The sequence below is a fragment of the Anopheles coustani genome, chromosome 2, assembly GCF_943734705.1.
Source record: "Anopheles coustani chromosome 2, idAnoCousDA_361_x.2, whole genome shotgun sequence".
NCBI classification, from domain to species: domain Eukaryota; kingdom Metazoa; phylum Arthropoda; class Insecta; order Diptera; family Culicidae; genus Anopheles; species Anopheles coustani.
The window spans coordinates 8,773,958-8,990,741 of record NC_071289.1 but is presented as its reverse complement, the minus strand read 5'-3'; the positions used below and the strand labels follow the sequence as shown (position 1 = coordinate 8,990,741).

At 45.9% G+C, this 216,784-nt stretch overlaps 2 protein-coding genes across 2 annotated transcripts; both read left to right on the top strand.

The window, feature by feature from the left end:
- The first annotated feature begins 73,730 nt into the window (after positions 1 to 73,730).
- LOC131262645 (ATP-dependent DNA helicase PIF1) lies at positions 73,731 to 76,220 on the top strand. The gene is made up of 2 exons (XM_058264697.1): positions 73,731 to 74,775; positions 74,849 to 76,220. The coding sequence occupies exons 1-2, from the start codon at positions 73,825 to 73,827 to the stop codon at positions 75,917 to 75,919; spliced, it is 2,022 nt and encodes a 673-aa protein (XP_058120680.1). The 5' UTR covers positions 73,731 to 73,824; the 3' UTR covers positions 75,920 to 76,220.
- Positions 76,221 to 77,781: 1,561 nt separating this feature from the next.
- Positions 77,782 to 216,397, top strand: LOC131261964 (AF4/FMR2 family member lilli-like). The gene is made up of 3 exons (XM_058263845.1): positions 77,782 to 77,908; positions 81,936 to 84,146; positions 211,326 to 216,397. Exons 2-3 carry the CDS (start codon positions 83,145 to 83,147, stop codon positions 214,620 to 214,622), a joined length of 4,299 nt encoding a protein of 1,432 aa, XP_058119828.1. The 5' UTR covers positions 77,782 to 77,908; positions 81,936 to 83,144; the 3' UTR covers positions 214,623 to 216,397.
- The last annotated feature ends 387 nt before the right edge of the window (positions 216,398 to 216,784 follow it).

The window sequence follows — 216,784 nt, the reverse complement described above, 5'->3', positions numbered from 1 at the left end:
CGGTTTATCCGTGCAACGTATACCCCTCCCTCCCATTTGCCCACGCAAGAAAAAGGGTGAGGAGAACCATATCGTTTTATTTTCGAACCACCTTTTCCGAACAACATCCATGCACGCGGGCGAAAGGCAACGGAAAACGATTCGATTTGATTCGATTAGAGGGCCCCCCTTTCGAACGCCTCGGGTGTAGATTTGATTGAATGAGGATAATAAAACGAGAGCCGGTGTCAAACACTTCCCCCTCCGGTGAATCGATAATGTAATGCAATGTTGCGATTTCGATCGGACTGTGGAAGGGGACGCGGGAGGAGGAATTTAATATTCAATTATGTTGTCAAAGGATGTTTGGACGGGGTGGAATTGAGCCGTCACGTTTTTTTGGAAGGAAAGGTGTATGGTAATTTTCCTGCGTTGGCGAATGTTTGTTCTAACCCAGTTTTAATGTTTATGATTCAGGAAAGACAATCTCTAGTCACGAAACAACATGAGTACGAACATGCAAACAAGCAGAAAATTGAATACAAATAAAGTGAATCTCATTGACACTCGGTAGGTATGATTTTACCTAAATATTGGTCTAATCTTTCCTGTTTATATTTGAAATGCATTTGAGAGAAATAAAGTCACTTTTTCGGAACGAACGGAGATTATTAATCACTGAAAAATTAGCTACGAAAAAGGATAAAAAATAGTAATGGAGCACACTTCAATTACACATATAGCAAATGTGTTGCCAACACCTTTGTTCACTTTTGTCTACATGAAAGTTATCATCTTTTCCAATGTTCACAAAATGCCGGCCGGCTCATAGTTCGTCATTAACAGTCCTTTCAACACTCTTCCAAATTGCACTTTTCCAAATTAAACATCTTCACAAAACATATTTAAAAAGTTCTATAAACTGTGATAAGAACAAACACAAACGCTTACGCTTTGTATCACCACCGGGCGCGGAACGCTTGAAGAAGGACGTCTTTTTCCTTCTCTCCGCCTCCAGATTCACCACCAGTAGCACGTGCATCGTTCGTGTGTCTGTCTGAGGCCGTTGCTTCCCACCCGCTCGAAATTCCCGCACTTACTGACGAGCCCGGCCACGATCGGAATCGATCCAAGCTCCCAAGCGGCGTAGCAAACAAAAAAAAAAGGGTTGGATTAAATTGCAAGCGGACTGCTTGTGGAGAGCAACCCCCGTTCCCCGCGGAGGCCCGATGCTGATCACGTGGTGGTTCGTTTGATTCCGCGGCCACGACGATCGCTCATACACACAAACACACGCACACACGCAAAAAGGGTGCTGAGGGAAGCATAATCCGTACACTTGAGCGGACAGCAAGTGCGTGGGGTGGGAAGAAAGGGATGCTCGCCTTGCTGGGTGGATCAGTTTTGCGCCCCATCCCGCATCGAACATGGTTCGTGGATTATTAACTCGCTAATTTGCTAGTTTTCACTCCAATTAAGCGGACGAAAGTGATTGCCGAATCGATGATCGTCTTGCAAGGATGATCTGCTATCGTCTGAGCGTGTAGTAAATGGAGATTGTAAAGTAAAACATCTTTCGTAAAAGTAACTAACAGTGGTCAATATCAAATAAGTGTTCTACGTTTTGGAAAAAGGGACACATTTTTTTTTTTTAGAATTTAAAGTAAGCGTTTCAAAATTAATTTCTGTAAATATTTCTCTGCTTTATCTTGAGTCAATAAAAGCAAAGTATTGGAAACGGTGTGAACTATGCACGATAAGGGGTGTTTAATTGCATGAATAGTTTACTTTTCAAAGGGAAAAAATAGAGAAGGTTTCATAGATAAATAATTGGCATTTATCGTCCATAAACAGCTCATACCTGCACGCTCATGGAGTCCACACCCAACCACCGCCGTCTGAACAACATTTATATTGCACAAATATAAATTTTCCACAGATTCATTAAACTAATTGCCAAACGTTGAAAAGCGCAAGTCGCGGTTTTGCAAGTAGGGGGAAAAAAAAGAATTAATAATAGGGATGCAAAAACGTGAAAAACCTCGCCAACATGAATAAGCGTTCCAACGGATGCCAATCTTTCGTTGACCAACATGGGAAAAGCCACTCCGTGAAACGAATCTGCAGCGGCGCAATGATGCACTACGCACCGAGGCTCGATATTTCCATCTGTTTTAATTGAATGGGAAAGAAACATCACCGCTCGCGTCAAGGCGGCCGGGCTGCAGGCTGCATATTGCACCGAGTTTGCTTCTCAGTTTTGTTGCAACTCGCTTCGCAGACTTCTCCATCCTTTCTTCGCACGTCAGTGCTTAAACGATTCCCTTTTCCTCCGCGATCGAGTTGCATGTAGCAAAAAAAAAAAGGTTGCAACCTTCAAGATCACTACCACCACCACCAGCAAACCGAGGAACGGAAGGTAGGTGTACACGCCTGAGTCGAGTTTTGCAAACTTCTTGGGCCAAGCCAAGCCGGGCATCAAATGACGGTTCCATTTTCTCACCTTCGAGGCCACCCAGAGACAGGAAAGAAAAAAAAGAAGCGCAACTATTAAAAATTGTTTAATTGCATCTTTTGGACGGTGGCGCCCCGTCGGCGTGGCTACCAATGATGCCACCGATTACGGCCCATTGCTTGGCTCATCCGATCACAAAAACCGATGAAATTTGACCACAACAACGCGACGCCCGCAATTCGCAAGGGTGGTTTACTTCTTCTTCGTTATTGGAAACAGAAGAAGCACGTGGCGGGAAAGCGATCGGGGATTGATGATGTTGCACGGCACGTTTGTTTGGCGCCTATTTATTTCGTCTTATTTTTTTTCTGAAATATTTGGAATTCAAGTTTTCGGCAGGAAGGAAAACGCCCATAAACAATTCCAACTTCAATTCGGTGTTACTTACTCGTGTTGAATATTTTTTTTACTATTCCGACTCCAATTTCGGTCATTTTTTGTCCTTCCTAAATTTTTTCCCAATTATTGTCACCTTCCTGTCGTCAGCGAACTGAACCAGTTCCGTTTTTTGGCGCTTTACTTCCCAACAGCGCGTCCACGCAGCAGCATTCCAAACATTCCCCCCAAAAAAAAGTGCTGCACATCGGCAAAATTGTTTTACGTCAACTATGTATAATTCATGTGCGCTCGTCGCTTGAGCGTAGCTGAAACTTTTGCTTTCGAATCTTGTACCGCTTTACTTTCTTCTTCTGACTTGGGGTTTTATTTTCGCGTGCCCGCACCCATCCTCTTCTAATCACCGTCGTTGGGTGCGAGGGAGGTTTGGTTATGCATTTTGCATCAAAAAAACACGCGGAAAACGGGTGGTAAACAACGGCAATGGGGACACGACGCGGGGCCCGACACCAGCACTAAAAGGCCCCCGAAAGTTGCCGGTAGCCGCCGGGCGAAAAAATGATGATTTATATTGGCAAGGAAAGGGTGCATAATAAATGATGCACGGCGTGCACGCGCTCTCCGACGTCGGTGGACACACGAGCGGAGAAGATTTCACTTGCAGAGGCGGGATGGTGGAAGCACGATAGGACGATGAGGGAAAGCGGATCGGTAGTATGTGCAGCTAAGCGCAGGATCGGAAGCAAAACAGCGTGATCCTAGTTGAATATTAATCTGCCGGCTTAAGAGCTTAGCTGAATATTTAAAACTAAACTATGATTTTGTTCGCGCTTTCACAACATTCACTTTTATTTTCTTATTTTGAACAGTTGTAGTTCAAAGCTTTTAGTTTAGGCAGTTATACTAGAGCGTAAAGAGAATTTAATTCTTCACGCATTGTCAGGATGGTTAATTTAAATAGCCCCGTTGACCGCTTCGGGTTGAACATGAATAATTTAAGTTAATTTTATATTTTGAGCAATATAATTATGAAAATTACAATTCACATTAGCCACACAAAATGATTTCTACATCGTTCAGTACACTGAGAAATTCAATGGTCATATTATTTTATCACTTCATTTAAAAGAAAAAAGATGTAACGTAAGTTTTTGCGAGCAATATGATTAATTTAAGTGATAAAAAAACTACATAAAAAAACTTAAACTAAGTGATAAATTTACACAGAACAATCATACTATATCTATTTCCAAACAGTAAAAGGATTAAATGGTTGAAAACTAAAGGTGGAATCGCATACGGATTTGTTTATTTAACCATCGTTTTTTGCCATCAAGCGTTCATTTTCGATGAATTGGAAGCATTTTTCAATCGTTTTCGTCGATATAAATGGTTATTATAATCAGTAGAAACGATCGTTACTCCCAAAGTCTAATTTCCAGTTCCTAGGGTCTATGAAAATGGGCGATCGTTTATTTTTAACCATGGTTAACAAATCCGCATGCGATTCCACCTTAAGTTGAATAGTGGATATACACTATATCTTTCCAAAATTACGGTATGAAAAATAATAAAATACATATAAAAATTTCAAAAATCATACGAATTGTTTGCTATACGTAATGTTAGATTTAAGTACTGCTCACTAATTCACTAATTTCGGTATCGCTCACGCTAACTCGAGTAGAGCGTCTCCACTTCTATATGCTAATGATACGGTTGAGAACATTTTCCACTCATCATCCACCAGCAAAACGCCGTAAGTACACACTTAGGACAATTTTGCGCGCAGAAGTTTATCAAACTAATTGGGCCGCTTGATGAGCTCGATCCAGCTCCCTCCGGCGATGATGTAGCAATTCCGCCGACGGCCCACAGGAATCGTTACAAGACGTTATTTGTATCACTCGAAAACGGTTCCAAGTGCCTCCAGCTGGAAGAGTGCCTCTAATTCCCGATGAAATTATCCACCTTCCCTTCCCTCTCGGCACCGGGATGAAATCCGACCTAATGCAATACGCATCGCCGGCTAACGGGCGCACCACACAAACGCGTCTCAAAACCGACGCCACAGAGGCAAATTGATGCACTCGCCCGTCGTCGTTGAGTGCCGGCTCCTTCCTCTTCCGAGGACGTTGCGGGCGGTCGCGTCGGTACGCATCTGCATGGCGCACTCCATCTAATGAATAGCCAATTAGAGGAAGCACTAAAAGGTAAGCTTTATGTCGCTTGCATTCGCCTTGCCTCGAATAGACCGTCGTTGAGGGGGTAATAAAATGCACTCGACGCATCCATTGCGACGGAACGATGATGCGGTACATCAGCGAAAATGATGCACTCCAAGATAGGTGATGTGATATGCACACCCAAACCCTCCTCCACATCTCCACGATTCCGCTGTAGGAAAGACTTCTTCTAGAGCTGCACACGCACAAAGAACTCGTCCCAAGCCAGCAAAAAGGAGGTGTGCCACACGGTGCGACGCCGCTAATGAGGCTCGTTTCTATCTACTTTTTTATCGCAAAACGCGTACCATGAATCACGCGTGCCGAGAGTCGGGCGAATGTATGTATATCGGTGCATATTAATCATTATTGTTGTTCCTAGCTTACGACGATAAGCTCGGCCGGTGATTTGAAAAAGGCATTTGGCCTTTCTTGCGGTCTTTTCCGCCCGTTCAGCGGCGTATTTATCGTTTCGGCGAGGGAGAAATGCTTTATCATTGGGGTGGTGTGGTGTTTGGGAAAGGAAACATGTTCGAACTTGCGGCCATTAGAATCTTGCGAACAATAAATCTGCATACCGACCGTTGGAAGACATTAAAAGAAACCATTCGTGATGTTAAGTCATGCGGTGACGATAGATTGCACAACTTGTTTCAATCTGGCTCGTTTGGCGGTCATATTTGTATTCAAAATAAATTGATACTGTTATTGATTAAAACCAAAAAAAGTAAGGTGGCTATCAGCAAAACATTAAAAGTGTGGAAGAAGCTTGATTAAAAGGTTCAAACATGAAACATATTGTATAACACAACAACACTACTCGCCCAGTCGCTTATGACAGCATCTGGGTCGAAATCGTCGCTGCATTAGCAATTCCACTGCCGGAATTAATATTTTCACGCACTTTCCATTGCTTTTGCGCCCCACAAAACAATTGCGACCGACCGCCAGAAGAAACTTTCCATTTCGATTTCGCGTCTTTCGAAATCAATACCCGGTAGCCGCCGCAAAGAGAGTACACGTACACTTTACATAAAACAAAGATAAGCACGATTGAGCTCGATTCGAAAAACTGACATCACACGCGTACTTTGCCCCGGGTCGTTTCGTTCACGGTGAAGGATGATTGTTGTGTCTCAGCCCCATTTGCCTCCCCGGGTAACAACGTGCAGTAATCTTCTTCGCGCGGATGACGTCGACACGGCTCGAATGACAAAACCTGTCTCGCACCTCGATGGAATGCTGAGGAAGTTGGTTCGATGAATCACGAAGCGGTTCGGCGATAAAACGTTCAATGTTGTTTGGAATATTCGAGCCCCGGCTTGGAATTCCATCGCCTTGTACATGGGGTGAATTTTTGTGACGCAATTATTAAAAGTTTTTCGCAGAACTATTCACGTGTTTGCAAGAAATAGTGAAGTGGCATTAATTTGTCACTATGTCGTTGCAGCTTTTTTAACAGAGGATGAGTCAGCAGTAATGAATCAAAAAGTAAATGGAAATGTTGTAAAAATGTTTAATAAAGACGTATTTATTTACAATAAAAATAGGTAATGTGCAACCTTTCAAAAAAAAAAGAAAATGAAATCAAGAAAACAATAAACATAGAAATCAAATTAATTAGCAATGTACTATCTTCAAACAGAAGTAAAGTAAAGTAAAGAATTTTTCGAACAAAAAATAAGAGAGAAATTAATAAGAAACATAGAATTTTAAATCTATTACCACCTTGGCAAATTGAAAAGCTGATTGCACTGTTACCGTTCATACTGCTACGGCACTTCTCAATACAAATAGGTGAAAAAAGTGTCGATAAACATCCTTTTTCTTGTTGAAACTTTCACAAGGATGTGCGTCGCGTCGCTACGCTTCAACCAAGCGTAAAGGGGGTTATACTCAAATTGATCGAGGTCACTTTACGTCCGGAACGGGACAATATTGGCGACCTTAAAAACGAGAGTAAAAAGTTCCCTCAACATAACCCGATCATTTTGCGGGCACGCTTGGTTTGTTTTTATCGCATGTTGTGGAGCCTGTACTCGGTAAGATAAGCGCCTTTTTTCTGCTTGGACCAACTGCAATTTAACATTGTGTGCTCGTTTCGCGAAGCCACACGTGTACTTGTTCTCTCTCTCTCTGCCTTTGCAATTTTTCAACAGGATCCATCCAGTCCAACGCCTCGAGATGTGGATATGACTTGACCCAATGAAACTTTCACTTCGATAACTTGGTGCCACCGCTATTCATCAATCATCATCATCATCGCCATCATCGTGTCGTGTCGTTTACATAATCATGCATACGCGCATGTTTATGTTTTGTTTGGTGGTCTCCTTACATTTTCGACGCTTTTTTTGGCACCACGCGCCAACGTTGTGGCCCATTGGTTCTTTTGTGCAATAAGAAACACATTTCGTTTAAGAAAAATATTTGCACACAACAATCGGGGGGGCCAACAATTGGGTTTTCCTTTAAACGCCTTCTCCACCTTTTGTGATCGTATTGTGGCCGTGTGATTCTCGCATTGTGAGTTGTTTATTTTCATTCACATAATTCAATTTTGACTGTTGTGGGGGGAGGTAATTATTTCGGCTCTATATGGTTCACACGTCACATTCGTAGGATGACTTATTTTTGTGCACTTTCCATTTGACCTACTTTGCGAAGTGAAGAGATGCTGCCTTTGATCTACTCATCGTCTTCGTCGTTGACATCACCAACATCCATTTCCAACCATGTGCCATTTTAACATCATCCGGCCCTGGGTTCCAACCCCGGACCCGGGTGGTTGTTAGGTTGCATTCGCAGTAGTAATGAAGACCTCTGCCCGGATGCTGTAACGTGACGGGCGGCCTCATTATGGAGCGCTCCTTCAACTCGGAAGGTGCTACAATTATATCATAATTAGATACCCTTCCATCTACCCCAGGAGCGCGGGTCCAGGGAGAGAGAGGAAGAGAGAAAGAGACAGTGAGAGGCGAAGGATTTGTGTTTGTGGCCAATTTGATGAAGTGTTATTATGGGTGTGCATAGCGCCAACCGAGCTGACCGAACGTTGTTTGAAAAACGAAAAACGGAAAAAATGAAAAGCTCCACGCAAGAGGCACAATTTATAAACAAACAAACAGTTCACAGAAAAATAATCTCATTGCCGGCGATTGGTGCGAGTGTAATTATGCTAATACTGCGACGAAAACCACACACCAAAACAACATTAGCATAGCGGCGAATGGAGAGGAAAACGCTTTCCCGGCGCAGAGATGCGTTTCTGGCGAAAGGTTTTCTGTCCGCTTCAGGTCGATTCCCTCTCGCAGAGTCGTAGCAGCGGCCCGAGGCGCGTCACGAGGAAAATACACACTTTTAAGACACACCCACACCTCCGAACGTTGGTGGTAATGCGTCGAGAGTGAACAGATGTTTAATTGCAAGCGCATCATAATTGCGCGGTGGAGATCATATGATTACGAGAAGGCACCACACGCGTAAAAGCTAGACGACGCAAGAGCATGAGCAGCGACGTTGATAAGACACTCAAGGATAAGGTGGAACTAATCGAGCACGGCAACGGGGAAGGAAATGTCGGTAGCCTGCGCCAAGCATAATCGTCGCGGAGAATGGCACCGGCGACGGCTTGGCAGGTCGTGGTGTACGAAGTGTTATTACCAGCTCCACTTGCGCATCGCAATGAAGAGAATGATTAAAGGCGACTGCGCCTCCAGTTCCAAGGCGGAAGCTATTCACGCAAATGCAGGGAAAGTGTTTTTGCTTCTTTAATTGTGTGCGTTACAGAAGGTGTAGGATTGGTACGGAAAAACATGGAGTCAAATTATGAGAGTGTCCCGACTTCAATCAGACATTAAAAACAAGTTTGAATTCATATCTGCGACTCCAATTCTACACCTTTGACACCTCATGTTGCAATGACGAGTTTTGTATCGGAGAAAGAAACTTGATTCGGGCAGGACTCGTTCGCTTGAGAATGGGGTTTCCGATTATGTTTACTTTATGAAACGAAAACAAAGTCTTCCAGTTTCGCGTCAGATCGTCTTCAGGGTCAGAACGGAAATGAAACGTAACCGAGGATGCGATAAGTCAAGTTTTGTGCAATCCAACCCAAAACCATGCTATCCTTTCCGTTTCTACTTTGTTATCTAATATTAATTGTGTCTTTTCTGCGTATTGCTTATTTTTAACTTCTCCCTGTAAAAGAACTCGCAAGAATTTCGATAAAAACAGATTTTGTTTTTCCTGAAATTTGTTTTCGTATCATCAGATGGAAACGAATCAGGAATCCGACTCCCGGTAGACAAAAACAATCGTTAGATGAAACACATTTCACAATACAAGGAGTTTACTTGCTTCACTGGAAACAAATCTTGAGAATCGTTAATGGTTATTTCTCGGAAGTGTCTCGATGTTTTTGCTTTTCTGCGCGTTTCTTGGGTGCCATTGCTTATTACAATCAATGTTCATGGTAATCCCAAAGAAAGTGACACATCAAACGACATATAGAAGTCGATCTGTTTTTGTACTGGAAGTCAATTTCGGGGTTGAAAAACAACCTCCTCTTCCATGTTAATCGCACTAGAACAAAAAAAGAAACCTCTCCAGGAGTCTCCCAAAACATCAACATTGACGAGTGAACCAAAGTTAAATCCCTCCTCTGCTGGGGGACTTCCCGCGATCCAGATCTACATCGGCCCCCGACCGCGGGTAGAGCTCGCACAAGATTAATGTGTGGTAATAAAATGTTTTAATTGTTTCAGGCCTTTTTTGTACCACTTGGCCGTTCTTTCTCTCATCATCGCACACGGGGGTTTTTTTTTGCGGTCGTGAATCGTCTTCGCAAAACAGAGCAAACGACATTCGAAACCCAAAGTAAATGGATAGTATTGTGTACCGTCGTTTTGTGGAGGTTTCCCCCCCATGTGGTGAGCAGATTTCGATTTCGTTGCCAACCGACAACAAACGGCCTCTCGAGGTTTTCTGGGTGGAAATTTATTGAAACATTAAAACATCACTTTCGGGTGCACACACTGGACTTTGGAGAAGAGTTTCGCGTAACGGAGGCCACCGGTAGCTCGAAGATGAATCTGGTAGGAATGATTTGGGATTAAAGTTTGAACCGAATACTACAAAGCCGATGACTGGATTTCTTGAGGACCATCCGTGGATCTCATCAGATAGCCCATCCATCATGAGTTTTTGGTCGACGAAGAACCAATGTCACAATCGATGAATGAATGTTGGCCAATTTTATGACATGTTGTTATAGTGCTATCAATATTAAGGTTGATTTATGAGACACATATGAAGAGAATGCAACAATTGCATCACAGACGAAACACAGCTGGGGACTTTGCACGAAAGGACATTAGGTATGCTTTTGGACCATTTCTGTTTAAGCCGGAGAGTGCTAATCACCTAGCAACCACATGTGAATTCGACTGTGATCAAAGTTTATGAGGAAAGGGTGGTTTTTGGTCCGCTCTGTTACATAGTGTATTTTTAATGATATCCTAGTAGCTTTGATATTTCACGCACGGTAGCGATTTTTTAATCTCCTACTGATTTTGGAGCTAATCCAATGCTGGTCCCAGTTCGACATAGCGTACCCTTATGATGCAACCAGGCGTCTGGTGAAACCGCATTTTAGTCTATCATCACTGTATGTAATATAGGTTAATCTAAGCAAAAAAGATAACATAAGGTAATATTTCGAAAAAAAAAACAAATGTACCATTTTGTTTTGTCTACGAGTGGCATGTCAGTCATGTCGAAAATTGTTTGATCAAGATTGAATCAAATCTCAAACGAACCGTTTAAGCGGGCTCTGCTCAACTAACTAACCGAATCGGGGGCACTCCGGATTGAAATGTCATGTTTTCTACATCCGAAATTGCAATTGAAAACGCTTCCAGACTCGCGTGTGTCCACCGCCGCAACAGTCGGGTGTGTGGGTATATACTACCGACCAGGGGGGGGGTGCCTTAAAACGAAAATAGCCTATACAACTCCGAGTATTTCCTCAAGCCAAAGTCTGGCGCGACTGCGAAGGTCGTCGGCTAGTGTTTGCGGAGTGGTTGCGGGCGCCACTGCCATTGATTTATGATCCTGGCCCGAGGTACCCACCCAACCTCCTAACGGGAGTAGCATACGCTGTCCAAACTGACCACAGCATCGAGGAGCTTGGAGACCTCTGGAGACTGCGGGTTGCGGGTTTTGGGTGCTCTAGCCTATCACCGAATCGGATCGGACAGGCCCGGTTTCGATGGCCCCGTTGACCTTTCGGTTCCTCCGAACACAACTTAGCGCAGCGGTTCAAAGGGTGCACACCGATCGCGACTTGAAGCGTCCCCGTGGTGAGTGGTGTGTTTTACTTTCGCTTCGCAGAAATGCCTCATTTGGCGTTGAACGCAGCCTCGTTCCTGAAGTGCAGCTGCAGAAGTCTGCGGGTGTGGCCGAAGCCATCGCCACGACATTCTCCGCACCGCGATGATCATATCGGTACTTTCGACTATCTACGCCATGTCATACCACCAACACACACACGATCCCGCGGGAGAAGGTGTGTAGGAAGATGGTACATAACATAGAAGGTTGGAAAGGATGGCCCGCTTTGAAGATCTTCTCACATCTCGCAGTTGACCAACCGACCAGACGCCGACCCAGAGTGCCAGCAGTGTGGTAGTAGTATGCACTACTAGGCACGCCTTAAAGTACGCCGCGCAGAACGGAGGAGTTGGAACATGAGGGCATACACGCTCTTGGCAGACTAGACCTCGGGTACACCGTAATCCAGTGTGATTGCGCAAAGCCAAAAAAAACGACACGAACCAATGGCTCGGAGGAGCACTTCGATGCAGAAACATGCGCTTTCGGTCGCGATGGACGCATATTGCATCGAACACCGGTATTAAGATTTTGGAGAACGTCTGAAGGAGGTTCATGCTTAGTTTCTGAATGATTTTTATTGCAAAAATAAAATAAAATTCCAGAGGGACTCCAAAGAAAGGGTAGTATTTGAACGTTCGAAGAAACTCCCAAACATAACAACGAAAACTGATTATTGAATCATTGGAGAATGCCTTCAGGAGGTTCTCGGAAAGTCTCGGGATTGTTTATTACCGCATTGCAATTTATTTGCATCATAAAGCAATTCTGGAAACTTTCCTACGAGTTCTGAAAGGCATAAGGGAGGAATTTCGACATTTGAGGAAATGCATAAACAAGACATACATCTGAGTGCCTTTGAGTCCCGCTTGTCGAAGGATCGGTTATAGTTATACTAATTCGAACATCAACTAGACAATTCGTTACTAAATGTTAACTTATTTTTATAATTTCATCTTGCAAACTGTTACCCCTGTCAGAGTTTCGTAAAGTGTTTCATGATTTTCTACCCCTTTGAAACTAAACCTACACACACACCAAGGGACGGCAGCTCCCTCATAACTATTTATGAGCATTACTTTATCGAAAATCTACGCCACAACCAACGTGTTATCTGCATGTCGAGGCGCATGTTGCTCAATGTCACGCCAACAGGAAACGAGCTTTAGCAATGCAGAGCCCTCCGCAAAAGGGACCCCAAGCCTGGCCCACCACCTTCTCCACCGCTATGGTTACCTACGACAATGGGTGTAAAATTTTCGTGTTCCAAGTTGCGCGCGAATGCGATCTCTCGCGATGGGGAAAATGACACAACATTTCAACACCGCGTTGAGGGAGTGAGTGTGTGCGCATATGAGGCCAACAGTGTGTTTTGCTTACGTCGGTGGTCGGCGGTTTGTCCGTCGTCGGAGCACTGCTAATTCGTATCGTACCGTACCATACCCGTCAGGGTCGTAAAACTGCAATCGAAAGCGGAACTGCATACGAAAATGGCTCGTGGTGTGGGGCTTTGTTGTAAGAACACGTTATGTGGCGACAGGAACAACCTCAGAGCTCTCGGTCGACTATCTTGCTCGCTTACCTTATCTCTTTCACTTGCGAATCATGTCTTAGAAGAAGTAATAGAACCATCAAACGAAATTGTAACTCCAAACACACACGCTCTCCAAGTGTGCAATAGAGGTGTATGAATGTTCTTAGTGCTGGAACCACGTACTGGATCTACTTCTTTACTACCGCGTCCGGAGCACATACAGGTACCAGACCCGCCGTTCGGAGCCCACCGGTGGGAAATAACTAACTGGCTAAACTAATCGGTTTTGTGGCCTCATTTTCCGGAAAGGCAGGCATGACCAGCACCAGGCACCAGCAAGAAAAGGAGCAGCTAGTGGAAACAGAGTGTGCTGCCGCGTTTTGGAATTATGTTGCAGTTTAGCTTTTTAACTGCGAGCATGCGAGATTCGTAAGGCACACGATTTTATTGCTGCTTTACCGTTCCGGCCTATTGTTTCAAGCAGCTCCACTCAACGACGCCGCCGTTTCCACAGCTCGAGAAGTTTAATGTTTTGACTGTGGTTCGTGATTCGCGAGTGGATTGGAGCTGTACCGACCATGCATGCTGCTGCTGCTGCTGCTGGCTTCGGCTTATGCTGGTTTGTGCAGAAGCAGATCAGGTTACAGCGGGATCGAGGAGTTATGAGACAGTTAGCGTAAACATATGTAGTACTGCGCGCTACTGGCCAGCAGATTTCGTGCCGACTCGGTGGCGTTTATTGACTCGGATCTAAACCCGCAGAACGTGCCATTGGCAAGATTGTTTCGTCTTTCAGGTTGGTTTAGGCTAAGGGTGAGGTCGTCGATGCGGAGAGCACGAACAAGAGAAAACAGATCGGAACAAATTTTGATGTTTCTATCTTCCTAGTCACGAAATAGTCGATGATTCCAAACATTGCGACAGCGGAAATACGATCCATGCCAGAATCGCAACGATTCTGCAAAACCAGGACACCAATTTAACGCGAAAGCGTTAGAGGGTATAATATTTATTTGACATTCAAATACGGCTACTAATCCCTGCTGGTAGTAGCAAAAGCTATTTCCTTTAACCTAAAACCCATTTGCCCAGTAACCTCGTTGGCCGGCGCAGGAAATGCTCCCACAAAAGACGATCATATTTCAAACAGCAATGTCAGTCCGAGATTTTCGCGATGGCGTGGTGATCCGAAGGACCTCCAAAGATCGTTGGGATCGCGACCTGTTCCCCCTCGGGCGATATATGCTGGTCCCTCAGTTAACTAGGCTAGGCTACTTGAAACCCCGGAAAAATACCCACGAAGAACTGGAGAACTGACGGCTCGGTGTTAGAAAACTGAAGGACGGAAGAAACAAAAACCTATTGCTCATTGCCGCTTCGGGCGCGTCTCGATCGACCTACAGCTGCAGGAGATGTTGGCGAGTTACGTTTTACGAATTCTCCAAACGGATGGATGACCTAGGGAGACCGGTGACCATCGCCGGTTCGCGATTCCTCTGGAGAAAACTCCGGCAAATCATCCGTGCAAGCGACCATTTCGAAGGGTCGTTAAGCTTCGAAACTTTTATTGGACACCGGAGCAATCCATCCGGACCTAAAGCCCGGTAGCGCAAGCGTCCCACAAGCCATCCACCGATAAATCTGCGACCCTCCTAAACTCTTCAGAGATCGCGGGGCGAATGCATCGCTGAGTGGCGGGACGGGAAAGGGAGGTAGGCTGGTGTTTTTCGTCACAAATCATCTTTCTCATTACCCAAGGGCAGAGCTCCTCCCGACGCCAGCTGCAAGTGGCCGACCTGAAGGCTATGAACCTATAGCTTGAGGGGGACCCCGCGGGATGATGGAGTGATGCAAAATCCCCAAACACGAAATGGAAGGGGGGGGGGGGGGGGGGGGGGGACGATAAAACCCCGGCCATGAGAATTTGTGCAGTTTTTCCACCGAAGAATACCAAACCAGAGTCGACGCACATTTTATTTATGGGAGCCCATAAAAATATTTGTACCGCAATGAAATTTTAACGAGAAGCAAAATATTTTTCTCTTCCGCTCCATGATGGGGGGTGAGGGGTTAGGTGTTTTGTGAGAAAATTTGAATTGCACCGTTTCCCTCCGAAGGCGTTAGAGGCTGGGTAAGTCTGGGAGAATTGAGTAAGAACCACATGTCAGTGAGGCTACTTAAATCTAAAAGAAAACAAATGGTTAAAGGCGTACTAACATTCTCACTAAGACGCTAATGAGAACTCTACGCAGAGGTTCTTTTCATTAGTGAACGAAGAGGTAAGTATTGCCTAAAATAAATCATAACGATATGAATCAAAAGCTGATTAATTGTTTGCAGACCATCACCAACGATATTTTCGACGATTTCCTGTAGATATAATAGGTAATTTCCAAGAGTATATTTAAACATCATGCGGCTCAAAGTTTGTCACAGTTCTACAGCAAGAAAACCATTCATATAAGATTCCATTTTGTGATTTCTAAAATCCGATCAATCAAACCAAACCGTGCTCAAGCGAGCATGACATATTAATGTGCATAGTAAATAAGCGATTAAATGCTGACACCTTAGTAATTTATCATTGGCGAGCATTGCGTCTTTACCCTCGAGATGCGTTAACGATTCCTCGAGCATCGAAATCGAAAGGGCACCAAAAACGACTCCGAAATGGGTCCATTTAACTGAATACACTCCATCGCCCCATCGGGATCAATGCCATCGAGCTGAGGGGCGAGTTGTAAACAAGTTCAGTTCGACAAAGACTTCGTGCGCCCTGCGGCAAGTTTGATGGCGTAGTTTTGGAGGAATAAAATAAAATAAAATAAATATCTAAGACGCGATGGAATAATTCACTCGTCAAACCCACGCCCCCGGGGGTGATACACGCACACACACACACAAAAGCACGCAAGGGGCGTTACGCAATAATGCCGAAGGAATACCCGTCGTCCGGAATGTCTTCGATTTTCATCGACCGATTTGTCCGAACAGAGCGCGTGGCCGGCCGATCTCTCGCTTGGTGGAGGCTGCCGGCTCGCGATCCGCGGCTGATCGTAATCTTGCTCAATTATTATGACAAGCCGTTGCCTTTCCACCCATCGGTCCCATCTGGGGAGTCGGTCCTCGCGAGTAGAAGGCACCGTACTCTGCGCGACACATTCGTCAGGCCGTGGAAAAGCCGGGCGCACGCAACCGAACCTCAGACGCACGAAGCAGGGAAGAAAAAGCTGGTGAACAAATTAGTGCAAGTCCAGCGAACTTCAAGTGTTTCGAGGTGCAAAGCGAGAGCGAGGAGTCGATGGAGAGTGAAAGCAAAATCACTACGACGGTCACGAAAAGCGAGGCCAAAGGCTGGTTAGTTTATCTTTTTGCATAAGCCTTGCTCGCGGAACGATTAAAGTGCTCGCGATTGCGCTTGCTAATCGATGATGTAGCTATCTCTGCGGGAGCAATTGATCTTCACCCTCGCACGCAGCGATAACATTGCCAACTTTCGACTTCTGCCGCTGCCGATAAATAACACGAGCATGAACCGGGCGGCATCGCTCTCGGATCGGATCAATTTAAATCACGGTCAGGGTGGACAAATGAGCTGCTCACCGGTCATTAATCACATCACATATGCGCACATCTCAACGGTCCGCGGGGAGGTTGGGTTTTTGTTATCATTTTACTTTTTAATCTGAACGCTTCGCTGACTTCACTATTTCCGTGTATTTGTTTTGACCGCGCGGTACATCCATTTCCGGAAATGGGTATCAATTAAGCAGGGTCGGCAAGTTCGAACGGTGGAATTAGTGCAAAAGTGTAACGAATGTTTCTAAACCTAAACAATTGTACCAGTCCATTAACCTCTTTCCAGTCGATGAATCTGAATTTAAACACAAAAAGTGAGACAACATAGAAATTAGCAAAACTCGAACTGAAGACTAAAATGAAGAAAACTGTAATGTGACAGCCAAGCCTTATATAAGACATCTATTTAAATAAGTAAAAACAAATCGAATAAAATGCCTCAAAATTCAAAAGGAAGACTAAAATTTACATAAATTTAATAATCAGTAAGATAATCTAGAAATTGGCAACATAGAAAATAAGTAAAACATTTTGAAACAAACTCCATCTGAACTCAAAGTAAATACTAAAATAGAATAACAAACAAACTATGGAACTACCACAAAATGATAAGAATTAATGAAATAAGGAATGAAGAAATTAAACTGTAAATAAAGGCAATTTTTATCATCACATTGAAAAGTTCTTTTAAAAACATCTAATCGATCAGTACTACGTTGTAGGAACTCCAACATGTTTTCGTAACTTAACAAGCTGAAGTGAAAAACGTAAGAAAGGTCCGAATTAACGTCCGAAGCATAACGACCGGGAGTTTCTGGACCGGAATTTTTTGGGTTTTGTTACCCCGGTTTGCACCAAACAATCGTCACATTAAAAAGCGCCCGTGTTGTTAATCGGATGCCTTGGAACGCTTTCGTTTTCCACCGTGTCCACAAATTGGATGCGGCCGCGTTGCGACAATTGCACATTCCGGCCACATTACGTACGTACGGCGACCGAAACGGACAATAAATATGTCCCCCGAGTGATTTCCCATTCGGACCCATTGTGTCCACCAGTCAACACCGCCACCACCGCAGCATCCGCCGGCCGGCCGGACCGATTCGCGGTTGATTAGTGGACCTTCTTTTGGTCGAGTTATCCAAAACGCCAATTGTCCGAAAAAGGAGGAAAAATGATCAGTGAAAAAAAAACTCCCAACTACGGGGCCTAGGCTATTTAGTTCGGGTTTTCCACCGCAACTTCGCGGCGGCTGGTGGGGTGAGTGGGTGGAATAAAATTATGTAATTTGCGCGATACGCCGGGAGGTCTCTCGGGCTAATGCTGGTTCTGCCACCTGCCTGCCTAGCCATCGTCGGGGCGGAGCCGGTTCGCTTGTTAATCGATCACCTTCGCCCTGCAGGGTGCTTAGGGTGGTGTTTTTTGAATACTATTACCCAGACAATCGCTACTACTGTTGTACTGTCACAAAGCCATTGATTTGCTTTCGGTGTGCATGTTTAAGCCCGTCGGTTGTTGTCTTTTTCGCTCGCTTCTTTAAGTCTTAAGTACCCATTTAACGCTCGCGTTCTGTGACGACCTTCCTCCTCGTTCGTCGTCGGTTTTCTGCCGCGAGGGCGATGGCTGAGAAACCCCAGTGTTCGGCATTAGGCAGCACATTATGCGCTGGGCCGCGCACAGCAAACGTCGCCATTAGACTTCCTTCACGCGGAGTGGAGATTGATATTGACACCCGTCCATTGTTCACGTACACGATTTTTTTGTTTGCTGTCGTGCGACGAGCTTCTTACTGCCTACTCCGGAGACGTGCCACCGACGGGAGGGTAAGGTACCGCAACACCGCACCGGTGGCTTCGATCGTGGGAGTCGCAACACCCCACCAACCCCTAAAAGCATGCCGCAACAATCCATTACCCCCAGTGGCAAAGTCATGTGTGCACTTTGTAGGCAGGCAATCGCAAGCGCTGGGCAAGTGGCTAGTAGTTAACATTACTATGATGTTGCCCCGTGTTGTTATTTTTCTTCTACATTCCCCACAAACGTTGCTCCTTTTTTTCCTCTCTGTGCTTAATCAAAAAGTGATCACATGCTCGTTTACATTGGGTCAGTGTTACGACATCCACAATGAACTTAGAACATCGCAAACAAGCTATAAGAGATGTAAGGCTGTTGTGAAGTGTTTAACTCGACACCAATGATCGACAATGGTTTTTACGTCTTCTTGGTAACTGTTTCTTTACCATAGAAGTTTATGAAAATTGGCTAAATTATATTTCACTTTATGTTAAATTTTCATATTCATTATTATTTTTAAGTTCACCAAGTGCCATGTACAACTTGATAATTCACACACCGATCAAAGACCCTTTTTGTACAGTCGACAGACGAATCCTACCACATACGATTCTTGAAGAGTTCACCTTCACGAATGCTGATAGTTACCTGCAATGAGATATAAATCAGGAAAAGAAAATTACTACCTTTGCGTGAACAATGGGATAATATGTAGAAAAGTGTGCATTTAGTTAGACCTTCCCCCAGCCAGAGAGAAGGCACCCCCCGAAGGACACTTCCCTCTGTCCCACGTGGCTTTTGTTGGGTTTGATTTTGGCGCCATATTTAATTACACATTAAACGATTTAAAACATAAAAACCTTCGCCCCCGAAGTGGGTGAGAGATTTTGTCAAGTGTCTGACACGAGAGCGAGAATTAATTGTTCTGTCTGTTTGGTTTGTTGTTATTGTTCCGCTCGACAATACATAAGTCCGCGGCCGGAAGTGGTGCCTCCGTCCGACGGAGGCTTGTCCTACTTTACTAAGCGCAGCTATGCAGCATCTAGCAGTGTCACGCACTTGCTCGTAGTAGAATGGAGAAGCAAAAAATACTACAACAGAAACGATAAAGATGTTGAACATCCATTTACATAAGAGCTGAAGAATGTGCTACAAAAAACAGTGACTCCATAATTCTTCTGCCCGCTTGTCGCGTACGGCCTGACCTTGCGCGCTCGGAGGGTCTTAAGAGGTGAACCCTCTCGGGATGCAGGAAGGGTTGACCGGTAAAGTTGGAAGTTCGTGGAGCCAAACAAATGCAAACAAAGAGAGGGTCACACTCCAAAAGAGACTGTGACGCGGAGGAAAAAGAAGCGACCTCTGGTGAAGAAACCAGGTTACTTCCCGTAACCTTACCGCCACGCGAACGTCGTTGTGAAAAGAGGTGTCCGAGGTAAGACTTCTCCCCCCAAGGGGTGGACAGATGGGGTCCCAGATGAGGCTATTATTGAGTAAGCGAGTGACTTGCGCGCGCATGTCATCGTAATACACGAAGGTTGGCAATGTAGTTTGGACGTTAGGGTTTTTTATTTTTATTTCCAAAACATTAAGACTCACATTACCCACCATATTAATCATTTACACCGTCGATTGGGTACGTTTTGTTGTGCTGTTGATCTGTTGACCATATACGTAACGAACCCCCGGACGCCATGTTTGTTTCCAGGGGGATGTGTGGTTTGGAAGCTCTCCGCACTCAAAGGTCTGCACTCTACGCCACTAACCATGACCTCGGGAGGACATGGTCAGCAAAAAGGTTGGTTTGTACCGCGACCTGTAGTCATAAACGAAAGACTACACACAACGCAAGCAGCTATTTATTGGGTCAACGTGGAGCTCTCTACAATAGTAGACCGCTTGTATTTGTTTGGCTGGTGGCCGCTTGGGCCCACAACATTGGCATTGGACATGCCCTTTTTGGCCACCGACAAGAACGCCAACCATTTGGTTCTACTCCGTTTAACAGCGACCGTTTTGTGGAGAGAAAGTTTTGCGATGGACTTTTTGTTTTCAAGCAAGTCATGACGAGGTACATACGGAAACCGGCGAGTTCGTGGCCACTCCACAGACTGGGCCGGTCACAGAAGGGTGGCGATGGTCTCGATCTAGGTGCTGATGAACGCGCACGTGCATACGTATAAACTCCGGTGGATTAGGAGGATCGCGGTTAGTGAACGTTCCGAGGGAACGGAAGTGAAATCAGCACCCTCGGCAGAGGCGCCTTACTCGACTGACCTCGATTGTCCGACGAAACGGGGGAAGGAATCAATCTGGCCGCGCCACTCAATCCGAAAAGCAACAGCTCCGAAGCATAACGCATATCGAAGCAGTTTCAAACGTTCCAAAAGCAGCCTTCAGGTGACGACGACACAAACCGCACACAAACACATCAGACGATATCGCTGGCGCTAATTATGCTTTATGAATTCATAAGCGTCATGCTCTGCTGCCAACGGTTTGTAGAGTTTGTGAAAAAAGAGGCTTTGAGGTGATGTGATTTGTTGCCAGTGCTTAATGGCTACCAGGCACGCACACCATGCGTGTAGCTCTAACTCTCCGATATCGAGTGTATCGCTTGGACCACCAACTTGATCGTCGCAGCCGCTGTTAGGCTTCTGTCGACGACTCGATCCATCTTTGACCACATCGGGGAAAGTACGATCTACGCGACGCGAAAGCGAAAGTAAAACTCCTAAACAGCGACAAACCACCCATGTCTGAAGAAACTCTTCCGGACGGCCTTGCCAGGTGGTTTACCGAGGCCGAGACCCATCAAAGTCTAACGACTTCCGCATTCGAGGAGAATTTAATAGCAAACGGCTTTGCCTGAAGAACAGGCCCCACCGGACGGACTTAAGACACAAGGAGCAATTTGTTACGTCCACCAGGTGTCCACCTACGCGCCTTCTCGAAGAATGCCACCAGAGGACCGCACTCCACATGGTGATGGTGCTTTACTTCACGCACGAGACGATGCAGCAGCAGGGACTCGAGTGCTGTTTGTCTTTGCTCGAGCGATGAGATGAGATGCTAGAGGAGAAGTGGTGGCACTCGACGTACGTTGCCAGTTGTTCATGAACTCGACCACCTTCGACAGCCGCTCCACGCCGGTGTGCCTTACCGGCGACGCAACGGAAGAGTGACGTTCCTCCCACGAGGATTCCTCGGCGAAGCCAACCAACGCGGGGATGCACGCCTTCGGCTCCCTTTTGGAGGTAAACTTTTAACCAAGTTACCATTTTCGGGTGGACCGCTTTTTAGCCACATTCGGGGACACCCTCGTGACTGTATTTGGTGCGATGGTGAAGTAATGGACCGGTGCCACCGGAATGCCAGGCATCCTTCTGGAGGTCATTCGACTTTCGGCTGCACGCGAGAATTAATAGCAGATTACGTTATTCCGCATTGTTGCCTCCACAATGGCCCGACGGGTTGTTGGCGTACAATACCGGTAGCACCGTTGGAAATGGCCGTTTCGGAATACATCCACAGCGCGGTCCGGTTTCAGAGCCTAATGAACTCACTGTCCACCACTCTTTGAGGATCTTGGCGGTGTGGGCGATGACGGTGCTCGAGAGTCCAAGGAAGCAGCACCAGGAGAGGGACCGATTTATCCGAACCTTTCCACCCTCGACGGTGTGATATAATCATCCACGAAGAGAAAGAGAGATACAGAGACCCCCGTAGGTGGGTGCTTTGTTTATGATAAGCTGGTTTTTAGAGCCGGTCGGCCGCCGGCAGCCGTTGAGCAGCGATTAGTACCGCTAATGTAGCGCCTGTCATCGAAGCCGGCGAGATTTATGAAACGGCGATCGGACACTTTGTTATGCGTGGCAGTAAATCTTGCAGCTCGGATTAAGCCGTTGTAAATCATTCGACTTTATTAGGTTTTTGGATATGCCTACCGGTGCCTTCGGATTCGAAGGATGGATATGTGTGCTGTCCTTGAATCGGAGGGATTACATCTTTTGCCGGACTAATGTGCCACCGATAGGGAAGCTCTGCTCTATTGGAGCAGTCAATGGACATGAGCTAGATATAGACCACTAAATTTAGCCGCTCCATACAAGGGAATAAAATTCTTTGGCTACAAAAGAGACCAAGCGATACGGAAACTTTGGGTCCCATTAGCTAAGGAATCGATGGCTTACAAAAATCTTCGGTATTTTGTGGCGCTACGAATTAGAATTATGTGGCGCTACGAAAGGCATAACAAGGATCCGTTTCTAAAATAGAATTGATTCAAATTTCATTGGATACATCCGGGTATTGGTATAAGATATCGCGTTCCAGTGAACGTGAACTTTAGCGTATCTTTTAGTATATATTTAAGTTAAGTTTGTCGGCGACTCTATGGATCAATACCCGTATTGTCTCTCTCTATAGTTCGTGATTGGGGCACTCTTAAAACTATCATTTTAAGTGCCGTTGACACAACAACTCTACCAACTCATGAACCCAAAAACCACAGATATTGAAACAGAAATGTCAACTTGTCCAATTGTCGCCAATGTAATCACTGAAGCAGCTTAGTACAAAAAGTGCCCGATAATCCTGCTACCAGAAGGACCTCAACATCTCCGCACTGAAAACCACAAACAGACCCCAATGTAAACATCTCGCAATCCTGTTTCACTGGCAAAATAATGCTCCATGGCCTTCACCTGGAAAGTCTGGCTCGCTGCGCTAATGAGCTGCTGCTCTGGCGAGAACCAGGTGACGTTTTCGGAGGATTACCTTCAAACCCGAAAACTCCTCAACCGGGTGCCAATTTAACACCTCTTGATAGGTGACTTGCAGAGCCAGGTTGACAGTGCATCAGTGTCGCTTCAATGCCGTACTCCCGCCCCTCTTTAGGATATGTGTATATTCTTGTAGCCGAAATGAAAAAATTAAATCCTCTCAAAATCAACCCGTCATCGACGCCCGCTTGACGGCCTCTCGAGGTGGCCGCCGGTGCTGTTGTGCGTTGAATAGGTGCTGAAACATAAATCCTTTCCCTGTCATCCTCCTTCCCCTGACCGTGCCGCTGGTTGGAGCTGTTGCCTACTCGAAGTTGAACCACACGACACGACGGGTAGAAGTCGCTGACCATCTGGACACAACACTATAATCAATATGCACATTGGGAGAAGCAAACCGCTGCTGACCGCAAATTACCAGCGAACAGCGGCGGCGTGGGCGACAAGGTTTTCGTTTTCAATTATACCTCAGTCAGTCGCAGTCGCCGAGGTGAGCAGAATTATGGCAGCATTATGTTGTTGTTTTTTTCTTCTGTTGCTTCTTGCAACCCCGGGGTAGGGTTCCCACACATGCAGGTGTATGATGGCTGGCAGGAACAACCCACCGACGAACTGTCTCTGATGGCTGTGAGGTGTCGGTTGTCCCGAGACTTCTTCATTTGGGTCGGTGCACACGAAATTAAGGCGCAATCAAAATGGAACCTTCCATCCGATCCGATAATTAATTTCATCCGAGCGCTAAGATTGTCCATAAATTGCGAGATGATCTTTCGCTGCCACCTAAAGGTTCTTCCTCCATTGAGTGTAAGATTGCTTTTGCAAACCATTGACCACAAGCGGCGAACGGCCGATCGAGGTGGTTCCGTTAAATCCTCTTCAAAGGATGCAGGCAGGCACACGTGCATCGCCCCGCCGAAAGTCGTGGGATGACAATAATCTTCGACCGGCTCCATTTCCTGTGTCCGCCAAGCGCTTTACGACTCTGGATGCATTTCTGGTCCAGTTGGCCACTAATATAGACACAGTGAGGGTTCTCCTGTGAGGCGGTAGTAGGTAGACTTGCTGTCGTTTGCACAACACGTACAAAAAAAAACATACGTAAACGAAATCTCCAAGCCCGAGATTCACGGCACGGGTTCTCGCATGTGTCCAGCGGACCACTCCGCAGCCAACCACAACAGCCAACCTACAGGCAGGTTCAATTTTGCAACCCCAACGGTGACGGCTTTTATGGGACCATTAGACGACCACTGTTGTGTGCCGGCGATAACCCCCGGAAACCGTTAGGCCGCTGTCCGGCACGGTCGGTGGCATTTTATGATCGACCGCGACCGCGAGTGCATACGTGTGCTTTGTCTGTTGGTGTGTATGTGTCTAGGTTATAAATGATTTTTCTCTAACCCAACCAACGTTTTGCGACATCGAACTTTTGGGGCGACATTATGTTCGGCGCTCGCACACGTCCCAGGAGTCGGTTCTCTTTCCCAGTAAAAGGAAGCCGCCGCCTGCAATTCGCGCCAAATGTCAACCGCCAAAGCGGCCGCACAGCTTCCTGGATCGGCGCGCGCGCGCGCGGGGGTCTCAACGCGACCTTGACAGTATTTACACATACGAGGGTTTGCTTAACTGACCGGGGCAAACAAACAAAACGACAAAAAAAGTCGATCAATTTAAAGGTAGCACAGCCGGGGTTGGTGTGCGATTATTGAATCCGGCTGAACTCGTTTGATTTAAATAACCCCGCAGGGAAGGGAAGAAAATGATCGATCCATTTTGCATAAATTGGAAATCCTATTTCTTCCTTTTTCGAACTTGCACACAAATGGGCGGCTTAACTTTTTATGTGCCATTTTTTCGATAAATCACTTGCATGTCAAATAGTCAGACTTCAGGTAATCAAAATTGTAAATTAAATAATTTGTTATACCTTCCATGTAGGCAACCTGCAGCATTCCAACACACAAAGCAAAAACAAACATACACAAACAGAGTAAAAGAACTTGTTCGAAACAAGAAATATTGGATTATTAATGTACTATGACCCATGCAAGGCAGCTTTTAATCGTTAAAATTGCGTGGGCCCCGACAAATGCTATGTTAAACACGAAAAAACACTTGGAAGGCAATTGCAATCTGGTTTTCAACTCCATGAAACATCAGCAGTGGAAGTTTATGGCAACAAATTAGCAGATATGACCAATTTTTTGCAATTCCTAAGCGAACAATTTATGTGTTTTGTTTTTTGATGCTGATAACGTTTTTGACAAACTCTTCACATTCATGAGGTTGAGGCTGATTCGAAATAAAAAATAATCTTCTGCCAATCTTAAATAAATAAATCTGATTAACTCTAATTCCCCTTTTATTGCAGAATTATATTCTACATTTATATGCAAAAAAGTTTGCCTCTCGTTTCAAGCCGGTAAAATAGGATGATCGTTTCCCAGTACAAATTAATTAGTGCATTACTTTGAACAAATAATTCCTCATTCGTGGAAATGTTCATTCATCTAATTAAAGCCGGCTATAAAATCGAGAAAATATGATTCCATCAATTAACCACCTTCGGAGGTCGAAGAATGTTTTTTAATTCAACGTTCTGGGCGCGCGAAGAACCCCCACAACGCGTTGCGGTACGACTAATGTAAAGAGAGCAAATGCTCGACGGCATCGGCTTTAATCGCGACCAGTCGTCGTTTGAACGACCATCAACGTCATAAATAGGACTGCCGTCATCATCATCATCGTCTTAAGTTTATGTTAAAAGCTATGGTGGGCGATTTCTGCGATGCATTCATTGAGGAAGAACTGACTCTTTGAAACTCGATCAACAATTCTGCATAAACTAATTCTAAGCTGCTGTGGTGGAAAGAGAAGTGAGACGGACATGACAAATACACAAGTTTAACAAAAAGCTAGTGGAGGCAAAAAAACCTCTTGATAACACCACGGACGGGACGATTGATCTTTGTGTTGGAATGGGGTGGGAAACAAGCACACCCAACGGAAGATAAGAACCACACGCGCCCCACATGTGCCCACTTCTACTCCTTCCAGCCATCACCCCCTCACCCCGGGGTTTGGCGGAAGATGCACTTTAGAAAGTGCATTCCCCCTTCGTCGCAAACAAAAAGCTGGACACTCTTTCCAGCTCACGTCACACACTATCAAGCGAGAGTGAAGAGATGGCGTTTGGAGGCGAGAAGAAAGGCAGACCGAATGGGAAGAAGATGAAGAAAAAAAAAATATGCGAGCAAGATTAAAATGTATTACTTTGATAAAAGTACTCACTGCTCAAGAGTGTGGAAAAAATAATGAGCCCTCCGAGCAAGAGGACGTCGTCCACCAGTTAACCCGCCATTTACACGGCAAAGTGCACAGAAATGGCTCTCTTTGGCATGGCGGTTTTTCCGTGGAATCTTCCGCGGGTGCTTGGACGCAGCGGAAGGAAGCACGCGGGACGCGCGGTGATTAATAGCTCAAACTAGGGTCGCGGGCATATAATTTATACATTTCTACCAAAGCGCGAGAATTGGCAAAAGCCCGCTGGAGAAGACGGAATGGGTGGGAGGGGGACCCTAAGGAGCACAACCCCCCCGATGGCAGAACGACGGCGACATACGGCGAGAACGTTTTTCCCGGGAATGTCGCGGCGGAACGCGTCCGCAAGACGCTTGTGCTTCTGAAAAGGAAATTCTTCCCGGAGCGGAGGAAACAGCATTCACTCATCTCCTCAGAATATGCTAATGACGCCCCGTCTAAGGTCCGCGACTGCAGCCGAAGGTGGCTGGCCTCCCGAACCGTTGCTTCCCTTCCCCCCTCCCCCACCATTGCGTTCCTATCAGCGTTCGTGGGCTTTTTTCCCTCCGTTTCGTCTATTTTTGCACCGGAGGCTCATTTGTTACCTCCTCGTAGTTTTTTCCTTTTTATTTTGTGTTTAGCACGGCCATATCTTTGGCATGCACTGCACGGCGGGGCTGGGACGCTTTATCTTGGCACTCCAGCAAAACGAGCACTCCGAACAATCCGGCGTGTAAATCTTGCGTCTTCAATAGATAAGCAATTGAAAGTGTCATTTTTCATCATTCGATGCGAAGCGAGGGTTTGGAACTGGAAAGAGGTGAGGGGTAAAGGCCGTCCCGTGCACCGGGAAGGGGTCGTCAACCACAGGTGCAGAATGGGTTTGGTCGGCAAACCGCAAACCTTCCACCCGGCCCGTCCCGGCCCAAGATCGCGGGAATGCTGCTTGCTCTTTGTCAATATTTGCCCCGAAGAGGTTACGCTAATGATGACGCGCGTGGAACGCCCCGGCAAATGACACCCGGGGCAACCGAAAAGGGTAGAAAGGATCCGCGGGCCAGGAACACGCCCTCCCGCACGGGGACGAGTCTTCCCCGTTCTCCGAGACCGATACAACCCAGAGGAACCGGTTGCAGAGCGACGCTGTACAATGTAGCCTTCGTGCAGTTTTTGCCATCCTTCCTGTTGTGGAAAAGGTGTCTCCAGTTAGCTGATGCGTTCGAAGCGCGAGTGAAAAAAAAACATTTTTCACCAGAAGGCATAAACTTCAAAGGGAGGGAGAAAAGAATGAGCTTTATATCCTGTTCCCGGCAAAGCGATCGAAGTGAAATTTCGAGCCAGTAGGCAAAAACTAGTTTGATGTTTCAAATTTATTGGTAAATGCAAGGGTCTCTCTCGTGATACGTAACAAAAAGGAAAGTTTAATAAAAGTCGAAGATAGATCAGGTAAAAAATACAGAAACCAAAACAGAAAAATTATGAAAGCAAAAGCACACCAAACCATACAAAAACAAAAGCGAGTAAAATGGAATAGAAACAAGGATCTTATAGAAAAGTGTGGATTTATCGGGAAGTAAACAACCTTTCTGTAAGAGAAGTACAAGTTAATTTCCCAAAATTTAAATTATGTTAGACGTAAATGTGTGTTAAAGTAGTTTGATATTAAGTTTACCGTCAGTTTGTTTTTGTTTTTAATGGTGTGCATTTTTTCAATGCATTAGAAAATGAAACAAAATGAGATAAACAAAATCAATCCATGTCATGGCATTAATCTCTGTTAGTGGCAACCTTAAACAGAACAAAAACATGAAAAGGAAACGGTATATCTTTGATTCATACGCTCATTCCAAGAAAGTTTCGGATAAATCTTCTGCGACTTCTACTGACTCAGAAGGTAAACAAAAAAAAAGAAGCTGACCAAGGCTGCCGCATCTATTGCGTTATGCTATCTTGGATGTCTCTTCCGACGGCGCCTGCAAGTTCCCCCACCCTTACCATTCCTTTTCGGCACAAGGGGGATGGATCTTTGCGGTTGGGACCATTAATAAATTTAATACGACAGCTGGCTGAGCCTCACATCACATAATAACGACGGCTCGCAAACGTTGTCATTTTCTCATGACCTTGCCGTGGTGTTTGGGCCCCGCCCCGTGGCACGACAATAACCAGAGAAGACACACGAATGTTTGAGCGTAGACAAACTTTTAGACCCGCGGGCTCGAAGTAAAAAATAACATGAAATGAAACAAAATAAAATAAACTCCCATTTCCAAGGCGTCATGTCGCCAACTGAAATCGCTTGCAGCCCACCGAAGAGGAAGGTAGGAAGGTTGAAAAATAAAAAGGGAACACCATCGTCGCAGAAAGTGAAACAAAAATGGACCATCGTGACCGCGACAAAAAGCAAACTAAAGACCTCCGAAGAGACAAATGTACGAAGCAGAGCGCGCAGGATAACGCTGACGATGGTGTTGATGGAAGGTTCCGTGCAGCGAGGTGTGGAGCCTACGGTCCGACAGATGGAGCGGGATGCGACACAGTTTCAATTATATAAGAAACAAACCTAAATGCAAGAGCCACAAGAGAAGTCACACCAGAAGGGTTCCAGAAAGGTACGCTCCCGTCGATCTGAACACTGCCTCCGGGTGCGGCTGGCTGTTGTGATGTGTGACGTAAACTCCCGGAGCCCCGCGCGCGACATCAACCCACGATCTCCAGGCCCTGCGCGCGGATGACGATCGGCGGATGATATCTGCATACAATGGCGATATGCGAGGCGATCTCCGCTGGCTGCAGCTTCATTGGGTCCGGCGTGAACTTCGCGAGCGCGCGTTCACTTCTCACTTTTACTTCCACCGGGAGTGAACCGTTTTATGAGCATTGGTTTATTTCATTTTACTACCTTGCCTTTTTTTCTTCTGTGCAAAACTGCGCGCGTTATTGCTACCAATAAAACTGGATCTCACGCGCGATGACTTTCATCGAGGTTTTTTTGGCAAACGCTCGGTGGTATCCAAGGTCTTTTCTCCCGTCGAGCGTCGACTATGGTTTTGTTTTTTTTTAGATTCCTCCTCTTCAGCACCTATTCGTGGTGCAATAATCATCAAACAACGAGTTCCGACCAGTTTTTTACTAACGAGATTGAGATCCGCGATCCACCCCATGGATCCACCCAAGTGTCTCGGATATCGGGCAGCCATATTTCTCGATCGTGTTCTACCGTGGTGTTTAATGGCGGAAAGTCGGGAAAGCAAACTCTTTCTCCCACTCCCCGCCTTCTAATCAAGCTATTGTTTTGTGGGTTCGTTAGCGTCGGCATGACTTTTTCTTCGACCCCGAAGAAAGCCGATGTTGGCAGAATGAAAACCTATCGTAGCAAATCTTAAACCCGAAAATGAAGAAAAGTTCTAAATGGATAAGGGAAAAAAAGGGCCGGGAGCGCAAAAAAAAACCCTCACAGACCAGCTGTACCGTTCGGCGATAATAAACACAATTCACCCCAATCAGAAAGAACCGCGAACGGTGCAAACTGTGATCGATTTTGACCACCGTCCATTAAAAAAAAAGAATCCGCCCGTAAAAATTCGTCAATAATTAACGCCCGTCTACGACCTTACATTTCCACCAACCCAAAGTACCGTTCGATTGTGTCGACAGAGGAAGAAAGGCGAATTAATTGAGATGGAGGTTCTAATTAACTCTAACGGGTCGTTAGAATTTGGAGAAAAAACGGAGGTAAATTTCTTAGCAGTCAAATCCTTCATTAAAGCAATCGTTCTGATCTTCGAAAGATTTGGAACACAAAAGACTTAATCAATTGGGTGTGAGGTCTGAAATTAGGCATGTCATGTTAATGGATTCGGTCAAATTTTATTTAAATTTCAATCTGTGTTAACAAACTAATTTAAAATTCACTTGAAAAAAAACAAGGAATGCATGCACCGTGATTTAAATTTATTCATTGCCATTTTAACAAGCTTTTAATAACTACGTTTTCATGTTGAATCCCGTTTTGATGCGATCGTACTCGGTTGTTTAGAAGAAATTTCCCTCCCTTAACCATATTATAATTCTTCTTCCTGACCATGCAACATGCGACCACTTAAAAAAGGGTGCAATAAATCAACGCACACGCATACGGGCGCCCCCGGAGACCTTTCACACCACAGCAGCTTCCCGTATTACGCCCCGTGGCTTCCAGCGAAGGTGCATGCTGGGCTGGGATGCCAAGAGGTCGTTTAGGAACTCGAAAAAATGCACACAAACTCGATTGAAAATAACGAACCTCAGCTCGAGCTCGGGCTCCAACAGGGCCCCGGCGTTCGTGGTGCTAAAGTCCGTTATAATAACACAACCCTTTCCCTCGGTCACACACACACAACCACACGCTAGAAAGGAAATTGGCAGATTACGTCATAATGCGCCACAGCAGCAGCAGCGTGTCTAACCTTGAAATGTAAATAACGAAACGCTGACGTGCAGCAGCATAAATTCATAACCGTTAGCATGCTCCTCCTCCACCGGGCGCGCTTGTCGTTCCAAGGTGGTTTCTCCAAGGCATTGCACATTGCGTTTGCGACGCGCCGCGAACATTAATCGCAGAACCCGGTCACTGCAAAACTCGCACGCATTCACGCACGCACGACACAATGTGCGATGTGAACGGCCGGCACTCCCCCTTCGGTGCCCCGTTGCGTTTCTATCGGGGGTAGAAAAACTGTAAACCCAAGTGCTCCAACATCCAACTTCAACTGGATGTCCTCCTCCTTCTTCTTTTCTCAAGCCGCAGCTGATAGAGAACTTACCGACCCAGAGGGTTCACCACAACCGTTGGATGGGAGGGTGGGTTGTGTGGTGGTTCGTGTCCGCCCCTTTGCGCACACGGTTGACATTTGGATGGCAATTTTCAATTTTCAAACACGACACGGTGGCCGGCCGGATCCGTCGCCAGCTTCGTCTCTTACCCCACAAGCAAGGTTTGTTTTTCCCAGCCAAAGGCACCGGGTCTGGCAGACCCGGGGCTAGGCTTTTACTTTCGAGCGCAGCCCAATGGAAAGTGGAACAGGCCGGTTCTAGCGGTATTCTGCGCGTCGTCTCCACGCATCGTCTGAGGAGTGGCGTTTGGCGATCAAAGTCGAGCGCAGTGATCTTGGCATGATTCTTCATGATGTCCATCGTCATGGTGTCACCGACAGGGACGATATCTTATGAATCCATAACACGCTAGGCTGCAGTTGAAGCCTTCACACATGAATCAGTAAGTGGATTTGATTTTTGCAATCATTACAAAGGTATGCAAATGACACAGTAGTTTATCTTTCAACTTCCAAACATGGAAGAATTAGGGGCCATAAACCCACGGGTCACCATAAATGAAGGTGTTAAATCAAGGATACAACTCTGTTACGATTAGCGTAAAGATGCAGAAACTATTAAAGCTAGATAACTTTTGTTTAACATTCGTTAAAAGTATAAAGGATCTCAACGAAATAAATAAAAATAACTGTCATAGTGAACGAAGGAAAAGTGTTATTCATCAAAGCTGTATCTTCGAAGACCCATCCGGATTTGAGTCGTAAAGCATCACCTCCCAAAAGATAGCTCGTGAATAGAGATGTTCAAAAGACTCCTTTTATGACATGCTCGCGAAGGATTTGATCACAACAATCAACAACTGATTGAGATGGAGCTGAACCCAATAATCAATTCAAACCATGAACCCATTCCATAGTCGCCCAGTCGTCCACCCGGTGGTTAGAGACGATAGTTGTTGTTTGACCGAAAGTCCATTTCCCCTCTCCATCTTCATCCGTCCCCAAAATGGCGCCCGAACAGACGTTCGACCTTCCGCAGCATCGCGTCGATAGGACGCGCCGAGAGAGAACCAAACAACACGCAAGAAGGATGCAATTTGTCTCCCGAGGATCGCTATAAAAGACGACCAGGCAGGCTAAAAGTTTCGCCAAGGAGAAATTTTTGATAGAGGAAAAAAAAACCAGCACGGACTGGACTTTTCCGTAATTAATACCTTCCGAGTGGATCGCGCCGTGGTTTCATAATTCCACCGAACCGCGCGGTTTTTCGGGGCTCCAGCGAATGGAGTCATTTTCGCGGCTACCGTAGAGGCCTTCAAAACACAACAAACGTGCACGAAACCTCCTCCATCTTTCCGAACCGATAGTGGGATGGAATAGAAGTGCGAAGTTTCATAAAAAAAGACAAAGAGTATGCAGCGATAACGGCGAGCGGAAAGCTTCTACCGATGACGTGAACTGCTTCGAGGATTCTTGATTACGTGTGCTCATTTATGCACTTCCGCACTAGTTTTGCTCCATCGTCACCATATCTTCACATACAACTCTTATCAATAAACACCCTGAAAACCCCGATTCAACTTTGATTATTCCATTTGACTCTGAGCAATGTTTAAAGCAAAAAACACCCCTCATATTCGTTCATTGACTTTGGATCTCGCGAGATTTGCAATTATCTTGCACCTTCATGTGCCTTTGTGTGCGTTTGTATGATACTGCCCCCGGATACTACTCTCCCTCTCTCTCTTCTCTGTTTTTTTCCTTCTCCCTCCAACAAAAGTGACGATTGTAGTCGATGTTGTCCAAACGATTGTAATTTCACTTTCTCGTGCGAATTCGAGGGCAATTACGCTCTTCTGCATTACAATGGCGGGGGGTTTTAAATGGAATGTACCCAAAGGCGTTTCCATCATGATTATTGATTGGGGAAATTTTTTTAAAATGGTACGTACCAACACCAAACATTACAGTTGAAAGAAGATTACATAAGTTTGATTTCGTTGCTTGATTTAATTTGAGTGTAACAAACACGTTGCGTCTGAATATTATTTGAATTTATTACCTGAATGAACTGAAAAATAAGTGAACTAAGCTCAAACAAATAATTTACAGCAAAGCTTAGTAAAATTTTCAAAACAAATAGACTATCAAGCGAGAAAGAAAACAAGACAAGAGCTGCTAATCAACAACACTAGGAACAACCATCCTTGATCGATTGACCGCGTTCTGAATTGCGGTACGCACACTGTCAAGGTAGCTTTCCACCGGACGTGTGTCAAGGCAGACGAAAACTACGCATCCTTTGCCGATCGACTTTTCCACAAGGCGATTCTTCGCAATACATCTGTGTTACAACCCTCATGCGGTCGCGGGAAGGTCAGCACACAACACACTTTCTTGGCGATACACTATACAAAGCAAATGGATGCGGATGATGCGCGAGAAACGAGGTTGATCCTTGAACTCAAAACGTGAAATGTCCACCTTTCAGGCAGCGAGCCTTCAGGGGGAGAAAAATACACGTAGAACCACGACCCGAGTGCGGTCGGTTCTGTGATCCGCAGCCGGTGTAGAATTCCTTCTAACTCTCCACGACATGATGGTACGATCGTCCGGCTCCGCTTCCTTGGGCATGGACATGGCACGCGTTGCGAAAAAGGGCTCGCATAGCAGGCCCTATATGGGAAGGACGACGACGTCGCGGACGCAACACCGTAGGACCACGGACCCACGGAGAACCTTGGCGATGGACGACCCCTCACGAGTCCACTGCGAGCACTTGCACCCGACGACCGACATTTTGCGTTTATGATCGACAACGCAACGCGACGCACGGAGAAAAAAGGGAAACCACATACGCCTTCCGATCCTCGACGGAACGACCGACGTGTGGTTCACGACAAATTGAAGGTGACAAATCATCGTCCTATCATTCCGCCCCGATGTCTGCTTGCGAGGACCCCACTTGCTCGGGGAGGCTCAAGCTGCCATATCGAGACTCCAATCGTCCACCCCCCACCCTGTGCTCGTCGCCATGTTCGTCCGGTTCCTCTACTCAACTCGCGTTGTTATTTACTTGACGAGAGGATGGCGATCGCTGGCGGGGAAAAATTGTGGAAATAAATTCCGTCACGCTGCACGATTCGAATTATCATCGTTTCGCTCCTTTAGCCCGAGTGGTGGAGTAAAAAACACCCCTCCATCCACCCCGTCGTCGATCGGAGCTCGAACTCCACTCCCACAACCACCCTGGTCGTCGATCGGGTCGGTCAATGAAACGCTCCCAGTACGGATGGGAGTTTCACGCCGCAGCATCAAAGCGGCAGCATCACGCAGAATGTGAGCATGAATATTCATCCCCTGATTTCGTTCCTGGCCCTTCGAAAGGGTTGATCATGAACACACGTCGAGAATCACGCATGCCTTTTTATTCTTAGAAGTATACGTTGGGTTGTGATGCTTTTCCCGAAGCGACACTATGAGACCGACCAGGGAAGAATGTGGAATTGAAATGGAAAGTTCCTTTAATGTAATCCTGGGAGGGGGGCGAAAACTGTTGACTAATGGAACGAAAAAGGGGGCACACACTTAAGGGGGCTATAGATAGTAAGACGATTTAAAATTTAAATTTGAAATATCTCAAGACAAAATTAAACCGGAAACGATTGGAGGTGCAATAACCTCCCATCTGAGGCTAGGTTTGAATTTAAACAGAGCAAAACTTTTTTGGATGTAACTTACCTTGAAAAATATCGATATGAACAACGTCATAAAACCATTGTATAATCCTGTAAATATAAAAGAGAGAAAAATAAATTAACGTAAATTTATGATACTTTAAGAAAAATATTACGAAGCGGAAAATGAGTTTAAAAATACTTGATATCTAGAGATGTTAGGCCAAACACACTACATGTCATTGCTGTAAAAACGAACAGTGTAATGTACACCCGTTGACTCAAGAGCACACGCGTATGCTCGAGAGGACACGCGTTATGGGTTTCGAATAAACATAGTCATCGGTCGATCAAATATTTGGTGACACACTCGATCGCCACCGACACCCGATACCAACACTTGACATTGGTGGTTCCGGCACGGTGCTTCAACGAAATGCCCATACAGAGGTGGAAAGTCTTCGCCAAGTGGTGCCACCGATGGAATAAATGAGTTGGTTGGTCGCACGATCACCTGCATATAGTATTTCCTGATGACTAATCCTCTTTTAGCAGAGGTATGGGAGATAGGAACTTGATTGGATCGCAGTTCGCATAATATGAGAGGGAATTCCAAAACCATATGAGGGACCTTTTGAAGGTCGTTTTGGTTTGGTACGTGAAACCATTTGAGCTGGCCATTTTTCTTGGTAAAAGTGAACGACCTCTAGGTGACGTAATCTGAAACATGTTAAGTAGTTTGTTTTAAAACATTGATAGTTTGGATGTCAGTTCTTAAGCAATGAATAATCCCGTGGCGTATGGCCACAGACGGAGCTTCTTAGACTGCAAGGAAAAGCCTTCTGATACAATTAAAATTAACATGTTTACGGCCACCCAGCACAGAGAGTCCCATGTTTTCACAACCGAAGCGACAGAATTCCTCTACACACAACCATTCCGGCCCGAAACGAGGCTAATGAAAACTTGCGTCTTGCGGCGTCAGTCAAACAATAGGCACATAAATTAATCTCTCGCCCCGTTAGAGAATTGCATTTTGTCACACCCCGAGTTCAGGCTTAGCTCAGGAACTTTTAGTTTCACACCCGCAATTCCTCAACCATTTGCAACCACCTTGCGAGGAGGGTTTGCAGATTGCACGAAACGCGTGCGAGATAAACGGGTTCGACTAAGAGACCTGCGCGCGCTGACGGCAAAGGTTTGCAAGGGCAAGCAGGTGTACCGCAACGGCTCTTGCCGTGTCGGGAAAACAAATCCCCTTTCAACTCCCAACGCTATCCTCTCCTGATAGGTCTCTCCTTTGGCGGTTATGATAATCTCATGGCGAACCGGAGATCGTCGTCGTCGCGTGCAACGAATCGTCGTCGAGGGGAGAGGCATAGACATCGGGCGTACCGCTGGGCAATGTTTAACGTAACTACAAAACGATTGCGACGCCGACGACGATGGTGCAATATGAGTGCAACCTGCTCCTAGGTAGTCACACAATGGTAGCCCCAACGGGAAGGACGCACTCTCAGACGCTGCCGAACTTCGTTCTCATGACGGTGGTAAGTGCCATTCTCCAGGGGCGTGTTGTTTGGAGATGGGCATTGAAATCACACTGCCCTCCTCCAAAGGTATACCACCACGAATTGCGCTAGAGATACGCCTGTGTTGCGCAGCGGCGAACCGAAGGGTACACCTCAACTCAACTCTCCCGCGCTGGCCAAAGTGACGAACTTGTAATTAATTGTCAAATGGTCGAGAAATCAGTCGCGGCCACTCGCGAAACAAGCCCTGTGTTCCACAATCTACCCCGGCGGGCAGAAAACGTTATTACGACGATCTGGCTTTTTTAATGCGCATCACTTGGCGAGAGGGGGATTCGGTGGTTTCGCCAAAGACCAATGCCTAAAATTTACATTTTGTGTAACCAGCAGCGCGCGTCGGGTTCCCATGGCGTTGGACTTCGTGTAACGCTCCATCTGCTTTATGTTGGAATCATCTAGTTTCGGCGGTGTCGCAAAGCTATGTTGTGTAGTCGAATTGGCGGTTGCGAAGGGAAAAACTGTGGACAGTGTTGGCTATAAATGGCCCTCCAAGATTGAACAGATTGAACCCTTCCTTCCTATTCGCCAAACGTTTGAGAACATGTGCTCTCCACATGGCTTCTGTAACACATTTCGGATCAAGACGAGGGTTTTTAATACCGGTAGTTAAGGGATGTGATACGTCCTTCGAACAAATTAACCTCAAAAAAACACAGCAGCTTCCGATAAAATGAAAAACAACATAGAAAACCCTTAATCCCCGCACGCACCCAGTGAATCGAATGACCATGAAAGCCGTCGTCCGAAGGTGACGCTATCGATGACCACGTTCGGCAGGGTAATCTGACCCCAACGATGTGGGTCTCCGTAGCCGATTGGATTGCGGAACTACCACTTACAGAAGGTCGCTATATACCAGCTTTGAAGGGAAGAAAACATGTTCAAACAATTTGGTTTTGAAAGACATGGAGGACCTGGTATAGTTGGATGATTCGTTGGTTTTTTAAATGAAGAGATTTGTTTCCAGCGTTGGCAACCAATGACAGACAAATGTGGCCGAAAAGAGGATCCACGCCGAAATCGTCATTCCCAGCATAGAAACATCTGTATTCTAACGTTCGCTGTGGGGAACGAAAGGAAGAGTAAAGCGTATATGATGAGGTCATCTTCATATGCTGAAGCTCGGAATGCTGCTGCTGCCGGATTGTTCTACTCTGTGTTCCAGCTAATAAAAACAGACGCCCCGTTGCGTTCCAGTTTGATTGATGTGTCCAAATGTAATATTTCACACACCCTGCGCGTTCGCGTTCGTGGTAAAATCGTCGTCGTTCTTCTCCTTCAGCGATCGTTTGCCAATTCGTTTATTTATGAGGGTTTAAACTGAACTTGAGAAACCCGCGGGATCGACACTGTGGCCACAACATTGGATGACCTCATTTGGCGACAAACCAGGAGTATGGGGGGTTCATGTTACCGATCACCCTGTGGAGTGGGGGAATCCAAAAGAGAGCTCCGGCGCGTGTTTCCAACGTCGTCAATGACCCAATCCAAGGTCGTAACAGGCCACGAGGCGTCGGTACCCTCAAAGGTATCTCTCTGCCGGTAACCACCAATGGGCCCCCGAGGTTGCATTTGCCTCTTATCAGTGTGGATCAAACAAGACAGCTTATTCAACCGGGACTGGCTCTCATGTGGGTAGGCAGAGTGTGTTGCCAGCCAATCAGGCTGGTTACTATTAGCAGCGTCGTGCAGTAGAAGTGCGCCTTACTCTACACTCGGACTCGAACAAAGAACGTGCATTGTGCTAGGTAAATATTTGAACATGCCATATCGCCGGTACGATGCATCGGAATGTCTGGGGCTTGCCTGGTCCGCCGCTGTCTGCGAAGTCTAGGAGTTCGGGTAAATATTGACCACCGGGCACGACAAGAACACAAGCATATCACGCGACGGGACTAGCCAGCGGCTGTAGAAAATTAAGTCTGAAACATGCAACAGCTGTCTCGAAGGGAAGAAGATACTTAGCAACGTCGGTCTGATTGAAAACAATTCAAATTCGGTTGCTAAGTACAAGATAGATCCTGATGTCTCTCGACAAGCAAATTGGCAAAGCTCCAAAGCTTGCCAATATTTAAATTGTAGGTGCTGCTTACAATTAAACAACCATATCGGATTACTGACCCAAATTAAATGCAACGCAGTACGTCAGTAGATATAAATGTTACCTGATTTCTAGTATCAGACCAGGTGATGATGATAATTATCTTGAATCCCTTATAAATTGCCTGTAGGTAACGAGAATACCTTGCATATAACAACGCCTCATACGTTTGATCATCGATATCATAGCCACACAACCCAATTCCGATCACGGGACCACTTTCTCCAGACCAACCGTAAATGAGCCCCCGAGGAAAGGACAAGATAATGACGCAACACTTCACAGCCAGCCAGCCAAACGGGCGAGACTTCTTTGCCCTGCTACTCGAATTGGCGCGCTGATCAAGGGACAAAAAAGAAATGAAACGCCAATCCGTCACATCTAGCCGCGAAAGAGGCAGAAATATATCCCCCCCTGCATAACGTTTGCATCGCGCCATTTACAACGATTTGTGGAAGTCGGCGCTAGCCTAAAAACTGGCCCATTCGCCTCAAACTCCCCGGTGAATGATACGCTACGATTGATACGGCACATTTGTAACTCCCCTTTCCCCCGCCAAGGAAGTGGTGCACGGTAGTCGGAGCTAATAATTCGAATCGAATCGGTGCCAACAGCTACCGGGCAGGGTCGGGTCAAGCCTCATCTACTACCTTCTCTCTTGCAGAGCCTTCCGAGAGGGTATCCGTTTGTCCGAGGATTATTTCTGTCGGTTTGTTTTGAGCTGCTCCATGGATACACTATTACGCGGTGTTTAAATCGAAGCCGTACGCCTCTAAAGGAAACTTCAAAAAAAGAGTTACTTATAGACCGCACACAGTTCAAGCCGGCCTCCTGCATCATGTATAGCTTCCCCTTATACGGTGACGGTCTATCTTCATTACGCCGCGTTTGATCTTCTGCATGACTTGACGTGTACAGGACTTTGCCTGACAGCCGCAGAAAGCCAACGCAATACGGGTAATGCCATGCCACCAGTTCCGGTATGCATTCGCTCGTGTCTTCTCGTATCAATTCCATGCAATCTTCAGTGGTTTTATGGAAAGTGCGGACTGCGCTAGAAACTATCGCGAACTGTGCAATATGGATTGGCAGGAATCCTACCTACTCCTACAACTGAAGTCACACACATACGTCGTATGAAGAGTCCAGTCTATCGATCAGCAAACTGACCACTCATGATGCACTCATGCATCGGTAATCGTAAAACCTCGCAGCCTCCGGGCTGTCGTGGATTCAGGAAAATCCACGTTTTCGCTGTTCCACCGGTTGTCATGGTCAACTTGCACATTTCCAAGAATTGAAGAGACAAGTCTGACATAACATTTAATTTCCTATGAATGTCTGAGGCGCAATGGTGATGATCAGTCCAACCATTGCCGGTATTCCCAACGCAAGATCTCCCAGAAACCACCGAGTACGATAAGGTGTTGTGCGATCTTCTCCGAGCACAAATTAAATTTAACTGTCCGACATCCACATTCATGACTGCGAACAAAATATCCCCCTTCGCACCGTATCCGATGAACAGTTATTGCATTATCGCGAAGATTTAGTGATGCCTTAATTTTGTTTAACGCTGTATAATCTAGAACCACACCCAAACTACCGGTTCGTATCGTACCGTGTACGTGTAACGAAACGGTAAGGTTTCATTTATGAATAAGCAACAGGGCCTCCGAAACGCCGGACCAAAGTCGGAGAAAATATATCGCCGCTCAAAGGGAAAATGGTGAAGATAACGCACCACTAACCATCCACAATCCGGTGCTTTGTTTGCATTTGTGTATCCCCTTTCCGCGGCCCACAAGAATTGCGCATCTAAATCTTCACAATCATGCGCCTTTCGCCAGTCAGGAGTGATTTGCGGTCCGTCAAGAATTAGCCGGAACGTGATTTCAATCTACATTCACATTGAATTAGGGGAAGCGAGGAGCCGGACAGATGAAGATTATACATATATTTGCGGTATATTTAATTAGCATACGATGATTCAACTGTACCGCTGCTGATCGCAACGCGATTTATTCGAGCAATCATTCTGCCATCATTTATCCGCCTCAGTCACCAAACTCCCAGTTTGTCATCGTACCCCGCCGTTGCCTTGTATTGTCACAGCCGGCAATAGAGGAACGTTGACACCATTTCACCTGCGTTTGGGAAGTTTGGGGCGTTTGGTGTGAGGGGTGTGTGGCACACCCCCGGTTAATGGCACAAAATTCCATCGCTGTCGCATGACCAAAACGCGTGCGTGCGCGCGAGAGTGAGTCAATTTTCGGTCACCGGGTTTTTACTTTTGCTACCAAATCAGCGAAACCGCATTCCACCACCAGCGGCTTTGACGACGCTGCTGGGGCTCTTGGGGTTATTGACATTTCTCTCGACGAGAGCGCACACAACACTCAAACACGCAAGGGGTTTCTTTCCTCTTCCACCGCCGTCTATTTTCTTCCCGAGATGACCAGACGGAAAACCTGTTGCGATAAGCGTACGGCCCGGGAACGGACTGCGACGGGTAGGCAAATTAGCTAATCTCTCTTACTTCACTCGCGACACGCAGGAAAACGGGAAAAGCGGATTACGCACAGGGTGAGAAGGCGAATCTAGCCTGTGCCACTCCTATGATGTCATCGGAACAACGGCCCTCGCCTCGTCGTCATCGGGTCCGACCGTCCGACCGGTAGCACTAACCTTCAAACCAGTTGCGCCCAACGCGTTCAGTTATTCGCTTGCGTGTGTGTGTCACCGACCTGAATCTCTTAAGGGCTTTGGAGGACTGTTGCGCTACCAGTATCGGTAGCTCGTAGCGGAGGGGATGGGAAGGGATTTTGGAAGGTCTCTTCGCGCACCCGATAATGGAAAGACACCCCTAATGAATAGAGGGTAGACACGGTGCGAGATACCAGAACCAGAATCAAGCGTCTACTTCTCCCTTCGTGATAGCGTCAGAGGATCCTAAGGAGATCGTTTAATGATCATCTCACGCTTTCAAGATATTTCGTTTTGGGGGAAGCGGATTCGATCATCAATGCACCCGGCTGAAGAGAACGCTTAAAGTCCCCCGCGAACTGATACTAACACAAACAGACAAACCAAGTCTGGAGTCGCCAAAAAGGGTTCCCCGCAAAAAGCGCGATTCTCGTTTCGCTTGGATTGAACGAAAAACCGATCCCCACAGCGCGTTGAAGCCTTCTCTCACCACTTTTCACCCCGCATCCACCTCCTTCTCCTTCGCATCCTTCATCAGCGGGACACGTGATCACTGGAAAACCAGTTTCCGTACAACCACATTCTGCTACTCCCTTGCAGACGGCAGCGAGCGAGAAGCTGCTTTGCCAGAAGTTGTGTAGGAGAGTTCAATGTGGAAGTGGTGTGCGTGTTCGTTACGGGACGCTGAAGAAGGGAGAAGAAAATCTTTCGGAAAGCCGGTTCTGGGGTGTAGTTTGTGGCGAATTCGCCAAACCGAAGCAAATACGCTCCCTAACTCCCTTTTTCGCGGCATGTAGGCTGACGAACGCGCTTCGGATCAGAGGTGATGGCGACGGTGAGGTCGTATTTGATCACTTCAACGCCGGGGCGTCGTTCTGTTTCACGATTAAAATACGCTGAGGGAGATTTCGAAGTTCACCAAAACTGATGTTCAAGAGAAGCTGGACTTAACCTTCCTCTCTGAATCTCCACACGGGGACTGAAACATAGGTGTGACTGTTTTCAGTCCACAGTCAGTTATGACCACTCTTCGGTCCGCCATTATGCTGATGTAGTGAGATTTACGATCTGCTTGCCAAATAACTACCACTGCCAAGCGCTGGTCTGCGCGTCCAACAGTTACCCCCGTTAGGTGCGCATGGCTCCGAGATGATCGATCTTAGCCGACCGGTCACAAGAACTGGCAGAATCAATTCTCGAGGCGCGACTGCCCTGACCTACTTGGGGTTTCAAACGTCAGACAACATGCACGGCAGCGGTGGTGGGACGAGTTTGGCGGGGACGTTTTTCGGCATCCCTTGCTGAACTTCACAATTCGATTCTGACTCCCTTGTGCGTTTTAGGCGCGAGTCTCGCAACTACCCATTAGGTACCGGACGGTTACGGCGAACCGTGTCAATGACCGATCCGGCTGGACCGGGCTGTCTGAACCTCTGGAATCTTGAAACAACCCCAGGTAGGATACAAATTCGGTAGACAAAAAGTAGATCATGCTGATCATGCTCCACAACTAGTTTCGTCATCTATTTCTCTTTACTTTTCCTTCCGAGAACAATCCTACGCAGAAAGCGCGCGCTACGTCTGCCCTAAGCGGTACTTTGGGTTCCAGTTGCTCCAGACACACCTGGCTCTCCACCTGGCAACCAACGGCCGATGAACAAAAACTGACTATGTAACTAAGGTGGAGCACGCCTGCGCCTACCTCCAAAGCTCAGTGATGGCTCTCGGACTCGATTTGGTTAAATTTCCACCGCACGGCCGTACACAGGGCGGCCAGTTTGCTAACTGCCCTTGTAAGCATTTGACTCTCGCCCCGCTTTACGGTGATTTTTCCCGCAAACTACTTAACGCACCATATCACTTGTACTTTCCATACCCACCACACGGGCGGGGCCTTAGACATACTTCAAAACCCGTGGAGAGTTGGTGAGCACCTGAATGTCGCCGGTTTGCCTGAAAATATTGTACTTTCTCTGCCTGATGCATGGAACCATGTTAATGTCGGAAGTGTTGTGTCCTGCCACCACCTTTCGGTGGTGTGATTTATATGAACCAATTCGTTCGCGTAGCTATAACAGAGGTACGCTTTAGGGTTTTCCTCTTACGGCGCAGCGAATCGCGCGAGGTATTACGTAAAATTGTCGTAAACAAAAATATCGATGGTGTTTGGCACAACCGTCCGTTTTAGAGGGATTTGTTCAAAACAGGAAATGGTAATATTTGTTTGTATCAACATAGCCACTATTTGATTCCTTATTTGGTTCGTCTGCCTATCATCGTCGACATAACAAACAATTAACTAAACCAATTCCTGTCGTAGATACACTAATCCGATTGGGATATTGTCTGGTACCAAAACAAATTAATTGGACCACAAATTTACATCGCCCCGTGGATCGCCTCGTCGTTGCGGATGAGTAGTAGCACAAAACAGGGAAAAAACATGTAGAAAACCCAGTACACACCAACAAAAAGTCGACATCTTGCGGTGTCAGCAGCGCCGGGTGACGCGACGTGGTTGCACAATGCAATCCTTCCGGTATGTTTGCCAACCCGAGCCGCGTGTCGTGTCGAATTCCGCGGGGCGAAAAATCCGTTTACGTCAACGGATTAAGCAAGGCTGTGTGCCGGGCGTTGTGGCGCACCAATGGAAACTGATCCCCAACCGAGGCGCGATCGTCTATAGCCGGGCGGGGCAGGGTTGGGTGAAGGTTTGATAGAAAAACCCCACGGCGACACACGACCGACAATCGGAGGAACCGAATTTGACCTTATTTTCGTACGACCGCCCCGGGTGGATCGGGGCAAAGTCGACACAACAAAGTAGTAGCCACAACAAGTTAGATCAAGATTTTGCAATTCGTTAAAATCTTGAGGAAGCGAAACAATAGTTCGTCGCGGTCTGGGTCGAAAACGTTCTTAATTCAATACAATTTGCCCCAGGGGAAGAGAACAATTATTAACTCGTCAGAAGAGAGAAGTTACATAGTCTTCCAATTGCGCTATCAATCATCTTGGGGCGAGCGTCACTTTGAAAAGGAAACGCATCAACGCACAGAAGAAGACGAGTTCGAAGAGATCCTTGTGGAATATACGATGAGTGGAGTAGTCAAGCAAGTAAAAGCACCACAAGGCACATGTAATGAAGTCACCGTCCAGTTAACGATCGCTTGAGTATATCCACGATCGGTATATGACTGATCGACGACGGGGGAAATGAAGATTTGGTTAAAATGTAACCAGTCTTGCGCGACTGCACGATTAAAATGTAATAAACTACATTAACTACATACATGCTCGAGAGAACCGACGAAGGTCGTTCGTTGGCCTGATTTGCAGTTGCAGCTGCATGCATACGAGCAGCCGGCTGCTGATTGGACCACGGGTCCAAGGATTGATTACACGCCATACGTAATTTGATGGATCGATGACCGATAACACCGATGGGGACTCCGTTTGGTGCGTTCGTTCTCATCGAACCAGTTCAGCTTTTGTTGAAGGGGTTTGATTTTTGCCTCAACCCCCCATTGCTTTACTATCGAGAATGTGTTATGTGCGTCGCTCCACCCGTACCCCTGATAAACTACGCCATTGGAACTAACGCGTCCGGACCTCGATTGACTGGTTGGGGCAAGATATTGAGGTTAGAGCCAGAAAATGGAAACCATCGACAGCGGACCAACCAATGTACTGGAACAAAACAAGGGAAAAGCGGGAAATACCACACATACCCGGGGTATTCATTTTTAATATCCAATAAATTGAAACTATTGAAAAACGAACAGTGTGTGCCTTCGGCGTGAAGTTGGTGACGGCGACCCCAAAAATCTTCCACGCGTTTGCAATTGGCCTTTCGCAACAACAAAGGAACATCATCTCACCGAGAGCTGCATGCGTGTGTATGTACATGATGGTGGCTATGTGGTGTGATCTCATTTTCACAACATTGTAAAGACAACCGGCTCCCTCCTTTCCCGAACCAACCACGAACTCCATGAAAGTGTGCCTAATCTTGAAACGCGGCGTGTGTGTGTGTGTGTGTGGCGATGAACAAAAAAGTAAAATTTGGTGATTATATCCAACAAATCTGGCGCAAACTAGCTGAAGAGGGGGGAAAAAAATGGTGATGTTATCGTAACTTTCATCGGACATTGGACTGGAGCGTGGCCAAAGCGCGTTCCGTTTCCGCCATCAAACAATGGCTGACCGAGTGACGATAGAAGGTCGTCACTGTGGCTTCGTAGAATGTAGATTACATGCAATGGCATTAGGGAAAGTTTTACAGCACACACTAATATTAATAGTAAGGCAGCACACTTTACGATTTCAGAATCGGATAAGCAATACTCATAATCTTTCAAGAACTTCTTTAACTATTACAGCACAATATTAAACTAGTCTTCTTAAAAGCTCATTTCCTATTCTACTTAAGCTTTTGTCAAACTGGCAAAGTCAAAGTAAAAATAAATATTCGGAAGCCAAATTCACTAGTCTAATAGTCCACCATTGAAGCCACAGTGCATGGTTACCACTATCCCCCCCCAACTCAGCTAACAGCGGATGGATTCGGCGTGAAATTAACGGGTGAGTTAATAGGACCACCGTTGGGGGGTTAAATATTGCGTTGAAACCAGACGCTATGGAGTGACGTGACGAACGGCCTCTGGCCGCCGCATCTGCTTCACCTTGTGACCTAGTAAACGCCTACCCGGTGCGCATCCGAGAGGTCAACGGATGAAATATCGGGGAGGCCTTGAAATGGATCGTTCGTACCAATTTGATGCTACTCTTAGAGGATAACCTGAAAGCTTGCGCTACAGTGTTTTGGGCAGCGCTTCCTTTTGCCACCGCAGGAGTCCAACGGCACACAACATCCGGGAAGAAGGCGTGGAGTTCTACAGCGATCCGAGCGCAAAGGTCCATAAATTATCCCACCCTTCGCTTCCGCGCTCATCGTTCTCTCGGTCGGTAAGAGAGGTCCAAAGTTCATGGCTTCCAACGACGTGCCGGTTCGAGATGAATTTCACAACAATGTTAGAATATACCATATCTCCATAAAACGTGTCCACGCCACACGTATCCCCCCTCCCAATCGTTTACAGTTGCCAGTGGACACAAAGTATTAATGACTCTGCACTGAACTGAGAAGAGGTACCCCATCGTCGGAACAACGAACCGCGAAAAATCAATACCACTTAAAAATCCAAGTTTTACGGCAATAAAAGTAGCATCTCGCTACACCTTTCACACTATCTCTATGGTCCGCCTCAAAGAAAGGGCTCCTGGAAAGCCGGCACGAAACATCTTTCAGGGTACTCCACCTTTCTTTGCCAAAGATTTGCACAAAACTCGATAGAGCCTTCACCCAGCCGGTAGATCAATGCTCCAAGGAAAAGGTAACGGGTTTCGGTGTGCTAAGAGTTAGCGCGAGCTGCCAGAAAACAAAACCATCACGTTCAAGTGGAGGAGAGGGGAGCGCACACCAAAAGGGTATTATCGACACCTAAAGCCGGCGAGAATAGACCCCGCGCAGTATAACTGCACATTTTTTCGAGCATCACACAGTTTTAACAGCTTCTCTCCAATTCGTTCGGGGATGGATGCTGTGCCAAAGCGGAACAATAATCGCTCGCCGGTCTGCGAAATTGTCTGCCCGACGGCAAAACCGCGGCGATAAAGAACTCGACGATCTTCTCGACGAACATTATGCTGCGGCTTCACCGCTAGAACCGCCTGAAGAGTAAACAACAGAAAAGAACCAAGCAAGAGTTGTGTTGTTTAAATCGTAGCGATTCACAGACAGCTTCAATGGCCCATCGTCTATGAGTGGAGTGGCAGGCATTGTAGTGGTACTTAAGTTTTTGTAAAGTTCTAGTCTGCCTCCCGCTAGGATCTCGCGAGTCGAGACCATCTGTCCGCACTTGGACGAAGCTACGGAGGAGCCTTGGCATCGGAATAAACGGAAGAACGGAACCGCAATTAAATTGAGATTAAACAGGTATTCATTACAACAATCAAACAACACTGAAGAGATTGAACCGGTTCACGCCGGTTGGTCAGAATTTTCGCGGAATGTTTGGTAAATGTATTTTGGACCAAGAAACATAAACCAAGAACCCGTCATCCAGGAACCCAATCCATCTTGCTTCACCGATCAAACGGCAGCATAGACCAGCAAACATAACCATTGTGAATAACCTCAATTTCTAGCCTCCCCTTGGGTGCAAGAGTCGTTGTCGGTGGTGTTGATTCGCATGCATAAATCTCCAACGCTACGGTCGACGCGACGCGAGAGCCCGCGAGGAGCTGGAGGGATTGGGTTGCTTTTACCATTTTTGGAATAAAAGCCACGTTCTTCTTAAGGTCACCAAGGTCGCCTCACGAGGGACAACCGCCACCGTCTACAACGGCGTGCGCCTATAAGCTTCACCCCTGGGGGGGGAAGGAAGCGAGCGATGGTCTTAAAAGGTCTTTTCGATGTCATTTAAAAAGCGCGGCGTGTGCGGCAAGATTTTCACGCGTGGCACCCGACCCTGGTTCGGTTGTGTGAAAACTAAATGCTTCGCGTGCGTCGGCAGAGACGAGAGATTCGGGCCCCAGAGTTGGCTACCCCGGAAGGTCGCGTTTTTGGAGGGATGTTGACAAATCGTCTGGGGGTATGTAAATAAAATTGGGTACAATGGAGGAAACAATGAGTCGGACAGACATCCTTGGAGGAACGTTGTAAGTGAGTTAGATGTACCTGATGGGTTTTGTTAGGTTTATTCCCATGCCGTAGATGGGTTGCGGAAGTAAGCGATTTTGAAGACTGAATTCTCCAACTATAAACTTTTCAGATCGATGTTTCAGACCATTAATTGCACTATAAAGGTGATGTGGTTGTTTGGACGAGAAAAATATGGTTCAGAAGATCATCTGGAGGTATTTAAAATTGAAAAAAGTATAAAACTAAATTAAATAATCGAACGATTGATTTACAGGTCATTGCAGTAACAGTCCAAACAGACAAACGAATAGGAGAAGTATATTTTCTAAAAACATTACAATAGTCAAATAAACCAAGTACAAATGAACCAAGTTACATCACGCGTGCCAGTAAAAACATACGCTCAACTCAAAGAAGCGAAAACCATACCATATACAAAGAGCCCCATTTTGTAACTTGACCCACAATTTAGTACTTGCATTCCTCCCTGCTTAGCTGCAGTCAATTGCAAAACCGTCCGTTTTCCAATAAGTTTCTGTTTTTCTTGCCGCGCCGCACCGAAACGTTTGGCGAGATTGCATGTGAAAATCGCACGGCTGGTTGCGGTTTTTCCTGCCAGGGTGGAGGGTGGGGGGAAGGAAAACACACACGCGTGCGTGTTTTCATCACGGAGCACCTTCTCGATTGGCCGTGGTTTTTCACGCCTTTAGTGGAACATGTGTTTACGGTTTGCTTACCAGCCTGTTTCGGTTGTTTCGTCGCTTGCGTGCTCGTGCCCAGTGTTGTAGCGCGCTCGGCATAGTTCCAGAGCGGCCCGGCAGTTGGATGAACATATATTCCAACACCACCACCGCCACTAACACCCTCCATCCCGAGTGTTCTAGTTCCCATGATGAAGCGGGCTTGCCGGGAAAATCCCATTACAAATCGATGAGGCAAAACGAGCATTACCAACCGACGGTTCCTCGAGAAGAGGAGCGGGGGAGACGAAGGAAGCAAGGGCTCAGCTTAACCACCACTTCACCGAGGTGTAGCTCCTATTTTCCTAACACCTGTTACACACAGATATGAATTTTGCATCGATTCCCTTTCGAGGGGCAAATGTGTCCAACACACTTGACTTGACACCACTAATGATCCCCGATAGGAAAGACGAGGTAAACATTTCCACCCCAAAGCCGATTAGTCACGTGTCGACTACATGATGTCCGTGCCCACGCACCACCAACATCCAATATACTAGTACTAGTATATACTAGTATATCCTCCTTATCGCGCAGGGAATGCTGGCCAAAATGGCGACGCGTGCACTCGTGTTGTGGAACTTTTAAAAGCCACCAACAAATGCATTAAACTGCCACGACTAATCGCATCGAGTTGATCGCACCTCGCGTTTGGTGGTTACTCTCGCCTTCGCTCTTCTCGAAGGAGCTTTAATGCGCAATTCAAGGCTTTTCTCGGGTTTGTGCGCGCCCGTCCGAATCAATTTGCAAAATCAAATATTTCGCACATGCGCCCTTCTTCGTTTTCTTCTTCTTCAACCCTGTGTGGGGCTGCACATCGGAGTCAGTCGGCCATTGCGCGGACCATCGATTGTCTAACTGATGAGAAATGGGAGTGGTGGTGGTGGTGATGGTGGGCTTAGAGCTGTCGATGCGTCAACGGTTTCGGTTTTGTGCGCCGGGCGCCACTCCAAACCCACTGAATCTAATCACAATATATACACACACACGCACACACAAACGGCCCAAAAGTATTAAAGTTAATGGAAGCCCACTTTCGGTGCTACATCGACGAGGGTGCACACCAACTACATCTTTAGCGAAAAAAAATCGAGGTATTTAGGGGTGAGGCTGCCTCTTTTTTTATACCGATTCGATTAGTCAATGGAATCGATTACTCGGTTTTTAACGTTCACCAGGCAGCTAGAGGCCGACCTTTGGCGAGCGGGAGTTTCGTGTAAATTTGACCGATTTATGGTGAAGCGCTCGCCTCGCCTTGCTTTTCATCAAGTGCCTCTTTTTCCGACGGTTATGATGGTTAAACGGGCGTATAAACGCGTCGAAATTAGTTGCATTTATGACCGCCAAGTCTAATTGTTAATGTGGCTGTGCGCGCTCGGAGTCGCAAAGACTAGACTCTTGTAGCAATTCAATGGATGAAATGAAAACAAAGTTAACTTTATGATAAAACTAATGCAACTCGTAAAGACTGTGTTGATATTTCTGATCATCAAGTTTTTTACATATAAGTATAAGATAATCAATACGTTAAAGCTCACAAAGCACACTGAACATAATAAAAGTATCGAAAAAGTCCAGAACCATGACGACATCGGAACGTGAAACGAAAATGCCCTAGAAAAATTGATGATAAAAGTATGTTCAACTTACGAAATGAGAACCAAACATGCTGAAATCAGCATTTAACTAAGTCTAGACCCTATCCGGTTGGATATGCAATCAAATGGCTATATCTGCCTTCAATAAAAAAAAAGTTATTTCCTCAAATGTTTGGCAACTGCATAGAGCACACATGTTGGCCATAGACTCTAATGAAGAAAAGCAACCATTAAATCACAGAAAATGGCGTTATTTTAGACAGTTGAAGTAAATATCCAATCGAAAAAGAACGACTCCGACCAACAGTCGTTGGAGACGTTTGTCACGAAGGCCAGAGGGAGCTCAGGCGTTGTACCGCGAGATGTTCGTGTGCATACAGGTGCTTACGTAGATATCGCACCAAGTGCATCATGGAATGTGCGCCGGCCACGTGAGCACACTACCGATAGCGTTTTAAATTGCATGACCAGAACCGTGATGGCATCTGGTAGGCCAGTTGTTTTTAAACCACCTCCAGTGGGCTTTGCCTTCCTTTGACTTTTGATTACGTTGAATATTTAATGGCTTATTTTAGCCGATGCATAAAGTAAACCAACTGTTATAACGTTGTATAGAACTATTCGCTCTATCAATAAAACTCAAACACAATTTATAGCATAATTATTACTCATTTACATAGATCGAACGATGTTTTTCAATGATAAATTTTATGCCGTTTATGTTCACTGAAGAAAACACCCCGGCGGGTGCCACACGCTGACCGCAAGATTAATAGCTACATTAGGGGAATTAGCTAGCTAGAGACTACGGAGCGTAGAACATTGAGGAAAAAAACCCCAAAACTAATGGTTTACTATTTTTTCTCTCCCGGTGGTCCCGCCGCTTTGAGACGTTTGCAAATTCAACGCCGCACAACTTCAAAACAGTATTTCGTTTGGCCACAACAAACGGCACCAGTTGTTTGCGTACCGTTTCGCGTATCTAAAGATGTGCCCCTCCAGAGTTCCCACCGCCGGAGAAATGAATGCCACAGTGTAGCCGAACAAATGCACCCGCGAAGATGTCCCACGGTGAAAATGTTGTTTGGCGTAGAATTTTCTGCTCGTTTAGTTTCTCAACTACCGCATACCGCATAGATCCCGGGGTGAGAAGCTGCCCGCTTTGCCGGATGAGAAGCCTTAATGACGAGAAGAGTCTGGTAGAATTCCGTAAGGAGATGGTAACCCCGAACACAAAACAACGTGTTGGTTTTTTTGGTTTGGTTGTTTTGGTGCGTTTCGCCAATTAATGGCTGAATTATGGAAATATGAAATATACCATCCACAAATCGCCAGTGAGCCACCTAATCGCCATCCATTTGTTTCGTGTTTGGGTGTCATTAGGGAGGACTCGGGAGATTCAGGAGTGATAGGAGCGCTTAGGGAGCGGTGAGTTTGATCGTAACAATACACAACAGTCGGATAAATCCGTGCACAAACGGACCTAGGAGCTAGAGCTAAAGATAGATCAGGGACGGTAACAAATGACGATCGGTGACACACAAAAAAAGGACATAAAAGAGAGCTGCACCACATGAGAGCTGTATCCCGGACGCTAATGATCGAATTAATAACGCGCGCGCGCCCAGGAGTCGGCAATGGGTTCTGGGATCTATCTAGCTCTCGTGGCTATATGGCTCGATCGAGCAACCGCCGTTAAGCGACAACTCCGGCTAGAGGAGAGAACATCAGCAGCACCACCACCGGAAAGGTGTTGAATATTCATGAGGATTGAGTAACGGATTTTAATTGGAGTACGAATGCATTCCGCTTCGCACGTGAACCACCTGAAGGGAAATAAGGGAGATACAAAAAGGGCTCCGGTTCCATCGTGCTCAAGGTAACTGAAACCATCCATCTCCGAATGGGGTGGGATATTTGGTGGGAGTGTGAGTGAGGGGTTCCTGACACACATTTCGGCGCGGTGCAGCTCGCGCTTTGATTGAAAAATTATTTAGCCAAATATTTGAAAACGATCAATAAGCCTCTTTCACCCGCGACTAATCGGGTGATTGATTTTCCTCCCAAGGGGATCCCTCGATCGCTCGCTTGCGGCTCGAAAATCAAAGTCACTCACTCGGACAGACACACCGAATCGCGATTGACGCGATAAGCGCGATCGAACGAGCGCTCGGTGCCACGCGCGAGTTCGGATTTGGGACGCCCTTTGCCTGGAACGGCTAGAGCACACGGCTGGTACCTGGTACTACGACGAAATCGGACTACAACACACCACACACGCCAGAGTTAGACGGACCACAAAAAAAGTAAACTATAAAGTAGATCGCCAATAAAACAGAAGCTCATTTCTTCGGCGATCACCGTTAGACATAATTGTACGAAATCAGCGCCTGGCGATGCCAATCAGTGTCGTTCGAAGGGAGAAAAGGCGGCGAGAGATGGTGTTGTTCGAGGGAAAAGTGAGACCACAAGGAGCTCCATGACGAATGGAGGCCACCACCACAGGCAAACACCCAGACACACCGCATCCCTCCTTGGAGGTACAATTATATAATGGACCGATCGGAAAGGGAGGAGGTGCTGATGACGGCGGCGGTGGCCACATGACGATGACCACCGCACACAGCACTCACATGTGCACCCCTCCGGTGGTGGTGGCGGCCTCGAGGGAAAGGAGGTAAAAATTGGTCCGCGGATAATCGCGCGCATACGCATTTACGTGTCCCCCTGATGGCGATATAGGTGGAGAGGAGCGGGGGGTAACGGGAGGCGGGAGAAAAAACCAACAGTTCATCTTCTGCGGCCACAAGTTATTGTTGCCCGATGTGGTTTCTCCCCAAGTGCCCTGACTTCGTGGACTGACCTTAGACAGGATAGCCGCTGGCAGCACCGGAAGAACTATGGCGGTCAGCTGTGGTGAAGTGTTGTTGGAAGTGGAGAGGATCAACTGCAGTCCGCTCACTGGACACAAACACAGGCACACACCGACACACACACACACTCAACTATAACACGATCACCTTCGATGGAGTTCTTTTCTCGACGGTTTACCTCGACGTGGTCAAGAGTATCTGCAAGTGAAGAAAGTCAAAAACAAAAAAAGGAGATCATTGGTACGATGGCGATGACGATCACAAGGAAAACGGAAGGGATATAGCTCGCGCGAAATAGGAAAAAAAACTGATGAGAAGCGCCTCACTCGGATGGTCACCCGGTGGAAAGTGGTTTGCACGCGATGAAGATGTGAGCAGAAGAGTGACTCGGAATTGGATGGCTCGCTGGCTGGCTTTCTACGACACCACATCTCGTAACAGTCGTAACAAGCCAACAATGGTAATGGTCTCTGCTCTGCTCTCACCCGTCCGCAATTCGAAGTGGCTCATGCACATAACACATTACCATAAAAACAACCAACCATCGGTGGATCGATCGCGATCAATTCCAAATTGTTACTGTTAATTGACGTTACCTTGAATGGGGGTACGTACGCTTGCGTTTGTTGGGAAACGCGAATGCATACCAGAGCCACCACCGACGAGGAATGGGGCGATATATCACACGCGCTTTGCACTGAACCCGCCCCCCGGGGTCCGTCCAGGTCCAGTGCAGTGTCTCTGGCGAGCCTCATAAATCATCCGCTAGTGGTTTGCCGACCAACACATATTTATTGGACGCCAATTCCGCGCCCCGCAATGGCCGTGCGTAGGTGTCCCTGTAGGAGAGCCTAAGCAAGCGGCGTCACTGAGCGTGCGGGTTCTAGAGCTCTAGAACTCGCAGTAGCCGCGTATGCAAAACCGCGCGACATAGCCGGTAATGAGAAACATTAATTACTGGCAAACGAGATAGCGCAGGTTGGCGTAGGACTCTCGTCCTCCCACGCGTGCACGACACGCGGAACAATGGACCTCTGTAGGCCTCGGGAGGGATATCACGCAGGTAGTTTTCACACCTCAGTAAATACTTGGTACACCGGGTAGAAAACACATGCGTCTATCCACTGTCTAGCGCAGCTGGCCGAAGCAAGCGTCCCCTCCGGTCAAGTGCCTAATGGTTCCGAGACCTTGGATCGCTCTCTCCCTAACCCTATGTCATTCGATGCCGGCCTGCTGTCAAAGTCGTAAGAACTTTTCCACGACATGCCCCTACTACCTGTATCACCCGCGCCTTTGGCGAATCCCATGGCAGCACCATTATAACGACACCTCCACATGGGGGGAACCGGGAAGGTATTGAATTGAACCCCAATCTGTCTATAGCCCCAAGATCCCGTGGTCGTACAATAGCCCGTAGACTCTCTCCCCAACTGTGCGATCTGTTGTGGCCATAAAAATCACTTAAACGTCGGTAATTAATTTCAAACCGTTTTCTTCTCCGCTCGACTTGGACCGGTTGCAATGCGCACTCCCCTCTGGGAGACACCTGCCCGCGCTCGTGACGCCCCCCCCCGCGACCGGAGAGCCTGCATCGATCGACCAATTACTCCTAGGGATCGACATGGCGCGCGGCAGGCCGTGTCGTTGTTGTGGCAGGTCGGGCAAATAATGCGAGTAATGGTGCGAGGCCAAGTGCAATAAAATACTTAGTCAAATTGGTTCCATAAAACCGCCGTCGAACTGCTACGCTTTGAATAGGCTGTCCGTCCGACGAGGGCCTAGGTAAGCCGTATGATACGGTGGGTTGTCTTTAACTAGTCTGAGAAAAAAAAATACCAAAGGGAGCTCTACTCTGCTTGCTAGTGACCGAGAGGTCCATAGCAAGCGCAACATTTGACTCAAAATATTTGGATCTTAAGATTCGGTTCGATTCAAGGAAACCTTGGGTATGATGTAACCTACAGACACTCCGTAATGTTTCGTACAGATCGCCAGTAGAGGTGTGCGTATGTGTAAGTGGAAGGAATGGACGGAGAAAGGACACGATTCGCGCCACCAACCGGCAACACGTTCTGGTACCGGCACCTATAAGGCTTAGATCCAGGAGACAGAGAAGGCGATACGGGGCTCGCGACATGCAGATATAGGTAGATTGGAAATTGAATTTGAATATTTATTTGTGCATGTTCACCGTTGTAGCGGGCCCCCAACAACCGGTACCATTCCTCCTCCACTATGAGGGAGCAAATCGCTGGGAGCGATCTTGTTCCATCGGGAGGAGAAACGGTATATCCAATTCGTTGCGATGTTGGTGTCTCGAGCTGGGGAACCTTGGATATCGTAATTAAGATATCAATCGGCTCGTATGGCATTTAGTGCAGCTCACAATAAAAAGACAGCAACCGAAAACGTCACTCTCTAAACCGCCAGAGTCCTCCTCCGCCACCGCCGTCTTTGGCAACTACCGAACGGGTGAACGATGCAGAAGGAAGTACTACCAGCTAAGGCCGCCAAGATCTGGCACGGGTATGGAACACAGCGCCAACAGCGTGTCTTGCAGAAGTATGTTCGCGATCCATGTAGGATTGTTTAATGCTTCTATTTTCTTTTCGTTTCTATGTGATATGTACGATCAATGAAACAAAATCGCTACATGGTGGAGAGGCACGCCCAGTTTCGGAGGCAATCATCAACGACCGGAGTAGTTGTGCCTTAAGCCCCTCCGCGGGATCTTGCATTTTCACTCTCGGGATTAAAAAGGCGCGACGACGACGACGACGATGGTAACAGCTTCGGGGCGCTGATTAATGGACCGGCCCCGAATCAACCCCGATGGGGGAGATTAGTGAAATTAATAAGTTTATTATAAGAATATAAATACATGTATCGTGCACTTGAATGTGTGTGTGTTTGTCTGTGTTGATCGATCGGAATGAAACAAATTGATAACTGTGGAGGCTAGCAACCGAAGCGAAGAGTTTGCGGCGTGAAATTGAATGTTTTGCCTTACGGGTTCCACCCCGCATCACCTCCGCCAACCCCCTTACTCTATGTCGCTCCCTAAATACCAACAATAACACGTGACATTAAAAAAGCCGACCCTGGAAGACATTTACTGTGTCAAAAAAAAGATGGCGATGGAAATAGATTGGACTACCCCTGGCAATGGGAGAGAAAGGCGCAACCTGGGCGGAGGTCAGAGGGCATCGATCAAAACGTGCCGGGGGAGATTTGCTGTCCCGTAGTAATGAAGAAATGGTACGGTTTACGATTGTAATCTTCACTCTCGGTCCAGGTCGGCGCATTTGCTTGCTTTCAAAAACCACCACCCGGTGTGGCGTCGGGGTTTCGTGACATAATAAATGTATCCGAGCGCTTGGCTGGAGTGGCTGAATTATAGGTCGCGGGACGAAGGGACGATGTACGTCTTCCATCCGTACTGCGTTGCGAACTAAGCAACAACGATGATCCGCAATCCTAAGGGACAGGAGGAAACTCCCAGGGTTCGTCTAATGAGAGCAGGAAGTAGTTTGTCACAAGCCGCTCAACCATTATTCATTCCGTGCAATCGACCAACAAACAACATACGGTTGATATCGGCGACCGCTTTGACTCTTCCTCGATGTTATTCTCCTCAATCCATCCTTTCGAAATGGACGGTTGCCGATTACACATGACGAGTGATTTGACCACCATATTTTTCATAAAACTTGCATTTCCACATCCGTCCGCCGTACGAGGCAATGTTATTCGCTGTCGTTGTGGGTAAGTAGGTAAACGATCGATTGTACAAATCCGGGATCCATAAATCAATCCCTTATGGAAGACGAACCGATCGTTGACGGAACGCTAATGCTTTGAGGTGCATCTAACGGATTCGTCCATGAACGTGACCTCGGTACGTTGGGTAGGCAAGAGATTGTAGTTGTTTGACGATGAAGTTTTTCGTTCGCATTAAACATTCGCATTACAACAAACAAGTTAGATCAAGAACGATCCCAGCGAAGGATCGGTATCAAATGCCTCGCAAGTCCGAAATTGTTATCTTTGACGACATTACACTAGTTGTATATAACACATCGCATTGATTATACACTTGAATTATTTCCTAAGATTATTTCAACTAAAAGACTTTACTGGAGTTGTACTGCGTACACGTTGCAAACTTCATCAACCAGTGGTAGCTGAAATGGATAAAAATCCCATAACAATTGCAAAATTAATGCTGATCTACATTCTACTTCGAAACCCTGATGGGTCATAAACTGTGAGTACAAGCAGCTCGAGAAGGTAACTTATTTCCGATGTATTCTGCATAGTTTATTGGATAGCAGCAGCTGCGTAGTTCACAACAACCTTGAGAATGGGATGTTGTTTTGCAGGCTGAGCGTAGTCGATACGTTGCAGCCTCTCCCAGGTGCAGCCACATCAGGGAAACGATAAGGGTAACGGGCTATGGAAGGCCGCAGAAGTTGTAACCAGCAACTCACTGGGGACATTATATAACAGCGCACCGTGCGATGCGGTTTGCGGTTGTCGACACACTGCTACACACGGTGGAACGTGGCGGCGGATGGCGTGAAGTGTTGTCGAAGGTGCGCTTCCAACACTCTTCACGAATGGCAACTTGACTTGGCTTGGCTTTCTTGCGCGATCGTCTTGCCCCTAAAACACGTGGACGGCTGGGCTTTGGCTCGGGGGCCGCGGTTCACCGCAACCGGTTGATGGTTTTCCGCTGCGGAAAGGTTTCTGTCTGGTCGCTGCTGTCGAGAGCGTGTCCACGTCATTCACCACGGGCTCTCCTGGTCCAGACGGAAGAAGCCCTAGATTTCCTTTCCGAGACGACGCGCTTGCGTCGGTTACGATCTCTGCTGCTTGTGTCGAGGGCCACCATCGACTGTCACAGTCCAGATCCAGGTCCACACCAGCCCAAGCTCACTTTAGTAGGTCGCCACGGGTCTGGCATTTCTGGAGAATCCAGTATTGGATGGCTGAGTTCAGACATTCTGCGTACGATTGGTGTCTGTCGTGCGGCGTGTGGAGAGATTGGGAATGACGCCTGATGTAACACACCTCTCTCCCCCGAAGAGTCTGTATGTGTTTGCACTTTGTCGTTGTTTTCGACGAGCGAACCCTGTGAATTAGGCCTCGATAGCGTAATCTCCGGAGGAGCACAACCCCGGGCCGGATGGACCATTTTGTTTCCAACTCCGTAGCAACGGCACTCAACGACCTTCTCCCGTGTCTTGTCCTTCCCCGCCCGAGCTCACTACTTCCAGTCTCATATGAGGCGTGCGAACTTGCCAACCACCGCCACCATCCCCCAACATCTCTCACGTGCGAAGTGCGAAGCGTGTGATACACGCGATCAGAAATTACCACATAGTCGTCGCTGATCCTACGCATTGCGGGAGGGCACTGACTGACTGTGTTGTGTGTGTGTGTACGTTCGCATGTGGTGCATGCGATAGCGCAAAATGTCAGTAATTAGCGCGGTGCGCTTTGCCTAATTGCCTGTACCTCCGTTCGCTCCGTCCACAACCACAACACCTTATTCCTTTCCCTAACCTCAACTAAAGACACCTGGAACACGTTTTGGTAGCCATCGAAAACCCTGCAGCGTTCGTCGTTCGGGGAGGAGACGGTGGTATCCATTCACACCCTCCGGCTAGAACGTCAGGTTCCAGATATCCCAGAACGCCCAGATAGAGCGCTTTCGTGGGAGTGCTTCTCGTGCAATCCCGCAGGGAAACCACTTATAGCTCCATTCGTTCCGGCAGGCCATAAGACATAACCGGAGACCAGGAATCAAAAGATAATCTCAGAAGTACGAACGAACCGAAAGACGGTAACAAAACGGTGTCATTTTTTTTTTTTGCTCGCGATGTTGGCAAATTTGAAACCACTCGTGTCGATTCCGCATGATGAATGTCGTGTCGTGTGATGAAAAGAAGGGAAGAGAACCGGGTGGAGAGAGTTTGCGTGCACCGTTTGCCACTCTAAAAACACCAATTCGATAAACGACAGTTTACTTATCGCGATCTCTCCCATTTCTTCTGGTGGGAAGAAACTTGCGCGGGATTGCGCATCACACGATTAAACGCGATCGTTTATACGATAATCTGTAGCAGCATATGTCCCACCTCTCGAGTTGTCACCTTCTAGTGGACTTGCTGGCTGAGTGGGATAGCCGAATTTGACACACTCACCAGCTCGTGATCTGGGTCAACATAGTTCTCCTCTTCAGCATTGAAGTGACATTAAGGGTCTACCTTCCATCCGGTCTATGGTGACGCGCTCACGTAATCTCACTCGCGATCGCTAGCGGAAGATTAATCGTAACTGTACATCTATTGTTAAGTAAATAGACTCCACAACATTGTACCCTTCAGCTGGAAAATGTGTAAGCGACAGAAGAGTACTACGTTTCCTCCCAGCATTCTATTCTGTGTGCGTGTGTGACAACAATAGCAAAAGTGCAAAAAAAGGCAACGGACCTGACGGCTGACTGGTTTTCCACGTGTTGTCTATTTGTTTGTGAAAATCCAAAAAAGAGAGTTGAATGCCGGACAAGCGGCAAACCCGACACGTTCACAGCTGATCGTCGTTCTCAGTCCCGTGTCGACCGGTTAGAGACATACTTTTTCCACCGTTTTTACCCCCGATCCCTCCTCCTTCCCTTCCCTTTCCCGTTCGGTGGACCAGCGGGTAACGTAACAATCGAATTTTTGTCCCGTTCCGAGAGCGGTGTGCGGCCAGAATTCCGGTAGCATTATCTCGCGCCCAATTTCCGTCACGTTTGACTCTGACCTCTCGCTGTCCGCTCGGTTCCCTTTCTCCCTTTTTTCCCGGGGAGGCCCACTCCGGTCGCGCAGCAGGAGAAGAAGTGTGGGGGGAGCACGCGCACAGCAATCATCCATTACGATTGAAAGGAATTGTTTCCGAAATGGTTGGGTCCCCGGGCGCGGACAAGCTCCAAGCAGCAGCAGCAGAAGCGCAGTACCGTGGCCAGCTGGGAAGAAATAATTGCCTGACCTCATTGCCTTTCGGACGCCACACACACACACACACACATTTTCGGGAAGGTACGGCGCAGGGAAGCACCCGTCCGCACATTTGGCCGTTTCCTTTCTTCTTCGTACGCCTTTCCGCAACGCTAATATTACGAGAACGTATGCCCTCGACATACCCCTTCCTCCCCGATGGTGGAGTTGGCAGGGGAAAGGGGATGGAGAACCCTCGACCGGAAAAATATTGAGGTGCCCAGTAGGAAATGGGTCGCTTCCAAAGCGGCGTACGCGCACAAATCGAATCGAGACGCGAGAATTGCGGCCACAAACGAGCGTGCCATTTAGCGTGCATTAGGACGCTTAAAGGAAAATGGCATTCTAGTGCCATTCGGTGGCGAGCAAACCAATTGCCAAGAGAGTGGTTCCTGGTGGTAGCTTGTAGTTTAATTGCTAGTGGTTTGGTGGCCAAAAAGAAACGACGTCATCTTGCATTAAACTTTGAAGGAGAACCTATCTTCCTAACTGATGTCTAACTGAATGAACCCCTAAGTGCACTATGAGAACAAGTGGCCATGCTTCCGGTACCTAAAATTCCGTCTTTGATTTCTGAAAACTCACAGGTACTTGCACAAAATGTTACATAAGCAAATCAAGATCACAGGATTGAAACACTCATGCATTTAAATCTCATCCGAAGAGTGATCTTGTACAGTTTTTTATCAAAGTCCAAAGTTCCAGACTTTTCACAAGGCCTAAATATATCCTAGGCGTTGTAGAAAAGTCTCTAACTTCCCATCGATCGGAAAGTAAACAACCGAACCTGCACGATCATATCGTTGAACGCTTCGTGTTCAAAAAGTATTCTCACGTTCCTGATTCCACTAGCTCGGTACGTCACCCATATCGGACATTACAGGCTGACCTCACGGTCACGCGGACTAGACGGAGGAACAACTCCTTTCCTATGGAAGAATAAGTAACTGGAAGCGGCTACTCGCTGGCTCGCACCGTCGGATCTCGGATAAGCAGGTCCAGGCAACTGTCACTAACTAACGGCTCCAAGGTTATCGTGCACAGTTCAAACCCATAGCTGCAGCAGGAGTTTCCGTCCTAACGTAGGGAAACACAGCTGGAGACCGCCGGTGGAGTTACGCCGGTTTGTTGCCGTATGCGATGTTTGTTATCTCCACCGTCGGGTCAGATGGTCCCGGATCGAAATGTATATTCCATGTTGTTGTCTGCGACGAACGTATCGAAGCGGGAAAGGTTGCATACCAGGCGTGGACAGTCAGTCTCGGTCCTCCATGCGGGGGGGGAGCGAAAGAACTTGTGGGATTTCCGTGTCTGGAAGTCATCGGTGCATCTAACACCAGGTAAATCCGGGGATCTCAGACTTTAAAAGTGCGCGTCTTGTTTGTAATCGAGTTTTTCAAGTACTCCATATCTGCACTTCATCGGATTCAGGAGGAAATGGAAGGTACGGGGAACAAGAAGGCCCATCCTAAAAGCATCCACCATGTGAACCGAAGTGGGTACCGTACGCAAACATCTGCATAAATCTGCGACGCGACTCGAGACGCGGGATTGCAAATGTTTCGCCAGACTGAACCCTTCGCTCTGCCCATCACGGATGCAAATGTATGTTCGATGGAGTGATTGAATGAAAATTCCCCAGCAAACACAGGGGTGATGGACCTCGTCACGAGCCTGTGCTTGGCTACAATGTGGCAGGGAAATGTATTCCTCAGTCTGCGCGCAGAGCTCCACTTCCGAACGGCTCTTACCTGAGGGGGAGGCGTAAGGAGAGTTCCATTCAAATATTTGACCATCTCCCATGGGATGGGTTAGGTTTGCTGGCTGGAATTTGGTAAACGAAGCATCCCAAAAAACGGCACACCGGGCGAGGACGAGAGTTCGTCGGCGAAAGTACACGACTCGGCGGCCAGAGAGACCCGATCGAAAGTATTCCATATCGTTGCGTAAGCGTCGCGACGTTCATCTCTCACCCGGACGGACGCGACCGACGGCCGTTCGCTTTCGGGGGCACACACCAGGTTGGTGGGGGGCAGGAAATGGGAGTGCGATTACGATTTCCAACAGAGCACCACGGTGCGTTTTTGGGCCCTCGGTGTGCCCTCCCCGAGCGAAGGTTATGCTTTTTTGTGTGTCGTGGCGTCATCGGCGCAGTCCTTCCTCTGCTTGTTCGACTTTTTATTTGTAATATCCGTGAGAGTCGATAAGCTCGGCCGAGATCGTCGCATCAAATTTTCGATCGTATCTCGCTCGTTCGTCGAATAAACCGGACGGACCTCGAACCTGATGCGATGTTTCGTTCGTTTGTGACTGAAGATAGTGTTACGCCTTTAAGACACGATTATCTGATCAAGTGATTGGAGCACTGGGATCAATGCAATACCTTGTCGTATCAGTTTGAACGAAGCGGAGGGTTCAATGAATGTTTCCGTTTGTTTAAAAACGACTTTTTCAGCAATCAGGTTTTTTGTTGTTTATAAAAACTCTGTTTACACAATCCACTTCCATCATCGAGAAACAAAAAATGGAATATAATAACCAGTATTACACCGATTCTTTCATAAATTGTAATGCTTGCCAGAGATAATCTAAGTAAATCAGCATTCTGACTGCTTCTTGAAACTAGTAATATGTTAAATAATATGTAAATTGATGAACTTTGCTTACTTCTAAAGCAAACCTGTTTAACACTAGAATACATTGATTTGGAAACTTGTCCGAATGCTTTCAGGGGGTCATTTTTACCACTCCAACTTCACTATTTTTGAAGATTTTTCAAATCCGTAAACTGTTACTTTTTGGTATATTTGTTGCCTATCTTTTGGTTTTTCTAATTTTTTATGTACCACTTCATCATTCCGCTAGCTCGATGTAAAGCAAAAACGGTCGAAATTGAGTTCTAAAAAGCATTCTAGGGACAGTGAAGTAGATTCTCGGAATTGGTCGAACAGAAAAATCCGGAATTTTTGTTTTAGATATAGCTTTGGATTTTAAGAAAAGGCTTTTTTTTGTAAAAATATTCAGCCGTTTTCGAGTTGTTAAAATCGAAAACTGCGTTGGGGTCAAAATGACCACTATTTAGATTTTAGTGTTAACTTTTCCATTCGTTCGATTAAACAAACATTTTCCGATAAAAACTAGCAAAAACTAGCCCTATTTTATAAAGTTTACGATAGCTTTGAAGTTGTATCAACTTCGTCCTGTAGATAAAACTTATGATTAAACTTATAATGCACTTTTGTAAGAATGTTAATGTATGCAATTAATGTAGTTTTAATCCTACTGAAAAAGATTAAAATTAAACTACTTATTCCCAATAGATTTCTTTGGAATGAAGCAGGAAAAAATAATTGAGAAACATTTCTTCCGCCGTAATCTGAGAAATTACCCCAAATAAACGATGAGAACCATTCTCAGTCATTTAGGAAAACCACAGTTAGTAAGACAAACACAAACTGCATATTGTAACGATGTCCCAAATAAAATCATTTCCGCGCAGTGTTTTCACCAGCAACGAATGTGGTCAACGGGTTCTGCTACGGAATAATTTGTTTCCTTTCCTGTCCCCGTGCCGTTCGTTTCGGGTAGAATTAATCTTCACCTTCACCGGCGCCTTCCACAGACAGCCCACCAGCCCACCCAATGGAACCATCTTGTACCCCTTTCATTTTCCCTCGGTGCAGCCGTAACCAACCCCGGGCAGCAGGCCCACCGGCCCTTTTGCAAAACCACCCAAGGTCCACTCCGGAGCGTGATGAGCGAAGAAAAGCGGTGGAATGTACAAGGAGAAAGGTTGGCGAAAGAAGGGAGAGAGAGAGGGGTATCCGTAAGCCCTTAAAAAATATGAACGTGACCGGCTGCGGTGTGCTCCCTTTTCTTCCTCCCCCTCCCCTCCAGCTCGCTGCGAACCCGATGTTCCCGGTCATGCCGAACAAATACCCTACCGTTAGCCATCGGGAGGGCGCGATTATGCGCGATCACACAGACGATCGAAGGGCAACGATGGGTAGGAAGGGGGGCTGGCGGCTGACGCAGCATAACAACAACAACAACGCCGCAGAGGTCGGACCGACGCTGGAGAGCTAACGGTGATTTCGGGCGCGTGAGTCGTGCACGAAGGTTGCGACGGTTCCAACTCTGGCGGCCCCGGAAGACGCGAACCCTGGACACCTTCAACCGACCTCAAGGGGTGGGCAGGAGAGAGGGAGAGGGAGCTAAATCATTGGCACCGGAGAAACTAAACCAACAGCAAAAAAAATCATCATAATTTCATCCGGATTTACGGCACGAACAAAAAAGGGGTGTTAAGAATATTTGCATTTTTTGAGACGTCTTCCGCGAGAACTTAACTAAAGAACGGCCAACGCGAGAATATTCGATAAAAACATCAATAATCTTGCAAAACATAAATTTTAATCGATTAAAACTGTCGATTCGCATCGGAAAGCTAGGGTCCCCGATCGGTAACAAAAACATTAACTAAAAAAACCAATGCGGCAAAAAGGTAAAAATTCTGATACCGAAGGCATTCATTCTTTCCGCGTCACGTGGGAAAATTAACCTTCTTTTTTTTCGACCCTGTCGCGTCCGTTAGCGACTCTACCTAACGGGACAACACCCCGCTTTTACCATGAGAATATGAAGAGATTTGGTTTTGTTCTTTCATAAACCAAGAAGAGGGGCAGGGGGTTGGGCGAAGTGTGCGGAACACCTTCTTCCGGAAATCTTAATAAACCATCCACCGACAGCGGTAGCGAGACCTTTCTCCGGTCACAAAAAGCTGGAAAGACGCGAAGACATAAAACCAAGAACATGATAACAGAAGATGATTTCGCACCATAAAAAAAGCACAACAAACAACAAAAGACCAAAACAACACGAAGATTAATGAGTCGATCGGTGATAAAATGCAGGGCGAACCCGAGAGCGAGGAAGATGTTCAAGGTGACGCCATTTTCGATGCGAGGCCGTTTCTAGTTGAAACCAAAGATAGAAAGAAGTGAAATAATCGGGATAGGGAGATCGGGGAATGGTCACGGTAATTGGGTGGGGAAAGCGTGACGGTCGATTCTTCCCGCTATCGATCGCTATCGATAAACCTTCAAGCCCGCCCCGGCTGGATACGAAGATATAAATCAAACCCGAAATATTCTAACGGCTCTCGAGAATGGAGTTCGCGGGAAGGTCGAGATGAGTTGACACTTCCGCTGGCAGAAAATGGCAAACGAGCTGCCGGAGAAGGTTGAGATAGTGATCGGCAAATTTTTCACCACATTTCACCTGTTGCGATTTGTTCGCATTGTTGTGCTTCCTTATTTATCGCCGAATTATCTCATTTCGTGCAGAGATGACACAATTTTGGGTAGATTTCGCAACTTTCCTAATGAAGGAAGATCCTATCGAAATTCTTGGTTCGAAGCAGCTCCTATTAGTTTTTTTCTTTGTCTCTACTAATCAGGCAAACATGTTTTGTTTAAAAAATGTCTCTTCGTGCATTAATTAGGATATTTACAAATTTCTTCAATTTTATATAACGAAGTTTTGAAGAAATCAGAAAGTTTAGATGATTTCGATGATAAATGAAATCAGATAAACGTACATAAAATGAGAATCTCACAACGATAAGATGATTTAGAGTCCGTAATATAAGCAGTTAAAAAGAAAGCTCACGATATGAGAAAGGATTTTATTTTGAAGTATTTACGTTCGTGTTAGAGCAAGGGCGTTTTCGCATAAAGGTCGCACACTCCTGGGGCGACGGAAAAAATCCCATAAATAGGCGCCGTCCTTAAGCCCCTTAAGCACGTAAAACAAATTTAATAAAACCACATACCAACGCGTGCTGCAAAAGGTGTGATTTAATTCGTAATTGCACTCGGAGGACTCCGGGGATAAATATTGTAGCAAGAAAGGGGAGGAGGGTGCACATCCACATCGGAACGACTATTTTACTGGTGCGAGGAAAAAATATTACGGTTTAATTATCCATCGTTAACCGTCGGGTTTGTCGGTACTGTAGACGCCGCCCCCGTGTCGATGTACGTACCGGGAACTTCACCTTGTAGACATCTTGCCGGTTGTCTCTGCGTGCAATTGTCAACCGCCAATTATCTTTACAAGCGCCAAGATGAGCCTGTTTTGAATTGTATTAACCTTTAATTATAATTGCGATCGAAACACGGCGTGGGTTTCGCCAGGACGGTAGGACGTTTTGCATTGCAATTCAAACTAGTAACAACAAATTGAAACATGACATACTGACAAGGATATTTAAAAAGGCTCTTGAAGTTGATTTTTGTAAAATGTAACATCTATCCCAATCTTATTTAATAAGGGATCCAATTCATTTGATCACAAAAATTAACTTCTGTAATCATTTCATACGATTTTCAACATTGTAATGTGAAATAGAGTAATCTTACACAAAAATTAGTTCAGTATTTGAAAAGGGCAATACAAACGTTAATAGTTAAACAATAAAAGTTCCTATATACATCTGTAGCACAAACCCCTGTCATGTACAACTGAAGTATACCATAAAGTTGTGCAAATGGTGTTTGCAGCCAATCCCAAAAAACAACCCTCAAACGTGTTATCAGTCAATTAGCATTTACCGATCGATTTCGTAGGTGTTTTCTTCCGGCGATGAAACAAAAACACACAACGATACTGCTCATACTTATCAATATTTACTCGCACCGGAAGTTGTTAATGCACAGACAGCTGGATGTTCGGACCAAAACGTGGAAAAAACTACATGATTTCGTGGGTGGGAGGTTTTTGCAAAGCACACCTTAAGTGTTTGATTTCGTCTCGCTACGAACCTGTTCCGAGCGATTATTAGTGTTCAAAACAACTAATCTTACATCCAGTTAAACAACACACACACACAAACGTTCAGGGTAGCTACAGCCATACAAGTGCCAACCAAGTGCACCATTCGGCGGGCAAAACGTTTACCACTTTCCGCCTCCAATCGTTCCCCTCCCCCGCTGGGGAAAAGATTATGCTGCTGCAGCAAGCATCGAACCCCAAACCGAAGCTTTCAATACTCAAGCAGGCAGGTTTAACACCAGCATCGAGATGAAAACAGAAGAAGGCAGTGGTAAAAAATACAACCAGAAAGGGAAAGAGAGAGAGGGGTAGTAAGAAACACGGCCACAGTCGCGAGCTCGTTTTACGCATCGTCAAAACGACCTTGTGGTTGGCAGCCTCCGCTCCTACCAAACCTCATCCCCATCACTCGTGGAAATTTGTTTTCCCCCCAACACAATTCTTTGAGGTAGGAAAAGAGTGTTGCACAATGGGTTGGTAATCAACTAAATGGTAAACAGGATTATTTTACTATATTGTTTAACGTATTGAAGCTAAATTTATGTTTTGTTTAAAAACTATAGTTTTTCATTAGCTAGTTTTCTATTTTTTTAATCATTAGAAAGCTTTTTATTCTACGCCACGGTTTGGCTTAACGTATTTATTATGTTTCTTTACGAAAGACTGATGATATGCTGTTTTCATGGGAAACAGTTTGAGAATAAATAAACGTGTAAACTGTTCCCAATTTTTATGATCAAGATTTGACCATTTCGCATTTCGACCACAACTTAGTGTTAGTATTTTTCCAAGCCTTAGATCAAAGTTTCCTTCCTTTCCCATCGGAGCGCGCACGATCTCAGCACCGCAGCAGCGCACGCAAAAGACGAACGGTATCTTTGCGGGACTATGCAATACGCAAACAGCTTGCGTACAGCATAGCGTAGCAGACGCAGCATCGCAGCAACATCAGGGCGGCTTGGCAACGCAACGCAAATCCAGCGCGCAAGAGGGAGTGTGATCATCATTAGGGGCGAAATTCCGGAACCGCGCTCTCGAGCGCTGGCCGACCCAACAACAACAACACGCCCGGACACGACCAACAACACCGGCTGCAGACGCACCACCGCCACGGGGAACAGCTACTCCTCAGCGCGCTCGGCGCTTGACTTGCCGGCTGATTGTCGTAATTATCGAATTTGGAAAATTGAGAGTTCAACCCTTCCGCGCGAAAGGCGGTGGGGAAGGCGAGGGAGGGAAGGAAGAAAAACCCTTACCTTACCCCAAGGAGATGCTGCTTTCCTATGGGAATATAGGAGGCATTGAGGGAGGGGGGGACTTTGCCCTGTTTCTTCTCGTTTTCATTTTAGTGTTTGGATCGCGTTGTGAAAAACCACAGCCCGGTGGTGCACGGCTGGTTCCAGGAACTAACTCGTTTGCACCAAGCCGCCGTGGCATGTTTGGGATGATAAACCGGGAGAAAAGAGATAGTGGTGATGGTGGTGCAGTTATGCCACCCGAGCACAGGTGCATTGACCCCGAGATCGCTACTCCACGCAAAGTCAGTGGAAGAAGGCTTCACCTTATCTTTTCGGCGATAGAAGTTATGCTTTTTATCGAGAAGCTTTTCCGGGAACATCTTATACCGTATCACACAGTTTTTTTTTTTTTGTAAGTTTCATTATTTTCTCCGATATGAAATCCAAAAAGTATGTTACTTTTAAAACGAGTAAACATATTTACCTTCCCAGAATTACAAGCAACCTTTTTATGTGTATGAAAAATTGTCCTCCCGTACTCTTTGGTTGTAAAATTTTTTTTTTTAAATGTCGCTTTCCTACTAACAACCATTTGTATCAGAGATCTACATAAATCGTAACATAAAATCAACATTATTTAATACCCGAAACCATACTATTTTGAACCTATTAAACAGAACAAATCTAAAAAAGTTAGCAAATCAAACAGTACCTGTTTTAAATTACAAATTAGACAATTTGGCCATTTTATTACAATAAACAATTTTGTCTTGCAATCTAGAGTGGGAAAGCCGCCCTAAATGAGCAACGAAACGAGCATTAATCATAGCCTAACTAGCAAAAGCCAAAATGTGCCCAAATTTAGCCAACACCGCAGCAAAAAAAAAACATGGGCCAACATAAGCAATAAATAAATAAAACAGTAATGATGTAACCGATGGGAAAATTTACCACAAGGAAGGCGGAGGAAGCAGAGACTTGCCTCTAATCAGAGCGCAATGCTTTGCTTGCTTGCCATGCCATTCGGTGGCAATTTTCCTCTTGTTCAATCTGTTTGTTCGCTTTTCTTTTATTCGCTCACGATCGTTCAACCAGCTGGTACCAATTTTTATAGCTGTTTTTAGTAACCGGCAACAAGCGTCTTCGGAACTGAACCGAATGGATGTGGTTCTGGGTTTGTTCTTTCCAAGATTTAGTTGTCGGTTGAAAGAAAAAAAAAGAAATAAAGCCAAGCATAGGAAAAACTCCAGAACTGGCGGCTGAAGAGAGAGAAAGTTCCCTGAACCGAGGATTTTAAACAGGAAGAGCTGGGCCCCCAACCGATCGCATGGTCTTAATTTACAGACCAATTCCACAAGCGGCAGCAACGAAGTCCATTTCACAACACCGTAACACGATCAAATGGCCGGCATGCCGGCAGGCCGTAATCTCGCGTCCGTCCGTCCGATGGTTTCGCGAAACAAACAAAAAAAGAAAAGAAAAAACACACTCTCAGTGAGTGGGATGGTTTCGAGTTCGGGCGCGCAACAACCCAAACTGAATTCGTCCCAACCTTGAAACAATTCGGTCCACAAGTTCTTCGGCCCCGCACGAGAGGGTTAAACGGTAGCGAAAACTGGTGACGAACGCTGAGAAGGGAAGGGCTGTGGTTTTTTCTTGATACAAGCGCGGGACGCCTTTTATCGGGCAGCAAAAATTCTGGCGAAAGAAGAAAATCCAGGTTCAACGCACCCGGGGCGGGGAGGGAACAACACCGCGGCGGACACGGTGGCTGAGAGAGTTGCGACGGTGATTTTGATCGAGCCGGTTCCGGCCGCGGGGTTCGTTCCTGTTGCCACCGTCGATGTCTCTTCTCGGCGTCGGTCGATGTTGTTCTCGCCAGTGACCGACCGCGAGGCTATCTTGCTCCCTTGCCAACCGCGCGCGCTGGAAGGCAAAAGCAAAACTAAATTCAGCACAAGAAAAGGAAAAGCTCGCACACACAAACACACACGTACACCGAAAGTCCGGTGGAAACGGGCCAACGGACGTAAGGCAAGGCGAAAGAAATGTTTTCACGGACGAATCCGGTTGGTCTGCACTTTGTGTGTCGTTTTTTTTTTGTGGATTGGAATGAGTTTGGTTTTTGCAAACCTAAAATCATGTTGCAACCCCTGAAGGGAAGACCTTTTTCTTGACATTGCTTTTTTGTGGCATAAAAGAACTCAATCGATGACTAATCGCCATGTTTTTAGAAGAAAAGAAGATTTTCTAATAACGTTAATGTTTTTAGAAAACCATTTAATGACACGAAATGGAAACTTTATTTCGATTTTACTTGAGTATTGGGCCATATCTGCCGTTGGAGAACAAGAGCTAGAGTTCTGGGCTAGAAATCGCAACAGACGATCTCCGGTAGGCGTAGGTAGCAACTTCCCCCCTACCCTCTCAGAGGTGGGAGAGGACATCTGTAATTCGCGCCCACACACGCAGTGACGACGGTTTCCTGTTTCTTTTTTCTCTTAACTTAACTTAACTAAAACGTGTTTGCACAAAATCGTAAATCGAGGTACAAAAAAAAGAAGCGAGACGAACTCGTGAAACAAAACCTCCGGGAGCTAAGCCGACGCACTGGAGGAGTTAAGCCGCCGGGACCATCGACGTCATTATTAGTCTATCATTATCGCGATCCTTGATTGACAGATGAAGTGGCAGCGCGATAATGTTGCCGACCGGTTGGACCAGAAATTTTTAGCGGACTTTTGCAGGGCGGATTGCCACGTGAACGAGTGTGCAAGGGGCGGGGATTCGATCCCAATAGCAACTACCCACCCCAAAACGGGCTTTTTAAGCAGTTTATCCGAGGGCCAGCAACGTTTCTGGACGAATTGTTGCGGTTGCTGAATACGGTGACTGCAAGCAATGACAACGATACGCGCCAAGAACAGAAGCCTTAGAAATATTCAAGGTGATTCAAGATTCATTTTGATGCGAATTCGAAACCGTTCCGAACCTCTTGATGTCTTACATTTAAATCAATAAGAAAATGAAAAATTTCAGTGAACTTCTTGGGAACTTTTAACTAAATTCAACCTTGAAACTGACCAACGCAACAGGCAACACAAATTTGCAAAACTATTCTTCTACAATCGGCATAATTCGATGCCGCCTTCGTAACTCGAAGTAATTTATGCTTCTACCATTGCTTTGCATTTGTACACGACCCGTGATAAAGCATCATTAATAATGTCCACGATCATTAGTGCTGGCAATGGGAAACCCGATTCAATAAATTATGACCGTCGGCCACGAGATCATTCTTAACGATCGACAGGCGGACGGACAGTTACAGATGACGGCGATGATGACGAAGATGAAAAGGATGCGTCCAGTTTCCATGGCAACCTCGCTGGGAAGGTCAGAATCGTCAAAGAACTGCAGTCAATTTGCATGATCCTACCCCAACGCGCGGGTTGTTGTTGGACAGAAAAAGGGGTTTCATTTCAACCATCAATTATTAAATGGGATATAACGGTTTTGTGGCAATGAATGCGCAAAACGTGCGGTCAAGAATTTGAGAAATGCATTTGCAAAACGTACTTTGCAATCGACTATGATGACCTTGGCATCGCATGCTTTGTTACGCCCTTGTTCGGGATGTAAATGAAGAAAAGTATTGCGTAATTTACTCGAGTTCTTCGAATTGATTGCTTAATGGAAGGAAATCGGGATGATAAACACTTACCAGATTCGATTTTCGCTCGCTTCTTTTCTGCGAAGTACCGGCACACCACTGTATTCCTTTTATTAGCTTCACAGCAAAAGGCGATGATATTACGGGCGTAAGAGTAAATTCTTCTTTGACGCTAAGAATTCGAAACTTAACCCTTTTGATTTCGGTTCGAAGGCACTGGCAGTTGTATTTGATGGTAATTTTATGTAGCTTCCGTTAAAACGATTCACTTTATACTTGTTCACACTTCACATGGACACCAATGCCTACTGTTACTACTGTTAATCCTTGCCGGTCACTTTGAAAACTTTTTTGACGAACAAATCTTTGTAGCGCACATGGGAGCACAAGGATGATGAAATTTCTTTTCTTATGCAATACACAGGCAAGCCTAGAATCAAACTATTACTCACTCTCTCTCCTTCGGGCACTGCTATGATGATTAATTGTCGTAAAAAAACCAAACTTATCAGCAACGCCGTTTGATCGCACTTCTTTTGCGTATCTTTTTCGCATTCGTATCGTCAAATTCTCCTCCTGCTGCGCTGGATCCAATCCATGGTTGGAAAAAATATAACAAAAATCAACACAACGCACGCCGTTTAACACCGGATCGCAGAAATGGCGAAGTAGTTTGCACTGCCCAGCGAAGGCGGCTGTGGCCAACTGTTGCACTGGTTTATTTTTATTTGTTAATCTTGACCGCTGCTCTCACTTGAAGCCCCGTGGGGGCTACGAAAGCTCCCCGTTCGCAAAAGCAAACCAATTTAACCACGGACTCTTTCCAGCGGGCAATCAGCGGCAATGAACGGATTGGCGATGGAACATGCTTCGCACTACAGTCTCGTTCGAAAGCACAAGTGAAACTGCGACTACACGATCTTTCGCGGGATGTGCACCTCAGCGATCAACGTAGGGTTGCTCCTGAGACGTCCAACGCAGTGCGCTGCCGAAACAAAACTGATGCACGAACTAGTGTTGGCAGAATGGGGATACATAAAACCTGAAGATCCGATCCCTAGACGAATTCTAAAGATTTGATTCGTTTGGGATTTGAATAAGATTTGATTCAATGTGACTCACTTCAGATACGAGGTGAGTCGAATAAGACATGTAATGTGATTGATTATTATTTAATCAAAACGAACACTGGATTAGAATGGATTGGACATGTTGGATTGAGTTGTTGTATTGAAAATGTTGACATGATTATTGACATGTTGGATTGAGAGTGGCAATGAATGTGAATAGGACCTGATTTACATTTATATTTGATTTTATTGGTTTACATCATCTCACGATTGTTTGATGGATTGGGATTCGGATTTATGGGTTCATTTACCTACCACTAGAACGAAGCTGCAGCACAGCTTGGCATCAACAAGCTTCAAAAACCTTGGTCAAAATTTGAAATATTGAGAGAAATAGCTCGTTTGAAAATAAATTTTTAGTGCCTTGGCTTATTTTAAATGCCTTTGGGTCTCTTAAATGAAGGGTCTTTTGACGGTATGTCTCTTCAATTTTTAGTTTTAGAAATAAAGGCGAAAATGAGACCCCGGTCTTCACTCTGCATTAATTATCTTGGCCAATCGGCTCATACATGACACATGTCATATTGATATTTGCTGCCAACTTTCAAAAACTTTGGAGGGAAAACAACCAACCGCGGGACGACCATCGTGCATTTTTCGTGCGGTCTATTTAATCCTTCTAATCATCTCCCGCGGCTGAATAACCGAACAAATTACACAATGGATCCAAACGACGCGTCTCTCACCTGTGCGGTCAACATCGAGTGGAACAATTCGCAAGGTACAACGATGCGTAAGTTCGCCAACAAACAAGCGACGCTACGACTAACCCGCAACGCGTTGAAGGAAATGTTCCTCGAAATCACCGCTGAAAAGCATCATCCGATGCAGTTGAAACTCCGGAGCTTCACCGTGCATTCCAAGTTCATGGTCGAAGGAAAAGCGAGCGTCAAATTTAACGACGAAAAGTGCACTTTGTTCCTTTCAAACGCCCCACCCGGTCCGCTTGCTCAGTTTTTGAAGGTAATTTACGTCAAGGTAACAAACGGAAATGGTGGCAACGGCGGGGCACCGCCAAGCAAGGAGGAACTATTGAAAAAGTCCCGCGCGAAGATGTTGGCCGGAAAACCGATCAACCAGTTTGATGATATCAGTCCCGTTACGACAAATGAACTGGTGAAGGCCCGAAAGCTTGCGCTCGGCACAGGCTCGGTAACGACACCGTCGCCACCATTAAAGCGCAAACGATTATCGGGCGACTCTGCAAACGATCGTCCGGCGGCAAAGAAACTGTATTCTTCGTACGAAGATAGCTCCGCAGAAATGACCGAACAGAAACTCAATGAACAGCAGAAACGTATCCTTGACGCGTGTCAAACGGGTCGAAGCGTCTTCTTCACCGGTTCCGCGGGTACGGGCAAGAGTTTCCTGCTAAGAAAGATCATTGCCACCCTACCACCCGATGGAACGGTAGCTACGGCTTCTACCGGAGTGGCCGCATGTTTGATCGGGGGTACGACACTGCATTCGTTCGCCGGAATTGGGAGCGGCGAGGCAGCGTTGCAGAACTGCTTCGAGAAAGCGTCCCGTGCGAACACGGCCCAGATATGGCGTAAGTGTAAAAGACTGATTATAGATGAAATTTCGATGGTGGACGCAGATTTCTTCGAGGTAAGTCGAGCTATCCAGTTGTTATTGGACTTTTTTCTAATAGATTTGTTTTGTGCCGTTCTATTCGTTCTAGAAAATCGAAGCCGTTGCACGGTATATTCGCAAAAACGACAAACCCTTCGGGGGCATCCAGCTGATACTGTGTGGTGATTTCTTCCAGCTTCCTCCCGTCGATCGCCAAGAAAACCGTCCAAAGCCGGGTCAGTACTCGCAGGATAACGACGTCGGTCCTCGGGTTCGTTTCTGCTTTGAGTCGAAAGTGTGGCAAGAGTGCATCCAGGCTTCGTACGAGCTAACGATAGTCCATCGACAGAAAGACCAAGAGTTTGTTGGCATTCTCAACAGCATCCGTATTGGACGCGTTACGAACGAAATAACGGCGCGACTGCAAAAAACGGCCTCACAGCGCATCGAAACCGAGGGCATTCTGGCCACGCAGCTCTGTTCCCACACCAGCGAAGTGGACGCGATCAACCGGGCCAAGCTGGAGGCGATCCAGAGCGAGGCGAAAACGTTCGAGGCCAAGGACAGCGATCCGTACAGCGCGAAGCAGCTCGACCAAGCGGTGCAGGCACCCGCCAAGCTGACGCTGAAAATAGGCGCCCAGGTGATGCTGCTGAAGAACTACAACATTGCCGAGGGTCTGGTAAATGGCGCCCGGGGGGTTGTGATGAATTTTGTCCAGGGACTACCACTAGTCAAATTCAAGCGCCGCGAACTAGTCGTACGCAGCGAGAAGTGGTCGGTTAAGACGGCCTCCGGTATGGTGCTTACACGTACGCAGCTTCCCCTGAAGCTGGCCTGGGCGTTTTCCATCCACAAATCGCAAGGCCTCACCTTGGACTGCGTTGAACTCTCACTGGCGAAAGTTTTCGAAGCCGGGCAGGCGTACGTGGCGCTCAGCCGGGCCCAAAGTCTCGACAGTATCAGGGTGCTGGACTTCGATCTGAAGCAAGTCTGGGCAAACCCCAAAGTGCTCGAGTACTATCGGAACTTGCGGAGACAGATCGCCAACGAAAATCTTATGATGCCGGTCGCCGTGAAACCGAAAGCTGGCCAGAAGGGTCCGAATCTTAAAAAATCTCTATCGGCAATGGGATTATCGAAGGCGGTCATGAGCAAACCTCTTATGACGATCAAGTGATAATGCGGTAGCATTTATTATTCTCATTTAGTGGCAATCTTTCCCTCGAAAATCTAATACTATTAAGTTCAATCACCTTTTCATATTCATTTCTGATAACTGCCCTGGATAAGTGATACGCGCAGGCCGGATGGATGTGAATTATCCTCAGAGTATTCTAGTGTACGGCTCGTTTAATAGATCAAATTGTTAGGCATTAAGTTGACACCACTAAAACTAGGACTATATTTGAGTGCTTTTTTGTCATTAAACTGAGTACGTAAATAACAGATAAAATAAATGAATGTAATAATATACTCATACAAACAACTTATTTCAATTTTTTTTTGTTTTGTTTATTCATATTGTTTTTTTCCTAGTAGAATTATCGTCACACTATGCGAGAAGTGGGCTAATGGCTAGGAAATGCTAAAAACACTAACCATTGATAATTTTCTTATTTTTTATAATTTTTTTGCTCTAACCCGGCTTTTATAGTTGAAACTAGCTTAGGAAATTACTAAAAAATTTCTATTTCAGCCGTTTTTTAATTGTGGACAAGGTGTTTATAGCAGTGTACTCTGCTAACCTTGGTCGTAATTGAATATTTTGCTCATTCAGGCAACACTGCTGTCAGTTCCGATCCGTGATCACACTGGTCGTCCCGTTTTGTTGTGCGCACAGTCGCACCCTTCTTTTTCTCGCGCACTAGAGCAACCGTTCGCGCCTGCTAACCACTAGTGGTGGGGAAACTGAATTCCTACAGGGATTCGAATCTTTCGATTCAAATCCATTCTGAGACAAAATTACGCGTCTTGCAAAGACCTTTCAATTGAGGGGTCATTTGAAGAAATCGTTCAAGGAACTAACAAGTTATGCGAGAATTGGATTTTTTAACCTAAATTGCCAATCGACCTGATTTACCTTTTCGCCCTCTCGGGCGAACACATTCCCACCTGTGGTTTTTATCAAAAACAAGAAAGTACGGAAACATCTACCTTCAGCACAAGTACGCGTCTTAAAAAGACCATTCATTTAAGGGGTCAATCGTGAAAATCGGTTTAAAGAATCAATAGTTATTAACAAATAGGCAGATTTTGGCTTTTCAGTAATCGAGGTTTATCAACCTTGTTCCTGGTAGACTGCTGTCTCTTTTCCACACAATTAGTTTTGTCAAAAACTTGAAAGTTTGGATGGATCTATTGTTGTACAAAGTTGTTTATTTTGAAAAGACCTTTCATTTGAGGGGTCACATGTGCAAATCGGTTAAGCGATCATGAAGTTATTAACAAATTTGTTATTTCAGCAGAAAATACGAACCAAGGTATTTGTACCTTCGTCCCATTCAAATGTTTATTTCGTAAAGCTCATTTCGAGATGGAATCTTTGTTGTATGAAGTTGTTTGCCTTCACAAGACCTTTCATTTGAGAGGTCAATTGTGAAAATCGGTTCAGAAACTAACAAGTTATGCGAGATTTGGCAATTTTAGACACTGCATCCAGCGGAAACAACGACGGCCAGTTACTCTGGGTTAAATGTAGCTATCTACTCTACGGCCAGTTACTCTGGGTTAAATGTAGCTATCTAACCGACTCATAGGTACCCTGGGTAAATTGTAGCTAACGTCTCGACGCATAGGTTCACCGGCAATAATTATGCAGTATATGAAAAATAGTCAACCGGGATATATGTTTGATGTGCAAACGATGTTTTAGGAAATCAAATATTCTGAATTTTTTAAATATTGAGCAATATATTAGTAACGAAAGTACCTGCTTGGTAATATTTTGAGTAACTAGTTAGTATTTTTATTATCGATACCTAGCAACAGTAGCTAGTTATACAGTTACAGCTCCCTTCAGTTCACTACTGCGGCAGTTGTTGCGAATCCACGGCGGAGTGCAGACATGTTTTGCTAGTCCAGTGGACACAAGCGTGACGGTTCTGCAAAGACAGCACGGTAGAGAGAGAGAGAGTGAGAGTGGGAGCGAGAGAGCGAGCTAGTAAACGTGAGTGCAAATGAGAAGGCGCTACGCGAGCGCGTGCGTACGTGTGTGCGTTTGTGTGCGACGTGCATCGTCGCCAGAACAGCAGAAGCAGCAGCAGCAGCAGCAGCAGAACGAAATCCGCGAGGCGCCGCGCACCGTGTTCCCGTGTGGAAGTTTGGCGCAGCGTGCGTGTCTCGTGTGTGTCTCGCCTTGTTTGAGTCCTGGGCGCGGGGTTGTGGGACGTTTTTTCACAGCACAAGCAGACGTGCGAATAAGAAAGCGACGGCGGCTGCGGCGGTGGCAGCAAGAAGAAGCTAAGAAAAATACACACCGAAGCGCACCTAAACACCAAATAGATGGCACACTGTTTGGCAAGAGTGCACGAGATGGAAAAGTGACGGTGTGTGTCTTGAGTGTCTCGCGGATCGAAACAAGATGAGCCGCAAACCAGAGCAAAGCACACTAGAGGCCACGAAAAATGAAACGACGGTCCTCTATCCATTTTTTGGTTTGTTGCAACCTGCGGGAAATCCACGAAAAATTCCCGTTTTTGCAGCACCGTGAAATACGACGATAGACTGGGAAAATAGGATGAATACCAGAATTTCCTCGTGTATCGATTGCAGCAATCAAGGTTTCCACGTTTCCCGTGGAAACACTGGTGACGTTTTTCCAGGCAATCACACACAAACGTGCAAACACCACCCCACGGTGGGTGGAAAATTGGGGGTACGCAAGGGTTTGGTCGGTTCTAGACACCTGTGCTGGGGAAAATATGACCAACTTGCTCCATTTTTAGAGCAAACATGGTCCATTTCGGCCACAGCTTCTTCTCGGGGTTCATTTTCGGTAGCAAAAAAGTCCATCCGAAAAAATTAAACCATTGTAAGACGCGGGTCAACAACACCAGGCCACTCCACATGTAAAATATATAAGAGCAGAGCTTCAGTTCGGTCGGTCGGTCTGTCGCGAGACTCGGCAATCGTGTGCCTTTTGGATGCCCGTAAGGCGGCGGCTCAACTAAGGCAACAACAACAGCAACAACCGCCCTTGCGAGCTCGCGGCTCTCGTCGACACAAACCAATCAAAGTCGCCTAGTCACCGTAGTGTGTACATCATCTCAAAGTAGTAGGCGCGCAACGACGTTAACGATGAAGACGATGGCGACGACGAACATCAGAGCACGCTTTCCCTGGGTACCCCAGAAGTGTGTAGTGTCGCCAGCAGCCAGCAGCCCGCGGGACGAAACGCAAACCCGGGGCAAGTCGAAACAACACAGGGAAAAAGAAAACAAACAGAAGAAACAAAAGACCAATAGGAGAGCTCCAAGACGAAGAACAAGAAGGAAGAAAACAAGAGCAGAAGAGTTGGATGCCGCGTGCGTGTTTCGCTGGGAAAACTCGCGCTTCACACCGGGCAGCGCACATCCAAATCCATCCGTCCGAAAACGCGCTCGCTTGCGAAAAGGGAAAATAAGAAGGGTCCGCAACACCTCCAAGGGGTCGGAAGCAAGAGGGTGGTGTGGTGGTGGTGGCCGGGTTCGTCCGCAGGAAACGGAAAGACGTCGGGCGGCGCAGCAGCGAGCGAATGCGAAGCGCAGCAGCGGGAGAAAGAAGATCGCGTTTGCCAAAAATGTTTCTTCGCGTCACCCGTCTGCTCTTGCACCACGCTCCCGTGTCGTCCCGAACCGTTGCCTCTGGCGTGTGGTGCGCGGGTCTGCATCTGCTTACAAGCCCCCCCCGTCACACTCCGTGTCCACCCAGCCACCCTCTGTGCTGTCAAGGAAGAGTGCATGTCAGTAGGAAAGAGAACGTCCGGTCGGGACGAGACATACCTTTCCTCTGGTTTGAAGAGACCGCGAGAGCGCGAGACCGTTGTTTGTGTGAGCGTTGGAGCGAGGTAGCGAGAGAGAAAAAGAGAAGGCCAATAGTGCTCGAGTCCACCGGATTGTATGTGGCAGTAGAAGTGAGGAGGGTGAGAGAGAGAGTGGAGGCTGCTGCTGGGTGTGAGACGACAGGTTGTGTTGTGCCACCCCGCCGTCGTCTCGTCAACCGTTCAACCCGGTGCTTCGCGAGCAAGAGAGCACGAAAGAGACTCTCTCTTTCCTTTTCTCACTTTATTTGGCAAACGACTGTGGAGCACGGTGTGGTTGGGCGCTACGGGTGACGAGGGGGAGGGTCAGGCAGTCACAGACAGACCGATTCCCGACCCGCGCGAGACAGTCCCGCGCAGCGGATGACAGACAGACAGTGACGGCGAGACGACGGTGTTTGTGCATACGGTGGTACACCATTGTAATAAACCTCAAGTTGCGTAAGTGCGCGCTGCCCTCCCTCCGCCTCCCGGGCCCCTCGGGTTTGCCCTTTACATCCGCGGTTTATTGTGAGATGAATTGCGCGCGCGACATTCTCCGCTATTGTGCTGGTTGGGAGGTTGTTGGCTGGCTTATCAGGGTTTTTTTCATGTTGTTGTTAACGTGTGCCGGCCACCACCGCCACCACCTTCCCTTCCAAAAGGTGTGCTATCGCGCACCCGCGTCGGAACTTTGTCTCGTTCAATCTGACAATATCGCAGCAACTCGCAGATGTATGACGACAATTCATCTACCAAGAAGGTTGTTGGATGATACGCCCAAGTACACCTGTGTCTTCGGTACATCGTTCAACATTCGTGTGGTAATGAATTGCAGCTGAACTTGGTCCAGTTCGGGTTTTCCGCTGTATCCTGTACAGGGATCAAAGCACTTGATGGTGATGATGATTATAGTAAACATTGTATCTGAGTTTACTCAGTAGTGAAGTAGCAGAAATGTGTTTGATGAAGCGACTTCCGTCGTGAACAAACGTGCGCATTGCTCAAAAGTACTGCAAATAAAACTGGTTACCCGCTGCTGCAAAAGTGATGTCAATGTTTCACCCTATGCCATTGATGTTTGTGCCCCACTAACAGAGCACTCTAGTACGCTAACTCTCAGCGAGATGGAATGCTACCTTCAAATTCCTCCACAATGAAGGGATTCAGACTTCATCATCGGGGTCGCTGCCGAGACCGCCAATCAACGAGGTTCGGTTCGTCGCATTGGCGATGGCGGACGATCCTGTTCCACTACTACTCTGCGCTGATACTCCTCTGATTGGCCGGTGGGGTTCCATTTGCAACCATGTGGTAAAATGGTGGCCGAGTTGATAAGGATCAGCAAAAACCGTCTACTAAGGGAAAATCCGACGGGGTGGTTCGACGCATTATCATATTCAGGGCAAGGGACTAGTAGTGGGGGTTAAATAGTTGTAAATATACAATAATGCAATGGTAGGCACTTTATGGGTTCCTAACAGGTCATCAACAAACATTTTTTAAAGTTTTTTAGTTGGAACGGCCATCAACAAACTTTGAAAATATACACATGCATGAGGATTGACTTTCCACGCACGCAATGGAAAAAAAGTCTAGTAAGCCCTTGATGGGGAGGTAACACCAAATATGATTGGTATGCCAAAGACGAAGATATAAACCCGAATAAAATTAAAAGGGCTGTGAAACTGTGAAATCCAAAGCGAGGGTTCACTAAAGCTGACGTTTCAAAAAGTCCTGATTAAAGTAACCACAGGAATGAAGCCTACTACAATGTTACGGCTGGTGCGTCAGTTGGATCCGGTAAAATTAGTGCGCTGCCTAACGCTCGCTAACGCGCGTAACGTGCGTCTGGTGTGCGGTCCGCTTTCCTCGGGGTCCGTGGACATCCTTTGCAAAGTGGAAGGAAAACCCGCACACCGTCCGAGCCACGCAGCAAAGTTCAAAAATAAAACCTGGTTTGCTGCTGCATACGGTGGAACGCTAAAGGAAGGGCGTTGCGGGGGAAAAGTGTGTGCGGTTGTCGTCGACGTTGTTGCTGCTGCTGTGTTGCTGTGTTGTTATTTTTCGCCTCTCTTCTCGGTGGTTTTTGCTCGGAAGGACGCATTCGCCAGAAGATGGCTGCTGCGTACATGCATCACCTACGGTTCGGGTCATTTCATCTTTTTCACGTACTTTTTTTTTGCATTTTTCGCAGGAAACGGTGCGCGAAGCGGACGATAGAGCGAGGAAAAGAGAGAGAGAGAAATAGAGCAGGGTGTACGAAGCGGAAAAGCGAAGGTAGTGCGACGCGAGTGCGCGACGTGTACGGGTACGTGTGTGTGTGTGCGCCGCGAGTGTTTGCTTTCCTCCCCCCAAGCGGGCGGGCGGGCGGGCGGTCTGGCCGGCCGAGGAGTGTGTGGAAAATTTGCCGAGCGAAGGAGGCGGCGGTAGAGTGCGAGAAGGGGTAGCGCGAATTAAAAGAAGAGGAGAAAAGTGAGAAATAAAAATTAGAAAAAGTATCGAAGAAAAAGTAAAATTTCGGTCGAAAATGGTACCGTACGACGGAGACGCCACGGTGGCGCAGGTGTCGGTGGTGGTGGAAAAGGTGGCTATGACGACGACGACGGCGGTGTCGGCGACGCCGGTTGCGGTACCGGTGCGACGGTGGTGAAAGAAAAAGGGTTTGCCCAGAAGAGATCGGATCGAAAACGAAGTGGAAGTGGTTGACGCAGAAGGGGGTTGCGGAAGTGAAGGAAGCAAACCAGGGCTCGCGAAAAGTGTGTGCGCGCGCGCTTTTATGTGTGTGTGTGTGTGTGCGTGTGTGTATATTTGTGTGGCTAATGAAAAATTAAAGATGGCTCGCCAAAATTGTTCGCCACTCGCCACCGTCGTCGTGGTCCTCCGTTGCGCCCTGCTGCTGCCACTGCTCCACCGGCCGAGCTGATGATGATGATGATGATGATGGAGCGATGAGATATGAGAGATGCGCGGATGCGATGAGATGCTGTGAATGTTCTTCTCACGCCGTTGTTTGCAGTGAGTCCGCGGTGCACGCGCTGGTGAGCAGAAGATAAGCGTGAGAAGAGAAAAAAAACCGGGAAGAAGACGACGTCGCGAGCGAACGTGTGCGAAAGTGAGAAAATAGTTCCGTAACGTTGCGTGAAACGTCTCACCGGGCTCGGAAAAGTGGTGAGGAGGAAGCGAAGGATCAAGGGGGAAATTATCCCTAATACGGTCGGTTCCGTCCGCTGAAAAAGAATTGATATTTTCTAATGGAGGAGTGAGTACGTGAATGAGCAGTGAGTGCGTGTGACGACGGATCAGAATCGCAGCATCCATAGAGTTCGTCCTCTCGAACAGCACAGCAGTTCACAAGCAGTTGGAACGTATCGTGTGCACGTCAAAGACGTCACCAGTAGTAAACATGTCGGAAACGTATGTACCGCCGCACGTCATCTCGGTGCTGAAGACGTACCAGGACACGGCGCCCAAGAGTCTGCACGGGCCGGGTCTGTCCCTCGTGCACCCGAGCAAGGCCGGCTCGATCGTTGTGCGTTCGGACACACCGGAGCACCATGTACCGGCCCATCTACACCTTCACCACAGTACCGGCGGCCATTACGGTGGCGGTCGGGGAGGTGGTGGCGGTGGTGGTAGCGGTACGTCAGTGGATGACGAACAACCGCAGCGGCTAACGACCACGATCGTGCCACCGGTGCCGATCATGACCACACCCGATCCCGACTGTGGCATCGTGCAGATGACCATACTGGAGGGGAAGCGCATCGGTTGCTTCCTGCTCGGTGGCGAAATGCGCCTCTGCCTGCCGCAGATCTTCAATCACATCCTGGAGAAGTTCTCCCTCGAGCAGATCAACGTCAGCATCCAGGAGCTGATGATCTACCTGTACAACTGCACCGACCAGCAGCTGCAGGAGTTCAAGCGCGCCCGCATCATCCCGGAAACGGCCAAAACGTGCGGGTTGATCACGCGCACCAACGCGGAACGGCTCTGCAGTGCGCTGCTGCACAAGCAGTTCGAGCACCGCACGCGGACCGCACTGAAGATGGGCGGATCGGGGGGACACTCGGCGTTCCGCGTGTACCATCGGTGCTTCGGCAAGTGCGAGGGCATCTTCACGCCGGAGCTGTACGGTGCGGGCGATGAGCCGGCGTGCATCGAGTGCTGCAAGTGCAGCGGCATGTTCACGCCGCAGGAGTTCGTGTGCCATCAGCACGAACCGCAGGAGATTCGCACCTGTCACTGGGGGTTCAACTCGAGCAACTGGGCGTTGTACATCCACGTGGACGAGGGCGAGAAGAACCGGGAGGAGTACGCCAAGCTGCTGGAGAACATCTGGGCGAAGGAGCGCGACATGGAGCCGGACCAGGAATGCGACCAGGAGCTCTATTACGCGCGACAAAAGGTAGGCAAGTCCCTTATCTGGAATTAAGGACCTACGTCGGTTCCTTCCTTCAAAAAGTAGAATTTATGAATGCAATTTATTGCCCTGGATAAAACATTATATTTCCACAATTTAATCCGGCGGGGTGTTAGGATAACCACATCAGGCTGATACTCCTCGGCTACTTCGAGCTGCTAGATGAAGGCATGATTATTATCAGTACGCACGCTCCGTCTACGTCGTGTCTCGTCGCCACTATGACGCAAATCGTCCCCGTCGAAGGCTGTGTACTGCGAATTGCGTACCGTTAGATGATAAGAGCGGCAGAGTGCGAGTGGCTAAAGTAAATACGTAATTGCTCAGCCGCTAATCAGTTTGGCAGAAAAGGGTAGTTATCTTATCGTTAGCATATGTGCGCTTATGCACAAATATGTAATTACGCTCAGTTTTGCTACACCAACTCTCCCTCATGAATGGCGGATGGTTATAACCATCGGGTGCGCACCAACGCCCGCCCCAGGGAGGATGATGGGGTGTTTGATGACGGAGTTCAAGTGTGCAACTTGATTTGACGACACTTAGGAGGTGGGTATAATGAAACCGCAGATTGAGCAAACGGTTTCGAAGAACACCCTTTCCACTCGGCCAAGAAGGAAAGTTCGTCACAATAGTACTTCCGCCTTCTTCTCCAGCAGCGAGAGGAAAGTGACTAAAGTCGAACAAATGCATCAGACATCAATCTTCCAAATTCTAACCCCAACGTGACAAACGGTGTTGAGGGTGTTTAAGAAACACTTTCGTAATTGCAGCAAAGATTTTTCACATTTCGATTGAGACAAACACACGCCTTCGGCGTTTCGAAATTTCGGTGAGTCCCCGTACTCAATTCCCAGCGTGTCACTCATGCTTTCAAGTGACATCCACTTTAATTTTTGTAAGAGGTTCCTTCAATGAAGACCGATGAATTTTATGTCTTACGTAAGGCCTCTTGTGAATCTTTTTGAGATGTCACATTTTTTTGTCTGATCTTTAGTAAAATACTTTTTTCCTTCGAATTGGTTTTCTTGCATTGTGCAAATTGTAATCGATAAAAAATAGTCATGGATCCTTCCTCGTTTCCCTTGGTAGGTGCCTTTTTCTCTTTGTGTTTCGCACCCGTTCCTCAAGAGTTCTAGTTCAGTTTTGTCGTCGAAGAACCATGTTTGGATTTATTTTGCTAGAACAGAACCGTAGCTTAGCGTCCCTGTAAGTGCTCAAACTTCCGGTACTGGCTGACGTTATTTAGTCTTACTGTGATGTCAGCCTCTTGTATGAAGTGTCGTCATCCTGCCGATAGCCGGGCAATGAAATTGTATCATCTCATTTGGACGGCACAACATTTGTTTGAACATTATATTCAAAAAGTGTGTTATTATTTTTATCTGTTTTTGCCAAGCTCTTCCACAAAAAAAACTACAAAAATATTTTATGTAAAAGCGACACTTCTTCTTGCTTATTTCTATATTTATCATTAGTATATAATTGGATTAGGCCTATTAAAAGTCGAACGAGCACCCCCTCTGAACTGATATCGCAAGCTTGTCGCTAAGCTTTTTCCTCAAATGTACGTGCCCCCTTTCTCCAGTAAGATTAACAGACCCTTCCTAACTTTGCAGCTGCAACCCAATCTAAGACGGAAACAGCTGGGGGCGATTAAATTTTCGCTAACTCTGCCAGGCACAATTATTACGCACTGTCCGATTTTATCAAGCAAACCTAGCCGAAAATACGCGGCATTTTCGTTCCGAACCAGACAAGGCTCAACCTTGATGGCGCACAGCTGCTTCAGGATGGAATCGTGAAAAGGTTTTTTTGTACAACAATGAGATTAAATTGTTGGCCTTACTTCGTCTAGTGTTCTGTACTACTTCGATAACATCTTCGGGGGTTTTGTCCTGGCGTTTGGTGGCATATTTTTAGTCTCGCTTATAACTTCTTCTTGACCAACCATAAGAAGATTATTTTAAGAATGTTCTTAGTCATTTCCATGGGTTCATTACAAGTTTTGTTTTACGTTGCCCTCTACAATGTTGCTTATATTACGTTTGAAACTGTCCAGTTATCGAGTTAGCCAGCCGACATAACCCAGCCAGACGGGGCTTATCGCGGACCAAAATGTTCGTCTTGAAGCGACGGAACCTGAAGCGTCCGTGGTTGCGTTCACAAACCTTACCGTTATCAATGCGGGAGTAATTTGCCGATTACGGGGCGCGGATACGCGCAAATATTTTTGCAAACTGTTGACTCATGACGCCGGAGAGTGATAGAGAGAGGACACGTAGGAGGAAAACGTGAAGAAACCTAGACAGACGACGCCCGTTGCATGTTGTTTGTTTGGTAAAAGTCCGTACGGTTTGTTGATTGAATGGTCAGACCGAGCGGTATGTTGGTGAAAGGCAGCTTGCACTGCTTGCTTTTTCACTCGTAATGTAGATTCGTTACGTGATGTTCTCCCTAGCGGAGAAGAATATTCTTCTAATCGTTCGTCTTGGTCATACTGCTGTCTTCTTTTAGGACTTTATATTTACTCTGTATAAAGTTTGCTATTTGTTTTTCTCCGTAACCTATTTTTCTATGTTTTTATCATAGTAACATTTTGCTTAAAACTCACTATGTGTTAAGTAGAGTTCGCCCTAATGGTTTCACTTAGTTAATTCATTTTTCCTTTGGAGTTAATTCGCTTTTCCTGCATTTGGCGTTGCATTTCCATCGTCTGTGATTGCAATGTTGCACAAATTTCGCCAACGGAAACTTAATGCAAATAAACACCATTCTAACGCGCCAATTCAGTTCGTGAATGATTCGACGTGACATTTGGCGGAGAAGGTAGTTTCCACTTTCCGGGGGATGTTATTTTCCTCAGTAGAGTGCTGATCAAATCCCACTCCCGTGCAAACGTTGAATGAAGTGTGTCGCTAGACCAACAAATACGATCGTCATGTTGGTTTTTGATGAAATAAACACGGGTCGGAATATAGTCTTACGAGAGTTCTTTCGAATGCACTCAGGTATGCGAATTTGTATTTATCTAATTTTTGAAGCCGGACGTTCGTGGTGGCCTTTTTTGCCCCCTTTTTTCCGATAAATAATCAGGTGGTGCAATAAAGTCGGTGCAAAAAAGAGGAATACTTTAAAAATCAAAGGTTTTGATGGATCGTCGGAGGGATGATGTTTTTTTTGTTTGCGAGACGGCGAACATCGTGGCAAATAATAATTTTAACAAATAAACCGCAGAAAATTGATTTATTGCCCCGCGGCCCTCAGGGTCGTCTATCATCGAAGCACACGTACACACACATCCACCCAAGCCCAAAGGGGGTTGCAATCGATGTGGCCAAACGGTGTTTTGTGAGTTGTGTTTTCTTTCTTATGAGCATTTGACGTTATTTTCCCACCTCTCCCACCGTTGTTCTCGCTCTTTCTAACGGTCGGTTTTATCGAAGCATCTAAATTTGGAGTCACCCTGCCCATCTCCATCACTCCCCCGGCCATTGACAACCACCGAGCTTGGCAAATGCAACGGCTTTTTAGGGGTTGGTGGAGCGTGTGCGCCCAGTCGTGTCGTGACCTTCGGACCGATTTTGGCGCGTTTCAATGGGTCGGTCAATACCGGGGTTACCGGGACGGTGGGGCTGGTGTGGCTGGCCAGGGGATGGGTTAGGGGTGAGGGGACCGTTGTCGGCGCATTCAGTTCGGAATGTTTTTGTTTTTATTGAGCAAAAGTTTTTGCCTATTTTCTTCGAGCCAATGGGGACGCGAATGCGGCCTCTACCCATTTTATTGCTGTTTTTGGGGGGTGAAGTTAGGGTGGGTTTTAGTTTTCCACCGAGTTTGTGTTTCCCTCAAACCGCTCCTTCTACCCTCTCCCGAGACCGCACGTCTCCGCTTTGCGTGCCGAACGAAAGAAGGGATGATGAAGCACGAGACTGTTTGTTGATGTGTGAAACTGAAAATATTGTGAGGAGGGAGATGAGATGAGATGAGGCGGTGGGGACGGTAATGGGGGCTACTAAATACCTTCCCACACGTGCAGCGCGAGAAATCGCAATGAAAATCCCATCGCGTCGAGGTCCATCGCGCGGACGGGCGGTTAGTGGGCGACAATAAAAATCGGCATCTGGGTGAAACCGTCGAACCATTGTTGAGGTAGATAAAGAGGTTAAATTGTTGGATAACGTGGTGGAATTTAACACACATTAGTTAAATGAAGAACTTCTAACCCATCCCTTGCTATCTTGGTGAGAACTCACAATCGACCATCTATCAAATGTGAAGCAGACCTTACGCACGGTCAATCTCACGTGATTGAACCATTTTTACAAACAAAAGAGCAATCAAGAAACAATCGATCAACGATTGCATTATTTGAATCGATTAGTATTTGGAGTGTTTCCGAATTTCCGAACTGATTTCATTCACTCCCGGCCTTTCGTGACCGATAAACGAACGGGTATGCCCGATTAGTGGCCGATCTGGCCCTTGAAGGCTATAGGAAAGCTAATTACCCTCGCAGTTTCGTCAGATATTGGCACACTGTGCGTAAGTGGTTTGCTTTTGCATTCCTCTCCCGATTGAAATTGCCCAATGTTAATGTTTGGTTTGCGTGAAGCTATGCATTTGTTTTCCTCTGTTTATTAGATCGTAGACCATTGTTGTGTTTATTAATCCTTGTTTATTAATGCGATTTAGCAAAAGGGGCGGTTTGTTTAATAACGCTAATCGATCAAGGTTTTCACTGTTATTTTTCACATTATTGGTTCAATAAATCGGTAGCCCTGTAAGAAAGTTTGTTTTCAAAGTTTGAAGAAGTTTTTATGACATCAGTAACGAGGTTTTGGCTAACTTACGGAATATAATCTTTGGAATTGCATCACATTTTCACTTCTCGTCAATAATTTTTACCGTTTCGCTCACAACTGGTATTTGATAGACTTTTTAATTAAATTCTCCAAGGCTTTCCTTACTCTTGGAATCGTATTTTCACAAAATTTGCAAACTCTTCAAACCAGATTACATTTACTTTTTCACCTCAGATTGACTTGAAAATAAATAAAAAGATGTGTCTCCACTGATGAATCGTACGGTAAACGAGGTGATCAAACGGTATCGGAAAGGTTGTTGCTATTTGCTCTGTTAGTTGCACCCATTGCCTCTTTCCCCCTCCCTCTCCCACCGGTCCCTACGATTCAAATTCGGAGACCTACGATTCAAATTCGGGGTCATTCGGGGTGCGTCCGACCTAGACAAGGCCAGTGCGCCGCCATCGACACCAACCCGGGCGGCGGTTTGTTACATTGTTGCCCGGAGCCGTTGTTTGCTTTTAGGGGTTGTGTGTTCCTACATTGTACGCGGAGCATAGTGCGTCCATCTCGTCGACGCCCAAGATGTTTCGCTCTCGGCTGCGACGCCGAACCCGACGCTGGCGGGGGGTGATGGTGCGCAGACGCCTCGACCTCCCATCCGTAGACGCAACAATAGTTCGCAATAAATAACCGGGGAAAACAGTAACTCACACCCGTCCTGCAACGGGGTTCCGGAATGCACAACGAACCGCGCGCGGACAAGGGCCGGGTTATGACAACATAATTCAATAAACATCGCATAAAAACAACCACGACGAGTTCGATCACTCACACACACATACAATCGATCTCGCCGGCAATCTGCGTTGAGAAAGGACGGAGGAAAAGTGTCCCGATCGCGCCTGGTCATGGGGCGGGCCGTTCAGTGTTTTTCCTTCACTGGGAGTTCAATTACTTTCTCGGAACAAATGAAACACACACATACACTCGCGCTCTTAGAGGGTAATAAGCTTGAGGTGACAGTAGGTCATTGGGGGATGCTGAGAAAGTCATTGTGCCGCGGATTGAGACAATGTGATACAGTTTCGTGATTTAGGTCAAGAAAAATGCTCCTCAAGGGACTCTTTTCCTAAGGACAATCCTAAGGAGAAAGGATAAATTTATATGAATTTTAACTGTTTTCCACTTCATATTGGAACTATTTTCGTTTAGATGCAACATGATCATGAAGTGTTTTGTATAAGTAATTCATTTGGTTTAGGATGTGCCTCCCAGCAAAAATTGTTCCACTTGAATGGGTATCAGATGTCAATGTCTATAACATCCCTTTCGAAGGTTTCCGTCGTGCCTCTTTCCCTCCAATCAGCCCCAAATCATCCGCGCTCGCCATTCGCACGTTGAACCGTTTTGTTTTCCGTTCTCTCCCCTGCGTAGATTCTAGATGTTTTTCACCCTCGCTCGCGTTTTGCTGACGTCAGCCGAAAGCGTTCGCCACGTCCGGTGTGTAGCCGTCGTCCATCCTTGTTGCTGGCTCTGGCTGGTTCGGTGATGATGTCGCCATTTTCACTTGCAAATGAACGCGCCCCGAACCCGCGCGCGCCTGCCGGACCGACGCGGTTCAATGCATTTGCGCTCGCGGTTGTACACATATTTGCTTACGTTTTCGCCATTTTTTTTCGCCGCCATCGAGCTGCGTTTTCTGTGTTTGTCGTCCGGCACGAAAACGGTTCCTCCCGAGACCTTCGAGGGTTTTATTTTGCAAATTTCCCTCACTCACTTCCGAATGATATTTTAATTTCTTCGCTATCTTTTTTTCTTTGTTTCTTGCTCTTCTTGATCATTCTCTCATCGCGTTCGGTTTGTTTGTTTTGCGCGCCATCCATGCCGAGCGTCTTCGCTCGATCGCGTCCCGCAATGGTGGGATCTGTTCGCGCAGCAAAAAAAAAAGAAGGCATACATAAACGGTGCTTCGTTGATACTTGATGCTGTCTCGTCGTCCCTATAGGGGGGGGGGGGCAGGAAGGTAGGCCACACTGGGAGCGACGGGGGTCGGATGGAATGTTTTTTTGAAACACACATTTTGGCTAAATTTAGAACCACCTCCCGCCTCCCGTGTTTCTTCGTCCGAAACCGTTGGATTGGGAAATGCCTTTGGGGAGGGAGAAGCGAGCAAAAATGTATTCCTCCATTTTTGTGGCAAACGAATCGCATATCATTGCTCGAGGTTGAACTTGACTCTTGGAGGAAAGATGCACTTGGATGTGACCTCTTGTTCGTTTGCGCCTGGTTCGAACGAGAATGGTTAGAAATTTGACCAGCCCGATAATGCGCGATTACCGGCTTCGGAATGGCCGGTTGATGTTGACTAATAGTGCAAACAATTTCTAATTGCCTATTTTTAACCTTTACCGCCGCTTGTCGTGTGTGTCGCGGGCAATTGAAAAGCGATGCGAACTGCAGAAAACTGCGATGACTCATTGGATGCGGATGGACGGCGGGTTGTTTTCATCTATTTGTTACTGGCTATGGTTTTCCCTGGTTTTCTCAGACTAAAATAGGGTTAAATAAATACGTTGCTATCGCATTCCCCGTGAATTCCCGTTTTGCTTTATTCTCTTTGTGATAATTATCTTTGCTTGAACTGGTGAAAAATAGAGTAGATAGTTGGGCTGTTGATGTAACTGATATTATTTAGTTGTTTTCTTCCATTTTAGTGATAGTTTTGAAATGACTGTGGCACGATTATAACCGCATTATGTCCGACGAAGAGTCACGGTTGCAGGAAAATGGTTTCGCACAAATCGGAGAGTTTAATGTTCAATCCGATTAGTGAATTATTTGTCCATTCCAAATTGCACTCCAATCTCGCATTTCTCGGAAATTCAATGTGAGTTGTGATTTATTTGTGGTTTAAAAACTATTACGTTTTGTGGTATTACTCAAATGAATATTTTTGGTGAATCGGTTATATTTTCGTGAATCGTGGTAAATTTGTTGAAATTACGATACATACATTTTTATTATTGCCACATTACACACTTGTTGTAATGGTTCGTTAATCACAGTCGCTTATCAATTCGCATTCATCCACTTACATTTAAAATGCCTTGCAACGTTTGGCGAAGACTGTGAGTGAGTCAGTTTAGTGAATGCTGTATTTTATGACAGAATTTGACAGAAGACGTGGTCGAATGTTGGTGTTGGTGGGAGTATTTTCTATGTTCTTTAAGAAAACCAACATGATTCGTGGATCGAGTAAAGATATTTCGATATTTGCTACATGAGCTCAACTGATGCTTCAAATGATGAGTTCAGCTCAGATGGTGAGCTTTGAACAATGGAATATTTGACACGTTTTGAAATATTTTCTTGACATATTGTGTTCCTCGATGAGTTTCATTCCTCCTGACATTAAATAATCAGTGAACGACATACTTGTCTCGCGTGGGAATCGAGTTTCGAGTGCACGAAGTGTTTGCGAAGTGGTGAGAATATCCATATCATCCGTAGTGAGAAGACAGGTTGGTGATGCTGTTCGTGCACAAAACCTTGCGCTGATATGCACGCCGGGGGAAGAGTATTGCCAGAGATCTCGCGAGGCCGTTGGATTTCACTGTTCGTCCCAGCCCCTTTCCCCTTTTATCCTCCCCTGAACTGACCGGGTTTGGTTCGCGGTCATAAACCGTGCTCCAGCAGCAGCTCACCGACGAGACGACGTGTCGTTGTGGGAGAAAGCGAGAGTGGCGGGGTGTGGGTTAGGTGGAGGACGTTGCCGTCGCCGCTGCCGCCGCTCGCGGATCGGAACAGAGATATAAATACGCTCGTGTGTGGTGTCTGCCGTGGTAGAGGGTTTTTTTTTGTTTTTGTTTTCTACTCTTCGCCCCTTGGCCATCCATCCCCCAGTTTTGTTTGCTTCGTCGGCGTTGCGACCCGACTCGTTTTCGGCCACCATCCATCCCGATCGTGCGATCACTAACCCACCCCACCCCTCGCCGCCCTGCGTCATTCGGGGGCCACCAAATGTGGGATTTCTCGTCTAGGAGCGACAACGCGCGCACAACACCGCCGGGTCTAGTCTAGGCCGTCTGACTGCCGGTGAGCTAGCGGAGCGTGCGAGATCGTCTAGCACAGGGTTCGGCAATCTGTTTTCGACGCTTTCCTATGGTGGAGCGAAACAGCACAAGTGTCTGAAGCATCACGATTTGATGCATTACTTTTCCATTCATGCAATTTTATTGTTCGGAATAAAAGTTGATTTTTATTTAAAAAGCAAAATCGACTCATCAATCGTATTTAACTTGTTATAATGTGTGATGCAAACCCATCGTTAACAAGGAAAATAAATTTGAATAATATTAATAACACCTTGTGTACTTTCTACAGATGATTTTATCGGTCGAATAGTCGGTAGAAGACTAAATACAAAATCGTGTAAACATTTGCAAGGAAGAAAATGCAACTAACCCGTTCAATGTAACTCACTTTATCTTTATAGAAAAATTTCCGATAATTTGTATTTGTGGTAGATCAAGAAAACTTAACTCAAGTGGGTTGTTGTGTTTGATATTTTCTCTTCGACATTTTTTCTTTCGATTCCAAAAGCGTCTTCTGAAGTTCATCTTCAAAAATTCTGCCACACAGAATTTCCCGACTCGAGCTTGCCGACCTCATCGTTTGGCTGACGAGCCCGATCCATCCCGGAACGTGGGGAGCTTGCATCTGACCAACCAGAATGAAGAGATGCTTCTCACACTTTTTGGGCCCATTCGAAAAGGCTGGGGTTGCGGTAAAGGGTTTGATGTTGTCGGGGGGTAGGGGAAGAGGAGGAATAAGTTGCATGCGCCGCGCTCGCCCGCCATTAATGCCGTCCATGCACTTTGGCCAACAGCGAAACGCGATGACGCGAGCAAGAGGCGATGCGAAGAAGCACCAAAAAAAAAGGCAGCCTCAAAAAAACGCACATTCAACGGACGTTTTGTCTCGCGTAGTGTTTTTCTTCGTTTCTTACCGCTTTTTGCTTCGTCGCTTGGTTGTTGGTTGTTTTAATTTTATTTTCTATCGTTGTTCGCTCTTGGAGGTCGCGTTTCGTACCACGACGGTTTCGGCGTTTGTTTGGTGGCCCGCGAGTGTGTGTGTGTTGGTACGTTCATTTATTTATTCCTTTTGCCGCCGCGGCTGCGTTTCCATCCGATGCTGTTTTGTTCACGGGGTTTTTGGAGAACACCGCCACCCCGGTGGACTTGTTTCCCCGTTTTCCCGGCGTTCGCCTCTTCTGCTTCCCATTCTATTTTTTGGCGCTGTTTGTCGCGCTCTCCGGTTTCGTTCGGTTCGCTTTTTCGTCCACTTTTTTTTTTCTTTTTCTACCTTTTCGCGTTTTTACTTCGAAGTTCATATGAGTGTGTGTATTTCCTTTGGGTTTTTGGTTTTCTTTTTGTTGTTCTTTTCGTTGTTCCCGCCGCGCAAACACGCAAAGAGAAGACGGCATGGAGTAGCGCGCGTTTGTGTATAGGCTATCCTGCTGAACCGCGAGACCGATGACCGACCCTTTTTCATTTAAAAGAAGCGAAAAAAAAATCTTCATCGGCACACACACACACAATTAAACACATGCACACATACGGTGCGGTCAAACAGCGTAACAGACAGACGAATTACGATCAAAAACGTGGAAGAAGGGTACTACCAAACCGGTCTGCCAGAGGGACCTCTTTAACCCCTGTTGTGTTGATTTCCCCTCGCTTTTCGTCACCGCACCCGGCCGCATTTCAGCCCGTCCAGACCGCCTGCCATCCAACCCTCCCTCCCTCCATGGTGTGCTAATAGTATGTTTTTTGTCCCTCCAATTCATAGAGTGTGTCGCTCGGTGTTTCGCGAACTCCGCGTCACGGCGGCGCTGTTATCAGCATAACCTTTTTTTGTTTATGCGCGCATGTGTGTGTGTCCAAACTGCAAGGAAAAACGGCCGGGTACTTTGATTCACCGGCTGCTGGGCTTGACCGTTCGGATGTCCGATGCGAATGTGATTTGAAACTGCTAAACCGGCGACAGTTTTATGTCATGGTTGTTGTTTTTTTTTTAAGTTAACCTAGTTTACTTACCCATAGAACCGGGTTTTTAAAAATGATCCATATTTCGCAAGAGGCAAATCAATTGTTTACGTGTGAGATTCCAAAAGTTAATGCATGAACGGGTCCCAATCGGTGAAACCTCATATTATTATTTTATTTTGAATAGCAATATTTTTGCGATATCCGGTGGATTGGACATTATTTTTGACAAATCTTTTCTTTTTTTTTTACAATATTTTAGTCATGATTGAAGACACAAGTTAAATGTAGCCATTCGATAAATTCTTCTTGATCACCTTAGAAAATCTCCGTCAGTAATAAACCGGTTTCAATTTATTTATTGCTCCTCATCTTCAAGGATCACCTGTATTTGCATACGGGCATGTTGGAAGGTTCTGGAACGTTATGGCCTTGGGTTTACGATTTTATTATCGTTATCTAAACTTTGATTCGTTGGCTTCAAACATCTTTTTTTTGGCATATTTCAAAATATCAAGGTGATCTTAGTGGTTTTTCTTGGTTTTGTTATATTTTTTTATGTTCAAGCTCGTGTGTTGTTTGAACTTTAATTGCGAAACATTGAAATGTAGTTGTTTGTGGAAACTTTTCCAAAAATGTAGTTTGACAAACATTTTCTTCTGTTTTCATTGCTCAGTCTTGTATGAGACGCACGTTTGTTTTTTAGTCAGCTTCAGTCGGTCGATACTTCCCGTGACGATGCAGGCAAGTTCTTAGCTGCTGCGATGTGTTGTGGATCGTAGTGTGCAGTTTTCGGACTACGTCCGAAGATCTCGTTGCGCTAGTCTACGTGAGAGATCGTGCATCGGGTTTTTCTTGGCCCCGCTTCTGCTGCTTCGCAAACCAGACAGTCTCCGATATTTTTGTAGAACTTGTCGTTTTCTTCCCTCCACATCCGACGACGTGGTTGACAAGAGGTTGGGCTCCGCGCTCGTAAAACGGTCGATTTCGTCGTCCGCGCATGCACATATGGTGTGCTGTGTTCCCCCTTTGCGGACAAGAACGGGGCGGGAGGAGGGTGGTGGTTTTTCTTCCGCCGTTTTCGCCATGGTTTTGTTATGCTGCTTCATTTGTGGAAGATCGTTTGCCTGCCAACCGATCCAACGCTTGCTTGCTTTTCTTACGGCCGCTTTCGTTTTTGGTTTCTTCGTTCTGTTCGTGTGCTGCGCGCCTTGGGATGGCGGGATGGCCATCCATGCGGAAAAGAATGAAAGATGCCTTTAAGTAGGAGGTTAAACGGGGGGAAATCGACGACGACGACGATGACGACGACGGGGGAGTACAGCATTGCTTTGTCTCCATCGTCCGACCACCGAATCCATGAAGGATTGGGATGCGAGGTTCTCGGTCCTTCCCTTGTGTGAATATGTGTGTGTACTTTAGGGGTTCATCTTAATTTTACCTCAAGTCCCAAATTTCGGGATCGGTTTTTTGGTTGGCTTAACAACGTGTTCCAAGAGTTGTTTTTTCCATAGTCCCTTTACGTGGAGGGTTTAATGTTTTTTTAACCAAACATTGGGAAAGAAAAGAGATTTTTAGAACTTCTTTTTCTCAACCTTTTTTTCCTTGAAACAGATTTCCCCTTTCTACATCTTTGTTGTGCGCTGAATCGGTAACTTGCATTTTTTCTTCTCATTTTTGTTGAATGGTTTGATATGTTTTTTGGTTGACGCCTTTTTTTTGAGTTATTTTTCCTTTCAGGTTGTAATTTCTAATGAGGGCAATAGAAAACACGACAATCACAACTCCTGCACAACTCTTCAACGATTTTCGATGACAGTTCTGCATCAGCACCCTTGAAAATAGTTCTCTTCACCGCGATGTGTGATGGTTTTGGTTCGTCATTTTCGACTCTTTAGTGCTCGAATAGTTTTTTCATTTGTTTTCTTTTTGTTTGTACTTTCCCTTCTCGTGAGAACTTTTGTATTTTTTATACCCAAATTTGTCACTTTTCCTCGCCAGAAGAAAGCAGGGTGCAAGTGTTGAAGTATTGGGTTCTTAAACGCAATTAGAAGAAAAGTAATAAAACCAACGTATAATGAGGGTGAGCGCGTTGTACGTTGGGAAGCGTCATGATCATCATCAAGGATCGTACAAGTTGACTGCTCATTTTACCATTTATGTTTGTTTTCTTCTTTTGATGGTTTTCTACGTACTGTTTTATCTATTGGATCCACATTCTAATTTGTTTGTTTGTTTTTCCACTTACTTCACTTCACTTAACTTATGAATTTCTGTTCTTCTCTTTACAGGTACGTTTGTTGATTCGATTTTATCTTTGATCATTCATTCTGAGTGTAATTTCATGGTAAGCAAAACAAATGTTATATGATGTTTCCCAATTTATTATGTTGCTTTTGATTTTTAAAACCTATCTACCACAATAATTCACCAATCTTCTGAACATAATTTTGAAAAAGAAATGAAAAAGTCTTTGCAACTACAATCTAAGCTACAGCTTATTTATGCTCTTGGGTGATCAGTTTTAAAAGCCGCAAGAAGAAAGCGAAAGGGCGACCAAGAATCGTAGAACGGAGAACCGGCTGTCGGTTTGTAACAAGACACAATGGAAACTTGTTGATGGGTATCTTTAGTTGATCTTGTCATGTTGATGATCGGTCCCGCGCCCTTCTCCACCTCTCCCGCGGAGGTCGTCGCGTTCGATTCAAAATTATATCCGCTGGTCTGCTTTTCCGTTCTTGTGTTGGATGTTTCCCTGTGTTTTGTTGTTGTTGCTTTTCTCTCCCGCTTCCTGTCTATCATTTCGATCAAAGCCGCCGGCGCGCCGATCGACGGCATACACACACACACACACACTCAGCGGCGGACCCGGCATTCACATTTACGACCTTTCCTAATGATGGAGTCCGTAAGGCGCCGGCTCGGCATCCGTCCAGCCGTTGGTGTGTGGGGTCGTTCCCGTGATGTCGGCGGTTCCGATCCCGTTCTGTTCCGTCCCGGGCGCGCGTTCTGCTTCCGAGTCGCGTCGCGTGACTCCGCCGCTTCCGCCCCGTTGGGTGTTATTTTTGCACGAAAAGACCTGCCCATAATTGAACACCGGGGGCGCAAATGCCGCCATCTGTGCGTGTGTGTGTGTGTGTGTGATCGCGGGACGGGGGATGATGATGGGTTATTAGTGGGGGCAGAGAACTGTGCACGCGGATGGCTAGAGTTCGTCCGAACCGACTGTGTTTTGTCTAGACCATCCACCTACTGTCCTATAAATTGACGTCTTAGGAGTGCTCGTCTAAGAAACCCCCTTTTCCGAAGGTCGGCGGAATGTGAATTCAAATTTTAAAAGCATGTTCATAAATCGTGGAAGAATCCACAGGAAGCCGCCACATGGTTATTAGAATATTAAGGGGTTAGGACCACTCTAGATATTTTGAATACGTTGTTTTTCCTTTAAATTATTGCTTAAGATCTTAAGAATGATGTCCCAAAAGGTAAATGCCCTAGAAACTATTGAATTCTTGGATTTAGAGTGTTTAGAACAGGATGCTATAAGATTTCACATCGAAACTTGAAAACGAAACCAGTATTGCTTCTTGTGAATTTTAGCAGATGTTGATTGAGGTATGGGTTATTTTTTTCAAATATTTAGCGTGGATTTATCAGAAGACTATAGCACTTTTAAATTGTGACACTTTGTTTGCTCCACATTGGAATCGGTTTAGTTTGTTGCATATCGGCCTCTAACTCCCCAAATCCCCAAACACGGGTTGTAAACTCTCTTCCATCAACATGCTCCGAGTACTTTGCGCTGCAACATTTTTGCCACATCTTATTGCGCCCGCCCGGAAACGGTACTCGATCCTCGAGCGTCGGTGCACGCATAGCCAGACGGCGGAAGAGCGTGCTTGGTCGGCATTTTGCCACGCCACACAGCCGCCATCAGCACACACACACACACACACACACACACACACACACACACACACACACACACACACACACACCATTATCACGCGCGGCCAAGTGGTCAATCGCGTTCGCGTGATGCTGATGGGCCCTTATCAGCGCTACGACATCGGGTGGCGGAGGGCGGGGGGCGTGGGGGCGGCCGTTTTGTTTGCCCGCGGGAGGGGCGGTGCGCCGGTCGGGTGGGCAGGCGGTGATTAAATAAAGTTGTCAAGGTGAGACAGGTCCCTGTTTGCGCGCCGAGAATCGAGCCCGCCGGCTGAGCCGGACGGACAGACGGGCGCCATCTGTGTGTGTGTGTGTGTGTATGTCTGCCTCTCTTTGCCCGGTGCGCCCATCTGTTGGAACACGACCGTCTGTTTGTGGCACGTTCCTGTTGTGTCGACGCGAGGAAACGAATGGAAGATGGAGGAAGTGCCACAGACAAGACAACAACATGTTTTATTTTGTTCCGGAAAATATGGATTCTAGTTTTATGAACAGGATCGTGCGTTCGTCAGTTTTGGAAAGGCCTGTTTGATGTGATATATGAAAGCATTGAATTTCGAACGTATATTAATCTATAAATTTAATTAGTTAAGTTACTCCTAAATTACTCCTTTTACTTTAATGTTCCAGACAATTCGAATAATAAGTATATTATTCGATATTATTAACAACAGTTTGCTGTCGTTGGCTGATGGAAAATAACATTTTAATCGTTCTTCTTTGACATGTTTTGGAACGATTACATAACATCTTAGAAACGGGCAACATAATTTATTATTTTGGAACTGTTCGTTGATCATAAGATGGTTTGGTAATCGTGTTTTCTTTTCCGGTTTTTTTTCGCTTGAACTTGCTTTATTTTCGCGCTCCCTCGTTATCAATCTAGAATATTTATTCTTATACTCGGACACCAAAAACGAAGCAAAAAAACGTTTGATCGGGCCAGAGACTGATTGGGGTTAGCAGGCATCTGAACTGAATTTCAACTCAAATTTTTCAGCGGTCGTTGCCAGAATTCGTTTCAACATCTCCTTGAAAGAATTTTAATTAAGAAAGGTTACAATGTTGGTTATTTTGAGAGATGAATTTAGAAACATTGATTATCCAGCACTAAAATCGATTCCGTTTGAGAACCACTGGTTTGCGGCGACGCAGCTGCGCCTTCCTAAAAGGCGTAAGTTTGCGTATGCGCGCTGCACTTGCGCGAGCTCCATTTCTTCCGCCATGCATTTCTCGCGTTCGTTCCCGCGCTCGCTTTATCTTTGGCCCCTGCTTTGACGCCCGTTCTTCGGCGTAGACGCCACGAACGAACCCTTCGTGCTGGCCTTTCCTCTCCCGCGCGACCGATTGACCTTCACCGTCGGCCGCCGGTGTTTAGTCTTCGACCTCTTCTCGGTCCTTCCGTCTGTCTTCCCTATCAAATTGGCCATTTTGTTTGCTTGCGGTTCCCCACGCTCTCCTCTGCCCTCCCCCGCGAGGGGATGTGGCTGGGTGCGGGAGGGGGGCAGCCTTTTTCACGGTCACGAGCTGCAGTTTGCGCGCTGCACGCTGCACTTGTCGTGTGCGACCAATGGACACGTTCCTGCAGAGGCGAGCAGATAACCGGTTCCCGTGTCGATCGCGACGACCTGTTGGGTTCCGGTTGCTGCTGCCTGCGGTTTCATCACCTCGTCGATTCCGGAGATGCACCCAGAGTTTGCGCTTCCGATCGCTGCAAAAGGTGGGCGAAAAGGAAAACCGCTTCGGTTTTTTGCTTTTGAAGCACTGGAAGTTTCTATTTGCTTTTAGTTAGTCAAAATGTTGCTGGAAAATGGTTTTACTCAATGCAATTTCTTGGAGCTTTTTCACTTTTCAGTGAAGTCGTGCGACGCAGTGTTCCAAAATTTATTTAATTTTCTAACACTCATTCCAACAGAATGACGATGGCTCGAAGAACGAATTGGTTATTAACTAATTGTCACCTGTCGCAATTTGTCGGCAAACTGTCTCACGACCACGTTAGTTAACAAAGTTTGTTTATACTGTTGATTTTTATTTTTAACCACGTCGTTTAGCGGCTCCATTCATCCATCGAATAAATTATATTTGGTTTTATTTTTTCAAAACTTTACGCTTCTGCTAGTTTTTATTCTATTAGGTATTAGCGGTTTCATGTATCTATTGAATAAATAAAAATTACGTTTCCATCACCTATCTCTTCTTTCGTTTAAAAACATGATTAACAGCTTCGTTAAAAACGCTTCTATCTATTCTTTTTCTTTTTATTTAATCGATTCTATTCTTGTTTTGAAATATTTTCCAAGAATAGCGTACGAATTTCTCATACAACTGTTAAGTATGATAATGTGCCTTTATTAGCGCATTTTTCGTGTGCCTTTTACTTAATTATCCATCTTAGATTTTGTGTGATTTTTAAAAACGTGTTTTTGGCCTTGGCAGTATGAATTTGGTCATAAATTTTAATCCATGACATTTTCCACAAATCCAGATGGTATTTGCAAGGTATTCGCTGGAATTGAATTTAAAAATAGGAAAACCGTGCGTAGAAAAACGAATCGAGCTCATTCGCTTGAGTCGGCGTACCTCAAGATGATGTATGTTGACCCCCCTATCTCTCACCCTTCCGTCCTTTTATACCTGCTAAAGCCGGTTTTAATTTCGTACCCTGAACGTGTTGTGTTTAGCCGTTTCGCCAAAAAGTCAATGAATTCCAAATGGAGTCGTATCCGTTCCGCGATATTCCGGTGTGGTGGTGCGTTTGGTTCGGTCAGGTTTTTCGGTAGTTTCGCTTGGTGCAAAGCATTGACACAACTCTTGCAAAGAAAGAAAAAGGAGGAGAAGAGTCGCCGTAAAGGGAAATAATCGAAACTGCAAACCCATCGGAAAATTATACTGTCCATGAATTTAATTTTGATTTTGGTCGCCCGAAAGGGGTCGCCGAAAGAGGTATCTGTAGTTGGAATATTCGTTTTGTTCCAGCAAATTAAACATCTTCACAATTAATGTGTTCCTTAATTAAAAATGAAACAAGTTAAGTTGATGGAAAATGGATAAACATCAACACAATCCGTTTCCCAATCCGTTGGCCAAACACCAAATGTTTTGCGGATGGAGTTTTCCTTCAGGAAGGAGCTAACGAATGAAGCAATAACCGGCTGCATATGTGGTAGAACATGAATGGAGAAAATGCACACTCTACAAACGCCATACCTGGCGCCGACCTGCATACGGAAGATGCAATGGATTGCGAAATTTTCCAAAATTTTGCCACACAACACGACCCGGTTTTGGTACCCGAAACGACCGGTCTGTTTTGCTTCGGTAAGGAAAATGGAGAAAATCGAAAGAAAAGTCACAAACAGCAACCCAAGGCACTCTATCGCGCTTGACGCAGTTTTTTTTTGTTGTTCTGTTTTTTTTCTCTCGATGCTTGCCATTATTTGGGCAATTATTTTTTATGAATGAACTACATTCATACAACAACCGCCTCACATACACAAAATGGAACCCCCCTCCCTGCGTGTCTGTATGTTGTTTGCATGGAAGGAATGCTGATGTGTTTTTCTTATGGCCAACTGTCGATTCGATTTTTAAAACGCCTTTTTTCACGCTCCTCACATATTCCCTCGGTCGCTTGTTTTGGTAAACAGGCGCGATAAAATGATTCCCGCGTTTGCGGTGACCGTGTGTGTGTGTGTATAAGGGCGGTAAGATCGCCCCAAACTCCAAACAAACGCAGTCGGTGGTCTCGCCAAAATGGAAAAATTGTTTTTACTTCTAGTTTCCAGTGTTTCTTTTCGGTTGGGACGAACCCCTCCTGTGTGTGGAACCGGAAACCGGTGGAGATGATAAGCAAAAGCTCGTTTTCATGTTTAGCGAAACGTTTCGCCACATGCATTTTGTGCGGTGGTGTGCCCAAATTCTAGTTTTACCACACATATCGCAAAACTTGCCCCAAATCCGAAAGTTGTTGTGGCGCAAGAGGAAGGAAGTCGATCCTACTTGTGTGGAAGTTTTGCTTGCTTTAAATGATCTCATTTCATTCCAAGCGGTAGCACTTACGATAAACAACCTTTTTACGTTCGATTTCAAAGCCACGAGCGCACAAGACATTTTTCCAGTGCTTGTAACTGTCATAAAACTACACTTATTACCCGCGGGAAGTGTCATTTGCGTCACAATCAATACTGTTTTACCAGTTTTATTGGCTTTCTACTACTGTTATTGGGCACGGGAAAACGGGAATTGCCGCCGGGAATTTATCTAATCAATATTGGTCCGGCAAAAACCGCATCCAGACACGCCGCTCTGGCGTTTTCGTTTGATTGGAAGCCGCTACCCTCGCGTCCGACCCACTTGAAATGGCCGAGGGCTGCTGATTATCAGCTCGCTATCGTAAAAGAGAAGACTAGCTAAAAAAAGGAGGAATCAATTATAAATGATCCGGTTGCGATTGATAAAGAAGTCCAACGGTGTTGAAGAAACGGAATACACCTACCTGGAATGGCGTCTGGCCAAAGTCTCATTGATCATTGTCGGCTGACATCGAGTTTGACAGGCTTTTGTTCGTTCCATCTTGAAGTGTGTGTCTAGGTTTCCTATCGTCTATGTTCCTTTCTACATTGTTGCGCTTTTATGTAATACCGATATGCTGTCGACAGTTTTAACTTTTACTGTTATCGTTTTTGTACTTTTAATTTATTTCTAAGAATAGATACGTTCTTTTTTTTTGTTAGTGTTTTCGAGTTTGGTTCCCTCATTCCTTTATATTGTGGATTGATATAAATAAAACTTGAAACATAATACAACACTATCGTTAGCGGGAAGCTGTCCCATCTGTTTCGTACATTTATCGCAGTATGTTAATTTTAGCGCCTCGACCTCGAATATTAACGTCGTTCAAATACCACAAAAAAAAAAACTAACGCGCTCGCCATTAACCGCGGCGCTTGTATGCAAATGCGCGAAGAATATCTTTCCTTCGCGTGATTCTCATTCACTTCCACGGCGTTGTGTGGTTTCTTCTCCATTTTTTTTCCTCCCTTGGGCGGTCCAATTCTTTTTTTTGCCTCCCCCTATCATTGACAGGCCGTCTCCGGTCGATCGAGATTGGCGGCTTATGAATGAATAATGGCTGCCATAGCCCTAGCCAGGCGATCGATACAAATACGCGCTCCATGGTTTCTATCGGATCGTGCGATCTGCCTTTTTTCTATTTAGTTTTTACAAGACGACAACGACTACCGCGCGAACAGGGGGCGAGACACGTGGGGGGATGATAGTGATCGATATGCATCCATTATCCAAAGGTTACGATATGCAGCTCATTTTAATACGCGATCCGTTGCCGGGGTTTTGCTGAGGTTTTTTGTATCTTAAAAAAAATGTTTTTGATACCAATTTATTCTAATTTTAATTTTAAGTATTTCTAATTTCTCTTGTTTACTGTTCACAATACGATAATAGCTAACACCAGAAGCTTTGAAATTGCAAACTATAATAAACAGTTAAGTAATTAGTAATGAACAATTGAACAAAGTTAAGTATTTTCATTCAAAAAGTTTTTTGTTGTTTCATTTGCTTTTTTATCTTTAAATTTTGATTTTTTTTGTTGAATTTCTATTCGATCTGATGGTGTTCATGTTGGCTTATTGATTATGATGACCTAATTTTGAGGTTCTCAGTTGTGTTTTTGGTGGTGTATTGCGTGCACGAATGTGTGAGAATGCAAGCGCACGTGTGCATTACAGTTTGTTTTGGCTCGAAAATGAGGTAAACTCTCTCGTCTAACCTACGCGCAAATAATTCAAATTAGCGAAGAACGAGCGGCGACAACGCCATCGCGTGTGTTGTTTTTTTATTCACTTACTTTTTGCAAAACTGTAAAATAACCTATTGTGTGTGCATTCGAAACCGCACCGCGTCGCGCACCCTGTGGGAAAAAAGAAGGCGCAGATAGGGGTGCTAATATGGCCGCCTCCTCCGGTCCGTCGTCCTCCCTCCCACTGACCGGATCTCTCCCCGTCGTCGGCGGTTATCGGTGTGGAAAGTGGAGGATGATATACGGGGGTTGGGGGGGCGGAATTGTCGCCGTCGGTAGACCGCTTTGATCTGCTGCCATGACGCGCCGGCCTGCGACGAAACCCAGAAGCGACGGAAATCGCAACCGCAAACCTCGAGGCGGCTTCCAACTCGGCGGAGGGACGGCGTGGCGACGTGGTGTCACGTGCGAGAGGCGCACCCTACCGTGCACAAAACCCTTGCGAAGCCCTCGACCGTGACACACAGACTGTCCGCACACGCGCACGCCGACAGTCGCGCAGTTGTCGCATGCGAACAAACAAACCAATAGGACGATGGCGATGCGGCCGGTTTGCGGCTGGAGATGAAAAGTGCATGCATGATGCAGGAGTGGCACTTCAAGATCACCCACGATCATCATCGTGTTGTGTTGTGTTGTGTTGTATTTTTTTCTGCATCACCCATTCCTTTATCATCCACCATCCATCGTCGGCGGGGCGTGTATCGATTGCGTAATGCATCGGTTGCCTATTTCCCACTCGGTTTCCACGCTTCCATCCGTGTTCTGTGGATGGGTTTGCACTTGAGACATGCATTTGGCGTGTGCATTCTTCTTGTTGCGTACAGCGGTTGAATACTGGGACGAGAAAATAGGCTCGTGGTGCAGGAACAAAAGCTTGTCCAATGTTGTAGGAGTGGATCAATGAAGAAGATGCTAATTAATTTGAATGTTAAATCTTAATTGACACGTTTACTGCCCAAGCGTTTTTAGAACATCTTTTTAGTATAATCATTGTTGATGAAATTTGTTTATAAAACCAAATTCTAAGTTCTTGGTTTTAAACCAATTGCAAACAGATTCAGTTTCCCTAATGATTTTTTTTACAACTGTCATAGCCTACTGCTATATATGCTTTTTGAATTTGAATTACCAAACTCTTAGTTACAGTTCTTACTTTTGTTTGTCCTTGTTTCTTGTAGTTTAATGTTTGAAAGTAACAGTTCGGCTCAAGCATGTTGTTCATTGTTCTTATTACGCTTTAAGTATAATTTTAGTGAGATTTATATTTGCTCAATTCTATGGACCTCGAAGTACAACTTTATCTTTTATTTTCCTAGATAATGTCAGTTAACAATTATCGCATTAAATTCGTTGCGTGAAACAATGTTAATTATTTTGTTGCATTCATTTTATTTTAGATCGATGCTGACTTTCTTACTTACATATTATTTAAGGATTTTTACATTCATATCGTTCGACTTGCTTCATTTTTTTATCATCTTTTCTCGCCTTTTTTATAAAACGTTATACAATGATCTTGATCATTATCGTTGAAATCGTATAAATAATTTTGATGTTGTATTTCATCTTATTAAGATGAAAAGAGAAAACAATTGTTAAAGAAGTGTCCTATCGCATTTTTGAACTTCTTTGTAACCTCAGAACCGTAGATTCTTTAAATACCACAGGTTTAATTTCATTTTTTTATCATAAAAACCTATGGAATAATGAAAGTAAAAAGAAAGCAATGTTGGAGACATGCTCAGGGCTACACGACGGCAACATTGTAACTGTCTGACCGGTCTTCTTTTTTCTCTTATTGCCCACTTCAAACGAAGTAGTCCTCCGCATTTTTGGCTAGCGACAGCATCAAAAAGAAAGCACACACACCGTGTGTGCCGACCACGTCGTCTCGCGTGTAATTTATGTTATTGACATCTAGTTCAATTGCCATTCGATGGCGCGACAAATCGAACAAGGTAGCAAGCAAGCAAGACGATGGCTGTTCTGCTCCCCACGGTTTAGTTTTTTTTTCGGGGGGAATGATCTACTGCATCGACATGCATTTCGCTTTCTTTCGCTTGGCGAGTGTTGAGAGGGTTCTTTTTAACACGATTTGAAGCAGCTCGTAGCCGCGAGACTTACTTGAGACACGAGATGAGCGACCTCCGTCTTCTAATTCATACCCAAGTACTGGCCCAGATGCGGAGGGTAGGAAGAGGGCTGTGACTGCGTCCTACCCCCATCCGTGACTTCATCGGCCTCCCAACCCCTACCGCGGAGCAATTAACATTCCAATCGTTTATTTGATTAGACCACGCGTGCACAACCACGAGTCGCTTTTTCGGGGGAATGCTCGACGGGAGAGACATGTGTACGTGTGTGTCTGGTTGGTGGAAGTCAAAGTATGCAACCGCAACGGCGCGGTCTGTCTCGATTTTGCCGGTCTCGACTCGAGCTCCGTTGCGGCCGAATGACAAAACATATCCGCTCGGAGATTCCTCACTTTTCATTCTGAGTGCATCTAGCTTGTGTGGCCGAGTGTTATTTAGTTCCTAGCGTGCTTCTTTTGCACGCCAAAGTTCCCACGACGAGAGAGACCAGTTGTCAGCGTTTCGGGGGTTTTGCACTGCTGCACAACTTTTCGCAAGTGCAAGTGCACACGCGAGTGTTGGTGTGTCCCTGAGCGTTGGATTCTTCTGCCTTTTGGGGTGGGCACACCGCAATCCGGTGTGTACTGGTAGTTGCCCTCCCTCTTTCCGGCCCTTTTCCCTTTGGCGGCAAACCACACCCAGACTCTGTGGCATTTGGCTATTTTAGTGAACGAGTGTTTCGATTTCTAATTAATTATTATTGACAATTAACATCGGCGTTGGATGCTTCGATCCTGGCATTGGCTTGGGGGTTCCTTGCCGAACAGGCCCATAAATCTTGCTCGTCCTGACGGAAACGCTCTGCCAAAAAACGAGGAACTGAGTCTGTCTCTTGTTGTGTGTTGTGGTTTTTTTTCTTTTCTATTTTCTTCATGGTTGCTAAGGGATTCCGGTCATCATGTGAATACAATGTCTTTAACGTTAATTCGATATGGAAAAAGGATACTTTTTCAATTGTACATACTTTACAACGTACAACTTTCAACGTTTGTTGTTACATTCTTCTTTGCGCACAGCGATTGAATACTGGGAAGAAGATGCTAGTTAATTTGAATGTTAAATTTTAATTGACACGTTAACTGCCAAGCGTTTATAGAACATCATGTTTTATGCGAACCATTTGCAAATAGGCTAAGTTTTCCTAATGATATATTTTTTCAACTGTCACAGCCTGCTGCTATCTGCTTTTTTAATTTGAATTGCCAACCTCTGAGCTACAGTTCTTGCTTTTGTTTGTCCTTGTTTCGTGTAGTTTAATGTTTGACAGTAACAGTTCGGCTGAAGCATTGTTTATTGTTCTTATAACGCTTTAAGTATAGTTTTAGTGAGGTTTATATTTGCTCAATTCTACGGACCTCGTTTCAAGTACAACTTTATATTGTATTTATTTTTGTGACGTAAATACAATGTCGCTAACGTTAATTCGATATGGAAAAAGGATACTTTTAAATTGTACATTCTTTCAACGTTTGTTGTTACGAACTGTAGATTTTTTTCAAATCATTATTTTTTATGTTACATTTTATTACAATTTTTAGTATCTCTTAAGACGTGAGTTATCACTCAAGTTGCGATATTTATACCTAGAAAGCGAAAAAGGCAGGTGCCAGAAATATATTTTTCGTAGTGGTTGTCAATCTATAATTTTTTAGGACATAAGGCAGCTGCATAATAGTTCAAATGGTTTGGAATGGGTGTGGTTAGTGAAAATCGTACATTTTCATTTTACAACGATGATTTCCACGAGCTTACGTTTGTGGACGATCGATAGTGGAATGAAAAGAATATGCAAATCACACGATGCGTTTCGAAGCAAAACCCGAGCGAATCTGAACATGCATAGATTTTATTTTTGCCTATTTAAAAAAAACACCATCGTTTGACTTCTCGGTAGGGAGCCGTGATTTTCCTACCCTGCATCACCCCACACTACCAATGATGCGCGAATGGACCATGTTTAAAATTCGCTGTAAACGCCTCGGGGGGCGGGAAGCCTCCCGAATCGGGGTGAGAATAATGCAGAGGCAAACACAGAACCGTGCTGTCGGCCATTTCAATGAAGGCGGGTAGGGTAGGTTTGGATTTTTCACCACCATATCGGGTCTCGTGATACCGGCGTTGCATTCGATTGTGCAGCGCTCTTCACGCCGCAACGTGTTGCTGCACGTCGCGGAGGTAAAAAAGGGTTTGTTGGTCTGCCGGCAAAATTCAATTAGCCATTTGTGTTTTCGCCTTTACACCACGCACTATACAGCTGACGTAGGCTTCCTTGGGGCCACAATGCTTGCCGCGGTTGGCCTCGTTTAGCCTGGGTGTCGTGGTAGTAGCGCCCGCGGGAAGCTAATCGCATTGCATTGTTGTGTTGAGCTGCTGCTTGCTACTGCTGCTGCCAAGACGAGCTGCGTTTTTTTTTTTAGATCCCGAAAGGGGCGAAACTCCGGTCGGGGTTCCGTCGAACGAGCGTCAGTGGAGATATCCATGCCGCGCTGCCTTTGCCCTTGAACTTTCATAATCTCGAGCCGGGTTTCCTCTGGCCACCACCACCAGCACCTCACGAAAGGGGTTAGGAAAACCGGACGAAAGCATGCGGTTGATCATATGCAGCTGGGGAGCCCTAACCACTTCTCGCAGATGTTGCGGGGCAGGGTGTGGCTTTGTTGGTGGTGTGGTGGTGGCTGAATAATAATGGTCCCGAGCGTTCTGGTTCGTTTCTGCGCGTACCAACCAACCAAGCAGCAGCAGCAGTTGCACAAACCGGGAGTGCCCTTTTTTTTCGAGCTCGCCAAACGGCTCCGAAAGGCCGTCACTTCCAATGGCGACACTGCGGCTAATTTGCAGGAACGGCTCGGAATGCATTATGACGGTAATTAACACGGGGATGCTCTAATGCAACTGGACAGTTTACAGCAGCAATTAAGGCGGAACGCGTTAGGATAAAGTAAAAGAGAAAGAGATTGCGAGAGAAAGAAAGAGATACACAGAAAAAGGGTTAAAAACAACTGCCAACTGCGTGAACAATTAGGATCGATACGGCGGAGGTAAGCGGAACAATAGGGAGAACATGCTGTGCCATAGTTTACTCTCTGAGGGGTTGGTTTTTCTTCGGTTTAATTAGCACGTTTTATTGGCATGTTAGTTTGCATGATAGTTTTCAATAAGACAAGGAAGTGGGTATTTCGTTCTTCAGTTTCTTCTCACAATTGTTTTTCATTCGTTTTGCGATGAATATTATTAGTGTATTCTCACAAACAATGAATTTGCCTTACAATTTAATTCTACACGAAATTCACTCTTGAAAATTTAAAGTCTTCTGGATGATTCTTGTCCTCATAGTTGTTTCAGGATCCTATTTGTGATTAGTTTCAAATTCATATTGACGAATCTAATGGAAATATTCATGAAGGACAATATTAGTTGTTTCCTTGGAGCTTCTAAACTAGCGGATCGGATTAATTGAGGTCGTTGTTTGAATTGCCTTACTTTTCTTAATGTTTCATTTTTCAGTATTTGTATGTTTGAACAGATTGATCTCGTTTCAGGGAGGTTTATGATGTATATTTGAGGCTTTTGGGTTTGGGGTTATATTATTTGCTAACCATTTTCTTGTGCAATTTATTCATCTGTCTATCAAGTATTCATCATTTATTTACTTTACTTGTTTGCGAGTTGTCTACCGGCATTTTGTGTGAATTTTATGTCATCGGATGAAATTCCTATTCTAGAAGTTTAAATTAAACGTTGCACAACTGGTTTCGGCTGATAGAGAAAGAGTAGCATGGAACGAAGATGGTACAAAGTACGGAGCGAACGTTCATGTAAAACAATTTGAGCGCTGAGTTGTGTCGAGCTCTAATGGTTGACGAAATCGCAAGGGGGTTGGCCAATTACCCGATGGGAATGCAAACGTCGGCTGTGCGAGGGTTCCGACGACTGCGAATTGCCCCTGCCCGTCTGCACCACCGGATGAGAGCTGGATGACGAAGTCGTGAACGAGGAGAGCGCGCCTTCGGTGTGCGCGCTTCCATTTGTCGCGCATTTTGCACCGGCATAGCACAGCGATCGGGCCCGCTGCTCGGGTTTTTGAAGTGCTGGGTAAAGATGAGCTGACATCAAATAAATTTAACGTTTATCTCGACAAGTGCCGCCCGCGTCGGGCCCCAAGGGATGCCTTGCCTGCCTCCCTTCTCCCCAGTTGCTCTCCCGCTTCGGCCGTCGTCGGTGTTTGTTCTCGTCAGTCACGTTGTGATGTGCCGCTGCTGCTGCTGCTTATCGTCTCGTGGCGGCAAACCTCCTCCCATCAACCGTCATCCGCTTTCATCTGGTGCGTGTGGTCCTCTGCGCGATGCCGATCTCGCGATCTTCAGGAACACCGCAGGAAGGATACGGAGAAGAATAAGAATGAAGCAAGCTTCGTTTTCGAAGGAAAACCGGTGGACAGCCCAAAGTTTCTGTCGGAGAGATGCGCATGCCTTCGGTCCGTCCCTTTCTTGAACAACTGCGGCCTCACATCAGCTCACTACACTTTGTTTCCCGCAAGTGCAAGGGTGTGCGGTCGTCGATCAAGATGCCAGCGTTAAATGGTGCATGCGGCATCTTCTTCAGCTTATAGAATCGATGTCGCGTGATGTAGAAACCGAGATTTGCATCGTGTGGACTTGCGGACGACTCTCTAGACTCAAGATCTTGGCAAACGATTGTGGCGTTAGTAGGAGCATGTATCGATCGATAAGAATGCTTCTGCTTTTATGCATCAAGAACTAGAATCTTCCATCGTAGTTCTGGGTTGGTTTTCTGCACTATTCTTGGTAAGAGTCTTCCTCAAACATTTTGGTGATTCCGCCATCCGTTATATTAAGTTCATCCACTTTGATTTAGAGCAAACCGGGATGTGTTACTGTATCTACGCCTTAGTAAAGGCTATATACTTCGCTAGAGAACTTCTTTAAAAGAAGACTTACGTGGAATAGCTTAACAGAAATTGATCCCACGATGAGATCAAATTGAGACTCATCAATTCAAAGTTCAAAATTCTCATCAGCAGTTAAAAAGCATGTCGCTAATTGAGCCATCCTTAAAATGTCGTTGTTGCGGTTCATCAGTTCAGTGTTTTGTAACTGTGTACACAAACAGAAGATCCGAGTGAAGCTCTTTTTTCAGCTCCACCTTTGTTTTCGCGCTTGTTCCCTTATTACAGCCAACACAGTTTCCAATGTCCTCCAAACAGCCAGTTGGCAATTTGTTGGCGTATGGTTGTTAGGAAAACAACATAAACCTAGCACAGGTCGGGGGAAGCAAATTGCTTAGATTTCCACCATCGGACACATTAAGTCGCACGGCGGCGGCGATGTTCTTCGGTGTCGCCGGTGCGTGGCGGCTGTCATCGGTGTGCCATTTTGTTGTAGAGCCGGCAGATACAACAAACTAAAACCGACCGAACTCCGGCCGGTCTCGTTCAGTCCGTAGCATAAATGGTTGGCAGAGGGCTCTACGTATGATGATGATGATGATGATGTACACGGCGGTGCATGTACGACGTCTACACCGCGACCTCCGTCGGTACGGATGAGTAAAACATATATTTATTCAACTGACGGACGGTCGGGGGGGGGGGGGGGGGGGAGGTAGATGTTGGCGAGGCGAACAACGGCTCACGGTTCCCGCCGCAAAGAAGGTCCTCGGCGCGGCGGTCTCTCTAGCTCTCTAGCGTTCGTTATTATATTCGTGATTAGGTGCAATTATTATAATTATTGTGTGTTGGTGGATAACCCGCGCGCGCGCGCCCTCTACTCGGAATCCGCAGCTGCGGGTTTGGTGGTGTTGTGTGGGGGTCGCACGCCAGGGAACACCTACTCCCGGGTAACCGATCCCGGGAGTTGAGGCTCAAACGTGCTGTTAGGACTGGCCTCGACAAATAAGTTGTAGCCGTTCCACGAAGTCACCAGGAGTTCGGGGTTACACGACGCTCTCTGTCAGAAGGTCTGAGGTTGTTGAAATCAGATAAACTCTGGAGTTCTCCTGGTGGGTTGCAAAAAAGATTGACCACGCGCGAATGAACTGTTCCTTTTTTTTAGGAGGAAAATAATGATACAAATTGCCTGGGATCACGATTAACCTAGGCGCTCACGCACTCTTCTCCGTATATCCGTCTGTTGGCATAAATAATCTATCCAGAGTCTTACCGAGTACTCTGATTCCATTTCCACGGAATCAGGAACGTGTGGAGAAAATACGTGCCTATCCAACTGACTGAAGTCTTTAGTATCACCGACTCCTCATTATCGCCGCTCGAAGAAGAACTTCTCAAGAGAAGTTGGCCTTCCATGTTTTAAGTAGCGCCTATGTTAGTTCTGAGTCTCCAGAGTAATACGGCAGGTGTAGTCCTGCATTTGTCTTGCTTCTGGATGGAAGATGTACCTCTGGTTTAACTTTACACGTCGATCTTCTAACTGTCCACTTGGTCCACACTCTTCCTCACACCAGTACGGTTGGTTATTCCTCTATGAGTACCGCTACTGAGTCCACCGTCCCATGGCGTGTGCTGATGAATTATTACCGCACAAAATGAATGTCTACCAGCTGTGTGCTCTATTTGTGGGCCCTTCGCACCCTTCAGCTCTATCCTTCAGACAGTTAGCACTCCTCCCCATGGGTTGGGTGACCTGGCGCACACGGTGAATACTATCATTTTGATTGGATTCTGCGAATTCGTTAGTTTCCGCCCCGGCCCCGGTGGTTGTTCGCGCCGACGACGCTCGGTTGGATCCGCACAATTGAGGATAGTCCGAGTTGTTTTGCCCATCATGTTGTTGGTCCGGTCGCTGCTTCTGTGTTGACCGAGGGAGAGGTGATTTATACCGGTCCAAAGGGGCCGGGTGCGATGGTATCACCTTTTTCTCCCGGAGCAGCAGCATCGGTGGTAGCATTTATGCTGCTGCACTTGCCACACAACACACGTTGGAAGGTGGAGGGAGGTAATGATGACCCAGTTCTAGGAAAGTCGAGTCTCCGTTCTCCGTTCTCGTCCCGCGCCGGTCCCGTATCACGTTAATTGTGTGCAATGACCAGTTGGAATGGTTGTGTCTGGGTTGACATGCCGGGAGAGGGTCGTGTTCTCACTAGGTCGTCTCCTGGGGTGGGTGGAGACCGGGGGAATGTGTTTGCAGTGTGAGGCTGGCTGCCGTGGTGTTAAAGTTTAATGTTTCTGTTGCATGTACACACCTGCCCTAATGATGAACCACACACACACACAGGGGTTCCGTTTTCCCGAACGGTGCCTGGAGATGATGAGCTGCGATTGTTTGTAACCTTCTTCTGGTCATGGGAAAACTACGGACCCTCGGGGTTTGCATTTCAATATTTGAATTGTGTACCGGGAAACACACGACAAGTTTAATGAGAAAAGGACATAGCCACGTTAGTTCTTGAACTCTTCTCATTTTGGTATGTTTCAAATTGTTGTAGACTTTATATTTTCCTACTAAATATTTTCTTAATATAAATAAAATACTCAAATAGGTATATTTCTAATATTCTTCTTATTATCTCTTGTCTATTTTTAGGTACGTCTTCTCGAAATGAGAAGAAACTGGAACTGGAATAACCAGCAGCGACACACCGAAGCGCAACGCGCCTATGTTCCTAATCCGGATGTGCTAATTTTGGGGGCCTCCTATCAGATTGCGCTCGCCGGTTGCGGTTGCGACGGTGGTCGGTTCACTTCTAATCGTCAAATGATGACAATCTCTCGCCAAGGGTCCAATTCCGCTTCGTGTGAGTCCCGGAGAGCCGGCAGCGTGAGTGACGTCTGGGCGTTTAATGTTTATCGCGCGCAAAACGGGGTCTGCTTTCGAAGTCCCTTCATACAGTTTGGTTGGACTGTTTTTGTTTCAACTGTATTCGCTTTCCGCAACTGCAACCGACATACTTTACGTCCACTTTTTGTTGGTGATGCCTCTAGGGTCTGAAGTTGTGGTTCTTGTGGACATCAATCTTCATTGAGGGAACGCATTTGGCGTTTGTTGCGGGATGGTTAGGTGTATTATGACTAAGTGTAGATTATGCAAACGCCGCACCAAACAAGGTCATAGTTTGTTTCGGGAACACACGGGGAGATTCTAACAAACAACAGATGGAACTGATTGTAGACTAGCGATACGAAGGTAGAATGGATTAATCCGGACTAGTGATGTGCGTATCTCTATACCTCTACATTGTCTTATTTGTATCTGAATGACCTGGATCTATACGTTTTATTTAAAACATCATGTTTTGTGTCTGTTGTCCGTTATCGCACTGCTCGTTATTATACGAAATCGGTATCATACGAAACAAGGAAACATAATTTAGAATTTAGACAATAACTTCCATACCCATGCGGTCCATTACGATGAACGAGTCTCTGCCGGTGTTTAATCGTAGAGAAAATTTAAATTAAATTACATTCGTCGGCAGCGTGGCGTAACCAGCGCTCAAACTACCCCGAAAAGGACGTGGATCGCCTCAACGACTCGAACCCGGAGACTCGCCCTGTGCTCAGAAACTGCACCAGAGTCGTCATCGTCGTCGTCGTCCACGCGGCTCAGTTGATGATGATTCGCGTCACGGTTTTAATGTCACAGCGCGCTCCCTTTTTCCCCGTACGTTCCAAGCCCTTTTTCGGCACCAACGCCCTTTCCCGGCTTAAAAACCCGCCACAAGGGTGGTACCGACGGGTGCATAATATTATGTAAATGTGACTTCCGATGTGACGGTGGTGTTGGTAGCCGTGAATGCAGCACCAGCGCGTCTCGCACCTTTTCCACGCGACGGAACGACTCGAGGGTGCAGAGGGACGCGGAGCAAAAAGGATCAACGTTTGGAACGGCGGGCTCGGAAATAAATGGAAAAGTGGGAGATTGTGCAAGGGCACGAGGGGGGAAAGCATTGCCATTTCCATTTCGGTTCCGGAGGTAGCAATCCACCTGGGGTGGTGCTGCGTATCGGAGCTCGATGCAACGGAACGGAGCGCGCGCGCACACACAGAGCGAGGCGAGAGAACAATGCACCAGTCAATTGCACAAATGCATACCTCCAAGCGAAGAAGCAGAAGTTGAGGTTTGTTACACGCTCCGCTGGCAAAGCCGAACCGACTTGTCACTTTCGCGTCTAGCGAACCGCGCTTTTCCGGGCATGATGGCTTGCGTTTCCCTCTTCTTTCTGCCGCCGACATGCTCTACAACCCATGTGTGTGTGTGTGCGCCTAGAGCTGGCCATCGATTGCTAGAAGTGGTTGGATACTCGAGGTGCCAACACACCACCCCATGTTAGGTGAGATTTAGGGAAGCGGGTTGGATGGGTTTCTTTTCCCTGCCTTGTTTTGTACACCGTTTCTCACATCTGTTCCGTTCTTCCAGATATACCCACACGCGGCGAACATGACGAACATGGCGAAGAAGGGGGACACGCAATTGTGCAGCGCGCAAGAAGGAACCGCGCATACTCGCATTATGCATACAATTCGGACGTGACGCATCGGCGCGGCAATATTCTGCCCCGCGGGGAAAACGATCGTGGAGACGAGTTCTATTCTGCTACATCTGCATGTGCGCATGCATGAATGCCCGATGAGCGGGCCATCAACGCAGATGCAACTGCAGCAGAAGGAATGCACAAACCCCCCGTGCAAAGTGCGTTTCGGGCTTCGGCTTGTGTCTTGTGCTTCCCACCGGCCTTTGTGTGCCGGTTCTGCACGTATCTCGCACGTACGTCACCGTATCGCACTGCGCGGTTTTCGAACAAGAAATAACTCGAGCTTAATGTACCGGCAAAACCGGCGGTTGGCCAGGAGGCCAGGCTTGATTGAAATTTGACCGCGCCGTACGCGCTGGCAGAGAGGAGAACCCCATCGTGTTGTGTTCCCTTTGGCAACGCGGCGCTGGGAAGAGTCTCAACACGTCAAAACGATGGAGCGCGAGCGCGCTCGAGGCGCAGCCCCCAATGATTTATGCACCTCCTCCGGCGGTGGGGGACGGAATGAGTGGCCCCTCCTCAACCCCATCTTTCCGGCAACTCCTGGTTGGTTGGGTGGAGGACTTCTCGCATAACTAATCCACCCCGGGATATGTAGACGAAACCTCGCCGCCCTCGGTTGGGCCGTGCGAACGATGAGCTTCAATCTAATGTATGGCCGGGCCGCGGAATCAAGAGGGAACTTGCAACCGGGGGATCCATCGGTGGTATGCGTATCACGGCGTGCTCTGAAGCAGGGGTTCAATTTTATACACTTTGAATGCGTTTCCGCGATTGCAGCCTTGAAACGTTCACAAATGTTACGGGAGTTTTGAAATATCCTGACCTAAGACAACCTTTTCTTAGCTGGTAGGTCGCTTTAATTAGAAGGAATCATAATTTATGATGTTTCCCTTTGGTACTGTTTCAGCCGTAAAATGATATCCTATGCACAGTCAGACTTTCTCTCCACCCCGGATTGAAATGTAACCGCATGGCAAGTGTATCGAACCGAACAACTCGCTGTGCTTCCCACGCTAAACTACTCACCACGCGGACACCGATCTCGCGCGCGACGGTGGTGGACACATGTGTAAAACATGTGTTTCCCTTTGCTCCGAAAATGAGATACACTATCGTGAAGCAATTAGCTCGACATAAGTTTGATCTATGTTTGGCGGAATTCGTTCCCTCGTTGTTTTTTAAAGGCCGTTTTGCTTCGTTTTCTTACTTACGGAGGTACTGGTTTAATATGTGGGATGAACTAGAACCGGCGACGGCCGGTAAACGTCGTCTTCTCCACCGAGACACGAGGGGGGGGTGTATGTGTGCGACAACATGGACAGGTTTTGCGACAAGTTTCGTCGTGGAGGCTTTGGCCTCGCGACGGGGGTGGCTATCCTTCCATCGCATCTCCGGCGGTGTGGGTGGATGGAAAAATTAATTTGAATTTTAATCATTCTCGTCAAAACTTAATTAGAGTTTCCCCGTGTCGTCCTCCCACCTGCGAGTAGTAGTCGTTTTCACCACGTTTTTGCCTTTGATGTGGAGAAACGAACCAGATGGTGGGAAGTTAGAGGATTTTCCCTGTTGGTAATGTTTCTTGTGGAGCTAGTTTTGGGGGTGAAAATTGTTCCTCCTCCTATGACGATGATGCACAGTATCGCAACCGCATGTGCGCCGGAACTCCGGAGAGAGTGTCGAGAAATCCTGCGAGTTTAAGTATCTGCCAATGAAAATCTCTACTTCCCGCTGAGGGTTGCCAACTTTTAGCCATGCACAGTTTGTGTGTTAAGTTTCGCTGTGCATCTATTTTCGGTTGAGTAGACTCTTCGGGAATTACTCAAATATTAACTTTCACCAAAGACGACATATGGAGCACTCCTATATCCGGGGATCCTGTTGCAAGTGCTCCAGCAGCTCTGCCGGGTTGGAAAGTTTTCATCCGGATCCAGCACTACCACCAGATATGTCACCAACAGCCGGGCGTACACGATCAAGCGCAGGCTTCCCCCGGTTTATGGTTTAAAATTACGACCCCCCGGATGAAAGTTCCTGTAGGATGGAACTTTAATTAGCCCTACGGGGACGATGCGTCACAAAACGCTGAATGCGAAATGTCTCCCCCGCCGCGTTCCGATGTCCTTCGGGGGTGCCATTCTTGCACATGAATCCACCAGATAAGCTACACGACGATAGCTGTGGATATCTTAAGAATCTTCAAGAAATGGTTAAGGCAAGCGTAAAACCACACGCATCGCCACTGGAGTAGAACGAGCATATCGGAAGGCTCCAAGACAACCCTCTTGTTTCCTAGGTAATGATGTAATCCTTCTGTGTGCGTAAAGTGTGTGTAATGGAATATGCATCCCATCCTTCCTGGATCACTCACATTTCTATTTCCTCCCGTCTTGAGCATGGTTTGGTTCGGCTTTAAAATCTTCCTGGTAGGGACTACAAGTGGCCACTTCTAACAACCATTTCCGCAAGTTTTAAAATACGCTGACGACAGCAGCCATCAGTGTTCCATTGGATGGTATATGCAGGTCTTCCCTTGGCCAGAAGACTTTGGCCCACAGGAGTATTTGCATCCTCCCCGGAATTCCTAAGAACCTTGGAGATGTTTTCATCCGAACCCCCGGTGTCTAGCCAGCGGATGAACTCCTCTTGTACTTTGATAACGACGCATAGATTCTATCGCGATTAGACACACAAACGCACACCGAGCTCTGCGTGTTGAATAAGCAGGAACCTTCTACGAGTCCCCCTACGAGGTGGATCTCTTTCGTTCACCACAGTTTAAGCTTGTCGATCTCCGATAGCCCGCCATGTTTGAAGTACCCGGCGAGAGTTAATGGGAAGCGATAGGTTAGGTCATGCGATGGCTGCAGGCCAACGCGGCACTAAGACTCCCGCCGTCTAGTGCGTGTGTGTACAGAGATGGTTGAAGGGGAGTATGGGTTTTGATATTATCGCATCCTGCCAGTACGGCAAGCAAACACTTTTATCCGTACGCACGCAGCCAGACCCGATGAGTGATTGCAATTAACGGCGGTGCCGCTCCGAGCCTTTGCGGCAGACTCTTCTGTGCAGTTTCTGAACGTGGACGAGGCACTCTTGTTGCACTGTTGTTGGAGGAGGAGGCTCGTTAATGGGCGAAGACGTGCAGCTTCCCGGTTGCCGCAATTAATGGTAGGCGTTCGGTCTCGTTTATTGGCACGATAGAAGGTTTTTTTGTTTAAAGAGTCAAGATAGATAATGGAGAAATTTCTTTCTTGTGCTATCTATCGCCTTACTTCAGTTGATTGTAATAGTGTAATTTAATATCTTGGTCGATAAAAAGCGTTAGTTCTGGGGGCTAAGCTTGATGTGGATCCTCAGATACTTGGCATAAAGATAAGGCAATTTCAATGGCACCATTTATTCCGTGATTAAGATGAGCAAGTACCCTCGTGTGGGTTAATTTGTATGCTGCAAAAAAGGGTCTCTTACCGAGCGTTACTTTAATCTCTTCCGGTCCGTGCCCTAGTCGGTACCTTGCATCCTTTCAGTTTCTCCTTCAACTTGAGGTGTAGGGATTTTTTTCAACTCTTCAAAGTTCAACGACACCTCCTACTCAATGTAGGAGTTGAGTTCCTGCGCAGCGTTTGCGTTTGCTAGCTGCATAATTATAATCGTCAATGCAGGAAAACACTCGCCTTCCAACCCCCCCCCCCCCCGGTGCGTTACAATCGGGGAGGGTTGTATCGTTGGAGCCCTATATTCTTTTTCACCCCCTTCGGGGGTGGTTCTTCGCTCCTTCTTTTGTTTGTTGAGGCAGGCTACAAGCACTTCTGTGTGTGAGACTGCAAATTTCATTCTGAAGGGTCCTTTGATGGCAGTTACGCGTTTCCCGCTGCCGCTTTCATCGTTTTGTTTCCAACAAAGTGCGGATCCGATGCTGCACAGTTCAGTGAACTGCTGACGGTGTGTGTGTGTGATTTTCTAAAGATTTCCTTCAAAAGGCGATGGGGGAGTGGGGGCGTGCCGTGCTGCGGGTGAAGCGAACGCTTTGAAGATATTTGATTTATTTATAGAACAAAACGTAAGAAAATCTAGATCGACCGGATACAAGTGGATTCAGTGCAGAATAGACTGTTTACGGCTTTATCCTGACCAGTGGTTATGGCTGGAAAACCTCTGGTGCAAGAGATCGACAGAAGAAAAAAACCGACGGGTTTCCTGCCTCGCGCATCACAAGAGATCAGGGGTCCGACTGTGAGGTCCGGCGCATAATTAATGGCCGGATCAAATGATTGTGGAAACATGATGCTCGGCCGATGATAAGAACCGTTTTTTTCTTTCCTTCCTCCCTTGGGTGTGTGTTTTATATGCTGGAAGAAATTTATGACGCAGAAACAGTAAACATGTTCGCATGAAGCATTATCATCGCTTGGACATACAAAACACGGAACGCCCCGCCCGGTCGGGTCGGACAACGTGTGGCGAAGGCCTGCGCTGGATGGCGGATCAGCCGGACCTGAAGTAATTAACGTGCCGCCGGGTATCTGGTGCATCGTCGGGCGGATATCTTCCTTCCTTCCGTTTATACCCGATCAGTTCTCGCGCTGTCCCGTTCGATGGTTGCGAGATGGTTGGTAGCATAATTGTAGTTACATCTCCGTTTGCATCCTGTGCCAGCGCCCTCCGGGTGTCTATAGTGTGCCGGTTGTGAAGCACCGGGCCGTGTTTTACTTCAATGGTTTTCCACGATATACGGTTAAAATGCTGTGGAAGAGAACCGATTTTAACTTATAGAGATTGATATGAATAGAGCAAGCTTAAACGAGTTGATCGCCTCTGTAAACTCCTGTATTGGATCGTGAAACTCCAACATGGCAACTTGAAATCCTTGTTTGCCCTAAGCTTGTTCTATTTGGAATCTTCCTCAACGTAAGATCAATTCCCCCACTCTAAGTGTATTTTATTTAATTTATTAGAACCACAGAATGGATCTAAACCAAATCTTTTCCTAGACATGCATAATTTATTTGTTCGCTGGTTTTTCGGTTTGGGTTCGATACACCTGCGTATCAAAATGAGACTGTTATAAAACCGGTTTTTGAAAAAGGAATGATAAAACTTGTTTCAAAAATTTACCCCGTTGATAAGAAGCTAGAAATGTTAAATCGATCAAGCAGTAGAAACGAACTGCTTTTTATTAACATTGCCACTTTGTGCTAATTTTATTCGATTACTCGATCAGTTTTGTTTAAACTAGTTTATTATTATTCACTAAGCTGAGTTCTTGATCGTTCAAGGTTTTTCGGGAAAAAAAATTATTCGGAACGTTCTTGATCTTTCTTGCCAAAATTTGAATAAATAAATTCGTATCTTCTATATCTTAAGCATAAGTGGTTTGGCTAGCCTTTTGAAAAAACACACCATATGACCATATGACTTCAGGGATTATTCCACATGCCATCCTAGTTGTATATCAACCCAGCGCAAAGCGTGTTCCTTGTCTGGTGTGCGACATTGTTTCGTGTTTTATTCAAATAAGCAAATGCTTTGAAAATTTGGAAAGAATTCGTGTGAGTTTTGATGCCATCTTTGGTTGAACCAATCTCGTTTTCTTTCCTCCAGCTTGGTATGGAAGTGCTTTCTGTTTTCAATTCACGTTTGCTGCTGCTGACCAAAAAACCCTTGATAAGGGTGCGAACAAAATATACCACTCCATTTAGAAATGCATTGATGGAGCCTGAACGACGAAGGAGAATTTTGTCGAAACAACAAAAGAAATATTCCGTCCGCTTGGGAGAAACGGCTTTCGCTATTCGTTCTGCTGACGACGCTCCACATTTCAACCCCTTTTTTTTTAACTGCATTTTTCTTTCCGCCACATCCATCATGCACTTGAGATCACCGACTGATGATGATGATGTTGCTGGTGCTGGTGGTGGTGCTTTGAGTGCGCTTGTACTTCGAGATCGTTTACACTACTCGTCGCTGTTCTGCTCCCCCTTTCCGTGGCGGAGCGAAAACTGACAGCTTTTTTGAGGCGTGTAAAAGCATGAAACCCCGCCCGGAGTTATGCCCGCTTCCTGCGGGAGAAGGAAAGAATAAATCAGCGAGGTAGGGCTTTACTCGACGCAAAACGCGCTTCAGGTGCAAGATTAGGTGCGCACGATAGGAAGAAAAATCCCGAACGACATCTCGCTATTTTACGCGATGCAGGAAACGGTTCTCGATTGTGTTTCCTCCCTCCACGCGCCGAAGAAAAGCGAGTGAAACTCGCGCGCATTTGCTATTGTCCGAAGGAAGACCGGGAAGCAATGAGTGGAAATATTCAACAAAGATGGAATCCCATTTCCTGCATCCCTCGGAGAGTGTGAAGCGTCCGATTTTGTATATTTCCTTCGGGTGAAAGAATTTTCAGGTGTGAAGTGTTTCATTGTGTGCTTTGTTCTGACGTTGTTTCAATTTATATTTTTCATTTTTCATAGAAAGATGGAATGCTATATTTTACCTTCATAAATGAAGCTCAAGTATAAGTACACGTTTTCCTACATAACATAAATGAGGAAAATAATTTACCTAATTGTACCCTTTTCTTTATTACTTTGTTACTTGCTTGGTGCGATCCTTTCAGCCGGTATCTAAATTATTCTGATTATTATGTCAATTGTATGCTGGGCCTTCCAATACATCTTGGACGCACTCTGCATATGCACCCCAACCACACCCCCTCTGCCACTCGATCCCAAGTGGTGACGTGCAAATCGGTTAATTTTCTCAGCATCGCGCGTTACACCAAATGGCACCAATAAATCTTTTCCCCTCTGTCGTGTCACTATCTTTCCACCGCAGCGCTGGGAGAAAAACGGGCCGGACTGGGGGGGGTGAACGGGCGTTCAACCGTTTCGCGCTGCAATTGCAGCAATTTGCGGTAGATTGTGCATTTTTGTCACATTTCACTAAGTGTTGGGCTTTATATTTTCCTCACCACACCCATTCATGCCCCCGAGGTTCTTCGCCGAGTGTCGCGTTTTCAATAAAAATAAAAGAAAAACACACACAAACCCGCTCGCTTTAGTGCACGAAATGCGACTGCGCGACGTTTGCGAAAAAGAAAACAAAACACATAGCAGGAAGACAATAAAATGACAATTCTAACCGATGGCAACGGCCTCTCGCCGAGAAGGATACGGTTGCATTAATTTAACCCTTCTGTCCGTGTTGGATGTGCGTGTTGGTGTGTTTTTATTCTTTTTGAATCTTCGCTACAAAACTGGCGAATGTTGTTAAACCTATGACACTCGTCGCTTGATTTGTAGCTTTATTATTATAATGGTTTCTGCAAACGATGACACACGTCGTTGGCAACGAATGTATTCAAACTCTCAGCATGAGAACACGGATCGTGGATTTTCTCGCTAGTTCAAAAGAAGGAATAATTTAACATCGTGAGGGTGGTCTGTCCCGATCAAGGATTCCACCGACCGACGAGAAAGAAGAGAAAACTACAATGATACAGCTAGAAGTAGCTAAAAGCAGGAGGGAAAGTGTACGTGGATAAATGTTGTCCAAACCAAATCCTATGTTCTCGTAGTATGAAATAGTTCGCTTGAAGAATGATGTTGATGGAAAGGTAAAATTCGTTTAAAGAAGATGCATGTCAGTTGGACCGACCTGTTTCATTTATCATAAATTGTATTTTTTAATATAAATTATTAAAAAAAGTATCAGAGCAAATGGATCCAAAGGAGATCCGGTTTTAAGCACAAAGTTTTCTATCATGTATGGCATTCATCTCACTGTTTTTTGGATTACGCTTTTATGCTAATTTTTTCTACCTATCGTCAACCGTCAAACGATTACCTTCTGTTTGCCGTCGCAGCTTGTTGTGATCGGTTTACGAAAAAGTAAACAAATTTTGCAAAGTATTTTAAAAGAGATGGCCGTGGGTGTGTCCGCGAAGCAGGGTTCGATGTTAGAGTAAAAAAGCTACATTTCCAGACAGTTATGTTTGTTGATCGTTTGTTTGGTCAGCAGATGTTTTGACTGTGATTAGCGTGTGTTGCGTCCTACTGTTGTCAATGTTTTCGAATTGCGCTAAAATTGGAAAGCTTTATCTACCTTCGAGTGGAGGATTGGATTGTACGGATTTTAAACGGTTTTATAGCAACTTTAAAAATGTCAATCGTCTATAAAATAAATACCATGTCATGTTAAAAACTAGATTATCATATAAAATGTTAAATCTTATGATTATTATGAAGCGAGGAACATAAAAATCATAAAACTCAATGATTTCATACACACATTCGAATGGCTTCAGGCAACACGTCAGGCCGCGATGCGTTCGTTGATATTCGTGATCACACTCGCCCAAAGTTGACCGTGAACAGAGCGCCAACTTGCGGCCGACGGCACGAGCATAACGAGTGTTGAGTAGCGAAAGTAAATGAAAATTAATGGACACCGCAAGCACGTCCCCCTTCCCCCTCGCTAGCGCCTTCCGCAAACCACCAGCCCGCGGAGTGATTTGTGTCACCGTGTGCCATATAAAATTTGGCCAGAGTGTGTGCGCGCGCTCACGTGAAAGATTTCGTGGCGTTCGGCTGTGGTGGGACCCAACGCCGAATGTCAAACAACAAACCTCCCCCCCCTCGAATGGCCGCCGAATGCATAAATCAGTTCGGGATTGATAGTAAATTATCTCCCGTGGCCTTCCTGGTCTCTGGCAAGCCGGTCGGTCGGGCAGTATCGCACATCGGTCGTGCCGTCATGCCGAAATTATAGGACAAATAAAACCCGGGCCAGTAAGATGTTCATCTGGGTCAGTGCAGATTTCATGGGCCTGATTGGCGGGGGCCACTTATTCAATTTATGCTAGCGATCGCCGCGATCCAGCGAGCGAAACTATGTGCGAAAAATAAATTCGCACACCGAAGGAGGAGGAGGAGGCCTATGCTCTCGACCTCGTCTATTTGAGGTCAGCATGCGTGCGTTTCTCCCCCCCCCCCCCCCCCCCTTCGGTGTGCGGTGCATCTTTATTAGGACAATTTGGAACGGGCTTCATGTCCCTTCTTTACCTTCATTCGTGATCGCACTAGCGGAGTGTTTTATGTTGGTTAGTAGTTTTTAAAATATGTTTCAAATTTTTCCTCACACTTTTAAACACTTTTCTTCCGTTGATTTGTAACCATTTCTTCTTTTTCGCTCATTAACCGCGAGTAACTAGATCGAATGGGCATTTTGGTCAGGTTTTTTCTTCACTTCCAGCGCGTGGTTGTACGAAACCGCCAAGGTGTATAATTACATTATCCAACTGGACATGCACCCACCCGACATATCGAAGTCGTCGTCGCGCTAATGGAATGAAAGCTTGCGCTGCGCTCCCGACTTCGGTCCGTGTGGTTTCCATTCCGAGGCAAACATCGGCGCAGAGGGTGGTGTGCAGATCGGCAGCCACAAGAGCGAGCGATCTGGATTTCACACCAAATATTTTCACGACGGTTAATCACGTTAATCGCTTTTATACCTCGCCGACGGATTATGCTTGAGCCACCCTCCCCCATTTTGCCTGCCTGTCTGCAAATGAACGCAAACTATGCTGCCGTCGGTTCCGTTTGTTTTTCCTTTTTCCTCTCGCTTCTGCGTGCCTGCACTTCTTTGTGCAACGGTTGTGTGTTGTTCCTGCATTGCTTCGCTGCCTTGAATGCAGAATGATGGAGTTGTTGGTTTTCCTCGCACGTTTGTCCATGCGATCCCGAGACAGGGAAGCAATGGTTCCGAAGAGAGTGTATCGGGGAGGGAGGGGGTTAAAAATCCTTAACGGCTATCGTAATGACAGGGTGCGCGGCCGAACCCCATGGCATGGTGGGAAATGGCAAGCGAAAGCCCCGAACGATCGCGATCGCGAGCAACTCCCCGTGCTGCAACGTTTGACGATAGTGTTGATTGAAGCTGATTAAAGTTGTAGCCGGGCGGTGAGCGAGATAGCGAATGATAAAGCAACAGGAGAAGAAAAAAACATAAGGAATGGCACAGGGAAATACGTAGCCAACGACGCGGGGGAAATGTTGAGCGTTGGTTCGGGCAAACCAATTTTCCAGCTGACTAAATGTGCCCGGCGTGTGCGCGGGGAAGGAATGCGGGACAAAGGGGGGGGCGCAATGGATAGCTGGAGTGTCAATGTCCATGTGTGGAAGTGTCGATTTTAAATGTTTGAAAAAGTTCAACAGTGAATGAAATACCATTGGTCTATTTTGAAGTATGCAAATGAAAATAATTATATGTTAGAGTTTAGAGTGTTACGAATTTTGTTATTTACTATTTTCGCATTTTAAAATCAATAGCGATTTAAATATCTCTTTTTTACCTATAGGAAGTGTGAAGTAATTTTACCAAAATAAGGTAGAACATGAAACGAATTGCAATCTTAACAATATGTTGAAACATGTCAACTTCACTAGATAAGTTTAAAACCAAGCAACAAATTAAACATTTTTGAATACTTTCTAATCAGGTTATGATCTTTAGAACTTAGGCGCCTTCTCCCGTTGCAATATTGAGTCACGCGTACGAAAATATCCTCCCCGGACGGTTCCGTAGTGTGGGCAATAATAAAAATCTATCAATACCTCGCGTGAAATAACATGCCCGACCGAAAATAACTGGCAAGACATCCAGACTGGCGGCGACGACCGCGGATTGGAGGAGTGATTGGCCTTTTTAACCCTACATCGTGTTCCGCGTGTGTCCACCGCGTGCACGGAACTTCCAGCGTGGCCATAAAACCCGCGCGCAATCAACATCCGAACATGTGCGCATAGATTTTATGTTAGTTGTCATAACGTCGTCCTCCAATGCTCGTCCTATCCACTTGCCGGGGTGCTTTTCCCTTGGACGATGCCTCCGCGCGGCTCCGAGACGACATGATCCGCTGTTTTTAATGTATCCGAGAGACTTATGCTGCGAAGGAGGAGGGAAAAATCTATCGAAAAAGGGTTCTGAAGAGACATACGGGCAGGTATTTTTGGTCCGGCCAGTGCACTTCTGGGAGCCGTTTGCGTGGTTAATGGCTGCATGCGGGAGGTTGTCGGACGTATCTGCGTGCGTGTGTATGTGGGGCTGTGAGTTTGAATCACCCAAGACATAATAATAACTAAATTAATTTTCTCTCTACAACACATTCCACGTCGTTGGCGCGCGCGGTTGCCGTCGTCGTTGTCGCCATCTCTGCGTCGTCTGAGGTCTGAAAGGAAAATCCTAGACGAAAAGGAAACGAGAGCGGGGGGCATATTTTCCCAGCGCTTAGTCCCATTCCGAACGGAACAGGAATAGCTAAGCTCTTAGGGTCGGGCGTGTGATGGAGGGGGGAACCGAGGAGATGTATGTCTATGCAGAGAGCCAACACGTTATGATTATTATTATTTTCGTCTAGCGTCGTCTACTGGCGGGAGGAAAAAGACCAAGAAGAAGAAAAAAAGAAATACGAGAATGCCATGAAGCTGGGAAAAACCGACCTCGGTTTTTGAGACACGACGATCGTGTGGCGATCTATTTTCTCTCGTATATCCATTTTCCTCAAACTTGCTGCTGCCGTTCTATGGTTTGTTGCTTGTCTAGTGTTTTCGTTTTCACTTGTTGTTGTTGTTGTTGTATTTTTTTTTTTAAATTTCCATTTAATGTCTCTGTTTTTCCTCACCAACGGTGTGAAAACACGTGGCGATGTGACAAAAATATTAACGATGATGCCTTGACGATTATCTGTCGTCGAGGGAAGAGTGCACAATCTTTTCTTTACGAGATCGTTACAGCTTCGGGGAGCGGTTATGAACTGCCGGCGATGAAGAGTGGGTGTCAGGAAAAGCAAGGGAAGAAGGTTTAACTTGTTTAATTCCCTCTTGCGAAGAGGAACACTTTTTATAAATTAGAAACTTAAATAAAATAAGGTTGTTGAAAAAGTAATTGTAAGAAGGAAATAATCGTAATACTCAACTACTTTAAACTAGCAAAAAGTATGCAAAGCAAAAAACAAATATCAAGAAAGCTCATTAGAGAAGCAGAAATTAAAGCAGCCTCCAAGGTGAGTTTGAAAATTAATTCCAAGTGAATAAATCATGCACAATCGTTACAGCTGTAACAAATGACAATCCTTGACCATGCAAGTACCAATTTGAATGAAACTTTTATAGCAAATTAGTAGATCTTGCAGGTCAAGAAAATCAGCATGCACATAAACCTGCATGCTCATTTGAGCGGAAATCATTGCTCACCAAAACGCAGTCGACTTTACGATTGCTTCGGGTGATATTGCATTTTAATTTCGCATGTTCGCACTTTCGATCGCCATTTTGGAAGGATTAGGGTTATAACTCTTGACGGTGAAGTAAAACAAAAACCGGTATCCGTCCGTCGGCTCGAAGAAGTAGTACACCAAACCTCCTCACCTACCCACCTGAATTGTGTAATTGTGGTGTTGCTTGGAAGGAGGAAGAAATAAAATCCCTAAATTGGTTGCGCGTGACACATGACTTCAATGTCAAAAAAGTGATCATTTTGTTTTTTGCACCTTATAATTAATACGATATCAAATTTACACTAATTGCATGTGTTTCCCCCCTGCCCCTACGTGCCGCGCGGGTGTCTCGAGTGTTAAATCTCGTCTTCTGTCGTTACGGTACTTAACCGGATCGTACCTTTTTGTTTTTAATGGCTTCCTGCGGGAAGTTGCACCCGCTCGTGGGTGGGTGCATTGAGCTGCGTTCTGTTGTTGTTGTTGCTGCTGCTGCGGGTGAGGGTTCTTGATGTTGATTGCGCTTGCGCAAGCACTGTCATTACCACGCGCTTTCAACCACGTGCGTTAGTTACGTCGTAATGTATTTGAAGTATCTGGAAGGCGTAGTACGGAAATGGCATCCTATAAATTTTTATAATTTAGCGACAGTTTGATTATTTGACAATGTTCCAATCTCTCATTATCTACAATTGGTAGCAGCACTTTGTTCAAGTTATTGTTTTAGGCTATGTCCAAAGTACATCTTTGATGACAAGGACTGGGTTTCATGGTCTCACTGGAAGTCCGGAGGTCTCATGTTTGATCACAAACTCTTTCACAACTCGCTATGAAGGTTAAACTTGCTGTGAATTTGGCTTAAGTTCATCCAGATATTAGTTATCTTTTAGCATATGTCAGGTGATCTTGATCTCCGACATGAACCTATTTCTGGTATTCTGGGGGAGGAGCCGGAAGATCGTACGCTACCGTAAACGTAGCTGTAGGTAAGATGCCGATATTCGATGACCCCAGAATATGCGCATTTCGAGATGCCACAACCTTGCACCAGCGACACCAGGAGGTCTTACAGGCAACGCATTTATTTATCGCCTTACATTCTGGTACCGCACGCCGCTGCCCGGCGGGTGAATATTTACGGTGCGCACCATGCCACGATCATTGCCATTGCGATATATGGCACACCGTCGCCTCTAGATCGCAGAAGTTGCAGTTGCCACCGTCCACCCACACGCCTTGGTATCGATCTGGGGGAATTAATAGCCAAAAAGGAAAAAAAACGGCAGAACGGGGAAGCAGCCTCTCGCTATCCGCGAAGTTCCGCGAGTTCGCGCGCATTTGCAACTGCACGGGAACCGTTTCCTCCCTTCCTGTTTGTGTGTCGGTGGTGTGGAGTGGAGTATTGAGGCGGTAAGTCGTCGTTAGTTCGTGGCCCGAGCGTGCGCGCGCGCGCACCCTGACAAATCTGGCGGGCGGGCAATCGAATCGATTACACTCTCTGGGTTTTGTGTGGTTGGTTGGTGCCCCGTTCGATTAGCATTTTAATGACCTGGGCACCGAACGCCACAGTGTGAGCGCGTTCGGATGGAGGTCCCTGGAGGATATATGGATGGTTACGCCACTCGCTGGGGTCCGAAGTACCCGTGGCCCGCCTTGGATCGGTGCGGATAGGTTATGCTCCTGTCCTGGGAAACAATGCGGTGCGAGGAAGCGGGAAAGCTGTCGAAGATTTACGATAATTGGGTGTAGCGGAAGGACAGATATTTGGAACCGAGCGAAGTTTTGAAGTCGTGAGCTCTGTCGTGGGGGAGGGACCAAGTGGTACAGCATGGGAAGCAAGTGTCGGGGAAGTTAGAAGGTGTAATTTGTTCTCGACATGAAGAAGGCGGTTGTAGTTAATAAATGTAATGGAATTTCCTTCAGAGGAATCGATAATTGCGTTAAAATAGTCGGCTTATCCTTCATTTAGACGAGCTGAACAAGAAGAGAGCCGTCCAACCTTTTTGGATTCCAGAGTTAAGTCTTAGGTTTAGATTTTAGGTTAGTTGAGGAATAAAAATAAAATCAGAAATTTGGGATGACTTTGTTGAATCTGAAGGAGGATTTGAGTGGATTTTTAAAAATCTGAAATAAAGTAGAGGACAAAAACCACACAAAATATGTAGATTCAGGTTGAAGTCTTTAAGTCACACGCACGTAAAGGAAGTAATTTCTTGCGATATCCAAAATTGAGTGCTTCCAAACTTACCTCATGCTATTATGAGGCTTCTGGAACATTAATTCAGATTTACTATTGCCCAACGCAGACGAAGTTTTACTCCCGTGGATACGTGTAGGTGCCAACAGTTTGGACACAATTACGGCACGGCTCATCAGCAGTAGTTACTTCTCTGCCCACGAGTTGTCTCCATTTACGCCGAGGTACAACCGAATACCCGGCGCTACTGAACTCGATCGGATCCCAACGTGTTAAAGTAGCTGATGTTCGCGTGGTCAATAAAAAGCCTCGCTGGGATAAAGTTTTCTCCGTATTTTATGGGCCGTATGAAGTGCCCGGATGGAGGGACCTCGGGCGCGTTGAGCTTGAGTATATTTGTTTTGTCTACCTTCGCCAAGAAAAGTTCAAGGGAACGAGAATCTCCTCCCACACGCCCCCTGATGACAGAGTTTCGTGTAAGTGTGTTTGACAAAGGGCGTTTTAGTCCGCAAAATGGACGCTCGCTCCGACACATGGACATTATAGGAAACATCGTGTGGGTGATTAGATTGCTGGAGGTCTTCCACTGGGAAGCGAATGGGACCAAAACGTTGCTGCTTGTGCGTTTAGCATCGAGAAGTGCATTACCATGCGCTGGAATTAATATATTCAATCGAAGTACGATGCAGTGCATGTGTCTGCTTCCATGCTTTATCTCCCAACGATTAGTTTATACACGTTTTCTTCGAAATCATCTCAAGTGAACCCTGCCCAGTCATAAGGATTTGTAAAAAAAAAACCTTTCAAGCAAGCGGAATAACGATGTTTACATTCATGTTATTCATCTTAAGATCCTCCAGACGATGCCGGATTGATACGCCACGGTTTTTAATTTGCCAAGTGAAGCGAAAATGTTTCTATTTACGTTTTGGTTCTTAATGTGAAATTAATGTGACGACCATGCAAGATAGAAGAGCCGAAATAATCACTGGATGCTAATTGAACCGAAGATGAACTTGATGGATCATTGAGCTGAGTGCAGAATTCATTCAGTGGTTTCAAGGAGCGCTTATTTAGCATATCACGCTCCCTGGCTACTGTTATTTGATAAGGAATTTAATTAAATATGCGAATGTCTATGATTAACATGAGTGCAATATCACGTACAGTAGGTTTGCAATAAGAAACCAGAAGCAATTTTGTTCCCCGTTGCCAATCGGCCAATTTCACCTTTTAACGTTCTTTTTTGTATTTTCCTTCTCTTCCTCAGGTAAGCATGCGGTACAAAATCATATAATCTTCCTCTCGAGCGGTTAAAGACGTGAGTGTAGCATAAGTATATTGTGTAATGGCACATCCTAGAGTCTTTGTTTCGCCGTATTATATTTTTAAGTGGTTATACTATTGTATGACATAATTTTGGTTTGTTTCTAATTTTTTGCATTTGTTATCTTTACTTTTTGACTCAGCGATTTTTTTGTGAAATCTCAATTGCAAGCATATACAATTTTAATATCAGAAGTTGGGTTTATCCTGATTATTAATTTTTCCGATAACTTGTAGAAGTTAACCGTTAGTTCCGCTGATTCTTTTACATTAATCACTGTTTCCTATCGAGACCAAGTTTTGAAAATATGACTACCATTCTTTTATAATTTTCTAATCGTCCTGGAAATTTTTATTAGTTGGACATTTCCGTTCGCTTTGCAGTTGCTTTTGAGTTTTTTTTTTCTTCACCTCGATTAAAACATGAATGTGCTAAAAATACGAACACGATGCAATGGTATTTTTGAGATCGTTTGCACACGTTTTTTTGTTCATTTCTCAATACGATGATTTCTATAACTATTTTTCCAACTTCGCATGAATCTCGATGATTTTGTTCCTTTTTGCAATATTTCAACCATTTAGGTTGTGGTTGAAACATTGTTATTTCCGGGATCGGTGTTGTCATGACTTGTTTTTCCACTTGGATTTCCAAAAATTCACATATGATGAATTATTTGAAACCATATTATATTTTATCTTCTCTTACCATGCAGAGCAGTACACATATTCATACTTTGCTTCCAAATCACCATGCGCAATATATGTATGTTCATATTTGTCACCGACTTTTCGGTGTTCGATGAAAGTAAATGTCCCCAATTAAATTTGATCGCTGTGCAAATGTAATGCGCCTGTCATTTTGTGTTACATTTCTCGAGCACAAATGGATGGGAATCATCGGGAAAATATCCATGTCCTTGTTCAATATTCCACGAGCACGGATTGACGTTCACTTTGTGACAGGCTGTCTCCACTTTGATACGAACGCCGGGCGAACGGTTGTGTCTGGTTGGTGGCCGCGCACGGTCCGTTACACTATCTTCTGCCAGCTGCAGGGTGAATGTAAATTTTGATTGCACCGATTACTGCAACCCACCCATCCCTCGGGCGCCTCCCTCGAAACGTGTACTGTCTGTCTGTCAGTTCTGTTCGTCAGAAATGACGTTCGATTAGTTTCCCATCGATTCCGATGTCCGGGATCTCGCTCGGATCTGAAATTTAATTCCACCCCGTCGCCTCGTCAGCCCCGGCGTTCCTTCGTGGCCAGTGTTGCCTAGGGGGGGAGGGTCTCTATATGTCTGCTTTCCATCGATAGCTGTCAAATGCAGTGCTTCAGTCAGTGGGAGTCATATCATAGTAGCCCGGCAAGCACACCCACCACCATACGGCTGGCCGGCCAATTCATTTCCGGTTCGCACCCCGATGCTGCATGATTGCTTCCGGCGATTTCGTTTGGGGCCGCGGAAGATCAGAATGGAAAAGGATAACGTGTGGTACAACGTTGGTTCCACCAGTGCACGTGATGCAATAATCCCCGACAGCCAGTTTGAGGTCGATAGTTGGTTGCAAGTTTCCCTTCGAATGATTGCGAGTTTATTCTTGTTTCATATAATCTTTAAACAGCTTCATCTTTTCTGTAATTTTTCTTATCTACAAACGAACGCTTTCGTTCGGGGTCGCGCAAAACCCATTCCTAATGGTCTTCGTTCTTGTTGTTTTCCACCATTTCCTAGGCAGGTCGTTAATTATTATTTAAATTGGGTTAATAACGACCTTCGGGGGGTGCTCGGGAAAAAGGCGCGCTCTTTCGGGCGGCATCGGTTTTCATCTCGTTGCGCGGCGAAGGATTTGTAGCGCTCGGGGTTTCAGTTGCGGGGTTTTTTTTTCTTGTGCTGAGAAGTTCGTAAATCACCTCATTATAAGCCGTACCCGGTTGGTCATATTTTATGCTTTTCGTCGGCGATGGTGGCCTTCTGGTCGCGGCCGTTCGGTTCCACGTGTATATAGATATACTTTTCCTTCCATTTGCTTTCCTTTTTCTTTAACTGACGGTCACCCAACCATTTTCACTGCATCTCGTGTTCGATCCTTTTAGTTCGGTTGGATGTGTTTTTCACCACCATTTTTACGTGGGTGTAGGATTTCCAATTTTCGGCGCTAAGAGTTGTGTGCTCGGTTTTTTGACGGTTTGATGGAAGTTTCGGTGACGATCGGTTTTTTTCCCCGTGTCGACCGTGAAGTTCATAAAAGTCATCAAACGATCCGGAATATTATCTCTTTAGTTCCAAACCGGCCGACCTTTTTCTCTTCCGTCGGGGTAGAAAATGGAACCGAACGCGTTCTAGCTAATTTCACGGTTCAAGAAACACACAAAACCTGTAAGGGAAGAAACTCAACGGGGAGTGGGTGGAAAATGTTATTTTTCATCTCGTCCCGAACAGCAACATCGTCCTGGCGGCATTTTATTCTAATAAAACGCACAACCGGAAATGAAAACCGTTGTAACGTTAGACGCCAACCGAAGAACGAACGTTTGAAGCGGCGACTGTTCTAAGCCCCCCGCCGGTCGTAAAATGGAATCCTGTCCTTCGCCCCGGGGTCTGCAACGGATTCGTTTCGTCAAACGGTAGACAATTTCGATAAGACGAGTCGCCGGAAAGTACACGTTCTGTGCCAAAAAATTGTCAAACCTTTTCTTCCCTTCGTTGCGCTGGAAAGACGGTTTGCGCTTCCAGAAAGCTTAGAGGGAGGGAGGGATGCTGTGGGGAGGGGCCGTTTTTCCCAGCGTGTTTTTATTACATTTCACTTGCCGGGCAAGACGCAGGCCTCCGTGAGCGCGGCGGAGGTGATGGCAGACGCCGTCGTCTCCAGTCTGGCAGAGTTTTCCCACTTCCGGTGAAGCAAGAAAAGGCAAGAAGGAAAGGAAAAACAAAAACGCACCGCATACGCGCCCCAGTCTTGGGCGGAAAAGCGTGGTGGCGCAGTGTAAGTGCTTCATCCCGTCGTAAAAGTGTCGAAATCGATTCCCGCACTTCTTCCTCCTTCCGTTGCTGAGGGTCGCCAGTCGTAAAATCAATGCTGTCAAAAAAGAACCCCACACTGACGGAGCTCTGATCATGATGACGATGATAATGAAGTTGATGTGGGGAAGGAAGTGTGCCTGTGTGTGTGTGTGGACGCTTGGGCCAGGAGAACGTTGATTGTTTTGCTGCTGCAGTTCACGGAGTGTTGGAGTTCTATTTACGTTTCGCTGATCATGGAAACGCCGTTGATGATTGGACGGCGTTGCAGCAACAACCGCTTCTCGAGCATAAACGGGGGCAGCCTTTTCTCTCGGTGACTCGTTTGCAATCGCTTTCCAGTCCTAACCCACCCTGCTTTCCCACCCAACAACAAACACGCACGACGATCTCGATCGGCGTCGGTTGAATCGGGTTTTTTCCCAGAGAAAGATGGAAGATTTGAATTGATGCCCTTTACGTTTTCCCTGCGCGGCAATTCTCCGTGGAAACTGTGCGCAGATCAAAGGATTGTGTTTGTGAACGTAAAATTTATTCGATTTCGCTTCGGTGCGTACACGCGGGTGAAGTTCTGTTAGTCAATCGGTTGATTTTGGAAATGGAAAACGGTTGCACCAAAAGGGTGGCTTCCATAACGATTGGGTTTACTTTGTAGGATTCATCTATTTATGTATGCTTTAAAAGTTGTATCTAGATGTTTTTTCAATCTTCTTAAATTGCTACGAATGATTTAAGTAACTTTTATGTTTAAATTTATACCTTACATCTCAGTAAAATAGTTCAAAATATGTTCATCATTTAACTTTGACAAAATCGGTATTCAACCTTTATTTATGGTCACCAAAATCAACTCTTCACGCATAAATTGTCGTAAGCTAATCCAAACAATTGAATCAGTTATGTCCCAATTAGACAAATTGGTCAAGAATATTGTTCTTGTCAATTGTTGTTTCCTATTTTTTTTTTCCTTCTCGCTCGTTCATTTTGCGGATCAATCCAACCGTGTCCAACTTGCATTGGGGGACATTTTTCTGGTTTCGGTTGATGATTCTTTATGCACAACGCGCTATGTCCTTTTCGAAGGACATTGGAACCGTTGAGTTTAAGCTGTTCCCGTTAGCTTTGTTCATTTTATTCACTCGATTAGGTTCAAACATTAATTGGGTGTAGTGGTTTTGGGAATATTTGCCCTCGATTATAATGGCAAAAGTAAAACGATACTTCCACCAAGCACCAATCGAAAGAGATGGGAAACAAAACGGAAAACTCCTGGCAGAGCTAATATGGCGCGTATTAGATATCCTTTGCCTGCTTTTACCTCCCGAAATGGGATAGGCGGAGAGGCCCCAAACGCCATGAGGAGAAAGGCTGAACACAACACTAACCGGGAAAATGCCCTACGGAACGACACTTGGATGACTTGTCATTTCCCGGGGGCCGCTGTCCTTCAGATGTCCTGACTTTTATTACCATATTCCTGTCCCGGGAAGCGAACAAAGAGAGCACAGTAATCGGGAACAGACCGGGATAACGGCTCGGCTCTGTATCACGCACGCATGGTTTTCCAGTGTGTGCGTGTGTGTGTGTGTATCGGGAGGAAAGGAGTGGGGGGTTATGCGGGTTGAGTTGTTTGTGAAGCGAAACAAGTGTGTGGGCGAAATCGGGTTAAGGTCGAAAAGGGAGGGGGTTTCCCTAAAAATGTTGCGACAATATTTTCATCGGAAACATAAATGATTGAAAAATGTTAGAAGGATGTAAATACTCTAGTTTTTTCCGGTAATGGCATCTTTATTTGTAATTATGATAACTGTGTGTACTTTTGCTTTTTGATCAATTTGAAGCAATTCAACTTTTGGAAGAAATTATGGCTCTCTTAAATTGTGTCTGATAATGATTTTTCAATGTTGTTATCTTGTTTCTTGATGTCTTTCGAGTGTTTTTACATTTAATGCTCGTAAGAAATATTTTTTTTTAAATTTCTTAAACTATTTGAAATGGAACTATACTTTCCCAAACTTTTCACGAACGAAAGCAAACGCATCACGCTTCACTGAATAATGGAAACAAGAAACCAGAAACTTGCACCACGAGCGACATAAAACTTTAGCACGTTGCTTTATGGGAAAAGGTCCTTGTTTTTCTGCACGCTTTTCCTGGCTGCCCTCGTGTTCGTCGTGGCCTCTGTGTTGTGCATCAACGCGCTCACGATGGAAGGAAAAACGCACCCCATTTCTAGTTCGTCTCGACGGCGAAGGCTTTCCGCCAACCGGGCGCTTCTTTTGCCATCGCTTTTTCTGCCCAGAAAACAACGCGGAAATAGTTTCGGCTTAGTTTCTTCCCGCCCCACTTAGTAGGGTGTAATGTGGCGATGTCCTTTTGCCCCCAATGTTCACCACAAACACAAACACACGCACACGACGCCACCTCGGTTCGGTGTCCCATGTTCGTGAATGGACGATGTTTACTTTTTGTTTCGCTCTATTTTGCAGATGTTTGCAATTTTGCCCTCAGGGTTGTTTTTTTCCCTTTGGGTTTAAGTTGACTGGCGACTACTGATTTGGCGGGCTCCAAGCCAAATTGTGTGCGTGTGTGTATGTACCGGGTGCCAGCAAAGACGGCGTCTTCCGATGTCCTTCGTCGGCATCGTCGCCGTCGTCGTCCTCGTCCTGTCTCGACGTACGGATAGCGCCAATATTCGTGACGCCTCGAGTCGTCGTCGTCTAGTTCGGCGTGGAGTAGTAGACGCCCGGTTCTCCGGTGCGGACGCGGTACCATAAAGTAGACCGGAGGCACCCGGGCGAAATGATGAGCTGGCACACGATAATGGCGCTGGCAAAGGATGGGCAACGGAAAAAAGACATGAATTGCGGAAAGGAGTCGAATGTTGCCCTTTTTGACCAAAGCGTCGAATGTTTGCTCTTTCTTTTTTCTTCCGGACGTAAAGATGGCTTCGCGGGATTGGGGAACCGTAATAAAACTATCGGGTCATCCGGCAATCGGGGGGTTCAAAAGAAGGAACTCCCTTACCGAAATCGTCAAGGGCACAATCGTTGAAAAAAGCATTGACTTCTATGTTCTCGGTAGGGGAATGCAAATAGAGGCGGGAAAAGACCTGACCTAAAAGATACACGAAGCAATAACAAGTAAGACATAAACGTATGTTTGCGTGTGTGTGTGAAAGAAGCAAAAATCGCAACAAGAAGAGTAATTGAAGAAAGTGAAATCCACTTCGGATTCGGATATATCCAAAAATAGAACTTGGGTTTCCTTTTCCTTAGCCGTCCACTTATTTTGGGCTGCCAGTGGGGTATTTTCCCATTTTTCGCATGCGGTTGGGAAAAATAGGAATTTGTTTTCCACAGTCCCCACCCCCCAGAAACATCACCATTCAATGTTCAGGTTCGCAAAATCTCCGCTTGACCACCCGTCACAAAATGTCGCACAAACGCGCGCGCGCCCATAAATGAAGCGCTACCGAAAAGTGACATAAACATGGCGCTCCTGCTTCCACCTCCTCCTGCGTCCGATGATGAGAATGATGTTGCTGATGATGACACGAGGAAGGAGAGAAAGATAGAGGATGCGAGCTCCCTTTCGCTATAGGTGTTCGAAGAAGCGGATGTGTAGTAACAACGTTCGACAACAACAGCAACACCCCTTGCCGACATTGTCGCGCCAAACGAGCGAACGGCGACAACATTTTGCGTCGCCCCGGCGCGCCAAACTTCCTGCCCCTTCCTCCACCCGCATCCTTCTCGCCGTCTCACGCCCAACCGGTCAATATACATGAAGATGTCCGGGAATGTCTAGAAGGATGTGTACAAGAAGACGTGTCCTGCGTTGCGTGTTTCGGCCATCCTGCCCTCCACCCCTTTCCTGTGGGTTGAAGCCACGCTGTAAACAAACACATTTTTCATGGCGAATTTGTCTCCCGAGTCCGATCGGGTGGTGGCGAAATTTAAGAGCTCAACCTCCTCGCGACTATTTACACCGATGAGCTCGCGGTGAGTTAGTTTTTTGGGTGTTTTTTTTTCTCTTTTGATAGAGCAGGATTTTATTTCAACTGTAATGGCAAACACTCAATTCGTCATAACTATTTACACGGCAGTTTGGTTCGATGAATGAATTTTCACGTGAATTAATGTGTGTGATGGAGGCGCCCGGTGTTTCACGTTTCGTCCGTGTTCGATGACAAGATTTTGCAGAGCGCAGCTGCTGCGCGTTGATATTTTGATATGGTTTGATTTGAATTTGATAAACGTATTGAATTTTCCATAAAACAAACCCAAAGTGGGATAATAATTCAGAAGCTATGTTTCATTTTCTTTTATAAAATTTATCTTAACGGTGTATTTTAGTTTGATTTTCCAATCAAATTGATCACTTCTCTCCGAAATCTTTACCTAAAAATGCATAAAGATTCCACCAAGCTTACTTTCAACACGACTGTGGATCAAAATCAGCTCTGTTCACGACTTGAAAGCAGTCCGTTAAACCAGCACTTTTTGGGGCGGTGTCGTTTCCGTTCTGTTGTGCCTTTTACGTAATGTGCCTTTCTAAAGACGCTCCAGCCCTTACCTCCTGCTCCAATCGATAGGATCGTCGTTGTATATATTTCGTTTGCTCAAGCTTGCCCAGCCACCCGCCTATAACCCCCCACTCCTCTTTTCGGGGAGGGAAAGCTTGCGGATTGTGCGGCTGCCATTTATTTTAGCAAATACTTCATCCTTCACGACAATACTCAACGCGGCTCGGACGTTCAAACGAGAGAGAGATTTAAATGTTAACCCATTTATCTTCTTTAAAAACTCGGGCGGATCCCCCCGGCTTGCGGGTTCCCAACTGGAAAGTTGTTTTTTTCCCTTTTCTTATTAAATTCAGTTTAAATTTTAACTGTTTGTTCCTTTCCAGCCAACCCAGAGCGCACAAACGCGAAAAAGATTGATTGCGACACTGTCCAAACGGTTTTGGAAGTTCATGCCATTTGTGTTGTTGATCTTGCCTGTCGGAGGTGTCCGAAAGTGAACGAAATAATCATTCGTTCTTGAATGGTGGATTTTTTTTTTAATGCAATTTTTTGGCACAACTCGATGAAAGGAGATAATAAATTTGTCAGGTGAACGCCTAACGAATGGAAAGAAAGATATTGAAAAACTTGGGAAGGAATGTTCCATCTCATTCCTTCCCAAGTTTTTCAATATCTTTCATCGACGTTTTTGAAAACTTCGCTAAACTATTTTCAGCGCTGAGCGATTTGCTTGCTGTTTCGTTGAATGTTGAGTTTTTCATCATTTATCTCTTTTTCATGTAACTATCTTTAACTTTGTCGAAACATGAACCTAGGGATCGTCAACTATTTTTACTATACTCAAAAATTCTGCTAAGGACTCCAACATCAGGGGTTTGAAAACAGTGGTCATCTAATTATCTATTCTGCACTTCCTTTCTACAACCATCAAAAACATTGATGAAAAGTTGTAATAAAAGGAGGAAAATTTCGATTTTCTTCCCGGCTGCAGGAGGCGCCATGCGGAGAGAGCTTTCGTACGCCTTCGAACCTATGTAATATCTGGGCTGCGAAGAGCGAAGAGTAACCGGACTTTGGTTTGGTTCCCGAAATTCCCTACGCACAAAACCTGGAGCGTGCTGTATGTACCATTGACGCATCGTCATCGGGAAAAAGGGCCACACACAATGCTGGGCGTGCAGAGAGAAGGCTGGTGGTGCCTGGAGAAAAGCCCAAAATACAACACCAACACCGGATCCTTTACATAGCCACGCCACGGGTTCGGTGCCGCCTGGGCCCGGCGTATCCCTCATCATGTTCGGAAAATGCGTAAGCAGAAGATGATGATGATGATGATGATGTTGGTGATGATACATGGCCCCGTTCGGGTTCGGGAGCGCTACGCAATTTTCGGGAACGATCGCGCGAGCGTTTTTGTGTGGCCAAAGGAAACATTCTTTAAGCTTTTGTGCATGGGAAATTCATCGCGATGTGAACGCTTTTCTTCCCGCCCCGCCGTTGCAGTTGCTCGTCGTCCCGTCCGCTCATTTTCACTTTCGATTTTCCTTACCCGGTGGGGATTTTACTTTCACGTTTTTCGTGAGCTGATACTTCTGCGAAAAACAACACTACGCTAGAAAGATAACGATTGCAAATTGTTGTGAAACAATCAATCATGGTGTATTTAAATTGTGATGTTTTATTGAAGAAAATTCAAATTTATTTTGTTTTTCAAGTGGAAATGGGATATGTTGAAAACATTATCTATTGAAAGCCTAATAATTCCTTTCCACTTTGATGTAATTATGCTTTGCAATGAATAAAACAGGTTTTGTAATATTTTTATTATCATTAAATTTCATCCTATTTTCCTCCACAGGAGACACGGATCTCCAATTATCACCCAGTTATATTACGATTTTATCAACGAAATACTGCGCCATCATAAATTAGAGTGTGCGTAAAATAAAGGGAAAAAAGTAAAACGTTCGCATATTAATTGCCATCCGGTTAGACAGATCGCCAGTCGCAATGGCTGCTATTGGTCGATAAGCGTGTTTTTGGACTTTAAATTAGGTTTATGTACATGTGTGTGTGCAGGGTTTGACGGGGCTTTTTACATATCAATTGATTATGCTCGTGATGGCCTTTTTGGCTTGCTTTAAAAGCTTTGAAGTTTGAGTTTTACTCACTTTCCATTCCATTGCTACATTGTAACCATAATGCTCAGCGTTTTGGGACTCACACAATTGTATTATCTATCGTTGTGTAGCTTAGGTTTGCACCATTCCCGTTTTTGTCTCGCTCTCACTGCTTATGTTTTTTTATCTCCCCCCAAAGTTCCGTCCGGGAAAACTCCGGGTTCACCAGTTTTGTCTCTGTCAGTCTTCGAGTGTTTCTCTTCTTCGCGCAAAAGGGTGTTTTTATGTGTGTGAGCTTTTGAAAGTTTCCTTTTCATTTTTTCTTTTCTTTTCGTGACCCTATCCAATGTTGCTCCAGTTTTTTTTTTCCCCCCACTTACACGGTTGCGCTCCGGGAATTTTCGGGCACTCCTGGAACGCCGGTTTCTGGAACGTGTGCAAGCTTTCTCACTCACGTATTCTCCACTTTTTCTCTCGTTGCCCTCTCGCTGTGTGTAACATTTCATCGATTTTTCTTCCAGCAAAAAATGTTTTCCCGGTGTGGTGCGTGTGTTGGTGTGTGGTTTTAGTTTTTTTTCTTTACCCATTCCCGAGGTATCCATTTTCGGCGCCGTTCCCGGTTGTTCGTTTTTTCTTTTTCTTTTCGTTTTTCGCCGGCTCTCCAGGAGTGTTGGAAAAGTACGGGTTCGGGGTGTTATTTTTTGTGTGTGTGTTGGAGCTCCCTTGAGTGGAATAAAGGTGAAACGAACGGGCGGTGAAGGAGCGCGACAGGGATGGCACTAGAAAAATAAAACCCAAATCCTGGACTTTTCTGGACTTTTCGTCGTCGCCACCGCGGCCATGCGTAACTTTCGGAAAAGTCAATTAAGCTCGCGTTGTTCGGCCAACGTTTTTATGTTTTACTTTTTTTTTGGTATGCTACTCCCGGCCATTGTTATGCGGCTGGTGCCCTTGGGAGGTGCCCATCCTGACCGCGTTCCAGTCCCGCGGCGGTACCACCACTTCCCTTCCTCCATGGGGATGAATCGTTCATCTACCGAATCGATGCGCATGTTGCGAAAGCTTCCTTTGGGAACATCAGGTTTTTACTACTTTTTTTTTATACCGCTTCTTACATGTTCCCCCTGCAGGTTCACTAAAACGCGAGCCTTTTTTTTAATACTCCCTCCCGCTCTACTTTGTTGGTTGGGGGGGGGTCTTTTTTCTACTCACAACAGACTGCGTCGGAAATTAATCTCAGTAATTTTAATTGGTGAATTATTTAGCAGCGACTTTGGCTCGCGTCCTTCGCCCTATTTTCGCGGACCCGCCTTTTTTCCATAAAGTTAAATTAACAAATTGTTTAATATTTTACTGCGACACGCTGCCTTTTACCTCCCCCCTGGTTTTCCGTTTTGCCGCTCGCCGAAACAATAATGGGCGCCCGGTACGAATGCGGTGTTGAAATAATTGACGCTTGAAAGTAATGAATCAAGGGATGGTTTTTCTGCTCTAGAATTTTACTGGTACTTCATGCTCAGGGTTTTCTGGAAAAATTTGTTTGTTTTCTCAACCTGTTTTTTGCTCGTTCCGGGGGGTTTTCTTTTTTCGACTCAATTCCAACAATTCAACAAATTCCCACTGCTAATTGCTTTTCAAAGCAACCTCGCTAAACGCTGCGGAGTGGAGCTTGTTGTGGAATGCGCGTATATAATGTGAGTAATTGGCGTTGGAAGTAAATAATCAATATTTTCCTTTTTCTCTTTTCTTCTTCTCCTTCTCACCAGGTACGTTTTCCTTTTCACCGATACGGCACGAACGAACTGGTGCTGGTGTGGCCCCAGGACGGGCAAGGGAGCTGAAGTGACATATTTGTAAGCGATTTTCCATCAACCACCAGGTGTCTCCATTTGCTGCGAAGAAAAATTAAGTCATACTGCGGTTGGTTTCGGTGAAGTAATTCTTCATCAAATTCTACATTATTTCTAATACCACTTTTCAGAGAATATTGTGTTGAACATTCTTAAAACAGAAAGGAATTTTTGCGAGTACTTTTCCTACACCAACAGTACACCGTTTGTTTTCCGAGACAGTTTTATCCAACGCGAGTTTATGTACTGAAATATTCTTCAAATGATGAAAATACCACCGAGCATAAAAAAAAAGAAATCTTCAGTTAAATGTAGCACAGTGAGGACACAAGATTTCGAGGAAGAAGCTGACGTTTACGTCTGTCTGCAGGGCAATGTATCGTCATCATCCGGTTCGCGACCCAGTTTTTCCGACCGTACTCTGGGTCATACCGTTGGCACACTGGAGGGGGGTTTTCCGGTATCTCTCCACTTTCCACCTTGCTTGAGGAGTGGTTTTTGACTCCTTTCTTGCTCTCTCTCTCACACCCATACACACTCTCTCTCTCTCTCTCTCTGCCTCTTGTGCGGATGTACTTACTTGTAGGCCCCCCCCGGAAGAGTGCGTACGTGTGAAATGATGACGCTCTCATCTCATCGTGTCGTAAAAAGAATAAGGAACCAAACGAGACAACTGCCCGGCCCAGATTGTGCCTGTCGGCGGGGGAAAAGGTAATAGATCAGCAAAGGAAAAACGAACCTGCTTCTTTGCTTTGTGGGTCGTAAAATGAAAAATCACATCTCGAGAGGCACCGGACGTGTCGCTCGAGGGCGCTGGTGTGTGAGTGTGTTGGTGGATGGCCCTTCACCGACGGATATCATCCGAGGATTACCCGAGGGCCCCCTCAGGTCCAGCGCTTGATGCTGCTGACGAACGCAGGGCAGGATTATGATGATCTTGCTGCAGCCGACGCTTTCGGATCCTTCGGAGGACAGGGCGCCATTTCTTGACAAGTGCAAAGCTTGATTGCAGCAACACCCCAACTGCTGCAGTGTTGATGAGTGTGGCCCTTTTCTTGTCGTTTGTTTCCCATCACCCGGTGCCTGGTGCCCTCTTTTATGGTGTCATGATGAAAAGTCTTTCCAGTTGGGTGAGGAAGAAGGGGGGTGTGGGCGGGGTATTGTGGGGGCGAGGCATGTGCAATGAATTACAGGATATTCTGGGAAATGTCCTTGTCGGAAGAAAGTTTAACTCAGCATATACCTTCAAAGCAAAAACAAAAAAAAAGTGTGATAAGAATTTTCCTCGTTGAGCTTCCTTTATTCAGTGTTTTGTTCTTTTTCTCTGTTCATTTTTGTTTGTGATTTTATTTTACCGGAATTTACCTTTCACATCAGACAAATAAAAGGTGGATAAAAATAATACCGAGTGTGTGAACCCTGCGCACCGGTTTGTCATGGCCCGCCCGAAAATCTGAGGAAGGTGTGCGGTTTTCTGTTCATTAATCAATTGTTAAACCGTTATATACTTTCATTTATTTATCAACCTTTGGTTACTAGTTTATTTTATCTTTGAATATTATTTGTTAACTTTAACATTCATGCTTTCATGGTGTAAGAATTGTTTGTTGACTTTCATTTTTGTGTTATAATTTTTCTGAAAGATTAGTTCGCGTTTTTCAACCCGGCGTGATTTTCTTCCGCCCAGTTTATTGCACGCTTTGCTGGGCTGGGGTTAGAAAACTGCTGGGAAAAGCAGAAAATGTGTCTCAAACCTTCGCCGACTAAGTTTTGCCTCTCTTGGAGCCATTTTGCGCGTTGCTTTGCACATGCCTCGATATTTGGACATGTTCGCTCGGGGTCCGATTGCGGCGGCCGGGCACCCGCGCACTGCGGAAAACGCCAAGGAAAAACGATGCTGGAAAAAAGTGGAACGCCGCTCGGTCGGTGGTGGGAAAGAGCCGATGGTGATGGGGGCGCCTGATTGCCCAGCGTCTGCCTGCCGCCAGGCTGGCTGTCACCAAGTTGTTGTCAGTTGTCTAGCTTGTTTTCGACGGGTCGTCGTGCCGAACTTTCTTCACCGTCCCAGGACCACCGGACGCCCTGTCTGCACGCGTACCTCCACACGGCCCTTCGTCGGGCGCTGCGTGTGAGTTCCTAAGGTTCGTTTTCTAAGGAACCGCCCAAGAGGTACGGATTTTCTTTGGCCAACTTAGATTTTCTCGCTTCGGTAACCCAACCATGTTCGACAGACACGTGGTTGTGGTTCGTACTTTTTTCTTCTCTCTACTCTTCCTCCCTCCCTCCCAACATCCTCCGGTGTGTTTCCAAACCTTCTTCGAATGTCATGTTTCTTTTCTTCACTCCCAAAGACTCCATTTTCCCGTCAAACAAAAAATCCCTCAAACCGGTGTTGTTTTCAGGGTCGAACCGTGTTGGTTTAGATGTCACCCAGTTCCGTCCGGGATAGTGGTGTTCTAACTTTTATTTTCCCGTCTTGTGTCCATGTGCGTTTGGCCATTGAAGCAAAATGTGAAACAACTGACGTGTGTCTCGTGGGTGGAAAAGCGGTGGAAAAGTGAGAGAAAGTGCCAAGTGCTATGAATTGCGTTGACACTGGAAGAAATGGAACCGTCGACGGTGTGTGGTGTGTTGCTGTCTTCTAGCCGCGCTCGGACATATAATATTAGCTTTCTTGCTTCCCCCCCCCCCCCCCCCCCCCCATCCACCGCGCCCTGGTTTTGCCTGGCGGAATCCAATTAAACGGTGCGATGGAAAAGTGCCACCAGGCAAGCGGGGGTCACACTTTATTTCCGTGTCACCTCGGATGTGTCCACCGCTTCGCACCAAGCGCCAATTTGTGGTGTTAATGGAGCTGGTGTTTGGAGTGCAACGGAACACATGGGGGGAGGATGCATTGGTTCTGTTGTGACTGCTTTTGCTGACGTAAATGGTGTTTTTATGTGTTGATACATTTTTACACGTTTTGGAATGGTTCTATTCCATTCCAGGGTTGTCGATTGGTAAGAAACATCGTTAGCAAAGGTGAAAATGTAAAGTGTAACACTCGAGAAGCTAATGCAATTTGATGAAAAACAACGCGGACAACCGTAAGAAAAGTTACAGCCACAGTTTCATTCTTTTTAGGTTAAAAACAACTCGTTTAATCAAGAATTGAATAATTCCTCTAGTTTTCTATTACAAGTTTTAGTAATTAACGGAAATAATTTCGTAAGACAGGGATTTTAAATCATGGACGTCAATACTATACTCTCCAATTTTCTTTGTTTTACATTCTTTGTGTGCGCCATGCGAATTTCCATTTTCATGCACAAGTATTTAGGCGTTAGAATTGAAGTTCTAAAGTTTTGTAGCCATTTTTATGACCAAGCCTAGTCAGAATTTCACCATGTTGTAGCTATAAACTGTAAAATGCGCATCGTACAAAACATATTTGGTGCTTGTCATTTTTAACCACGCTTAATGGCGACCGCTCGGTTTCAGTTCATTTGCAAATAGCTTTGCGGAATTTCCCGGTAGGGTAGGGGGGGGAGGCCAGTAGCAGCGCAAACAAATTTATCAATTCAACGCATCATTCATGAAATGGAAAGGAAATTAAGGAAAGCGAAAAACAAAACATCCTGCCAAACCTCCAACCTGTCACTTTTCACTCGTTATCGTCGTGTCAGTGTGTGTGTGTGTGTGTGTGTGTGTGTGTGTGTGTGTGTGTGTGTGTGTGTGTGTGTGTGTTTGAGTGTGTTTGCATAGACGTGCACATAACCCTCGTTCCGTCCTTTTGCGTAAAAAGTCCGTAGCTTCCGTCTCCCGGTTGTTAACTCCAGCACTCCAACATAGTTGCCCGGCGAGAGATGGAGAGAAGAGTAGCGTGAAGTAACCCGGAGAATAGGAGAAGATTGGGAAATATTATTCTGCCACTCGCTCTCTCTCTCTCTCCCTCTCCATTGGAAAAATGTATAGCTATCGGTGAAGTTCTCTCTCACAAGGATTATGCTGTTCGTAGTCCCACATGGCACACCCGGATGACCAAAGACCGTTCCCTCCAGCACGCCTCATTACACTCTCCACTCTTCCGTTAGCTATGCAGTCTAGGATTCGAATCCCAGACAACTTCCGTCTCGCTCGAACCAACAATGGTCGGCCAACACCCGGGGATGCCAGACTCGTTCGCGTGCTCGCTCGCTCCGTGGTGAACTCTCGAGATTCAGGGGTTGAGTTATTGCACAGGATCAATGCAAGAGGGGGAACGCCGCACGCGACGTCGCGGCTGGTTGACGACGACCGTGCGTGTCCCGAGTTCCCTGTCCTAGATCCGTAGGTCTATGTACCCTCCTTTCGTTGACCTGCGGGAGGATGACATTGGTACATAGGCAGGAAGGCCGGCAGGCGTCCGGGGTGTGTATATACCAGTGTTTGTGTGTGTGTGCACCCCCGGGGAGTGGTTCTGAAGGGCACTGCTTTGAGGAGTTGAAGTGCTGGATGGAGCGCGAAGAGCAGGAGAAAGGCCACGTCTGGTGGCAGACCCCTTGCTTGTTAGTTTTTATTTATTTATTTCCGCCACCACTCACCCAGCTTTTCGATCCCGGACAACCTTCGGGAGGGGATTTAACTGCGTCATAACACGGGTTGTGCAAGCAGCGGTTCTTTCTCCATACACCGCACAGTTCAGCTTCTGCGGCTGGTTCGCCAGATATCCTTCGTCAACAGACCTGTATAGTCCTTGTTTTTTTTTCGTTCGCGGTTGGATACTTTTTCTTCTATGGAAATTGCATTCTCTGGTTGACGATTCTCGAGCTCCGGAAAGCTGCTGATGGTCGCCATTGATCCGTTGCTGGCTGCAGAGTTCTAAAACAACCCAGAATAGCGATGGAAAATGAAAAGAACGCACGTCGATGTCTTTTCCCCCATTCGCATTCAATGTACGCCTGAGAGCTCAGAGGTAGCGGCAGCTGGATATTGCTTTACCTCGCCGGATGCAGGTGTGTCGACAAGGGAAGAATCCTGTGCGGCCCGGTTATGTACGGGATCCGGGAAGAAAGAGCACATGGTACCCAGTCGCCTTCAACATCCTTTCCCGGTGGATCCTCTCTGCTCCCTTTGTGGAGCAGTTGACAACACAGCCTCGAGGAAATGGGCCTAGTCTGCGAAACGTGGCTGTTTGTGGAATGATTTGTCAGGCGGAAAAGAAGACTAAGCTCTCTTCGCTCCAACTCCGCATGCCCAGCCATTGTCGTCCTTTGGCGTGTCCTGCGGGGATAGGTCATGTGAGCGAATACAAGGATACGCGAAGGGTAGGAAGTATGCTCAATTGCAGGTTGAGTCGTTGTTCTCTCCTCCGAGAGATAGCGGATGGCTTTTCCCTTCTTTCTCGCTAAGGGCTCTCTCTCTCTCTCCCTTTATCTCTCTCGCTTTGCGCAATATTGCGTTTTGCTAGATGCTTCGATGGACCAGGATCCTTCTCTGGTAAGGGTGTGGTGCTCCCTTTCCACACACTTTTGGTTTTTCGAACGTTTCCATGTAGCGAGGGAGAGAGAGAGTAAAAACGCACACAACCATACCGGTGGCCGGGTAGCCTGCAATATATGACTTCCACGGTTGGTTAGTTCCTGCAGGTCGATATATTCCAGACAAGAGAGAGTGAGAGCACGATGGGAAATACAGGGGAACAGTAGAGCACCTCTAATCGGCCCGGCGAAAAGAGATCGCCAGCATGTTTTCCAACTCCGACGACGCGCAAAGGAGCAAAATAAGGGAACTGGGTAGACTGAACACTCAGGACTCGGAGGAGAGCTGAAAGCTATGGACTCTGGACTGCTGGGAGACGTCGTCGTCGTCCTTTGCCGCCGTCGTTGGCGTTGTCGGGACGGGCCGGCGCAATTATGTGTGCCTTTTGCGTAAAATCAATAGACGAGACGACTCGCCTGGAAGGCGCCTCCATATCGCCGCCATCGTCGTCGCCGCCGCCGTTGCCGATGATGACGACGTCGCCGTCGTCGTCTGGCGGCGGGACGAGCTCCATCATCGTACCGAGCCCTACAGGGTGTGGTGTTGTTTTTCCCTTTTTTTGGGTGGTTTATTTTCCTCACGCAATAAAGGAAATAAAACGAATTTCGTTCGTCCGTTTTTCGGGAGGGAAATAGGAGGAGGGGGAGGGGAGGAGGTGCGTTTCCACTGGACTGGAATCGGAGCAAAATCCCGAACTTTCTTTTCGTGTTTTTTTGTTTTACGGGAGGAATGTATGGGTGCGCCGTTTGTGTGGCCGGACACGATGTTGTTTTTATTATGCTGCGTGAGGAATGTGTCACTTTTCATTTTTAATGCCCACTTTGTTTGGTATAAGAATCTTGTCAATGGTTGTTGAAATTTTAGATGATTGAAGATATAAAACAGAGATTGCGAGCTTTTCGTAGATATTTTGGTGTGAATTTTAAAAGTCTTTTCTTTTCCTATAACCAAATTTATCTTACAAGAAATTCGTGTATTTAATTTTGAAAAATCAAAGAAAGAATAAAGAAGGTGAAAAGAACTAAATCAAACGTGTAATGGGGGAGAAAACGCACCACTTGGAAAATTGTGCCAATTCCCGACCCACCGTCACGTGATTGATGTTCTACGCAGTACCACGACCCTTCCCTGGCCAACCAAAGTCAAGCCACCCTTCCAGGCCAAGGCAATTATGAAGCGACGAGAGATATCCCCTCTTTAAAATCGAGCGCCGTAAGAATCTATCGGAATGCCGATCGGGAAGCATTCCGGTACGAGGCGACGCGTTGGAATTAGCAGGTGGACGTGGGTAGTGGGATGTACTTGTGGGTTGGTGATGTATGTTGCACGGAATCGTATGATGGGGCAATGTTTCCACCCCACCTGCGCTGAAGGACACAGTGAAGGTTATTTATGGAATAGCGTCGCAGTCCGGCGTCGGCTCGTCGTTATCCTGCAGGATACGCGCATGGGCAACAGGGCTACGTGGCAATGAATGGGAAAACCGTTGGTCGGAAAGCCTGGATGGATCCCCGTTGGAAGGAATCTTCTAAATGTGTGTGTGTTCGGGTAAGGTGTGTGCATTCGGGCTGGAAGGAAATCCAAGAGCGATTTCGATTAAATTTCGTGGGAGTTAGAAACAGTTAGCATCAAAATTCGTTAATGTTTTTTAATGTTTCATGTTAATCAAAACTTTTTTTTTTGGTTTACCAAGTGTTCTAACTTCAAATGGTGGAACTCAATCTAATGCCACAAAAGTAAAGCCTTGGAAAAAATGTATTAATATTTATTCAAAGTTTATCAGCTCTGTTTTTTGCTTTTAACTGTGAAAGTTTTTCTCTCAAAATTACATAACGTTATTAAAAATATCGGCTTGGTATTTTCGGAACAAGGGAAATATGGAGAATTTGAAATCAGGTTCAATCTTGGTTTAGATTTATAAAATTGGATGAAAAAGTACATTGTGTAAGGTCACGCATAGCAACCGTTTTTAGAAAGTTATGCATTTTTCTAATATTAAGTATCGATTTAGTTAAATTGGTTTGTTGGTTTTATGTTTATTTGTTTTTCCTATCAAAGTATTGGTGCTTTATATTTCAATTTAAACTGAAAATTTTGATTCATTTCCAGAAAAAATTAACTTGGAAGCTGAATTTTAAAAGATATCTGTTCATGGTGACTGAAATATAGCAAATCAGTAATTTATATTTCCTTCAATTCATGCAAACCTTGCCTCTTTCTGGGGGAGTTTTCTCCTCATTGTACTCCCAGTCATTTTCATCTTCCCGTTAATGGTTACTTTGCGTCTGGTACGCTTCCTGGATGAACAGATTTTCGCGGAGACATCGCTTCCTCGCAAATGTCTGTTCTCTTCCACGCATCCAACTACATCTTCCGCCCTCTCGGTGGTGGTATTTCTGGCTGTGGAAAACAGATCATTTTCACCGGCGTGTTTGCGGATCCTCGGCTGGCGAACGGCCACGTGAAGTATTTTCAACACGCGCATGATGTATCGCGCTGTTTTCGCGACTTTATGCTGTTTCTTTTCCGTTCCCCAAAATTAACGCACGTGCGTTCAATTTTCCCAGCTAGTGTTGCTTACTTCCTCCATCTCCACCGTTGATGTTCCGACGTTGGGAGGGCGACATCTCGGTGGACGGTGGGTGGAGCTGGTGGTGGTCGTAGACCTGAACGTGTGTTTATCTCGTACTCGTGGTGTGTACCATTTTCGCGGATATGATTTAAAGTAGTGCCGCCACGACGGCATATGTCGAGCAGCAGGTTCGCATGGCAACATTGGGAGCGTGTGTGTTATTTTGAACCCGCCGAAGGAGGAAAATTAGTCGACGAAGGGGGGGGAAGGGAAGCGGAAGTGGGGGGACGTGGACGTGGTAAATTCACGCACAAATAAATAGACGTCGTCCCCGGCTAAGAATAACTGACAGCGTTCCAAACGAAGCGTGTTCCACTCCGTCTTCGCGCGTTGGTGCTTGGCTGGTAATTATGGTATTTATGTTACCAAGAGCCGGCATGTTGTTACGTTTTACACATTTCATTTTGTGTGTTTTTAGATTTTTGAAAACTGTTAGCACGATTTGTGATGTGCCAAAAATGTTCGAGAATATTAATTTCATAAGAAATTTCCCGATAATTCCAAACATGTTCATAATATTAGACAACTGAGTTGATTCTTCCAGCATAAAATAATAATACTTTTATCCAAATTAATTCAAATTTTCTCGCTCCATGTTTCCGCTTCCGTATGCTCGTTTCCTACGTTCTTCGCTGCATCACATGCTCGATCCGCTGCAACGGAAAACATGTCCCATTTTCCGGCTGTGTGAAAGTTTTCCCACCACAGCGGATGGTACATGTGCATGTGCAACCGGCGTCGCTCCAATCATGCTTTCTGCATGTTTGCTTGTTTGTCTATTTATTTGTTTGTTTGTTCCCCCCTTGCGCGCGCTTATGTGCGTTTCGTCCGAGCAGATTCTGTCGTACGTACGCCGTGTAATGCACCGGTCCCCACCCGGACGGTGTTTGCACGACCGTTGTTTATCTGTTTGTTTGTCCTCTGTTTGTTGTGTTTGTTGGTGTGGCGGGGATCGGTTTTTGTGTGTGTGTCTTTTGGCGCATCGTGAACTATTCCTTTTCGGTTTCCGCTGGCAAACGCGTTCGATTGATGTTGCAAGTGGATCGTGAAATGGATCTGATTCCCAATCGCATGCAAGGAGAAATAGATTGTTGACTAGATTATGCCATGCCAATGTAAAACTGTATTATTAAAGATGTAGTAACTTGCAAAGAAGCTGAAACATAATAGATCTTTAAGCAGTTTTGTGATGCAAATAAATAAGGAACAATCGTTATAAGCATGGAAGGAAAACACTAACGTTGATACCGTTTGTTGTTGGTTTGCTTCGCAGACATTCCTGCAAGGTCCCTCCGGCATCTTCCGAATATAAAAATAGGAACATTTTCTCCGTTTCCTGGACATGCAGTGAAGCACATGTTTTCTAAGGAAATCAAGCCAAATGGGTGCATCATCATGTTCTGCTGTGCTGCATAAGTTGCCCGAGCGTCAATGCGTTCGCAATGGGTGGTTGTTGTTGTTGTTGTTGCACTGTGCTCGAAGGCGAATACCGAGAAAAACCGGGTCGTTTAGAAGACAGTCTTTTGCTGAATTGTCAACAAAACCCCTTAGCGAAACGGAGGCGCTCGGTTGTATGTCCGACGACACAGCGTTCTGTGTGTCCACTTCCACAACACCAGAAGACACAAACAACAACTTGCTCTGTGTGTGTGTGTGTTTGTGTGCGCGTTTTTTACTTGTTGTTTCTTGTCCTGCGCTAATGCAAACTGCAATATCGCTGCAGTTTTTTGTCCGGTCCCCGTCGCCTGTCGGGCGATGAAACGGAAACCGACGGATGGGACATGTTTTTGCAGCGTGTTTGTTTATGCGATTCGATGCAAAACAGCAGCGCGCCCGGGTTCGGGACAGGGCGAATGCACATTTGTGTACATGCAACAAACTGCATCGCGTGGCTTGGCCCGTCTGGCTTGGCGGTTGTTGTTGGTTGCAGCGGGAGGGAAAGGTGGCGACGTGTGTAATTAGTGAAAATTGTGTTTTTTCTTCTTCCACATTTGGATTAGGAAATGCGCCTACGGGGGAAGTTGTTTTGTTTGTAAAAAATGCACGAACAATAAAAAAAACACACATTAACAAACGAGTTTTGTTACATCAAGCAAATGAAGTTTGTCACAGCTAACCTGTTTAGAAGCGAGAAGGTCTTTTGATGTAGAATTAAAACATAAACCATAACGAGCTGCTTTAGATTTCTTCACTTGCAACAAACAGTTTATTATTGCTCTGCAATAAATAGTTGTTTTAAGAAAGAGGTGCGTTTTAACACCGTTTTTATTTTTGTATTTCTTGTAAAGTTTTCTTTTTGAAGTTTTCACAATTTAATTTAAATGAACTAAAGCGATTTGGTTTTATTGCGTTTATAGTATTACTTTTATTTAATTTTCCTAGCAAATTCATTTTAGTTTATTGAAATAAATTGATTCAGTAGCAACGGCTTGTGTCCTTACTTAATCCAATGCTTTTAGCTGTAATCCTTCGCCTGGATGGACGGTTGAGGCTGTTCGTGGAATCGTAGATCAACGAATCCGTTGAACTCTCGCGGAACCATTGTGCTGGCGGAATGAGCCTTCCACTAATTTACCGTAGAAACCCAATCTGTTGTCCATCACAGGAAGCCCTGTTGTCGAAACCGGAACAGTGCATTGAACCTCTGTTGGTAGTAAAGTCCTTCGGAAGGATGGGTTCCGGGAAAAGTTGACCGTCCTCGCAACGTCGTCTGAACTTTGTTGACAACACGTCTTTGAATTGATGGCAAAAAAAAGCGTGCCCTGATAGCAACAGCGAGGTTGTGTGCCATCGAATTAATCATAACATAATGGCGATGGCGCCTCGCTGGTGATATTTCGATAAGTGATTGAACGCTGGCATCTTGCTTGTACAAGGGTTTTTTTTGTTGTTGTTTTCTTTTCCGTTATCGATGAACTTTTGTGGAGGAAGACAATGTGTGCGTTTTTTGCCAGGCTCGCCGTCGTGGCATCAATAAACTTACTTAGAATGACTTTTTCGAACGTTACTGAACGGAGAAAATATTTTATCGTTTATTTTTTCATAGCATACATCTTTACATTACCTTTATTTTGTCCGTTTTTTTATTTTGTTGTATAATTTTATCGTTTTTATTTTGTTTGTTTTATTTTAGGTACGTTACACTGCGCTAGAAACCCATTTCATGTTTGGTGAGTTTATGAATGTTTATGGTCCTACAGTTAAAAATGTAAATTTAATCACCGTTCATCTAATCGAGGTGCTATCGACCTAAGGAACGTTCGGTGGGGTGTCTTGTAAGCACTGGTACTGGCTTTTTTGGGTGTTTACCAACTTCGATTCAGCACTGGAGTCAAGGAACACGTAAACAGATTTCCCCCAGGGCTCGTAATACTTTCCTAAAATGGCTTCAACCCCGAGTGGCATGCCGGGGATTACAATATGATGCAGCCTCTTTTTTTTTTCAACCCGCTCCAAATGGTTCAAAATCAAATTCGCCCTGGAGTTTGTGCCAACTCGGCAGCAGCACCTTTCGAATGTACCGAAAAGATGGAAATCAATTAGAAACCCATCATCATCAATCAACCGTATAAAGCAGCCCTACTACCCTCTCTACTTAGAATGGAAAGAGAGAGGCACTTGGGCCGAGGGGTAAAACTTTGGGGAAATTCGTTTAATGCAAATGCAATTGCAGCCCGTTGCCGGTGCCTATCGCTGTTGATTCGGTTGGAACACCACTTTATTCCGCTCTCCAAGGATTAATCCTCTAAATCCCCGGTTTCTACTTTTCTATTTTTGTGCTTAAAATCAAACTGCAAAGTGGTGCTTCGCTGCATCGCTTCCACCGCAACTTTGCACAATCCGTTTCGAAAATCGTAAACTTTCCACCACCACCGCGGGAAAAGAGTTGGGAAGTTTTTTTTTTGCCAAGTGCGCCTAACAGTGCCAGCAAGGTGTCGAACAGAGCCTGGGATGGCGAAATTGCTGCAGCTTGAGGGGGGGTGTAAAAGCGTCGGAGATGAGGCGGAGGAAAGTGGCCGGTACATCCAGTTGGTGTTTAAAATTATTGCGCCGTAAAGTTTGGCGCCGGGTTTTGCTGTTAATGTCCGACCCGCCAAAGTGTGGGTAAGTTTTGGGGGAAGTTTCCTATTTTTTTTTTGAATAATATAAAGTTGCATATCGTCGATAATTTTTCGTTCGCGTTGAAAAGGCCCCTTTTCCGCAATGGGACGGGATTTGGGAGTATAAGAAGTGCAAAAATAGATTTCGGTAACCCAAAAACTGTTGGTTCGAAGTTTCAGTCTTCATTCACTGGTATGCAAAATGAATAAATAGTGACGCGCTGCAACAATTTTGTGTGTATAAACGAACAGAATATTGTTAGGTTGAAAGGCAATAAAACTCCCAACAAAATTGTAAACTTGTATTTAGATCTCGTAAATAACTCTTATCAATTATGCTGATAAGATTTTAATGAGCTTCTAAACACAAACACCTTGCAGCTAGAATGTCATTACTTCCTCATAAGAGCCTCCGCAATGATCCTTAATGCTATGAATTAATCAGATCGAAAGGAGGGCGACAAACAGTCTGATTTTAATTCCCTGGTTCCCGACTGACACAATCCGCATCCAAGTCCGGTTCGTACGCAACATCCGTTTCATTGGACGTACTCAATACCGACATCGTCGGCAGACTGCGAGACGAATAATTATGGTAATTATTGGCTGTGATTTGTTACAATAAATACAGGTGTACAGGTTGCATCTGGATCCGTAGATGCTGGGGTTTATGTCTGGTCTGATCTGGCTTTACCCTAAGACCAGTTCCCAAACATTCTCAAATGCGTATCTTTTTCGTAAAAAATATCCTAAATGCGTTTACCAAAATTTATCCCCAACGAATCTCTTATAAAAATAAGAAAAATTCAAGTAGAGGAAGGCATTGTTGGCTTAAAAACCCGAATGATCGGAGGAACTAATGTCACTCGCCTGGCGGATCGGTATAATTAACCGGCCAAGCTACGCTTCCCGCCTCTCAAGGTGCGAATCTCATGATGCTCCCGGTTTCTCCTTGGAACGAGGGGTCGCGTTAAAGCATCCAAACCGGTAGATGATGATTATAGTTGATTGGCTTGGATGGCATCATACGTTGGCAGTATCGTCCGTGTCTCTCTATTCTTGGTTTCTTCTACCGCCGAAGCCGTGAGAATGGCATCTCATATTGTACACTGGAAGATTCAAGGCGATGTTAAATTATTCAAGGCTACAAAAAGCGCTTCTCGCGAAATAAAATTAGCTGGGAATAAAAATGGCCGATGAGGAAGGCGTGAAGCGGATTTCAAATCTAGCGCTAATTTGAAATTTTAATTAGCTAAAGGTTGCAAATATTTCGTTGTTATAAAGTGTTGTTATCATGTTTATATTTGTTTCATATTAGACTAAGTCTTAGTAACTTTTGCGACATTTCTGCATGTGTTATTTATTTCTCGAACTATGTCTAAAGACAGAAGCGGTGGATTAAGTCCATAACACTAGATGTTGCAAATCGTTTAAAACATTAAAAGATAAATTTTGGTCGCTTGTGGATGCGCCACAAATTTAGTAACTTTATTCACGATTGTTCGATTTACAACTTTTTAATGGTTTCTTGTCTCTACAATTCTCCCGCTTATATACGCAAACCTTGGGTCGGCGTAATCCTAAATCGGTGTAATCGGTGTAACTACACCGTAGTTTGCGCCGGCTTGTTGACGAATATCAGCAGTGTCAACCCTGCCTTGTTTCCATTCGTGACATTCCTCCCCTCGTGGCACATAGTGCCACTTTATTGTTTTAATCTTGGAACGTGGGGAAACATTAAGTTTACATGCTGATTTTTTGCGCCTAGCCGTAACCTAACAGGTAAGTGTAGTTTAACTAAGAATTTCATTAACACGCCTCCTATATTTTTAGACAACTGCCATAGGGTATTTGTCGCAGTTCCTAAATTGATGACACTGGTATCGACCAGTGATAACGATAACGTCGATTCCCTTGCACCTAGCAACACAAAGCAACAAAGCTAGTGACCCCACGAGACACGTCGGGGCAACCAAAAAATGCCAGTAGCATTTGTGCTCCAACCGTCGCGCCTGCCTTCGAAGCCGCCGAGCACCAACACACCAACGCCTTCGCAGGTGCGGGCGACCGATCGCCTGACCGCATCATCCGTTCACAACCATCCTTTTTTGCAGCCTTCGATGTGGGGCACAGTTGCATGTTGTGATGCTGGTGGCTGCCCGGTTGCTCGCTGCCGCTCGGTCGTGGATGATGGTAGTGCCGGCGAGAATAACAGTTAGGATTCGGAGTCATCGCAATGCAGCATGGATCCTGTGCCGATAGTAGCAGTTGCTTTTGTTGCTGCTGCCAATGGTCATGAAAGGATGTCCAAGCCTTCACTAGTTTCGGCCGCAGGCGCCCATGGAGCTTTGAAATCAATCGCGCTGGCTGGATCGGTCGTACTGGTTGGGCTGATCGCGCTGGCAATTTTTGGTAAGTGCCAACTCTTTTGCCCGACACTCGTAGTCGTCTCTTCTTCGTCGTCTGACTGCAGTGAGATAGTGGGCTCGTACTGTCCAAGGGAAGCATCGATCTCACTGGTCGGTTTTTTGTCGCAGGAATCCACATATGCAGGCTTGGCGAAGTCGATCGCGCAGGGTCCGAACACCGTCCAACCCAATGGAGTTTGCGTCGCGATAGGTTTATCCCAGCCTCCGTCGTGGTACAGCAAAGCCTTGCCAAGATGGCAATTATCAGCACCTTTGGTAGCGTGAATATTTGCGCAGTTTCGTGAACGCCGGAGATGCGCAAGGAAACTGCCACCGATTCCGCCTCCAACCTGGTCGTCCCTCCAGTCCAAATCAAGCAGAACGGACTAGACGCTCCGCTCAACCCCAGCCGTTCAATCAACTCCTGATCGACAAGTGTTGATGAAGCTCCTTCATCGAAGAAGGCAAAAGTGTCCACGGGTTTATCCTTACCGTGGATTGTGATAGGTACGTACCGAAGCAGCACGCCATCGTTGGCCGTCGTATGAGTGTAACAGTGTTTAGTGGGTGCGATTTGTGTGTCGATGAGTTCGCGTGTCCGTGTGCCCGTGTCGTTGATCTCACCGTGAAGAAGACATTGATGAACATCCGCGCATCCGTGTTTCGTGAGTGCTGTGATTTGCGTGCCGTCTGTGTGATGCCGGGATGCGGTCGGCGTCTTCAAACGCCAAATCGTTGCGAGGCCTCCTTCGTCTTGCTGGTGCACATCCGCCATCGCGCCTCGCTCCTCCCGGTCGTTGCACTCGGCTGGGCGATCAACCGACGCCATCGCGCTATCCTCGCTGTGGTCAACGCTCACGGTACGATCAGCTGACGCCATCGCGCTAGATGCCCCTCGGTCGACGCACCCAGTAACACCTTCGTTTGGCTCAGCGCTGCGCCACGGCGCTGGCCACCTTTGGCCATCCGTTCTGGACGACTCGCCTCTTTCCGTTGCCAACATTCGTTCCGCCAACCGCAGCTCCCGGCGCTCCATCTCGAGCTCAAGCTCGCGACGCTCGATCCGAAATCGTCGTTTCTCGATTTGAAACTCGCGCCGGGCCAAGCTTAGCGTTGCCGCTTCGGAAGCACCATGTCCGCGGGTGCTCCGATCGCATTGTGACCCAGGCGGATGGTCACGACAGCGTCCGCTGCTGGTTGGGGGGTTGGCAATGGGAGCGTTCTTCTGCTCTACGGTTTCCATTTGATATCGTTCCGTCGCCATCGTTTTCGCGGGGTTGCACACTCTTCGGAATTATAACAACTTCTCGCGCGAAATTTATCGATTTCTTTCCGCCGGTCCGACACTCTCCGGGATTACACGAACTTCGTACGGATTGATCGATTGAACGATTTTCGTCGCGGATTAAACACTCTCCGGGATTATATTAATTCGCGCGACTGTGACTTGTGGAACGCACAATAAATTTGTGGAAACTAAATTTGTGGAATCTAAATTTGTGGAATGTTGCAAATCGTTTAAAACATTAAAAGATAAATTTTGGTCGCTTGTGGATGCGCCACAAATTTAGTAACTTTATTCACGATTGTTCGATTTACAACTTTTTAATGGTTTCTTGTCTCTACAATTCTCCCGCTTATATACGCAAACCTTGGGTCGGCGTAATCCTAAATCGGTGTAATCGGTGTAACTACACCGTAGTTTGCGCCGGCTTGTTGACGAATATCAGCAGTGTCAACCCTGCCTTGTTTCCATTCGTGACACTAGAGATTTATGTATCAACCTCAGAGTATGATGGCAGAATATCACGTTATATCATCCACCGGCTTCTGGTGTTTCTTCTTCTACCTCCGATTCGCTAAACTTTTGACCCATTGCTTGATCGATCGCCGACCACTGCTCTGACTGAGAGCTGGTGGTGGGAGTACGTTCCAGTTGCTCCGTCCAACTATCGAACGAAACTATCATTAGAAGCCATTTGCCTCGACGATGCGCTCCCCTTGGCCTCGCGTAGGTGGTGCGGCGGGAGGGGGGAGGGAGGGTGTCCCGTGAAGTGAGGCCTGTTTTCGTCATGATCTCAGCGTCGGTCGCTGGCGAGCCGAGATTCGCGCCGGTAGCGCGCCACCGTTCCGTGGCTTCCAGTTTGATTAGATTCGCATGATTGAAGTCACAATTCATGGGAATTACGGTCGTAAATCGCACGCCGCCGAGGTGGTTTCCACACCGTACGTGTGTGTGTGTGTCGCCCGCCTGGCAGCTGGCCGGAGACGTCCTCCTCTTCATGATCGACGCGATCGCGCAAATTGGAAGCGTCGACCCCAAGGGTGTGCTGCTGCATGGTGGCAGACTCTGTTGGACTCCCGGTGCGCGCGGTTTCGTCTGTTGTGACAGGCAGGCAGGCCCTCAACAACAACACACACACACACACACGCTCTCGTCCTTGTGGTGACGGCGGGTGATGGGAACGAGGTGAAGATCGAACGATCGATCGAGGGAACCGGTGCCGCTTCACGTCACTTCACTCGTCGATGGAGAGGAGCGTTCGCAAGCCATTCGAGTGTTCTTGTCTTCTTGCTTGGCGGGTGATGAATGGCAGAATGCGACTGTTTTGCGTACTGGCTTCCATTTTTCCTTTTTTTTGCGAATACTCAAATGGCTCAGCAGATGCAATCGCCGCCGTTCCTGTGGAAGTGTTAGGAAATTGTCAAACATATGCGCACCCTAGTGAACGGTTGAGTTGAAATAGAAGGTAACAAGATGGGACTCCAATATTCACACGAGTGATCGATCCCAGTCGAGCCGCAGACGCCAGACACGAACCGTCCCTCGACAAATCGTAGCTTCGTAGACGATGTCCCATGGAGCAGCCACTCTACCACACCGCGTGCGTGTTGAATTTACGATGCGATGCTCTCTCCCACGTGGATTTACACCAACCAGCGATGATGAAGTGAAAAAAGTGCCCCGAATCGAGCGACCCGGTTGAAGTCAGTTGCTTCACGCTTTGCCCTCGGAAGGGCATTGTAGCAGTTGAAAAAAATCTTCACACCCGCAACCCGCACCGCCTACCCCCTGTAGGGTTTCCCGTCTCGTTCTGTGGGGGTGCTCTCAATATGTGATCAATAAACGCCTGGGTGTGTAGTTCAGTGTGCCAGGTTTTCTGCCTAAACAAAGTCTCCGAGGTGAGACTCACCGATTCGGTTTGGTCAGTGGTCGGGAAGCTCAGTAAATTTGACTATAGAAAACCTTAGTTTTTATTTGAATATTGGGCAAAAATGGTTTTCATATTTTGTTTAATACGTTGAATGCCATGTCACCCAAAAGTGGGTGACAGCAGTAACTAGTTCTAAAAAGTGTTTGTCCCATAAATAAATGAAAATGAAACATAAAAACTATAGTATTATTAAAAACAAGTTCTTCGGGAAGCTAAGTCTTCGTTTTGCTTTCGAAAACCTTCAGTTTAACAAATCTTATAAACATATTTTATTAAAAAAGATTGTACTAAAAAAGTGTGCTAAACACGCTTGGCAGTTAACGTGTTAATTATTGATAAAAGATTCCATGAGTGTTTGATATTGAAAGCATGACATGTTGAATTTTAAGTTAAATTAATCAAACAACTGAAATGAAAATTATTAGTACCTGTTGTTTTATGTGTATCATTGTATATTATTTTCTTTGTTTCATTTTATCAAAATATGTACTAAAACATTCCTCAGTCAAACAATAAACCAAAAAAAAAGGTCAAATGAGGCCGATGTAGCACACAGTCCGACCCCTGACTTACGGTCGATGGATGAAGCAATCTAACGGACGCTGACATGCTGAGCGAAGTGAGAAGAACTTTAAAACAATCGATAGCGAACCCAAGACGTCCTACCCCTTGATTAACGGTCGAATGGTGTCGAATTAAAAAAGCAACCCTCTTGCACAATTTAACGCCCTTTTGAGATTTCCCTCCTGCGGTCGCCTGTTCTCCACCAAAACCAAACCGATGCCTGCCTGCGCTCATCCAACAGCTAATCATTGAATTTATACCGCTACGTGATCGACATTGAGCATTGGGAGGGAAGCATATTAGCGTTGTCGCGGCTTGGGATTTGAGACGTGCAAAGCACACGCAGCTGGCAAATTTCAATAATAATCCGTCGGCTCAATCGGAACCGATGGTCTAATGATATCATATGCTGCTGCGAACGTACGATGGCGCCGTCGGAGGCGTCGTAACTCAATATCAAAATGTGTCCCCCCGGGGCGGTGATTGAAAGGCGCCCCAATGCATGCATGATTATGTTATCGTGCATTCTGAACACGGATTCATGTTATGCATCATTAGCGCGAGGGAAATGATGGGACCGTACGGTGGCGCGAGGGCAGTAAAGTTTTGTTCCATCGAACGACCTGTCACGATTCCGTTGCATGAAACCGGAATAGCGAAATGAAGAGTTATGATTATTCTGCTTTGTCTTCTAATGGTACTTGCAAATATCAATGATTTACTGAGAAATATAGACTACATAATTGTAAATGCATTTCTCATAAATAGAAACATTAATACAGTAGCAATTCATTTAATAACATTAATAAAAATGTAAAATTATTTATTTTAAACAAGGCCACAATATTTTTAAAGAAGTTTTCTTTTTTAACTAAACACTTGTAAAATGAAATATAACATGTTTGACACTTGCAAATGCACCTAGAATTAAAGGTAAATTAAGGAAACAGAGAGGAAGAAATGAATATTAATCTCTATAATAAGTTTAAGAAAGAATTCATCGCAAAACATGTTCACGAATTAAATCATATGGATTCGGTGGTCCAATATTCTAGTTGTTTTGAGCCATTCGAACCGTAACCTATAAAACCAAATGACTCACGCATGAGTGCATCTACTTTTCGTTCGCAGAAAAGACAACTTTTCTATCGCCGTTGTCCTATATGTTATGCACGAGTCGAGAAATGAATTTTACAACTTTTTTAACGCTTACTTATTGCTCTATCAAATACTTTCCCTTGCGCAACGGTTAACATGTGCAAATGTGCGCGACGTTGAAGAAAATAAAATGCACCCCATGTCGGTGAACCAATTAAATGGGAAAGAGAAATAAAAGAGCAGAGAAGAGAAGAGTGAACCATCGTTCTGTAAAGTGTTACGTCGCAGGACACACAATCCTTGTCCCCCACAAAGGAGAAGAGGAGAGGAGGTGGTTAGTAAAGCAGGACGTAGGGCTTCCAAGGGCCACCGAGAAACGGTGTCAACTCCGAACAATGCTCCAGCACTGATTTCTCCAGGAGCCTTGGGAGAGGTTTCTTCTGCGCACACTGTGCCGTGCAGTGTATGTGTGCCCTGCTGCTCTGGTGGTGTGTCTGCACTTTCGTGACCTAGCTCTTATACCCGGTGGTCAAAGGGACGCTGGAAAAGCTAGCGCGAAGGGAGAGGAAAAGTGTCGATGCATAGTTGAACAATGGTTGCATTTATCCGGCGAACTTATGAAGTCGGGGGCATCAGCGCTGGTATGGTATGTATTTTTCCTCCTCATTTTCCCTTACAATGTCCTCTTTCTCCATTGCCCCCTGACCCCCTCCCGGTGCGCTGCGCTGCATCGTCAGCGGTATTTATGTGCCCGGGTTTCAACTCGCGCCACTGCAACGAATGTATCGATTTTTGTTACACCGAACCACCATTCTCTCCCCGGGTTGTGTGCCCTTTTTTCACACCTCCTTCGGTTTCGGGCTTTTGCCGGATTTTCGACATCCGACAAACCGAGCAGCGGCAAGTCATAGTCCGCGTTCCCGTCGCCACACACCCAAACCCAGACAGATCGTCGTTCCCTTAAGCCCTGTGGAGCACTTTTGTTCGTGAACTTTTTTTTTTGGTACATAAAGGATATCTTCATTTCATCGAAGCTCAAACCACGGGTGGACGCGTGAGGTGGAAATGGAAAGGAGGTAGAAAGGAGTTCCCCACATCACGGCACTTTCGTCCTTGTAGCCGTCGTCGTCGTCGTCGTTGTGGTCGTCCTCCCGGTGCCCTTGGAATCGTAGGCAGCAAAAGTTCATCCACAACTCCTGCACCATCGTCGATGCACTTTACTCCCCTGGCCGTTTACATGCTCTTGGGCTCGTTTTTTGTGTCGGGGAATGTGTTTTTCCTTGCCCTCGTTTTGACCTGCGTGCGTCCACTCCGTCTCCGTCATTCTATCGTCAAGTTGCAAAAAAACAGCAAATTCCTGGCGAAACATGGAAGTCCATCGAACGGATCAAAATAAAGACGCGCAGAGGTGAGGAGTGCAGAAGAAAACTGAAACAGAAAACAGCAATCAAAAAGTTCCGATGTTAATGCACTCCTGCTGATGAGAGTGGGATTCAGAATCTTCATTTTCCGAGATAAAACTTCTATTTCTAACGAAAGGAAACTTATCATTTGATGATTTGTTGTTTTAATGTTTTTGTCAATCAATCTATGCTGTCAAATAGTTGTTTTGTGTTATTTTTTTATTTGTTTTTTTTTTCTTGTTGTTAAGTGTAAGGTTTGGAGAGGATAACTTTATAACTTTTTCTTTTCTTTTTCATTAGATATTCAATTTTGAAAAATGTATTCATGAATGTTCTAATTACTATGAAAGCAACCCACCATTTGATGAAGTGTGCTAACGTATTGATTTTTTATTGTTTTGCGCACAGAGTCGTTACAAAAAAATCTACTTTTGTACTGCAAGTCAATGGTTTGCAATTGCATTGGAATGCGCTTCCTAACCTTTCGTCTCATGTTTATGCGTTGCGCAAAATTGGCTAAGGCATTTTTCGAATGATAGCAAAAAGTCGCCACTTTGGGGAGAAAAAAAATGTGTCTGCATTTGATGATGGCGGTGCATGCGAAGCCGATCATGTCGGTGGGTGGTTGGTTGGGAGGCTACAATTACGCGGAACGCGCGCATTTCGCACTCGCTGAGCAATTCGCACGCGCGCGCGCGCTCGCACCCTCGGGCACGTTTTTCCGTTCCGCGTTTCATTTCAAAAGTGGAAAGCCGGCTCTTCATGGACACTCAAATCGGTGTTTTGCTTGCTTTTTGCTTCTGCTGCTGCTGCTGCCGCCCCTTGGTTGGTGTGTAGGTGGTGGCATGTTGCGCAGTCCGGTTTATGTTCGCGTCGATGGCTCAGGTGGCAAAGGAATGCAACTCCCGCGCACCCCCACCACACGCGCCGCCATCCCCGGGTCCGGCGTCTTTGTCGTGAAAATGACGATGCAAAGAGTCCGTTCGAGCCTTCCGCTCGAGCTAGGTGCCGGTTTGTAGAGGATACCTTCCCTCGACGACGCTAGACGACGCTGCAGTTGCAGTTCTTTCCGCGATTTACCCTTTTGTCCTCCCGCCCCCTTGTGTGCCTTCCCCGCAATGCCAATGCGTCTCTTGACCGTTGTGTGAACCTGATATCTTGTACCAGCGAATGGTGCACCATGTGCGCATAATGTATGTATGCGCCTTGGCTTTATTTCGTCATACTTCTCCTGACCCACCGAAACGGTGGTTTTGTGAAGGTTTTTCCTCTTTTTCCCTTCTATCTTCTCAGACATTCTGAGCTGACTTGAAAGTCCGTCCGGGGGACTATGATTATGCTTTTGTGTGCTTTTGTGGTCAACTAGGAACAAGGAAAGAACAACCACTTAATCTAATCTGCAAGTTAATATTCATTCTTTTCGTTTTATTGTACCTTTCAACGAAAAATGGTTGATTGTCCTGAGAAAGACGTTAAAGATCCTTTCTTGTAATGGATACTAAGGCTTTTTATTTTGTAAATAAAATAATCATAGATACGAATTTAATTAATTGTGATGCATCTGATTTTACAAATCTGATATTTCTTTTACATTACATTTCGTTTTGTTTAGTTCTTTTTCTCCAACAATTATTTTCCCACTTGTCCATTGAGTATTCGATTTGTGTTAAATAGTAATGTATTAGCATCACAAACATAACATGTTTTCAATTAAAAAATAATAAACTTTGCTTCTCGTCACTAATGGATCGCATCAACTGATCACTCACTGGAACACGTTTCATCTGCAAGCAAACAATCGCTCTGTCACTTACTCTTGGCAACATGATGGTGTCAAATTTAACCGAATCCTCGTTGCCTTCATGTGCCCGGTAAAAAACTCTAAGTAGAGGCGCCATCGGCCAGCGAGAGACTGCCAAATAAAACGTCGAATTTACGACTTCCAGTGGAAAATTTAAACATAAAAACAACGACCACGACGGACCGGAGACAGGACACTTAATGTCTGCATTGTTGTCGCTCTCCTTGTTGTGTCCGCGTTTGTTTTTAAGTGATACGCACGAGTTTTTTCTTTCTTCTTTTATTTTTCCTCTCTTTATTCGATGCTGCATGCTAGGAGATGGGATTGTTTAATCGAAGCCATTCCGCGAGGGCCGACTGTTTACGAAAACTAATTTTACGCTTTTTAAGATGCTGCGTGAGGGGTTTCTTTTTTTTCCCTCTCTAAGTCAACTCTACGATCTCTGTTTAAAACCAGCCGGAACCGTCGTATCTGTTTTGCAGGAAATCGATGACGGCATCGGATAAGTTTGGTTTCGAACGAGAGTGTTTAGGTTTTGATTGTTTCTGAGAAGATGGATGGCGTTCCAACCTCGTGAAAATCCAAATCGAAAAGTAAGACGCGCAATACAAAGGAAGTGGTTGTTAAAAATCTGGAAAAAGTAATATTTTATTTCTTAATGTTTCCAATCTGTCACCAGTCATAGCGATGTTTCTCCATTTCCCTAGCCTAAACACCGCGCACATCACTTGTTAGTCGTTGATTTTGGTTTTCTGCTGGAATGTGTGGGAAACTGGACTGCGCGTGTCCAAACTGCGTCGCCAAGTGTTGTTTTGTTATCCTCGGGTCAGGCCAAGGCAAGAACCTAAACTTTCCCAGGCTTCGCTATCGACCCCGTCCCCTAGGGTTGGAGGTAACGGGGTGTGGAGGGGTTGCATGCAACGAACAACGAAACCTAAACTTTTGGGGCACAAAATGGCAAGTTTACATTTGGCTCAACCAACACACAACCAACCTTCGGTGACGGGTTTTTTTTTTCTCTCTATGCTATAACGAACCTTTCTGTATTTTGTTGGTCTGTATTTCTTACAATTTGTTTTACTTTTCTTATTTTATTATTTTTCCCTTAGCTCAAAAACAAAAATAGCTCCACTCCATGAAGGGTTTGGTCGTTCAACTGACACAAAAACATCCACACTTTTTTTTTCTGTCGTCAGACACTGCTTATACTGTTCAAACACTGGTTTGATCAGTGTTTGGGTGTTGTTGATAGTTTGTATTTAAAAATGAAACTAAAGAACGTTGTGTGGCAGAGATGTGAAACTATTAATAATAATTTGATAAGTTTGATAAACGAATTCGTAATACAAATAAACGCTTTATGATGTCGCGATATTTAATAATGCCCCGTTGTTAAAACATTGTTAAAAGAGTTTTATGCTTTCGCAATAGAATTACACTTATTTTTGTCTCCACATATCTGTTTTTCTCTTCAACAAAAAACCTGATTTTCCTCTTTGGAAGCTCGACATAATTAAAAAGCAAATCGTTCCCGTCAAGTCAATAGCAGACAGTTGCATTTTTCTCTGTGCGCGTTAAAAAAAATGACCGACATATATTTTGTTTTCCACTCGTTACTGTTTGCTGCTTCGATACTTGTTTTTACCAAATCAATCAACCCTTGCAAAGCATATCGGAAAGTTACACGAAACAACCATGTTGAAACAGGGTTTTGAATGAAAACACATGATGCAGAAGTTTTGCGATTCTCCCGGTTTTTGTTTTGCAATCGAAAACATGAATGACACCGAGGGAAAACCTGTCAAACCGAAATGTGTCCGGCCGTTCGATTCACTTTACCGAGCATATTTAATTGGTTTTGCAACAATTTATCTCACCAGCGGTGTGATTTCGCGTTCAGTATGGCAAACGGCGCCGTAACCATCGCTGCTTCCGCCATCGGTGTTTTGTACGATCGACCTGCTTTCTGGTTCATTATAAGACAGCGCGTTGAAAGAGGTTCTGTTCGGCCGTTTAGGGGAGGAAAATTAAACGTTGAAAAGCTAAACGAACCGTCAGAGGCGAGCGTCGAGCGGGGTGAAATAAAATCTTACAAGTCTCTCAAGTTGTTGGTGGTGGTCGCATATGGTTTTATTTTATAATTTAAAGTCCCAAATCATAAAGCACCGCACACGCCATCAAGTAGACGCCGGTGCATATTGGCTTCGATCGACGCAGAAGGAGGGAGATAAACGAGGGCGGAGGGGGTCGCATTGTGAAGCGCACATTGCATCTGGCAGCAACACACCAGCAGGTCGATACGATTGGTTTCCTTGTTCGAGGTTTCCTCATGGTTCGGCCACATGCAAACCCTAAACCCCAACCGCTGCTATGCTGCGAAGGCAATTTATGTGTGTCACCCACTATAGGTTATGTTGCCTCCCGATGCTCGCCGTGGGTTGTGGGTGGACGGCACTGGCGATCGAACCAGACAGTACCGCACGTGACGCAATCGATAGCCCGTTGTGGCCACTTTACGACAACGACGACGACGACGGTTCGGCTTCGGTAATAAAAAAGAACCTCGCGAAAGGAAACGACCCACGGGGTGTTTTTGGAGAGAGAGGGAGGACAGGGGAGCTGGCAACCATGGGGGGACCGTATTGGAACGTCACTCAGCCCGGGCAAACCCGTCCCTTTTATCGTCCCTTTCGCCGCGTGCAGTAATAGAGGAGAAACCCCTCCAACAATTTAAATAATAAATAATCGTTACAGTTCGCAAACTCCCGTCGCCAATCGTTCGAGGTCGCAGGGAAAAGGCGAGGAAGTGACCGACCGTGCGGTGGGAAGCGTAAATAATAACCGACGAAACGGGGGGAAACCGGGGAACAAGGGAGGGGGGCGTCTTAAGGGAAAGGATTTTATTTTATTTTTTCCTGGACACAAATCCTCGGACTTCTCGGACTTCTCGGACATCGTCTCGCCCCCCGGGTGCCCGGTTTCCACGTCCTCCAATGGCGGCGTTTTGTGTCCTTAAAGCACAACTTCCTTATGGTCACGGAACGTTAAAGCGTGCGCGGGGCACGCGCTCCGAAATAGCAACAAAATTATGGTGCAAGACATCGAGACCTCAGAGACCTAGCGTTCGAAGGGTTGGAACGGTTTTTTTTATTATTCAGTAATGTTTTTGCTCGAAATAACTGTTGTTGTGTCGGGCTGTTAAAAGGGTATGGCACCGCACAATTCCGCCCGACCTGCCCACACACACACACACTGGGGTGCGATTATCGGTTTTTGATGAAAAATGTATTATGCTGTGCAGGAACGGTAAATTATCCATCTTTACCATGCGAGGGCAAGGGTCACAGGGTTTCTGTTGGTGGCTAATCTTTTTTTCCCCGGTAGAACAAATAGTAGTAGCAGCTTGAAATTGACGGAAAGGTTTGTCTTCTGGGGAACTGTTTTCCCGAGGTGGATAGGATGGAAGGATACATAATTTATCCTCCCAATTGAGGCAGCTCTCCAAGTTATGGTGATGAGAGATCATCCAATGGATAACCTTACTTGTGCTGCATCTTTCGCTTAAGAGGTTCTGGGGGAATTCTTTTTGGAAAGCGTTGCATTTCATTCACCTACCGTAAATCTTCTTTTCGACAGATAGTGTGCAACTAATAATTAGTTGTATTTAATGAACATGTAAAGTTGATTACTTAGGCTTCAGAGTGAGTGGCACATGGTTGTATTTCTTTGATGTTTTCATCAACATGCACACGCGAACTGTGTGTCAAATAATAATCCACTTTCGAGCAATCAAATTAAATCAGAACCAATGAACCGTAATCAAATAAACGTACCGGTTAAAAATGTTGGCAGTTCATTTGTGCATTCCATAAGCTCAACATCATGCCAAAAGTAGTTTAAAAAATGGACAAGAGAAAATCATATGTGCGTCGATTAACAAACCTCATCCTTTCGGTCGAAAGCGTACGCCCAATCTAAGGTTACTTCAAACGGAAGCCGCACCTCCAACCAAAAGAGCAACGGCCTATGTTGGCGCGCTGTTGATTTTCTGTGTTTGCGTTGTTAATTAATCGGGTTTTCAACGATGTCCGATACAGCATTGGCACACTTCGCCAGTGTTGCACATATTTCATTGCCACCCTGTGGCACGTGCTGCAAAGCGCTCTGAGCCCTGAAGAAGTGGCGCTCAAGCGGAAAAGATGCAACTATGCAAGCATTTGATGGACGTTTTAGCAAAAAAACAAAAATTCATAATTAGATAATGAAATTGTTCGAACGAATCATGTATGTTTTGTTTGAAGGGCAAACTAGGGCAAAGCCAATCAATTAAAAATCTATTGATTGCGGCTTACATTTTCACGCACTTGTTAAAGGCGAAGCCGAAAAATGCAACGAACCGCGTGCGGATTTCCGCTTACAGCGAAACCGACGCAAATGTTTCTTATTCTAGCACGCCCCGCTTCTCTCGCGATACAACAGCAAAAACGGTGTATTTAATCAATTAAGTTATCGTTAATCATTCACGGTTCATAGGCGCTAACAGGCTTGATAGTTTTTACGGCGCAAGTCCAAAGCTTGTGGCAGGTGATGGAGTACATCATCCACCTTGAATTCCTTGGCGTTACCCGGTTTTAGGAGTGTGTGTTTATAGGTATGAGTACTGTGGACTTGATTTATTGCTTTTGAAATATAAAAACCAAACGAAAGTATTTGCTATGCCATGATAAGTTCAAGGCAGAAATCAAAGTGTTATGCCTCAAACGAACTCATGTATTTAATTAACTTCATTTATATGTTCTACATTGGGTATAAGCTTATATCGAAGGGATTTTATTCAATGTTTCTATTCTATGAATCTCTTTTACAGTCCTTTTGACTATTTTGTAGTTCTGGTTAGTCACTTGGTTCCTATTCGCTGTTGAATTAAACAGTTTAAAGTAACTCCAGTTCCTTGATATTCTATAAAACTTCAGACACGAGCACTTATTTCCTTTCATTCTGTGTACATTAGGTATTCCGACGAACATCACCTGGGACAGGTTTAATATAGGACCAGCTTGAAGTACGCTGGCTTCATTTGTCTTTGTTGAGGTAGATTTATGTTCAAAGTCGCAGGCAAAATTGCAATACAATATCGGCGCGGATGTGCGGTAATCTTTTAAGCTGACACATGGCCGCTTGTCGGTGTGGTTGGTTTCCGCTTACTTCCGTCGGTGTGTGGTGCGCAGCTTACTCAAACGCCCTTACAACTCTGCGCGCGTCCTCCAGCATTCTGCGTGTCCCAGTTTACCAACACGAGTGGTACAACCTCTGGTACAAGTGTAAACCCAAGGTTGCCTCGAATCGCGTTGTTTCACAGCTTCGTTTCTGTGAGTGTGCTAAACATCAAAAAGGGAATGGTTGCCGGTAGTTACATGGCCATTTTCCTTTTTTCTTCGGCACGGCATACTTGCTCTCGGCGTTTGTTAAACCAATCCACTCGCTTGATCATTCTGGAACGGTGTTTTTTTTTCTCCGACGCGCGCGCGCGCACTGTCTTTTAGTGATCATCGTCATGTCGCCGGAGGAAAGGGGAAGGTTCTTGGAAGGTGGTAGGTCTAAGGAAGGGCCACATCCTGCCAACCATGTGTCTTCCAACCAACCTTTCCCATCGTCCGCAGCTTGTTGCTAATAAATTCCTCTGTCACAAGTTTATGACAGCGGTGCACTTAATTCTTACCTTTCCGCAGACACACGTGAAGTTTGGCCCTCCTACAACTCTTCATGGCCCGGTTCCTGCAAAATTTATTGATCCTCCTTCCTACTCTCTCTCAGCTTGAACCTTAGCACGGTCTCTGGAGTTAATCGCGACACGTTAAATGATCGCATTTAATCTCGATCAGCGACGGAAACGGGCTCACGTACTAACTGAATTGAACCCGGGGGGAGTTGCGAGAACCGCACTGTGCAAGGTGCTACTGAGTACCCGAGTTGGGCCCCCCACTGTAACCCTAAGCCTCTTTTTCTTCTCACGGATCGGGTTCGCCACGCAACATCGCCATCGGAAATCCGTGCAAATTAAATCCCTGCATGCAAGAAGGACATCTCTCACTTGATGCGACGTTCCCTCCGTAACCGTGTCGACGGGTGAATGCCTCACCTTCGGGTTGCTTGCGACGGAACAACGCGAGACATTGGGTCTATCAGGAGAACACACACACACTCTGGGAGGGAAGGTTGCGTAATGATAGGGTACACGGATATGCGGACTGTATTTCATGTCCCCGCGTGAGGTTCTTGTATCTCGATCGAAATATTGTTGGTGCTGTGTTTTTTCTCCACGCTCACCTGATCCTGCAAGGTTGCTCCACACGTGATGGCCCGGAATTAGGGGCGCACGGTACCCCACCAGGGGATGCCCCTAGAGTAGTCTCCACAGACCTTTGGCATCTGTTGCCGGTTTGTTGTTGTGTTGTCGTCCGTTCGAGCCCCCTATTTGCCGACTCTCGATAATTACCTCATCAATTCTGTGCAACTGTTGTGCCATGACCGCCACACCACACCACAATCGTCAGTTTCGCGAGCTGCTCCATCCGTCTTCCGACTGAAGTGAACGTCGCAACTCACAAGCTCGATGATGACGAGGGATTGAGGCAAAACATAAAATGCACACTAGAAGCGCCGAGATTGACTTTCAGCAGGTAGAGGCGGGAAGTACTTTGAGTCAATAAATCACACAAGTGTAGTCCCCGGAGCCCCCGGTGCGGATACCTGACTAGGACTAGCGCAATTAGTTCGGCTTTGTGTACGCGAACTCCCGGTACCCGTATGATCTCTCCAAACGCGGCTCGGTGGTGATTAGAGCGAGAGATCGGTCGTTCGCTGCAGATTGAAATACTCGCACTAATGCAACTTGATGGATCCTTCTTGTCGATGGTCGGCGGGAGATTAGAGAAACGGAGCGAACTGTCCGACTTCAAGCGCAAGCCAGTTACCGGGAAACTGTTACCGAGATCTGACTGTTTTGATATCTGCTGTGTAGCCCTTCCGGCGGAGGTTTTCCGTTGCCCGTGTGAAGGTCGCTGGAGAAGAGTTTGGCATACGAATATCCAGTAAGAGGTACAACCAGCAGCGAGCGTGTCTTTGCGCAATTAGCTAGACAACCGATGTGGACACAAAGTAACCGAACTCCTGTCAACTTTGTATGTCTCAAATGAAAGAGCGGTTGATCCTCGACCCATCTCGAGCGTTTGCTGTTTAATGTTTAATCAGTGTTCGGCCGCACAAGACAATTTGGCGCGGGAGGGAAATAAAAGGAAAAACTGCACCGACTCCATTTACATGCAAATGAAACTCCTCGAGTTGGCTTTAATGCCTCAACCGTGTGCGAGTTGAGGGAGCAGCACTTCGGAGCTAATCGGTAATCTCTGGGATTAGTTCTTCGGGGCGCAAAGTCGTGCACTTCGAGACCCTAATGGTGTCTTTACACGGAGCCTGGTCCACGGCAGTGGTACCACCCCGCTCCGCGATACTACCGATACGATGACTAATAGCAAAACAAATGATCAATGAGAACCCGTTACACCTCCTCGTTTCCTGGCGAGCCTCGCGTCTCTCGCAGATTCCCGCTTCCGTTCCGTCGGCAGGGTGTTGTTCCGAAGTCTTCCAAACGGCTCAGCGCGCTCTAGCCTGACCCGTTCCGTGTACAACTTCCTGCGATCGATCCATCGATCGCGAGTCGGTACCGTTGAACACTTGGATGTGTGGCGTGTAGTTCGCCCGGCCAGGAAGGACCGGTGGGCCCTTCTGCTACTGTGTGCCGTCGCCTGCCGCCGCACGCTACAACGGCGTGTAATTGCATGGGAGACGTCGGTGCGGATACGGTTGTGTACCGCCGATCGAAGGGAAGCAATTGGAATCAACGCTCGATCGAACCGACATCATTCATACGCTGGCATAATCACGAGGGTGCGCCGGTCGGTTGCCTGCTGGTGGGTGAAACTGCACACGCGAGAGGGAGCGAGAGAGAAGACATAGATAAACATTTGGATAATCACACCGGGTCGGTTCACATCTCGTCGTCGGTTGGTTGTTTTTTTTTGTCTCCCTTTCTTCGCCTGGGTGAAATATGATAAATTACCGCCTGGGAAGTGCATAAATAATCTATGAATAATATTTAATTTTCTGCATTATTATGGGCGCGAACCATATAATTCAGGTCCAATTAAAGGCTGCAAGAGAACCGCGCAATCGCTGCTTTTCCTGGGCCAGTCTAGGAGGGGGGCCTTAGCGCGCTGGTGGTAGTTTGTCACAAATCAGTCCCTCTTGTACCACTTCGGAGTACCTATTGGAGTAAGTAACCCCGTATGCACCAGGAGGGTGAACCAGATACCCGATTTATGACGACTTTTAAGGAGTTTTCGTACTCACAGAGATCTCTGACGTTAAGGTACACGATCTTGGTCCACTCCAAATGCCTCAGTTGACGAAGTTGAGCAATTCTGAGCTTTCGGTATCCTGGTGGACAAAAGCGCTATATGGCCACAAAAGGTGTGAACCATTTCTACCGTATGTTCCGCGGTGTCACCCACGCACAAAACCTCTCCATATCCCTACCACTTAGTACCGTTTAGTTACAGAAAGGGCGTAATGGATCGGACGGCGAATCCCTCTCAGTGCGTTCTTTGTGACCAGTCCTCGGTTCTGCTCGTTCATTACGGTTACGGGTTTAAATGATCTCCTCGATCGTCGACGTTTGCTGCACATTCATCAATCTTACCACCCGGTTTGCTTGCTCAATCGGTTAATATTGAAATCGTGTTTATACGCCTCCCGCAACACTCACGCATATGTGTACGCAGATTTGTGTTCGAGACAGGCTGTATTTCGCTGTAATTTTTTTTATTTTGCTAATGAGATCATGTCAACTTTGCGGAATTAATTACACCAACAGTTAATGGTCGGGTCAGGATTGTGCCACCCTGTCACGCGCACGAAAGGGATTAGAGTTGAGTCCAATTATATTGCGTTGGGCGGGCCCGTATCGAACATGCAGTTGCGCATCTTTGGGGTGTTTGGATTGTGTTTTCTTTCTTTACAAACTTACTTCCATTTATGGATGTTGTTAAATGTCGAAGAAAAATTAAATATGTACTGTAAGACGACAAAAAGATTTTGTAAATAAGCAAATCAGTTGGTTTTCTTCAGTCCACCATAGTTTCAGTTGAGTCCAAACGTTTTTTAATGCTAAAATATTTTCCTAAACAACGGTTTAAGCTTTCAAACATACAAAGCAAATATCATATCAGGACCACCTGGAACTACTTTGCATAAAAAAGCTTTTTGTTTGTGCATAGATTAAACACAAATAAATAAAACCGTCGATCGCGACGTTCCACGATCCGATTATTTTCGAACCGAAGCCTTGCGAAACTGTAACGCGCCCCTTCCCCCCCGCCCCCCTGAAGTGGTAAAAATTAAAGACGGATCAAACAACAAGAAAGCAGCACATGTAAATAGGAGTAGGGAAAAATTAAATCCATACCTTCACGTACGCCCGTAAGCCCATGATGCACTCGCACATGCTGGTGTCCCGGCCATTTATCGCACGGCTAAATCAAGATCTCATTAGAACATGGCGTCAGTGCTTAACTGGTGCATCGCCGCGGCGGCGACGACTACGGCCCGGCTGGTTAGAAATGGGAACCCGATGGGTTTGGTGAAAACAGGGGTGGAAAAGTGGAGAAAAGGAGGGCGGCTACATTTGCAATGCGATTGTAATCGGTCGATCTCGTCGGGTCTCGCTGTAAATTATGCATCATTATTTTGTTGCTATGGCAAAACCTCCCGAAGCTGGGAATGCACCGACGCGCGGACGGAACCATCCCGTCTCGCCCGCTTGCCCCTTCGTTCCAAGCCCCCCGTCGTGAATGGGGGGGGGGTGAATTTGAATATTTATTTTGTTGTATGGGTTTTTTTTTCGCGTACGCCTGCAACATACGAAAATAGGATGGTGGAAAAAAAAGTGGACTAGCAAATCTATTCCTGCGAGCAATCCTCCGGGATCTGCGATAGTCGATGGGGGGGAGGGCGGTAGGGCTCATTAAACATTCCGGAGTTTTCTTTTTTACCCGCGCGCAGTGTGGTATCAGATACGATCGGTTTCGACGGAGAGCAGGGCGGAAGAGTGTCGGTAGGGGGAGGAAATGTCAATTGATCGGGTCGGATCAGTGTATACGCGATTGCATATCGTTGATCTTAAAATTTGTCCCACAAAAAATAAGTTTTTGATATAGTTTAAGCTCAAACAAAAACTGTTTATATTTATAATTTTCTACTTTCAATTTTACTTTTAAGAAATTTTTATCACATGATTAAAAAGAAAGAGAAATTTAATAAATACTACACCCTTTTGCATCGTGCCAAGCCCCTTCAGCAAACGTGGACCAGCAGACAAGAAAAAGCAATGAGTCAAATGAAGCAAAAGGGCCCCGCAAGAGGTGGTGGTTCATTAACCCTATTTTCCAACGACGTTTCATACAAGCCTATTCCTTCTCTCGCGTCGCGGATATGTGCAGGCCGTCTTGGTGCAGATTGTCTCGGCATCATTGGATGTCCGCACGTCGCTCCATCATCTGCTGCCTTTTTCCGCTCGAAAACATGAGTCATCCGAGTCCGAGTGAACGCCGCGCCTCGTTGTTGACCGTTGGGCAGATTAGTTAGCCGTCGCAATAATTACAAATTGCAATAAATAATATGCCGCCGCATGGGAAGGCGATGATGATGATCATCATCAGGTCTTCTAGGACGATACGAACAAAAAACAAAAAAATGAAAACGAGTGCTTTCTCTTCCTCTCTTTCGGTCGCTTTATTTACTGCTAGGTTCGCAAGTGGCAAGGAAAGGATGCGTTGATAGGTTTTCCTTCTTGTCGTACGGTTTCCTCATCAGTTTCCATCAACTTGCCACGCAAGAATAATATCGATGCAGCCGGTGCAGGAAGTCGTTGCACCTTGCACCAGGGATGAATAATGGTTTGACAAATAGGTTACGATGCCATACAAATAACTTTTTTTATTTGATTACTATTCTGGTTGATGATTTTCTAATCGTGTTAGTTGGCTGTCAAGCTTATTGTAATTGTTACCTTTTTGTTAAATTTCGTTGTTATCAATATCGTACGTATTGTTTGTTTTCAAATTATAATATTTTTTGTAATATGTAGTATGATTCTAGCAGTTAGATTCCAAAAAAAGAAAACAATAGCATTTCCCGCGCGTCACTTTGTTATCATTTGTCAGAGTCGTGTCAGAGTCGTGTTGACAAGTGCAGTTTAGTTTTGTGTGGGCTCCACAAAATTGTGTAATTATCGCATGAAAAGAAAGGATATTGTCCGATCTGATCATCGATAATTGTGTCTTTAGTTATTCAGTGTTTGTGAAAGTGTTTATTTTTCTGTGAATGTCGACGGCCACGCCGGATAACGGGTTTTCTTAGAACCGTGTTTTAGCGGGCAGTCAACGGCGTCACCTGTCTTTCGTGTAACACAGGTAAGTACGGTGTCGGTGACTGTTTTATGTGTATGTGCGCGGGCGTCCCTTGGCTTTGAGGCTTTGGCCCGGAAATTTAGTGACGGTCATGGAACAGCAAAACTGTGCGAAATGTTCCAAGACCGTAGATGATAATGAGGACCCTGTTTTTTGTAAGGGAGTGTGTGATGGTGTGTTTCATCGTCGCTGCACCTCCTTAAAAAAAAGTGTAGTTAGATTGTTGAAAGACAATCTAAATTTGTGTTTTCGTTGTGACGCTTGCGTTGCAAAAAAATTGCCGGGAAAGAATGCGGACGAGCCCTCGGGTGTTGGTATTTGTACCATCGAGCGTTTGAACGAAATGTTTAAAACGTTCGAGCAAAAAATTAGTCAGAGATTGGAAAAGGATTTGCAATCCTTTAGAGAGGAGTTAGAGCGAGACAACAGGTCGCACGCATCATCGCTCGGTAACGGTGTTGACAAGCGTCGGCCTAGTGAGCCGGATTTGCAGGTGGCATCTGTTGACAAGCCGGGCGGGGTCGTGCGACAAAAGCTTGTAAATAATAAGGTCCCAGTCTCGACTTTGCAACCCGAAAAACCTTTAGCAAAGGAAACCAGTAATTCTGGGACTTGGTCTGATTTGGTCAAAAAAACATTGACGAATGGTGGTAACAATTCTGTTTCCACCATAGTAAAACATTTTGACGCAGGTAATTTTGCTAAAGCACTACCAGCACCAGCACCCGTTAGTAGTCAGTCGGACCAAAAGCAGCAGAGAAGATTGGTGATCATTCCGAAAGCTAGTCAGTCTTGCGCTGTGACTAGGACCGACATACGGACTAAGATTGATCCGAGGCGCCATCAGCTTTCGGACTTCCGCAACGGTGGAGAGGGCCAAATTTCGGTTAAAGTTCCTCTTGGTGAGAACTTGAATGCCGTGAAAGCTAGATTAGGCTTAGCTCTTGGTGAGGCATACACGATTTCACTGCCTCTGGCAAGGATGAAATTAGTTGGTATGACCGAAGACTATTCGGAAACGGAATTGGTTGACTACCTCAAAACTCAAAATGAGGGAATTCCGTGGTCTCATGTCAAGGTATTAAAGAAATACGAAAATAATATGCTTAAATTTGAAAAGTTCAATGCTATTATGGACATTGATGAGGACTCAGCTCGGTGTCTTGAGGGACGGAACCTGGTTAAGGTTGGATTCGATTCGTGCCGTATACATCGAGCGGTCAGGATTTTGCGTTGCTTCAAGTGTGCAAAGTTTGGACATATAACCAATGACTGCAAAAATGAGTTGGCCTGTTCAAAATGCGGTGACAAACATAAAACAGCAACTTGTAAGTCTGTTGTTTTAAAGTGTGTCAACTGCGAACGGGCTAATAATTTGAGCACCAACAACTTCAACACGAACCATGCTGCAAATAGTAGTGTGTGTCCAATGTTCCAGAAGGAGTTGAACAAAAAAAAGAAGTCTACGCAATAGCAAGACGGTTGGGATATTGTTCGGCAGTATGAAATATTGTATATTAATATTCCTGGGCTGCCAACCAACTATGCAATGTTGCGTACGACAGTAGAGAAAGTTAAACCATTGATGGTTCTAGTTGCCGAAACACGTATCACGGAAGTTGAAGCTTTTGATCAGTTTCACATACCAGGATACCGTGTCGAATCTTGTTTGTCTAACTCGCGACATACTGGAGGAGTTGCAATATATGCCAGAGATTCGGTTGTTTTCAAAGTTTTATTAAATGAAATGAAAGAGGGCAACTGGTTTTTGGGTATTGCGGTTGCTCGCGGTGTGACAGCGGCGAACTATGGAGTTGTTTATCATTCACCTAGTTCTAGTGACTCTGGGTTCGTGGGTGTTTTGGAGGGGTGGCTGGACAGATTCATCGATTTCAATAAACGTAATATTGTGGTTGGTGACTTTAATATCGATTGGTTGAACACTGAAAAGTCGGTTCCCTTAAAAAGAGCAATGGAAGCAGTCAACTTGAAACAACTGGTTAACCAGCCGACTCGCATCACGAGGCTGAGTAGAACCCTGATCGATCATGTATATTGCAATTTTGAGTCTTTGTCAGTTACTACGGTGTCGGCTCTCAAGATAACTGACCACGAGACTCTAGGGTTGAGCCTTCGTAATGAGCATTCCAACATAGTCCTAAAACGTATTTCTTGTTTGACCGGATACTCCAAACCATCTCTTTGCAATCTCGTTAGAGAGGGTTTGCAGAGTACAATTTCTGGTTTTAACGAAACGGCTAAAGTATTGTGGGATACTCTGGAAAATGCCATGAAAACCTTCACAGTGGACCGAACTATTGCCTGTAGGGATTCAAACAAGTGGTATAACACAGATCTAGCAAGGCTTAAGAGCAAAAGGGACTGTGCCTATGCCAAGTTCTTAAGGACAAACATTTCTCAGCAGTGGTGGGAATACACCGCTTTGAGGAATGAATATACACAACGTCTGAAAGAAACAAGGCAACAGTTTTTTAGTAACCAGATTAGGGACCACCAAGGTAATAGCAGGGAACTGTGGAAAATCCTCAAGTCTATGCTGAAGCCAGAGGATAAGCCTGGTTTAAGTGTAACATTTGAAGGATGCGCCATTTTTGAGGAAAGCACCATTGCTGAAAGATTTAACACTTTTTTTTGTTAATAGTGTCAACTCTATTCATCAAAGTATTCCTTCCGTGGCTGAACCTTTGGCATTGAGACCAAATAGTAACCCAAGACAACAATTCAGGTTCGAACCAATATCGATTGAAAAGCTCAAATCGATTTGTTTTAGCTTAGAGAACAAGGCTGGAATTAGCAAAGTGAATGCTCAGGTACTGCGTGACTGTTTCCATGTAGTTGGGGGGGTCCTTCTTTCACTGATCAACCAATCATTGGAGGAGGGTATTTTTCCTGACTCGTGGAGGGAGTCTCTAGTAGTGCCAATTCCTAAAGTGTCAGGAGCCACCAATGCGGAAGAGTTTCGTCCGATTAACATGCTTCATATACTTGAAAAGGTGTTGGAACTTGTTGTCAAACAACAACTTGTCCAGTATCTTGACAGGAATAACTTGCTGGTGGAGGAACAGTCGGGCTATAGAGAAGGACATTCTTGTGAATCTGCGCTGAACCTTTTATTAGCTAAGTGGAAGGAGTTAATGGAGCGAAAACAACCGATTGTGGCAGTGTTCTTGGATTTGAAACGGGCGTTTGAAACGATATCGCGACCTTTGTTATTGGAAACAATCAAAAGGTTCGGTATCGATGGAGTTGAGTTCGAATGGTTCGCATCTTATCTCAGTGGAAGAACGCAACGAACAATTTTCATGAACTGTTGTTCAAACCCTGTCGAAAACACCCTTGGGGTTCCACAAGGAAGTGTTCTTGGTCCAGTGTTGTTTATTATGTATATAAACGACATGAAAAAGGTTTTACAGTCATGTGAAATCAATCTTTTTGCGGACGATACAGTCTTGTTTGTCTCGCGGAAAGATTTAAAACAGACCAAGGAGCTTTTGAATGTCGATTTAGATGCCTTAGATGGTTGGTTAAAATACAAGAAATTGGCCTTAAACATCAAGAAGACCAAATTCATGGTATTGTCTTCGAGACAAATTACTGACCAATCAGCTATTGTCATCAATCAGGAACCAATCGACAGAGTCTCCCAGATAAAATATCTGGGAGTTATATTAGACGAAAAACTGTCTTTTGGGCCTCATATTGACAATGTTACCTCAAAAGTGGCAAAAAAGTGTGGTGTGATTAGTAGATTGGGCAACAATCTGAATTTTTTCGGAAAAGTTCAGCTCTACAAATCGTTAATAGCACCGCACTTTGATTTCTGTGCATCAATTTTATTTCTCGGCAATCAAACACAGTTACAGAGACTGCAGAGGTTGCAAAACAGAGTCATGCGAATGATTTTGTGTTGCGGCTGGTATACTCCTTCGGTTGTTATGCTCGACGTCTTACAGTGGATGTCGGTCAAGCAGCGGATAGTGTTCCAAACTGCAGTCTTTGTGTACAAAATTTTGAAAGGCCTGGTACCAACGTATTTGGGGGAAAGGATAGTGGTTGGGTCTGACGTGCATCGGTATAACACTCGTAGTGCCGGTGAGCCGAGACTTCCCAGCTATCTGTCCGGAAACGCCCGAAATTCGTTGTTTTTTAAAGGAGTACAATGGTACAACAGGATGCCGAGAGAGATTAAACAAGCGCGAAATCTAAGGGAGTTCAAACGCCTATGCGCCGTATACGTGAAGCAGGTGGTCTGACGCTGTGCTTGTAATGTATTTAGTAAATGTTGTAGTTTTTGAGCCCCGTAGTATTGCATTTGTCAACACGGTCTTTGACTATGGTGATGATGAGTAAAAAAATGAACAGGGACTTTTTATTTTTATTATTTAATTTAACTTAATAGAATGAATGAGTCTACATAGTTTTGAGACACGCGCGCGTAAATGAGGACAATTGGTGGACATGGCTGTACGAAAAGAACTAGTAGTATCTACACATCTCGCTGTAGTTGGGTCCCTTTCTGTTCTTGATAGTGGCACCACATTATCAACCAATGGTAATTGGCGGTGTGAACTACAAACAGAGCAGAAATACCCTTTTACACTCCGGAAGGTGGTGCCTCGTTACCTTGGGGGACTCGGCGATTTGCCTTTCGAGGTGATTGCTCGGGACCGTTGTATGCAAGGAACAAGATCAGGTCCCTTAAGTAGTACTGGTGGGTTTCACCACACTATCAACCATTGATAGCTGGCGGTGTTAACCAAATCTGTGCGAAAATACCTGCCCTACTCCGGAAAGTGGTCCCCTTTTGCTAGTTGGGAAATCTAAGATGTACCTCTTTGTGCAATTGATGGCGACCGTTGTATGAATGGAGCAGAGATGGATGCGATTGTTTTGGAGAGTAATGCCCCAATGCCCCCTCTCGTTTGATGATTTATATTAAATATCGCAAGATACTTTCGTCCCTCTCAAACCTATGTAGGGGTAAGCGGTGGGACTCATCATCATCATCAACTTGTTCTATCCGAGTGTTGGGAATTTATGTTTTTATCACTCCATGTAATATCTCGGGAAGCGCTTCCATTAGAATGCACTTTGCATTCCTTCGTTTGACGCAATTTGTCCGACTCAGGTGTCTGTCTTGTTCGATTTAATTTTCGCACGCCTATGGGAGTCAGACGAAAGGAGATGATCGCTATAATTACATCGATTGTTGTTGTTATGTAATTTTATCTCGATTCAGTGTGACGAGTAAAAATGAAAACAATATGTGTACATCCAATGAATTCATTGTACTGTAAACATGTTTACTTATATTTTATAAATGTTTTATGTTTAATGTCCCAAAACAATGCGGGAAACAAAAGTTCGTTTTACGATCCTTACTTCCTTGGTAAAACGATTAAAAATTTATCAATCATCGACTTATTTGGCGCACCTATTTCTATGGCATCGAACAATCAAAAACCATAAAATGGTGGAATGTCTAGCTCTCTCGGTTGCCTAGTGTTGCTTTCGCTTCATTGTACCACCTACGGAATTAAGCAAGACTCATAAAAACGAACTAAAATGTTCGTATCAATGTTGTTAGCCGTTCTTTTGAAGCATTGATCGAACGTTGTGATGTCGAAAACATGAAGCAAATAGTTGTATTTTTTATAGTCTCCTGTTTTTATTCTTTTCTCTTCTTACGTGCCATGTTTCAATCCTGTCGCGTGATGGTTAATTTAAAAGTAAATTATTTTTGATACCGACTTTTGATTACAAAGAATTTTCTAGCGCATGATACATCAATCTTTTTTTGTTCTATTTCGCTTATTTTGCATTGCCAAACAGCGTTGTTTTGTAAAAAAAAAAATATTGATGAAACATTGTAGTGACATTGAGATCGGCCTAGTCGAAATTTACTTTCTCGTTTGTGATGGGCTTATTTCCGTGTGGTGATGTGCCGGCCCACACAATCAACGCCCCATCGGTCTCGTTTAGGCTCCAAATTCATTAGCCTAACGACCGAATGGCGTGCGTTCCAGCGGTCAGAGCGCGCTTTTCCTCCGGCCCGTGAACGTCTTCACGTGCGCGCGCCTCTGCCCCAGCGCCGTAATTGCTGTGCGAAGTTTTCACACCTTCACAACGGTGTGCTTCGCGATTGCCCTCCTCCCCGAGACCTCCGAACCGTTCTGACATTGGAAACATCATAATTTTCCTTACATAACATCACCTCGAGTGTCAGAGTGTTGTCCCCACCGGCGGGAGGGAGTTGTAGGTATTCTTTAAGACTTAAATGATAATAAAAAAACAATGCCACAGTAACGGCACTGGCGTCACAGTGTGCATGTTGGGGCAGCTTTTGCCCTGTTTATGTTCGCTTCTCATCGTTGGTTGCTCCCGGTACGGGCGACGAAGCCACAACGGGCAATGTCAAGGGTCGCGACGATGCATGGCGTATTATCGTCGCAGGAAACGACACGTTTATAAACTTGCGACCGTAACCGCTAAGGAACGGTTTACGAGAAATTCAGTTAGCAGTGCAAGGAAAATAACAAAGACCAGTTAGAGGTTCAACCACGAGACACGTTCTAATGAAGGGTTTTTGCAGTGCAGTGGTTGTTTTTCCGTACGCAAAAAATTGGGGAACAACACTTGTCCGCTAACGGGGGTGTATGTTCTTGCAAGTGCAGTGCAGGAATGTTTTTTGCTGCATGTCTTTTAGTTTAGTCATAATAAGAGTATCAACTTTCACAAAAAAAAGATACATTTCATAATGGACGTGCTTGTTGTCATTACCTAGAGACGCCATTTGTGTAACTTTACATTTTTTGTTGTTTCATTAATTCATTGTCTTGCTGTTGTATTTTATTACATTCAAGCATGTAGCATATATGCCCTATTATATGTTACTATTTTTAGTTATTAAACTTGGTTTGTATATTTTTATGAAATTTGAAGATCATTTTATTTTCTCCTTCCTAATTTTATATTTTTCCAAGCCTTTAAAGGTTCTCTATTTATGTCCAGTCCGTTTCTATCAATCAGAGTGCTTCTTCTGTTCGCTTTAAAAGTTTTAATTCGGCAATTCGCATTCGCACATTTGTGTGCGGGCACACAAGTTGTGGGACGGATGGCGAAGCAGTTGTTAGTTTTACGAGCCCTGACCATTTCGTTCGGAGGCGAAAAATCGTAAAAATATCAATCTATATTCTCGCATCCCCGCCCCGCTCTCCATCCCGTCAGCCGATGGCGATGAATCCAAGAAGTTAAAATTCCCATTGCGTTTGTGCGCAATGACCGCACGGCAAAGTAGTAATGTCCAGCAAGTTCACGGTGAGTTGAACGCCCTAGGGCCGGGGGGAGGTCACCAAATGCTGCTGTGTCCTCCCGCCCTTTCCTTATGCGCGGGGACGGACGGTAAGCTCAAAAACTATTCTCTCTCGTTTGGTCGAACGATCTCGATTCGAGACTCGTCTTAGGTCGTGAACGGCCAAACCACGACGAAAACGGTCCTCGGTGTGCAATGTGCTGCAATTTACAAGCGTATCATCCATAATGAAATCGTTCGGAGACGAAATTTATTGGGCAATATCTGATAAATCGTTCAATGGCAGCAATCATCCGGACGACGTCCTCCTCCCGGCACGTCCTCGTACCGAACTCGTGTCCCGTCCGTGAAGTAAAGTGCCTTCTGTATTTCTCTACTTTATTTTATTATGTTTTCATGTCGTTTGGTGTCTGCCCAGAATGGATTCGCACACGCGCCTTCGTGTTCGCTCGAGAGAAGATTATTTCCAACGTTGCGCGCTGTTGGTGTTCCCTCTGCTTGGGTTTGTCACTTGCATTGTTAATATTGTAACTAAATTCTTCGGATCAAAAACCGTGCTGGGTTAAATTATTTTTATTTAATTTAATGGTTACTTGATTTGTTCTGCTTATTCATACTGCATACTAATCCGGTTTCTCTGTCTTTTTTTTACAGGTATGACTTCACGTGGATTCTTGTCAAAAACGGATATCTGTAAGTCTACACTCTCTGGAGTGTTCAAGCCTTACCCGCCAAAGTAGGAAGAGAAGGCTCATGTGCGAAAAGCAGTACTCTTCAAACATCCAACCAAGACGGACAGAATACCACCATCATCTGCTCGTTTTGTGGGGGAGGGACGTGTAAGATTCGAGGGAGATCGTAAAAATATAACAAACGAAACAGCAGGAAAAACGCCGAAGCGAAACAATGCGTTCGATTACGACCACGCTTCGAGGGCGAGAGTCGAGGCGCGCGGTGATCGTAAACTTGCAGTTTCATTCCTTAAAAACCGTGCCGTGGCCGGACGTACCGGCCAAGAAAAGACGTACGCGTGTGCCGCCCGCCCGTGTCTACCTTTCCGACAATTTCGCGCGCATTTTTACCTCGACAATGGCCCGCACACGATTATTGGTGTCACCCGCACCCTGGGTGACAGATCTTGCTCTTGCCGAGGGTTCAACAAACCCCAACCGAGTAGAGCATGCTTTGCGAAACTTTAGGCTTGAGAGGGTAAAGATGCAAGAGTAACCCTGATGGTTGGTGGTCGCCAGTGGGTTAAGTAAGGTATCCTATATATAAGGTATCTTATATTTACGTCATGTTCAATTTTTATCTCCACTGGACCACAAAACCGATGGAACTTATTTTTTCTGCCCCGTTAGTCTAGCAAAATATCGGCATAAAACATGTTATACGGATTACCAATCGGTTGCATTTAAGTGTTTATTTATTTGCACACACAAATTGAGATTAATGTCAGATCAGATGCTGCTCCTTCAACTGGTAGGGCGTTATAAAAATTGTGGACAAAATAATTAAGGAAGGCAAAGAGTTTTCTTTTGTAAATTGTAAAAAAATAATTCATATGGAAAGTATTAGTAATAGTTTCCAATAAATATGTTAATTTGGCTCAACTTTTTTCTACTTCAATCATTCCGTTCATCGATTTTTTTAATGAAGCAATCGAAGAAATAACTGTATACTTTATTCTTTACTGTTATCTCAAACGTCACCTGCTTCCTTTAATTCTGTTTTGAAAATCGGCAAATTTGATTGGGGGATAAATTAAATTATTATCAAACGGTATTTTGTCTCACTTATGGCTAAACAAAGGCTTATTTGCAAAAGCCTGGGATAAATCGGATGGAAAGGCTCCGTTCGATTGCGTCGGTGAACTTGAAAAACATCCAACCAACAGCAGCATCTTGGCACGAGACAGACCCCAGTTTCATGTGCTTCTTTTGAGTGGCGTAAAAATGTGCATATAGGAACACACCCGCACACACCCCGTCACACACCCCGTCACACCCGGCAGAAGAAATCCCGAAGTGGTGCGTCCATCGCGCTAATGCTATGATTTATGGTACGAACGTTTTTGAACGTCAGCACGGTCGCCGGTGCAACCGTTTTTCCAAACCATGTTCCCGCAAAGTTAAAAGACCCCGGGGTTGGACGAAGGGTGTAACTGATTTTGCAGAAAAGACCGACGCCGATGGGAAAAGATTGATGTGCATTTTATGCTCTACATAGCAGCCGCTCAAGCATCCGACACAGCTTCATTTTTCTCCGTCCTGCAAGGAACGGCAGCGGTGGCCAGGTGTTTTCGTTGGTCAAGTTGTTTTGCAAGTGACACATTCAACCTGGCGAAATAAGGGGGATTAGCGAATGCAGAGGAGAAGGTCAGGTAGAGGGTCCGCCCTTTGCATGCGATTAAAGTAAAAGCAAGCACGGTTGGGGGGGAAATAAATTGGAACCGAACAAGTGCAAGGTTAAGCTCGGTGCCAACGCGGCTGCCCCCGAACGAGGCCAACGGAACCTCAATCGGTCCCGAGTTGTTATTGCCGTCTGCTTTCCATGCCACGAACTTACACTTGGACAGTATCCATCGATAAGGTTGAGCTGGTTGAGTACAAACATCTCGGTGGTCATAAATTCTATGAAGTTTCAGTTGAAAATAGAAATAAATTTGTTAAGTTATTTTTTGGGCAAAGAATCACACAACAGTTTCTTGTCTACACTTTTAACTTGAAGCAGAATTCTCCAGATGTAGAACATAACCTTATTAGATGCAGTACTGCACATTTACCGAACGTAAAATGTCCTTGAAGCTCAAATAATCTCGGACTTATCTACCATTTTAAGCTGCATCATAAAGATGGTAAAGTCGTTACTGCGGCGATGTGGGTCGCCGAGCACTGATTATGCTTCCAAACGAGCCACTGGAGGAACGTTGCATGCACTTTTGACATGTGCCAGTCTCGTCATCCTCGCTCCTCGTCTTTCTTGTAGATTTTTGAAGAACAAGAAAGACACAAAAGTATCTTCCGTTCGTCCTTCGATGGGGGGGAGCGCATTTCGTCACGGAATAGTCTGTGAGCTTACGCCAGTAAAAAATCTCCAACACGAGCACTTCTCCGCGATGGTTGTCGAATTTTTCCTTTGTAGATGCTCTCTCGCCCCGTTTCGTTTACTGGATGGTTCATGCAGCAATATTGGAGCAGCGTTACCGCGGGGTAACATTCGCAAATGTGGTGGGATAAGCAAAAAAGATCAGAAGACAGCTTCAAACGTAAAGGAAGATGCTAGCTTCGATGAGGGAAAACCTTGCAGGGAAGGGACTGATGGTGCGAGAAGACCCACTGAGTAGTCTCCTAAGTTTGTGCGGACGCCCGGTCGTGTTCTTATGACGCTGGGGACGAAAAGACCGTCCAGGGAAATGTCGTTGTTGGAGACGGAAGGGTGGTTGGGTGCTCTGTCCCTGGAGTTCGGAGGGTAACCTTAATTGCACATTTCGCCGTACAGTGGCATCCGAAGAGTTGCCAGCCCCGGCAGAAGGTTTTTTTTTAACGGTAGAACTCATCCTCCCCGTCTAACAGTGGACGATGTTGAGCTTGCGGTGGGCTCGCCTTAGCATCCCCCCCCCCGACTTGCCCCGGCTTGCCTCCGGTTGCATTTGCGCCATAAGTATAACAATAATAAAATAAATTACACGATCAAATACATCCACCTGCAACGAACGACCACAACCAGTGATGATGCTCCAGCGCTCCCTCTGTCGACAAAAGAACACCAGCGAAAAGTGGAGCAGTGGTGGTGGTGTTGTTTTTCTTTCGCTCGGTCATCGCCGGACGACGACGAGACCTTCGTCGTTTCGCCGTGCGATGCTGTCGCTTGGAGATGCAGTTTTCTCGAGACGCAGCATCGTTTCAAAAGCGCAATGTCGGTCGCCATCCTATCCGCCCTTGGGACCGTACTTGTTGTTTTTCTTTGTCCGTTCTTTTTTTGCGTTCTCGTGATTAAGATCCCTGCCAGGGCGAGGGAACCGGTCCGGCGGTCATCATGCAAAAGCTGAGCTTCTGGCAAAAAGTCTTAACCTTCCGGACAAAGAAAGGTCGGTTGTGGACATGTTAAGGAATGTTCCAAAACTGATTGTCCTGATGGATGAAAAGTAGAGAGTAAAGAGATGGCGGAGGAGTGCCCGAAGGTGGCTTGAAGGATATTGGGTGTAACGATGAAATTCGGGGTTTGTAAAATGTTTATCTTGAATTAGGGGACATTTTCGGTTAATTTTAATTTGTTTCCAAGCAATGTTGAGTTTGTAAAGATATTTACGAGTTTTCTGGATTTCTATGGTTGTTCTTATAAAAAAAAATAGTGTTTATCAATCTTACTTTTCGTTAAATTAAACTTGTTTGATGTTTCAATCTTTACACGATTGGAAAAGTTTCTTTTATTTTGTTTGCTTTTCTCTGCAGTAATTTTTTGGGTAACATTACTGGCATCTTTTCCAAACACTGTATGCATACCTTACCAGAAGATCACTGAAAAGTAATAGATGGTATCATTTTCTAATAAAAGAAGCTTTTGTGATTAATGTCAAGACATTGGTGTTATTATGAAACTAAACACAACACCGATGCTGTTTGTAACTAAAGAAATTTATTGTTTTTTCTCAAGACGATTCCGTGCATGACGATTTCCTGCTTTTGTTGTGGTGTAGAACTAGTAAGAACTGACGGGAAAAACTAATTTTCCACAGCTGAGGCCTTTCATCCGATGTCCCATAATTGCAATTTTTCCAGCAAAACCTCCCTATCAGGTTTGTCCGAAGAAAACGCCGCATTTTTCCGTTTTATATTGCCTCTCCCTGGCAATATTTCACTTATTACTACCTCTCCGGTTCGTTGGCCGCTTTGGCAGTTTCCTTGAATCGTGCGCAATTCCACTTCCATTGAGAAATTTCTACGGTTGTGATTAGATTTTCCTTTCTTGATTGCACACAGCACCGTTCTGGCCGCGGCGGAAGAAGGATTTAACGCTCCTGTCGGCAGAAGCGATCGTGACCATCCGTCGAGTGATTCTATCGCATTCCCGGTTCTTCCGACACGACGGTACGGCCGGCAGTCGATTGATTTTATGTACGACATCGCGTCGGTTATTAAGCACAATGTTTATGGGCAAACCCATCGGCTGGCCAACGATTGAGGATGATTTTGGAGTGAACGGCTCGGGGAAAAGGTTCTACCTCGGTGCCGCAATGGGATCATAAACAATCGATTAGCGTCGTTCGCGGTTGCTTCCTTGAGGGCCATCGGTTTTAGCATCAGCGGTGTACACACATCATCGGGGGCAGCTTGACCATCCGATGCTGTCCAGGCGAGATTGATTTAGAACCAGCCCCGGTTGCGCATCATCTCATCGTCCAATCTGCGTTTTTCTGTGCATGTGGAGAAGAAAAACGGAATCAGCTCCTTTTCCTAGAATCGTTTTTCCCCGTGCCTTTTAATGGGACGATGGATACCAGAACCGACATAGAAGTAATGGTTTTCTTCCCTATACTGCGGCATTACCTTAGGAAGCGATCGTTTTTCGAACGCTGTACTGTTCCTTTTCTTCAAAGAACTGTCATAAAGGCATCATTCCCTTCTATCCTTAATTTTTTTTACTGTTCAATCTTGGTCTAAACCATGGTGGACTAGCTCAACTAGTACCCTCTGGGCGAAGTACTGTCTAAGATGCTTCTTCAAGCACTCTATTTTTATTCAAACGGCATTACAGTTTTCCTCGAGGCAGCTAGTTTAAAGAAAGCCTTAATTCCTAACGATGTTTAATGTCCGAAAACTGAATCTTGCTCAACGAACTTTAGAAAGGCCTTGCGGTGTTAGACAAGATCTTAAGGATAGCATTTGTTTTTACGAACATTGATTACCGTACTATGTTTTAACGAGGATTGACTTTACGAAAAGAAGTCCCAATGTCCAAGATGGTAATCTGCATAGGAATTTCTTTTGGTTCTCTGGAAATGTTTGGTACGTTGATGGAAGCCGAAGCGCATCTGAAGTACCAGAGTTTAAGGTTGTGTTTCTCAGTTGGGAAATCTAATTGTACATGCTACACCACTCTCATTCATGCATTTCTTCGTCACTAACACGGCTTGTTAGCTAGCGGGTTCCAGCCCGTTGCGTTCCGTGTTAAATCTTATCATTTTGCGCGCGAACAGCGAATAAATTTATAGTCAATAATTACTGGGTTACCAAGCCCAGCCAATGGGAAAAGGGTGGCCACCCTGGGCACACCTTAGGGACTTGTTCTCTCTCTCTCTCTCCTCATCGACTAGTAATCGTTAGCGTAAAGCGAATGCTCGGAGGAAACGGAAACGCGGTGCAACCCTTCACCACAAGACGGAGACGATGGCGCCGTGTGTGGTGTGTGGCGGCTTCCTTTTGGATTCTTAGCTCGCGGATGATGTGTCGGTACGCGGACGCTGGAGATTCTACACGCCCCGTGAAACGCAAAACCCTAGCATCAGCGCGTCACGCTGCCGATGTGTGGAGAATGCAAATAGCCACCATCATCCTGGTGCTGGTGTGGAAATGGTGGAAAGTCGATAAAAATGGATTATCACAGGAAAATTGTAGCTTTTGTGGTGGCGAGTGAAACCCATTAGAACGAATGGCTCGCCGAAGGGCGGTGTAGGGTAGAGACGAGATGATAGGAAAGGCTTTTGCTAGGAGTAGTTATACATTTTACAGCTGCATATAGTCTTACTCACGTCGTAGATTAATTCTTTGAACCCGTATCCTTTGTGAAGGACAACGAAGGAAAGTCCTTGGTATTTCGACCTGCCGGTTTTCACTCGTTATTATTTACATTTCAAAGCCATAATTAACGACCAAATGGACAGCGACTGATGCCGGTGGAATGCCTTCCGCTCATCACATTTTTCGCGGGGTCTCTTATTACCCACTCGGAAATATAGAATCGACCCGGATCACCGTGTCTTTTCCGTGTCCGTGGCTCACTGGGGCATCATCTGTTTCATGCTGGCCGCCGGGCAGTTCCCAATGACAATGTTGCTGCGTACAGACCGAGGATTAACGAAAAAGAGACCAACCCAGACAAATGGCAAGGATAACGTGTACATACTTGTTTGTTTCTTCACCTCGCCGAAAGGCGACCGGTTTTCTAGACGGAAAACGAAACGGATTTCGGACACAGACGTGCTGCTGTGTCTTGTGTTGTAGGGCCGAGTAGAGCGTTAAGGGATGAATATGACCCGCGGCTATTGTTTGCCACAGCGCACACAACGAGACACGCGGCAGACAGTTTGATAGAGTGGAAAATCGGTGGCCTACCAGCAAGCATCACGGAAAGAGTCAACCACGGGTGGTGGAGAGATGCCGGGATCAGTTAGCTCTGGCATGGGCTTATCGTATTCCAATTTGCATCTTGTGTTAACAAAAAAAAAAGTATATCAAGCCTGAAGGTAAGCTATCGTCCGCAAGGAAGCAACGGTTCCTTACATTCACTGACAGTGGCGTACATTCGGACGTGAAGCAAAACGGCGGTTGACGGACAGATTAAGGTGTGCGTTTATACATTTTTCCTTGCTCCAAACTCTCTTACATTGTTGCGTCGTGCAGGGGACGTTTCGTGAAATGGTTCAGATATTTCAATTCAATATCATTTATTGCATATTGAGCTTCAATTTTACTCTCCAAAACGCCAAATCAAAATTTTGATGTTGTTTTCAAAAAATTTCTCAATTCCTTTGAAAACTATAACAGATATTAGCATGTCTGTTTAAGCCCTTCACAGTTTTTGTCGCCTGTTTTGTTTCTATTTTAGTCGTGTGATGTTGATTTTAAGTACACCTGCTTCAAAAAACGTGTCATTACATGTTTGTACATTTTAACTCATATATGCGATACTAATCGATGAAATTGTACAAAATTTAACACAGTACTGATCCAAATCACAAAAAATCTAAAAAAAAACACTGAGATTCTGAAGGGGTTAAGTAGATGTGAGGACCCTCCAAAAATCCAAATCAAAATTTGGATGTTGTTTTCAAAAGGTTTCTCAATTTCTTTGAAAACTATAAACAGGTATTAGTATATCTGTTTAACCCCTTTACAGTTTTTGTCGCCTGTTTTGTTTCTATTTTAGTCGTGTGATGTTAATTTTAAGTACACCTGCTTCAAAAAACGTGTCATTACATGTTTGTACATTTTAACTCATATATGCGATACTAATCGATGAAATTGTACAAAATTTAACACAGTACTGATCCAAATCACAAAAAATCTAAAAAAAAACACTGAGATTCTGAAGGGGTTAAGTAGATCTGAGGACCCTCCAAAAATCCAAATCAAAATTTGGATGTTGTTTTCAAAAGGTTTCTCAATTTCTTTGAAAACTATAAACAGGTATTAGTATATCTGTTTAACCCCTTTACAGTTTTTGTCGCCTGTTTTGTTTCTATTTTAGTCGTGTGATGTTAATTTTAAGTACACCTGCTTCAAAAAACGTGTCATTACATGTTTGTACATTTTAACTCATATATGCGATACTAATCGATGAAATTGAACAAAATTTAACACAGTACTGATCCAAATCACAAAAAATCTAAAAAAAAACACTGAGATTCTGAAGGGGTTAAGTAGATCTGAGGATTGGTCATTGCCTCTACCTTCGATTTCTTTTTCAATCCGAAAGCTCTCAGATGCTTGTCGTGGATGCAATTAAAGAACCGCCCTTGCAACGTCCAGGATGGTGGTGGTGGTTGCGACCATTGGTCAATGTTTATGGGCAATTAGGTACAATAGAGTCACAAAGTACGGAGACGGATGACACAAAATAAACACCCCATTCGTGTCGCTGCGTGTTGCATCCAAAAACGGTGGTTTCTTTTGCTTCCCTCCGCATTCTCGCTGCATTACTCTACGGTCCATTGCGCCAAGGAGCTTAGTAGGGTTTTTCTGCAGCGATTTTCAGCCCACCATCGTTCGGCAAGCAGAATAGAGGAGACGTGGTTTTGGAGAAAATGGCGCAGAAGGGGCAATATGCGTGCAAACTATAAACACACACAGACCCATTAGCGTGTTGGGTCGCCTCCCCTTGGGTGGTATCGCAAGCACTCCCCCCAGAGTGGTGGGTTAGGCTGGCGGAGGGTCATAGCTGCACATGCGATGCAATTTGAGGCAATTGAAGACGCCATGCCACCTCCTTGAAAGACCTTTCCTTAGCCAACTTGGAGACTGTCACCTTCTGAGAGGAACTGCTCAAGAGAGGGGGGGATGCGCTGCGACCCTGAGGATATAAAAATAAAAATAAAAACAACAAACACCGATCGGAACTTGTGGAGTGTGGTGTCCCTATTTGTCAGAAGATGGACGAGCGCCGCCCTCGGTGTATTTTTCTTCATTTCTATTTTGCAGCAAGCTACAAATCTTTGACCCTCCGCGAACACACTGGGGGAGAGGGGAAATGCAACGCTCAGCTGCAGCTCAGATCAAACACGATCACCCTCTCACACAGGGCGCGTCGTCACCGCCCCCAACGCAAACGATTCGTCATGATCGTCGCGTTTATGGACTATAAATAATAGGAAAATTTATGTCACCATCATCAGCATCATCAGCGTCAGCTTCTTTCGCAACCTCTGTGGCACGGCAACTCGCCCACCGTCAGACAACGCGCCCAGGGTGACAATGTTTGGAAAATAAATAAAGTCCAGCGCTCGAAGGGCAAAAAGGAGGCCGATTTGTAGATCTCTAGCCGGGGAAGATTTATCTCCCGCGCAGATCCACTGAAAGACGACCGAATGAAAATCGCTTCCAGACAACTCCTTTCTGGAGCGCAACAGCGACGCCCAACAGCGAGATCTAATCGGTCAAAATCAGTGAACGTCAAGCCACTGCCACTGCCGTGCGTGGAAGGGAATTTCCTACGACCGACGCTGCAGATCCTAAAAAGGCATAGATGTATGAGTTTCCAAAGCAAAATAAAATACTCTTAAGTGAAAGCAATCTATCTTCGACGCCCGCCCCCACCCTTTTCGCTCGACATGAGCGCGCAGGCTGGGCTCGTTTTGGGTGGGTGGTGACATCCTTGACGCGGAAACGGTTGGGTGACAGATGGAAGCGAACCATTTCCGTACGAGGATCGGGCGTCTATGCGTGTGGCCCGTACATGGGTTGGCATGTAATTGATCGCATTTATAATGGGCCGGACCTTACTTCGCGAGGAGGCCATTCATCCGGCACCGTTTATACCATAATTAGCTTAATGTTTAAAATCAACCTTTTGTTCAGTAAATAGCTAGATAGTAGATGTATGTTTGGGTTAACTCCTTTATAATATTATTAGTTTGTTTATTTTAAACATCTTGTAACTTAAACTTAAAACTCTTCGCTTCTATTAATCTTTAATTTTTGTTTAAATAAGATTGTGTGATTTGTTTTTGTTGTTTGTTTGTTTTGTTTTTTGAATCATCTGAACGATCCACGACTTTTTCGAGATGATTTTTTTTGTTTGTTTTTTCTTTCATTTTAAATGTCTGTTGATCAGTTTCGATAGTTCATCGCTTGCTCTCGACATGAGAACTAACAAATTTGTGTTCAAAGACAGATTTTCACATTTTACTGCCCGTTTTGCACATTTGCAGTCATAAATTTGGTGATTACCTTGTTAGTGGAATGTTTGCTCTGGTGCAATATTTTACACCTAGCTTTGACTTACTTTTTCGCACGGTAGACGTATGTAAAGCAATGGCATGTCGCTTCGGTTTTATTTGAAGAAAACCAATTACCCGTGCCAGGGGGATGACGAGCCCCGGACCGTTTGTTTAAATTTACCGCCCATCATTTTCCCAGCGGTGAAACCAGCAAGCGCCTACGTTGGGTTGTGTATCTAATATGTAAACCAACCTTGTTCACGCACCCCCTCACGCCGGGAAAGCCTCAAGCACACGTGTTCCCCCGTGTTCCTCGCTGCACATTGTGTGTGCACGCCGGTGGAAGTTATCGTTTTATGACGTACTTTCCATTAAATTTATGTACAATTTATATTTATAGTTTAGCGCCAAGCAGCGTGCCGGGCTGCGGCTCGCGGAGAAATGCATGCCGATGCGATTGTATCGCGAAAAAGGGTTCACCACGTTTGGAGTCACGGGACACACAAGTAAAGGAGGAGGAGGAAAGAGAGAGAGAGAGCAAATGGGATGCAGTTGACCAATCGTTAAAACTGTCACAGATCGACATTATACCTTTTGCACCCAGATGATCCCTTCCGGTGGTTCAGCAGAAATGGCGAGAAACAATTCCCTAACGCTGCAGCGCAAGTTGGAAAATTATTACCATGCCTACCACGAGGCACTTGACAGAGGAAAAATGGGAAGAGCAGAGCGGGAAAATGTAGGAAAATGGTGAAATATATGTTTGCACCCAGCACGTCCATATTCTCCTGTGCAGTGCGCTTTTTGGTTTGGATGTTGGAGTGGGGAAGGCTTTCCAAATGCGACCGCGGGTTTAAAAAGTTTGTCCAACACACCACAAATCGTTAACGAAAAACGCAGGTGCTGCTGCCGGTCAGGGCGACGGAAATTGTCTGCGGACACACGGGTGAAGGGACATACAAAAAAAAAAAGAACGCCGCTGACAAAAAGAAATAAATTTTCACTCAAAACTGCATTTTTATTGCTACGTCCACAAACGTCGACGACAACGAAACGATGGGAAGAATCGTTTTTGAAATTGTTCGCCTTTCTGGTTGCGAACGCGAAACGCCGGACGTCGTGGAAAATATTCAAACGTATTTGGCGAATTATCGGTTTTTATTGGCCCCCACCGGCCCTAAACGTCTCGGAGCGGTCCAATGATTGGCGATTGGGCGTTGGGAAAAACGCCACGAGTGGAGGCGAAAATTACTTAAACTGAAAATTGATGTTACACTGCTTTTTTAATTTTCTTTTGTGCTACAGTCGCTGTCACACCGAACGCGAAAGGATGTGTATTTTGATCTTTATTTCTACACTTTGTGGAAAACATGTTGCAGATTTATTTATTTTCTATTTGTTTACAACTTTTATTACTTTTTGTCCTTTTATAATTTATTCCTTTATCCTTTTATAATTTATTTTTATTTTATTTCATTTTTTTATTATTTATTCCTTCTATTAATTCTTCAAAGTCTTCCTATTGTGCTGTTTAATTTATGTTTATTTGGTTTGTTTGACTTATGTCTTTTTGTTTTCTACTGTTGTGTATAGAGTATACACACAGTGTATAGTGTTTGTAATTTACATTACATTGTTTTTTTATTCTATCGTACAATCGCGTTTGAATCGCAAATATTGTTTTTCAATGTATTCATCTGTTTTGTGTGAAAAGAAAATTTTTGGAAGGAATTTCATTTCGCTTTTCAGCGTAACATTCGGGAGCGTTTATATTATGTTAATACAACAGCAGTGTGTTTATTTGACCAGCTCAAATCAAAACATTTGAGTATTCATGCGATGATGTGTGATAAATTCAAAAGTAAATAACGCTCATAACGCGGTTTGCAAAAACAATATTGAACACTGTCTTCAGGGGGGCACATCGTCCATCTATCGACGATGGTGGTTTTCGCACCGTCATTGTCGCCTGTCCACGCTCGGGCCCTCTGCCCGACCGTACGATACGAATTGAATTAAACTTACCATTTTGTCCAGCTCCTTCGGCATCCCTCGCTCTCGTCCTCTCGCTCTCAAAGCGGGGCGTGGGTTGATGTGGAGAATTTTACTGCCCAGCGGACAAATGGAGGAAAAAAAAAAACAACGGGCGAATATCATAAAATGGTGTAGCGACAACGGTACGCTCGAACCCGACCGCTTCCGCCAAGGAACGGGAACGCGCAATGGCGCTGACGTTTATGGGAATTTGATGTGACATTTTGACTCGCGGCTCTTCCCCAAAATGACCATGGATGGTCTGTTACTTGTGTGGCTGTGTGTGTGTGTGTGTGTGTGTGTGCGTGTGCGGGTCAGGTTCAAGTGCATCTCGACCGGGCACGACCAAACCCAAATCGTCCGAGTGTCTTCTTCAGGATCGTTTGCGTGGATGCTGCGTTCACCAATCGACGGGAAAATGTGTCTGTCCGTTCGTTCCTGCAGAGAGACCGTTGGAATGGCTTCAGATTGTCTACTCCTCGAGCCCCTCCTTCCATGTCCCACGCTATCGTGCGGTTCCATTTGTGGAGATTTGCATTCGGGATACCTCTTTGTTTTCCACGGAAGGAGAATTACAGTTGCATAAAGTCCTTCCTAAGTTGGGACGCGACGGGATGAAATTACTCGACTCCACTATCGGAGCAGTAATAGATGACACTGTGGACGGCGCGCCACACCACATCGGAATTATCCAGAACCGTTCGATGCGACAAATATTAAATCGGTGATATGCAACAATGGTGTTCGAATAAGATGGTATTAATCCCCATCCGCGGATCCGATCCGGATCGAATCCGGTCCCTGTAATGTACAGTCGCGTATGAAATTACTTTCTGAAATGGCCATCAACCTGGCCAGGCCCTCAATCGGGTCGCAGGAACCTGAACTCTTGCCTACTGATATCTCCATCTTTTATGTCGCCTATCGGAACGTTGGCGGCTAAGGCTCCCCGAGTCCAGTTTGATGACGATGGTGGTATCGTACACCCATAAAACACCCGAAGTGTGGTCGATTTTAACGATCGCAAAAGATGGGAGACTGATCGAATGCAAAACGGTGCAAGAAACGTCCACTTCAAGCGGATTAAGGATTGGACCAACTTTACGATTTCGTCAGTCGTCGCTGTTTTCTGGTTTTCGGTCAAACAGGAATTCTGGTGAGGTGGATGGTATTAATGAAGATTTCGCTGAAGAAGAGGGTGTGTGTGTGTGTCCAGACGAGGGTCTTAAGCCGTTCGTGACTGGCAACTTTGTTGCAAAATGATAAACTTCGATCGGCGCAAAGATTAACGGTCGTGGTTTAACGTTTTGCGCATCTGAATATAGCGTTGGCTAAGTAACGACGACACAATTGCATTCGTGGATAAATTACGTCCATCCCCCTACCGTGCGGCCACCGTTCCGTGATCCTTGTTGATGTTTCAATTTGCACACTTTGGCTGAAATTAATATTCAAGTGTGGTGTCAAAGGCGAGGAAAATTCAACAGCAAACACAGCCGACACTCTCCGTTGCGACGTGTTCTTGGCGTGTCTGCGAAAATCCTAGCGCCCTGCAGTGGCTATAGACAGAAGGTGGTCGTGGGAACTACTATAGCCGCTCCCGACGACCAACAGCTCGTGTTTCCCAGCTGCACTGCTGTATGTGCAGACATTTTCGCCTCCGAGACACAACACCAGGATGTGGTAGCCACCTTCCTTGGCGTTGCGTTGGCTGGCGCCCTTCTGCGAGGGATTTGTGTATCAACATGCCATCAGCTTCCTATCCCGACGCGAGTCAGCTCTCTCTCATAAACCCGGACCATCTGCTCCCGAAGGCGAAGGGAAAAAGGAATTGGGTTGGAGACGCGACACTCGCGGCGACGTGATTGACGGAAGCTAATTTATGTGCATGCTCTAAGCCCGAAAAGCGTGCTACGAGGCACGAACCAGGTCCGTCCTCCTAGCCAAGTACAGGTTCACCTCCTGGGGCTCGCTCAACTCTCGTGCTTCTGCAGACCGGTGCGCCAATTTTGACATTAAATATACGCAAACACGCACACTCCCGAACACCAAGGCGGACGCATGCTCGCACGCATTGTCGTGATTTGCATCTACTTTTCATGGACCTCCTCTGCCTCCGGTTTCTATGTTTGGCTCTTTTTTTTTCGTTCCCTTTTTCCCGTCTCTGTCTCATATTTCATACGCGACGTAGACACATCACGGTGTCCGGTTGCCGCTGATGTTGGAGGCGCATTAGGTCCGGTGTGTTTTTCCTTCAGTTTGTGCCCCTTTTCAAAAGAGCCTCCATATCTTGGCAAGGCAGCGGAATTCGGTACGGTTATTGCTACCCACCTCCCCGGGGGTGGTTTCCGCCCAATTGTACCTTTTAAGGGCGTCCACCATCACCGACACCCCAGTCCAGATGATCTCGGTACATGCTCCCGGCCTGAGGGGCATTAGCATCTACTTACCATTTTCGTCCACAGTGGACATAGTTTACACGCGGTTCGTACTTGCTCCCGACGCAACTCTCGCTCTTGATGGACGTTAGAATGCGTCGAAACTGAACATATACCATCCATATTTCTGCCGGAGTTCGAAATTGGACCCCGCAAGGAAACGGATTTTATTCCTCAACAAACCTCTCATCGACGGGTGTTTCAGTAAAAAGGTGGTTGTGGAAATAAAGATGAAGAGTTTTTCCGAGTTAAATTTGATCATGTTTTCGAACGACTCTGCTCCTCAAAACATGACAAAGATTTTCTGATAATCTACATTTAGTTCCGAGCCAACAATCACGTACGTGAACGTGACATATTTAAGTTACCCCCCTCAAAGGGCTCGATTCGAGGATGATTTCTAATTTTCCATCATCGGTACATCTGGAAGCAATTCCGGCGTTTGTGCTCTTTCGGGACGTGCTTGAACCGGTCGAGCATAATTTTTATGAGCCAAGCTAAAGGAAACGGGAAATATGCCCACTTGTGCCCTGGAGCTCCCATCCATGTCTCCCATCCCAAGGGGAACAAACATAAACCGAACCTTTCTTCACGCTATGAAAGAAGTGCATTGTCAGCGCACAACGATCGATACCGCATAGTTTTGTTTTTAACTTAATCTTGGCAGCAAAAATGATGCCACCGCAATCGGAGACACTGTTTACAGAAAGACAGCATTAGAACTAGAAGACTATTCTTCAGGAAGGGAAATCATACTGATTCCAACTTGGTCCATGATTGAGTCCAACGTCTAGGCAACGTTAAAGAGTCAGAACAAAAAATATGTGTGTTATTTATTTGGTTTATTATTGTCCATTTGTTTATCGCATTAAAACTTGACTATGCTGATGATGCTGCACCGTCACGTAGTTTGGTCATTTCCCATCTCAAGCGCGTAGAAAAAATACAACACCACAAGTGTGTTCACCACGTAGTACAAATGGAAATGAGAAATAAAATGGACGAGAAGCGGAAGGGAAAGAATTTTCCATTGAACCTTGAAGGGCTCTACGCGCTGACTGTCACAAAACCCGCATGTTTGAGGGTCTTTTAAGTGCGAAAAAGATCGTCTTAAAGAGATCAACCACCTATACGGATACTTAACAAGATAATCGTTGCTTCGTTTAGTTTTCTTTTCCATTCTCAGTCCTGTTTGCAATAAAATGTTTAGCAACTTATTTTATTTCCTTTTTTTTCATCGAAACTCTTGTGCTCCTTCCTTGCTCTAAATCTCTTTGCCATTAACTCTTACTGATGCGCCTCGTGGTTTTTCTCTCCTTATCTTTACAGGTAAATGAAAACATCGACAACTGTTGCTGGTGGATGGTAAGAGGAGGGGACGAGAGGGTGCAGGAGTTTGTTAATGGAGGATTATTAGCGTGTGATTACTAGCAATTTCAAGCCACAATTGCACGTCACTCGCATGCATGTTCGTGTTGGCAGTGTTTTATTGCTCCACTAGCTCTGCTCGGCTCTAGCCAATCTGGGTTGCAATGTGTATATCGGTCGTTATTAATTTTTATCTACATTATGTTGCACGCAGCATATCCGATGGAAATGTATATTATTATAGCTCAGTTTTTTTCTGTGCGGAAATGGTTCAAGATTCATTCAGCGTTTTAAGCTGCTGTTGGCTACCACTTGTGCTGAGAGAACGCAAGATGTCTTAATATCAGTTTCCAGTCAATCTCAAATGTCTGCTACGACTTATTTCGGGAGCTACCCACATGTGTTATGAATACTATGTTGCCGAAGCCACTGAAGAATCATTTCAATTCGTAAGGGGTTGACAACACAGTTCTTCTTTTGAATCAAGAGTTGAGGTTCCAAATGAAGATACATTTTTTTCATCCTTTCATTGTGCTTCGATTGATCGTTTCTATTCGTTTTGGATTTTTTTTTGGCCACTGCCTCGAAATATTTGCTACACAAAAAACCGCCTAAAGTCAACCCAAGCGAACTTGAATCGCATCATGGGGTGGACGATACAAAGTATTATGTTTCACTTTTGTTTGTGGGACCAGAAGAGGGAGGAGGTAGCACGTTGGAGGGGTTTGGAACTGCTTAGCATAAACCATTTTTTTTATGAGAAATATGTACGCGTCTTCCATTTGGCACTGAAATGAAAATAAATTAAAAATCAAGGTCCCGGCCAAACACGACGGAAGGGCGAGACGGCATTTCGGTTGGTTGGTTGGTTGGTTGCGGCGGCGCTCCCTTTTGACGGCTGTTCGACGTTTTGGGCCAAAACGAGCAATCAATGTTGACGCGTTTGCCCAATGTTGCCGATGTGCGCAGAAAACTGGCCCCGTTCGTATTTATTTTGGTTGAGTTATGCACGATTTGGTGTTTGCGAGATAACCGAGACCGAGGCGAGACGGCGGGGCGGGGATCTGTTATTTGAGTGTCCCTGCTTACGCAAGGGAAGAATCCCCGGCGTTCCAGCGGGCCGCCATATGTTGCCCCGAAGAGGAAAAAATCATTGTTCAACCAATCATCACACTTTTCCACGATCGCAAAAGAAAAAGCGTCAATCTACTCGTTCGTTCAAACAAAGAACTGTTCTTTTCAACGGTTCTTACCCCCGATCGGGCGAGAGAGAGAGGGCTTCGGTGTTGGGGTTGGGGTTTTGGTGCGTGTGTCAATATTTTAATTGAGGTTTTTACTCTCACCCATCGTCAGCCGGCATCGGGTTTCGCGCGATCTGCTATCGATGCTACCCGGCGTAATGTAAGCCAAACAGAGGGTTCTACGTTGAGGAGGTAAAGCGATGGCCCCACGAGGAGACACGCGAGGAAAAAGGGCTGTAATGTGTTACATTCTTTCAAATGTCACGACGATCATAAATAAAGACTTCAATCGCAAAGCGGGGACCCTCATTCGGCCAGAGATTGGAGGTCCAGATAGAAAGGAAGGCACTTCCTTCGCTTCTACCGTTTTACGCCAGGCCTGGATAAAAAGGGGACTTTGTGCGCAACAATGTTTGTGCGAAGGTAGGAAGGCTAGACAAGCGAATACGGCGAACAGCAAACGTAACGTGTCCACGTGCAGATCGCGCGCGGCATCGGAATGGAAAATCTGTGAACCCGCGCGCAATGAGGTATTTTTTTCCCGGAGCTAAGCGCGAGCATTAAAAATTATTTCATGCACACATCATAAAGATTAGACCTCGTGACGGCAGCTGACGGGAGGGATTCGGCTTCGTGTGTCCTTACAAAAAAAACGAGTCCCTATGGAAGGAAACTGCGCAGCGGGAACCGGGACCGCCATTAGCGGGCCGCTTACCAAAAAAGAACATAAATTAGAATTTTGCGCACCCCGGGAGTCGCGCACGATGTTCGAGGCAGTAGAAAAGTCGACCTGGAGAAAAGATTCCTCCGTCCAGCAAATTGTGAGATATGGCGGTGAGTTGGCCTGTCGTTGGTTGAAAAACAAAAAAACCCTTTGCCGGCCTAAGACGCAGATTTAAGTCGAAGAAACGCAACCAGCTGCTTCGTACCGAGGAAGTCGAATGCATCGCGCCCTCGGGGCGTATGATTGCACACCGAGGTGATGCATAAACAAACAGGCGATGGGTCAGAGGCTAACGCTTCAGGCCATCAATTGCAAACATAAGAGTATATTGCCAACATCAAATCAAACAAACGTCCTCCCAATCATACCCGCATTTCATCTAACCGATTGGCAGTTGAAAGAAGTGACCATTTCAAAACGATTCTGTTATTCTTCTTCTTGGCGTAACGACCTCTTGGTCATGCCTGCCCGTTAAGGGCTTACGAGACTTGTTTCCCTGTTGTACGTGGATAGTCAGTCCTCTCGCACAGGGGAGGGTCCGGTCTCGGTTGGGATTCGAACCCACGCCGTCGAGGTGGTGAGCCCCGGCGCTCATGGGCCGATGTTCTAACCGGCGCTACCGCTCGGCTGTCGCGGACCCCACGATTCTGTTATTACATTTTAGTTTGATCGTGTTAGAAAATGAAAAATTTATTTCTAAGCGTCCTAGAAGCGATGTCTGAAGTCTAAAGTTTGAAAGATCCATGTCATAAACAATAAAAATAAAATAGCTTCTCAAAATGTTTAAACCACTTTGCTTTGAGTTGCAGCATATAACCTTACTAAACATTTTTAGAATCATATTTGATTGTTGGAAGAACTCCAAAATGTTTGCCTAAACATTCTAACGAATACTTGTCCTGCCAATTTTGTATTCTTAAAAGAGATCCACAGATTTTTAAATGAAAAACATGTAAAGCGTACTAAAAACATCAATATCTTACGGTTCATCTTTCACTGCAAGCCATCCGTCGGTGCAAGAATGCATTCCTTAAATGTCCGAAGTACAGAAGAAAGCAATTGACTGTCTATACCTCACTTTGGCCCATGGGACGCGACGAAACACCGGTCATATGGCGGTGGTTTCTAACGGGAAGCGTTAATAGAATTTTACTGCAAAATCACCAGGCCTTAGCGTGAGTTCTCATCATCTTTTCCCTCGCCGAGGGCGAACAGACGTTACCGAGACGAACTCTTGCACCGAGCGAAGAAGAACCGGTGGTCCGATTTTCTTGCCCAACGGTTCAAGGGATCATCTCGGTGTGGGCAAAAGGCTGTCGATGGGTTTCATTCTCTCCTCGTACTCCTCCACCAGACCAGACGGATCATAATTGGATCTTGATCTATAACTTCCAGTCCCGGTGTGAGGATGATGCAGCAGCATTGATGCACTTGATGGGTGATTAGGGGCACGGAGAAAAACCGAAGAACGATAGGTTCGGCAGGGCAGGGAAGTCTTTTCGAACGCGGTACTACCCTAATAATTGCAACGGAAGTGTGACAGGACTGAACGGCCAGCTGAGGATGACAAGAAGAAATTAAACCAGTGCGCCCGTTGTTGGGCGGTCCAGGGGAAAGGAAGGGCTCGGAACCGGCCGCTTTCATGTGCCGAGAGCATGTCGAAACACCACCGTCGCCTAGAGCACACGCCAGACTAACCGGTACGAAGGCGTGAGAGGGTGCAAAAGCGCTGGTTTATGAGATACACAAATTATCGCACGACTTCCACGACGGACATCACACGAATGTTCCACCTCCGTTTACGGTGGGAACGGGGAAAAGGGGGTGAGACACATGTCGGGGGAGTTTGTAACGCTTTGGAAACCGGTCCAAGTAGGCGGGTGGGGAGTGTGTCGGTCGCGATTTGGCGTTGATTGAAGATGCTCTCGCCCGGCGGAGTTTGTGCTGGACCGGTCTCGAATAGTGCGATTAGGTGCCGAGATCAATGCAGAGTCCTAACGGGCGCGAGGATTCGAATGACGACGACGCTGCTGCTGATGATGATGATGATGATCCGCAAATTCTGCGGATCCTGCCCTACTCCGTTCAAACTCTTGGCGGATCTCTGGCAGCAGAAGCGAAAAGAGAGTGGCGGGTGTAAATGCATCAAGATCACTGTTAATTTACGCCAGAGGGTGTTTCCCGGGCCGCTTCCAGTTCCCGCCCTACCTTGTGCCACTTCATGTCCCGCATGTTCGACCTCATCCAACATCCAGAGACGTGTACACCTTGCACTCACATGCCACACCGGGGTCCGTCCGAGACTCGTTGAACGGCGAATGCAGATGATTTAAAAATAAAATAAATCTACGGCAAGCCCGGAGGGGGAGTGGGAGGGGGGGGGGGGCACTTTGACATGGCGGCGGCGTGCTCTCCCGGATATGTCAAGTCGATGCATGACTGCACCATTCGGGATGGGAGTCCGGGAAGTCCTCCTGCTCCGTCTCGTGAGTTCCCCGCGCTCTAGAGGTCGGATGTGTGTTTGGAGCAAACGAAATGGCGCACCTGCATGACGAGGGAGGCACGCGGGTAAATGATCTGCCCGTCGTGAGAAGATGATGTCCAGACCCCCGACTCCCCTCTCCCAAACCACCGACCTCCCGGTGCACGGCGTACGGTGCTTCGACTCGTGAATCAATTATATCGACTACGTTTAATGTCAGTTTTTGAAGGTAGGAAAATCGGCACACTGGTGAACGATGTGTGTGTTTCTACTTTTCTTCAAACACTCCCCTTAGCTCGTGTCTCGTGAGGCAGGAGTAAAATTAGACAACCCATTTGCTCTAATGACCTCTTTTGCTGCGACTTTGTTGACTAAACTGAGACGTTTTAGACACCTTGCTCGCCTATTAGTTCTGGTGCGTGATTGTAGGCAGAGGCGTTTGTTCCGTGGTTGAGCGGGAAGGAATTAACTATTTTCGTTGTCTCATTAGGGTATTTACACTCTGTTTTAATTTACATTTATCGACATCAGCTTTAGGAAGATACAGCGATTTATTTTACAAGATTTTCTCTCTGTTACACGACGCTCTTGAACAAAGTGCATCAGTTTGGTTTGGGTTTATTAAACAACTTGGTTAACGTGCACCGAGAACTTTACGGTCTGTGGATCGAACTCTCTCTATCTTTCTCCCTCTCTGCCCCTCTTGCAATTAATACTAACCCTTAATCCTCGGTTGACGGTCATATGCTTAAAGTAATCGGATAAAACTCTAAACTTCAGGTTCATTTTAATACCCGTTGCATAATCTCCACGATGGGGGGAAGGTTTCTAAAGCCTGTTCGACGCCGTCAAGCTAGGATTACGTTAATAGTTTCAATGGAATCTTAATTGAGCCTCAGCTCAACGTTATGGTGGATGTAAAGCAAAAGAAAAGGGGAGAAGTTAAACTGTTCCTTTCGGTTAAGGGATTTGCGTTTAATGCACCACCATCTGTCGAACGGTGGATAAAGTGTGCTTACTTGAAAAAAAGGAGATAAGCTTCAAATGTTTGCAATTTGTATTTCATAACTTATTATTGGACTAATTACGAACGGATAGGTTGAATGTACTTACCGTGCCTTAGTAAGAAATAGTAAATAAACAACATATCACAGTAAGAAACTGCAACGTTCGTTGGTACGCTGTGCGTTGCCATTTTGCGGATCTACATTGTAGCATCTTCATTATCGATCCGGACGCGTTTGCCTCTCATTACGAGATAAAACCAGCACGATCCGTTCGGTGGATTAGCGACGCTGCATTTCGAATCGAAGGGCCATAACGTTCAGCGTGGCTGACCGCCAAGGAGGTCGTAAATTTTGCCTTTTAGTAGAACGCTGGCACGGGGGAAGAACACAGAATGTTGTGACCCGGCGAGCTTGAACACAAGTTGCGCATGTCGCGCTTGATGTCGTTCCGTTGTTCCCGAACCGTACAAACCGCATGCATTTTTCTGGAGTGTACAGTGGCGGTGGCGGGTACTTATGGGCGGCTGGCGTCGCCCGGGGAACGAACGGTCTGCTGACACAAGCTCTAGGCCCCAGGCTTCGTGTCGCCTGCGGGACGCGCCACCGTTGTCGTGAAGTTCCTATTAAGGTGATAAATTAACCGTCCGACGCGGTTCTAATTAGAAAGATTTAGTAGATATCGAATGGCGGCGCTGCAGCGGAACGCCGACCGAAGTATTTGTGGTGCACACCACCACCAAAGGAGGACGGAGAGAGGGGGATGCAAAGCGAGGGGTCTTTCGGAAGGGATCTGGCGACAACCCTGACGACAGCCCGCGGATGTCGCCGACGGCGGAAGCAAACAGAGTGTTTATGTGCGCATGGTTTGGTGTCTTTTTTTATGTTTTCGTTCCGCGAGCAACGCCATCGCACAAATTATCGAATGGGACTAGTAGTGCTTAGAGAAGGTGGCACAAAAACGATGCTTAAAGTTAGTTAATCATTTAGTCTTGCCATTACCAAAGAATGAGGAATAATGGATTCGTGATACAATAGGAAATATAATACTTTGTCTCAAAATTGTTACAGAGTTCACTTTTTGTGCATGAGTTGAGAGCCTGTTATATGTTATTCACAATTGGATCAATCCTTTTTAATATTATTCTTACTGTAGACTTTAGAAATTTAATATTTCTAATTTTCTTTTACTTGTCATCCAAATTCTGTTATAGTTTACAACTTACAAAACTTACAAACAAAACTTGTCGATTGTTTATCGGGTTTTCTCACACATCTTCTTCATGCTATATTGTACTACGGCTGTTTATTATTTTTAGCAAAACCCACGTACATTCCGACCTCTGGCTGTGTTGTGTGTGAAAATAAAGATGGCAGCGAGACCTATAGAACACGAGGGAAAAGTAAATCCCAGCTGATGCGGCATTTCGGATGGGACAGGCAAGGGCACGACTCACGTTCCCTAAGCATAATCGTTTCTGCTGCCTGAATCACAGTCTGTGCAATTTCCCCCCTACCACCCACCAACCACCCCCTTCTCCGTTGATACAGCAACATTGTATGCAACCGGAGTAAAGCGGAGCGTGGCTCGATCGATTTCGTTCATCGTCGGTGCAGTTTTCGAGCTCGGGCTCGGAGTAAAGCGTGGTGTTGTCTTTAGCATTAATTATGCTAGCTATCGCGTGTTAATTTGCTCGTTTGTTTGTTTCTCCGGCGTGGGTTGTTGATGCGGTCGGACGGTCGTCGTCGTCGTTTATCGCAGACGGGGCAGGCACACAACGAAGAGTTGGTTCTCGGCCGGCAAAGACCCGATGGCACCGCGTAGTTGAGTAGAAAAACTGTACTGCCTTTAAGAATGCAGCCATCTTCCGTCCATTTCTTCCACTGCACATGGGTCGATATCGTCTATGCTGCGGTTACACTGTTCAGGAATGATAAAATGGTCGTAACCAATCATTGCTAAGCGTTATTTAAAGCTGCGCAATTTGTTTCTTTTAAAGCTTTAGCGTATGAACTTGTAATTTTTACTGTTACAGATTTAACTTTGCGTTTGTTTTTACTTACTTTATTTCTTATTTAAACGGCGTTGGCATTCTAATCTTCTACAGGAAAGTTCTAGCCTTCTTTTGCCTGTAATATTAAAACATCATTTCGAGTGCTGGTGTTTCTTTTTATGTACTTTTTATTATCACTTATCAGAGTTTGCAATTGAAAAATTTAGCTAAACTCTTATATAACACATTTCTTTTTCTGATTTTCATTTTATGAATAAAATTATGAAATGTACTATTCAAATAAATTCAGTGTAGCTACACGAATGCTCAACATCCAATTTACAATACTCTTTCCAATTCTTGTACGTATCAACTTGCCTAAAGCAGAGTCATTTGTGCCGTATCAGTGCGCTTAAATATTTCAACGCTTAATGATCGCCATTCCAAAATGATTTGATCCCGCTGAAAAAAAAACTGGATCAATTATATACTGCCAGCAGACTACCAATTGGCAACTCACTTTTTTTTTCTCGGTGACCATAGACGACGATAATAATTATCGTCAGCCTTCCTCCCTATGTGTGTGCTGCTTTGTCTTGCGAACAAATGAATGGTGCAATCGGGTCCACTGCCAAGATGCTCGGGGGTTTTCTTTCCTTTGGGAAGAAGAATCCATCATCGTCCAGCGGTGGATGCCATTCCCGGGCGTAGATCCTGACGAAAACGAAGCCACACGTAGTAGTGTTGGTCCCTGGGCAGAGCGTGAGTCTGGAATAGGAAAGGAAAACAAGTCTAGTACGGGCAAAAATGCAACCCGGTGCGACTCGCGATGAATATAAATATATTTATGCAACAAAGCAGGAGAAGGTGGTGGAGGGATGGAGGCTGAAGGAAGGCGATGCACTTGATCGATGGATAAGTTCCATTTTGAGAACGAATAAAATGCATCGCCACTGTCCGACCGCGCGAATAATGGAGTCGAAGGCGGGAGGGAAGGACGAGTGAGAAAAAATGGCGGCAGAAAGTGGCGTTTTCCCGGCAGAGAGAGACAGTGTGGCGATAGCTTCCCCCGTCCCTCCAACTCGTCCCGTTGCTGCTGTGAAGCCGGCACTGTTTTATTCCCGCTTGATTATCATTTTTCTTACCGCCTTCCGTTGCTTTTCCACCGGACACACACGCCGGTTGCCACCCCTTTTTCACGGGCGCCCCAGCACAGCCAGCATTGCGAACAAGTGCGCGCACCGGACACCAGGAATGCGTCCGTTCCGCATTCGGTTCCTTCTCGCGTCGTCCACGGGGCGTCCGACTCGTTGTGATAACTTAATTTATGAAATGGCTTTTTTCCTTTTGCCCGGATAATGGAAGAAGGCGCAGCGACACAATAAACAAAAAAAAACAGGAGGCGAAAGGAATGAAACGCCACTCAGATCTTCCGCCCCGGAATGGGCTGTCGTCGAGTCAGCTGGCTCGGCTGGCTGCAAATGCGCGACATGGCCACAAAACAGCGAGGGAGCGAAAACGAAGTGAATTGTTAGCGCTTGTTTGTCTCGGAATGATCAATCCTGCCGCCCGGTCATCCCACCGTCGGCTTCCCCGAGCTTCCCTCTAAGCAAACCCCCACCTGGACGCAGAATGCCGGGACAAGAGTTCTGCACTGGGAACCGGAAAACAGCGAGCCATGTACGGTGTGGCATGAAATGCTTGCCGAAGGACGGAGCGAAGTTTTCTAGTTTTGCTTGCAGCGGTTTTTTTTTCTCCCCCCGACAAAAGATGATGGCGAAGGGTTGGAAAAGTGGCCCCGGACGTGCCCGATCCCGAAGGTGGCTAACATTGTGGGTGCGCTCGGAATTGAAAAAATTTCGAGAAGGAAAAAGTGTGTGTTTGATAATGAGCTAACGCGAGACGAATGTTTATGAGGAAAGATTCCCGTAGTTTTAAAGGTTGGGTTAATTATTTTAAATTGACAAGTCTCAACCATTTCAATTTTAAAGTCTCCCTAAACCAAAACATCCAGACTCTGTCACATTCGGAAACATAATGCTTTACCCCTTTTTGTTTTCCATTTTTAGGGCGCCCGCGAAGACAACGGTTTGCTAGCGATCAAAGCCGAACCACAGGACATTCCACTGAAGAAACCAAAGCTTATGAGCGACGTACCGTCGTCGCTGTACCACAGCAGCAGCCGGCAAATGCAGCACCAGCAGCAGCAACAGCAGCTCCGGGAGCACCAGCATCTGGTTGCGGCACAGCAGCAGTTGCTACACCACCACCACCATCAACAGATGCAGCTCGCCCGCGAACAGCAAACGAGTGCTGCGTTCCGTCCGTGGACCGCCCAGCAGAAGCAGTACGCCAAGCAGCAGCAGCAGCAACAGCAGCAGCAACAACAGCAACAGCAGCAACAGCAGCAGCAGCTCATGCTGCAGCAAATGAGTTCGTACCACGCGAACGGCGGTTCGACGACCAGCATTGTCAATGGCACGATGCGGGCGACTTCGCCCGGTGGAACCATTCTGTCGCTCAGCCAGGAACCGCCGCTGCTGCAGAACCCGGAAAACGTCGTCCCGATGTCGGAGACAGACAAGTTCGAACGATCGTACCAACCGAACGTGGCGCTGGTACCCCGCAAGACGATCCTGTGCGGCAAGGACCCCAACACGTCGGCATCGTCGATGATGCGGCACGAGAAAGCGTCCGACCGGTCGGTGATCAAGTGCGAGTTAGTACAAATCAAGCAGGAAAGTCCACCGACGCCACCGGCAGCCCACGATCAAACGGCGTCGGTCGTCCGGTCGGCGGTGATCAAGTGTGACGTGCAGATTAAGCAGGAACGACCGGGAACGCCACCCTCGGTGCACCACGAGCACGACGACGGTCGGAGAACGCCCTCGCCCGGTCCACCGGGCCACACGGCGGGCCACATTCCCGTTTCGCCACCGTCATCGGCACCAGGTTCGGTCGGGTCTCACCATCTGCATCACCTTCACCACCATCGGCAGGGTGCGATCGCGTACAGTACGATCATGAGCACCAAGCAGCAGAAGCAGCACCAAGGACTGGTCTCCTCGATGCCGTACGGTGGGAGTAGCGGGGGAAGCAACAGCAACAGTCCGGTAACGCTCCCGCCCGACGCCATGCAGCAGCACCATTCGTCCGGCTCGAACGAGATTACGTCGTCCACGTCTCCGCTGCCACCGCCCCTCGTGGTGGGCATGAACGGGTGCTCTGTCAACGGGCCCGAAAAGCCCAAACTGGTGCTGATCAAAGAAACGCTCAGTCCGCCGCTGATGCGACCGGGAAGCAACACCGCATCCGCCCGCCATTCGCCGCACGGTCACGTCCTGCTGCAACAACAACAACAACAACAACAACAAGCTCAGCGGCAGCAGGAGCATCGAGAGCATCGTGAGCAGCAGCAGCAGCAGCACGTCGTCGGTGGTCATCAGCAGCTGTCGCCACCACCGCCGTCACATCATCACCACCATCAGGTCAGCGAACTTCACCATCAGCCGCTGTACCTGCACCACCACCACCATCACGTGATGCACCATCACCGATCTCATCATTCCGGCGCGACCACGATGACGACGTCGGTCGGGGGTGGTGGAGGTGGTGGTGGAGGAGGAGGAGGAGGTAGCGGCACGATCATCCACAAGAACGGCATCCCGATGGTGGGCAACTCCGAGTTCGAGCTGTCCACCGACACGGACGATGACAGCCAGACGGGCGAGCCGGACAGCAGCAACGCCCCGTCGACGGTCGAGCTGATCGGCGAGGTGCTGAAGGAGGTGGAGCCGGACACGAAGCAGCGCATACTGGACATCTTCCAGGGGCTGCTGCGGGAGAGCCGTTTGGAGCACCAGCGGCTGCTGATGGAGATCGGCGCGAAGGAGGACCAGCTGGTGGAGATCCAGCGACAAAACGATCACCTGCAGCAACGCGTCCATCAGTTGCAGCACGAGCTGGACCGGGCGCTACTCAAGATTGACGCCCTCAACGAGCAGCATCACCTCCAGCAGCAGCAGCAGCAACAGCAGCTTCATCCGATGTTGATGCGCGGTGGTGGAGGCGCCGGCGGGGAGTCCAGCACATCGTCCACCCCTCCATCTCCGCTTTCGCTCGTGAGCAACGGAAGTAACAGCAGCATGAGCAGCAACCATCACCATCATCAGCCGCAACCAATGACGCAACAGCTGATCGAGCGACGGAACAGTTTCCCGGAGCGTTCGGTTGCGATCACAAAGCCACCGAAAAAGATGCGCCGCCACAGTCCGGAAGATTCACCGACGGTGCTAATGTTGGCCTCGCCACCACCGCCACCGCCGCCGCCCGTTTCGACCCACCACCACGCACACAACCAACCGGCATCCGTCGTCGGACTGGGCTCGACGCTTCTACCAGCCTGTCTGTCAATTACGGCCACCACCGTATCGGTGGCACCGAAGGGGGCGTCCCAGCATCTGCCGGATCCGGAAGCGTCCGGTCGGGAAGAGGTCCGGGCGCAGATTTCCGTTACTCCAGTGCCACTGTCCCCCTCGACGCTACAATCGCACCACCGGAAGACGCTGTCCTCCTCTTTGGCGCAATCCCCTCCACCGCCACCACCACCACCACCACCACGACCATCAAGTGCCACCAATGTACCTGCGTCACCGACAACGATAACGGCGACAAACAACAACACCGTCGTCTCTCCGAGAGCAACGACACCATCGGCGGAATGTCCTCCGGGAATCAACCCTTCTGGTGGTGGTGGTAGGGGTGGCGATGCCATCAACAATACGCCATCGGACAACACCTCGACCCACTCGACCGTTGTCGTGGTCGTACAGGCGGGGGGAGGCATAAGTTCCTCTCCGGGACCACCATCACTACCTTCCCGATCGCGTCCGTCGAGCTTGTCGCCGACGGGAAATGGTGTCCCGCGGAGTGGCATCCATGTTGATGATGATGATGGTGACGAGAATGACGACGAGCATGACATGATGGAGGACGATGATGAGGACGATGATGCAGAGCACCACCACCGGCTGAGGGAATCGAGAAGGAGGCGCTCGACCGGTGGATCCTCCGATGTGGAATGTGTGGGCCCGACAGGCACCGGTTCCGGGACGGTGTTGTCACCTACCGGCGCTGACAGTCCACCGGGCAAAGCGGCATCGCTCAACCACAAGCAAACGGACGACGGAGCTGGCGTTGGAGCTGGTAGCAAGACGTCGGCATCTCCCAGCGCGCTCAGCAACCAGGAGAACGACTCACCAAACCGAGCCAATGGCACCACCAGCAGCAGTGGCGGCAGCGCCACCACCAGCAGCAGCAGCAGCAGCAGCAGTGCCAGCAGCGGAAGAAGCACTGACAGCAACTGATAGTTTGTAATCTGCCTGCGCTGAAAACGCAACCCTTCCGTGCATCGATGCATAGGAAAACCCTTCTTGCCACCAGCATAATGCGTACGCGCGCGTGGTAAGAGTAGTGTGTCATTTTCACCTTAAAAAAAAGAGAGATAGAAGGAAATCGTGGTGGACAGCTTATCTTCCGCCCAAGAGAGAGAGAGAAGCATTTGTTCGATTCATACTGCAAGAGTTTGCTTCGACCACCATAAGTTCGTCATAAGCCAAAATCAAAGTTTGTGTTTAGTAATTGGTATTCGTTTCGTTCCCACCTAAATTATTTAAGCGTTAAGAGAGGCAGTAAGGAGGAGGAGAGAGTTCCCGGGAACATGATTACCACCACATGGTTACTCCGACGGAAGGTGTACATTATTTACTAAAAAAAAAACGATGCGCGAGTCATTACAAGAGAAGAACGAGGGCGCGCCATATTGAGAGCTAGCTGTGGGAGGCAACACCGCGGCACTAGATCAAGCTAAATGCACACAGATCCATCTGCACAAAACAAGACACGGTGTGTTTGGCGCCTGGTGCAGCAAGCAACAACGAATAACACATAAGTCATGAGGGAGAGTGGGGACAGTCGTATAGCGATTACCAATGACCGATTCAAGAAGCGCAAGAAATTGAAGTGAAAAACGACAGCACCCCCACCCCCTCGCACACAAGCTGCTTGCATACCGAGGGAGGGAGGGAGATGCATGGGCGCATACAAAGCATCTTGAGATTAAGCGACACATTAGTCTACTTCCCATTCAACACAATCGCGGTTTAATTGCAATTCGTTGTGTTGTGTTGTATTTTTTTTCTTTCTTTCGCGAGCGTTCGTTCTCTGGCATCTATATGGTAGTTTTAATTTTCCTTAACTAACCACTAAGTGGTTTTAAACGCTAGTTCGAATATATATATGCAAGCGTCGCGCATGCTGTGGGTGTGTATAATAGAAGTAAGAAGAAAAAACGGCGAGAAAAAGTGGTACGAAATTGTCAAATAAATCGAATAAGATTACAAAACACACGATATAAGAAACTAGAAACATCCGGCAAGCGGACGGATGTGTAAACGTTAGCACACGATAAGGATACAAATGGCAAGAGATGATAAATATTACTACTACTACTACTACTACTACTATTACTATTACTACTACATCCTCTACTACCGTTGCTATAACTACTGAACGAAGTGAGTAGCAGAAAAAAAACTTAAGAACGGAAAACATCTTAAACTTTAGTTTATAACTGTTTTAAAAAAACAAAAGAGTTTCACGTTCAGCTATAGAAAATCGCACATTGAACATAAAATCCAAGCCGAACACGACAGCCAAGATAGATACATGAAAAAAGTTTGCGTAAAAGTAAGTCGATTATAGTAACCTAAGCTCGAGTTGGGATTCGTAGAATGGCGCGTCCCAAGCAAAACAAACATACAAACAAACAAACAAACAAACCGTAGTAGTTGAACAAAAAAATGTTAAATCATCCCATCTTCGTTCACTTCCCTTTTGTAAATAGTCCTCCGATATCCTTCGATTGCTAAGCAAAAACAAACACAACAGAACAAAGAATGCACTTAATACTCCTCATAGAAGCTACTAAGCGAAAGAGGAAAACATCCCGGAATGACATTTGTATTACGTGCTTTCCGTTTAGTCTACTCGATTAGTATGGCTGATCGTTCGCTGTTCGATCTAATCGATAACCGAATAAACAAACCTATCTAACTGTTCTCGAGAACGGCGTGCTTTTTGTAAAAATTACAGAGAAAAAAAACACCGACATTCGTTTGCCAGTCGCTTCATTTCGGTACGCGCAGCGCCTTCCATCGAAGGTATGAAACTTTCTTGAAATACCAAACAAGGATTGTATTAAAGTGTAAGCTAAACGTAAAATTTTAAACGCTTTTCTGGCATCCTGACCTACGGTAATTAATTGTGCCAGTTTAAATATGTATGTTTCTCCAAAGTCATTCATATTATTTCTCTTACCTTCTGCTGTTGGTGATGATAATTTTGTATTTTCAAATGAACTGTTTCAGTTCTACCCACTTTTCCAACAAACCCCTTCTCGATGGGGTATCTCCGTCGAATCGTGTCCTTAATACTAGCTGGCAGCTAAAAAGCTGGCTTTTAAAAATCT

What these genes read in the sequence shown, in the direction of transcription:
- LOC131262645 (XM_058264697.1), top strand. Translation starts at nt 73,825, where the DNA reads ATGGATCCAAACGACGCGTCTCTCACCTGTGCGGTCAACATCGAGTGG. An exon ending in TGGACGCAGATTTCTTCGAG is followed by an intron (nt 74,776 to 74,848) that starts GTAAGTCGAGCT and finishes TATTCGTTCTAG; the next exon opens with AAAATCGAAGCCGTTGCACG.
- LOC131261964 (XM_058263845.1), top strand. Translation starts at nt 83,145, where the DNA reads ATGTCGGAAACGTATGTACCGCCGCACGTCATCTCGGTGCTGAAGACG. An exon ending in TCTATTACGCGCGACAAAAG is followed by an intron (nt 84,147 to 211,325) that starts GTAGGCAAGTCC and finishes TTCCATTTTTAG; the next exon opens with GGCGCCCGCGAAGACAACGG.